Source organism: Leucopleurus acutus, assembly GCF_964270905.1.
Source record: "Leucopleurus acutus genome assembly, chromosome: 13".
Lineage (NCBI taxonomy): Eukaryota > Metazoa > Chordata > Mammalia > Artiodactyla > Delphinidae > Leucopleurus > Leucopleurus acutus.
The window spans coordinates 27,996,001-28,284,358 of NC_139155.1; the positions used below are offsets into that span (position 1 = coordinate 27,996,001).

A 288,358-nucleotide genomic window follows, 5' to 3' on the forward strand; every position below is an offset into this window, starting at 1 on the left:
CTTCTAACCCTTCCTGAGACCGTGATGCGCATGTTGAAATTTAAGACGCCAAATGTTTTTGCCAGCATCTTTTCACTTGGGAAAGTTACCAGGGTTAAAATGTCAGATTTATTTTTATATGGCTCACTGTGTGTACTGAACTACAGAGCACCATATTTAATCTAATCTAAGAAACCATTCGTTGTAAAACATCCCCTTACTTTATATACCACTAAGAAAGTCAGTGGGGGAGTTGACACTTGTGACAATTAATGGCCAAGCCCATTGGAATCTGAGATGCTAAAGTGTGGGGGAAAAAGTATATGCTAGAATCAATGAAACATGGTATTTTGACTTTATCCCTGAAGAGAATTTTAGACCTACAAAGCCACTACTCAATCTTTGATCTTCACAGAGAATCTTTCCCTTGCTAGATCCTGGAATTTTTAAAGTGTCAATCTTACCCTTTCACAAATATTTGGGTCTTCCTTTGGTCACCCACAAACAGCAGGGAGATTGGTCTAATATTTGCACACTGAGCAAATGGTACATTTTAGTTAATGACAAGTTAAAATAGCACTGGCATTTATTTGGGATGTTGTGAAATTCTGGTACCACAAAGAGCAGATACCTTCCTTTTCTTCTCTGTGCATAGCTTCCCCAGAACTATGGACAAAGTGATTGAAGGAAGATCGATTGTTTCCCCTTTTCATATAAGGTGCTGCTGAAAGTGGCAGCTTCTTGTCATAACCAGAAGCTTGCATCAGTTGGATAGCCTTTTGAAAAACTGGAGTTTGCAAAGGGTCATTGACTTCCCCAGATTGAACAGGCTCAGGAAATTTTCCTTTGAACTCAGAACATTCTATTTTTAAGTATTTTATTTATTGTTAGCAATTCCATAGAGATTTCAATTTTCTCTCTACTGGTCAGTGTAACTGATGTAAAAATATCTTAAGAATTGAAAATATCTTTATTTTATTGCTCTTCCAGTTCAATATGAAGTAAAATAAAGGTTCCTGGTGATTTGGGATTTATTTTGCATTTTTGTGTTAATTGTATCTCTCTTCCAAGCTCTATTTGACCCCTTGTTACATTTGCTATCATTAGACCACCATAGAAGGACAAACTGCCGGTCAGGGAAGCCAGGAGGAGACTGGCACCAAGCCACTTCCTACTAACTCTTCAGGTGCCAGATGCAGGGTCCCTTCCTCGGGGAAGCATGTTCCCTGCCTCCAGGCTTGGTGGGATCCCACTGCTGTCTCCTTCCCCACTCTCACATTTTCCTTGTTATTACAGGATTCACTCTTGAAATTAATTGTTCAAAGTCTGGCTTCCCTCCTAGACTGTAATCTCCATGAGAGCAGGGTCCCTCTTATCGTTTTTCCTGCTACATCCCCAGAACTTGACACATAGTAGTAAATATGAAAGAACTAGTGGCCTAGAAGAAGATAACGTAGCTAGAGAAACAACCAGTTGAGAGAGAAGTAGGAGTGTAAAGGGAAGCCAGTCAAATAAGTTTACATGATGAATTTAGTAAGTATGAGCTGTTCTGCAGACTGTCAGCACCTTAATTTGGGTTCCAGCAGAAGCAGACCCTGGGATAAAGATTTGAATGCAGGTACTTTTTCTGGGGGGTGATCCCAGAATGCACCAGTATGGAAGTAGGGAAGTAAGACAGCGAAGGGAAGGAAAGCAAAAAAAAAAGTTCGTTATCAAGCAAGTTACCACTGTGGGCAATGAACTTCAGCTGCTGGGACTCTTGGGTGACAGTGTGGGACCCACACCTCAGAAATAGCTCACCTGAGGGGAGGGAGCTGGGATAGTCATTCACCAACTTCCACCAGTCACAGGTAGAGGGCTGCTCCTAAGTGGTGTTGGTTCCCTGGCATTTCTGTCTTGCCATGAACACCAGCAGAGTGGGTTCCAGCAGGCCGAGAGTCCTCACATGGTTCCTGGCAGTTGGAAGTTGGGCTGGCATGTGAGGAAGTGATAGGTACTGAGGGGAAGTGGATGGGGTGCTGGCAGTGCTGATCCCTGCATGGCTCAGGTCCACCCATGCCCACCTGCACTTTACTGCATCCTGTCACCACTTGTCCCAGTTTCCAAAAGACACACACACACACCCCAGGAAGTTTAGTAGGATGAGCTCTAGTCCCTGCTGCTACAGATGGTCCTGAGTCTATAAGTGATATTCATCATCTCCTTCCTCTACCACCCTGTTATGGAGTGAGTTATATTCCCCCAAATTCATATGTTCAAGTCCTAGCCCTCAGCACCCCAGTGACCGTTTTGGAGATAGGGCCTTTAAAGAGGTGATTAAGTTGAAGTAAGGCCGTTGGGGTGGGGCTCTGATCCAGTGTGATTGGTGTCCTTGTAGGAAAAGAAGAGACACTGGGAGTGAGTGTGCACAAAGGGACGACAGTGTGAAGAGGCAGCAGGAGGGTGAACATCTGCAACCCAGAGAGGCCTCAGAGGAAACCAATTCTGCTGGCACTGTCATCTTGGACTTCCAGCCTCTAGAACTGCAGGAAAATTAATTTCTATTGTTTAAGCCACTCAGTCTGTGGTATTTTGCTATGGCAGCCTCATCAAACTAATACACACATATTCTATAGTCCCTTCACAATTGGCTAGTCTTCTGCTTGTCTAGGTTGCTTGACTGGTGGGGTAACCCAGACCCTCATCCCTGAGGGGTCTTAGCCCCTGGTTAACAGGCTCTTGTCAGATTCTGCTGAAATTGGCAATTTATGTTTATTACCAGGCATGGCAACACCAAGAGGCCTCTCACTGAAACTCCTGAGTTCCAGATACATTCTTCCTTGCCCACCTTTCCTCATGGTAATCACCTTCTCCTGCCGAGATAGTTACTCCTTTCCTTGCTTGCTGGTCTACTGGCATGAGGACCCCCAAATGACCAGGTATCAGCCGTACTTTTGGTGGAACTCTTTTTATGACCATTGATAGATGTATCCCCTGCCAACCACCTAGAGCCAGGTGCTCTGGTCCAGCAGAGTGTAATGTTGAAAGGATGGGGACACAAATTCCCCAAGTGGGTCAGTGTAAGCTATGGTGACAGAGGCCAGTCTTACCTCTTGGTTCCCAGGCCTGTGTTTTCTATCTTATGAAGTCAGAACATGTAGTACCATATTGTGACAATATAAGCACCATATAAAACCATACCTCACAATAACAATAAATGTAAAAATAAACAAATGAGACCTAATCAAACTTATGAGCTTTTGCAGAGCAAAGGAACCAATAAACAAAACAAAGGGACAACCTACAGGCTAGGAGAAAATATTTGCAAATGATGTGACTGACAAGGCCTTAATTTCCAAAACACAGAAACAACTACTACAATTCAATAGCAAAAAAACAAACAACCCAATCAAAAAATGGGCAGAAGATCGAAATAAACATTTCTCCAAAGAAGACTTACAGATGGCCAATAGGCACATGAAAAGACGCTTATCGTTGCTAATTATTAGAGAAAAACAAACCAAAACAACAATGAGGTACCACCTCACACCAGTTAGAATGGCCATCATTACAAAGTCTACAAATAGAGGGCAGACAGCAGAAGCAAGAAGAACTACAATCCTGCTGCCTGTGAAATGAAAACCACATTCATACAAAGATAGACAAAATGAAAAGGCAGAGAACTATGTACCAGTTGAAGGAACAAGATAAACCTCCAGATAAACAACTAAATGAAGTGGAGATAGGCAACCTTCCAGAAAAAGAATTCAGAATAATGATAGTGAAGATGATCCAGGACCTCGGAAAAAGAATGGAGGCAAAGATCGAGAAGATGCCAGAAATGTTTAACAAAGTCCTAGAAGAATGAAAGAACAAACAAACAGATGAACAATACAATAACTGAAATGAAAATTACACTAGAAGGAATCAATAGCAGAATAACTGAGACAGAAGAACGGATAAGTGACCTGGAAGACAGAATGGTGGAGTTTACTGCCATGGAACAGAATAAAGAAAAAAGAATGAAAAGAAATGAAGACAGCCTAAGCGACCTCTGGGGCAACATTAAATGCAACAACATTCGCATTATAGGGGTCCCAGAAGGAGAAGAGAGAGAGAAAGGACCCGAGAAAATATTTGAAGAGACTATAGTCGAAAACTTCACTAACATGGGAAAGGAAAATAGCCACCCAAGTCCAGTAAGCACAGCGAGTCCCATACAGGATAAACCCAAGGAGAAACACACTGAGACACATATTAATCAAATTTGCAAAAATGAAAGACAAAGAAAAATTATTGAAAGCATCAAGGGAAAAATGATGAATAACATACAAGGGAACTCCCAAAAGGTTAACAGCTGATTTCTCAGCAGAAACTCTACAAGCCAGAAGGGAGTGGCATGATATATTTAAGGTGATGAAAGGGAAGAACCTACAACCAAGATTACTCTACCCGACAAGAATCTCATTCAGATTTGACAGAGAAATCAAAAGCTTTACAGAAAAGCAAAAACTAAGAGAATTCCGCACCACCAAACCAGCTCTACAACAAATGCTAAAGGAATTTCTCTGAGTGGGAAACACAAGAGAATAAAAGGGCCTACAAAAGCAAACCCAAAACAATCAAGAAAATGATAATAGGAACATACATATCAATAATTAACTTAAATATGAATGGATTAAATGCTCCAACCAAAAGACATAGGCTTGCTGAATGGATACAGAAACAAGACCCATATATATGCTGTCTACAAGAGACCCAATTCAGACCTAGGGACACATACAGAAAGTGAGGGGACGGAAAAAGATATTCCATGCAAATGGAACTCAAAAGAAAGCTAGAGTAGCAATACTTATATCAGATAAAATAGACTTTAAAATAAAGAATGTTACAAAAGACAAGGAAGGACACTACATAATGATCAAGGGATCAATCCAAGAAGAAGATATAACAATTATAAATATATATGCACCCAAAATAGGAACACCTCAATACATAAGGCAAATGCTAACAGCTATAAAAGAGGAAATCGACAGTAACACAAAAATAGTGGGAGACTTTAATACCTCACTTACACAAATAGACAGATCATCCAGACAGAAAATTAATAAGGAAACACAAGCTTCAAATGACACAATAGACCAGATAGATTTAATTGATATTTATGGGACATTCCATCTGAAAACAGCACATTCTCCAGGATAGATCACATCTTGGGTCACAAATCAAGCCTCAATAAATTTAAGAAAATTGAAAGCATATCAAGCATCTTTTCCAACCACAACGCTATGAGATTAGAAATAAATTACAGGGAAAAAATGTAAAAAACACAAACACATGGAGGCTAAACAATACCTTACTAAATAACCAAGAAGTCACTGAAGAAAACAAAGAGGAAATCCAAAAGTACTTAGAGACAAATGACAACGAAAACACAACAATCCAAAACCTATGGGATGCAGCAAAAGCAGTTTTAAGAGGGAAGTTTGTAGCAATAAATCCTACCTCAAGAAACAAGAAAAATCTCAAACGGACTAGAGAAAGAAGAACAAACAAAACCCAAAGTTCATAGAGAGAAAGAAATCATAAAGATCAGAGCAGAAATAAATTAAATAGAAACAAAGAAAACAATAGCAAAGATCAGTAAAACTAAAATCTGGTTCTTTGAGAAGATAAATAAAATTGATAAACCTTCAGCCAGACTCATCAAGAAAAGGAGGGAGAGAACTCAAATCAATACAATTAGAAATGAAAAAAGAGAAGTTACAACAGACACTGCGGAAATACAAAGCATCCTAAGAGACTGCTACAAGCAACTCTATGCCAATAAAAAGGACAACCTGGAAGAAATGGACAAATTCTTAGAAAGGTATAACCTTCCAACACTGAACCAGGAAGTGAAAGAAAATCTGAACGACCAATCACAAGTAATGAAATTGAAGCTGTGATTGAAAATCTTCCAACAAACAAAAGTCCATGACCACGTGGCTTCACAGGTGAATTCTATCAAACATTTAGAGAAGAGATAACACCCATCCTTCTCAAACTCTTCCAAAAAATTGCAGAGGAAGGAACACTCCCAAACTCATTCTATGAGGCCGCCATCACCCTGATACCAAAACCAGACAAAGATACTGCAGAAAAAGAAAATTACAAACCAATATCACTGATGAATATAGATGCAAAAATCCTCAACAAAATACTAGCAAACAGAATCCAAGAACACATTAAAAGGGTCATACACCATGATCAAGTGGGATTTATCCCAGGGATGCATGGATCCTTCAATATACTCAAATCAATCAATGTGATACACCATATTAACAAATTGAAGAATAAAAATACCATATGATCATCTCAATAGATGCAGAAAAAGCTGTTGACAAAATTCAACACCGATTTATGATAAAAACTCTCCAAAAAGTGGGCATAGAGGGAACCTACCTCAACATAATAAAGGCCATATATGACAAACTCACAGCAAAAAAAAGAAAAGAAGTCTACAAATAATAAGACTGTCAGAGTGAAGTAAGTCATAAAGAGAAAAACAAGTACTGTATATTAACGCATATATGTGGAATCTAGAAAAATGGTACAGATGAACCAGTTTGCAAGGCAGAAATAGAGACACAGATGTAGAGAACAAACATATGGACACCAAGGGGGAAAAGGGGGGTGGGATGAATTGCGAGATTGGGATCGACATATATACACAAATATGTATAAAATAACTAATGAGAACCTGCTGTATAGCACAGGGAACTCTACTTCGCCAGTAGAAACTAACAACATTGTAAAACAACTATACCCCAATTAAAAAAAAAGTCCACAAATAATAAACACTGGAGAGGGTGTGGAGAAAAAGGAACCCTTCTACACTGTTGGTGGGAATGTAAATTGGTGCAGCCACTATGGAAAACAATAAGGAGGTTCCTCAAAAAGCTAAAAATAGAGTTGCCATATGATCCAGCAATTCCACTCCTGGTCATATACAGAGACAAAACTATAATTCAAAAAGATACATGCACCCCTATGTTTATAGGAACAATATTTGCTATAGCCAAGACATAGAAACAACCTAGGTGTCCATCAGCAGACGAACGGATAAAGAAAATGTGATATATACACACACACACACACACACACACACACACACACACACACACACACACACAGTGGAATATTACTCAGCCATTAAAGAGAATGAAATAATGCCATCCGCAGCAACATGGATGGACCTAGAGATTATCATACTAAGCAAAGTAAGTCAGAAAGAGAAAGACAAATACCATATGTGGAAGCACTTATATATGGAATCTAAGATATGACACAAATGAACATATCTACAAAACAAAAACAGACTCACAGATATAGAGAACAGACTTTTGGTTGCCAAGGGGGGAGGGGGGTGTCGGGAAGGGAAGGATTGGAAGTTTGGGATTAGCAGATGTAAACTATTATGTATAGGATGGATAAGCAACATGGTGCTACTGTATAGCACAGGGAGCTATATTCAATATCCTGTGATAAACCATCATGAAAAATAATATATATATATATATATGTGTATAACTGAGTCACTTTGCTGTACAACAGAAATTAAACACAACATTGTAAATCAACTATACTTTAATAAAATAAAAATAAAACAAAAAAACACCCCGTACCTCATTTTTAAGGCCAGCACCCTAACGCTGCAAGTTATCTTCAAGCTGCCCCACCTTTAAAATGCCATTCTGACATTCTATCAGGACTGCAGCTTCTAGGTGATGTGGTGTATGGCAGGCAAAGTGGAGCACATGGACATTTGCCCACTGTTATACCACCTTCACTGTAAAGTGAAGCTCTTAGTGTAAGGCATGCATTCTCAACAGGGGCAGTATTGCTCCCAAGTGGGTGAAAATTGGTTCTTGATGGGCAAAACAAATGTTATTCTTCTTATGTATAAAGCACAGCTATACGTAAAGCACATAAACAGAAATACAGTTTATCTGTGGTATTAAAACTTCACGGGAGTGTCAATCAGGAAAAAAAATGTTTCAAAAGACTCCTTAGGGGAGTGGTAATGAAAAGTGATTTGATAAACACTGGCCCAAGGTGATGTTATGTGGAATTTCATAACGGTACTCAGATACTGTTAGCCCTGGGATGATGTTACTGGCCAAGGCTCTGCTGGCAAAAAAAAAGGAGAGTCTCTTCTTGGAATCAATTCCATTAGAGATGAATCTCTGCTCCTTCCAGAGTGGAAGGAGTTCAGTGGAATCAGCTTGCCACCAAGGGGCCAGTTGATCTCCTTGGGGGACAATAGCATATTTAGGGCCCAGCTTCAGCCTCTGGGGATAACTGGTCAGACGCCAAGCTGTGGAGGCCCCTGTAGAGTCTCCATCCCTGCCACCATGGCTACTCTGTTCATGAGTCCATAGAGTAAGCATTGGGTGACCTAGGACAGAGGCTGGCTGGAAGCCACTGGACGTGTCATCCGAGCCACCTGGTTGTTCTGCATCTCCTCTTTGATGGGTACTCTCTTGCAGGCACTGATGTAAGACACATACATTTACACATTTTGTTGCCCATTCCATTATCTTCAGTCTTCTAATCTTGTTCCCAGATCAACTAGTCAAGTCATGCACCACTGCCCAGGAGTCTATGAATATACTTACCTTGGGCTACAGCTCCCTTCACGCCAAGGTGATGACCAGCTGTGTTACTTGATATGCTATCCACGGGGAGTATTTTTCTTCACCATGGGTTTTCACAGTCACTTCTAAGTGGGGTGGTAGTGTGGCAGCAACCTACATAAAGACTAACAAAAATTAACATAGAACTGACCTATTTTTGAATCAGATCTGAATTTTTTTGCTCTTCTCCACCAACTGGGTTGAAGCAAACTTCCTCTGAGGCCACAGGTCTGAGCTGAAGGAGAGGCATAGGTGCAATGAGGGAGGTGAGGGAGATGTCTGCATTGCCTTTCTGTGTGACGTATTTGGCTCTCTGGCTTTGCCCCATTTTTTCCAGAATGTACCAATTCCATTGTATGATGGATCGCTGATGTGCCTGCCTGACTCAGGGGGTCTGAAGAAAGCTAAAATAGTTTAATAGTAACATTGTCTTTTGTTCATGTTTCCTTTATAATTTTACAAAATGTATCTCTTGAAATGCTACCATAGAGGCCTTTTGGCTTTTTTATTAGTCCCTACTGACCTGAGTTCATAATTTTTCCCAGTGTGCCAACAGCAGTCATAACAACCAACCTACCCTATGGCCCTTGTAACTACCTTTGACCCCATATCTCTCAAATTTACCTTAATTCATCCTAATTCACCACAGATGAGGCCTCCAATAATTGTGATGCTTCGGCTCAGAGGTTATCACCATTCTACTTCCACAAGTGGTGAGATCCTTGTTGCCATCTGGCTGGGAAGGGCTCTAATTCTAAAATCCCATCCTGACATCTGAATACCCTTTCTGATACTGTCGTAGTTTGGGTTTCCCCAGAAGGAGGCCAGAGACAGGGATTTGAGATCAAGTAGTTTATGCAGGAGGTGAACCCAGGAAACACACCAGTAAAATGGGAAGTGAAAAAGGCAAGAGAAGGAAGTGAATAAAGAGTGTGTTATCAAGCCAGTTGCCATAGTGGGGAAATGAGCTGAAACCCACTGGGTACTCTAGGAAATAGCACCGAACATGTATCTCAGAGTTATTCCACTGAGAGGTGAGAGAGCTGGGTATTTGTATTAGTTGGCTGAAATTGCTATAATAAAGTACCACAGACTGAGTGGCTCAAATAACAAAAATGTATTGTCTCACAGCTATGGAGGCCAGAAGGCAAGAGTCAAGGTGCCAGCCTGGTTGATTCCTTCTGAGGGCTGTGAAGGAAGGAGGTGTTCCAGGCCTCTCTCCTTGTCTTGTAGATGTGTGTCCCTGTGTCCAAATATCCCCATTTTATAAGGGGGCCAATCATATTGGGTGAGGGCCCACCCTTATGACCTCATTTTAACTTAATTACCTCTGTAAACATCCTATCTCCAAATAGGGTCACATTCTGAATTACTGGGCCTTAGGACTTCAACATGTGGGTCACATTCTGAATTACTGGGCCTTAGGACTTCAACATGTGAATTTTGGGGATATAATTCAATCTGTGTCTTTATATGCCAATTTATGTATATGTTCCTGGTTGAGGGTTGCTTTTGGTTTAGGAAAATATGTTATTTCCCTGGTACTTTCAGCCTGTCATACATGTGGTTAAAGGGATGTCTGAGGCAAAGAGGTGATAGTAGTTGGAATTTGGGTCTGCATACTCAGAAATGTTAAGTGCCAAGGGGATTTGAATGGGACATCTGCAGTGTCTGATACTTTGGGGGTGCAAGTAACTGTTTCTATGACTTATTTAAATTTTTTTTTTTTTTTTTTAGTGAGGAAGATTATGAGAGGGTAACTAATAGAGAAAAAGATGTTTTATATATTTTGCTTCCTGTGGAAGCAAATATCTGTTAACAGAAGAGACCTCATCTATACAAGAGTCTTTTTTTTTTTTTTTTGCTGCACGCGGGCCTCTCACTGTTGTGGCCTCTCCCATTGCGGAGCACAGGCTCTGGACGTGCAGGCCCAGCGGCCATGGCTCACGGGCCCAGCCGCTCAGCGGCACGTGGGATCTTCCCACACCGGGGCACGAACCCGCATCCCCTGCATCGGCAGGCAGACCCCCAACCACTGCGCCACCAGGGAAGCCCATATACAAGAGTCTTTTTAAAAAATGTGGCTGGGAAAAAAAGATGTGGCTGGATAGTTTTGGTATTTATTTGCACTGCTGGCTAATTGTCTCAAAAAACTGAAATAATTTAGAAGTAACATGATTTATTTATTTCTTTAATTAATTTTTAATTATTTAATTTTTAAAAATTTTATTTATTTTTGGCTGTGTTGGGTCTTCGTTGCTGTGCAGGCTTTAGCTGTGGCGAGCAGGGGCTACTCTTTGTTGCAGTGAGTGGGCTTCTCATTGAGGTGGCTTCTCTTGCTGTGGAGCATGGGCTGTAGGCGCACGGGCTTCAGTAGTTCTGCCTCGCTGGCTCTAGAGCGCAGGCTCAGTAGTTGTTGCGCATGGGCTTAGTTGGTCCACGGCATATGGGCTCTTCCCAGACCAGGGATCAAACCCACGTCCCCTGCATTGGAAGGCGGATTCTTATCCACTGTGTCACCAGGGAAGTCCAACATTATTTATTTATAATTAAAAATGCATTTAGTAATCATGAATGATGAAATAATTAATGTTTTGTACAGAGTGACATACAGGAAGTAATTGTTTTAGAAAGAACCACTTCTCTGAAATCTTGTCAGAGGAGGGTTCACCAATAGAGAATTGCCACCAGATGGCAACAGAGACTCTGGAATCTAATTTTGTAAGTAAGTTTAAGAAAGGTTTACCCAAGGGGTTTTCACCCCTGTTATGGCAAACACTGTTCTAGATCTGGCTGATTTAGGAATGACAGTCATATTAAATTTTGGAATGCCATAATATAATACGTGAATTATACTCCTTTTATGAATGCCTGGTTCTTGTTTTTAATTGATTTTTCTTAGGAGATGAAAAATTATTTTAAATTCTTAACACTGCAGTGAAAATTAATAACCCATTGGAGGGAAATTTGATAAATATTTATTAAAATTTTAAATGAGAATGTCTTTCTGATCAGCAATTTCTCATCTAGGCATCCATCTTATGGACGTACTGATGCACAAAAACATGTAAGTATGGTCACTTGTAAGCATTGTTTTCAAATAGTGAAAAATTGGAAAAAATTTATTGGCCTCAGAAGTCTGTTTAAATAAAGTTATGGAATATTTAATTAATTAAGGGAAAAATGAAGTTAGAGTTATCTGTCTTTACAAGGAACTATCTCCAAGATTTTACGAATTACAAGGTCACAGGCAGGGACTTCCCTGGTGGCGCAATGGTTAAGAATCCGCCTGCCAATGCAGGGGACACAGGTTTGAGCCCTGGTCTGGGAAGATCCCACATGCTGCCGAGCAACAAAGCCTGTGTACCCTAACTATTGAGCCCACACACCAAAACTACTGGGCCTGCACGCCTAGAGCCCGTGTTCTGCAACAAGAGAAGCCACTGCAATGAGAAGACTGTGCACTGCAACGAAGAGTAGCCCCCGCTTGCTGTAACAAGACAAAGCCCACGTGCAGCAATGAAGACCCAACGCAGCAAAATAAATAAATTAATTTTAAAAAACAGGACACAGGCAATCTATACCTAGACACTGAGTATGTAAGAGTGTGATATTTGTACATGGGTAGGAAAAGTCTGAAAGGGTGCACACTGAACTGTTAACAATGGCTAACCGTAGGGAGAGGAGTTTTAACTTTTTATCATGTGTACTTCTATGTTGTTTGCAGACACACTTAAGAATATTATAAAAGTATCATAGAAATGTTTGAAGGAAAGAAAAATTATGTAAACCAAATCCCCAAAAGTCGGCACTGTGATTTTTATGAATAATCCAGTAACTTTTAAAAAAAATATTTATTTATTTAGCTGCGTCAGGTCTTAGTTGCGGCACGCAGGATCGTTTGTTGGGGCGTGTGGGCTTCTCTCTAGTTGTGGTGTGCAGGCTCCAGAGCGCATGGGCTCAGTAGTTGTGGCGCGTGGGCTCTAGAGTGCATGGGCTTAGTTGCCCTGCAGCATATGGGATCTTAGTGCCCCGACCAGGGATCAAATTCCACGTCCGCTGCATTGGAAGGTGGATTCTTAACCATTGGACCACCAGGGAAGTCCCAATCCACTAACTTTTAGATGAAATATTTCTGATATTCATCTTGGCCCCAGTGTATGAGTATAAAGTATTGTAAACATGGAGAAAGCAAGCATGGGCTTTCTATCTTAAAAGTCCATTTATACTGTACAACTGCATTGGCTCAAATCCTAGCTCCACCATTTACTGTCTGTGTGAGCTTAGGCAAATAATTCAACCTCTCTGAGTCTTTGTCCTGGTCTGTAATATGAGAACAATGAAATTATTGACCTTGTAGGGTTGTTATGAGAATCAAATTAGTCATTATGTGAAAAGTACTCAGAACGGTTTTTGGCTGATAGTGAGGGCTCAGGAAATGCTGACTATTACTGCCCAGGGCTCAGTAGTAGCAAACCCTTCACTGTTAATTAGCCAGTGATTAACCCTGCTTGCTGACACTGTGAATTTTTTTAGAGTTTCTGCAGATAGAATTTATGTATAGAAAAGACATCTGTCATTACTTTGTTTTTTTGGAATTAATCTTTTGAATTAATTATTTTAAAATTAATCTTCAATTTATTAAATTCACACACATTTTAAAATTTAGTTTTCTTAAATCTTCAAGTTATCTTTATAAATCTCAACATTCTATTTATAAATTTAAATAACCACTTTCGAGGGGGATCTTTAACATTTGGTCAACTCAAATTCAATAGACCAAACCTCCTTAAACAATTGATTCCATTTACAACTTAAATTCCATCAAATGTTTTAAACTACAGTATTAAATTTAATATATTTAAATTTCTTCTTTTGACCAAACTGAACAATAAACCTAACTATTTACACTATTCTGCTAAGGTCTAACAATTTCAGTTTATAAAGTATGCCTCCTTTTCCCCATAGGCTGTGATATTTATTGCAACGTATCTATCCATTGTGTCTGCATCTCAACTAAGCTGTAAACCATGGGAAGTGGAGGTAGGGCCAATTCTGTTTTGCTAAGTAGTGACTGGCACATGAAGAACTCTGAAGGCCAAAAAGGATTTGAATTGGTAGAGGCCAGAGAGTATTCCAGACTGGGAAAAATACCAGCAAAAGTTATGGATAGTAATGGTGGTATAAAGACTTTGTTCATATTTGCCAAGTCTTGCTCATGATAATCTTATATACATTTATATGCACACACATACCAGGGTATACAAAATGCAGGTACATTCTGAGTGAAATCGAGGAGGACCCTGTGGGGTTTTCCTGGGAACAGAACCTCCTCCTTCCCCACTTCCCCAGTGTCTCCTGCCCTTGTTTGTAGAAAAACTTTAGCCTCCTAAGCCTTCCCTGAGTTTCAAAGAGCAAATTTAATCAGAGAAGTGAAAAACTGTAAAAACAAAGGAAAGCAGTCTAGCAAGACAAGGCTGAGGCCATATCCTTGAGTTGTTTTACAGACACTAAAACCCCCACCAGATGGAAGATGGTGACTGCATGTTGACCACCAGCATGGAGACCCCAGACCAGCTGGAACCAGAAAACTGATAATTAAGATGCCTGAAACAACATCACCTTGTTACCTCACCAGCAACCAATCAGATAACTGAGCATGTACTGATCATGTACCCTCACACTGTTTTCAAAAACCCTCCCCTAGGACTTCCCTGGTGGCACAGTGGTTAGGAATCTGCCTGCCAGTGCAGGGGACAGGGGTTCAAGCCCTGGTTTGGGAAGATCCCACATGCTGCGGAGCAACTAAGCCTCTGTGCTACAACTACTGAACCTGTGCTCTAAGCCCGCGAGCCACAACTACTGAAGCCTGCACACCTACAGCCCATGCTCCACAACAAGAGAAGCCACCTCAGTGAGAAGCCTGTGCACTGCAACCAAGAGTAGCCCTGCTTGCCACAACTATAGAGAGCCTGCGTGCAGCAACGAAGACCCAACACAGCCAAAATAAATAAATAAGTAAAATAAATTTATTTAAAAGAAAACCCCTCCCCTAAAAGTCATTGGGGATTTTGGGTCTTTTGAGCATGAGATGCCTGTTCTCCTTGTTTGGCCCTGCAATAAACACTGTACCTACCTTCACCACAACTGGGTGTCAGTAGATTGGCTTTGCTGTGTGTTGGGTGAGCAGACCCAAGTTTGGTTCAGTAACTTGAGTAGCTGGATAACTATTTTGTTGTTGTTGAGGATTTGGGATCAAAATACGTGAAACTGTGTTACTGGAAAACTGGGTTTGCCTCTTGGTGGGTGTTGCGCCAAAAGACACAACCAAGCCAGAGATCGGGAGACAGAAGGATTTATTACTTGCAGCCAGTAAGGAGAACACTGGGGAACTTTCTCAAAGCAGTGTCTCCCCAAACAGCAAAACTGGGGAAATTTTAAGCTAAGGGATATTCATGAAGGGGCTTGAGAAGAGGAGAATTCAACATTAAATTGGGGCAAAAGTAAACAGATTCCAAGCTTTAGGTGACTGAAGTCAGAAGGGTCAGAAAAGGTCAACATCATCATCACTTAGGTTCCAGTTGATCTGGTGGTTGAGCGCTGGGGCCTGGGTTGGGGAGTGTTTAAATTCTGCAAAACAGCTGAAGAAAGTGCTTCAGGCTAATCTTTACCTTTGAAACAGAACTGGGAGTCTTTACAGCTGATTTGTTACCTGTGCTATTGTTACTTTTCTTGCCTGGTAACAGTCCTTTGTTCCTTTGTTCCCTTAGGTCATTACTACTGAGACCTGTTCAAAGGCAAGCTCTGTGGCCAGGCTTACATTACAAAATGGGTTAGGCCTAAAATGGCTTCTCTAAATAACATGAATAAAGTATAATGCTGATTAAGTTACCCCCTCACCTTCCCCCCCCCCAAAAAAAAGAAGTTGATATAAAAGTTTAAAAAAATTAAATGGCTCTCTTATGTCAAGTAAGCCATGCCTGGTTCTCTTTCTCTGGGGGATGCCCCTACTCTATCTGCTTACAACTGTATATTTTTTTCCTGGATTTTTATCTCTGATAAAAGATTTTATGATATCTACAAGCCAATCTTCTCAAACCTCCATCAGTCTAGGTCACTGACTGACTTTTTAGGAATAGAGATTAAAGGTATCGTTTCCTCACCCCCTGAAACGCTAATTGATATCAACATAATGCCATCAAAATGGCCTTTTGCGGGGAAGTTAAATGTACTTCTAAACTAAATCATGCAATTCTGTGGGTATGCACTTCGTGAGCTTTAAATAATGACAAACCTTTATTTTGAGCAGTGTCAGAATTGGAGTTATAGGTGCATTCATGAAAGAAGCATGATTATAGACATCATCAGTTAAAAATATATTGTATGAACGCTGGACATCTATACATAAGGACACAGGAGATTTTTAGAAAGAAGTAGTTTTCTGCAATTATCTTATTTCCTTAAGATTGAAGAATATAAATATATGCCTACCCATAATTGAGACTTCCAGAATGCAGTTATTTCCCCAGGCTATGTCTCCCTTGCATCATTTTTACCATATATTCTTTTATTTTTATTTTTTTACATCTTTATTGGAGTATAATTGCTTTACAATGGTGTGTTAGTTTCTGCTTTATAACAAAGTGAGTCAGTTATACATATACATATGTTCCCATATCTCTTCCCTCTTACGTCTCCCTTCCTCCCTACAACTGTATTTTATATGCTCAGTTAGCTCATAAATAAGACACTGTGAAGACTCCATCTCTGAAGTCCTTTCCATTTTTCATGCCTTATTCTTGGATAGTCTCCCCACTGGCCCCCCTCCATCTCAACTATTTTATCCCACCATCAGACAAAACTCACATACATTTGATTCATCAAAAATTTATTGAGCCTACCACTTACAGGCTAGTGTTCTAGAAAGCTCTTGGGATGCCTCAGGGAACAAAACAAAGACCCCTGCCCTTAAGGATCTTACATTCTAGCCAGGTTGACAGACACAAACATAAAAGCAAATTATAATAGTATTTTAAGAGGTACTAAGTGCTTTGGAAAAAAAATTGTAGAGCTGGGAAAGGGAGAAGGAGCCAAGTTTTCACATCTGGAATTTTTAAATGAAGGTGTGTAAAATCTACATGAAAAATACTTTTATGGGTCTTGTCTTTTTGATTTTTTTGTCTGCCCTCTTGGGCGCAGATGTCTCTTTGCTGCCTGGGAATTTGGACAGTATGAAAATAACTACCATTTACAGATACGCTCGCGGCTACCAGGCACCTTTGACGATTAGTCCATTTAATCTTCACTATACTGGAAAAGGCAAGTATCATCTTTCCCCTTTACACAGGATGAAACTGAAGCGCACAACTGGATAGGCATCAAAGCTCTCGAGTGCAAAACAGAGATTTAGGTTGACTGGTCCTGGTTATCTAAGGGTCAAAACAAGACTGACAAGCACTCTCCCCGGACTCCTTTAAGTCCACGTGGGTGAGGTGTGCGAGAGCTCCCGGAGCCTAGACCGAGTGCGGCTCGGCGGAGCCAGCGAGAAGGACGTGATCTCAGTTCGGGAAGTAACGCCGGGACCCAAGACGACTCCAAGCCATTGGCGAGCGTGGCCGGAGCCAGGCGCGCTTGCCGGGGTCAGGGGGTGGGGCCTGGACGTAAGGGGGCGGGGCCACCATCCTCCAGTGAAAAGGGCTCCCGGAGTGGTTTGTCCTACTTTGCTGCCGGTAGAGGCTCCGAGTTGCCGCCCCTCCCCCGGGAGTGGTGGAGATTCGATCACGTGACAGCCCGGAGGCCGGAACTGGGAAGGTTGTGGAAAGCGCAGAGTTCTGACAAAAACAAGTGGCGACGTTGCCATCGCAGGGTCTATGGCCGAGGCGGTGAGGCCCCCGCGCCGGGCCAGGGCCAAGGCCAAGGCCAGCCGGACTAAGACCAAGGTGAGGGAACCCGACCATCCCATCCTCGCCAGGCCCTGGCAGGTGCGCTGTCTTTTTTCTTCTCTTCGGCTTCTCCAGCCCACTCTGAGCCCTCCGTCCCCTGAGCCCTTCTCATCCTCTGTCCCCACCTCCCCGTATTTGATCCCCCCACCCATTGACACCAGACTTGTTCCTCTGTGCCTCCTTCACGTTCCTCTGCCGGACTTTGTCAGGAGCCCTTTTTTTTTTCTTTTTCCTCCTGTGACCTCACTAGGCTCTTCCTTTTCTGCTCCTTTCTTGACTTTCCTCACCCGGGTCTAGATTCCTATCGTGAAGCAGCTTTCCTCTTCCCAGTCTCATCTTTAACTCTCTTTTTCTCCTTTATAATCTGTGAACATTTTCAGTCCCTCTTCCCATAAAGAGGGAAGGGACCCCTCCTCCACTCAAGAATGTATCCTTTGGAAGAGCTTTGCAGATAGAGACAGAAAGTAGGCTGTGGTGATGTGCCTTTTCAGTTTAAAAATTCAAGATGACAGTGGTGCTGCTGCTGTTTATTTCTCATTATCCTGGTTGTTTATGATGGGGCACGAATGACCAGAAATTAAACCAGAGCGGGACTCATACAGCAGGGACAGATGTGAATTTTCTGGGTTTCCTGGATTATACTAACGTGTGGTGTTGGTGTGATTTAAAGTTGATTTGTCTTGTTTGCAGGCGCAGTCTGGGCTTTCATTTCGTACCCATATGTTTTCTGAAATGACATTTATTTTACAGTGAACAGATTAAATGCTGCCCATGGATAGCTGGACATATATAATTTTGGCTTACCTGAACTGAATTTATATTAAGGAAATAATGAAGGTGGTATTAAAAAGGAAATTTCCTTTCCTACAAGTAGGTGATGTTCCAGAGCAGATGTAACTTAAAAATGATACGAAAATAGGATTTTCTCATGAGAACAAGATTTTAGCAGGAGACTGGTGTTCAAAGCTACCATATTTAATAAGCTGTAAATGACTTATGTAGATCCCTTTCATTATGGTGCCTTAAAAAAAACAACTGTAGTGGAGTTATGTGCATCAGTGTACCCAGGTCTGTGAGGAATTACTCTGGGGAGAAAGCCATTTTGCTACTAATTTCAGAAACATTTTTTTTTTTTTTTTTGCCGTACGCGGGCCTCTCACTGTTGTGGCCTCTCCCGTTGCGGAGCACAGGCTCCGGACGCGCAGGCTCAGAAGCCATGGCTCACGGGCCCAGCCGCTCCGCAGCACGTGGGATCTTCCCGGACCAGGGCACGAACCCGTGTCCCCTGCATCGGCAGGCGGACTCTCAACCACTGTGCCACCAGGGAAGCCCCAGAAACATTTTTAAGAGAAGTAATTTTGCATTGTATTGGGCTGGTAAAGGACTATCTAAGTAGAGGAGGAAGTAAAAAGCCATTGGTCAGCCATGCATAAGGTCCCTGAACCTAGAATACAGTAGTGTATAACATGTAAACATCCATCTGTAGAGAGCAGAATCTTAATTCTCAATCTGTAGGGTTTTTTTTTTCAAAATGAATGATGAAACTAAAGCCTAGATAAGTTAAATGATAAGCCAGAAGTCATGCAGTTAGTAAGAGACTCAAGTTAAAGCCCAAAATCGTAATTCTCGGTCCAGTAGCTTAATAATTGTTCTACATATCTATGTGTATCTACAGATAGAATGTTATAAATACTTAAAAATGGTCAGTTAAGAGGATTCTCTGTTATTATTATTATTTTTTAAAATAAATTTATTTATTTATTTATTTTTGGCTGTGTTGGGTCTTCGTTTCTGTGTGAGGGCTTTCTCTAGTTGCGGCGAGCGGGGGGCCACTCTTCATCATGGTGCGAGGGCCTCTCACTGTCGCGGCCTTCTCTTGTTGCGGAGCACAGGCTCCAGTCGCGCAGGCTCAGTAGCTGTGGCGCACGGGCTTAGTTGCTCCGCGGCATGTGGGATCATCCCAGACCAGAGCTCGAACCCGTGTCCCCTGCATTGGCAGGCAGATTCTCAACCACTGTGCCACCAGGGAGGCTCTGTTATTTTGTTTAGAACAGATTTTCTAAAATAAAAAATTAAAAATCAAACTTAAATCCATCATGAAAAGCCAATTGCTCGGGCTTCCCTGGTGGCGCAGTGGCCGAGAGTCCGCCTGCCGATGCAGTGGACGCGAGTTCGTGCCCTGGTCCGGGAAGGTCCCACCTGCAGCAGAGCGGCTGGGCCCATGAGCCATGGCCGCTGAGCCTGCGCGTCCAGAGCCTGTGCTCCTCAACGGGAGAGGCCACAACAGTGAGAGGCCCACATACCGCAAAAAAAACAAACAACAACAACAACAAAAAACCCAATTGCTCATTTTATTTTTTTTAAAGATTTATTTATTATTTATTTATTTTTTGGCTGTGTCAGGTCTTAGTTGCGACACGTGGGATCTTTGCTGAGGTGTGTGGGATCTTTTCATTGTGGCGTGCAGGCTTCTCCCTAGTTGTGGCATGTGGGTTTTCTCTCTTCTAGTTGTGGTTGTGGTGCACAGGCTCCAGGGTGCCTGGGCTCTAGTTGACGCCTGCGAGCTCAGTAGTTGTGGCGCACAGGCTTAGTTGCCCCGTGGCATGTGGGATCTTAGTTCCTTGACCAGGGATGGAATCCGCATCCCCTGTATTGTAAGGCAGATTCTTTACCACTGCGCCACCAGGGAAGTCCCCAATTGCTCATTTTATTGACACATTGTGGGCAACCTCCCTACACATAAATTTATTTTTTATCTTTTAAAATTTATAAAGAGGCTTTAATTCCAGAGGTATTTGATCAAACCAGAAATCCTTGACATACTTTTAGTCACCTTTCAAATCTAGTCAGTCACTAAGGCTTGCCAATTGTATTTTGTAACTATTCTCTTGATTCTGCCCATTTCTCTCCATCCTGACTAACTCAACCATCCTCCAAGGAAGATTTCTTGGATTTTTGCTAAAATGGCCTTTCCAAGTTCATTCTTGCTGCCCATTCTCTAAACTAAAGCTGGATTGATATTTTTATAAACAAACCCCCAAAATGATTGCTCTCCTATTTAAGGCCTTTCAAAGATTTCCCATTGCCCAGAGTCCAAGAGTCCAAAGTATGGACTCAAGGCCCTAAACTATCTGGATTCTGTCTTTCTCCTCAGCCTCTGGTCTTCACTACTATCTCTTTTGATTCTCAACTGTATATGGCCTTTCCTGCTTTAGGGCCTTTGCTCATGCTCTTTACTCTGCGCTGACACCTCTTCCTGTCCCTCTTCACCTGCTCATTCATGAGGTCTCTGCTTAAACCTCATCACCCTCATCACCCACATTACCACCGCCCCCAGCCCCCACTAGTAGCGCTCTGCACCCCTTTGTGTCACTCATCTCACTTGCAGTTAGTTTGTTAACATCTCTCTTCTCCCTTAGACTGTGAACTCAGTGAGGGAGGGACCTGTCTTTTTCCTAATACCCTTTACAGCCCTTGTAGGCATTTGCTAATGTTTGTTGAATGAAGGAAAAAATACCGGTATTGAAGAATATTTCCAAGCTTTGTCACTCAGAAGAATTTACTCTGGTAAATTTCCTCTAAATAGTATGAGAAAACAAATGGAAAAAGTCCACGACATCAGCAAGGCCCTCATACTTGTCAGTTTAGAAAATTGATTCTTCTCTTAGAGTAAATAGATTTATTACTTAGTGCTGGTTATGGTTTGGTTATGATCATGAAGTCCTACATTAATGAAACCTTTACCATTGTGGTGTAATTTGGTTACTGTTAATGGAACCATAAAGTAGTTCCAAGGCTCATTTCAGGAAGTGAGGGGTGTCATGTGCTTTTGCCTTTCGATAGTTTGACCCAGCAGCTGACCTATATTCCTTAATGTTAATCATTTGGAAGATGAGCTCACGTTGCTAGTTGTTGGTTATCTGGTGCTTATCACTTGATACTGAGAGATAGTCCTGATTAGTTTCACCCACCTTGGAGGACCCTGACTTCATTGATCATGGTAGATTATGGGTTAAGAACAGTAGATTTTTAGATTGGATTTACTCTGCAGAAGCAGTATATTTTATAGTCGTGGATAGTTTTTCTGCAGTTAATACTAAATTCTGAATGCCGACAACTCATTAATAGTAAGAGCATATTGTAATTGCTAAGGATAGACTGAGATGTGTCCCAGAAAACTGATAACAGAAACCGAGACCTTTAAATCCCCATCGCCTCTTGCTTCTTGGCCTAGATGATTTCTACCTCTTAGTCCCTCCTTCCCATGAGTGATTATAAGAGTGAAGTTGGGGGATGTTCTATATTATTTAGCTCCTGTTGTGCCTCCTAAGATCCATTTATTTGTTGAATAAACACTCATCGATCACCCACTATGTCCCAGAAACTGTTCTAAGCACTTGGGATGTAAACAGAGGAAAAATAAAAAATAAAAAAAAGAACCTGGCCTTAACGTAGCTTGCATTCTAGAAGGAGAAGACAAACAGAAAACTCCATAAAAAAAATAAATAAAATGTATAACATATTAGAAGATGACAAGTGCTATGAAAAAAGGAAAAGAGGAACAGGGTAAGGAGCTGAGTACTGGTGATTAGGATGGGTTGTGATTTTTTTTTAAAATAAGTTTATTTATTTATTTTTGGCTGTGTTGGGTCTTTGTTGCTGCGCACGGGCTTTCTCTAGTTGTGGCGAGTGGGGGCTACTCTTCGTTGTGGTGCATGGGCTTCTCATTGCGGTGGCTTCTCTTGTTGCGGAGCACGGGCTCTAGTCGCGCAGACTTCAGTAGTTGTGGCTCGTGGGCTCTAGAGCGCAGGCTCAGTAGTTGTGGTGCACGGGCTTAGTTGCTCCGTGGCATGTGGGATCTTCCCGGGCCAGGGCTTGAACCCGTGTCCCCTGCATTGGCAGGTGGGTTCTTAGCCACTGGGCCACCAGGAAGTCCGGGTTGTGATTTTTATATAGGCAGTCAAGGTAGTCCTTACTGAAAGTGAAATTTAAGTAAAGACATGAGAGAGATGAGGGAGTTAGCCATTTGGATCTTGGGAACACCTGGGGCAAATGCTTTAAGGCAGTAGCATTGTCGTTAGGGTGGAATGCATGAGGGGAGAGTATTTGGGAGAGTATTTGAAGTCAGGAAGGTGACACAGGGCCAGGTCGTGTAGGGCCTTGTAGGCCATTGTAAGGATTCGTACTTTGAGTGAAATATGGAATCACCTCAGGGTTTCAAGCCGAGGAGTGATATGATCTAAGTTGTTTTAAAGGGTCACTGTGAACAGAGTGACTGAGAACAGACTGTAAGGGAGCAAGAGTACGAGCAGAGAGACCTTCTAAGAGATTTTTGCTGTGATCCAGGCAGGAGGGGATGGTGGCCTGGACCAGAGTTGTAAAGCAGAGGTGGTGAAGATCTAGCCAAGACCATTTGTTGGTGGTTTGGTTGGGATATGAGAAAACAGTCAGGGGTGACTCTGAGAGGGAGGAGGCAGTGAGTAGGACAGCTTTTGGGGGCAGATCAGGAGTTCAGTTTAGGACATGCTAATTTTGAAATAAATGTCAGACATCCAAACGGATTGGATATGTGGATCTAGAGTTTGGGAGAGAGAAAAGATTTGGGGTCATCAGCATATAGGTAGTTATTTAAAACCAGAGACCAAACTAGGTTACCTTAGGAACAGGTGACAAGAACAGGACCCAAGGGCACTCCAGTTTTGCGGGGAGAGGCGCAGGAATCAACAAAGGAGCGTGAGGAGTGACCGGTGAGGTAGGATATGTTTGGGGTCCTAGAAGCTGAGAGAAAAAAGCATATGAAAGGAAGAGGAAGAGATGAAGCATGGAAAGTGCTGCTGATACGTGAAGCAAGATTGTTAAGAGCAACACAAAAGAAGTGGCAGCCAGGAGGAGATGTTGTGTTCTCAGCGAAATGTATAATCCCCATCCTTCTCCTTTTTACTTGTAAAGCATTCATGTACCTCCCAAGGAGTGTGGGTAAAATTGCCCTGAGAGCTCTTGAGCTGATAGTTGGACTCATGTGTCCAAGCCCTTTTTATCTGTTCTGTGCCAGGCATTGTGCTAAGTGCTGTGGATACAGACATTCATGATAAACAGACCCTGCATTTAAAGTAATCCCATGGCCAAGGAGCTTTCCTGTTTGGTTCACTTCATGTACCCCATGTACTAGAACTATGCCTAACATACAGTAGTAGTTACCTAATAAATACTTTCAGAATAATGAAAAAAAATAAAGTAATCCCACAAAAGTATTCTATGTAGTGTGTAAAACTGAACCTTTATCATTTATGAAGTAGCTCATTAATATTTTTAAGGATGGAAAGGAGTTGTAATATTTTTACTTAGTACAGTTTAAAGAGGAAGAACTGCAAGTGATGAATGGAAAGTGACCACTTATTTTCCAAACTTAAAAAGAAAACAAAACTTTTTTTCTGATTACAAAAGTGCTCATTGCTTAAAAAAAGTGTGTATGTATGAGTATATACACAGAGAGAGAGAGAAGTATACAACACAGAAATGAAATGCCCTGAATTCCATCTCTTGGAGATAACTGTTAGTAGCAGTTTGTTATGTGCTCTTTAGGTTTTTTCCCCACACATACACCAACACTGTAGGGCATATTTACTGTACTGTATGGTTAAGTAAGTCTTTCTGTGTTTATTAACAACTCTTCTGTTTCTGTATAACTTCTTGATTATTTTTTCTCCTGTGGAATTATTTTAAAATTGGTTCTCTACCTGTACGTAACTTATGTAGAGATCAAAAATAAAGAAATGTTCATCTCTAGGCCATTTTCAGTTGTAAGAAACATGTCTTTTGGTTAAAATAAAATTATGTAAGCACTAATTTTTGCACACACAGCTTGATACACGTGGAGTTCTGTTTGAATTTTATTTTGTGATCTCTAATGATTGTTATATATACAGTAGGTTCTAATCTTTATCTCTGGTTAACTCAAGTAGGCAAAATAATTGGAAGTTGGCTTTCTTTTTTGTTTTTAAATGAAATTTTGTATCTTAAGTGTAAAATTTGATTCAGATTTTAGCATAAAAGTTCAGTTTTCTCTGAATTCATTGGATAGTCCGTTTGCTTTCTGTGAGGCATATAAAAATAAATTGCTGAATGTGCCAGAGCACATTTGTTGGATAATTCAATAATTTCTTCATTTTAGGATGCAAGTACCTAGGAGCTCAGCATACAGTTGGTACTCAGTAAATTCTTGTGAACTATAAGTCATCATTATTGTTTCAAGAAATGTTTATTGAACAAAGTGTTGAAAATCAGAGGCAGATCAGATACAAAAAGGCATAAGATACATTCTCTGGTCTCAAGATATTTGTGGTCATTTGGGGGACACAACATAAAGATAAATAACCATATGTGGTAGCACGTGACCAGGGCCAGATGGCAAGTACACACCTCAGAGTTCAGAGTAAAGCGTGTGCTGTGGAAGGGTTGATGTGGTCATTGAAGATTTTGTCTTGGGACAGGATCATAACTGAGTCATCAGAGGCACTGAGTGCCGAAGTTAAGAGTCAGACTTTCATTAAGTGGAGAGCTGTGGTTGTTTTTGTGGTGTTCAGGGTAGTGTTTTAGGGAGACCAGTCTTATAGTGGTGTTTGGGATGAATTGGTGGTAGGGCAGAGGCTGGAGGCTAGGAGACCTTTCAGGACCTGCTCCCCTATTCTGTGCTTTGGAGAAGTGAATTGAGCCACAGGGAGCTCACCACTGCTTAGAGGCCATGGCGTTGGTGATGAACACAGTGAACCCCTTCTCCCTCCGCATATGCACCCCAGACATCCTGTCCTATCCAGGGATCTGTGAGGGGCAGGGGCAGGCCTTTGCTACCCTCTCAAACAGTTGTGTGTCTCGCAGTTGTTCATCTTTTCCTTCTGCCTTCCTTCTCTGATCTGGCCAGTCCATTCTTTGAATCAAATTACCAGCTTTCCTCTCCTTTCCCCCACCTCCTTTCCTGGGGTAACCCCAGGTTAATTCCTCTTTGGACCTAACTTCTGTAACAACACAGGTGGAGAATTAAACACAGAAGCACTGAGTTCCACCCCCAAGGGAAATAAAACCCAAAGTCTATGTGTTCTTCTCTGGGAGCATTAGGAAGGTTTAAAAAATTCTTTAATTGATTATCTAACCACATTATCTGTTGCTGTTATGGTTGTGATTTTTCCCAGGAAGGTAGATCTGCTGGATGTAGGCCTGCAAGTTTGATAGTAGCAGCTGGAGACTTCATTTTGTTTAGTTGAGGGGAAGAATTTGAAATTGCAAGGGCAGTCATGGAGTAGGGAAAGAGGAAGTGGTTTGGTGGGGTCAGAGTTGGGCAACAACTTCCCTTGGCAAAGGGAAGTTAAAAACTCCTGAGGGACAGGCTGGAGAGGAAGCCTGAGGTGGCTTGTGGGTTGCAGGAGGTGTGTTTATTTACTGTGCCCTTGATCTTGTGGCCCACCTTGGCCTACTTCCAGCTCCCTATCTTCTCTTCCAGTTAACATTTAACACCCCCAGAGGTCTCTTACAGTTTAAGAAAAGACAACTAAAATTTTCTCCCTCTATTTCACATTCCCATCTCTGCTTCCTTACTTTTCATTTATTTCTCAACTCTCTGAGTTTTTAAAATCTTCCATCTTTTCATCTAACAGCTTTATTGAGCTATAATTCACACACTATACTTATTTAAAATGTGTAATACAGTGGTTTTTGGTATGATCCAAGATTGTGTCACCATCACCATGGCTCGGAATGCCAAACTCTTTTGCATAGAGAAGCATCATGTTAGCTTCCCACCAGCAGTGTTTGAGGATACTAATTTTTCTACATCCTTGTCAACACTATTATCTGACTTAAGTAGTTTTAGCGGGTGTGATATGTTACCTCATTGTGATTTTGATTTGCATTTCTGTGATGACTCATAATGTTAAGCATCTTTTTATGTGCCATTTGTATTATCTTTGGAGAAATGTCTGTTCAGATCCTTTGCCCATTTTTAAATTGGATTGTTCATCTTTTTATTCTTGAGTTACAAGTGTTCTTTTTTTTAATTCTGTATATAAGCAAGCCCCTTATATAATAATTGATGTGAAGACATTTTCTTCCATTCTGTAGGGTTGTCTTTCCATTTTCTTGATATTTTGATTTTCAGCAAAAATCTTAAAAATTTTTATGAAGTCCAATTTATCTGCTTTTTTCTTTTGTTGCTGTGCTTTCGGTGTCATGTCTAACAAGGCTTTGCCTAACCCAAGGTCACTAAGATTTACTCCTGTGTTTTTTTTGAAAAGTTTAAAAGGTTTAGATCTTATGTTAGGTCTATGATCCTTTTTGTTAATTTTTGTATATGATATAAGATAGGGGTACAATTTTATTCTTTGGATATCCAGTTGTTTAGCACCATTTGTTGAAGGCTGTTCTTTCCCCATTGAATTGTCATGGCATCCTTGTTGAAAATCAGTTGACCTTAAACATAAGAGTTTATTTCTGCTTTATAACAAAGTGAATCAGTTATACATATACATAGATCCCCATATCTCTTCCCCCTTGTATCTCCCTCCCTCCCGCCCTCCCTATCCCACCCCTCTAGGTGGTCACAAAGCACCAAGCTGATCTCCCTGTGCTATGCGGCTGCTTCCCACTAGCTATCTGTTTTACATTTGGTAGTGTATATATGTCCATGCCACTCTCTCACTTCATGCCAGCTTACCCTTCCCCCTCCCCACATCCTCAAGTCCATTCTCTAGTAGGTCTGCATCTTTATTCCCGTCTTGCCCCTAGGTTCTTTATGACCATTTTTTTTTTGTTTTTTTAGATTCCATATATATGTGTTAGCATACGGTATTTGTTTTTCTGACTTACTTCACTCTGTATGTACAGACTCTAAGAGGGCCATCCACGTCACTACAAATAACTCAATTTCGTTTTTTTTATGGCTGAGTAATATTCCATTGTATATATGTACCACATCTTCTTTATCCATTCATCTGTTGATGGACACTTAGGTTGCTTCCATGTCCTGGCTATTGTAAATAGAGCTGCCGTGAACATTGTGGTACATGATAAAGCAGAAACTAACACACCATTGTAAAGCAATTATACTCCAATAAAGATGTTAAAAAAGAAAAGAACCTAGGGGCAGGACAGGAATAAAGACGGTGATGTAGAGAATGGACTTGTGGATACGGGGCGGGGGAAAGTAAGCTGGGACGAAATGAGAGAGTGGCATGGACATATATACACTACCAAATGTAAAACAGATAGCTATTGGAAGCAGCTGCATAGTGCAGGGAAATCTGCTTGTTGCTTTGTGTCCACCTAGAGGGGTGGGATAGGGAGGGTGGGAGGGAGACGAAAGAGGGAGGCGATATGGGGATATATGTATATGTATAGCTGATTCACTTTGTTTTACAGCAGAAACTAACACACCATTGTAAAGCAATTATACTCCAATAAAGACGTTAAAAAACTCCCAACAACTTGAAAAAAAAAAGACAAGAAATAAAAAATGTTGATTAAAAAAAAGAGTTTATTTCTGGATTCTCAGTTCTGTTTCATTGATCTGTGTGTCTGTCCATGTGCTAGAACCACACTGTCTTTATTATTGTAATTTTGTAGTAGATTCTGAAATTGTGAAGCGTGAAATCTCCAACTTTGTTCTTCTTTTTCAAGATTGTTTCATATATTCTGGGTTCCTTGCATTTCCTTATGAGGTTAAGGATCAGCTTGTCATTTTCTGCAAAAAAGGCAGCTGGGATTTTGATAGAGATGGTGTTGAATTTGTATATCAATTTGAGGAGTATTGCCATATTAACAATATTGTGATTTGATCCATGAAAATGGAATGTGTTTTCACTTATTAGTCTTTAATTTCTTTCAAATTTTGTTTTGTAATATTCAGAGTATAAATTTTACACTTCTTTTGTTAAGCTTATCCCTAAGTATTTTGTTCTCTGTTCATTATAAATGAAATTGTTTTCTTAATTTCATTTCTTGATTGTTCAGCTCACTAAAATTTGGCCTCTGCCCTGAACAGTACACCAGTATTTCTCCCACTGTAGTAACCATTGGCCTCCCTCTCCTAATTTTCTTTTTTCTGACCTCTCAATCTGACAGACCTATTTATTATAGCTAGTGTGCTAAACATCATTGCAGTGTAATTGGACCCACTTTTTCATTTTCTTGTAAATACTCATGTAATGCTTTCCTGGTATTCATGATTTTAGGCAGCTTGACAAAGTGGTTTGTATGCATTGTGTGGCTGTTCTCGGAATCTGATATCCATGGTGCAGATTAAAGTAATTTTGGAGGGACACGTTGCTTCTTGCATCACCACCATTTGTAAACATTTGGTAGTTCATTACCAGCAAGCTGAGCTCAAATTCCATTTCAAAAACATTCGTCTTTTCTTCCTAATATTAGGTGCATATAAATGTTTTACTTTTTTGGCTCTTTACTTGTCAGCTTTTTTTTGCTGGACGTTTGCTGGACAACATAAGCCAAAATCACTGATAACTTTGTAACCATGATTTTGCCTTCCTTAAAATTTCACGGTGGGGACTTCCCTGGTGGCACAGTGGTTAAGAATCCGCCTGCCAATGCAGGGGACACGGGTTCGAGCCCTGGTCCGGGAAGATCCCACAGGCAATGGAGCAACTAAGTCCGTGCGCCACAACTACTGAGTCTGCACTCTAGAGCCTGCGAGACACAACTACTGAGCCCGCGTGCTGCAACTACTGAAGCCTGCGCGCCTAGAGCCCGTGCTTCTCAACAAGAGAAGCCACCACAATGAGAAGCCCTCGCACCACAGCGAAGAGTAGCCCCCGCTCGCAGCAACTATAGAAAGCCCACGTGAAGCAACGAAGACTCAACATAGCCAAAAAACACCCCAGATTAAAAAAAAAAAAATTTATAGTGAGGGAAGTATTTGAGTGAGTAAGTCATTTTTCAGTTTCTTTGGATGTAACAATTTTATTTAAATAAATAAATAATAAATATTTCCATATTTTTTTCTTCTTTTTTATCCAGGCTTCTTTCCTGTGTGTCTAGTTTGTGTGTTAATGCCAGAGATACTTCATTAAAAAACCATAATTTATTTTATCTTATTTTTTAAATGGGTAACTGTTTTTGTTTTTTTGGAATTAATTTTGGATTTAATAAGTTGCAGATACAATACAGAGAGTTCCATGTGCCTTTCATCCAGCATCTTCTTGTGTTATGTAACTGTAAATTCTATGTTGTAGAACATTTATCACAACCAACAAATTAACATTGGTACAATGGTATTAACTAAAATATAGAACTTTTTTGAATTTCACCAGTTTTCTTGCTAATGTCCTTTTTCTGTTCCAGTGTCCAATCCAGGATCCTACGTTGCATTCAGTTGTCATGTCTCTAATAGTTTTCTCCAGTCTTTTGATAGTTCCTCAGTCTTGTCTTTTCTTTGATGATCATAACACTTCAGTTATTTTGTAGACTTTCCCTTAATTTGGGTTTTCGTCGGTGTTTTCTCATGCTTAGATTGAGGTTATACATTATTTGAAAGGGTACTGAAGAGGGGATAAGCCTTCTCAGAACATCGTATGGGGATGTGTTACTGGTTATAGTAACCCTGATCACTTGGTTAAGGTGTTGACTGCCAGGATTCTCCACTGAAACTTATGATTTTTCCCTTTGTAATTACTAAATATTTAGGGGATACTTTGAGACTATACAAATATTCTGCTTCTGCTTAAATTTTCACTCACTTTCATTACTTAGTAGATCTTGCGTCTTGCCTGTGGCAGTTATTACCATGGTGTTCTAATCGTGATTTTCTGTTTTTCTCATTCCATCTACATTTATTAATTGGACTTTTGTAAGGAAGAGTGCCACTTCTTGTCCATTAAGGAAAAAAAGATACATATAACATATATATATGTTTATCTATTTAGTTATGTGAGTATGGACTCATGGATATTGATTTTATTCTGAGGTTATAATCCAGTACTATAGTTATTTATTTCAAGTTGGCCTGACTTTTTCTGCCTGAAATTTGAATAGGTATGTTTATCAGGATGCAAACCTGTTGAAGCCTAAGATACTTGGAGACTGTTCTCTCTTACTTAACCTCTAGCAGAATGGAGAACAGCCTAATTAAGACTTTCCTTCTCTATTCTTGAATCATAATTTGTTGCTTATTCTCATGTCTTCCTCTGTAGGGATTAGACTAGTGAATCTCCTGAATTCAGCATTCTCAAAATTGAATAATATGAAATATGAAACACACTGCTTATGAAGTGAACTTAGATTTTTTTATACAATTTAAAAATTCCTCATGTTGAAAGCATCAGTTATTGTTATATTATAAATTATTTCACATTATAAATCTTGTTTGTAGGAAAAGAAGAAACATGAAACCCTTCAGAGGGAAGAGTCTGATGAAGTCTCCCTTCCAAAAACCTCCAGAGAGCTGGAAATCCCTACCCCACCTTGTGAATTCCAAGGAGACCATCTAAAGGAGTTAACCAATTCCCAGCCCCAGAATGATGCTAGTCGACAAAACGAGAGTGAAATGTTTGATGTACCACTCACTTCCTTAACTCTAAGCAATGAAGAGTCCCTGACATGTAAAACAGAGAGTCTAAAGGAGGGAGAGGAGATCAGAGCCTGTGCTGGGGATGATTCAGTCAAGCCGAAGGTCGATCCTGGAGGCAATGTCGGAACCAAAGTAGAACCCCCCGAGAACATTACAGAAATGGAGGAAGATAAACTGGTACAATGTGGACCTTTGGAAAGCACACTGCAATCTAATGTTTCTTATATTCAGCAGGAAGTGGAAAATTTGAAGGTCAGAGATACTCAGAATAGGAGAGAAGACCAAGAAGCCTTGGGTCTTTCTTCAGAGGTGCTACAAAATGTTGGCTTGCAGAGTTCTTGTGAAGCCAAAGACATTTTCCAGCCACCTAGAGTGAAAAAACTGTATCCCCAGTTGCCAGCTGAAACTGCTGGGGATATACCGGCTTTGGTGGCAGTGAAACCCTTGCTTCGTAATGAGCGACTCTACCCGGAGCTCCCATCTCAACCAGAAATAGTACCATTTACTGAAGAACAGCTAAAAGTCTTTGAGCCTGGTTCATGGCTGGAAAATGTTGAGTCATATTTAGAAGAATTTGACAGCATGGCTCATCAGGACAGGCATGAATTTTATGAGTTGCTTTTGAACTACTCACGCTGTAGGAAGCAGCTGCTGCTGGCTGAAGCTGAGCTCCTTGCTCTGATGTCTGATTGCCAAAATGCCAAAAGTCGACTATGGCACTTCAAGGAGGAACAGTTGTCTGTACAGGTATATTGACTAGTGTAGCGTAAAGCTTGCAGGAGCCTGGGGAATTTTCAGTGGAGCTGCTATTCCTGTGATGCCATTGAGGTCTGGAGTCTGCTCCTTTTACCCACACTGACCCTGTCTTAGCCCATAGTAATTGAGTGCAGGAGTCACAGTGTCATATGCCCACAGGGGCCAGGCAGGTAACCTGGAGAAGTGAAACAGGTTGAGTGGGACGGTGATCACTGGGTAAGCTCATGCCTGGTCCAGCATGGGGAGCTGCTCTTGTGTTATAGTTGATTGTTGCTGTGAGGTTATATTGGTTCAGCATTGCCACATCTTATGTTTTTCTAAGAGAAGCTAGAAATCTGGATTTTTATGTGAGGGATCCTGATTTGTAAATGTTGGCAACTAAATACACACACACACACACACACTCTCTCTCTCTGTCTCTGTCTCTGTCTCTGTCTCTGTCTCTCTCTCTCTCTCTCTCACTCACTCACTCACTCATGCACAGTAGAGGCCAAAGCAAGTCATGTCACCAGGCCAGATTCAGCCTGTGGGCCATTTAGCTTGTGACCTTGGGCATAATGCCAGGAACATCTAATGGGTAGAGAGTGTCAAGGGGAGGATGATCCATGGAACGAGGTCAAGAGGAAATGAGAAAATAGGGAAGGCAATAAGATGTGACCCTATGGAGGCCAAGGTGCCATCAGGAAAGCCATTGCATAGTGGCCTGGGAGGGATGGCGAGGAAGAGAAGGCTATTCTTGACAAGTTTAGCAGTGAAGGGAAGATGGAGGAGATGTCAGGGAGAAACGTGTGATTTCCCCCAACCCTAATCGTCATTCCTTGGAGACCTGTGTATCTCTTTGTAGATAGGAAGGATCCTGTGGAGAGAGAAACTTGAAAATACTGAAAAAGAGAGAATAGAATCAAGAAAACAGTTGGAGGGTTAATATTGGAAAGGAGGGGTTTGTTTTGAGCAGAATCACAAAGAATGGTGAGGGTAAGTACAGAGATATTTTGAGATCTCTCGAAGTTGAGGGGATATCACATTGACCTCAGTGTTTATAAAGTAGAAGGTAAGGTCATCAATCATGAGGGTCTTAGAGACAAGCTCTATTGTTTTCTTGCACCTTTCCCCACCTACTGCATTTTAGGATTTCTCTTCTCGTCTCTGAACTTGTGATGCCTTTGTGATTGGCACCTGGTTGTATAGTAGCTTCATTGTTTTCTACGTAGTAGTATTGTTCCCTCGCTGCGATTTGTAAGCTCTTTGAAGATGGTACTGAAGCCTGTGTATTGTATACAGGCTTCAAGAGCAAAGAGTAACTGGCTTCATATCTCACCCTTTTGCCCACTGCTAGGGTATCTGTGCTGATCAAGTGAAAGTTTCAGGCCATCATCGCTACCAGAGAGTGGAGATGAATGAAAATGCACTGGGAGAGCTAAAAAAACTGTTTGATGCCAAATCTGAGCACCTCCACCAGACCTTGGCGCTGCATTCTTACACTTCTGTGCTCTCACGGTTGCAAGTGGAGTCTTATGTCTACACATTACTCAGTAGTTCGGCTGTTCTGAGATCTTTAGCAATTCATCAGGAAGGCCAAGGTGTGTAAGTAATGAAAGTCTCACTCTTTCTTGTGGTCTAAAATATAAAAAGAATTGAGGGATACAATCTGGTGGACTCTACTGTGTGCAGATATTATAAGGGATAATTTGTGCTTGCTGTTTTACCTTACCTCCCCCAATACAGGACTGAGATCTGCCTTAATAACATTTCTTGGGAGCAGTGCCAGGTCTCCCTACCCCGTGGGCTGTCATTCTCTCCTTCTCTAGGAAGCCAAAAGTTTGCTTTTTATCATTAATGTCTCTTACTGTCCTAATTTATGTGTTCATTACCAATTCAAGTCCAAATATAGTTTTTGATTCTAAAACTAATAATCACAATACTTTTTCATTCTGTCCGTTGCACTTTATTTTTGCTTGTCCATTTTGTTGGGGTGTTTAATTTTCATCAGGGCATTTATAATGTTCTGAATTTTTCATCTTATTTTGGGTTTTAATAAATTAGCCTTGGGCTTTCTTGGTGGTTCAGTGGTTAAGAATTCTCCTGCCAATGCAGGAGACACAGGTTCTAGCTCTGGTCCTGGAAGATCCCACATGCCACGGAGCAGCTAAGCCCGTGCACCACAACTACTGAGCCTGCTCTCTAGAGCCCATGAGCCACAACTGCTGAGGCCCGCGTGCCACAACTACTGAAGCCCATGCGTCTAGAGCCCGTGCTCCGCAACAAGAGAAGCCACCGCAATGAGAAGCCCGCGCACCGCAATGAGAAGCCTGCGCACCACAATTAAGAGTAGCCCCTGCTTGTCGCAACTAGAGAAAGCCCGTGCACAGCAACGAAGACCCAACGCGGCCAAAAATAAATAAATTTATTTCAAAAAAAAGAAAAAGAAATTAGCCTTTACTATATGATAAGTATTACGTATGCAATTTTTATTTCTTGGAGAGATACTAGGATCATTTAAAATAAAAAACTTCTTCCCCCTTATCGTTTTCATAACTAATCAGAGAGCTGGGGCTAGGCCAGAGATTTGCTGATTTTTAAATAAAAAATTTTGATGAAGTTAATTTTTCTTGCTTTGAAATACTTCACGAAGTTAAATACTTTTTTCAGTTTACATATTTAGTAGAAACTCTTTTTTTTTTTTTTTTTTTTTTTTGCGGTACGCGGACCTTTCACTGTTGTGGCCTCTCACGTTGCGGAGCACAGGCTCCGGACGCGCAGGCTCAGCGGCCATGGCTCACGGGTCCAGCCGCTCCGCGGCATGTGGGATCTTCCCAGACCGGGCAACGAACCCGTGTCCCCTGCATCGGCAGGCGTACTCTCAACCACTGCGCCACCAGGGAAGCCCGAAACTCATATTTTGATGTAACTTTTCTCCTTGGATTTTCATCTGAATTAAATATTTTAAATAGTTTATTTATTTATTTTAAGTAGAGACACTAAAAATTCTCCCACAAATACCATTTATATGGGACTCATTTAATCCTCTTTTTAATTTATAGCTTCTAAACAGGTAGAAAGCATTCCCTCTGATCTGTGTCAGCTAAAGGAGTGCATTAGTGTCTTATTCATGTTCACCAGGAGAGTTAATGAAGATACTCAGTTCCATGATGATCTTCTTCTCTGGCTGCAGAAATTGGTAAGGAAATAGACATAGTATACTGTCCTTTATTTCCCTGATAATTTAAGAATTATCTCCTGTTTCCTTATAGGTTTTTTATTAATAGCTTCTTCAGCTAATTTGTTTAATATATTAGTGACGTTTTCTTTGCTCATGACATGTGGAAATAAGTTATCCTTATCTAGTGCATTATTAAGCACACAGTGCTTTTCTCTCTGGTAAAGTTTATGTTAAATTATCTTTGGCCTTCGACTTAGAAGGAAATGGAAATGTGGGAAGCATGCTAAATTTAAGACTAGATGTATATTCAGAATATAGGTATGTGAGCTAAAAGTTGTTCATATCACTTTTTTATCATCTTGTGTTTAATGCTGTACTTATACTTTAAAAAAATTTTTTAAGGGAAAAAAAAGAAAGGAATCAGGATTTGGGAACTTTAGGAAAGATATCAGGTGTGTTACGTGGGGAGAGGTTGTTCGTTTACTGGTTATGTTTCTCAATGGAGCTCCCTTGGGTGCTTTTTTTAGGTTCATGCTAGCATTCTTAGATATGGGCTGAGGTTCTAAGCATACTTACTTGTATCTGGGAAACTATTACAAACTGGGAATAGATTAAACTACTTGACTTATATCTATTCATGTGTGGCCAGGAACATTAGTGATTTGTAATTTGCCAGATAATAAAAATTGGGTTTGCAGAGAAACTGCTAATGATATTTTTATCAGAGTGCTCTTAGGTTCATAGGCCTCTGTGTACCTCTGTGGTAGAAACTCAACCAGTCAGTGGTATATCTTATGTCTGGTTACTCTTTTGAAAGATCACATGTATTTAAATATCGGATAAGTGATTTCATTAGACCCTTAAAAACATTCGTCTTTGTAAATAGTAAAACTATACATCCTTTATTGTTTAGGTATCAGTGTTACAAAGAGTTGGCTGTCCTGGAGATCACCTCTTCCTTCTAAACCATATTCTTCGATGCCCGGCTGGTGTTAGTAAATGGGCTGTTCCTTTCATCCAGGTATGATGAATGGCCTTCTAATGTTGAAGAGAATGGGAGGCGATTTTGTTAAACATTTTTCCTGAAGAAGTTGCTTTAAGCCTACTTTAAAAATATTGATATTTAAAATAAAATTATTGGGATATATCTAGTCTGTATTCGTAGGAGTTATTATGCTGCAACTTCTTGGACCACCCAAAAATGATGAAATTAAGATGGAATTGCAAAAGTTCAGTTGTAGTCTGGCTTGGTAGGTTTAGTAGTATTTAATTCTGTAAAATTTCTGTGCAGTAAGGCTTGCTAGGACTTTTTTCTGTAATATTCAACACAACGTCCTAAATTAATCCATCTCACACTACAGTTGGTACAGATAAAAAAGCAGCCACAAGCATCTCAAAGTTCTTTAATACTAGCAGAGATCTCAGGTCTGTGCGATAGATTTAGCCATCTCTGCTGCTTGCCTTTGGGTTGTGTTGTTAACTCATAGCAACCCCTCAGATGGGTGGGGCCAGATGTATTCCAGGTCATTCTCCAGGTCATTCTCCATGTTACCTTTTCTTTAGTATTTCTGGTGGCAAGAAATTTGAATCTTTTTAGGTAGAAGGAGGATTTTTTGTTTTTATTTATCTTTGGATTAAGATAGCAGTATATTCCTCCCGTCCATATTGTTTCAGGTAATTGGCTCATTCAGGTAAATGGCTCAGCTACCTCTGTTCTCTGAGTACAGCCCAGTCAGTACTGCCAGGTAACCCACAGGTGTTCTCGCTCTTGTGGATGAGATGCCAGTTCCATCTTTGCTTCCTTAACAGCTCCCTTTGTCAAAATTCTGGTGAACTAACATTATGGATACTTGGGTTTTTGGTTTTCTACAGTATGCCTTTTCCTTTTCTGATTTCAGATCAAAGTGTTGAATAACCCATCAGGGGTCTTTCATTTTATGCAGTCCCTTGCCCTGCTAATGTCTCCTGTCAAGTAAGTGTGGAAGAGCTTTGTGAAGTAGAAATGAAAATGTTCTATCAAACAATTGGCTTCCTAAACTGCCCAGATCCAAACAATTGCTAAGAGAAGAGTCAGCATTCCAAAATTTAACATTGCAGGTTTTCTTTGGCTTTAATACCCTTTGTCCCAAAGTGACCCTTTTAACTGCCTTTTTTTTTTTTTTTAACTGATTAACTTTTTTGGGTCCTCCTTTTTAGTGGATTTGCGACTCCTGTCATATATGTCATTGTGGTGCTGTGGGGAGAAAAAAAGGATGATCTCTTCCTTAGAAGGAGAGGTTTAGTGGCAGAGGAAAAAAAAAGCACAGTCAAAGAGATTCAAGTGCTAAATTGTGGGAAGCCATGATTGATGCAGTAGAAATGAAGAGAGTAAAGAGAGTAGAGTGGAGTAGTCAGAGGGTTCCAGGTGGATGAGCTGGGTTTGAAGAATGGAACTGACTTCAGCAGGAGAGGAGTAGGGAGGGCACTGTAGGTGGGAGAACAGTGAGCAGTGGCCCACAGTACAGGGAAGGATAGCTGTGCAGGGGGCAGTTTGGAGAGCAGCTTGGCTGGAGTGAAGGGGTGTGGGGGGGTGATAATAAAGATGAACAACTAGGGTGAGTCTGATTATAGAAGACTTGAAATTAAGACATATTTGAGATGGTCTGGCCTTTGTAGCAATTGAAGGTTTTTGAAAAAGGGTAAAAGTTGTATTTAAGGAAGATTAGGATGGACCGGAGGCAGAAGAAGATGTGCTTTTGCCTCATTTCTTGCATTGAATTGTCTACGGTTGCAGACATCTGGCTGTCCTGGCTCTGGAACCGAATCCAGCATCAAGAGGGCACATCCTTAAGTGGGGGGAGAATGCAGAGGTGTGTATAGGTGACCTTGAACTGTGTTACTCCCACTGGCTCTTGATCCAGGAAAGCGTATCTGCCCCCAGCCTGAATTGGTGCTGGTCTTGGGAAGGAGAAAGTGGGGAACGGGAAGGTCATCTTCCCAGGAAAGGATAAAGTAGCTGATTAAATAAGAAAATGTGGGCAAGGGTGGCTCAGACCTAACTCTGTAGACTCTGAGTCTGAGTGACTGAGAGGGTGTTGGCAGCCCCAACAGACCGAAAAGACAGGAAGGAGAGCTGTTGGGTAAGGAGGAGAATTTGAGGTCATTGGGGTTTGCAAGTGGACACATACGAGTGGCAACGATCAGTGGACATGTGGAGCTGCAGGACTGGAGCCCCTCAGGTTGGAAACAGGAAGTCTTGGAGGAGAGCTCCTGGTGAAAGGAGGGAATGGATGAATTTTCGGGGTTAGGCCAGAGAGGAAGGAGCAGAGAGCTGAGAACTGGGTGGTGGTCTGAGAGAAGAAACTTCTCTGGTTACACTGACTCGCCAGGTCCAGCCAACACCTTGTGAAAGCCTGGCTGGCAGGAATTCCCCCAGATTCCTCCCTCTCACCGCCTGGATATAGGGGCTGCTCCTACCTGTGGTGTTTAGGTGTACTTTTCCCCCTAAACCGGCTTCTCCATTACCTGCAGATTATCTTTTTTTATTCAGTAAAGCATGTTTCCTGAACGCTTTGTGAGCCGGTTAGAGTTCAGGTACTGTGTGGTCCTGGGTGTACTGAGGCCCCGCTGTGGGCGGGCACTGTGCTGGCATAACTGCTGCTCTGCAGTTCCTCATCATTATTGACCCAGAATGGCTGTGGTCTCTACACCACGATTAGCGAAGCTTTGGTCTCCTTGAGTTTTAGCCAGTTATTATTTCTTATTTACTAATTCAAACCATTTGAAGATTGAGTGGATGTCTGACTCTTCTTCAGGGCGAGTAGATGATCCAGAATGCACGCAGTGGGCTTTCTGTGTTTATGTTTAGGTGATTGGAGTGATTTCCCTTGTCCTTTAGAAATCGAGCCGAGTTCCTGTGCCACATGAAGCCCAGTGAGCGGAATCCATCCTCCTCGGGGCCTGCATCCGGGACGTGGACACTAGTAGATGAGGGAGGAGAAGAGGTTAGTCGTCATGTCGACAGCATTTTGATTAAGCATTTCTGAGCTCTTCTTTTTACGTGCCAAGTATCGTTCTAAGCACTTCTCACGTATTAGCCCATTTAATTCTCCCAACAGCCCCACGAGGCAAATACTGTTTTCATCCCCCTTTTAGAGGTGAGGAAACATGTGCGGGTGGGGTTGAGGGAATTTGTCCCAAATCACACGTCATTAAATGCAGAGCCTGTGCTCTGAGCCAGTGTCTCTGCTGCCACCCTTCCTAGACCATCTCCCTGTGCAGCTGGGAGAGTCTGGAACCTGGAAGTGTTTACATATTATGTACACTTTCTATTAGGATTTTATTTTATGCAGCAACAGTTTTCTGGGCTTGAGGTGTCACCTACAGATACTCTGAGTCTGTATAACAAAGAGCTGTATCTTGCCAAGGTTCTGCCTTAACGCTTACAAACTTCTTATCTAGATCTTCTCATTTGAAAGATGGAAGATAATTTTCTGTTTTTGGGGAGAATTTAATGATCAAAACCCAGTTTCTTGGGAATTCTCTGGCAGTCCAGTGGTTGGGACTCTGCACTTCCACTGCAGGGGGCCCGGGTTCGATCCCTGGTCAGGGAGCTAAGATCCCACATGCTGCACAACATTGGCCAAAACAAACAAAACCCTACAAAACAAACAAAAAAATCCCCAGTTTCTCAAGATAACAGTTATTGACTTTTCTTTCTACTATATACGTGGTTAGTGTATAGGTGAGGCATTTTTTTTTTTTTTTTCCAGCTAGTTATCGGCCCTATCTAATGCGTTTTTATGGTCCAAATCCTGATTTGGTGTATTTGTTCAAGGTTGGCCAGGGACTAAATTTACTGAAACTCCTTCTCTTCAAAAGGAGTTGAAAGTTTGCAGTGGACACTCCTTAGAATGACAGCATGGCAGCTGTGGGATCATGTCTGTGTATTTACCCAGGTGTTCATTCAGAAGCAGGAGCCCCTTCACACTCATTTTGCTCTTCCTGGGACTTGTAGGAGGTGGTGAGATGATGGTAAATGATGTGGCCATGCAGACTTCTTTGCTAGAGATTGAACAGTCATCTGGAGACAGCTTCTCAGGAGCTGGTACAAATTGGTTTTTTTTTTTTTGGCCTTGCCACACGGCATATGGGATCTTAGTTCCCCGACCAAGGATTGAACCTGTGTCCTCTGCATCACTGCATTGGAAATGCCAAGTCTTAACCCCTGGACTGCCAGGGAAGTCCCAAATTGCTCTTTTAAAGATTGTGATGGAGCAGGTTTTTTTTTTCCTTCCAAGACTGGTTTCTCCTAAGAGAGGAGTCTTTTTTTTCTGGTAGGTTTCCTGCATTTAATCCTAAAGACAGGTAATCATTAAGGACTCTGGAATTGTGTCTGGCTCCTGGTTAGCATTCACTGGATGTTGAGTGGATTCAGGAGCCTGGGGAGGGAATGCTGGGAGTGCTGTTGACTCAGAAAAGGCCATGGGCGGAAGGCACTGTGAATTGTCCATGTCAGTGGTTTCTTGACACCGGCTGTATATTAGAACCACCTGGGCAACTTAAAAACCTTGCCCCGACCCACACCCAGACATCCAAATGTTTAAAAGCCTCCATGGTTGATTCTGATGTATAGCTGGAGCTGAGGACTGCTCAAGGTAGAATTTCTGAGTCTCTTGTTTGCTAGCCATTTAGGACATGTAAGAGGGTAAAAATGAGTGGCTTCAGGAAATTATGAATGAATTGCATTAGTCCCTTGTTGAAACTGAGGTGATAATTCTTTAGAATCTCTGCGTCTTTTTACAGTATTCCCTTTTGAATGTAGCACATCTTAGGACACAAATCAATTTGGTTTCTAAGGGGACTTTAGTGCTCTGTATCAAACAAAAAACTCCAGCTATTTCCCCTATGTGATCCCTGTGTATGACCACTGTTTTTTTTATCCTGTTTTCAGCAACACTAATTGACAACAGAACTTGGGTTATCCATAGCAAATGCTAATTGCTTCTTGGTAAGTCAGTTGAGTACAGCAGTAGACCTTAATTTTGGGGCAAGAAGAGGCTTCTGGATAAAATAACTTGGACTCTTAGTGAATGGTTCTTTAATTGATGTTGTCAAATCACTGAGATTTATAGTAAGATCCCTATTCTAGAGGAATTATTTTTCATCTTCTTTGGGATGGAAATTTAATTGAGAGCGGTTTCAGCCACTGAAGAATGGATATGACTCAGATACACATAAAATTGTGCTTGCAATTTTAAGGGATTTACAGGTCATCTAATAGAACTGACGGTATAAATCTCTGTCCTGGAGGAGAAGTCCACGAGGACTCATGAGAATACCACATGTGTACCACTGAAACCTGTGGTAATTCAGCTCCTGTAACTCTAGACCATGGTGTCATCTGGTCAAATCAGCTGACATGATTCTGTATCTTCTCCCTTAGGATGAAGACCCTGAGACTAGTTGGATTCTCCTTAATGAAGATGACTTGGTTATCCTTCTATCACAGTTCCCATTTCATGAACTCTTCCAACATCTCCTTGGGTTTAAAGCAAAAGGTAGACTAATTCGTTTTGTCATATGTAAAATGTGGTAGGGACAAGCTCAAACACAGGAACTTAGCATCAAGTCCTGTCTCGTGCAGGCTCCTGATTCGGGTTCCCCATGCCTGGCTGTACTATACAGAGATGATTACATTACCGTGGCGAGGCTTCCTTCCTTTCTCTTGTGATTTGTAGTTTCCTCCCTGGTGCTTACATGCATAAGGTTGACCAGCTTGCACATAGCCCAGCTTTAATAAATGGTTTTAATTTTGCACTTTGTCTCAAGTTTCCCATTTTATATTGACATAGGAGCCAGAGCAATGGGGATTCTCTATCTTGGCTTTCTTTCCTCATTAATATACTGACATCCACATCTTTCAGTGTTTTTCCATAGTAATTATAATTTTTTTCCTTTTCTTTGATTAATTTCTAGGTGATTATTTACCTGAAACAACAATACCTCAAGAGATGATGAAAATTTTTGCCTTTGCTAACTCCTTAGTGGAACTTCTGGCTGTGGGATTAGAAACCTTCAATAGAGCACGCTATAGGCAGTTTGTCAAGCGAATTGGTTATATGATCAGGTAATACTGCTCTTGGTTCGTCTGTTTCTATTAACTTTCACCCTGGTCAGTCACAGACACTGTATAATTGGGATGATGGGCATTTGTAGTGGTATAGTTCAGGTCTTATTTCTCATAAAAGTAAGAATTATTTTTCTTCACCGTCTACCTCTTGGGAATTTTAAATAAATACTTCCAGTCAGAATATTTGGTTAATTATCTCAAATCTCAAACTGGTTTGCTAGACAGTTGTTCTTGGAGTCAAGATCCTCAGAGCAGCTGCTGGGTTGAACTTGGCCAGAGAGAAGGAGTCAAGGAGAGGTCAAAGAAAATACAGGGTCTTTCCCCTTCCTTTACTCTCTTCTATCTCCTAGCTTTTGCCTGGGAATTGTTGTGTAGCTGTGGAAAATTGGCAGTAGCTCTTTTGCATTATTATTTCTCTGTTTTCTCTCTTATTTACTGTAATTTCTATAAAATACCATTTAAAGAAAATTGCAAAGATTTCATCAGTGGCCACTGTATTTGAATTGGGAAAGCATTATCATTTATTTGCATGAAAGGTAGGTTTATGTTTTTACTATCAAATATGAGTAAATTCTGAGAAATGCACTGCTTTTCATTGAATTAATTTTGTATCCTCTTTTCTGTATCATCAATTTTTCTATCTTTACAGTGTATATAAATACACTGCTATTTCTTCCAACCTCCCTTACCTTGAAAGAAAACTTCCAAAAAACTGTAAAACTTCTCCCACTCCCATACTTTTGTTTCCAAAACATAATTGACTTTAATTATTTTAGATACGTATCCTTCAGCTTCATAAAGCCAGGTAAATGATATAGGATGCCCTGAAGTTCTTGAAGTCTCCACAGTCAGACTTTCGCCCCGAACACTACCCAAATAGCTCTGAAGAATGAAGGTTGCTAATGAACTTTGTGCTACTAACTAATCCAATGGCCACCTCTCAGTCTTCATCTTGCTTTACCTCTTACACAGTTCACACAGCAGCCTTTGTCATGATTGGTCACTTTTCCTTAAAGCATTTTCTTTGCTTGACTTCCAGGATACCATGTTCTCCTGGTTTCTCCTCGGTTTCACTGGCTGTTCATTTTCTGCCTCCTTGGTTGTTTCATTCTCACCTCCCAGACTTCTTAATGTTGGATGCCTCAGGGCTTCATCCCTGGACCTCTTTATCCAAACTTGTTTCTTGGGATTCCATCTATTCTAATGTCTTTAAATATCATCTAAATACAGTGAAAATTCCTAGTTCTATTTCCAGCCTATACCTTTCTTGTAAGCTTGTATATCCAGCTGCCCACTCGGCACCTCCACTTGGATGACTCATGATCATCTTTATAGTTTAATAATCCCCAACTGGGCCCTCTTTCCCCACCTCTCAAACTGCTCCTCTCACAGTCTTGTCAGTCTCAGTAAGTGGCAACTTTATCCTTCCAGTTGCTCGGGCCGGAGCATTGGTATCATCCCTGGCTTTTCTTTTTACACCCCTCACCCAACCTGATGGTCAATTCTGTCATCTCTACCTTCAAAACACCATCTTTCATCAAACCTAAGGTATATTTTGTGCACCACTAAGAAGGAAAAAATGCTGCCAAATAATGGCATGTCATCAATTTTAATGACATTCCAGTTGTAGAGATTAAAGCATGAAAGGTGTGCATCCTTTGAGTCAATGAAACCTGCTATTTCTAGAATCCAGCCTCTTCTCACCATGTTCACTGCTACCACCATAGTTCATCTTTAGTTATTTCTCACCGATTAGCACAACAGCCACCTGACTTGTTTTCCTGCTTTTGCCCTTGCTCCCTTGCGCACCCCACCCCCAGCTTATTCTCAGAACAGCTGCCAGTGTTTCTTGTAAATCACTCCTCTGCTCACACCCTGCTGCTCCCAGGCTCATTCCGAGTAGAAGCCAGAGTGTTCACAGTGGCGTACAGGACCCTTCATGGTCTGCTTTCCTGTCACGTTTTCCATTTCCTCTCCAGCCGTTCTCTTCCTCACTTACTTTGCGTTAGCACGTTGGCTGCCTTGCTGTTCCTCCAACATACCGACCACCCCTCGGAGCCTTCGCATTGGTTGCTTCTTCTGCCTGGATGCTCTTCCCTTAGGTAGTCCTGAGACTGCGTCCAGTCTTTACTCACGTGTCCCTCTTCAGTGAGGCCCCTCCTCCCCCACACTCCAGAGAAGCTTCATTTCCCTCTCCTACTGATTTTTCTCAGTGTCATTTATAACCATGTGACAGACTGCATATTTTACTTCATGGTTTATTGTGTTTGCCCACCACTAAATGTAAGCTCCATGAGGGTAGGGTTTTTTCCCTCCATTGCATCCCCTTTAGAGCCTAGAAGATAGTGAGTGCTCAATAAATATGTGTTGAATAAAGTAATGCTGCAAATGTAATGTAAAGATGCTGGTGTTGAGTGCCTTCATGCAAAGTGCTGCATTGTCTTTCCTCACGCTCAGGATGATCCTTGGTTATGTGAGTGACCACTGGGCCCAGTATGTGAGCCACAACCAAGGCTCGGGATTGGCCCTGCAGCCCTACTCCGTGGAGAAACTACAGGTTGAGTTTGATGAGCTCTTTTTGAGAGCTGTACTACATGTGCTGAAAGCCAAAAGGTAAGAAGTATGATGATAATTGTTGAGAAATAGCTCCCTGGCTAGTAAGAAAGATTGGAGTGAAAGTCATTGACTGAAGTAGAACTCTTACAATAGTGTCAATGTATTTCATCTATTTCTTATCTTGGCTTAATTCTTGGGCTTTAGTTTCCTTTTGTGTAGTATTGCCTGAAATGATCTCTCTTTCAGGTTTCTTTCAGTTTCTCCTGAACTTTTGAGGTAACTTTGACCAGGGGATGAATTGTATTTCATGCCCAACTCTAGTGCCCCCAGTGAGGCAGAGTAGGCACTCAGTACATTGTGCAAGTTGTCTTACTCTGTGGGTATTAAGGTCTAGGACTATCTTGGGTCCGGGTCCCCTGTCTTGGCTGTGTTCTGATCATGCCGTCTTTGCTGCTGCTTACAGCCTAGGATGCATTTGAGGCAGAGGTGGGGGCATGGCAGCTCATCCTGCACTATCTTCCCTGAGCTCCTGGCCAAGTGTGGGAGCAGGTTCTGCTGCAGCACTGTGCCCTCTGAGAGGAGATGAGTGGCCTCCCACCCCACCCGGCTCCACCCATGAACTGCTGCCCACCCCCCACCCCCCACTTCTGCTGCCTTCTGAGCTGTGGACACTCTTGCCATGGGCCTCATAGTCTCAGCCCCTTATTTTTATTTATTTTTTTTGCATCTTTAATAGATCTTTATCGGAGTATGATTGCTTCACAGTACTGTGTTAGTTTCTGTTGTACACCAGAGTGAATCAGCCATATGCATACACATGTCCCCATATCCCCTCCCTCCGGAGCCTCCCTCCCATCCTCCCTATCCACCCCTCTAGGTCATCGCAAAGCACCGAGCCGATCTCCCTGTGCTATGCGGATGCTTCCCACCAGCCAACTATTTTACATTTAGTAGTGTATATATGTCGATGCTACTCTCACTTTGCCCCAGCTTCGCCCTCCCACCCCATGTCCTCAAGTCCATTCTCTATGTCCACCTCTTTATTCCTGCCCTGCAACTAGGTTCATCAGTACCATTTTTTTTTTTTAGATTCCATATATATGCGTTAGCATACGGTATTTGTTTTTCTCTTTCTGACTTACTGCACTCTGTATGACAGTCTCTAGGTCCATCCACCTCACTGCAAATAACTCAATTTCGTTTCTTTTTATGGCTGAGTAATATTCCATTGTATATATGTGCCACATCTTCTTTATCCATTCATCTGTTGATGGACACTTAGGTTGCTTCCATGTCCTGGCTATTGTAAATAGAGCTGCAGTGAACATTGTGGTACATGTCTCTTTTTGAATTATGGTTTTCTCAGGATATATGCCCAGTAGTGGGATTGGGTCATATGGTAGTTCTATTTTTAGTTTTTTAAGGAACCTCCATACTGTTCTCCATAGTGGCTGTATCAATTTACATTCCCACCCACAGTGCAGGAGGGTTCCCTTTTCACCACACCCTTTCCAGCATTTATTGTTTCTAGATTTTTTGATACTGGCCATTTTGACTGGCGTGAGCTGATACCTCATTGTAGTTTTGATTTGCATTTCTCTAATAATTAGTGATGTTGAGCATGTTTTCATGTGCCTCTTGGCCATCTGTATATCTTCTTTGGTGAAATGTCTATTTAGGTCTTCCGCCCATTTTTTAACTGGATGTTTGTTTTTTGATATTGAGCTCCATGAGCTGTTGGTATATTTTGGAGATTAACCCTTTGTTGTTTCACTTGCAGATATTTTCTCCCATTCTGAGGGTTGTCTTTTTGTTTTGTTTATGGTTTCCTTTGCTGTGCAAAAGCTTTTAAGTTTCATTAAGTCCCATTTGTTTATTTTTGTTTTTATTTCTGTTACTCTAGGAGGTGGGTCAAAAAGGATGTTGCTGTGGTTTATGTCAAAGAGTGTTTTTCCTATGTTTTCCCCTAAGAGTTTTATAGTGTCTGGTCTTACATTTAGGTCTTTCATCCATTTGGAGTTTATTTTTGTGTATGGTGTTAGGTAGTATTCTAATTTCATTCTTTTACATGTAGCTGTCCAGTTTTCCCAGCACCACTTATTGAAGAGGCTGTCTTTTTTCCATTGTATGTTCTTGCCTCCTTTGTCATAAATTAGGTGACCATATGTGCGTGAGTTTATCTCTGAGCTTTCTATCCTGTACCATTGATCTATATTTCTGTTTTTGTGCCAGTACCATATTGTCTTGATTACGGTAGCTTTGTGGTATAGTTTGAAGTCCTCCAGCTCTGTTTTTCGTTCTCAAGATTGCTTTGGCTATTTGGGATCTTTTGTGTTTCCATACGAATTGTAAAATTTTTAGTTTTAATCCTGTGAAGAATGCCATTGGTAGTTTGATAGAGATTGCATTGAATCTGTAGATTGCTTTAGGTAGTATAGTCATTTTCACACAAAAGACTTGTACTCAGAAAACTATAAAACACTGATGAAAGAAATCAAAGATGACCTAAACAGATGGAAAAATATACCATGTTCTTGGATTGGAAGAATCAGCCCCTTATTTATGTGTGTTATGTAGTGGGTTTGAGTACTGGTCTGCCAAGACTGTTACTTTGGGCAAGTCACTTAATATTTGTGGTCTCACTTCGTTCATCTATAAAGTGGAGATGATGATGGCGATCCTACCCATAGACCTCATGGGTATAAGGATGAAATGCAATCATATGTGGAAAGACTTTTTAAACCATAAAGGATTTCTCAAATGTAGGTGGTGGTTGTTTTTGTGTAGTTTCAGATGAGGAACAGAAAAACAGCTGATTTAGAGAAAGGTCAGGACTCTAAGTCTTAAAACTACTCTTAGGCACTCAGAAGGTGTGGGTCTAAGATAAAGAGAACTTGGGCTTAGAAATTTATCTTTAGATTATTCTTGTCCATAATTTGGTGGTCTCACAAGGTGTACCAAATCCTGTGCCAGGGGGTCAACGCAGTAGCACCTGCTCACTGAAGCTTGCCTGGTGCTCGGGAAAAGTCTTGCATCTCTGATCTCCTGTCACCCAATCTTGTGTTTGTTTAGCTGAGAGGCAAAGCTTTTGTAGAGGAAATTCTCTGGTTCCTTACTAGGTCCTATACGCTGAGTTGTGAGCCCCTCCTGTAATACTATATATGTAATTCACACAAATAATTGTTTTAAATTTGAAAATGCTGAGAGCTATTGTTTTTGAGTATAGTTTATTTTAGAAATATATCATATGAGAACCAGGTATTTAAAGCTATGAAATTTAAATTTATTTGGCACTCCAGTGGAAATTTCTGACAGTAGCTATACCCCCAAGCTAAAGCAAAACAAACCCAAACCAAAAGATAGACAACAAAGACCTAAGCCAGACTTACTTCATGTCTGCCATATAGGAAATTTTGTAGCTGGAAATATTTACTGTCTTATGACATTACTTTTAAGGCCTCATTATTTTGGGATCCTTTATACAAGAACATCAAGTCCCATGTGAGGTGTTGGGATAATTATTTAATAAGACAGAAGCCTGACCCACTTGAACTTAGAGAAGTTTCTTTAACTCTGGCTCAGTTATCTAGCTGTTGCTTTTCAGAGTCGAGGTCAGTGGTGGTTCGGACCACTAGTGGCCTGGTGGGCCGCAGACATGGGTTAAGCATGCACTATTTAATTTCTTTTTTTCTAAATAAACATTATTTATAATTGGTTAAATTATAGTTTTGCCCAAAATACAGCAACAGTTTTGAGTACCTCCCTGTTTTTCTTTTTTACATTTTTTTACTGAGATAAAATTCATATAACAAAATATTATTAAGCATTTATTGAGTATTGATTGTTTTTGAGATACTGGTTTAGGTACTGGATAATGAAAAAAAAGATTCAGGGTTACACACTGGTTTATGCAAAGACTTGGTTTCTGCTCTCAAATTGCTGTACACTAGTATGTGTACATAAATTACACATCTATGTTTCTCAATGTGTGGTTTAAGGACGGCTTGAGTCTGAGTCATCTGGGGTGACTAAAAAAGTACAGATTCTTGGGCCCCAGCTGTGACCTGCAAACTCAGAATCTCTTAGGTGGGCCTTAGGATTCTGCATTTTCCACAAAGTCTCAGGGGATTTTTCTGCCCACTGTGGTGTGAGAAACACTGATAAAAGGGTAATGCCATAGTCAAGTATGGTTAGAATTTCATAATAGTGCTGAGGAGGACATCATGGGAGGGCTTCACAAATGGAGGGATGGCAGCTTGGAGCTGGGGAGTTCTCTCCAGGCTTGTCCAGGAGTGGTCTATATGAATGCAGAGAGGGCTGTGGTTGGGAATATGGGTCTGAGCTATTTTGTGGAAGCCTTTGAACTTGGAGCTTGAAGGAGTTTGAACTTCATTTGGTGATGAGTGAGGAGTCATGGAGGGCTTTTGATTCCCCTTCTCCCCCCAGCCCCCAACTGCACGTGTCTCTGTGTGTACACATATACCTCTGCGCATGCTCAGACACATACATACGTCCAGTCTAAGCAGCCTCTCTGTTGCCCGGATGTTAAAAGGATCTTTGGTTCAACACCCAATTCTGCCTCTTATTATCCTCTGTGTGTTCTAGTAGCCTCATGTGTAAATTGGGGATAATGTCAATAATAGTGCTTGCCTTGGTTATAGTGAGGATGGAATGAGCTGAGAAATAGATGATGTGGTGATAGAACAGTGCCTGGCATAGACTAAGCGTTTATGTGTATTTGCTGTTATTGTTATCCATTCTCTAGGTGTTTATGACTGAAGCATGGTAGAAAAATTGCTGTAGTGTGATTTAAGAATTCTTTTGTCTACGTTCTCAGTATGGTGAAGTTGACTGATACATAAAATTATTCCTGCTTTTCTGAAAACATGCAGACTTGGCATTTGGCTGTTTATGTCGGAAATGCCCTTCGGGACACTGTCTGTTCAGATGCTCTGGAAGCTCTTCTACCTCATGCACCAGGTGGGGAGCGGGAATCTGGAAAAGCTCTGTACTGCCCTCCTGCCTGCCGAGTGTAAGAAGCGCCTCCAAGGTACAGCCAAAATATGCAGCATCCACCTTTCCTACCCTGTGTGCCTTTTCTCTTCATGGCTTTATTCTTTTTGCTTTTAGAAGGACTGAGAGAGAATGTTTTACTCTGTACTCATGTGAAATTATTTTGAAATTTAAGACTGCTCTGTCGTTTGACTTACTAGAACGGTGGTTCCAATTTCCATTATTCTTCAAATGCTCTGGATAGTAAATTCTATTATAAACCCAAGTTGGGGATAGGAAATGAAAATTGGGTTGGTAAATGCCCCATGGAGTTATTTTGAAAATACTGGAAATTTGATGAACTACCTTTGATTTCTCAAATGTGTAAACATATGAAAGGAATTGTTGGCTTGTTGCCTTCTTTCTGTGAAAAGTTCCATTGGGAATATATTTTTTAAACAGACTGTTTTCTTCCCTCTACACAACTTTGCCTTTGCAGCATTTAGTTTTCTGTCACATATGGCAAAGCTGATAATCAAGCCTGCCCTCTAGTGACAAAATGTAGTATTGCTTACAGAGCATTCTCTGAGGAAAAGGCAGAACATAGATATTGTTAATCATATTCATCAGTATTTCAGTCATGATTATAGCTAATATCTTGCCCCGAATTTCCATTTATAAGCAAGTATTTTTTGTGTGGAATGCCATGTTGGTACTGAGTAGTTTGCTAGTCTTTGCAGTTTTCATTAATAGGGCTGTCATTCATTTGGCTGACAGTTACCAAGTAGCTTTAAGTGTGCTGTTGAGGATGTCTTGCCTAGTGATAGTAGCAGTGCTTTGCAGTTGACAGAGCACTTCACCAGTCACATAGCATCTGATAAATAAACTTTTAAGACAGATGAGGAAACAGAAGCTTGTTAAATATTCCTGAGGCAACATTATATTAGAGTTGGAATGTCATCTGGCCCAGCCTTCTTCCTGATGCCTATAGAAATCCATTCTGGAACAAAGATGTTTGGTATCTTTAAATATTTCTTAAAGTCTTTTAATTTTATATCTTCTTTCTCTCTGGAGGAGTAATTAAAGTGATATATGTTTATTCTCTCCCCACTTTAATTTTCTTGAACTTATAGACCCAGAACATTTTGTGAACTTTGAGAAGTGTCTTTCTTCCATGAATAGCTCGGAAGAGATTTGCCTTCTAACTACTTTTGCTCAGATGGCTCAGGCCAGAAGAACCAATGTGGATGAAGACTTCATAAAAATTATTGTTCTGGAGATATATGAGGTTAGAATATTAAGTTTTAGAAATCAGCTAAAAACATTTTCTTTTGGATTGTCCATCCATTGATTCTTTTGGGATTGCTTTAAAAAAAAATGTGACAATCTTGTATTGTCTGCACTTGTGGAAGGAGATCATTTCTAAGGAGTACCGAAAATATGAATCACACTCATTCCATTTCCCCCTGCTATCTCTTGTCATTTGATGTATGAGTTTTGGTAAGGAACAGACAGTCTGGCACTGCCTGACATTTGTAGTTTCTATACTTTTCTCTCCCCCTGCCCCGGACCTGCCCCCCTCATTTCCACTCCTCTGACCCTGCGAGGAACATGGAAACCTGGCTTCCCAGCCATTTTAAATGAGATGGTGGAAATAGTACTGAACCTAGAGTTAAACGATCTGGCTTTGTTTTAGCTCTGCTGCTCATTGTCTATCTCACATCATAAAAGACACCTTACCTCTCTGGGCTTCAGTTTCTTCATCTGTAAAATGATAGGCTGGGATGAGATCCTCGCTTTCTTCACTTTTTCGCTGAGCCATCCCTAACGGCGGAAGAGAGTGAACTTTGGACCCCGTGAGTTGAGGGACATAACTCACATGGTTACCAAAACATTATTTGGAGTTTTATATATATATTTTTTTAAATACACATTTTCACTGTAGGCTGTCATTTATCTGTTTATCTTGGTAAAAAAATTTCCTCCAAATTTAAGTAAAATTATGTTTGAAGATTTATTATCATCCCCCTCAATACTCCAGTTTGAGAATGACAGAACTGGGTAATCTAAAGTTCTTTACCAGGATCAAATATCCTATTAAGCTGTTCCTATTCTTGTACTTTGTAACCATGCATGAGATTAAGGCCTAGATGGATCTGGAATTCCAAACTATCTTCATTGTCTGTAAAAATTGAGAGGAGGATGTATATTTTCACGTATGTTGAATGGCGTTCTCAAGATCCATTGCTAAAGTAATATTTATGCTCTTGAATGATATTTCAAGTGTTTTGACCAGTCCTCACAGTAAAAACTACATTCTGATCCTCTGTGTGTGTGTGTACACACATATGTGAAATTGAAGCAATACTTAATCTTACTGTGATGCACTCTCATATTTTTCTGTTCTGTTTTATTCTACTCTCTTATTTTTCTGTTCCCTTCCATTGTATTAAAAAAAACCAAAAACTGCTGGCCATTGGCATGATTGGATTGTAACCTGTAGTTTCGAACCCATTGTTTAAGAAGAGTTGGTAAACATTGATATTTTAGAAGCTCTTGTAATTGAGGATCTCATTTTTTTTTTTTTAGAGAGAGAGTAGATATTTCCATGAAATGCATTCTGATTTTCATCATGTTATTGGTTTCCTCAAATTTAGAAAAGTTTTAGTATGGAGGGATTACTTAATTGCTCTGAGGACTCTGGGAGTGCTTTCTGAATCCAGCACTTAAAGTCATCGTTGAACAGTTGCTTTTCCCCTCCATGCCCTCTTTCCCCACCTTCCAGACAGTCTGCTCTCTGAAGTTGTGCTCTCTGAAGTTTTGACATCTTTTTGTACATGGTGTGAGCCAAGGCTTCATCTGAGATTCTTTCTACTTTACTTGAAAACCTCCTAAATAAAGTATGGAAAGGTTTTTTTATTGATAAATTGGTATTAAAAATGCCATCTTCACCCCCTCCTACTTTAGGTATCTTATGTCACCCTGTCCACCAGAGAAACTTTTTCGAAGGTTGGTCGAGAGCTTTTAGGGGCCATCACAGCTGTTCACCCTGAGATAATTTCTGTCCTTCTGGATAGAGTTCAAGACACCATTGACCAGGTTGGAATGGTAAGAACACTGATTTTGTTTGTTTTGTTTCCGTTTTTTTTGTTGTTTGTTTGTTCATTTAAACCCTAGAGTATTGGAGCAGTGGGAAAAATAGTAAGGTCGTTGGGATGACTGAGTCACACGGGCACAACAGGGTGAAGAAAACATTTATTGTGTCTCAGGTTCACTGTGCCTGCTTGGGGTTGGCCGCTGCTTATAAAAAACTGTGGGTTGTTTCTCTTAATCTCCTCAAAGTGACTTTCCCACCTCCTTCAGTAACAGGTTTGTACTTTAATTATAGCTTATAGTTAATTCATAGTTTTTATTTCATAGTTTTGTTTTGCCTTCATAATTCTTATGTTTTTGTCTTGGAAGAAACAACTCTGATTTAGAAAGAAGCCTTGCTTTAAATCAATCAAAAACAAAATTAGAAGTAATTTAAGTTGAGCTGGATGTATATCGTTTAGTTCTGTCATTTGTCACAATCCCTTTTGTAATCTTTGTGTAGTTTTTAAAAACAGCTTTATTGTGATATAATTCACATACCATACAATTCATCTCTTTAAAGTGTACAAGTCAGTGGTTTTGAGTATATTCACATATATGTGTAACTATCACCACAGTTATTTTTAGAACATTTTCATCACCTCAGAAAGAAACCACATACCATTTAGCTGTCAGACTTCCATCCCTTCCAGCCCTGAGCAACCACAGTCTACTTTGTCTCTATAGATTTACCTATTCTGGACATTTTATATAAATGGAATCACAAAATATGTGGTCATTTGTGACTGGCTTCTTTCACTTAGCATAATGTTTTCCAGGTTCATCCATGGCCAAATAGTACTGTATGAGTGTATCATTTTTAAAAACATACATTTACTGAAGATTTTCTTCATCATCTATAATAAGGCTGTAATGAATGCATTTTTCTGACGGCAGGTGGTCATGTGTCATAACTTCAGGAGGAAAGTTTGAAGTTATAGTGTCTTTCTCTGGGCTTATGTTTGCACAGGGCCTTTCCATCTTATAGTCACTGCATCATCCCTGTAGGATAGATGACTGATAACTACTAATACTTCATCACATTCATGAGTGAGCAGATTCAGTGACAGATTGGTTTATGAGACATATTTTTTTCTAAATGAAGAATACATGATATATAATGCTTTACTTGGCAAAGTATATATATATTTTTACATTAAAAGAAATTTAATTGTGGTAAATTATACACAACATGAAACACACGGTATTAACCATTTTTCAGTTAAATGGCATTAAGTACGCTCACATTGTTTTGTTACCTACCATCACCACCATCCATCCACAGAACTCTTTCATCTTGTAAAACTGAAACTCTGTACCCATTAAAAACTAACTCCCCATTCCCTCCCAGCTCCTGGCAGCCAGTACTCTACTTTCTGTCTCTTTGAGTTTGACTACTCTAGGTACCTCATAGAAGTGGAATCATACAGTATTTGTTCCTTTCTGTATGGCTTATTTCACTTAGTATTATGACCTCAAGGTTCATTCATGTTATAACATGTATCAGAATTTCTTCCGTTTTTAAGCCTGAATAATATTCTATTGTATGTATATACCACATTTTGTTTATCCATTCATCTGCTGATGGAACTTGGGTTGCTTCTATCTTTTCGCTATTTGAATTATGCTGCAATGAACATGAGTGTACAAATGTCTCTTTGAGACTCTGCTTTAAATTCTTTTGGGTATGTACTCAGAAGTAGAATTGCTGGTTCATATGTTAATTCTATTTTTAATTTTTTGAGGAAACACCATACTGTTTTCCATAGCAGCGGTACATGGTACTTTTTCTATTTAAGTAAACATTGTATCCCACTGGGATACAATTATATTGAGGTGAAGGGGTTTTCATTTGCAAACAGCAAGTTTTTGGTTGCTCCTTTTTTAGTGATCATCTAATGGAATGATTTCCAAAGAAGTCTACAGTGGGTCATATGATTCTTTCAGTTTGATTGAGTTCATGACCTTTTTCTGACAAGTGTTTTTCTGGGTTTGGCCACACTTACATTTTTAATTAGGTCATAATACTTTTAGTAATAAATTGTGCCCAGAAATATTCTTAACAGTGAGTGTACAAATTAGAACCATAATGTTTTTTAGAGCACATCTTTTAAAAGATGCCCCCACTCTCTGTTTAAATATATGGTTCCTTTGTGTTCTGTGAACTTGCTGACATTTTTGGAGGAACTTATTCAAGCCCCCTTGCCTTCAGATGAACAAGATGGCTTTGAATATTTTTGCTTTGACCTTGGGCTAGTCTGAAATCAGCTCCTAGCTCCAGAGCCTGGGAATGAGCTGTGGCTGTGGACCTAAATATTCATTGACACACCTGGGGTGTGTCTGAAGGTAACTTTTTCTGGAGGCCCAGCAGGAGAGGAACAATCCTTTGTGCTATATGTAGATGTGTGGGTATTGCTCTGGGTTAGGAATAGTTGTTGATAAGGACCAAGCCTTTGGGGACATCTCAAAGGAAAGAACTCAGATAAGTTTTGATGACAACCTGCAAATGGATAACATATTTTCCTATTGGTCTTTTTTATAATTTGAAACATGGGTTCACTTCAGAGGACATTCTACTTTTGTTAGTGAAATTCATGCATCTTCCTAACATCCTCTTCAGGTAAAATTAGCGATCTTCTGACTTTCAGTGAAAGCATAAATATATTTTAAAATACACTCTTTAAATTCTGTTTTGTTGGGAATTCTTATTAGGATTCTTTCTTTTTAATCATTTCTTTTTTTGCCTTATTGAATGCACTAGGCTTTTCATTACAATATGGAATAGAGTTAGTAAAAGTGGGCATCCTTGTCTTGTTCTTTATCATAGTAGAGAGGGTTCCAAAGTTCACCATTAAGTATAATGCTAGCTGTAGGTTTTTCATTTATACTCTCTGGTAGGCTGAGAAATTTCTACTTCCAGTTTGCTGAATTTTTTTTTTTCATGAATGGGTATTTACTTGTTTTTTCTTCATCCATTGAGGTGGTCATATGATTTTTATCCTTTTTTCTGTTAATGTGGTGAATTACATTGACTGGTTTTCACATGTTGAACCATCATTGTTTCCTGAAATAAAAACCACTTGATCATGATATATTATTCTTTTTATGTATTGTTAGGTTCAATTTGATAATATTTTTTCTTGAGGGTTTTTGCATATATATTCATGACAGATATTGATCTGTAATTTTATTTTCTTGTTATATCTTTGTTAGGTTTTGGATTTAGGGTCATGTTGGCCTTGTAACACGAGTTGGGAAGCATTTCCTCCTCTTCTGTTTTTTGAAAGAATTTTTGTAAGATTGTTATAATTCTTCCTTGAATGTTTGATAGAGTTTACCAGTGAAATCATCTGGGCCTAGGGTTTTCTTCGTGTTTTGATAACGAATTCAAAATTTTAAACAGATACAGATTTTTATTTTTTTCTGAGTCAGTTGGTTAAGTTATGTTTGTTTTTATTTAAAACATCTTTATTGGAGTATAATTGCTTTACAATGGTGTGTTAGTTTCTGCTTTATAACAAAGTGAATCAGCTATACATATACATATATTTATGTTTTTAAAGGGATTTTTCCATTTCATCTAACTAGTTGAATTTACTGGCAAAGAGTTTTTGTAATGTTCCCTTTTTAATGTCCCTGAGATCTTTCTTGGTAGCTTCACTTTTATTCTTGATGTGTAGATATATGCTATACCGTTATTTATTTATTTTTTTTGCGGTACGCGGGCCTTTCACTGTTGTGGCCTCTCCCGTTGCGGAGCACAGGCTCCGGACGCGCAGGCTCAGCGGCCATGGCTCACGGGCCCAGCCACTCTGCGGCATGTGGGATCTTCCCGGACCGGGGCACGAACCCGTATCCCCTGCGTCGGCAGGCGGACTCTCAACCACTGCGCCATCAGGGAAGCCCCTATACCATTATTTTGTGTAGCTGGGGGTAGTTGGTTTTCTGGACAGATCTCATTGCTATACTCATTGTTCTAGTACCATTATTTTGTTCTTTTTGTCAGATGCTTACAGGCTAAAGAAGTATTTTTCTATTTGTTAGATTGCTAGTTTACCATTTTATTCAGCATATTCAAGACCTTTATTAACAAATCCTTCTGAAAATTTAGCTAACTGCACACACACACTACACATGCAAAGGAAAGAAAGGATCTTTTTAAAATTCATTCGTTCTACTCGTCTTTCAAATTTTTTTTCCCGTTCTTTCAAATTTTGTTTTGCCTCCAATTTGGAGTAGTGCAGGAACCTAAAAAATGCTTGGTTATATGTTCTAGAGCTGAATTGTCCAATACAGTAACCACCAGGCATATGTGACTATAGACCCTTGTAATGTGGCTCATCCAAATTATGATGTGCTGGAAGTGTAAAACACTCACTGGGTTTCCAAGGCTTAGTATGAACAAAAGAATAATGTATCTCAGTAATCTTTTGTGATGACTACATGTTGGAATACTATTTTGGACATACTGGATTGAATGATATATATTGTTAAAATTAATTTTACCTGTTTCTTTTGACTTTTAAAAATGGCTATTAGAAAAATAAAAATTACATGTGTGGCTTGCATTAGATTTCCATTGGACAGCATTATTCTAGACATTATTTATGAACTGCTCTTCTGATTAGTCTTACTTAAACCAAACTGTATTAAGTGAACCCAGATTTATCTTAATTTGCACATGGATATGTCATTTAAAAGTGGTGCTATGGACTTTTTGTACAGGATTTTAAAAAGCTTTTATTATATAATCTTTCAAATATATAAAAAGTAGAGAACAATATAATGAATTGCTATGTACCTATCATCCAGTTTCAACAAATACCAACTCTTGGTTGATCTTGTTTCATCTTTACCCCCATCCACTCCTTGTATCTTCTTCCTAGAATGCTTTGAAGCTAATAGAAATAATTTTTTAAATGATGTAGAAGAAATAATTATTTAAAGTGCTAAGTCTTTTTGTAAAATGAATGACTTTCCACTGATTTATCATGACTTTAAATTTGGATCTTACTATGGTGATTTTTTTTAATGGAAGTGTACCAGTTTACATACGAAAAAAAGCTTGACCTTTACAAAGGATTGCAAAATGTGCTTTTGGTGTATCATTAGTTTTAATATTCATTTGATTTGGTTGTTCATTTCACTGTCTAAAAAACAAAACTCCACTTCCTTTTGGAGAAAAATTTTGTAAGCACTTTAATAATATAGTATTGTAGTAATACAGGATTGTCCTTAAGTCTTGATTTTAATTATTATCATTTTCTTTTAAATAAGGTTTCTTTATACTTGTTTAAAGAACTACCTTTGTATCTTTGGCGACCTTCTGCCTCCGAGATAGCTGTGATTCGGGATTGGTTATTCAATTATAACCTGACAACGGTGAAGAATAAATTGGCCTGTGTTATTCTCGAAGGACTAAATTGGGGATTTGGTGAACAGGTATGTATTAAAACCGTTCCCTAGAGACTGGAGGGTCCACACACATGAGTTTCAAAGAAACATTTTCTAAAAACATTAACATTTTTGAGTATCATTTGCAAGGTCTGCAAATTCTTTTAGCTGCATCAGAGTTTAGGATCTTCTCTAATTAGTTCTGTTTTGCAGAGTGAGCATCCTGTAAGTGAAGATAAATTGCTCCACACTGAAAATTCTTCCCTTTTTCCTTGGATCATTTGTTTCTGCTGTTTTATTTCTGGATATTTACTGCAGTTCCTCCTAATTGCCACTCTTACCTCTGGTCCTTTTTCCTTGTACATTTTGTATTGTGTGTCATTGCCAGACTTGTCTTCCGAAACACTGTGTACTAGTTAAGAGCCTGAGCTCTGAGCCAGCCTGCCTGGGTTCTGATCCCAGCTCTGCCACCTCCTGGCTGTGTGACCCTGAGCAAGCTTCCTGAACTCTCTAGGCCTCAGTTGCTCATCTGTAAGCATTCACATTAACAAGCTTACCTCAGAGGGCTGTTGTAAGGTTTCAGCAAACTAGGACACGTAAAACATTGAGGACAGTTCTAGGCACATGTTAAGGTCTTAGTGGTGGTAGTTTTTGTTCATAATAGTTTATTGTTATTAAGAGTTTGCTACCTATCATATGTCTCCAAAGATGCAATATCAAGGCATTTTGACTGTTAAGATCTTTCTGCCTTCTTACCCTAGGCCTTATTAGTTAGCTTCTTGATCAGAATGTTTAAACATTTTAAAGGGAAAATGGAAGAGAACTCAGCCCTCTCTAACTATCTGCCAGCTTTTGTTCTGAGCAAGTCATCTAGTCCTCTCAGCCATCTTGTGTGCTTGGCGTGAACATGACCCCTGTTGTACAGATGAGGAAACTGAAACCAGGGAGCTTTTCCTCCAGGGTGTCCCTGACCACCTGGTCTGCTCATGGGCTCATCGGGGTCTTTTCTCACTCAAGTGCTGGTGGGTGAGAGCTGCAGGGGGCTCTTCTCCACCTTCGCCTTCTCTGACTTGTGAACAGAAGCCCCAGCCCCCCTCTTCCAGAGAGCTGCATACATAGTCTCCTCGAGTGTCTCCTCGTTCATTTAAAGTAGCAACTCTTTTTTTTTTTAATAAATAAATTTATTTATTTTATTTATTTTGGGCTGCCTTTGGTCTTCGTTGCTGTGCACGGGCTTTCTCTAGTTGTGGCGAGTGGGGACTACTCTTCGTTGCTGTGCGCAGGCTTCTCATTGCAGTGGCTTCTCTTGTTGTGGAGCACGGGCTCTAGGCATGCGGGCTTCAGTAGTTGTGGCACACGGGCTCAGTAGTTGTGGCACGTGGGCTCTAGAGCTCAGGCTCAGTAGTTGTGGCGCACGGGCTTAGTTGCTCCGCGGCATGTGGGATCTTCCCAGACCAGGGCTCGAACCTGTATCCCCTGCGTTGGCAGGTGTATTCTTAACCACTGCGCCACCAGGGAAGCCCTCTCCTTGTTCTTTTGTTAGCGTTCGGAAAGTGCTCTTCTCTCGGAGGCTTAGGGAATGTATTTCTTCAGGCTGTAAAGGAAGATTGGGTGGGAAATTTGGTAGGCAACTTCAAGCTCCTGAAGGAGTATTTTACCTGTGCTGTTGAGTATTTTTTTTATTTTCACTGATGACAGAACAAGAAAAGGGAATTTAGACTTAAATTATTAAGTATCTTTCTGTTTAGTTAATAATAATTCAACATCTTCCTGGTTCTTAACAATGCCCTTAAACTTGTAACCCAAAGTATTTATGGAGATTTTAGGGTGGGGGTTGGGGGTTGCATTCAAAGATACCTTTTATGACTGGGATTGGGGATGACTCGGGCTCACACCTAACTGGTGCAGTGTAGTGGTTCTTTAAAGATTTCAATTCTTTTTCCTATTGTCATTTTATAATTTCATTGTTAGGGGGTGTGAGCTTTGGAAAATTAAACTTCTGCATCCAAGGTTCTTTTTTACTATCCTGACTAATCTTTTAGTTCAAAGATATAACCAAAAAAAATCAAGATGACATGTTTGTGATGATTTTTCTCTTTAAAAGGGGACTCTTCATCTGGATCAAGCAGTCCATGCTGAAGTAGCTTTAATGATTCTTGAGGCGTACCAGAAGTACCTTGCACAGAAGCCGTATGCTGGGTTTCTTTCTGAAAGTATGAAGCAGGTATTTCCTTCTTTTATGTATTGAGGACGTAAACCTTTATTATAAATGACCTGGGTGGATAAAGTTACAATATTTACCCTTAGGTTTCCTAAGAACATTTCTGGCAATTTAAGTTATTGAAATTGAGTTCTATGGTTGGAGAAAGATTTTTCTTTAAGAAGTAGCCTCCATATGACCATTTTAGTATTATGGAATTTGAGTTGAGCTACAGCGGTGTGCTGGTGCTGGCTCATACCGGCTTGGAGAACTGATTGTTACATTTTTAGGAACTTTGCAGGTCTGATTGTTAACCTGCTGGTGGCTTGAAGTTGACCATGGTGGGAGTTTTTATGCTACCAAAGTGGGCAAACCCTTATAAATCGGCCTCCATGCTCCAACTGGTTGTTAAATTTTTTTACCAGCACATGATTTGTTGCATACCAACTTTCATATTATTACTCTTGCTTGAGCAGACCCAGATCAGGTTCACAAAGTGACTAGCAAATAATCAGAAGTTAGCTGTGAGTGAGAAACTGCTTTAATTTAGCGCTGTAAACACTGAGTACCAGTAAGTATTATGTCCTTTCTTTTTTTTTTTTTTTTTGGTACGCTGGCCTCTCACTGTTGTGGCCTCTCCACCTCTCCCGTTGCGGAGCACAGGCTCCGGACGTGCAGGCTCAGCAGCCATGGCTCACGGGCCCAGCCGCTCCGCGGCATGTGGGATCTTCCCGGATCGGGGCATGAGCCCGTGTCCCCTGCATCGGCAGGCGGACTCCCAACCGCTGCGCCACCAGGGAGGCCCTATGTCCTTTCTTTTGACGGCATTGTTGATCACAAAAAGAGATGGGTGGGTGAACTTACTGATTTAATGTGTATGTGACTAATGTGGTTTAAAATAAATAATTGTTTTAGGTTTCATATTTGGCCAGTATTGTTCGATATGGAGAGACACCTGAGACCTCATTTAACCAATGGGCCTGGAACTTGATCTTGAGGTTAAAACTGCACAAAAATGATTATGGAATACAGCAGAATTGTGCAACTCTTCTGTTCTCCAGCACTGTGCCTGAAGTGACAGAGTCACCCACGTTTCATCCTCTCTTGAAGGCTGTTAAGGCGGGCATGCCCATTGGCTGTTATCTGGCCTTAGCTATGACGGCCGTGGGCCACAGGTACAGTGTTTGTGTTGAACTTCTAGGGTTGCTGAACCTTGTAGTCAGTGATTCTGGAATCTCATCTTTCACATCCCAAGGTCTGAGGCCTCCATCAAATCTATCTAGGGGTAATCAGGGCCAAATAATAAGCCTCGATTAATAGCTTATCATGGGGAAGTGCTGCCTAAATTCATATAACATGGATTTGTAACAGAAAATCACCTTGTTGCATTATCAAGAGAGTTATACCTATCATCCAGCGTGGAATTTTTATGTCAACAGTAGACAGAGTCTCTTCCTCAGAATAGTGATCAAATAAAAATAATTGGTCACTTGTACCGAATTTTGTTCAAAGTGATGGCAGCCCAACCCAGCCTTCCCAGGTATAAAGGAAGCTAACCCTAAACCTACCCAAGGGGATGAAATGCCTTATCATGTCAAATGCCTCTCTTGTATGAGCCCATAGCTGTGTCTGTTTCTTCCAATGTAGCATTTATCACACTATAATGTAGTTGTCTGTTTAATTTTATTGGAGACATTCTATGAGGTTAGGACTCAGGAACCATATTTGTCTTGTGGTATTTTATCCCTAGTGATGAAGACTGAATCTGGTGCAGTAAGTAACTGAATGCATGAATTCTCAGTTGGTTAAAAATCCTTTTCATTAAGAATCATTTTCCTACAATGTATTAATTTTATTTAGCCTATCCAGTTTTCTAAAACATCTTTGGCCGATACTTTCTGATTCTTGTGTTTTAGATTCACTGTAACACCTTTTTAGCAACCTGATTTAAACATCTTCTTCCACATTCAGTATATTTTCAGTGGGATGCCAGTTGTCCTATGAGCTATTAGTGTTCAGCCTGTGCTGTGAAATAGGAGAGGTATGGAATTGTTAGATAGCTGTCCTCAGGTTGTTGACAGCTTAGTGGACACGGGAGACATAAAACAATTGGCAGTACTGAAGAATATAATCATGGGCTGGATGATATGAATAGAGCTCTGGTTCTTAATCCTGACCACCATTTAGAATCACTTTTGCAGTGATTCTAAAACTACCAATACAGGGAAGAGAGTAAGAATCCTGATCTAACTGATCTAGGGGCCAGTTCTCCAGGTGATTCTAATGTACAGCCTAGATTGGAACCTCTCAAGAGTATGGGCAGAAAGAATTTAAAGTAAGGAGAGATCACTAGAGCAGGATACCCTCATGGAGGAGCTAAGCTTTGGAGAGGAGTCTTTTTTTTTTTTTTTTTCCTGCGGTACATGGGCCTCTCACTGTTGTGGCCTCTCCTGTTGCGGAGCACAGGCTCCGGACGCGCAGGCTCAGCAGCCATGGCTCACGGGCCCAGCCGCTCCGCGGCATGTGGGATCTTCCCGGACCGGGGCACGAACCCGTGTCCCCTGCATCGGCAGGTGGACTTTCAACCACTGCGCCACCAGGGAAGCCCAGGAGTCTTATTAATTAGAGATGTCCTGGGCTAAGGAGCAGAGTAGTGACTCTTACCTTCCCCTGGTGATCAGTGCCCACGGTGTTGAAAATTCTGCCCAAGGGCCACCCACCCCTGCCCTGCAGCACCTGTGCCTTCTGAGCTGGGTGCTTAAGGTGTAATCGTTTCTCCTCCTCCTTTGGGACTGTGTGTTCCTTAATGGTAGGGACATGGTAGGGGCATTGTCTTGATATCTCCAGAACTTGTACTTTGTAGGTATTTCTTTTTTTTTCCTTCCAGTTTTATTGAGATATAATTGACATACAGCACTGTATAAATTTAAGGTGTATGGCATAATGATTTGACTTACATATATCATGAAATGTATAGTTTAGTGAACATCCATCATCTCATATAGATGCAAAATTAAAGAAATAGGAAGAATAGGGAGGATGGGAAGGAGGCTCAAGAGGGAGAGAATATGGGTATATATGTATGGCTGATTCACTTTGTCATACAGCAGAAATTAACACAGTATTATGAAGAAATTATACTCCAATAAAGATCTATTTAAAAAAAGAAATAGGAAAGATATTTTTTTTCTTGTGATGAGAACATTTGGGATTTACTCTCTTAACAACTTTTATATATAATGTACACCAGTGTTAATTATGTTATCATGTACATTACAGTATATCCCTAGTATTTATTTGTCTGATAACTGGAAGATTGTACCTTTTGACCACCTTTATCCAATTTCCCCTCCCTCCACCCCCCACCTCCCCCCAGCCTCTAGTAACCACAAATCTGATCTCTTCTTCTATGAGTTTGTTTGTTTTATATATTTATTTATTTTTGGCTGCGTTGGGTCTTCATTGCTGCACGCGGGCTTTCTCTAGTTGCAGCGAGTTGGCTGCTCATTGCAGTGGCTTCTGTTGTTGCAGAGCATGAGCTCTAAGCACGCAGGCTTCAGTAGTTGTGGCTCACAGGCTCAAGAGTGCAGGCCCAGTAGTTGTGGCGCACGGGCTTAGTTGCTCCGTGGCATGTGGGATCTTCCCAGACCAGGGATTGAACCCATGTCCCCTGCATTGGCAGGTGGATTCTTAACCACTGCACCACCAGGGAAGCCCTGTTTATTTGTTTTTGAAGTATAACTGACCTACAACACTATGTTAGTTCCTGTCACACAACATAGGGATTCAACATTTCTGTGCATTTCTAACTGATCACCCGATAAGGCTGGTTACGATATGTCACCATACAAAAATAATACATAGTTATTGACTGTATTCTCCACACTGTACATTTCATACCCGTAACTCATGTATTTTGCAATTGGAAGTTTGTATCTCTTAACCTCCCTCACCTATTTCTTCCTCCCCACCCCCCACCTCCCCTCCATATTTCATTCCACCAGATATCTGTCTGGCTGGGTGGAGGTGGGGGGGAGGGAATGGGAAGTGTTGACAAAACTCTCCTGGCTGAAGCCTGTGTTTCCTGTTGGTGAATGGAGGTCACCAGGTAATTATGGACAAATTTGAAAGCCAGTTAAAGAGGGCAGAATTGATGTACTAGGAAGGGGAGAGATGTTATATAGGCCCTTTGGAAGGCACTCTTTTTTTTTTTTTTTTTTGCGGTACGTGGGCCTCTCACTGCTGTGGCCTCTCCTGTTGTGGAGCACAGGGTCCGGATGCGCAGGCTCAGCGGCCATGGCTCACGGTCCCGCCGCTCCGCGGCATGTGGGATCTTCACGGACCGGGGCACGAACCCGTGTCCCCTGCATCGGCAGGCGGACTCTCAACCACTGTGCCACCAGGGAAGCCCTGGAAGGCACTCTTTACATCATTTCTAGTAGCTCTAGTGTCATTCACAGTTTCCTGTACCTCAGGTTCCTCATCTATGAAATGGGAATAATAATAGTATCAGACTTACTTTATGAGGCTTAAGTGAGTTATAAGACGTTTAACATGCTTAGAACAGTGTCTGGTATGTGGATTCTTTGAGTGTAGTACTCTGAACTTAATCGTTTCATGATTTCTCTAATTATATTTATTCTGGAACTGTAGCTCTTTATTCACTAATACTGCTGTGAGTCCTCTCTAAAATAAATACTGGTTTAGTGCTGATTCCTGAATCCTGAGTGGGTGTGAGGTGTGAGAGTGTTTCTTTTTGGGGCTGAACTCCACTGTGGTCATCTGGGATGATTCTAGAACTAACTTAAAACAATCTTATGAATGGGCTTAGGATTGGGGGCAGAGTGTGAAGGACATAAGTTGTACATGAATATAAAGTCATAGATAATACAGAGAACAATAGTCAAAAAAAATCACCCAGAATCTTTCTCATCGTAATAAAACATTGCTTATTTTTCTGTTTATTTTTATTCAGTATGTTTTCCTTGGATCTTTTTTAGAGCTGTACTATATGCATAATTTTATATATCCTTTGTTTTTTACTTCTAATATTGTAAATGTTTCCCTTAGGGCGTAATCTTTGCATTATTCATTTTATTTTTTGAAAAGATTTTTTTCCCCCAGAATTAAAGCAGTGTAACCAAACTATAGAATTAGGAAAATGGAGGAAAAAACCACTCTTTTTTACCACTCCAACACAATGAGCATTTTAGTGTGACATTATCCCTGTTTTTTCCCTGTCTGTACAGTATAACTCTTCTTTACTAGTAGTTATAGTTAGAAGTATAAAGTTTTGTTTTTTCCTAGTACCATTTTAGCAGAAATATTTTTCCATATTGCCCTTGGCCATCATATGCATACTTTTAAGATAATTCCGTAATATTCCCATTGAATGGATTTTTCCAGAATTTACATTAAGTCATTTATGCCTCTGAGTTTACAATTATGAATAATTCTGAAAAGTACATTTTTACATGGATCATCTGTCATATTTTCTTCCATATTTGAGATTATTTCTTAAGGATAGATTCTCTGAAGAGTCAAAAAAATAAGTAAATTTCTAGGCCACATTGATTTCAGAAAAATTCTGCCAGATTATACAGACAGATTGAGCTCATTTTTGAATCTTTGCTATAATACCTTGTGGGACTACGTAGACAATGAGAGCCCTATGACTCTTAGAAGAAGCACCATTTGAGAAGCAAAGTGGCCAGGGCTCTGGACTAGAAATTTGCAAACCTGGGTCCTCAATTTGACCCTATACCAGGAAACTGTGTGAATTGGGCCATGATACTTCACCTTTCTTTCGTATAAAATGATAATATAGATGAACTTTTAAGTTCCTTTGTACTTCTAGAGTTCTGATTCTAGCATTTCTGTGTGAAGTTTGGGTATGCATAAATGGGTTGGAGACTGAGATAATCTGGGTAGCGTGTAGTATGATAGTGCATTGGAAGAACATCAGTTTATGAACTGGCTACCTCGTATGCTCATTGCCTTTTTCTTTTTCCATAGCATTGAGAAGTTCTGTGCAGAAGGCATCCCACTCTTGGGGATTCTGGTCCAGTCGAGGCATTTGAAAACAGTGGTCCATGTCCTGGATAAGATTCTGCCTTTGTTCTACCCTTGCCAGTATTACCTTCTAAAGAATGAGCAGTAAGTGGAGAACAGCCCAGCGAGTACAAAATGACTATGTTCTCTGGTTTCTCAAGTATAATATAGGGAATGATATTTCAATAGTGTATTTTTTATGAGGCAGAAAACTTCCTGCCTATTTTAGAATGCAGAGTGATGAACAGTGACTCTAATAATGATTCTAGTTTTATTGTCATGAAAAATACTTCCCTTTGTCATTTAATTTTGGATTGCTTATAGCTTATTAGTATTGAAAAGGGTGGTGGTTTCCATGAGACTGGGAATAGTGCTTCTGACCTTGAGCAGCAAATGGCTTTGCTGTTGTAGCAATAGCGAAACACGTTGCTTTTAATTGCAGTGTGCATGGGGCAGTATTATAAACAGAGAAGATACACAGGGAGGTGCTCATCACATGAGACACTGATAATCTTGTGGAGAAAATAAGACTTCTGAGGTAATCACAAAGTTATGAAGCAAAATATTGGCAAGGCCATGCTAGGGCGTATAGATTGCATTTGCATTACAGTTGACCCTTGAACCACACGGGTTTGAACTGTGCAGGTCCACTTATACGAGGATATATTTTAATAAATACACTGGAAAATTTTTTGGAGATTTGTGACAATTTGAAAAAACTCACAGATGAACTAATGTAGCCTATAAATATTGAAAAAAATTAAGAAAAAAGTATGTCATGAATGTATAAAATAAATGTAGATACTAGTCTATTCTATCATCTACTACCATAAAATATACACAAATCTATTATAAAAAGTTAAAATTTATCAAAACTTACACACACAAACACAGACCATACATGATGCCATTCATGGTTGAGAGAAATATAAACAGACATAAAAGGTGCAGTATTAAATTACAGCTGCATACTGTACTACTGTAATAATTTTGTAGCCACCTCCTGTTGCCATGAAGGTGAGCTCAAGTGTTGAGTATCCGCCTAACACGCTTTGTGACGCTAATCTTCTCCGACTGAGCAGTTTGTCTCTCCAGTAAATTGTGCATCACAGTAAAAAGTGACCTCTTGCGGCTCTCGCGTCATTTTCATTGTGTTTAGTGCCTTAAATAACACCATGGGACGCATATGAAGTGCCTCTAATGATTATGGAAGTGCTCCCAAGAAGCAGAGAAAAGTCATGACATTACAAGAAAAAGTTGAATTGCATGATATGTACCATAGATAGAAGTCTGCAGCTGCACTTCCTGTCATTTCAAGATAAATGAATCCAGAGTAGGAACCATTGTAAAAAAAAGAAAAGGAAATTCATGAAGCTGTCACTGTTGTACTTTTTGTGAAATACCTTTTAATCTCATATTGAAAATGTAGCTTTTGTGTGAATGCAGGATGGCTATAAGAAAGGCATACCTGTAGACCCTAATATGATTAGAGAAAAATCAGAGTCATTTTATGATAACTTAAAGCAAAAGGAAGGTGAAAGATCTAAAACTGAAGAATTTACTGCCAGCACAGGATGGTTTGATAATTTTAGAAAGAAATTTGGCTTAAAAAATGTGAAGATAACAGGAGAAGCAGCTTCTGTCAACCAGGAGGCAGCAGATGAGTTCCCAGATGCCATTACAAAAATCATCGAGGAGAAAGGATATCTGCCGGAGCAGGTTTTTTTTTTTTTTTTTTTTTTTCGGTACGCGGGCCTCTCACTGCTGGCCCCCACCTGCCGCGGAGCACAGGCTCTGGACGCGCAGGCTCAGCGGCCGTGGCTCACGGGCCCAGCCGCTCCGCGGCATGTGGGATCCTCCCGGACCGGGGCACGAACCTGCGTCCCCTGCATCGGCAGGTGGACCCGCAACCACTGTGCCACCAGGGAAGCCCCGGAACAGGTTTTTAACGCAGATGAAAGTGCCCTATTCTGGGGGAAAAAAAAATGCCACAAAGGACATTTATTAGCAAGGAAGAGAAGCAAGCACCAGGATTGAAGGCAGGAAGGGATAGGCTAACTATACTGTTTCGTGTAAATGTAGTCGGGTTTACGATTAGGACTGCCCTTATCTGTAAAGCTGTTAACCCCCCAGCCTTGAAGGGAAAAGATAAATACCAGCTGCCAGTCTCTTGGTTGTACAAGGCCTGGACAGCGAGAACCCTTTTTTTTGATTGTTTCCATCAATGGTTTGTCCTTGAAGTCAAGAAGTACCTTGCCAGTACTGGGATGCCTTTTAAAGTTCTTTTGGTATCGGACAGTACCCCTGGCCACACAGACCCCACGAGTTCAACACCGCAGGTGTCATAGCAGTCCCTTTGCCCCCAACGTCTCTAATTCAGTTTCTAGGTCAGGGGGTCATAAGGACCTTTAAGGCTCATTGTACGTGGTACTCTATGGAAAGGATTGTCAACACTATGGAATAGAACCCTGATAGAACATCCTGAAAGTCTGGAAGGAATATACCATTGAAGGTGCCATTGTTGTTATAGAAAACCATGAAAGCCATCAAGCCCAAAACAAATTCCTGCTGAGGAAAACTGTGTCCAATTGTGCATGAGTTCATGATTTATGACAAAACCAATCAAGGAAATCATGAAAGGGTTGGTAGATATGGCAAAGAAGTTGGGGCTGAGAGTGGGGGAAGGGTTTCAAGATTTGGATCTTAGAGAAATTCAAGAAATAATAGTCACCACACCAGAGGAGTTAACAGAAGATGACTTGATCGACGTGAGTGCTTCTGAACCGGTGCCAGATCATGAGGAAGAAGACGTAGAAGAAGCAGTGCCAGAAAACATTAACATTAGACAATCTGCCAGAAGGTTCTGATTATTCAAGACTGATTTTGATTTCTTTTATGACATGGACCCTTCTATGATACGAGCACTGAAACTAAAGCAAACGGGGGAAGAATTGATACTGTATAGAAACATTTTTGGAGAAATGAAAAAGCAAAGAAGTCAGAAATTTCGATGTACTTCTATAAAGTTACACTAGGTGTGCCTCCCTCTCCTCCTTTCCTTCCACCTCTTCCGGCTCTGCCACCCTGAGACAGCGAGACCAACCGCTCCTCTTCCCCCTCAGCCTACTCAGCGTGACGCTAATGAGGATGAAGACCTTTATGATGATCCACTTCCACTTAATGCATAATAAACGATCATCATGCTGTACAGTTGATAAACTTACCTGTTGTGTATATGTGTGTCTTTGTGTGAAAATCTGACAACCGTATGGCAAGGACTGTATGAGATGTTTTTGTGTCATCATCATCATCATCACCTAAGTATTCATCATGTAGCACATGCTGTGCCAGACTGGTATTGAAGTGGGTAGCCTATCCTTACATAGGCATAGGGTGAGAGATATTTAATATAAAATTAATACTGTGTTTTTCTTACTGTTTTATAACTTTGCTTTCAAAGAATTATACTACTGCACAGTATACCTCTCTCGTAATCGAGAAACTGTATCAGGCTGTCATCACAGATAAGTGTTTTTTTAAAAAATGTAACAGTGTTTCTAATACTGTATTATGAATATGACTATCATACTCTATGCCACAAAATTTTTATAATGATTCATTCATTAGTATATAGGCTAGACGATCGTGAAACAATCGTATTGATTATACTAGGCAACCATAAAGCAATCATATTGCTGCTTCTTCATTATCAGTGCAGGAATTGTTCTACCTGTAAATAAATATGAATTTCTTTTTCACATTGTCTTTTCGTTTTTGATGTGTAATGTTAGCCTGTATAGCATCTACAGTGTTTTATAACATATAAGACAGTATTGATGTAGGTACTGACAGGTGATTCATCTTGTAAACAGATGATGTAAGCTTACAGTATCAATAGATACAGTACAATACTGTAAATGTATTTTCCTTATGATTTTCGTAATATTTTCTTTTCTCTAGCTCACTTTATGGTAAGAATATAGTATATCATACATATAACATACAAAATATGTGTTAATCGACAGTTTATATTATTGGTAAAGCTTCTGGTCAACAGTAGGCTATTAGTAAAGTTTTTGGGGGAGTCAAAAGTTATACATGAATTTTCAACTACATGGGGGGTCAGTACCACTAACCCTGTGGGTTCAAGGGTCAACTGTATATGGTAAAGGTATATGGAATTAGGGTAAAAGAAATAGCTGCTGGGGGAGGGAAGGAATTAAGGATGGGTACGAATCAAGATTCTTAATTGCACATGATGAAAATTCGGTGCACACTTGTTTTACCAGGAAGGGAATGTATTGGCTCATGTGATTGGGGAAGAAGGCTCCTGATAACAACAGGTCATTCTAAAGTGGTGGTCCTCAACTAGAGGGGTTTTGACCCTCAGGGGACATTTGGTAATGTCTAGAGATCATTTTGGTTGTCGCAGCCTGGTGGGGTGGGGCAGGTAGGGCAGGTGGTTGGGAGAGGGAGTTGTAAGGGGATTGAGGGGGGCTGCTACTTAAATCTAGTGCACAGAGGTCAGGGATAGTACTAAACATCCCACAGTGCACAGGAGAGCCTCTCCCAGGAATCTGCCGTCCCAACATGGCCATAGTTGCAAAGCAGAGAGGCCCTGGGTTAGTATTTCCCTTTCTGTTTATCTACCCTCCCAGGTCCCTTGGCCCTGCTTCTCTCTCTTTCAAGCCTTCTCTCGCAGTTGTACTTTTTCCAGGGGAATGAAAGTACATGCTACAGAGAGAACCAGGCATCATGCTAGTTTCCCATGGGAAAGGCAAATGTTTTTCTTTATCCTTGTTTCTTATAATGATTCCAATTGGTGTGACTTACTCATGTGCTCTCCCTGAGCCTGTCAGCTTGACCAGCGGGATTGACCAGTCCTGAGAGGAAGGTGTATAGGGATTCTGTATTGAGAGACCCTCTCTCCCACAACTCTATAGCATGGAGGAAGGACAGTTCCCTTAATGAGAGGATGTGTTAGCAGAAGGGAGACAGAGGGTGCTCAGTGACCAGAAGCAAGAGATGACCCACAAATATGACTTTGTGGGTTTCTTCTTTTTTTTTAATGAATTTATTTATTTGGCTGTGTTGGGTCTTTGTTGCTGCGCTTGGGCTTTCTTTAGTAGTGGCAAGCGGGGGCAACTCTTTGTTGCGGTGTGCGGACTTCTCATTGTGGTGGCTTCTCTTGTTGTGGAGCATGGGCTCTAGGCATGTGGGCTTCAGTGGTTGTGGCTTGTGGGCTTCAGTTCAGTTGTGGCGCACAGGCTTAGTTGCTCCACGGCATGTGGGATCTTCCCGGCCCAGGGCTTGAACCCGTGTCCCCTGCATTGGCAGATGGATTCTTAGCCACTGCACCACCAGCGAAGTCCCAAGAGGTGCGTTTCTAATTGAGCTTTGGAGTGCAGGTAGGTGTTGGGCCAGTGGAGAGGACATGGCAAGACAGGGCTTTTTCAGTATCCGTAGGGGGTGAGAGGAGGGTCTGGAGAGGACCAGGCTGGGGAGGAGCTGACTGAAGGCACAGAGGTGGGAAGAAAAATACCTGTTCAGGGAGCTGGGAGGAGGTCATCTGGCTGGAGCCTTTTGAAGAGCGAGGAAGGGGGAGGTGAGGCCTGATGTGGAGGAGGCCTGTATGGCAGGGGACAGGTAGTACGTCCAAAGGCATGAGGGGGACACTACAGTTTTCCCATTGTGTGTCATTTCAAACAGTGTGTCGCAGACTTGCCTGGGGATGAGAAGCTCCTCCCCTCACGGGAGGGAGCTTATTAAGTATATGGGTTCCCAGCTCCTCCCCTGGAGAGTCTGCTTCAGTAGGAATGGGTTAGGGCCTAGGGACCTTTTTTGGAAAAATTAGCACTCTAGGCCCTGAGCGAGTCTGGGACCACTTGTGTTCTGGTTGGTGCATGACTTTCAGGCTTGAGTTGTGTCCTCACTCCATCGCTCTCCTAGTGTGAACACAGGTGAGTTCCTTCACTTTTCAGAGCCTCTGTTTCTTTATTTGTATGATGAGATAATGCCATTTCTCATACAAGCTGAGTGTAAGGCTTAAGTGATACACAGGCAATTTGATGCCTGCCTGGAACAATTTTAATAAATTGTCTTTAGATTTTTGCAATTTTGAGAGATTTTAAAATTAGATTGAATGGGCTGTTCCCACCCCTCCCACCCGCCCCGGAGTTGTTAAATTTTGAGTAAAGGTAAATCTTTCTAGGCTCCATTTCAGATGTTTCCTCCTCTGTATCTCTCCCTTTGCACCCTAAAGCCTGCACTAGCTCTGTCCTCTGAACTCTTACAGGGCTTCATTGCGCCTCTCCTGTCATAGCTTTCCCTTTCTACTGCAGTGGAGTTTGGCCTGTGTTGTACCTCCTGTGAAATGGGAAGCACCCTCACTCAGCAGTAACCTCTGTGCTGCCACCGTCTGTACGATGGGGAGCCAGGCGGGTTGGGCATTGCCCTCAGACACATAGGAAGGGGTCACATCCTCAGGCTGCAGTTACCAATTTTAAGTGCCACGAAGGAAAACAATGGTGCTATGAGGGAGGTTAATGGGTTAGACATATTTAAGGTGGCGGGGAGGGGTCAGGAAGTCTCTGAGGAAGGGACATTGCAGGTGAGATGGGAAGGATGAGTAGGAGTTTGCCAGATTAGACGTGGGGAAGTGTTTCAGGCAGAAAACCCAGCAGAGGCAAAGGCCCTGAGAGAGGAAGGAGCCTGGTTCACCCAGGGAACCGAGGGCACGTCCGTGACTTAAATGTGGTGGTATCCGTGCCCGCCCCCCGCCCCCGCAGTGTTCCATATGCCACTTTGTGTGGAGTTGACACCCCATGAAAGATTGCAGAGTGATTCTATAGATATCTCTATTCTCGTTAGTGGGGGTTGGGAGGGGATAGAGCAGCGCTTTGGGTGTTTTCCCTCTAATGCTCTTTAACTTGCATGGGTTTATGTGTCTTAGGTCTGTTCACTACATGGGTAGATTTAACCCACGTCAAACTGGAAAACTTTATTCTTCTGAAATTCCTGAAGATTTATCAGAATCCCTAAATAGAGCTTTGGTTTAAAAATGGGACACGTCAGTATTTTTTGTTTCTCATAAGTAATTAGCCACTGGAAATTCTGTTGACTTCCGATTGGAAGGTAAAGTGCGTTGTCCTATGTGCTCGGCAGGTTTCTGTCACACCTCCTCCTCTTCCTACACTTGGACATCGGTGTCCCTCAGGGTGTCACGCAACAGGTCACCCACAAGGTGGCACAGCACCTGACAGGAGCCAGCCATGGAGACAACGTGAAGCTTCTCAACAGCATGATCCAGGTCAGGACCTTGTCAGCCCCTAAGTACACCCTTGCCCGCCTTCCCAATCAGACACCCCTGTGCTAACATGTCTATGTGTTGGTCATTTCAAAGCACTTGGCACAGTGCTTTTGACCAAGAAGGTCAACAGATCTGGGTTTTGTAGTGGAGGTAGGTATTATTTTATTAGTGTTTTAAAAATGGGAGGCTGGTTATTACCTTTCACGTCACCTGAGCCCTTTCTCCGCAGGCCCACATCTCTGTAAGCACTCAGCTCAATGAAGTGGGCCCGGTTGCCGTATTGGAGTTCTGGGTTCAGGCTCTTATAAGCCAACAACTTTGGTACCGAGAACAACCCATCCTCTTCCTCATGGACCATTTGTGTAAAACAGCTTTTCAGCTGATGCAGGAAGACTGTGTGCAGAAATTGCTCTACCAGCAACATAAGGTAAACCTGTTAGAGAATTTATCTTTCAGTCATCAGCTAGATAGTAGTCTTCTAAGGAGGTTCCCCCACATGCACCCTTCTCAGTACTGCTCTGTGGCCACTGCCTTTTTAAAGCTCTGCCTTAACAGTGTCTTATCCAGTAACCGTAGTCTGCTAAGTGCAGATCCTCATAAAGCCAAAGGAAGGACATCCCAGGAGGAGCGCTGCTCATTACATTTGGCTATAATGCGCAGCCTGGGATTGTAACTGCTGGTGGACTAATTATTGAAATCTGTGTCTTACCAGAATCTTCCATCGTAGTAAGGTAATTGCTGATATTCTTGAAAAGCTCATCGATTGTGTTTTTTAAAGCCTCCACTCTCTGCTCCACATGCTCCCCTGGTGTAGAATGCTTTGGGCTACCACTGTGACCGGAGTCTGCTCTCTTCTTTGGTGAGCTGGATCGTGGCAGGCAACATCACTCCTTCCTTTGTGGAGGGCTTGGCCACACCCACTCAGGTAGGAAACCCACTGTGGACCATTTGTTATCTTTTTTTTTTTTTTTTTTTTTTTTTTTTTTGTGGTACGCGGGCCTCTCACTATTGTGGCCCCTCCCGGATGCGCAGGCTCAGCGGCCACGGCTCACGGGCCCAGCCGCTCCGCGGCATGTGGGATCTTCCCGGACCGGGGCATGAACCCGTGTCCCCTGCATCGGCAGGCGGACTCCCAACCGCTGCGCCACCAGGGAAGCCCTGTTATCTTTTTGAACTTTAATATTGTTATCATCCTTACCTACGTTACTAATAGTCTAAAGTAACTAACGTCTGTTAACACTTACTATGCATAAGAATACTTTTTCATTTAATCCTCACAGTAGCCCTCTGCTGAGGTGGTGCTGTTGCTATTCCTGTCTCACAGGGGTGTTAACTGAGGTTTTATGGAGTCAAGTGGCTGGCTCAGGGTCAGACAGCTCATGATAAGACTCCAACTGCCTGACTGCAGAGCCTGCCCAGCTGCAGGGCAGAGCGTTTAAGTAAGAGTGGACACTGGAGCTGGACCACTCGGGGTTCAGCCTTGGTTCTGCCATTTGCTAGCACTGTGCCTTGGGCAGCTGGCTAACCTCTTTGTCCTCAACAGTCAAATGGGAATAATGATTGCACCTACATGTAAAGCACTTAGAACAGTGTTTACTAGGTGTTGGCTGTTATAGTTATCATCATTATCATTAATTCGCAGCATTATTTTCATCATTATCACCACCTCTCAAGACTTTGTGTGTCCCATTATGTCTCTGTTTTATCACTTAAATTAGTAGTAACATCCTTCAACTTTGTATCACATGCTTACCTCCTGCTCTTCCTCATACCTCTTGTGATCCAGCTGAAACACACTCCATGCTGTTATCTGCATACATCTCTGGAGTTTCCATCTTTTGCCTAGCTGATTCTCTTCCCAGGCATGCCTTCCCCTCCAGTCTCTGCCTAGAGTCTTCTCTGGTATATTACCTTCTCTGATCCCACCCTACCTCCTCTGGTTTCCCGTAGCACTCAATCCCTGATCAGTACTCACACTTCTCACTTTACATTATGGTTACTTATATTAGTCTTGTCTCCTCTGGTGCATGCAAAACGTCTTAAGGGCAGAGCTCACATCTGGCCCTCTTTCCTGTCCCTCGTGATACGGAACCTGCGCACTAAAGTTGAGCAAACAAACATCTTCTTTTACTAAAGTAGCCTTTCTAAAGTAATTTAACAGTTTTCAATGACCTATTTCATGGAAATTTATATCTGTGATAAGAGTAGAAATAGGTATAAAAACTATGTGTTAATTTTAGGAACTGTAATGTTTATTTGTGGAATGTGAGGATGTATTTTGTCTGTCTGAGTTAGTAGCTCATTCCCCTCTTTACCTGGTGTTATTGTAGGTCTGGTTTGCATGGACAGTCCTGAACATGGAATCCATCTTTGAAGAAGACTCCCAGCTCCGAAGAGTTGTTGAAGGGGAATTGGTTATAAACTCTGCATTTACCCCTGACCAAGCTCTGAAGGTGCAAATAGCAGTTCTGCATTTGAGTGGTAGAAGGTGGTTCACACTTTGATGCTGATGGGTTCACCTGTAACTTTTGGACTTCTGTGTTTTCTTTTGTTACGAATGTTTGGAAAGCACAGTAACCAAACTAATGCTTAACATGGTGTAGTTGAAGTGTATACCTCCTTTCCAAGGTTCTTTTAACATTGAGAGTCACAACCTAATAATTTGAGGCTGTGTTCATTGTATGTGTAAAGGGGATTGCCTTTGTTTTAAAGCATCAGAATCCCCTAGAGAGCTTGTTAAAAATCGGATTCCTGGACCCCGGCCTCTGGGATTCTGAGTCTGGAGTGGGACCAGTAATTTATTTTGAAAAACTCCCTAGCTGATCCTTAGGCTAACTAAAGTGTGAGAAAGACTGGAATGAGGCTTTAGAATTAAAGACCTTCTATTTTCAGGTCCTATAGTATAGACTTTGCTTTTGGATTTCGAGCCTGTCAAGGGATTTATCATTCTTGAACGCCCATTTAAAATCTAAATTTTCAGGACTTCCCTGGTGGTTCAGTGGTTAAGATTCTGCACTTCCAATGCAGGGGGCGCAGGTCCGACCCCTGGTCGGGGAACTGAGATCCCACCTGTCATGCAGTGTGGCCAAAAAAGAAAAATCTCTATTTTCAAGAGGTTGATAAAATTTACTTTGGCTTTTATATTATTCTTGCCCTATAGTGTTTTACATGCAAAGGAATGGAAAGGCATGGAAATGAGATTAGACTAGGTGATGCTTAAGACCCAGTCCAATTCTGGGGTCTGTGAAATTCTTGAAAAAAAACTGCCCTACATGTCTTGCTACTAAGGTTAAAGTGTTAGCTAGCGGGTCGGAGAAGTAAGGTTTATATGACTTTTCTTTTTTCTTATTGAATCGAAAACACCATGTTCAGCATTTCATTTGAATCACTTAGGAAGTGACTGTTTGCAGTTGTGGTCATTACATGGTTGCTCAAAGCCTGCCTCTTTTGTAGAAAGCCCAGGCTCAGCTGAAACTCCCCATCGTCCCGTCCCTCCAGAGGCTGCTCATTTATCGTTGGGCCCACCAGGCTCTCGTCACGCCTTCTGACCATCCTCTTCTGCCACTCATTTGGCAGAAGTTCTTCCTCCTGTATCTTCACCGCCCAGGACCGCAATATGGGTATGGTACCCAGAGTAGTAGTAAGTTTCTGTGAATCAGTTCCCACCTTTGCATTGCTCTGCAGCTCTGTGTTCTCACACTGTGGCATGGGAGTTAGAGTCATTGTCTGGCTAGGAGCCTCCCTCCTTTCCTGTTTCACGTCTATCAGACTAGACCTTTTCTGAGTTCAGGGTATCTTGTGGCCGCTCTCTCTTTACCACCCCCCATACCCAGTTTGGTGAAGACAACACCCTGGGACCCTGCAAGGTTAAGCAGAGAGCTTCTGGAGCTGCAAAGGGAGAGACTGTTCCAAACTGAGGCTGCTTGTGTGGCCATGGTGGAGCGTGTTCGAGGGGACTGATGATGGGTAGTGCAGCTGTGGACAAAGGCCAGGCAGTGCCTGGGGGGAGGCCAGCATTTCCACTGGATGTGAAGGGACTCTGGCCGGCCGTGGCTGCCCACTGTCACTGACCATCGCTGTCTGGCTCCAGCTCTGTTTCTAGTTCACCTGCACTCCCTTAACTCACCCCTTTGAAACATACGGATGTTGATTCTTCATCACTTCTGTTTTCTACCAGATTGCAAGTTCTTTAAGAAAAGGGACTATCTTTAATCTCTTCTGTACCTCTAAGTGGTGACTGGTGACAGTGTCTTGAATTTGCATAGCATTTCGTTCTTTTAAAAACTGCTTTTATATGTGCCATCTTGTTGGAGCCTCATTATAACCATTGAGGTAGAGATAGTATGTATTAATTTAATAAACTGACTTAACAGACTGTAATTTTGTGTCACATAGAAAGAGCATCTTGTGTTGATCCTGTTGTGATCTGTGCTTGCATTTTTTAAGGCTACCCGTAGATGGTTGTATTGGAAGAAGGTTTTTTCAAAGCCCTGCTCATATCAGTTTGCTAAAAGAAATGAAGAGGCGTCTGACTGAGGTGGCTGACTTCCACCACGCTGCGAGCAAGGCCCTCCGAGTTCCAGCAGAGGGCAGTGAAGGGCTGCCAGCGACCCAGGCTGGCACCCCTGCTTACCTGACTTCACCAGAGCTGCACACGGAGCTCGTGAGGTGAGGCATGGCTATTGAGCCATTTATGTTGTTGTTTGCAGCACAGGTACTTGTGCCGGCTCTTTGATTTGTGTTACAGCTGCTAGATGTTATGCTCTTAACCTGTTAGATTGAATATGGAAGGTGGTTTTGACTATAGGTTTGCATCTTGTAATGTTTCTCTTTTGTGTTTCTTAAGAGAGTGAATCAGCAATTTGGATGTACCTCTGTGAAGTGCCTGGAGTCTGAGTGAAAGCTCTTAAACCCGAGGGCTGGTGACCGCTTCTATTTCTTTATTTAATAACAGAAACAAACCAAAAGAAGTGATAAAGCAGGTTAACAACTAGTAAAGCCTGCTAGGATAGTTCTCTAAAAGAAATAAACGACCCAGGCAAGGTTCTGTAAGTGAGATTCATAGGCCCTTTAGGGGATTGTGGGATCCACCTGGGGTGCGGTGGATTCATAATCTTCGAAAACTGCTTCTAAAAATAGGCTTAATATTTGCATCCCCTAAAAGGTTAAGAACTCTGAGGTAAGTGTGTGTCCCCTTCACACTGTTCTTTCACCTTTCATTTGTAAGCTTGATGTAAACGAGATATTAGTCTTATAAATGAGACTTAATAGGGCTTCCCTTGTGGCGCGGTGGTTGAGAGTCCGCCTGCCGACGCAGGGGACACAGGTTCGTGCCCGGGTCCGGGAGGATCCCACGTGCCGCGGAGCGGCTGGGCCCGTGAGCCATGGCCGCTGAGCCTGCGCGTCCGGAGCCTGTGCTCCTCAACGGGAGAGGCCACAACAGTGAGAGGCACATGTACTGCAAAAAATAAAAATAAAAAAGACTTAATAAAAACAGCTCTTAATAATGAACTCTGAATACAAAGTGAATACAAATGTCTTGGTGAGGAAACCCAGTGTTTCGATCCAGCACTCAGGCTTCAGGCTTGATTGACCTCAAAGCCGTAGGGCTTCTCTCAGCCTCCAGAATCATTTCTCCCTGTCTCTTTCTTGCTTGAAGGAAAAAGTATTTTTATCTGGGCTTAACCATTGGGAAGGCTTTATCTCTGAACATTTAGATCAGCTAAGAAAGCCTTTGATGTTCCCTTTTGCCCTCCTTTGGCATGTTGTGAAGTAGACATATAACTGAGTCAAGCTGGAAGAGAGCTCCGTCCCAGCCCCTCCTGTTTAAGAGCCTCAAAGCTCTGTCCCAGGGTCTCTTCCTACGTAGACTGTTGCCAGGGTAAAGGTGGTATTTTTCCACTTTATTGAGTAAAGCCCAGCCACACCTCCTGGTCCCCACCTGGTACTTTGTAATTTGTGTGCTGTAGACTACTCTGGTACCTGTTGCTGCAAACAGCTGCTTAAAATACCAGTGATCTGAGCTAAATGGACTGTCTTCCTTGTAAAAACAAAACAAAATAAAAACAAAGGAAGCATCATTAAATTTTTAAAAAAGTTTTTACCGGAAAATAGAGAATTTTTTTCCCCCTGTTTTTAGCTTTCTTCTGTTCCTTCTTCATGGGAACAGGGTGCATACATGCTATGGGTTCTATTTGTGATTCCTTGAGGCAGGGGATTGTCATTGAGCCTAAAGCTGGCAGGTTCTTCCAATGCATAAGTTTAAAATGGCTTTTAATGTTTTCTCTGAAAGACAGAAAAGGTGTTTATTTGAATGTTATCTAAACTTTTCCAAGCACCAAGGCTCACTGTGACTGATTGTCCAGGAAAGAAAAGCTTAAAATTCAGATCCTTGGTTTGTGTTAAAGTCGCCTTCTCCAGTTATTTTTTTCTGTGTACTGTATTTAACCCTCTTTAGTAATAGAGTTCACAGAGCCCTTTCTTCACACCTTTTGTTTTAGCAATTATTGCATCGTACTTAAATGATTTGTGACCTTTCTCCCTTGCTGGCCCTTCTTGGGAGTGTGGTGGTTGGAAATATTTTCTGTGTTATGTGCTTCCGAACTTTTATCTTTTAGTGCCAGTGCTCCTAGAGGTGTAAGAAACTTCATTTGCCTGCACATCTTTTTGTATTTTATGTAATTATGTTTTTTTCTTTTAGGCTCTTCAATGTATATATATTATGGCTAGAAGATGAGAATTTTCAAAAAGGAGATACGTATATCCCTTCTCTGCCAAAGCATTATGATATTCACAGGCTAGCAAAAGTGATGCAGAATCAGCAGGTAAAACCATGGCAATGTCTCTCTTAGCATATCTAACTGTAATTTGAATTGGTTACTTTTATAACCTAATGGTAAAACCACTTGTTGATATGGAAATCGGGTCACTGGTATGGTCATTGTTTTTGTGGTTTTGTCAACATACAAGTGATTTTTTTGTAGGAGTGTTTCCTTTTGAATCTCTGACCCCACTATGGCCTCACCTGAAGGCTTGAAGCTCCTTCTGGGACCTTCTACAGCCTCGTAAACACAGCCTTTCTCTGACTGTATTCTTCCTTGTTTTAAATCGTCAGCAGCTGAACACTTTTAAGCAGTCATCTCTACTCCCATAAAACTGTGTAAGAATTTGTTAAGATTGTTAAGATTCATATGTTGTACAGAAAGTTAGTAGCATGGAGATAGGGAGTTCACCTTTGTTTGCCTTTGGAGATGACTTACTTGTAGCTATCACAGTTTTGGTTGCCCTTTTGGAGATACTCACTTCTAGTCTTCACATATCCTAATTTGTTCTCTCCCTGGTACCCAAGCAAAGATGTCTGTGGTCTTTCTTAGGCCAAAACTTCTGAGTTTTCGTTAAGCTTCTGTAGCTATCATTTGTGTGAGTGAGTGTGTGTGTGTGTGTGTGTGTGTGTGTGTGTGTGTATGTATGTATGTAGGCATATCTCTTCTGTTCCAGTTTCTTTTTTCTAGGGGCTGAACTCTACTGGGCATTGACCCCCAACATTGGATGGGATTTAGGATCCTCTGAGACTTGAGAGACTTCAATTTGGGTCTTTAAACCTAGTTGCTTCCACACTGTATATACTATTTCATCTCTAGTAGGTGTCTTTCACTTTCTTCTGTGTTCTTTGTCTTTCCTTCCTCTCTTTTCTTCTTTCTTCTTCCCTTCCTTCTGTGAGTATCTATTGAATGCCTTTAAGGTGTCAGGCATCTAATAACAAAGACGAAAAGAAACTTGATGCAGTCTCTGCCTTTAAGATGCTTACTGTCAGATGGGGGACTAAATTATTGCATCCAGTGATGAAGACTGTGGGGGTGGAATGCACAGGGTGCTGTGGAAACATGCACAAATGGCACCCTGATTCAGACTGAGGCTGGAGTGTGACCTTTGAACTGAGCCCTAAAGGACAAACGGGAGTTCTCAGGTTGATAGGAAGACATGGTGATGCGGAGTGGCAGAGAGGATGTTACCAGCAGGATGTCTTTTTCCAAAGTCTTCATTTGAAGAACTATTGAAATAGCAGGAGTAGTTAAATAAATGGATAAATTAAAAATATATTGAACTTTCTATCCTGTTCCATTGATCTGTATTTCTGTTTTTGTGCCAGTACCATACTGTCTTGATTACTGTAGCTTTGTAATATAGTCTGAAGTCAGGGTGCCTGATTCCTCCAGCTCCATTTTTGTTCTCAAGATTGCTTTGGTTATTCGGGGTCTTTTGTGTTTCCATACAAATTGTGAAATTTTTTGTTCTAGTTCTGTGAAAAATGCCAGTGGTGGTTTGATAGGGATTGCATTGAATCTGTAGATTGCTTTGGGTAGTAGAGTCATTTTCACAATGTTGATTCTTCCAATCCAAGAACATGGTATATCTCTCCATCTATTTGTATCATCTTTAATTTCTTTCATCAGTGTCTTATAATTTTCTGCATACAGGTCTTTTGTCTCCTTAGGTAGGTTTATTCCTAGATATTTTATTCTTTTTGTTGCAATGGTAAATGGGAGTGTTTTCTTGATTTCACTTTCAGATTTTTCATCATTAGTGTATAGGAATGCCAGAGATTTCTGTGCATTAATTTTGTATCCTGCTACTTTACTAAATTCATTGATTAGCTCTAGTAGTTTTCTGGTAGCATCTTTAGGGTTCTCTATGTAGAGTATCATGTCATCTGCAAACAGTGACAGCATTACTTCTTCTTTTCCGATTTGGATTCCTTTTATTTCTTTTTCTTCTCTGATTGCTGTGGCTAAAACTTCCAAAACTATGTTGAATAATAGTGGTGAGAGTGGGCAACCTTGTCTTGTTCCTGATCTTAGTGGAAATGCTTTCAGTTTTTCACCATTGAGGATGATGTTGGCTGTGGGTTTGTCATATATGGCATATGGCCTTTATTATGTTGAGGAAAGTTCCCTCTATGCCTACTTTCTGCAGGGTTTTTATCATAAATGGGTGTTGAATTTTGTCGAAAGCTTTCTCTGCATCTACTGAGATGATCATGTGGTTTTTCTCCTTCAATTTGTTAATATGGTGTATCACGTTGATTGATTTGCGTATGGTATTGGCACGAAAACAGAAGTATAGATCAATGGAACAGGATAGAAAGCCCAGAGATAAACCCACGCACATATGGTCACCTTATCTTTGATAAAGGAGGCAAGAATATACAGTAGAGAAAAGACAGCCTCTTCAATAAGTGGTGTTGGGAAAATTGGACAGGTACATGTAAAAGTATGAAATTAGAACACTCCCTAACACCATACACAAAAATAAACTCAAAATGAATTAAAGACCTAAATGTAAGGCCAGACACTATCAAACTCTTAGAGGAAAACATAGGCAGAACACTCTATGACATAAATCACAGCAAGACCTTTTTTGACCCCCCTCCTAGAGAAATGGAAATAAAAACAAAAATAAACAAATGGGACCTAATGAAACTTAAAAGCTTTTGCACAGCAAAGGAAACCATAAACAAGACCAAAAGGCAACCCTCAGAATGGGAGAAAATATTTGCAAATGAAGCAACTGACAAAGGATTAATCTCCAAGATTTACAAGCAGCTCATGTAGCTCAATAACAAAAAAACAAACAACCCAATCCAAAAATGGGCAGAAGACCTAAATAGACATTTCTCCAAAGAAGATATACAGATTGCCAACAAACACATGAAAGAGTGCTCAAAATCATTAATCATCAGAGAACTGCAAATCAAAACTGCAATGAGATATCATCTCACACCAGTCAGAATGGCCATCATCGAAAAATCTACAAACAGTAAATGCTGGAGAGGGTGTGGAGAAAAGGGAACCCTCTTGCACTGTTGGTAGGAATGTAAATTGATACAGCCACTATGGAGAACAGTATGGAGGTTCCTTAAAAAACTAAAAATAGAACTACCATATGACCCAGCAGTCCCACTACTGGGCATATACCCTGAGAAAACCATAATTCAAAAGGAGTAATGTACCACAATGTTCATTGCAGCTCTATTTACAATAGCCAGGACATGGAAGCAACCTAAGTGTCCATCAACAGATGAATGGATAAAGAAGATGTGGCACATATATACAATGGAATATTACTCAGCCATAAAAAGAAATGAAATTGAGTTATTTGTAGTGAGGTGGATGGACCTAGAGTCTGTCATACAGAGTGAAGTAAGTCAGAAAGAGTAAAACAAATACCGTATGATAACACACATATATGGAATCTAAGAAAAAGGTCATGAAGAACCTAGGGGTAAGACAGGAATAAAGACACAGACCTACTAGAGAATGGACTTGAGGATATGAAGAGGGGGAAGGATAAGCTGTGACAAAGTGAGAGAGCGGCATGGACATATATACACCACCAAAAGTAAAATAGATAGCTAGTGGGAAGCAGCCGCATAGCACAGGGAGATCAGCTCCGTGGTTTGTGACCACCCAGAGGGGTGGGATAGGGAGGGTGGGATGGAGGGAGAAGCAAGAGGGAAGAGATACGGGAACGTGTGTATGTGTATAGCTATTTCACTTTATTATAGAGCAGAAACTAACACACCATTGTAAAGCAATTATACTCCAATAAAGATGTTAAGAAAATTAAAAAAAATAAAATTAGCCTGTTCTTATAAAAAATATATATATATTGAAGAAGAATTAGTAGAATCAATAGGATTTTTTAGATTAGGATTGATACAGTTGTAGGGCAGATTAGATAGTACAAGGACTTCCAAATTTGTAGTTTGGGCAGCTGCTGTTTACAGTACTGGAAGAGGAAGTGCCTGAGAGGCTTCAAGGAGAGCTCTTATTAAAGAGTTGGTGGGGAGGGGATATACAGGTCTAGAGTTCAGGAATGGGGTAGTGTAGGAAATGTGGGTGTAATGGTAATAGAGTATTTGGATTAAGAAGAGGACTGAAGATGGAACTCTGAGAAGTAACATTGAAAGGCACAGAGAAATAAGGCTGAGAATATAGGGCCAGAGAAATAGGAAAAATACACAGATAATCATGGTGTCCTGAAATCTTTTGAGTGCAGGTCCATACTCATCTCTTCTTTATACTCCACAACCCAAAGCCTTATCTGAGAATTTGCATGTAGTAGGTACTTGGTCAGTGTTTTAAAAAATTAATCATAGCTTTCTTGGTTCTTTAATATTTATCTTGGTTCCCCAGCATTTACACGGTTAATTGCTTTCTTTCTTTTTTTTTTTTTTTTAAAGTTTTTGCTTGCCATTTGATTTTTAAAAAATTTTCATTATTAAAAAATTTTTTTTATTGGAGTATAGTTGTTTTAAAATGTTGTGTTAGTTTCTGCTGGCCATTTAATTTTATAGCTAGTATTTTGAATCAGTAATTCAGGTTCAGAGTTGTTCTTTTAGTGGTTTCTGAAACATCTCTGCTTACCCATTGTTAATTCTCAGTATTCTTTTCTAATTGTTAGCCTCTGTCAATAGTACTTTAGCACAGAGGTGGAGAAAGTGACATCCAGACCCCAATTAAAGGAGATATGTATACACAGTAGGAGCATCTGGTACAGCACCTCAAACAGTTTGGTACATCCAAGATCCAGGCTTGTGATCCGGATGACTTTGGTGTTCCTTCTCTGAGTCTGGAATGCCTTGTGCCATGATTGGTTTGGAAATAACGATTTAGGACTTCATGGGAGTGTGCTAATTGAGAAGCCTGAAACATTTTTACATTTATAGGTATCCTTTAGAACACTCCAAATCAGAAAAAAAAAAATAAAAGAAAACCATTGTCCACAAAGCCACAGTCCTTATCTGCTCATCAGCTATTACTGTTTGTAGTTTTTGGTGTTCATTGATAGTTGACTTTCTTTTTTACTAATGACAGTCCACCATTCTAATATATAGTCATCACCAGAGTGAAATATATGCCAGACATATATTTTATGCAAGACAAATATGCAAAATATGCAAGACAGCTCACTGGAGAGTGGGAGGAAAATACTGGAATTTCTGTTTCTATTTTTTTTGGTCAATCATATCTATTTACTTATTTATTTTACCTTTTATAATGAAAAATTCAATCATACAGAAAAATAGAATAGTATAATAGACATGCCCTTCTCCCTCTGCCTGTATGTATCACGTGTCTAGTTTCACCTATAGCCAATCCAATCCCACCACCATGTTGGAGCTAATCCTAGAGGGCATTTGATACATATTTTAAAAGACGAAGGTTAAAAAAAATAACAGGGCTTCCCTGGTGGCGCAGTGGTTAAGAATCTGCCTGCCAATGCAAGGGACACAGGTTCAAGCCCTGGCTGGGGAAAATCCCACATGCTGCGGAGCACCTAAGCCCATGTGCCACAACTACTGAGCCTGAGCTCTAGAGCCCGCAAGCCACAACTACTGAGCCCACATGCTACAACTACTGAAGCCTGAGCGCCTAGAGCCCGTGCTCTGCAACAAGAGAAGCCACGACAATGAGAAGCCCACGCACCGCAACGAAGAGTAGCCCCCACTCACCGCAGCTATAGAAAGCCCGCGCGCAGCAATGAAGACCCAACACGAACAAAAATAAATAAATAAATTTATTAAAAAAAATAATAACATAACCCAAGAGCATTTATATCTGAAATATATTAACAGTAATTTCTTAATATCAAATATCTAGACAGTGTTCAAATTTCCAGTGCTCTTACAAATGTCATAAAAGTTTTGTTTTTATTTACTTTTACAGTTTGTTTGAATCAGAGTCTGCATTTTGTAATTGGTTGATAGTTCTTATTAATCTGTTTAAACCTATAGGTCCTCCCCTTATCCTTTTTTTTAAATTGCAACTTATTTGTTGAAGAAACTGGGTAGTTTGTCCATAGAGCTTCCCCACAGCTTGGATTTTGCTGGTTATAACTTTGTGGTGTAGTTTAATATGTTGTTCTGTCCCCTGTATTTCCTGTAAGTTGGTATTGGGATCTAGGGCTTGATATAATCCAGATCCAATTATTTTCAATATATTTATTTTTTATCTCTTTAAAATTTGTGTTTTTTTTTTTACCTATGTCTTATATTAGTTCAGTAGTATATGTATGTAATTTATAAATATACATTTAGTGAGGCTGTTGCAATAATTTTTTCCAGTCATGGTACACAGTCAAAAAGTTTTGAGATTCCTAAGGTTGTTAGACATTTTATTTTTAAATTTATTTATTTGGCTGCACCACGCGGCTTGCAGGATCTTAGTTCCCTGACCAGGGATTGAACCCGGGCCCTAGGCAGTTCAAGTGCCAAGTCATAACCACTGTACCGCCAGGGAATTCCCTAGAGTGCCCATTTTAAATGTGATTTATCCTAGTGCTTGGAGAGCCTGGAGTGGACCACCTCATGTTGAAACGTATGGGTTCACTTTAAAGTTAAATATACAGTTTTATATGTGAACATGTGATTCATCTCTGAAAGTTAAAGTCCTGTGGTTCCATTTTAGGACCTGTGGATGGAGTATTTGAACATGGAGCGCATACATTATGAGTTTCAGGAAACCATTAGTCTGTGGATGCAGGCCAAGCTTGAGTCCCATTCTACACCCTGCAGTTCGTCAGTGCCACTGGACTTCACTGATCCTTTGTTGGGTGAGTTGTGTGAGTGCGCATCAGACCCTTTGAATGAATGAGTGAGTGAATGAATGAGTGAATGAATGGGTGAGTGAGTGAATTGGAGCCATTGAGGGTTAAGGTTCACAAAGTGTACCCCTTAGTGAGAATTGCTTTTTTAGGAGTTCATTGTTAACTTGTTAAGCACTTGGGGTTAGGTTATGCTTTGAATGAGAGAAATTCCAAAAACAGTGAGGACTTAAATAAGCTAGGGATTTTTTTTCCATGTAAAAGAAGTCTGGAGGCAGGCAGTTCAGAGCAGTAGCTTTATGGCCTGAAAGCCTTCAAGGACCCGTGCACCTCCTATCTTGCTGTCTCACTGTGTTCACATCTGACATCCACTTATGGTTCAACGTGGCTGCTTAAGCTTAAGCTGTCACTTTTGCATTCCATTCAGCGGGTAGGGAAGTCTCCCTCTTTTAAGGACTCTTTCAAGAAGCTGCTCATAGACTTTCCAGTTACATCTCATTGGCCCACACTGAGGCATGACTCTTGCCATGGAGTTTCCCCACAGTCTGGATGTTGCTAATTATACCTTTGTGGTATAGTTTAATGTTTTTCTGTCCCCTGTATTTCTTGTAAATTGGTATTGGGAAAGTGATTATGTACTTTGTGGTTCATTTTCTGCATGATGCTTTAAAAAGATATTTTAATTGACTTACAACATGTAAAGTAGAAGCTAGAATTTAATTATTTGGGGTTTGCATTGAGCAGATAAGGAACCTGAAGTGTATGGTGGTTAGGTAACTTTCTGAAGTCACAAAGCTGGGGCTTTGAAGAGCAGGCTTCAGAGACCCTGCTCTTCACCACTTGTCTTGTTTCTGGTGATCAGTACAGGTTGCAGTTCTAAATAAAGTTAAAGCCTAGATTTTTAAATAATTAGTTTCAGGTTTTTCTCAGATGAGAGCAGGTTAGATGATGATTATATCAAACGATGGAACTTGTGATTGTGATTGTAGGAAAAATTTCAGCAGCTCTTCGTAGGTTATTGTATACTTACGACACCAACTTCTTTTTCTTAAATTTGTTGGCTTCGTAACTTTTTGTCAGTTGTGGTCCAGAGTTGTGATTATAGTTAAATATGCTCTGAATTAAGTTTTTTTCTGTCTTTTGTTTTGGATTTAAAGTACAACCCTTGATTTTTCTTTTGTAATAAGTTATATTGGGTTAGAAAAAGACCCTCCCCACCTCCCCCACCCCCATTTTCCTTTAGAGTCATGACCTAATGTTGCTTGAAAGAGACTTGAACATAGTCAGGAGTCTTACCCCATGGTGAATATCCAGCTTTGCTACATTCTGTGCATAGAGTGGTAGTTCTAGTGGAAAAACCCCAGCTATAAGGGACAGTCCTGGACTTGACCTGTTTGGAATGTTAAATTCCATCTGTTTGGATTACAAACAATACAAGTTTTCTTATGCCAAGTAAAGTCATGGCTATTAAGTTTTCTTTAATTTTTCTTAACAAGAATAGAAAATTGAATGCTATATCTGGAATGAAATCGGAAATTCAGAGTAGTCCCTTAAGTACTTTGTTAACTTACTGACTTGAAATTCCTTTGACCTCTCCCGACCTCTGTTATCTTACATGGCAGCATTTTTCTTCATGTTCTTCAGTCCCTATGAGCTGTGTGGTATGTGGATAGCGTAGTGAAAAGAAAGGAAGGGAAGATAGGAATTTATTGGACACCTACTGTGTATTCAGCTGTGTACTAAGTGTAGGAATATAAACATTTAAGTTGGATTGACCAGTATGAGATCATGTGAAATCTAGTGCAAAGTTGCATGGTACAGATTTACTGTTTTTTACCTTTATTTTTCTTATATGGTACATGATTTCTTATTTGTATTCGTAAATCAGTTTTTGAGTGAATGAACAAATGAATGAATGAATGACTGTATGGCTACATAAATATAAGTTCTGTAGGAGTTCATGCCCATGTCTTCATTCATTTTAACTCTACTACTCTCCACCCTCCTGTTCAAACCTTGGCCTAATGTAGGACTTTTCACTCAGCTTCATTCCATAATGCCCATTCCTCTTTCTCCTATTCCTATGAAGTTTATTTGGATGACTGCATTAAACTCTTAACTGGGCTACCTGCCCCATTTCCCCAGTCCACTGTCCAGATGATAGCTACCATCTTTCTAAAGCTTGCTTCGAGTTATTCACTAGATCCCTTTTACACTAGTGTCAAGTCCTAACACCTTAGCATGTTATGCAAAGCTGTCTAGGGTGATCCTTTAAGATTGTGAGCAGTAGGTCTTTAACTATCATCAAGACTTTTTGAGGATAGGAATTCTATTTAATAATATCACATGCTCCTGAGCTCCCAGCTCCTGGGTAGAGTATTATTAGGCTGGTGGGTGATCCCTCAGAACTTGGAAGGAACAAAAGATAATTTTATTCATTTAGACCTCTGATGATTTAAACAACTATTCTTCAGATCTCTAACATTCTTTATGAAGGTAACAGTTTAGTTTTGTAGTACATTATGACCTAGTATTAGCCGTTATTCAGTAAATATGACTTAATTTTTTTTTCAGCTAAAGAAAGGGTTTTAAGTAACCTGCGGAAGCACGAAGACCCCCAACCTCCCCTTGTTCTGCAGCCAATGAGGCCTCCTGTGCCAGTTATTTCCTCAGCCTCGATCCTGAGTCAGAAGGACGCCATCCAGCTGGTACGCACAGACCTGAATCTGCTGCGGCAGCAGGCCAGGTAAGACACAAGCCCTCCAGGATCATGCTTCTGTGCTTGCTGCTTTGACAGCCTGATGAGTAGAGTAGCACCTAGAAGAGCTTCTTCAGTAGCCTCCTCACCACCAGGGTAATTTGACCAGACTGGCTCAGATGGTTACCTTAGTTAACCAAGTTGTGACAAGTCTTTTAATTTCATGTAGAAATTATGTGGTGCTTTCATGGACTATATACATTGTACAGTTTCTTGTGGCATTTCCGAGTGGCGGCAGTGCCAGCTAAATTTTTTTCTTATGCTTTCCCTGAGGAAATCTGATCCGGGAAAGATGGTGTTAAAAGGGAATGAAATGAGATTTACTCTCTTTTGTCACTGCTTTGCTCTCTAACTCTCCATATTCTTTTAAAAATTGACACAGATACTTGATCGAAGTGTGGGAAAGTCATTTTAGTATTTTGAGTTCACAGTGGATACAGAATGATCAACTGTATAAGGTTTTGATTGTACCTTGTGATCCTGTGAGGAGGAGTGCGTGTAGAGTCTGTTTTATTTATAAAGTGAAAGAGTTTATCTTTGCAAAGCCCATGGGAATCAATCTCTTATTGGCCCTTTATCCCTTGGTTGTCTTTGGTTTAGTCATGTATCGTATGTGTGTTGTTTGCACATGCAACACACAGGCCTCCTGCACATCACTGTAATAATCAATACAGTTAAAACAGTGTTGACACCCATGTAAACAACTAGCTTTTCATGTCTTCCACATCTCAGGTTGAGTTGCTAATATCTAAGAAGTCACTGATACTTACAAATAAGGTACCCCTTTAGGATGATTAAATCAGGATGGAATTCTCATTTGTTCTTCTGCATTTAAGGGTTCATTTAAAAAAACGTTGATCTAACACAGATTCTAAATGGAGCTTTGTTTCTGGCTAAAAACTTGTCTTACTTTTCCTTCCTTTTTTAACTTTCTGACTGCCAGGGAGAGGGTTTGGGTGAGTCTTGGCACACACACCTTTGGTTTTTTGTTACTATGGAATTCTTGTGCCTTATCGTTCTCTAACGCAGGCTGGGGGTGACTGGAAGCCTTTATCACTTATCATAAAATCTTTCCTAAGACTTTTTTTTTTTCTAACCTACCGATGATGTTTTTCAGAACTGCAGCTCTTCGGGAATCTCAGCAGGTTGTGCTGGACAGTGAGCTGTTGGACACAATGCCCAAGCAGTATGTTAATCGAGAAGAACAGACCACACTGCATTTGGAGTGTAGAGGCAGTAGTGGCAAGAAGTGCCAAGGAGCTGGAGTTGTAACAGTTCAGGTAAGATTAAGATTAAGTGTCTTCATAATTCAGAGAGTTTCGTTTGAGTCCCTAATATTGGCATATCATTGAGAAAGACTGAAAGAAGTATTTAGTACGTCATCCATGTCCCAAAACATTTAATAGTTCTGGGGAGAGTGAAGATACATACAAAGCTAATCACTTATTTCCGTTAAGTGCTGATGAGTCTTATAAGACAGATAGTCAGATAGAAATGAAAAGAAAAGGGGAATAATTGAGATGATTCTTGGAGAGAGGGGCTCAAACTAGTGTTAAAAGATTTTGGTGATGATACTTTGGATTCAGTTAGAAGGAATGTGGGAATGGGGTCACCATGACTTCACCTAGGGGTCAGTGGCTCAATCGATCTGTTTCAGTTGTTTTTTTTGGGGGGGGGGCAGTGATTCATGTTGGAAAGGTTAGAACTCACATTGGAAGAGATCATCATGTGGGGGCTCTGGCTGAATGCTGTGGGTAGTGAGGAGCCACTGAAGACAAAGGTGGGAGGCACGTGTGAAAAGCAGATCAGTTGGGTGGAGCTTGCCAACAGGCCAAAGTTGGGTCTATGACATCGTAAGGACTTCAGAATGGAAGGTTAGCCTTAGCCAGTATGTCATAGCCCTCACTTTATGCCAGGTAGAGTCTAAACACTTTACAGAACTTGTCTTATCCTCACCACAATACTATAAGGTGGGTATCTTTATTGTCTGTATTTTCCAGATGAAGAAATAGAGCATAGAGAGGTTAAGTTACATATCCGAGGTGACGCTGCCAGTGAGTGGCAAAACCAGGAAGGCCCAGGCATTCCAGCTGCAGAGTGCATGCTCCTTAGTCACTGCATGGTATCTTTCTGCAAGTGAATTCAGTATTCCGTGAGCTGGGAAAGAAATGGTTGGAGACAGGCGCTACCTGTTCCTTGACTAACTTGCACAAAAATAGCTTCTCTTTTTGTTAGCTTTTACAAATTGGGGTATTTATCTTACTGACTCTTGGTTGTCTTTCAAAAATTTCCCTTCTTTTTGTGCCAGTCCAAATTTTAACACTTCTAATGTATTTTCATCAGTCTTTTCTAGGAGACTGTTTTCTTAAAATGTCTTCTTTGAAATAATTTTTTATACTCATATTTTTTATTACATTCAAATTTCATTTCTAATTTTTTTCAGCATAGTTGTATGCGTCTATTAAGAAATTTGGCCTGGAATGTGAGATGCCTAAATACTGAGATAATATCTTTGGCCGGGTACCTTATGAAGTTAATTTTCTTTTGGTGTGTTTTTATTCCCCCAGTTGCTAATGCTTTAGCAAGACTAAGGTAGAGGTATTTAAGAAGGATCACTTGCTAAAATAATAAAACAGGAAGAAAAGTTTGCCACCTGAGGGTGGAGTTTGAGTTGTGGGAAAAAGGCTGAAAATGTATCTAGTTATAATAAAAAAGGGACATTTTATTACCAATCTGTGTTTTTACAAATATGGTATTTTTCCATATTTTGAAATTACATATCTTTGTCAGGCTGTTAATTCTATATAGAGAAGGGAATTCTCCTAAAATGCATTTTTTAAGTGACTACTGAGATAAGTACAAAGAAATGTCTTTCCAATTCTGGCTAATAGCTTACTGTTTGAAGAGTTGTAAATATTTGCTGTCCCAGCCAAAGAACAGGTCTAATTGCTTGACCTCCTATTAAATTGCAGGGTCTTGCGGTGGAAAATACCACTAGGCAGACCTGGGAGCTTTAACTCTAAGCCTACCAGTGACCTGTCTTTTTTCCTTTTCAGAAAAAGGGATCATAGTCTTGATTTATCTGAACCCTTGAATTCAAATTTCTTTTATAACCTTTAGTTCGTTAATTCTGAAATAAAAAGGTACACCTTTTCTAAAATACCTTCAAAATAATTTTGATTATTATTTTGAGGAGGGAGATCAGAAAGAAGATGATCTATGATAGGGATTAAAATGAATATGCCTTAGATTTTGCTTTTACAGACAACACAAAAAATACTTTTCAAAAGAAAAATTGGTAGATGTTAAGATTGCTTGAAGAAAGAAGTAAAATAACAAGAAAGGACACACAGCAAAAAAAGAGATTTTATAGAAGCTTAAAGAATTTGAAAAATAGCTTTGTTTTGTGGCCATAACCTCATTAGAAATATCCAAGTTTTCTTAAAGCACATTTTAATTTTCTGCTGGCCTTATTTGTTGCCCAGTGCCCTGACTTTCAGTTTAGGAAGTCCCGTCATTTGGAAAATCCAGAAGCTTGGGAACTCCCACTGATGGCTCCTAGAAGTATCAGTATCAACAGTACTACTCCAGCCATTATTTTGCCTAATGATGCAGATGTGCCAGGGGAATTAAAAATGTAAAGACGGCAAGCAACTTTCGTAGTCTGAGACTTAACTAGGATTTCTTTGGAAAATTATACAGTAATTGCGAATTCCAGCTGTCCTGGGCAGTATTTACTGGTTGATAACTTCTAGGAACCGAAGATAAAATTTTTTTTTGCTACTCACTAATGGCTAAGAGCAAAGTGGAGGAAAGTTAAAACTCTAGCTGCCATGAAGCTTGGGCTTATCTAAGCAAGTCAGTTAGGTTTGCTCTGATTTATTTATTTATTTATTTTGCGGTACGCGGGCGTCTCACTGTTGTGGCCTCTCCTGTTGCGGAGCACAGGCTCCGGACGCGCAGGCTCAGCGGCCATGGCTCACGGGCCTAGCCGCTCCGCGGCATGTGGGATCTTCCCAGACCGGGGCACGAACCCGTGTCCCCTGCATCGTCAGGCGGACTCTCAACCACTGCACCACCAGGGAAGCCCCTGCTCTGATTTTTTGTTAAAGATTGTACTTGAGTCTAATGCTGTCCATTACACAAATGGATGACTTTAGTTTGTAGGAAGAGAGGTGTTTGTCAGGGGTAGGGAAGGTGAGTTCTGAGTGTTTATGGCTCATCAAGAAACTGTCACTGGGAGATAGTGTTCCTGAAGAAGGTAGATTGTGTTATTCTTACAATGTAAAACTATAGCCCCTCTATATACGGGTGTCCAGTGACCACCTCATGGTTGTGATTAGTAGTGTTGATCCTGTTTGACATCATTCTATCATCTGGTGATGCTGGACATCATGAGGCCTCGTCCAGATTCCTCAGATCTCCAGCCACTTCTCAGTTTCCTCCAGGGTTCCTCAACGCTTGGATTGCTGGTTGTGCTTGGTTCTACTCCTGATTCCCTTCTTCACTGTGATGCCAGCTGCTTTTGCCTTTTGTCTGTGCTGGAGTTCTTAATCTGGGGTTTGTGAAGGGTCTGTAGTGGGCCAGAGAAGACCCTGAAAGTGTATAGAAATTTTTTTTTCCTGGAGAGTTCATAGATTCAGTCGATCCTCAACAGTCCATGACCCCGGAAGGGTCAGTCCATATGTTGATGACTCCTGTTCTGTTTGTCTAGTCTAGAATTCTCTCTTGAGTTCCAGGTCTAGACTTCTTGCTTACTTAACATTCTATGAATGTCCCATAGATACCTCAAACTCCGTAGGTCCTAAACTAATCTCATCTTTACCTGTCAAACCTGTTTTTTCTGTAATTCCACTTACCTGGACTCCCAAGATGGAGACCGAGGCATCAGTATCCACATTCTCCCCCCACCCCCCCATATTTCCTATCTAGTCGCTTTCCAAGTCATACTCGTTCTGCCTTTGAAATGCCTTTAAATGTATGCCTTTCTCTGTTTGTATTGCCATTGCCCTATGGTCGGCCCACATCACTTCTCCCCTGAACTAATACAGCAGCCTTCCTGTCCATAGTCTTTCTATCTAGTTCATTTTCCACCATTCATCTTTTTAAATACAAATCTGATCACATTTCCGGGCTAAAAACCCACGTTGGTTCTCTAGTGTCTAAAAGGAGTATGTCTTTTTGGACCCTCCATAATCTGTTCTTAATCTTTCTCTAGCAACATCATTTACCCTCTCTCCCACTCCCCAAACCTTCTATTTACTAGCAATTTAGACCTTTTCTGTTCTGCAAACATGACATGCCTTTGTTCTTAGCATATGCTGTTATTTGTTCTCCCCCACTCATTTCTGAGCTTCTGCTCATCCCTTCATTCCTTGGTTCAGGCAGCATCTTTTCTTGAGGTCTTTCTTGACTCCTCTAGTCAAACTGAGATATTCCCTCCTCTTATCGCAGCTTGAGCATAAATGCTGTTGTAGTTACCTGCTGTTTTTCCTACCAGACTGTAACCTCTTTGGGAATAGAGCTCCTGTCCTTATTCATCTGTATTACCAGCAGCACCTAGAATGGCTCTTGGCACATGATAGGTACCCTTTAACACCCCTGAATCAGTCATTGAGAGCCACAAGCACACCACTTGTTAGACTGCATTACAGCTTGTTTTGTGTTATGATTACTTCTGTGGGCTTTAACAGATTTTGAGTTACCTGAGGGCCAGGATCTTGTCTTTTTCATGTTTATGTTGTCAGTGCTTCACACAGTCAGTGTCACAAAATGGATGTGTTTGAAGGAATGAACGATGGTTACATACTCTTCATAATAATCTCCCTGAAGATATTCTCTGGCTGTGGAAGACATGGAAGTTGGAACTTTTTCCTACTAGAAATTGGCAGTCATTTTTGATCCTGCTTACCTTTGGCCAATTCAATGCTTAATTGGCCAGTTTACTGCTTTCCATACAAAATCCTGACTTAAATACCACACACTGCTCCACTTACCTTTTTACTCTAATACAAGTGTCTCCTGGGCATTCGATCTTGGAAAGCGGTAAGGCCGGTCATACTTCAGTGCACTACCTTATTTCTCAGCCCTGTTCAGAGTATTTCTTATCCCTTGCTTGGGCACTGGAATGTGAATTCCAGGTAATCTGCTAGGGGCTTTGCTTACGTTTTTCACTTAGCTTCACAGAATGAGGAAGAGAAAGCAGGTTCAGAGAGACTCAGAGACTTGTCAAACTCACACAGCTATTACGTGGCTCAGTTGGAAGTCAAGCCCGCATCTATTTAAATTCAAGAGTTGTGCTTTTCCATTCAATATTGGGAAATGGCCAGGCCATTTGCTTTGGCTCTTTCAGCTCTGATTTTTGAAAACTAGCTGATCATGACAGTCAAATCTCATTTGAATTAACATGTGTACCCCTTTCTTTCTGAGTTAGTGTGGTAGGAGTGCTTCTTTTTCAGTGATTAGAGAATTCCTGGATTGGATGAATTTTTAAAATCAACTTCATGGAAAATAATTTTATATTTCAAGTGTGAATTTTAAGTTCTAAAATTAAAACATGTTAAGCGTATTTTAAATATAAATTTCAATGGCTCTTTTGTAAAGATTTCAAATTATATCATGAAAATATCTTATTGCTTAGTAGAATTTTTCTGTGAGGGAAAGCCCTGGAAATTTCCAGCCATCTGCAAATGTTTGAACTATGTATAGGCTTGTTTGGGATATACAAAAGCCAAAGATATTTTCTGGGAAGTGAGACGTGCCTCTTCTGTGGTCGCCTCTCCTAACAGAAACCTCTAATAATTTGGTGATATTCCCTGAGGATATGGGGTGATTTATAATAGGGTTCCTTTTGTTGTTCTTTGGTATTGTGGGGCATGTTTGCTGGACCCAGGACTGATTTATTATCATGTGAAAAATTGCTCATTCCTAGAAATGAAAGATGGAAAAGACCCCTGAGGGCCTCACATTATTTTAACAGCTTACTGAAGCACATGCTTTGTGCAACTTTTGTATTTCTTTGTCTACTTATAGTGACTCAAGGGGACGGGCTTCCAGCATGCTGCTTTGTTCTATTGTCTACAGCTTCTTGTAATTATGAGCCGGTAGTCATTCAATCTCTCTCACCTCCCCTCTAGTAAGAAAAGAAAACTTTTAACAGTGGTAGGAAACAAAAATAAGTAGACTAGGAAATTATGATAATTTTGAGTTTTTTTGTGAGAAAGTTTAAACTTTCCTAAACTAGTTGATTTTCTTTTATTCTTCAGCATCAGTAGTTTCTACAACATGGGGTAGCAGTTTTAAAGTTCAAGTTACAAAGTGATTTTAGTCTTGTCTCTCTGCGTTTCCCAGTCAAGTGAGCCTCTCTTTTTTATTACCCATTGTCTTTCCACTTCCCTTCATTCTTACTGTCTTCCTTCCTCCTCTCAGATTCTTTCTTTTCCTCTCTTTGATGCTTTCTCTCCAGGTCAGCCAAGGGCTGTGACTCTCAAAGACCCAGTTTAACTGTACTTGGTGACATATTGGGCAAAAAAGCTGACTGCACATACTCCTGATCACATTTTGGGCTATTAAACATTGGCCTGTTATTTGAAAGATTTGAAATAAAATATTTGTATTGATTCATTATGTGGTTTAATGGAAGTAATTTACTTTTTAAAATCTTTTGTTTCTCCAGTAGTAAAAATTGAAGTAATTGTTAACATTATATGCTCTTGGATATTCACTTTTATGCCATTTTTTAAAAAAATTAAATAATACTTTATTGTGAAAAAATGCTAAGCATCTTTTATGCCTTTTGATTCATAGTAACAGCCTATTTTTTCTGTAAAACAAATTTTATAAAGATTTTTAACACAACATTGGTGAGTTTTGTTGAAGAAACTTATTATCATGATCATAAAAGTAGGGGCTCAACATGCCATCTATCATAGTTGTGCTGCACTGGGCTGCTGTGTAAAGCAAAACAAGCAGGACCATTGCCCTTCATGAGCTTTTGATCTGGAATTTACGAAAATAATTCTGGCAGAGATATAAGGGATTCATTGAGCAAGTTTGTGAATTAAGTAATTACATTATTTATAAACAAAGGATACCTGTAATCACTGCAGTGGTGGCTGAGGCCCGGGTTTGGACAGGCGCATATAAAGGAAAATGTAGACTCTACTGCTCACCCAAGTGATTGGGGAAGACTATGTGAAGAGAATGTAGGATTTAACATTCCTGCTTTCTAAATGGTCTGGTCTCTTCAGCATTTCCTGCCATGCCTGCAAGATAAGTCCAAATTCCCTAACCTGCATTAAAGGTATCTCTAAGACAGGCCCCTCTGCTCCCCAGTCTGATTGCACTGCCCTCTTCAGCCCTGACCCCCTACTTGGTTGAGCTCCTCTTGGCTGTCCCTCTGTCCTGTCTCCCACAACTGCTACATTGTGTTGCAACCTGGGCCTAGGATGTTCTCTGTATCTGTCCACAGGCAAAAAAGGACATTAAAAATGTACATACAAAGCAGTTATCATATAGGTCACCATCAATTAATTAGAGAAAGGAATATTAACAACTCCCTTAAATAGGAAAGACATAATCTTAAATAAAGTATAGTTTTAAAAAAATTGAAATAAATTTAGTTTTTTTCTTTTAAAGCTCAATAAATTCTTCTTATGTTTCACATCTTTATTGAGAACCAATACAAATTTTATCGAAGACCGGCTTTTAGGAACCACTGAATTAGTCAGTTGTGCTTTCCTAGGCACGCAACTGGTGTGGGCACTCCTTGTATTTTATCTTATTTTAGGTGTTTCTTTTATAAGTATATATCTTTTCTTCCTTTCAAAATGGCAGTTGTTTTATTAAAAGATTTGTGTCATCCTGTTTTTATGTTTGGTGCAGATGAAACGTGCAGCCACAGTGTCTTGAGTCAAATTATATGTGCTTCTGGATTGGGAGAACAGAGAGGGGTTATGGTTATGGGGAGGGATGGCCAACAGAGGGGGGCTTGATATACTTCAAGAGAAGCCCCAGTGGTGGAAGACACTGAGTTTATTTTTGATCAGAATTGGAGCATTGAAGCATGAGTGATGTAGAACATAGCCTACAAAAGGATCTGAACCAGCAATGAACAAGTTTGATTCTTCATGAAAAGCCTGAGATTCTCGTATAGGTTTTTGACGGTTTTTTCCCCATCCTTCTCAGGTTCAGCTGAGAGTTTTGAGTTACAATATTAGTTGTAATAATATTCTCTTTATCGAATACCCAGGATATTTTTAATAAAATATCTGCTCTAGAAAGCTGTAGGGGCAAATAAGTCTGTTGACCACTTTAACTTTTGTTAGTTTGAAGGTTTGCATAAGAATGAAGCAATAAGCCAACAGCTTCATGTTTTGCGAAAAGAAGTGAAGCAGTTGCAAGCAGAAGCTGCTAAACCACCATCACTTAATATTGTGGAAGCCGCTGTGCATGCCGAAAACTTGATTACGTAAGTTTTGAGGGCATTATAATTTAAAATACTATTTGTTATTACTGACAGTAATCATACATGCTGCTATACCCACCAGTCACCCACTAATTAGTACAGGGATCAGCAGCCTTTGGGCCAAATCTGACCTGCCATCTTTTTTTTTTTTTTTTTTTTTTGCGGTACGTGGGCCTCTCACCGTTGTGGCCTCTCCCATTGCGGAGCACAGGCTCCGGACACGCAGGCTCAGCGGCCATGGCTCACGGGCCCAGCCGCTCCACAGCATGTGGGATCCTCCCGGACCGGGGCACGAACCCACATCCCCTGCATTGGCAGGCGGACTCCCAACCACTGCGCCACCAGGGAAGCCCTGCCATCTATTTTTATAAGGAAAGTTTTATTGTGACATAGCCATGCCCATTTATTTACTTAATGTGTATGGCTTTTATGCTACAATGGCAGAATTGAGTGTAGTGACAATTTATAGCCCATAAAGCATAAAATATTTATTATCTGGCCCTTTGTGGAATAATTTTGCTGACCCTTGAATTAGGAGGTGATACATTACATTAGAATTCAGTCACGGAGAGATGTAGTGCTTAAGTTTTATATTAAAGTCACATTTACCCAGGAAGTCATCATTGTCCATTCAGATTATTGAGCAAAGTAGGCAGTGGAACTGCTCAGGGGAACTAGGGCTCTCAGGTGTAGTTGCCAACCTGCATTTGACCATTGTGGTTTCTCTTAGAGCTCTCCTTTTTCTTCCCAAAGCCACCAGGACATTACCTGGGAAAGGGGAGGTTGACTCTGCCTTTTACTGCAGAGGTGACTGCACGTTCTAGTACCAGCAGCTAATCCCCCAGTAGATTAGGATGGTAGTGTGGACAGGGGAATTGAGACCTTTTGTGGGTTGGATTGGGGCTGGGGGTCTGGAAAGGAGGAGGAGATAAGGTGAACAAGAGGTTGATGTTTCTTTTACTAGGAAAGAAACTCAAAACAGAGTGAGAATTAGAAGAGATATCTTTTATTCTAGGATCTTATTCTATACAAAAATCTTTTTCTTCAACCTAAGTCAGTATTTTGGATATTAAAATTTAGGGAAATCAAGGTTCTTGTGTTTAAAAATATGTATTTATATTATAATACATGAAATTGAGTAATAAATTATGAATTACATACAATTATGAAAATATTTAATGTTAATAAAGGCTGAATTTTTTCCCCCCAGGAGGACATAAAATCACTTCTGTGTATTGAAAAGTTATTGGGTCAAGTTAGAAGCTGTCCCGTGAAATATTTCTAAAGTGGCATTCATATGGGGCTCTGAGGACTCTTAAGAATACTGCCTGAGAAATGTAGAGTATCAGGGAAACACTGTGGGTCTGGATTCTCTTACTGTAGACCAATTCTCTTACTTACATTTTCCCACAGGGCCTTAGTGAATGCCTACCAGTCACACCCGACCCCTGGGGTTCAGAAGGTTGGCATCAGCCTCTTCTTTACTGTTGTGGATTATGTCAGCGATGAGACCCAGCGTCATCCTCCCACAAGGCAGTTCTTTACTTCATGCATTGAGATCTTGGGACAGGTAAGGTTATCCTGTGTTTTTAGCCTTATTTACATATGATGAGTCCCTACAGTGTCCTCATTAGATATAGGCATGGTTGACTCCAAACTTATATTATAGGTTCAGAGTCTTACCTAAGTCAGGAGCCCCTTTGAATTGTTGACTTCTCAAGATGTCGTTAGAATTGTTGGTATGGAATTCTGCTTTTCATACAAGAGATATTAAATTATTAATATATGTAAGTCTCTGGGGAGACATCTATCTTATGCTGTTTCTGGTAACAGTGGTATTACCAAAGTTCTTTATTGTTTATAAAATTCTTTTTGATTCATTATTTTATTTCACCCTCACAGTGACTCTGTGTGATTGATAGCATTCCCATCTTAAAGATGAGAAAACTGGTCTCTAAAAGATTAAGTGACTTGCCTAAGGAGTACAGCTGGTGAGTGCTGGAGCTGAGAGTGACCCCAGGTCTTCTGACTTAACATTCCGTGCTTGCTCCCCCTGTCCATTGCTGCCTCCCAGTTGCTAGTCACCATTTATTTACTTATTTGACTTACTGTTAAATATATGGATATTTAACAAGGGCAAGGGCATTGTATCCATGCAGATTATGAAGTGTGTCATAAAAGCAAGAAATGCCACTTGCTGAAAAACATATAAATACTAATTAATCATGTACTCTCACCCAAATTCAATTAAATAAGTACCTATTTATTGGATACTTTTAGGGAGGTGATACTGAGCAGATATTAAAATAGATGTTTTAGAATAGATTTTTGCCTGATTATAAAATTGTTGAGTGCTTATTGTAAGCAATACTGACAACATAAAAAGTATAAAGAGGGGGCGGAGTCAAGATGGTGTTCTAGGAGGATGTGGAATTTGCGTCTCCTTACAACTAGGGCACCTACCAGGCACCAGAGAGGGACCATGGACACCTAAGGGGACGGGAGGAAGCCCCAGTGACTGGGTAGGACATGGGACGTGGGGGGAGTGCAGGGGGAGGAGAAGTGGAGGTGGGACGGGAGTGGTGTCCCTGAGGGGTGGCTGGGGGAGGGGAAAGGGGGGAATTGGGGAATGATTGGGAGGGCAGAGGATCTAAAGGGAGCGTGGCCAGGTTTCCCCTGCCCACTTAGGTCCCCAGGAACCTGCTGAGATCCCGGGCCTGATCTTCTGCTCACCTAGGCCCCCTTCAGCCACGCGGGTCCTGAGGGAGTGAGAGGGAGGGAAGGGGGAGCAAAAGTAAAGGCCAGACCTCCGGGACTGGCATCCCTGAGGGGTGACTGGGGGAGGGGAGGAGTTCCTACACCCAGTGGGACCCACCCACGGTTAGGGGTCCAGTGGCGATGGGGGCCACCCTGGGGGAGATGTGGGGGAGGAGCATGAAGGAATGGAAGGGAACGGGGCCAGCGCTTTCCCTGTCCACTTAGGCACCGGGAAGCCTGTTGGGCTCCCGGGCCTAATCCTCTTGCCCTCAGAGCCTCCCTCCTGCTGTGCAGAGCCCAAGCCCCGCCCCTACACCTTCACCCAGGGCCCCACCTCTACACTAGGAGAAACACTTCAATGCTCTGGGCCTAAACTCCACCCACACACCCTCACCCAAGGCCCCACCTACAAACCCCAGAACTCCACACTCCACAGGCCCTCCTTTTCACGTGCTGCCTCTCCCCTTCTGCGCAGGTCCTGAGCAGAGGCCCCGCCCCACGCTTGAATGTCGCCCCACCTAGGCCCCACCCCCAAGGCCTTTTCTGGCTGCATGGATCCTGAGCCTAGGCCCCGCCCCATGCTCAAACGACACGTCCCACCTGCCTAGGTCCCGCCCCACCCTAAACCCCACCCCTGCCTAAATTCCACCCCGCCTAAACTCTGCCCCCATAGCCAAGGCTTTTTTTTTTTTTTTTTCCTTTTTTCCTCTTTTAGATTGGGGTTCTGTTGATTCTTTTATATTCTTATTTTTCCTAATAAATCTTTCATTTTTCTATTTTTCTTTTATTCTTTATACTTTGTTATTCTCTCCTTTGGCTTATTTCCCCCCTGCCCCCTGCCCCCGCCCTTCTTTTTTATTTTAGTTTTTTTTCCTTCTTTCTTCTGTTGTGGTTTTATTTTACCTTGTTGCAGTTGTTTCAGTTATAGTTTTATTTTTCCTAATATAATTTTTGTCTTTCTAATTCTGTTTTGTTTTTGATTCTTTGATATTGTACTGCTCCTATTTTTCTTTTTTACTGCTCCACGAAGCTTGTGGGATCTTGGTTCCCAGGCTGGAGGTCAGGCCCAAGCTCCTGTGGTGGGAGCTCCAAGTCCAAACCACTGGACTAACAGAGAACCTCAGACCTCAGGGAATATCAGTCGGGGTGAGGCCTCATGGAGGTCCTCATCTCAGCACTAAGACCCAGCTCTATCCAACTGCCTGCAAACTCCAGTACTGGACGTCTCAGGCCAAACAACCAATAAGACAGGAATACAGCACCACCCATAAAAAAAAAAAAAAAAGAAACAACAAATAAATATGTTACAGATGAAGGAGCAGGGTAAAAAGCTACAAGACCAAATAAATGAAGATGAAATAGGTAACCTACCTGAAAAAGAATTCAGAGTAATGATAGTAAAGGTGATCCAAAATCTTGGAAACAGAATGGAGAAAATATAAGAAACATTTAACAAGGACCTAGAAGAACTAAAGAGCAAACAATCAATGATGAACAACACAATTACTGAAGTTAAAAATACTCTAGAAGGAATCAATAACAGAATAACTGAGGCAGACGAACAGATAAGTGAGCTGGAAGATAAAATGGTGGAAATAACTGCCAGGGAACAGAATAAAGAAAAAAGAATGAAAAGAGTTGAGGACGGTCTCAGAGACCTCTGGGACAGCATCAAACGCACCAACATTCGAATTATAGGGGTCCCAGAAGAAGAAGAGAAAAAGAAAGGGTCTGAGAAAATATTTGACGAGATTATAGTTGAAAATTTCCCTAACATGGGAAAGGAAATAGTCAGTGAAGTCCAGGAAGCACAGAGTCCCATACAGGATAAACCCAAAGAGAAACACACCAAGACACATATTAATCAAGCTATCAAAAATTAAATACAAAGAAAAAATATTAAAAGCAGCAAGGGAAGAGCAACAAATAACATACAAGGGAATCCCCATAAGGTTAACAGCAGATCTTTCAGCAGAAACTCTGCAAGCAAGAAGGGAGTGGCAGGACATATTTAAAGTGATGAAAGGGAAAAACCTACAACCAAGATTACTCCACCCAGCAAGGATCTCATTCAGATTTGATGGAGAAATTAAAACCTTTACAGATAAGCAAAAGCTAAGAGAATTCAGCACCACCAAACCAGCTTTACAACAAATGCTAAAGGAACTTCTCTAGGCAAGAAACACAAGAGAAAGAAAAGACCTACAAAAACAAACCCAGAACAATTAAGAAAATGGTAATAGGAACATACGTATTGCTAATTACCTTAAATGTAAGTGGATTAAATGCTCCAACCAAAAGACACAGACTGTATGAATGGATACAAAAGCAAGACCTGTACATATGCTGTCTACAAGAGACCCACTTCAGACCTAGGGACACATACAGACTGAAAGTGAGGGGATGGAAAAAGATATTCCATGCATATGGAAATCAAAAGAAAGCTGAGTAGCAATTCTCATATCAGGCCAAACAGACTTTAAAATAAAGGCTATTACAAGAGACAAAGAAGGACATTACATAATGATCAAGGGATCAATTCAAGAAGAAGATATAACAATTGTAAATAGTTATGCACCCAACATAGTAGCACCTCAATACATAAAGCAAATGCTAACAGCCATAAGAGGGGAAATCAACAGTAACACAATCATAGTAGGGGACTTTAACACCCAACTTTCAGCAATGGACAGATCATCCAAAATGAAAGTAAATAAGGAAACACAAGCTTGAAATGACACATTAAAGAAGATGGACTTAATTGATATTTATAGGACATTCCATCCAAAAACAAAAGAATACACTTTCTTCTCAAGTACTCATGGAACGTTCTCCAGGATAGACCATATCTTGGGTCACAAATGAAGCCTTGGTAAATTTAATAAAATTGAAATCGTATCAGGTATCTTTTCTGACCACAATGCTCTGAGACTAGATATCAATTACAGGAAAAAAACTGTAAAAAATACAAACACAGGGAGGCTATACAATATGCTACTAAATAACCAAGCGATCACTGAAGAAATCAAAGAGGAAATCAAAAATTACCCAGAGACAAATGACAACGAAAACACGACGACCTAAAACCAATGGGATGCAGCAAAAGCAGTTCTAAGAGGGAAGTTTATAGCAATACAGTGGTACCTTGAGACACAAGAAAAATCTCAAACAACCTAACCTTACACCTAAAGCAATCAGAGAAAGAAGAACCAAAAAAACCCAAAGTTAGCAGAAGGAAAGAAATCATAAAGATCAGATCAGAAATACATGAAAAGCAAATGAAGGAAACAATAGCAAAGATCAATAAAACTAAAAGCTGTTTCTTTGAGAAGATTAACAAAATTGATAAACCATTAGCCAGACTCATCAAGAAAAAAGGGAGAAGACTCAAATCAGTAGAATTAGAAATGAAAAAGGAGAAGTAACAACTGACACTGCAGAAATACAAAGGATCATGAGAGATTACTACAAGCAACTATCTGCCAATAAAATGGACAACCTGGAAGAAATGGACAAATTCTTAGAAAAGCACAACCTTCTGCGACTGAACCAGGAAGAAATAGAAAATATAAACAGACCAATCACAAGCACTGAAATTGAAACTGTGATTAAAGATCTTCCAACAAACAAAAGTCCAGGACCAGATGGCTTCACAGACAAATTCTATCAAACATTTAGAGAAGATCTAACACCTATCCTTCTCAAACTCTTCCAAAATATAGCAGAAGGAGGAACACTCCCAAACTCATTCTATGAGGCCACCATCACCCTGATACCAAAACCAGACAAAGATGTCGCATAAAAGGAAAACTGCAGGGGCTTCCCTGGTGGCGCAGTGGTTGAGAGTCCGCCTGCTGACGCAGGGGACGCGGGTTCGTGCCCCGGTCCGAGAGGATCCCACATGCCGCGGAGCAGCTGGGCCCGTGAGCCATGGCCACTGAGCCTGCGCGTCCGGTGCCTGTGCTCCGCAACGGGAGAGGCCGCAACAGTGAGAGGCCCATGTACCACAAAAAAAAAAAAAAAAAAAGGAAAACTGCAGGCCAATATTTCTGAACATAGGTGTAGAAATCCTCAACAAAATATTAGCAAACAGAATTCAACAGCACATTAAAAGGATCATACACCATGATCAAGGGGAGTTTATCCCAGTAATGCAAGGATTCTTCAATATATGCAAATCAATCAATGTGATACACCATATTAACAAATTGAAGGATAAAAACCATATAATAATCTCAATAGATGCAGGAAAAGCTTTTGACAAAATTCAACACCGATTTATGGTAAAAAACTCTTCAGAAAGTAGGCATAGAGGGAACCTAGCTCAACATAATAAAGACCATATAGGACAAACCCACAGCCAACTTTTTTTTTTTTTTTTTTTGTGGTATGCGGGCCTCTCACTGCTGCGGCCTCTCCCGCTGCAGAGCACAGGCTCCGGATGCGCAGGCTCAGTGGCCATGACTCACGGGCCCAGCTGCTCCGCGGCATGTGGGATCCTCCCGGACTGGGGCACGAACCCACGTCCCCTGCATCAGCAGGCGGTCTCTCAACCACTGCGCCACCAGGGAAGCCCCAACATCGTTCTTAATGGTGAAAAACTGAAACCATTTCCTCTAAGATCAAGAACAAGACAAGGTTGCCCACTCTCACCATTATTATTCAACATAGTTTGGGAAGTGTTAGCCACAGCAATCAGAGAAGAAAAATAAATAAAAGAATCCAAATCAGAAAAGAAGTAAAGGTGTCACTGTTTGCAGATGACATGATACTTATACATAGAGAATCCTGAAGATGCTACCAGAAAACTGCTAGAGCTAATCAATGAATTTGGTAGAGTAACAGGATACAAAATTAATGCACAGAAATCTCTTTGATTCCTATACACTGATGATGAAAAATCTGAAAGAGAAATTATGGAAACACTCCCATTTACCATTGCAACAAAAAGAATAAAATACCTAGGAATAAACCAAGCTAAGGAGACAAAAGACCTTTATGCAGAGAACTATAAGACACTGACGAAAGAAACTAAAGATGATACAAACAGATGGAGAGATATACTATGTTCTTGAATTAGAAGAATCAACATTGTGAAAATGACTGTACTACCCAAAGCAATCTGCAGATTCAGTGCATTCCCTATCAAACTACCAATGGCATTTTTCACTGAACTACAACAAAAAATTTCACAATTTGTATGGAAACACAAAAGACCCCGAATAGCCAAAACAATCTTGAGAAAGAAAAATGGAGCTGGAGGAATCAAGCTCCCTGACTTCAGACTATAGTACAAAGCTACACTAATCAAGACAGTATGGTACTGGCACAAAAACAGAAATATAGATCAGTGGAACAGGATAGAAAGCCCAGAGATAAACCCACACACATATGGTCACCTGATTTTTGATAAAGGAGGCAAGAGTATACAATGGAGAAAAGACAGCCTCTTCAATAAGTGGTGTTGGGAAAACAGCTACATGTAGAAGAATGAAATTGGAAAACTTCCTAACACCATACACAAAAATAAACTCAAAATAGATTAAAGACCTAAATGTAAGGCCAAATACTATAAAACTCTTAGAGTAAAACATACGTAGGACACTCTATGACATAAATCACAGCAAGACCCTTTTTGACCCACCTCCTAGAGAAATGGAAATAAAAACAAAAATAAACAAATGGGACCTAATGAAACTTAAAGCTTTTACGCAGCAAAGGAAACCATAAAAACGAAAAGACAACCCTCAGAATGGGAGAAAATATTTGCAAATGAAGCAACTGATGAAGGATTATCTCCAAAATATACATGCAGCTCAATATCAAAAAAACAAACAACCCAATCCAAAAATGGGCAGAAGACCTAAATAGACATTTCTCCAAAGAAGATATACAGATTGCCAACAAACACATGAAAAGATGCTCAACATCACTAATCAGTAGAGAAATGCAAATCAAAACTACAATGAGGTATCACCTCACACCAGTCAGAATGGCCATCATCAAAAAATCTACAAAACAGTAAATGCTGGAGAGGGTGTGGAGAAAAGGGAACCCTCTTGTACTGTTGGTGGGAATGTAAATTGATACAGCCACTATGGAGAACAGTATAGAGGTTCCTTAAAAAACTAAAAAGAGAACTACCATATGACCCAGCAATCCCACTACTGGGCATATACCCTGAGAAAAGCATATTTCAAAAAGAGTCATGTGCCGCAATGTTCATCGCAGCACTATTTACTGTAGCTGGCACATGGAAGCAACCTAAGTGTCCATTGACAGATGAATGGATAAAGAAGCTGTGGCCCATATATACAGTGGAATATTACTCAGCCATAAAAAGAAATGAAATTGAGTCATTTGTAGTGAGGTGGATGGACCTAGAGTCTGTCATACAGAGTAAAGTAAGTCAGAAAGAGAAAAACAAATACCATATGCTAACACATATAGAATCTAAAAAAAAAAAAATGGTTCTGATGAATCTAAGGGCAGACAGGAATAAAGACACAGGCATAGAGAATGGACTTGAGGACACGGGGAGGGGGAATAGTAAGCTGGGACAAAGTGAGAGAGTAGCATTGGCATATATACACTACCAAATGCAAAATAGATAGCTAGTGGGAAGCAGCTTCATAGCACAGGGAGGTCAGCTCTGTGCTTTGCGACCGCCTAGAGGGGTGGGGTAGGGAGGGTGGGAGGGATTTGCAAGAGGGAGGGCATATGGGGGTTTACATATGTATATAGCTGATTCACTTTGTTATATAGCAGAAACTATCACAACACTGTAAAGCAATTACACTTCAATAAAGATGTTAAAAAAAAATATAAAGAAAAATTTCTCACAATCCTCATCTCCTGGAGATATTGGTTACATAGCTAACATTTCATTATAGTTTGTCTTGTGTATCTATGTCTATTAGTTTATGTGTGTATATGTAAAAATACACAGTTAATAACTAGCACATGCTGTTTTATAACCTGCTTTTTTCATTCAAACTCATGTTTTAGACATTATTCTTGATAATAAATACAGACCTATATCATGGTATTTAATATATAGTGTTCCATGGTGTAGATATATTGTAATGTATTGAGCCAGTGCCCTCTGGATGAATATTTATGTAGGTTGGTTGTTTTGCTACAGTAAGCCTGAGCTAAATATTCTTACGTATCTTTGTGAAATTATTGTGCTATTTTTCCTAGAATAATTTCCTAGAAGTATGATTGCTATGTCAAAAGGATTAGCATTTGATGTATATTGTTATACTCTCCTCCTGGGAAGTTTGTACCTATTTACATTATAATAGCAGGGTTTGAGTTTATTATTCTCCATATTAGAACTAACATTAGGAATGATCATTCTTTATAAATCTTGCTAATCTAATACGGGAAGTGGTACTTTGTGATTATTTTAAGTTGTATTTCTTTAAGTACTTGTTCAATTGCCTGACTTTTCAAATGATTATTGGCTGTTTAATAATTTTTGTGTGTGATTTTTCTGGTATTGTCCTTTGCACGTTTTCTGCTGGAGAGTTTCTTGTTTTGAAAGAGCTCCTCAGAGTGCTAACTGGTATCTGGAATGTGGTATAATTTTTCTCCTTTGTCATTTTTCTTTAATTTTATGATGATTTTTGCCTTATTGAAGTAAAAATTTTATATATTCAAATCTATCAGTCTTGTCCTTTATTATTTCTGCCTCTGGTCAAGCTTATCAAAGCTTTCCTGACTCTGAGGTTATTTAAATATTCACTTATATTCTAGTACTTTTAAACATTAGAACCAAGTTACAAGAAGGTGAGGTTATCTTGAGTGTATATTAGTTGTAAAAATTAGCTTTTGAAAAGTATTAAAAGCACATCTCAATAAAATGTGTAACCTAGAAGTTTTTTTTCCTTGACATAATGCAGAATCACTTTGAATACTTAGCAGTCATGGTGGGTACATTGCAAATTTCCAGATTCAGATTATCCCAATATTTTAATCTTTTAAACATTTTCTTTGGTGTGTCCAAATGAAATGAATGGATTATCCAGAATATTTAATATCACTTACATTGGAAGTGACAGGTTTATCGATGTCGATTTTACATTTCTTTTGATTGTTTCTTATTCTTATTTAGAAAAAATTCTATTTGCCTTATGTACTATTTCTTAAAACTTGGGTGCTTAAGTAAAAGTTGGGGAGGGGAGAATATAGTGACATTTTCCCTTTTTAATTCTTTCAAGGTGTTTATAAGTGGCACTAAATCAGAATGCAGAAAAGTCCTTCAGACCATTCTGAAGAACAGAAGGCTCTGCTCTCTCTTGTCACCTTTCTTTACTCCCAATGCTACGCCTGCGGAGTTCATACAGCTGTATGAGAAAGTGGTGAAGTTTCTGAGTGAGGACAACAGTGATATGATTTTCATGCTGCTGACCAAGGTGAGCTGTCATTCAGTCCTGATGTTGTCATTGAAATGTAGATACTGCTGTTGTTTCCCAGCTCCCTTGGAGCTGTGTCTCCAGGTGGACTGGAGACTGACAGGCCGTTTTCTCATTTGATATCATCTTCAAATAGCATCCCAGAGCTGCTGCTTCTGGGGGCGCTGATTCTGTTATATAGGACAGTCTTACTCATGTAGTATAAAAAGGACCAGCTCCCAAACTCTCTTTAAAAACTTCATACAGTTTTGAAATATTCATAGTAATAATTTAGTACATCCTTCTTTTGAATGTATGCCTTAATTGTGTTTGAGAATTGAGTTGTAACATGTCAGAGTCTCTCATATTTAGAATAAGCCCAATCTAAGCAAATTGCCTTTGTTTTATTCCTAATAGAATATTAACTCAGACCAAGGCAATGAATTTACTTAACCAGTTGAGAATTTCAGAGTCTTAGCTATTTTGCCTTCAGTTGTACTTCTCTGACATCTATGAGTCATAAAACCTGGGCATTTTTTAGGACCTGGAGACTGATATCAGTTTGTAATGGGGGAGACCATGTTTTATAGTTTGGGATTCTGGAAGGTGATATCAATACTCTGAATTTTCACTAACTGATGCACTCTTTGAAACATGGCCATTAGATGGAGATAGTTCCATAAAGTGGCCGCTTGTTTGTGGCACTATGACCAGTGAAGAAGAACTACAAAGTTCTGATCCTTGTGTTGTAGGGAAAACTTACCAACAAGATTTTTAAATTGCAAAAAAGTATGCAGGACTGAGAAAACTGCCTCTGCATTCCCAGAGACTGAAGTATAGATGGAGGCATAATGGTCCTGTCAGTTACTGAACTGCCTAGATTCTTTTAAGTATATAAATTTTAGTTTGAATCTTTATAAAAAGCTAAATGCTAGGTAAGCTTTGACTTTCAAACTAAATTTGCACACAATTTGCTCTATTTCAATTAATTTTCTAGTATAAATAAAACTTCTTATTTCCTTTTCTTTTTAGTTCGATCTTAAGCAATGGTTAAACGCCACTAAACCTCCTCTGTCTGATCGTACCAGGCTTCTGGAGTCCATTCATTTGGCACTTACTGCCTGGGGCCTTGAACCAGATGAAGATATTTTGATGCCATTTAATCTTTTCTGTAAGCACTGGACTTACCTTCTTCTCTACCAGTTCCCTGACCAGTACAGTGACATTCTGAGGCTGCTGATGCAAAGTAAGTGCCTTAATTGTGACTGATTAGATCACAGTGAATGTTTAATATGACATTTACCATTCTACAGATGTCATCCAAAAATGTAAAAATAATGCAAGTATGCAGGAGTTTAGAATCACTAATCTTCACCCAAAGTGCTCAATGAACAATGCCCAAAAGGTTGCTGTCTGTAAAAATGGTCAGTTATTGTCCTAAATGTCAGAATGGACCCTAATTGGGCAAGACAGCTCTTAGACATTGGGGTTGGAGTCATGCACCCACCTGTTTACCTTGACTTTGCAGCTGTCCTGAACTGGGGTGGGCCTGCTTACCCTGGTGACTATAGATTTGGGAAGAGGAGGAAGTTGCTCCTTTACAGTATGCTTAATATGCCGGTTGGTTTCTCTATAATTCCAAAATGGTGGATAAATTTAGTCTTTTTCCCCCCTAATTTTTTGACTCTTGTTTTTTGCAAATGAATTTATCCCTGTATAATGATACGCTGTATTTATATTATCCAAGAGAAAGAGAGCAGCATTAAATTTTCCAAATTCCCACTGTTTCTGTCCCCCTCCTGCAGTTTTCCATCAGTGTTGGAGATCAGAGGAGAAATAAAGAGTGTAGGCTTTTTTTATTTTTGAAATTTCACTAGGCAGGAATTTTATTGAAATTTGAAAAATGAGATAGTATTTACTTTTTTTCATGTAAACTTCATACTGTTTATAGATGTAATGGAAAACTAAATTTTGCTTTATGTCAAATCTTTGTGTTACATCACAGAAATAGTGTAATGAATAAGTTAATGATCTTATGTATTGGACTACCTGAAGAATACTGAAATGTATGGTCTCATTTTCAAAGCACTACAAAACATTCATTGTTTCCTATAGAGGCAAGTTGCAGGGTGCGTGGAGAATGGTGGTAGGGAAATGTACTTGTATAATTTTTTTTTTTTTTGCGGTACGCGGGCCTCTCACTGTTGTGGCTTCTCCCGTTGCGGAGCACAGGCTCCGGACGCGCAGCCTCAGCGGCCATGGCTCACGGGCCTAGCCGCTCTGCGGCATGTGGGATCTTCCCGGACCGGGGCACGAACCCGTGTCCCCTGCATCAGCAGGCGGACTCTCAACCACTGTGCCACCAGGGAAGCCCTACTTGTATAATTTTTAATGCATATTTGCATAGCTACGTTTTTCCCTAAATTTTCAAAACTGGTTAAGCATATATTGTGGGTTTTTTCCCTGAAACCTTTTAAAGAGATTATAAATTGTTTATATAGGCAACCATTGACTTGGATTTAGCAGGAAAATTTTATTTCCCAGGAAAAGTAATTCAGTTACAGGCTTAAGAAAACACTACCATCTCTGTCAGATTCCATAACCTCCAGCCTCCTGGTTTCCATCCCTCCCTGGCCACCATATCGGTGTTCCCAGGGCTTCATCCTTTACTCGTCTGATTTGCCGTGGGTGAGCCCATTGCAGTTTTCCCTGGCTTCACTGACATCTTCTAGGCATGCATGACTCCACACCTGTAGCTGTGTTCTAGGCCTCTGCCCTAAGATCCAGACCGCAGTAGCTATTGGGACACAGACCCTTCACTGTCCCCTAGGTACCTCCCACCCACTAGTGCAGCTGACCTCATCATCCTTCCCCTTAGACCAGCCCCTATGAGCCACTGTTGTCCTAGTTGATCCTTGTGCCACCTCTGGGGGGAAGGACCTGAGGGCGTATAATTCCTGTCCTCTGGGAAGTCAGTTTTGCAGGTAGCAGAGTGCTGGTTGGTAGTCTCTACTTTTGCATAGTGTTTCTGTGTTGCTTTAGGTTTTGCCTGGTGTAGGAGTGGACTTTTAGGGGCGAGTAAGAGACTCCTTTTGAACAGAGCCTAGACTCTGCAGTTGCATTCTGCACCATGGGTCCTTTGTTGTCTCTCTCACATTGTCCAGCCAGGAAAATGGCACCTTTACCATTCCCCAGTCAGGGGGTGGTAGGTGGGAGTCCCCTCCCCACCCCCAGATTCCAGCTCAGATGGCTCGGCTGTGCTCACTACCAGTAGGGTTACCAAGAGTACGGAAAGTCAAGTGTCCATGTGGACAGATCTTTCAATAGGTTCTCTTAACTTTGGTCTCTTCACCACAGATCTTTTTTTTTTTTTTTAACGTTTTTATTGGAGTATAATTGCTTTACAATGGTGTGTTGGTTTCTGCTTTATAACGAAGTGAATCAGTTATACATATACATATATCCCCATATCTCTTCCCTGTTGCATCTCCCTCCCTCCCACCCTCCCTATCCCACCCTTCTAGCTGGTCACAAAGCACCGAGCTGATCTCCCTGTGCTGTGCGACTGCTTCCCACTAGCTATCTATTTTACATTTGGTAGTGTACGTATGTCATATATACACTACCACTCTCTCACTTTGTCCCAGCTTACCCTTCCCCCTCCCCATGTCCTCAAGTCCATTTTCTAATAGGTCTGCGTCTTTATTCTCATCTTGCGCCTAGGCTCTTCATGACCATTTTTTTTTTTTTAGATTCCATATATATGTGTTAGCATACGGTATTTGTTTTTCTCTTTCTGACTTACTTCACTCTATGACAGACTCTAGGTCCATCTACATCACTACAAATAACTCAATTTCATTCCTTTTTATGGCTGAGTAATATTGCATTGTATATATGTGCCACATCTTCTTTATCCATTCAGGACAGGTTACTTCCATGTCCTGGCTATTGTAAATAGAGCTGCAATGAACATTGCACCACAGATCTTTATGAATTTGTTTTGGATTTTTATTTAATACTCATTCATTTGTAAAGTACATGTGTTCTTTGATTCAAGTTGAAAGTTAGTTTGTGAAGGATGCTGACGTGCTGTCCTCTGTCCCTGCCTGGTAAGGCTCTGCTGAGCAGCTGCTGAGCCCTGAGTGTTGGAAAGCCACCCTAAGAGCCCTGGGCTGCTGCGCCCCAGGCTGCCAGCAGGGCGCAGCTTCTGCTGAGACCTCGGTGCTTCAAAGCTCTCCGGATGTTCTCTTGTCAGACAAGCAGGTGTGTAGCTCTTGGTCTCTGAAATTTTTGTGCATTTCTTTTCCATTTCCTTTGTAGTTTTTTTGTTCTTTTAAATTAATTTATTAAAAAAATTTTTTTTTTCTTGGCTGCATTGGGTCTTTGTTGCACTCTCGGGCTTTCTCTAGTTGCAGCGAGCGGGGGCTACTCTTCCTTGCGGTGTGCGGGCTTCTCATTGCGGTGGCTTCTCTTGTTGCGGAGCACGGGCTCTAGGTGCGCAGGCTTCAGTAGTTGTGGCACGCAGGTTCAGTAGTTGCAGCCTGAGGGCTCTGTGGTACACAGGCTTCAGTAGTTGTGGAGCACGGGCTTAGTTTCTCTGTGGCATGTGGGATCTTCCCGGACCAGGGCTTGAACCTGTGTCCCCTGCATTGGTGGGAGGATTCTTAACTACTGCGCCACCAGGGAAGCCCTATATGTTTTTTAAACAACTGGAACACATTTAAAATTTATATCTAACAAAGCACCTTTTATCTCTTAAGAGCCCTGTGTTTTCCTTTGTCAGTCATCTCCCATTCCCTCTACCCCCACCCGCCTCCTGTGGCTGGATCAGCTTTCTCTCATGCCTCAGATCTGATTCTTGCCTCTCTGTTCAGGAACGGCCCAGCACCAGCCCCTGTGTGTACCTTGCCTCCCCGCCTTAACCCTCCTGCTTCACCGGCTCCTTCGAACAGGTTTTCACGCAGTGTCCCACAGAGCTCTCAGTTTCATCAATTTTATATGATGTGGGTCCACATGAATTTAGTTGAAGAAATGGTTCCTTTGCTTTAGAAAAGGAGTTTGAAATCTGCTGATTTACTTTTTATATGCTATATACCTCTGCAACTCGATTACAAAGTCAAAGCCCTCCGTCCCAGTCTACTGTAGTATTCTACTGAAAGTAGATATTCAGTAAGCATTTTTTAAACTGGTCATTCTTTTCCAGGTAATGGAGACTATACAGTGGCTCTCAAACTTTTTTTATAAGCTTCGGTTATCCACGTTGGACTTTAAAAGTTTTGGTTTATTCTCAAAATGGAGTCCTTACATGGCAGATATGAAAACACTCTTGGGCTACCTTGTAAAAAGACTGCTTGACTCAGAAATGGCCTGCTTGGCCCAAGATCCATCTGCCAGCAGCAAAACAGGTAATATGCCTTTAGTGCAACGTGGAGCTTAGGTGTTCTGACCTTCCATTAGAAGAGACTTGAATAGACACATTAAGAGATTTAAAACTTGGTGATAAATCTGTATATCTGAGTGTCATGAAGAAGAAATAGGAAATACACAGTACAAGTGTGAACCCATATATGTGTCATACCTATATTCACTTACCAGTGGGTGCTTGCTTCAACTTGTTTCTGCCTCTCCTTTGTAAGGTGAAGTACAAAGAGATAGGTTTCAGTCTCCAGCTCTTTCTTCCTATTATTTATCACATTAAGAATGTTTAAGTTTTTATTTTTAAAAAATGCATGTTATAAAATTGTCCATGATATTGTGTTATAATAAAACTTCTTCAATTTAAGGAATTTCATTGCAGCAAATGAAAACTGAAACATGTTTAGTTATATTAAATATGTTGTTTGTATATCACCATAGGTTTATGAATATACCGATGATAAGGAGAAGATTTTCTATATAGTTATCAATGATCTTGACAAAGGGTGGACTTAATTTTTCTTTTTCTTAATTGAAGTATAGTTGATGTACAATATTATGTAAGTAACAGGTGTATAATATAGTGACTCACAATTTTTAAAGGTTATACTCCATTTATAGTTATTATAAAATATTGGCTATATTCCCTGTGTTGTACAATATATCTCTATAGCTTATTTTATACCTAATAGTTTGTACCTCTTAATCCCCTACCCTTATATTGCCCCTCCCCCTTCCCTCTCCCCACGGTAACCACTAGTTTGTTCCCTATATCTGTGAGTCTGCTTCTTTTTTGTTATATTCACTGGTTTATTTTTTAGATTCCACATATAAGTGGTATCATATAGTATTTGTCTTTCTCAGTCTGACTTATTTCACTTAGCATAATGCCCTCCAAACCCTCCATATGTTGCTGCATATGGAAAATTTTCATTCTTTTTTATTGTGTGTATATGTGTGTGTGTGTATATGTGTGTGTGTGTGTGTGTGTGTGTATGCCACATCTTCTTTATCCATTCATCTGTTGATGGACACCTAGGTTGCTTCCATATCTTGGCAATTTTAAATAATGCTGCTATGAACATTGGGGTGCATAGTATCTTTTCGAATTAGTGCTTTTGGTTTTCTTGGTTTTTTTTTTGCGGTACGCGGGCCTCTCACTGTTGTGGCCTCTCCCGTTGCGGAGCACAGGCTCCGGACGCGCAGGCTCAGTGGCCATGGCTCATGGACGGGCCCAGCCGCTCCGTGGCATGTGGGATCCTCCCGGACCTGGGCACGAACCCACGTTCCCTTCATCGGCAGGCAGACTCTCAACCACTGCGCCACCAGGGAAGCCCAGTGCTGTTGTTTTTTTTTGGATATACACCCGGGAGTGGAATAGCTGGATCATATGGTAGTTCTATTTTTAGTTTTTTGAGAAACCTCCATACTGTTTTCCACAGTGGCTGCACCAATTTACATTCCCACCAACAGTGTAGAAGGGTTCCCTTTTCTTCACATCTTCGCCAACATTTGGTATTTGTGTTCTTTTTGCTGATAGCCATTGTGACAGGTGTGAGGTGATATCTCATTGTGGTTTTGATTTGCATTTCCCTGATGATTAGCAATGTTGAGCATTTTTTCATGTGCCTGTTGGCCATCTCCATTTGATGGGCTTGTTTCTTGTCTCTAAAAATTTTGCTTTGTTTTAGTGCTAAGATCCCTACATTCAGTAATCGTCCAGCTCTTTAAGCCATGGATACTGGTTTTAGAGGACAATGAAAGGTAAATAGTTTTTCTGATATTCAAATTTCTTTGAAATTTATAGACTTAAAGTTCTGATGGTGTTTTGGTCCAGCTGATGATTCACAGATCTGATTTTAAATTTAGAGAACGCTTCTTTACAAAGTAAACTTAAGACATTTTCTGTTTGTGGAATTGTTAGTCTGATTGATCAGAGCTATTGATTTTGAAGCAAAACTGGACACTCATTTCCAGTTTTCCACAATAAAGAAGTTGAATGAGGTTGGTATTTAATTTCAGAAAAACGGATGTTGTTCTCCTGAATTAGGTTTTGATAATATAACACTGCAAAATATGAGGCAAACTTGATTTTACCTAGTATCAGTTATGTTTTTGGAACTAAGTTGGCTTTCAAATTACTGGGTGGGAATTGCTCTTTTAACATGAACTCTGCAACTAAATGAAAGCATTATTTCACAAGCATTTAAAACAGAGGTGTTGAGCTGTCCAAATGCAAGGAGTTGCCTTACGAGTCTTTTTTCCTCTAAAAGCATACAAACAAAAGGTAGATATCCAGAGTTCTGTAAGAATTACACAGTATATATCACAGTATTTAAAGTGTTTTCATAAGTGTGAATTAATCTGATCCTGAGATTCAGAAAACTTGAATGTCTTGCTCAAATCCCACAGCTGGTGAGGGCTAGACTGGGACTAGGGTAGAGCTTTGACCACCATGTCCAGATTGTTTGTATCATCCAGGCTGCTTCAAGAGCCCATTGAGGAAAACAGAAAAAGTTCTGGGTCTTTGCTTTTCCAGAGGGCTATCCTTAGACAATCCACAAGCTTCAGGATTTTGTGGTGACCGTGAGACTGCTTACCATAATTTAGGCTTCCTGTCTATTTCCAGGAAGAACTAATGGAATTTATTTTTATATTGAACTTTCTATACCAGATTCAGAAAGTAAAAATTTCATATAAAGAGTTTTTCCTTTGGTTATTTCCTCTCTGTTCATTTTTGACCATCTTTTTTTACATGTCTTTTCACCCCCCATGCTTTAGGTAGAGAAAACTGTCTTCTAAGGCATTCGAAATGTAACCAAGATACACAAGGGATGGGTTTACGGGCATAAATTGGATGTGTTGTAAAGGGTGTTAATTTAATAGTTATTTAGATAGCACACTTCTGAAACTTAATTACATTGAATAAATGTTAGGAAGGAAAGTAAATAAAATTATATGATTGATATTAAAAGCTACAATTCACCTCCAGGAATTTACAGTTTTTAAAGTGCTCTAAATGTGTCTTAGGGCTACATAACACAGAGTTTTCTAGAACTTAGGCAAACCCCAGACTCTGGGACATACAGTAATTTAATCATAGTGTTTCCTTTCTAAGTGTGTGTTTCTTTTATTTAAAGCAGCCAACGACATTACCCCTGGCTGGAGAGTGATGCTGTGGTGGCCTCAAGCATCGTGCAGTTGTTCACTGATTGCATTGACTCATTGCACGAGAGTTTTAAAGGTAGGAAGATGTTATATCATGTCTCTGGTTAGTTTTCACTTTTCCTTAAGTAATTCAGTTAATCTTTTGCCTCTGCTTTTCTACTTTATTTACTTTTACTTTATTTGGTAGGCTGTCATCTTTGACCAAAGAAAGATCACCCGTACAATTATTTAGTGTGAAGTGTGTAACCTCTTATCTTTTTGGGGAGGTAGTGCTGAGTGTCATCAGTTATGGCTTTCTCTTTTCAAATATTGTCTTTCCCCCATGGTGAACCTTATTCTATCTTCTGTGACTTTTCACTTTTTTGGTGTGTTTTCTTCTGCTTCATTTTGGGCAAATTCTTTTTTTTTTGACCACACCGAGTGGATTGTGGGATCTTAGTTCCCCGACCAGGGATTGAACCCGCACACTTGGCAGTGAAAGTGCAGAGTCCTAACCACTGGACTGCCAGGGAATTCCCCTGGGCAAATTCTTGAGGTCTCTCTTCCAGCGTACTCCATCTCTTCAGCTATGTCTAGTCTGCTTTAAAAAAAAATCCATTGAATTTTTCATTTCAGTTTCTAGAAGTAATGTTTGTTTATAAAATTTATCCAGATCCTTTTAAAACATATTTATTTATTTTTTAAAAAATTATTTATTTATTTATTTTTGATTGTGTTGGGTCTTCATTGCTGTGTGTGCGGTCTTTCTCTAGTTGTGGCAAACAGGGGCTACTCTTCATTGTGGTGCACTGACTTCTCATTGCAGTGGCTCATCTTTGTTGTGGAGCACAGGCTCTAGGCGTGTGGGCTTCAATAGTTGTAGCACACAGGCTCAGTAGTTGTGGCTCGCGGGCTTAGTTGCTCTGCGGCATGTGGGATCTTCCCAGGACCAGGGCTTGAACCCCTGTCCCCTGCATTGGCATGTGGATTCTTAACCACTACGCCACCAGGGAAGTCCCTATCCGATCCTTTTTGATAGCATCTTCTTTCTTTAATTTAAAATTTCAATTTTTATTATTTTAAAATGTTTAAACATACTTACTTTCCTTTATGAGCTGTGTGCAGTAATTCCGTCATCTCAAGTTTCTGTTCGGGGGTGGCTCATGCTTCTGTTTGATGTTCCTTCAGAGGCTTGTTTCCTTGTGTATTTTGTAATTTTCTATTGTGAGCCCGTATTTAGAGAGACTTTATCTGTGGAAATTCCATGAGGACTAGGATGAGGGTGTATGCCTCCAGAGAAGATCTGCATTTGTTGCCATTTGGCTCTGTGTAATTCCTTGGCTTTGGGTTTCTCACACTACACAGATACATGAAATCAAACCCCATACTCAATTACCACAATCAGCTTTCTTGCCTCCCTGACTCCCAGTCCAGGCTAAGGCAGAGAAGATCCGTTCCCCTCCCCACTTATCTGCCCTTTCAGTGAGGGTGTAGTCCTTAGAAAATCTTGTTTTCTGTTTCCTTGTGCTGTTGAAAACCCCACATAAGCAAACAGCCCCAGGGCAACTGAGGTTTCCGCATCAGTTTAATTCTCTGCTCTCCTAGTCTCTCTGACCTCTTTTCTTCCACTGAATGTATGTAGCTGTGCATTTTCAGAGTTGTTGTATTTTACTTAGTGTATCTAAATGTTTTGTATTGGGAGGCTTGTAAGGATATTAGGTCCACCCAACCCAGATTCTTGCAATAGCCTCCTAACTGTCCTTCCTATCTCATTTCTGTTCCTGCCTATTTACTAGATTGATTTTCCAAAAATTCTGTTTGTATGCTATTATATTCTTATTCAGAAACTTTTAAATGTAATAATGTTTTAGCTCAGCATTCAAATGTGTCTGGCTCAGAGCACTTCAACATTATGTGATGTTTTTTTTATGGAAGCATTCCGTTCAGCCATACTGCTCTACTCACTGTTCCCTAAAAGTCCTTGAATCTTCCCTCTGCCACTTCTTTGCTTATGCTGATTCCACTACCTGGATGAAGCCTCGGGCCCTTTATATTCTCCTGCATATCTGTTCATGTGCATACATTTCTCTCCTGCCTCTAAATCTTTATAGCACATTGTTGTAGTTTGAATCCTTGGGAAGCAGACGCCATGATGGAGCCAGAATGCTGAGATTTATTTGGGGTACTGCCTGTGACAATAAGAGGGAGAGGAATAAGGGTGGGCAAAGAAAGCCTTCAGACCCTGGTGCAGGCCTAACACCCGTGAAAGGAGAGTAGGAAGAGTCTCAGCCTGCAGGGCAGCGCTGAGAAAGTATTGGCCAGCTGGTTAGGGAGTTCTAGTGCCAACATTCTTTTTTGAGGATCCTACCTTGGGCGGAAGCAGCCAGGTCAGTGCTTAGTTGTTGGCTGAGGGCTACCTGGGAGGAGGATGGCCTCGACTCAGGTGCTAAAGGTGCTGTGCCCTGATCTGTGGCAAGTTCTGTTTGAAGGGAGATCTGAGTGGCGCACCCCCGTGGCTACCATGTGTTTATGTGGCACTGAGTCCTGGAGTTAACAATATGTCATCCAGTATTTTATATACAATATATATAGTAGATAGCATATCAGATAATAGACTATATATTATAATAATATGTATAAATATATGTAGCAATAATATATATGTTATAATATAAAACAGTGTATCATCCAATATTTTATATATATACAAAAATAGACTTTTTTTTAGTGTAGTTTTAGGTTCACAGCAAAACTGAGCAGAAAGCACAGAGAGTTTCCATGTACCCTTTCCTCCCTGCTCCGCATGCATAACCCCCTCCCCACCCACTATCACCATCCCCCACCAGAGTGGTACATTTGTTATAGCCGATGAACCTACACTGACACATTATTACCCAAAGTCCATAGTTTACATTAGGATTCATGCTGGGGCTTGTACATTCTCTGGGTTTGGATAAATGTATAACGATGTGTGTCTACAGAGTATCATACAGAGTAGTACAGTATCATACAGAGTAGTTTCATACAGTATCATACAGAGTAGTTTCACTGCCCTAAATATCCTTTGTGCTCTGTCTATTCATCCCTCCCGCACCCCAGCCTTTGGCAAACACTGATTTCTTTTACTATCTGCATAGTCTTAGCTTTTCTAGAATGTCATATAGTTAGAATCATTCATTATGCAGCTTTCCAGATGGGCTTCTTTTGCTTAGCATATGCACTTAGGTTCCTCCATGTCTTTCATGACTTGATAGCTCATTTCTTCTTAGTGCTGAATAATATACCGTTGTCTGGATGTACCTCATCCAGCGTTGGTTGGTTGTTTGTTTTTAAATATTTATTTATTTATTTGGCTACGTCGGGTCTTAGTTGCACCATGCGGGATCTTTTGTTGCGGTGCGTGGGCTTCTCATTAGTTGAGGCGCACGGGCTCCAGAGCACACGGGCTCAGTAGCTGCGGTGCTCATGGGCTCTCTAGTTGTGGCGCATGGGCTCTAGAGCACATGGGCTTAGTTGTTCTCCAGTTGCCCCGCGGCATGTGGGATCTTAGTTCCCTGACCAGGGATCGAACCCACGTCCCCTGATTGGAAGGTGGATTCTTTACCACTGGACCACCAGGGAAGTCCCCATCTAGTATTTGTTGTTGTTTTTTTTTTTTTTGGTGGTACGCGGGCCTATCACTGCTGTGGCCTCTCCCGTCGCGGAGCACAGGCTCCAGACGCACAGGCCCAGCGGCCATGGCTCACGGGCCCAGCCGTTCTGCAGCATGTGGGATCCTCCCAGACCGAGGCACGAACCTGTATCCCCTGCATTGCCAGGTGGACTCTCAACCACTGCGCCACCAGGGAAGCCCCCCATCTAGTATTTTTGATTGACTTTTTACATATCTGATCTCCTCTCGGTTCCCCCTCCCCCCCCCCGCCACTGTTATAAGATATAAACTCTAGGCACAGAAACATTCTTCTTTTTATCTCTCCCCAACCCAAGACTTAGGACAGTGCCGTACTCTGAGTTGTCTACTTGATAAAAGTATTGGTTCAGTGAGTAACACATGAAATCCTAATAGCACTCACTTTTTTTTTTTTTCTTTTTTTGGAAAGGTAGACTTCTAGCTGCATATTACCATCCACAACAATTTTATAGTGAGACAAATATTTCAGCATAAAATTATTGTCACAAAGGCTATTATTTAGTTTCTTAGTATAAAAGGGCAGGCACTCTCACAGGCCCGTGTATATCAAATAAAAAAGTGGCCTAGGAATAGGAGAGTACACAGATAACATTAAGAATTGGCAACTCAATTCAGAGAGAGGAAACAGAAGAACTGTGCACAGCAAGATGAAGAAGTATTAAATTATAGCCTTTTAGTGAGATCGTCTGATTCAGCTCTCTGTTTTTATTGATGAGAAAAAATGAGGACCTGGAAAGCAAAATGAATTCATCTGAGGTCACAGAACTTATTTGTGTCTGGGCTGGGACTAGAGACGCTCGGTCTGGTCCTAAGAGATTACCTCGTAGACATCTTCTCCTACGTATCCATCCTAATTTAAACAAAACTATCTTTTTTATCCATATTTAAACAAATGCTACTCTTCACCCCTGTCTTAAAAGGTTGTTAAAAGCATACGTTACTGTTTCCTGAGGACTGGGGATTGAGGGCACAGGAATGTTAGCAGTGATAAGTCGACTTATCGTGTGTTGATGCTCGTTAGTCATTTTTCAAAAGTCAGTGTTGAGAAACTCCCATCAGATTTCTGCTCTCGTTGTATGTGGCTCTCTCTTCTTTGACCAAATTCCATTCCTTTGCTTAGAGCCAGAAAGTCTGAAAAAATTTGTTTCAGACTAAATGCTCCTGAGGGCACTAAAGTAATTGATACTCGTGAGGATAATACTGAGTGATTCAGGTCACAGAAGAGTGTGAAATTTGTTTTAGAGTGACTTACTTGAATGACAGTTAACAGTCTAGTTTTACTGCACCAAGGGTTAAGATTTAGTCATTTGGAACATTTCCTTTTTTTTTTTTTTAAATAAATTTATTTATTTAGGCTGTGTTGGGTCTTCGTTGTTGTGCATGAGCTTTCTGTACTTGCGGCGAGTGGGGGCTACTCTTCGTTGCGGCGCAGGGGCTTCTCACTGCGGTGGCTTCTCTCGTTGCGGAGCACGGGCTCTAGGCATGTGGGCTTCAGTAGTTGTGGCTCACGGGCTCTAGAGCGCAGCCTCAGTAGTTGTGGCACGCTGGCTTAGTTTCTCCGCGGCATGTGGGATCTTCCCGGACCAGGGATCGAACTTGTATCTCCTGCATTGGCAGGCGGATTCTTTTTTTTTCTTTTCTTTTTTTGTGGTATGCGTGTCTCTCACTGTTGTGGCCTCTCCCATTGCGGAGCACAGGCTCCGGACGCGCAGGCTCAGCGGCCATGGCTCACGGGCCTAGCCGCTCCGCGCCATGTGGGATCTTCCCGGACCGGGGCATGAACCCGTGTCCCCTGAATTGGCACGCGGACTCTCAACCATTGTGCCACCAGGGAAGCCCGGCTGGCGGATTCTTAACCACTGCACCACCAGGGAAGTCCCTGGAACATTTCCTTTTGAGGAACATTCGATTTCTCCAAGGTGCCAAGTGAATGAGGTGTCAAATGCATGAGACTGAATTTATGCTGAAGGCAACAGACTGAAGGGATGCCTAGAGTTGGTTGTGGTTGTGGAAGTGTATTTGAGTTAAAAAGTCATATATTTAGGAGTTTTAGAGAAAAACTGTTCACGCCTGCTATCTCCCTCACACCAGCTGCTCCTTCCAGTCGCCCTAGTAAGTAAATTACCGTTCTTTATTATTGCTCTGCCATCACTTTTTTCCCTGGTATGTGAAAATCTTTGAAACTGGGTAATTATTGAGAACGTTAGGTTTTTAGACTTTTAGTTCAAATTTGTGTTAATTTTTTACTTGTTTTAAAGATAAACCAAAAAGTCTTCAGCTATATTTTCTTTTTCAATTTTAGATAAGCTCTTGCCTGGTGATGACGGACCCCTTCGGTTACACCTGATACATTATTGTGAAGCATGTACAGCACCCAAAATGCCAGAGTTCATTCTGTATGCTTTTCACAGTGCCTACCAGAAACTCCCATGGAGGGACCTGCATCCTGACCAGATGCTCATGGAGGCCTTCTTCAAGGTAAACCCTTCACTCTCTATGTCACAGCCTGGCTTCTTGGGAGCAACCTGTTCACTGTGGATTTTAGGCCCAGTTGCAGTGGGTGACAATGTGGACCCTGCCCGAATTCTGTATCGCCCAGACAGTGCTTGTGTAAAGCAGCATCCTATGGACATCGTTTCACTGTGTTAGTAGATGACTGGACAGCATTTACAGAAAACCCAGAGAAAGATTTTTGTCTGTAATATGACAGTCACCCCCTAGTCTTTGGTGATATTGTCATGTGAATACATAGTTTAATCACTTTGTCACACTCAATCTTGGCGTTTCTGTGAATGCATGTTTTTCTAGGATAGTATCATTAAAACTGCTTCTTGTTAAATGTTCTATTAAAGTAGAATGTAAATCGGTACTCAAGCCATTAGTTTCTTTAAGCAGTTATGTAAGGGGATATTAGGTTGTAGGAGACAGAAGTACATTGTAACAACCAGTAATGCATCATAATCATATAAAAGATCTGAAATGGCCTGGAAAAAGTCCCACTAAGTGTGCGGGAGTTTTTGCAGTAGAAGCAATAGTCAGAAAACGGGTACAGTAGTGTCACTTGCATACCAGTCAGGCATTTCTGTTGTTCTTAAGTTTTTGTTTTAAAAAACCCTTTAATCTTGTCTTAGCTTTTTATGATCATTTCAGTTTATTTGTTCATAGTCACCAGTTCATTTGTGTTTACTCATAACCTAATTCACATTTATTATTGAGATACTTTAAGTGCTTTTTTTTTAAAAAATAATTATTATTTATTTGTTTATTTTTGGCTGCATTGGGTCTTCGTTGCTGTGTGTGGGCTTTCTCCAGTTGATGCAAGCGGGGGCTACTCTTCATTGTGGTGCACGGGCTTCTCATTGCAGTGGCTTCTCTTGTTGCAGAGCACGGGCTCTAGGAACATGGGCTTCAGTAGTTGTGGCACGTGGGCTCTAGAGCACAGGCTCAGTAGTTGTGGTGCATGGGCTTAGTTGCTCCGCGGCATGTGGGATCTTCCCGGACCAGGGCTCAAACCCGTGTCCCCTGCATTGGCAGGCGGATTCCCAACCACTGAGCCACCAGGGAAGTCCCTAAGTGCTTTAATTACTGCAGATCCATAGTTATTTATGACAATTAGTAAAATGTACTGCAGTCTTTTAGTGCTGTAAGTGGAGACCCCACCCACTGCTGCTCTTGTCAGCCACTCCTCTGTAGCTGAGCTCTAAGGAAAGCTGAGGACAGTCATCTTAGTGAAATACAAAGTTAAGAATGATTTTATAGCTAGGTTTAGACTATGAGACAGGCACAAAGTAGGTATTCATCATCATTATGAATATGGAATTGAACCTTTGTTTAACGAGCTGTAAGAGAGTGTTTAAGTAAGAGCGCAGCTTTAGCTATATGACATATTAAATAGAATGGTCTATAAAGGGATGCTATAGACTTTGTATCTCTAGGAGTTTTAGTCTAATGATAGATGACTTTGCCCGGCCCAGAAGCTGGGAACCTTTCTGTTGCATGAGTCTTGCTGGCATAGTAAAGTATGTTTGTGAGGGGGTTGAGGGTGAAGATAGAGAACAAATTATAAAGGAGGATGAAGAATCATTTTCTAAAAGGGAAAATGAGCAAATAGCATGATATAATGATGGTACTAATTGGAAGACATGAATCATCAAATTCCACTGATTGCGATTTTATAAATGGAGTTGAGCTTTTTAATCTTCTTTTTAAAGGAAAAATTTATAGCTAGCCATGTTTTATTTTAAACAGACTTGAAATAGGCTTATAAGAGATAACTTTGATATTGATTATATACTTTAAAATACATTTGCCCCCCATCCCCGCTATATTTTAAATGGGATAATTAAACATTATGTAGTCATCAAAAATTATAAAGACTAATGATATGGGGATATATTTATAACACAACATTATACAAAAAAGGCCATATAAAAATTATATGTGCTAATATAGTAGGTCTCAAAGTATGGTCCTAGGGCCAGCAACATCAGTACCACCTGGGAACTTGTTAGGAAGACAAATTCCTGTTCCTACTCCAGATGCAGGGCATTAAAAATTCTATGGGTACCCCCCCAACCCCCATCCCACGCAAGTCCTCCAGGTGGTTCTGATGCACGCTCGGCTTTGGGAACCAGTGACTAGTAGATATATCACCTTTGTCTTGCCCAGCACATCTGAGGACTGTGGTAGGCTCCCCTGAGCACCAGTGACTTACTGTGGCAGGGATTTGCCACCCTGGCTGGAACTAGGGAAGATCATTCCTTTCCTGTTAAGAATTAGTGGAATAGGGACTTCCCTGGTGGTGCAGTGGTTAAGAATCGCCTGCCAATGCACAGGACACAGGTTCGATCCCTGGTCTGGGAAGATCCCACATGCTGCGGAGCAGCTAAGCCCATGCTCCACAACTACCGAGCCAGTGTTCTAGAGCCCGCGAGCCACAGCTACTGAGCCTGCGTGCCACAACTACTGAAGCCTGTGCGCCTAGAGCCCGTGCTATGCAACAAGAGAAGACACCGCAATGAAAAGCCCATGCATGGCGACGAAGAGTAGCCCCCACTCACCGCAACTAGAGAAAGCCCACACGGAGCCACAAAGACCCAACGCAGCCAAAAATCAAAATCAAAAAAAAAAAAAAAGAATTAGTGGAATAAATAATGAACTCCAAACAAGCTGAAAGGTGTGCCATACATTGAACATGGAAGGAAAAATATTATAATCTAAATTTCTGAGGGCAGAAGGGTTATGAATGATTTTTATAATCTGGGAAAAAAGTATAATTTAAAAGATATATAATTTAGAAAACATTGGTTTCTATACATTTTTAGGATATATAGCTAAAAACATTGTTTCCTTTTAGGTGGAACGAGGAAGCCCCAAGAGCTGCTTCTTGTTTTTGGGGTCTGTCCTCTGTGAAGTCAACTGGGTCAGTGTGCTCTCTGATGCCTGGAATCCCAGTCCCCACCCAGAGACCCGGAGCATGATTGTCTGCCTCCTTTTCATGATGATTTTGTTGGCAAAGGAAGATCAACTGGTGGATCAAACAGTAAGTTTGGAGAGCCTGTGATAAAGACTTGGCAGGGCTCTCTAGATCCTCACTCTGTATGAAGTTGTGGTTTTTAAGTTGTTTCCCTCGTGCCTCTTTCAGTGTGAATATACGCATGGCATACGGGATGTGCCTTCAACTAGGTGTCTGATTTTCTTTTTTTTTGCGGTACGCGGGCCTCTCACTGTTGTGGCCTCTCCCGTTGCGGAGCACAGGCTCCAGACACGTGGGCTCAGAGGCCATGGCTTACGGGCCCAGCCGCTCCACGGCATGTGGGATCTTCCTGGACCGGGGCACGAACCCGTGTCCCCTGCATCGGCAGGCGGACTCTCAACCACTGTGCCACCAGGGAAGCCCGGTGTCTGGTTTTCTTATATAGTTCATAGTCTAAGGGAACCACACCAAATATAAAAATCAATTTCAATTTACATCTCCTTAATTGCTTGTTCTACCACCAGATCATAGAGTTCCTTTGAAAATTGGGTTCTGAATACTTATAAATCTTAATGTGTTTTGCCAAAACTTTGGTTATTACTTTCACGAGTACTCCTAACTTGAGAGATGCGTATTTCTGGAAAAAATGGGAGCTCTGGAACTAAAGGAATGTGTGTTTCATTTTTAGGATTCTCCTCTACTTACTCTCCTTGGACAGACAAGCTCACTCTCGTGGCATCTTGTGGATGTTGTGTCATATCAGAGTGTGCTAGGTTATTTCAGCAGCCATTACCAGCCATCCATCATCCTGGCAAAGGAATCTTCTGCTGAGTTAATTGTGAAGCTCCTAAAAGTGTCTGCAGGTCTTTCCGTTCCTACTGACAGCCAGAAACATCTTGTGAGTTAAGTGGGTCCTTTAGAAGGCAGAGTGTTCTTTAGGGCTGGTAGTAGTATAAGTGCTACTGAGGACTGTCTCGAATCCTGCGAATGGCTCAGTAGAAAAAGTTGGAGGATGTATATCATTTTGGCCTCTTGGGTCTTTCAGTTTCGTTTATTTCTTCTGGTAAGCCTTTACCTACTAGCAGTGTCACATGCTAACGAGGTGAAAAGGATTGAGGGCCGACAGTGAGCTGTGGGTTTACTGATTTGAATGTCATTGGCAGCAGAATGGCAGCAAGTTATGAGCATGAGTTTGAGGTCTGACAAACTCAAATCCCCAACTCACTGGCATTCTGACCTTGGTTTTCTCACCTGAATTGGAAATAATAATACCTTGCCTTCAAAGTGTTGTGAGGATTAGATCAGAAAATGAACATAAAAGTTTTTGGAAAAGTTCCTGGCAAGTACTTAGTGTGTAGTTAATGTTGTTATTAATGTAGTAAAAACTACTACTGGGATTTGGGAGAACATGGGTTCTGGTCTAAGTATTACCGAAGATTTTTATTTCCCCAACACAGGGTCTGTCCTCATATGACTCACTGCTCTGTCCTCTCCCAGTGCAGTGCTGTGCTCCCAGGGAATATCCAGTTAACACTGCATGCATGGATTCATTTGAATGATCTTTTTTTATTGTCAGGATGCAGTTCCAAAATGCCGAGCCTTCACTCACCAGATGGTACAATTCCTCAGCTCCCTGGAACAAAATGGAAAAATCACGTTAGCAGTCCTTGAACAGGAAATGTGTAAGCTCTTGGATGATATCATTGTTTTTAAACCACCTGGTAAGTGACTATGGTGGAGTCATGTATTCACTCAGTAAATGAATTCCTGCTGTGTATAAGGCATCTTGTGATCAGGAAGATGGTCGGGACACTGTCATTCCTGTTTGCAGAGAAGCAGTGGTCAGAGAGATGACTGGACCATAGGGACACTTGTCATCTCAGCACTGGCCAGGGTGGGGTGGCATGAATGGTAAGAACTTGAGGAGGCATAGACACTGTCAGTTGCTGGTGTGAGGTTAACTGGACTGAGGGCTAAGTTAGGTGACTAGATATAGTGATTAGGAGATAACCAGAGACCATCCATCGAGTAGCATTCCTGGATGTTTTGGCTCCTAACTGGGAGGGCACTTCAGAATCACCTGTAGGCTTGTAAAGAAACTTCATATGAGAACCTGTGCTCCTAGCAGTTTGGTGAACTGGACATCCTGATTGCCTCTCCTGCCGAAAACAACTAAGGATGCTGGATAAAATGTTTTTAAGAAACCAAAAATTAAACGTATTGACAAGGTGGCAGAAAATCTCAGAAGTCAGAAACTAAGTAAAAGGAGGAACCCATAAAAGTAGATGGAGTACTGAGGCTGGCTTTTACCTTGAAGGCTTTTGCTGACACTCCTTAGATTAGGGGAGATGATAAAGCCCAGGGCCTGCCTAAGATGGTAGCCTTAAAGGACCTCCTGTGCATTACCACACAGGATGGCATACTCAGGGTAAGGATGAGTTAGAAATGAACCTGCCCTGAGAAAGGAAGACAACAATCCTTAGATTCATTAAACCCAGCAAATCCCAAGCAGGGTAGATAGAAAGAAATTCACCCCTGTACACACTGTAGTGAAAGTGCAGATGCACCGGGGTCAAAGGAACAACATTCAACATTTACAAGGACAGCCGGCTTCTCATTGGCAACAGAGGAAGCTGTAAGATAGTGGAATAACACCTTCAATGTGCTGTGAGGAGATGACTTGTAACCTGGGATTGCAAACTAAGAACCATCTTTCAAAGATGAGGGTGAAATAAAGATGTTTTCCTTGAAACCTGAGCGTGTTTGTCCCAGTGGACATCACTAAAGGAAGTACTAAATAAAGCATGTTCTTTAGGTAGAAGAAGAGTGATCACAAGTGAAAGGCTTGAATTGCAAGAAGGAAAAGTAAGCAGAGAAAGTAGTGAAATGTGGGTAAATATTAACAAAAACTGCCTGTATAAAACTACAGTAATCATCATTTAGGGGTTTAAAAAGCTAAAGCTAACATTAAATTATATGACCACAAATATATGTAAGTTAAGAAGGAGGTTGAGTTAAAAGCATTCTAAGGTTTTAATATTGTTTGGGGGGGGTCAAGAGATTGATTAAATTTATGTCTTCATAGAATATGAATGGTAAAAATTCTAAGCAATTCACCAAAAGAATAGAAATAAAATATGTAAGTTCTAAGTTAGTAGAAGGAGATAAGGATTGGCCAGGACTTCCCTGGTGGCACAGTGGTTAAGAATCCATCTGCCAATGCAGGGGACACGGGTTTGATCCTTGGTCCAGGAAGATCCCACATGCCACGGAGCAGCTAAGCCCATGTGCCACAACTAGTGAGCCTCTGCTCTAGAGCCTGCGAGCCACAACTACTGAGCCCACGTGCCACAACTACTGAAGCCTGCGCACCTAGAGCCCATGCTCTGCAGCAAGAGAGGCCACCACAATGAGAAGCCCATGCACCGCAATGAAGAGTAGCCCCCGCTCTCTGCAACTAGAGAAAGCCCGCACACAGCAATGAGGACCCATTGCAGCCAAAAAATAAATTAATTAATTAAATTTAAAAAAAAAAGGATTGGCCAAATTTTGTTCAATCCAAAGAAGGCAAGAAACATGGAGAAGGTAAGAAAAATAGCCAAAATAAAAAGATAAAATTTAAATATATCGGTAAATGTAAATGGACTGATGCTCAGGTTAAAAGATGAAGATTGTCAGACTGGATTAATAATCAACAACATCCAGTTTTTTATGTATTTATTTTTTAAAATTTTATTTTAGTTGTGGCACACGGGCTTAGTTGCTCCGTGGCCTGTGGGATCCTCCCGGTCCAGGGCTCGAACCTGTGTCCCCTACACTGGCAGGTGGTGTCTCAACCACTGCACCACAAGGGAAGCCCCAACATCCAGTTTTAAGCTGTTTATAAGAAGTATATCTAAAGCATAGGATATAGAAAGCTTTCTACAAGGCAGTCACATTAGATATTAAAATAGAAAGCTGGTACAGCTATATCAGTATGAGACAGATAGGACTGTAAGACAGAAAGCATTACCAAGCCAGACAATCTCTTGTGTGTGTTCCTGCCCTGAAGTTGCATGAAAAACACATATATACATAAAAAACACATATTACTTACATAAATAAGAAAAAAGCATTATTAAAAATGAAGAGAGTCGTTGGAAATTGATACAAGGTTCAATTCACCAGGAAGAAAATGCATAAGGTGAAAATTGACAGAACTAGGAAGAGAAATGTCAAATTTGCTCACAGTGAGGGATTTTGACCCATGTCTCATAGTAACTGATGGATCAGGTAGACAGAAAATCAGTAAGACTATAGGATGTCTGAATAGCACAGCTGGATGTAATGAGTATGTAGAGAATAATATACCCTGTTAAGTCCAGAATGCACACCATATCAGTCTCACATTGAACAGTTAAGAAACTTGACCCATTACTAGGGTTAAAGCACATCTCAATCAATCCCAGAGGACTGGTATCAGATAGACCACACATTCTAACCACAGTGCAATGAACTTAAAAATCAGTAACAAAGTATAACCAGGAGGGAAAAAACTATACATTGGAAATTAAGAAGCAAATTTTTACATAACTGATGACCAAAGGAAGAATAACAACAGAAATTTAAAATATTTAGAACTGTATTAAAAAAATAGAGCATCAAAACTTGTGGGATTCAGCTAAAGTGAAACTTAATTTCATGGCCTTAAATGTTTATATTAAAATTTCTAAAAGCTGAAAATTAATTAGATAAACACTGAGCTTAAGAAATTATAAAAAGAACCACAAAATATAACCAAAATCTGCTTAGAAAGAAAGAGATAATAAAGAGAAGATAAATAGGAGGAGACTAAGGGTGAACAATGAAACTGGTAAATGTATAGGAAAATCTAAATGAAATCTGACTCTATAAAACAGTAATAGTAATGTGTTGTTGGGTTATGGTAACAGTAGGGAAGGTAATAGGAAATTAGCATTGTCTGGGAACCAGTTAACATCAGACTTTGAAAAATCAAGAATGCATGTTGTAATTTGTAAGATAACCACTATGAAAATGTTAAAAGAATATTGAAGAGAGAAAAAGGAATGTAGAATTGGAGGGAGAAATTGGAAGCATATAGTAAGATAGTAGATTTAGACCCACTCACATCAGTAATTACATTAACTATGAATGACTAAGATTGTCACACTGGATAAAATAAGGAAGAAAAAGACAATCCAGTAAAAAAAATGAACAAGACCCTTAAATTGACATTCTACAAAAGAGAATATTCAAATAACCAATACAAAAGAGAATATTCAAATAACCAATAAACATATGAAAACATGCTAAACCTTGTTAATATTTAGGGAAATGCAAATTAAGAACTTGATGGCATACTCTATCACATCCACCAGAATAGCTAAAATTAAAAAGTTTTCAGTACCAGATGTTGGTGAGGATGTGGATCAGTGTTAACTCTCATATCCTGCTGATCACAGAGTAAATTGGTACAACCATTTTTAAATGTTTGACATCATCTACTAGTTTGCATATCCCTCGGCTTGGGATATGCAAACTAGTTAAAAAAAAGAAAGAAGAATTAGCAGGCAATACTGGAGAAATTGATTTAGAGTTGGTCATATGTACTGGGCCATGAAGATTGAATAATAGCCAGGCAAAGGAGTGAAGGGCGTTCTAGAAAGATCTTAATCAGAAGAGTGATGGGATCAGTTCTGGTTTTTAAGAACAACATTTGTTGGCTGTGTTGATGATGAATGGGAAGGGGAGAGGCTGCGCTCTATTAGGAGGCTTATTGCAATCATTTTTTGTTCCCATGAATCATAACTAAAAGATAGATTAAAATCACTATTCACAGATGCAAACTGTTATATATAGAATGGATAAACAACAAGGTCCTACTCTATAGTACAGGGAACTAAATTCAATATCCCGTGGCAAACCATAATGGAAAAGAATATGAAAAAAGTATATATATATATGTATATATGTATAACTGAGTTACTTTGCTGTATAGCAGTAATTAACACAACATTGTAAATCAACTGTACTTCAATAACAAAATAAAATTTTTTTAAAAATCAGAAAAAAATTTATTCACCTGGAATTCAGAGATAAGGCCTTTATTACCAAGAATATTTATACATAAAAAAGTAGATTCACACACATATAGTGCTTTAAAAATTCCTTGCTTGATAATCAGTATATCTTACGATAACATTAAGTTAGGGTTTATTGTACACTGTGCAAGTGGGTGAATTTGGTTTGATGGGTGAGATAAGACCTCCCCACTCGCGTTGACATAAATACCAAAGCCTTGAGGTGAGAAAGCCACAATTCTATTCCCTTAAAACAATGAACCCAACTCAAGGAGAATTAGAAATAGTTGGCAAAAATTATGCCTGATGAAGGGAATTCCCTGGCTGTCCAGTGGCTAAGGCCCTGCAGTTTGACTGCCGAGGGCCGCGGGTTCAATCCCTGGTCGGGAAACTAAAATCCCGCAAGCTGCACGGCACAGCCAGAAAAGAAAAAACAAATAAAAATAAAGTGTACAATTCAAAAATTATGCCTGATGAATAGTTACCTCAACACACCCTCAGTGAAAAATATTTTCTGTTCTTGGATGTGAAGAAGGAATCTACCTCAGTCACTTATTTGCAGTTCTCTTTTAAAATGAATTTGCTCTTTTTCTTGTGTTGTATTCTTTTTTTCACCTTTTAATATTTTGGAAAGACCCAGTCTGTCCATTTTTCTTATTTAAAAAACAAAGAAATAAAAGAGCTGCTGTTAGGAGTCTGTAAAAAGGTTTTTCCTTTCCTTACTTTTATATTTAGTTTTAAATAATAACCTTCATTGTGTGTAAATCATTCTAGAATTATTTACAACTTTGGCATTGGTAGGGGTGGAGGTACTGTTTCTAATTAGTTTACCAAATGACTCCTGAGATCTATGTATTTTGTCTATTTATTAAAGTATCACTGGGTCACACGCTGTAACCAGGAATCTCGCAGTAGTTCCTGCTTTGCTCTTACAAAGTATGTATGTGCCACATCCTATCCTTAAAAGCTAAACACAGAAGGATTTTCCTTCTGGCCCCTGGAGAGCAGCTAGTTTGAAGCACCATTGTTCCCTTTATCACATTCACATCGTCATACCAGCAGCCTTTTGCAAACGTGTTGGCTTTGTTCCCCTTCAGATCTGGACAGCCAGACCCGCCACATGGCCCTCAGCAGCCTCTTTATGGAAGTCCTAATGATGATGAACAATGCGACTATCCCAACAGCAGAGTTCCTCCGAGGCAGTATCCAGACCTGGATTGGGCAGAAAGTGCATGGGCTGGTGGTTCTGCCCCTGTTAACAGCCGCCTGCCAGAGCCTGGCTTCCGTCCGCCACATGGCCGAGACGACGGAAGCCTGCATCACTGCTTACTTCAAAGAGGGTAAGAGGACCGTCATGTCAGGCTCTCAGTAGACCCATCTTTTCCAAGGAAGATTAAAGCTTTGTCTGAAGGAGATACCTTTCCAGACCCTTCCTGTTGAGGGATTGTACTGTTCTAATATCTCTGTAAATGTTGTTGATGTTTCAGAATATAGTTTGTTTTCTTCATAAAGATGTGCAGTTAGCATGAGAAATTTTGGCCCATGTTGGTACCATCATGTTTCAAGGGAGGGAACCTCTAATTCATTTTATGTGGGTTTTGGAGTGTCAGACCAATCCTTTTATGGTAGGCAAATTGTGTATGTCATAGGCCTAGTCATAGTCCTAAAAACAAATGCTATATACCAGAATCTTTATAATAATGATCCACTGTATTAATTTTCTCTATTTTGTCACTTGTTAAAGTTTTTCATATGTCCTCTTATTGTATTTTGTCATGTGTTTTAAACTATTACGGAGTTCTCTTCCCACCTCCCCTCCTGCCCCCCACTCCCGCTTTGTCTTCTTATTTCCTACCTCTAAACTCTCAGATTCTGGAAACAGCCTGATCTGGTTAAAAAGAATTGCTCAGAGCAGTACTTCTCGACTCTGTTACCCAGATATACATCATCATGCACACAATAGGGGAGAAAGAAGGGTACTGGAGTGAGAATGCTAGGAAGTGCCTGCAACCTGCCCATGCCCTTTCTTGACAACACGTGAATAATCCATGTTCCCATGTCCCCCTGTGGAAGGTGCTATGTGTGTCACCATGTCACCCTGCTCCCATTCCCCCCAAAGAATTGAGAACGATTAGGATAACACTCTTGCTCCAAATTTATTTACTGTTTGTTGCTAAAATCAAATTTGTTTTTTCAATTTGTGAAACATTTTCAAGAATTTCTGTCAAGATACGAGTCAAACTAAACTTTGATAATTAAAAAATGCTTATGAAGGATAGAGTAATAATAATACTCCTCGGAAAAGCATAAGTATTCATAACATACTTAAAAATGGTATTAGGTAAAGTTAAAACTCTTAGATAACTGGGAGAGGCAGTGTCTACATGAGATTTTAATGATCATAATATGGTGAAAGAGGTGATTTATGAAAATGCAGCCATGATACCTGACTTCATGATACCCTCTGCACTGGCAGCCAGGACAAAGGCATTTAGAGTGAGGGCTTCCAGTCCAAGCCATGAGGCATTGTCAGGCCCTCCAGGGTCAATGTGAGTGGTGTTTTCTCGACTTGAAGCTTTTAAAGTGAAAAGGTTCATTAGAGTAGTTAAATAGTTTGCTTCTTGCTCTTACCTTTCTCTATCTCTTGGTGTTCTTTTCTTAGGCTCCCTCAATCAGAATTTAGGCTGGGGCCCCATTCTGGTGTCCCTTCAAGTTCCCGAGCTCACCATTGAAGAGTTTCTGCAGGAGTGCCTGTCCCTCGGCAGCTACTTGACTCTCTATGTCTACTTGCTTCAGTGTCTAAATAGTGAGCAGACGCTAAGGAACGAAATGAAAGTGCTGCTTCTCTTAAGCCAGTGGTTGGAACAGGTGTATCCAAGGTATATTGGCCCTCCGGTTGCCTACAGCCGACCGACCCGTGGGATTGGGATAGCTTGAATTTGGGTTTAAGTTAATGTCCACTTAAGTGCACAGACCCAAGTGATACATAAGAAACAAACAAGGCTATGAGGTACAGTGACACCTATTTTAGAAAGATTTTCCTTGCATGGGCCGATTTTCTGAGCAGGCGTTTTATTTCCTAAGACAGGTATTTTGAAGCACCACCTTTAGCTTCCATATCCGTTAAGTAGGGGCAACAACGTTTAGCTCACTTGATTAAGTGAAAGGACGTCGAGCTCATATATGCTGTCTGGCATGTAGAAGGGGCAATAAATGTCAGCTGTTCCTTTATTGTCCAAATACTTTATTAACAGCATTACCTGTCAGCCTAAGCTTTTAAAGTACTAAATGTCCCTTACACTTAAAACTCATGTGTGGACTTTCAGTTAAATGAGAGTGGAAAGAATCTACTCTGAATTTGGTTTTCCTCCCCCCTCTCTGCCCCCAGCTCTATGCAGGAAGAAGCAAAGCTGTTTTTGTGGTGGCACCAAGTCCTGCAGCTGTCCCTGGTTCAGACCGAGCAGAATGACCCGGTCTTGACGGAGTCTGTCATTCGAATTCTGCTCATGCTTCAGGCCCGTCAGAGCCTGCTAGCCGAGGAGAGGCTCAGTTCAGGGATTCTCAGGGCAATTGGGCTGGGCCGGAAGTCGCCCTTGTCTAACAGGTGAGGAAGCACCTGCTCTTGCTTTTCTAAACGGGCCACAGACACCTGCACATACCTAGGGGGTGCGATACTTGGTAGATTTTCTATTTAGGAGCTGAGCTAGGGTCCTCCCAGTGATTAAGAAGAAAACAATCAGAGCCTGATTACATCTTTACATTTTAAAAAGGGTGTTTACTTTTTCCGTTTTAAAACAACTTTTATGTTCAAAGAATTTTTTTAGCAGTGTCTCATTGTATTTTGACTTGGTAACCTGACCACACTACACATTGCTTTTTGTCTTTGAGCCAGTGACGGTGTGCAAGGTTAGGTTAAAATACCCCGGTCAGCTGCTTCACTGCCAGCACTTTGTCAGGGAAACCCAGGTCCCATGAAGGACTCGGTCTAGCAGTAGAAGTTAACTGATTAGAGGGATAAGTAATGAGAAATACATTCAGGTTTTTGTCGCTAAAAATTCCAAGGTGTGAAAGAATTTGCTACTAGCCCCAGTTTATCTCCTAAGACTATTTGCATCATGGTTTTCTTTTAAAGGCCTTATCTGGTTTGAAAGGAATTCTTACTATTCTGATGTCAGCATTCTTATGGAATAGCCTGCTGCAGCTTTGGGAGCCACCCAATCCAAACCAGTTAACATCATACTCCTTTGTGGTAGAATTTAGCAGGACTGTGTGATTTGATTCACTTAAATTGTAAAATACACGTCACATAAAATTATCATGCTAACCCTTTTAAAATATACAATTCAGGGACTTTCCTGGCAGTCCAGTGGTTAAGACACCGTGCTTGCACTGCAGGGGGTGTGGGTTTGTTCCCTAGTCCGGGAACTAAGATCCCGCATGCCGCGCGGTGTGGCCAGAAAAAAAAAAAGATAAAATGTACAGTTCAGTGGCATTTAGTACATTCACAATGTCGGTGCAACCATCACCACTATTTTGTTCCAGAACATTTTCGTCATCCCCAAAGGAAATAGCTACTAAGCTACTAAGCAATCACTCCCTATTCCCCTCTTCCCCAAGTCTCTGGCAACCACTGATGGATTCCTGACTTTATGTATATCCTGTTCTGGGCATCTCATATAAATGGAGTCATGTAACACGTGGCCTCTTGTGTCTGGCTTCTTTCACTTCCCATAAAGTTTCAAGGCTCATCCATATTTTAGCATGCACTGGTACTTATTTCCTTCTTATGATTGAATAATATTCCATTGTATGGACACACCACATTTTATTTTTCCATTCATCAGTTGATAGACATTTGGGTTGTATCCACTCTTTGGCTATTGTGAATAATGCTGCTGTGAAAGTTATTTACGAGTTTTTGTTAGAACACCTGTTTTCGGTTCTTTTGGAATTGTTGGGTCACATGGTTACTCTATATTTAACTTCTTGAGGAGCTGCCAAACTGTTCTCCATAGCACCTGCACCATTTTTAACATTCCCACCAGCCGTGGCTGAGAGTTCCAGTTATTCTGTATCTTTGCCAACACTTTCATTCCTGAGACTGAATTATGTTTTCATTGTTTGGGTGGTGATAATGGAAAGGCAGATAAAGACTCCTTGATCATATTTACAGTTTTCCTGAAGAGGCTAACAACCACAGTAGGTCTGGAGATGTGTTCATCTTATTTTTTAATAGAAAATATGGTATTTATTTTAAAATGCTTACTTTAATCGTCATTTACTTCTTCTAATCCCTCCCTAACACCTAAGGTTCCGAGTGGCTGCCCGAGGCATGGCTGCCTTTCTTTCAGTTCAGGTTCCCGCCAAGGATCAGATCCGTTTGAAGCCGAGCTCTGAATTACATCTGACCCTGAAAGCTCAGCAGGTCAGTAAAAGCTTTGTGGTTAAGGGCTAGAAGTTTTCCACAGGAGGAGGGAGGTGGTACCTGTAGTCTTTACACGTGATGTCCTGGTGATGATGATCGGCAGCAGCACAGCGTATTGTCTGGCGGGCTCTACTAACTGGAAAATGGTTAACGTGTGTATCTGCCTCGGATTTTCAACCAGTTTTTGTAGGCACTTGCCCAGAGCCCTATTACTACCCTTGTAGAAGTAGCAAGGCCATAGGCAAGCCAATCTAGGATCGAATTTGGTTCTGATGACGTGACTGTGTGCTGACCCGTCACAAGCTGGGGCTGGGGACAGGCACAGAAGATGAGACTACAGTTGAGACCAATAGAGGTTAGCTGGGCTTTAACTTGGAGCCCAGGTTCTGTTTTGTGAGTCTGGGGGTTGACCAGTGTTGGCTGACATGGACAAAATGGTAGCTGTGAAAAATAGTTTGTTCTAAAAATGTGGAAGGCTACATGGCAGTGGTCCCCCATCCCCATAACTATTTTCACCCATAAACAGGCTGGCCAGGTACAAAGTTTTATAATATAAAACGATGGCTGGCATTCTTGAGTGCTTACTGATGCCAGGCACTGTTGTAAGTTTTAACTCACTTGATGTTAACGAGTTAAAATTTTAACTCTTCTAATTCTCATAACAACCCTATACAATACGAACTTTTATTATCCTGGTTTTGTGGATGAGGAAATGGAGACAGAAGGAGACTAAGTAATTTGTCCCAAATCACACGGCCCCTGAGGGCTGGGGCTGGGATTCACTGGGCCTGTCCGGGTCCAGTGTCACGCTGTTGTTGCTCTGCAGTACTGTCTCTGTACACGGTAAATGCTTAGACCCCTCAGCTCTTGTCTTTTGCGGCATTGTCATGTCTGAGCCAGCCATGTACAGTGTGATATCTCGGTATTAAGAGCAAAGATGAAGCGAAAAAATCAGCAGGTTCTTCACAGGCATCTTGGTTTTTACAGTACCCGATACTTGTCACCGGCTGATTAGACAACCACCATTTGCATCCCTAATGTTGTATAAGAGCTGTCACAAGTGGGCAGATGAGTGTCCCAGGGGGCGGTTGTGAAGTCAGTGCTATGCATTTCAGTCTGCATTTGAGAAGTCTGCTCTCCTGTGCCCGCCAGCACCTGGAGCATAGCTTTGCTTTAGCTGCGGCCAGCAGGTCGCCCAGTCCTTGCCAGCCTTTGCCGGCCTTCCTTTAGACTTAAGTGATGACATACTTGTCATCAGGGTTTTCAGACTGGAAAGAAGTCAACTTTGTATAAAATGATTATTCTTAGGCAAACTGTCAAAGTAGACTGTTCTTTTTAAAAAAGAAAGGGGAGAGAGAGAAAGAGAGAGACATATGGACGCTATGGTTAGTGGGAGTGCCTGTTCCCACTGATTCTTGTTCTTAGATTAACTCTGTTCATACAGCAGTTAGCTTGGTACCAAAATCCCTTCCATTGTTGATTTTCAACCCCAAAACTTCTGTCTTAAACCACTTGGTAATTTATTTCTAAGCCGCCTGTTCATTTACCATCCTCAGAAAATCTTCTCCCTCCTTATATACTGAGCCAAGCAAATTCCATCTTTTAATCTATATCCTCTAGTGCAGTGGTCCCCGTAAATGAGAGAGGCACTTCACAGTTCACACTCAGAATGCTAGGGGTGGGTGAGCTCGTATAGCTGGAAAACAAAACTCCCTACCCGCCAAGAACCGTTGTTCTGATTTTTTGTTTGTTTTCTCTGAATACAGTCTTTTTCTCTTCTCTTCTCCCAGTATGAAGGGAGGAAAAATTAAAATTATGGAAGTAAAGAATGTTTTTCTTTCTTTATTCCCGAAGAGAAGCATGGGAATATGTCAATTCTGTTGGGCGGAAGCCAGAGGAACTTGATCTGTCCGTTGTGTTTGTTGGCTGATAGAACAACCTTATCATTCACCCTCGGCAGCACTTAGCCACTGGTTTCTTCTGAATTTCTAGTTACACGGTTTAGTACGACATTACTTTGTAATCTGAGAACAACCCCAACTGCAAATTAAACCTGATGCCCGTGGTTTCCGGTTGAGTCTCCAGGAAGAGAGGCAGTAGATGATCTGGCGGGGAGGGCTGCAGTGCTGGCACTGGGGCAAGGAGGACAAAGCAGGAAGACAGCCTGGCTGCAGCAGTGGCACTCTGCGGGGAGGGGTTGGGAAACAGCACAGGCCAGGAAGAGGGAAGGCTGGATGTGGAAGGCGGCAGACGCCAGAGAAGCTTGGGTTGCCGGCCTCCTTCTAATTGTGGTTGATCAGTGCCTGCCTTTGAGACATCTAGTTCCAGTTCTGTAGGCTTCCCTGGAGGCTCACAGTTGCACCTGATGACAGGTGTGCTACACCTGCGGGAATCATGTTATATGCATCCATGTGGTTAACCCTCTTGCCTTCCATGTCTTTTAGGCTCTGAATGCTCTTGAATCCTTGACGTCAAATAAGCAGTACATTGAATACCAGGATCAGATATTGCACGCCGCACAATTTATAAAGCATCCTGGCCATTGCCTCCAAGATGGGAAAAGCTTCCTGGCTCTTCTTGTGAACTGTCTCTATCCAGAAGTGCATTATTTGGACAACATACGATAGTAACACTGAGGCTCTTGATAAACCTGTTGCTGTTTATGTTTACATTTAACTTTGCTCAATTTCACTGCAGTTTGGCCAATGAATTAGTTGACTGAGATGCAAGTTGGTGGGCACTAGATAATTGTTGTGCATGTGCACATGTGTATGTGTGTGTTTCCTTAGCTCTTAAAATGTTCCAGGGACTTTGTAATTTTTATGTTCATCCAACAAGAGAACTTACGGAGCTCTCCTTGGGTAGAGAGCCACTCTCAGTTGCCGAATATCCAGTCATCTCATGAGACCCCAGGTGGGGTGCTTTCGTATGTCTCCACTTCTGTCTTTTCCTGTTTCATTTAAATGTCAAGACTCCTGTGCCAGATATAACTACTTTGGGAATCAGGTTGAACCCTCACTTTTGAATCCCAATTGTGTTCCTTCAAAGTAAAAAAGCTTTGAAAATTTCTGCATTTCTCAAATGTGGGGAAATATACCAGCTTAAATTATTATATTTTTCTCTCAGAAGAGAGATAAGAATGCTGAATCAAAGTGAGTCGTTGTGTAAAATGTGACCACTTGATCCTGATTATAGTGGACAGTAGAGATGGTGACAAGTCCATTTCCATCCAGCCATGTGTCTTCATAGAGAAGGAGCCATTTGTCTACATTGGGGGCGCATGCTGGTGGTCTGTGGGGAGCATGTCGTGCACAGATGTGTTTTGTTTGATCTCCATGGCTGAGAGTGTAGACAGGGCTTCCTCTCTCCAGTGCACTGTAGACGTACATTCCCTTTGGTCATACCCCAGCCCGCTCCTTCATTCACGTCTTATTTGGCCCCTGTAGACATGTAAATTTGCAGCTCTTTCCAGACAGCAAGTTTGATATCTGAAGGTCCTGCTGTTGAGAGACAGAGACAGAGAACTTGACTGTCTGTTTCCTGCTTGCTTTATCACTCCAGATTTAAACTCAAATGAAGCTAGCAAACCTGCTGAAACACTGGTCAGTGGAAACTGGGTCAGGTCAGGAGACTTGACTGAAATTTGGCTTTTTTTTAATCGTCACGTGCCTTCTGTTGTTAACAGTTTGTTCTTTACCAAAGCCTGTCTGCAGTGTTGCCGTGTTTTGCTGCCATCTGCTTGCTCTTGTCATGTCCCCCCTACCCCCTGGAATTCGCACCTTGACTTCTGTCATCATATTCATAATTCTGTTGGCTCAAAATTGATTTGTTTGTCCAGCTGGCCTAACGTGTCTTTTGCTTGCAGGCTATATATAGCCCGAGGCTATTTACATAAAAATGTCTTAGTCACTGAGAGCTTTTAGCAGGGGGATTTGGGGTATAGATTAACTGAGTGATAATCTCTTTCCAAATATCGTTTTGCGGTGCTTCCCCCAACATTTGGAAGTGTGTAGGAGCTGTTCTTTATTTTGAATCTTTTTAGTTGGACAGAACAGTTCTGCCCCACGGAAATGCTCTGGTAAAGAAAGATCATCCCTGTTAGCCTTCAAGTTCTGTAGGCCACTAAGTGTCCATCTCCGAGGGATGCATCTCAGAGCTTTCCTTGTTAACACGTTTTAGAAGCTGTGGACAGTTCCATGGCTGATTTGGCAACAAAGATTTTATGACAGGAAATATTCTGTGTGCTGTTTTCTTTGAGGAGGACGTAATTATTGGTATCCTAGAATGAAATTTTTGAGTGACAGTACATACATTTAAAGAAAATTGTGTTTAATCTTAATTTTTGAAGGTTTATAATATTTATAATGTATTTGCTCTGTAAAAATTATAAAAAATAAATCAATCTTTGGTTGTAGCTGGTAAGAATCCGATTTTTAGGGATATCACACTATCTTGTAAAGTATTTCAGTTGTTAAAGTTGATGCAGATTTTTTTATGCCTGATGTCATCTGTTTTTTTTGACACTGTAACTGGATCATCAGAGATGGTTGGTAAAAGTACTTCCTCTCACGCTTAATAGTGGAAGGTTTACTCACCACATAGGCTCCTATGAGAGGCTCTGGGCTAAGAAATTGCTTTAACGACACTAAGATAGTTCAGAAGGTGGCAATGTTGCTGTAGCCTCCTGGGAAAGAATAGACGGGTCTGCCCACTGGCTTTCAGGAATAATGAGCTTTTTTTGGCAAAATAGTCACCTCCAGAGAGCGCAGGGCATGTTTCAGAGACAGTTAACAGTGCTGCATGTTGATACCTGGGTCAGTAAGACCAAGGCACCTATGTGCTGGAGCTTCGTTGAAGGTGCACTAGTGCAGACTTTCCCCATACGTGGCCAGCAGCGGCTTTCGGTTCAGATGGGGATGCAGAGCAGCTTCCTGGGCTTGATGAAAAGCACCTCTTCTCTTCTCCACTCTTCTTTCTGCAGTTCACACAGGATGGGCCAGAGAGGCACACTCGACCCCCTGATCTCCTGGCTCCCCTTCCTAACTCTGCAGAAAGCTGCAGGCACAGATGCCAGGGAGGGAGGTTCTGCTGATGCATCTGCCCAGCCTAATGGGGCCAGGGCCCACCCTCCATGTTCCTGAAGCTCCTGGCACGAGTCGCTGGTGGTTTCACGATCAGCCTGTTGGCACAGTCACGTCTGCCTCCTCGAGGTTGCCTGAGTCTCTCAGTTCTTCGAGGTGGGGGAAGCTGGGTCCAGAAAATGAAAACCCCTGAGCAGCCCACCCTCTCTTTAACCAAGTGCCAACCCCCTTCCTCCCAGTCAGTGTATCCACGTTGTGCAAGTGAGAGTGTCCATGCCCTTTCTTCCTTTCGAGTGAAGGTGAGACACAGTTTTCTACTGGATTTTTTAAACTTAATTAATTAATTAATTTTTGGCTGCGTTGGGTCTTCGTTGGCACGCACGGTCTTTCTCTGGTTGTGGCGAATGGGGGCTACTCTTCGTCGCGGTGCGTGGCCTTCTCACTGCGGAGGCTTCTCTTGTTGCGGAGCACGGGCTCTAGAGCACAAGCTCAGTAGTTGTGGCTCACGGGCTTAGTTGCTCCGCGGCATGTGGGATCTTCCTGGGCCAGGGCTCGAACCTGTGTCCCCTGCATTGGCAGGCGGATTCTTAACCATTGCGCCGCCAGGGAAGTCCCTCTATTGGATTTTTAAACCTGAAATGAATAATTTCTGGAGCACGAAGCAGATGTTATAGAATCATGACTTTTAAAGTCAGTAGAGGCATTAAAGCTCATCTGGTCCCATCTCCCACTCAGCAGGGATCCCAGCCCTGATCCTCCAGCCTCTCCTCTGCCCTTTCCTGTGGCCACTAGTTCCGCTCCTCATGGACAAGCCCAAGTGGCCATTGGTGAGCTTGGTTGTAGTTCTGCTTTATACTGGGCTAAAACCGGCCTCCTGGTAACGCTGGCCATAGTTCTGCTGGAGCTGTTCTCCTGCCCCCTCCTGACAGACCTTCAGACCTTTGGAAATTTTCATACCTCATCACACCTCTGACCCTGCCCGTCCGCCCAGCCCTCAGCCTTTGTCAAACGAAATGCCTAGTGCCTTTAGTTAGTCCTTTGCCCCCATGATGTCTGCCAGGGCTGCCCTTTGGGAAAACTGCCCAAATTAGCCCACGTTATTAGAAGAGGGCCATGCCCAGAAACAGTAGGGTCAGGACTTGGGTAGAACAAATGAGGCACCCAGGGCACACATGTAAGGTGGTACCTGCCTGCTGGCTCCGAGAGAGTGTGCCTCCTTAGGTCGTGTGCCCTCAGCCTGGCCTCTGCTTTGGGGGTTGGGCACACTAGTGTGGGTCACGCAGCAAAGCTTGCTCCCCTGGGCATGTGGGCAGCATCAGCTCTCAGCAGCTGTGCCCTCTGGTTGGCACATTCAATCAGTGGTGAGTCAAGCTCCAGAGCTCGGTTTATCATCAGTTGCAGGTCTAACAATAAGGCACTTTGCACTTATCCTTCAAAACTGTCTGCTCTGCATTTTGGACCAACTTTACTCCTTATTCTGAGCTAGTAAAATTTTATTTAGAGCTGAAAAATTTTCTGCTTAGTTAACTTTGTCTTATTAAGCAAAGTGGAGAGTACGATGCTGCAAATAAGCATGATGCTTTAAAAAAAAAAGTTCCCTCCTGTCATCTTCCATTTGCATCTGGGTTGTGCTGGGTAAAGTTCTTGGCATCCAGCAAGGCACTAACACTGACCTTGTCCTGGTCTGTGATGATCCTGGTCTGTGGTGACCCTCTCACATTATAGAGGCATCATGTGTCCTATAGAAGCGGTAGTTGAAGTCTCCTTCAGTCTAGATAGGTTCCTGATTTCTGATGACAATAACTTGGAAAAAAAAACTACTGACCCTATTTTGGGGTAATGAAACCACTAAGGAATGTTGTTCATTATAACTTTATTTTTTAATGTACTGATGTAATATCTCCCAAGCACTGAGGTTTAGGATTTATTTTTCTTTCAATGGCTTAAATCACTCAAGTGGCAGCAAATACATCTTAAATGTGTTCAACTCTTTTTTCCTACCCACATGCCTAGTGTGGTCTTTAAAAACAAGTTATTTTGGTCATTAAATGTGCAATATTCACTTCTTATTCATTGTTGGCATTTTACTTGCTTGTACAAAGGATGAGTTTTTATATAGTGATGAAACACAGGAAGAAATGAGAATTGGCTAAGTAAAATTCTGCAAATAAACTAGATTCAAATTTAATTTACGTGTGGTAGACATCTCATTTTGGGCAAGTTGGTTGGCAGGTCTTTTCATCCAAAAATCACAAAAAGAAAAATGTGAAATTATAAAGCTTGTAATGGGTAGAATCTATATTCTGTGACATTTCACCACAATCGGTGAGGCCTCTAGTTTCAAAGAGAACTTAAAACTTGGGGGTTTAAGAATTGGCATAGACGGGGACGACCTGGTGACCCCAGAGAGTTCAGGAGAGCCCTGAGGTCTGTAATGTGCTTGTGATCCTAGCAGGAGAAGGTACATGAAGCTGCACTAAGGCTTCCACTGCCTGAGTTCCTGGGTGGGGGCAGGGCGCCTCTGGGAGCGCAGCCAAGCTGCCAGGGAGGTCAGTGCAACCTGAGCTTGGTCACAGTCTGCTCCAGAAATCACTTCATGTTGGAATGCCAGGGAGTTCTTCCTTAGTGTTCATTTCCATTACATTAAGACACATCTTGAATGGGCCAAGGTATGGTGAGAGGGCCCGCACATTTGATTTGGGATTACATCAGTTTGGGATTTCCCTGGGACAGCGCCCTGTGTGTCTCCCCAACCCTTGTGCCCTTGTCTGGGTTTGGCTTCCTTCTCCAGACAGAATCACAGGATTTTGGAAAGTGGCTTAGAGGCAAGTTGTCCCACCTCCTACTAGTGTAGGAATCGGGTTACCTGTCTCTAGACAGGTGGGCTTCCTTGCTGGGAAACGCCCAAAGAAATGCAGCTCCAAAGTGGTCCATGTCACCACGGGGCAAATGAGAATCCTTCACCTAAGGATAGGGAGCCAAGATCTTCCTCCAAAACCTGCTTCTCTTCTGAAGACAGCCCTTTTCCCTCTTGGTCTTCCTTTGCTAGCCTAAACCCTTTTAGGAGACAGACCCACATTCCCCGCCTATTGGTCAGAGGGGCCAACCTGATCTCTCTCCTGGACACCATATTTTAATAATGGCCTAAATTTGTGGCTTGGACCAGACTTACCTTGGACTCTCTCAGCCTGCTCTAGTTGACCTGCTCCCTGACACGTCCTCCTTAACCTTTCTTAAGGCCCCTCTCTGTACCTTCCCTCCCTTCACTTCCTCTTCCTCCCCCCTTCCCCTTCCCCGCCCCATCTCTCTGCTCTTCCACCTGAGGTCACAGCCAGCAGCCTCTGGTGGAGGTGTGGAGGTGAGTGTCCCCACAGGGCCTCTCCCGGGGAAATCTTTAGCCCTGTGGCCCCTCTGAGTTCACTGGCATGTGGGAGTTGGGGACAGAGAAGGTCTGGCGGCCCAAACCCTGGAAAACCAGGGAGTTCCAATCCCAAATAATTCTGTATCCTTGTATTGGCAGACCGTGTTTTCTCCCTTTAGCTCATAAACTATGACAAAGAGGAAGGGGCACAGGAGAGGAGGAAAGGCATGTGAGAACCTGGGAAGGAAAAGGAGGCATGCGTGTGGAAGGAGCTGGGACCAGAGCTGTTCTGTCACAAGCACGTGTGACCCTGGCCAGGTCACTTTCCTCCCTGAGACTTTTACCTCATTTTAAAATGAGGATAATTGCAGCCTTGCCTGTCTCCTGGGTTTTTAGTGAGAACTGCCTGGGATCATGGAAGGGAAGGAACTTTGACGATCACAGGGCCCCCCAGAAAATGAGGGGTATTGTTGTGGAGGGCATGGAACTGGACCTAAGTGCCAGGCTGGAGGTGGGACAAAGCTCAGGACCCCAACTCATGGTCTGTAAGGTCCCTGGCCTGAAGGCCCTGTGGCTGGCTGAGCCCTGCCTTCACCTGGCTCTGTCATCCAGGCTGGTGAGGGGGCATATGTATATATGTTAAAAACTCAGCCCCACTCAGTGTCATTTCTGTCCCAAGGCAGGCCTACCTTCCTTGTATATTATCTCATGGACGGTTCTCATGCAGCTACATCTCAATTTAAAATTTAGGACATGAGCTCCTTGAGGGCAGGGAAGGTGTGCTAGGCTCTTGGTGGACCTGGGCAGTAGTCGCCCTTCCTCCCGCTGCTTACCTCCAGGAGCAGCCTGGTGGGCGGCTGGGAACAGAGGGAAGCTGCAGGGTGTCAGAAGCCCCTCTCATGTCCGCAGAGCACTCTCCCCTGCACCACACTGCCAAGTCCTGTCTCCAAAACACCAAATCTCCTAGGTCACTTCTCAGGCCCAGGACACTGTGCTGACCGAGCCTGCCGCCTGTGGCTTGGTCCTTGCTTGCCACCGATGGCATCTGGGTGCTCTGAGAGGGGAGAGTTGGGAAGGACTCCCTGGCTCCGAGGTGAGCCCAGGGGGTCTGATGATGGTCAAGTGCAGTCCCCTCTCCACCTTCCCCTTCTCCCCCTAGCAGTTGCTTTATCCAGAGGCTGAGCAGGAGGCTGCCTGGGCACTGTGAGCAAATTGGTAGAGGAACTGTGCCTGTCCCTCCTGAACTGTGCCTCCCCACGGTCCATCTCTGTGTCCGAAACCCTGCAGCAGAGAGGAATGCTGCTGCTTCAGCCCGCAGGAAGCCCTATTCCAGAGTGCAAACACCGCAGGAAGGACCACCGGGTTGGCAGCCAGCACCCTTACAAGTCAGGCTGACTCAGAGGGAGTCTCCAACCTATCTTGCTTAAAAATCACCTGGAGTCGACTGGACCCTGGTTGGAAACAACAAGCTAAAAAAGGACAGTTGGGGAAATATGAATGTGGGCTGTACGATGATATTATTGAATAATTGTTAATTTTCTCAAATGTGATAATGGCCTTGAGGTTATGCAGGAGAATGCTCTTGTCAGGAGACACAGGGTAAAGTACTGTGATGTCTGCAGTTTACTCTCAATGGTTCAGCCAAACACACACACACATAAACATACACACACTTGTGCATTAAGCTAATAGGGCAGAATGTTAGTAAGTGTTGAATGTAGGTGGTGGGTACCTGGGTGATCACCTTGCTTTTTCAGCTGTGTGTGTGTATTTGAAAAATGATCATAATACAAAGTTAGGGACAAAATCCCCTGGTTAATTTGTCTAAAGACCCTGCCCTGAGAGCCTGTGGTTCAGGTGGTCCAGGTGGTGCTGAGGATGGGGAGTTGAGCAAGCGTCCCAGGTGTTCCTGATACAGGCGATCCTTGGAACTCACCTGGGAAATGCTGCTCTGAGAGCCCAGGGTCGGAAGGTGGAAACCCCAGCCCCAAGGTGTTGTGGGTCTGGAGCAGAGCAGTGGTCAGACAGTGAAAGCAGCCGTGCAGGCAGTGCAGGGCACCCTGACTCCCTCCAGCTGCTCATCCCTGCTGGGGCCGAGCCCTCCACACCCAGGAGCCTCCATGCTGTGGCCTCGGCTCCAGCCACACCTGTCTCTACCCTGGTGCTCCAGCAACTTTCAACTGCTTAGACAGCACCCTGGGTCCCACCTCCTGGCCTTTGCTCAGAACGACCCTTCTGCTTAGAATGACTTTTTTTTCTTAACGCCCAACCTCCATTCTCCCCCATTTGTGTGGCCAGTGTGTACCATCTCCATGTCCCCTCCTCCAGGAAGCCTTCCGAAGACTGGGTCACTCACCCCTTTGTATGTGCTCCACAGCACCCCCAGCAGACTGATCCCCTCACGTGATTTCCCACTTACTAGTCTGTGTTGCTCACGAGCGTGAGAACCCCTGGAGAGTCCTCCTGTGGAGCGCTCAGGGCTGTTCCCAAATGCTCCGGCTTCCCTTCTTCCAGGTGCAGTGAAGGGTCACGCTGCCCAGCCCCTCCAGGAGAGTGGGGCATGTGGCTAGTTCTGGCCAGTGAACTATGATCCCAAGTGAAAGACCCTCTAGAGCTTTCTTTGTATCTCCAGCCCAGCAATCCACATTAGAGAGGGTGGATCCCCGGGAGCCTGGGTCCCTGAGTAAGTACAGTGCGCACAGCTCTTTGCCGATCTGTGCCGGGCATGCAGCTATGGAGAGAAGAAACCCTAATTGTTCTCGGCCAGTGTGATTTGGCTTTGTTACTGCAGCACGACCTAGGCCAGCCTTATTCATTTCTATATCCCCAAACACCTGGCCAGCTGCTAGCACAAAATGATGCATAAGAAGTAATTCCTATCACTTTTTCTTGGCTGTGGAACTGGCCTCAAAGACCAAGCGGATGGTATAAGACACATCACCCGTGCCCTTCCCTGACGATACAGGACTCTTGATGGAGGTCCCCAAAGTATCCCTGCACAAAGAGGTACAAATGCCAACTCCATTGACCTCTTAACAACTCAGACAGCCTCCTGGATGGATCCCAAGTTAACCATGAGCCGCCATCACCCCCTTGCTCTGGCGAAGGCTCCAGTGAGGAGCCTTGTAACCCACCACCCTGCTTATTAACTTGTGAAGATCCTTCAGCCTTCATGTCTTTCCCCGGAAAGCATCAGAGAGGACCCCATGCTCACTGTAGGTGACTCCAATTTACCACTGCGGCGTCTGGAAAAGCTGTGGAGGGAAGAAAGTCTGTTCCCATTGAAGGCCCATATCTCTGTGGCCCTTTTGCCAGCTCGCCTGGGTCCCAAGCATGCCTCCTCCCCCTCTCCCTGCCCCCAAAGACTGCAGGAGCTAAACCAATCAAGTGTGAGGATGGAAGGCAGCACCCTGCAGTCAGCCTGGCAACCTCGGGCAAATGGGAAATGGCCGGTGCTTTTGGCCAGTGCACATCCAGAGAAGAGGCAGGTGGTAGAGAGGTCAGGGCTGCAGCTGCTTTATCCACGGACACCCTTGGCCCAGACTTGCGCTCACACCTCCCAGAGTTTGTTCCTTAAGAACAGTGGATTCCACATGCTTTGAGATGATGGGTGTTTTGTTCCTTTTTCCCAGAGTTCCCAGCTGAAGGCTGTGCAGAGAGCCGATGGGGTAAGAGGAGGGCAGAGTGTGGGACAGTCACAGAGGAGACCCCAGGGGCCAGGGATACCGGGCTTCTCCTTGTTGCTGATTTGATGTTCCTGGAACCACAGGGTGGCACAGCCCAGACCCAGACTTGCCCTCCGGAATCCTTACTCCCAGCGAGGCCGGTGTGGGTGCTATGCTTGTCCAAGTTTAGATGTCCCAAGGTCGCTCTGCAAGGAGGAGCCTGTAACACTGCTCACACCTGTAGACAGCTTTGTACTGCCCCAAGTCCCTTCACATCCACTACTTCCTCAGACCTTGACAGCCCGAAGCCAGCAGAGAAGACTGTTACTGTTGGTGTTCAACAGTGGACGAACAGAGACCCAAAGAATGGAAAAAAGTGCCTTGGTCCACACAGCAAGTCGGTGACAGAACGAGGATGGAGCCTGGGCCTGGAGACCCCTCTGACCAGGGTCCTGCCTGCTTTACTATAGTGTTCTAGGTAAGCAAAGGCAAGACAAGTTTGCAGAAGTGTCACCTGGGCTCATGTGCGAGTGCAGGCACACACACACACACACACACACACACACACGTGCGCATGCGTGTAAAATGCTGCCCCGTTGACAGAAATATCTCTGGGGCTTGGAGACAGAAGTCCACGTAGGAGACCTCTGAGCCTCTGTGAGTAGGGTCCTGACCTCAGGGTGCTGCCAGGCTAGGGCTGCCAAGGTGCCTGGGAGCCAGGAAGGGCCATCCCAGCCAAGCCACATGTTGGCTTTCATTCCTCATGGTGTCCAGGGGATGCCAGTGGCCAATGGGCTCCTCAAGGTGAACACACGGCTGCTGGTGGACCCTGAGGACTCATCTGGCCCAAATTTTCATAATTGGACTCCTGAGCTTGGGGCCTGTGGACAGGAGAAAGTTGGCTGACCACCCAAACAGGAGGGGTCTCTGACTGCCCAAACCATAGCCCAGGAAGGGGCGGAAGGAGGGACGAGAGGGAATTCGGGGGCCTGCATCCAACAAGGCCTGGAGACTAACCGAAGGTTGGAGGCAGGGCAGCGGCAGAACTTGCAGACCAGGGAGGGGACCACCTGGGTGACAGCATCCCAGAGTCTCTGTCTTCTCAAAGGGATCTCATCTGTGGCTTCAAAAACCATCTCTGGGGTCCTGACCTCCGGGTCGGGCCTCCTGCTAACCTTAACCGCTTTCCTGACTTCCGGGACATCCTTGTGGCCTCTCAAACATAAACAGTCCACAGAGCTCGTGTGATCCTCACCACACACCACCCCCCATCTTCAGCTCAGTAGGTGGCACCCGGGGCGCCAGCTCCAGACCTGCTGGCTCCCTCCCTTGCTTGTGCTGCCCACTCTGGCCATCCCTGCCTCTGTCTGCCCCCTCTCCCCGCCCTCTCTATTGCCATCTTCAGCCAAGCAACCTAGCCAGCTGCAGCCTTGGTCAACAGCCCTTAAAGGTCTCCTGGCCTCCACTCCTGTTCAGATGGGGCCACTTGTCTGCTTAAACCATTCACTGAGCTGTGCCTGGGTGGGAACGGCGCTACGGGAGTGCCCGGGCTTGTCTAAAGGGTCCTAGAGAAGGCTGTCATCCCCCGCCTGCCTCCCCCAAGCATCTCGGACAAGGTCTTGGAATTGGATGCTTTCTTCTTCTACACAGGCCTTCACTTGGACAGACACCAAGAGGGGGGCAAGGTCAATGCTTCCTAGCTGAGTCTGTGAGCCCTCAACCAAGCCCTCAGAACCTCTAATGACATTCTGCTTGCAAAGCCTTCAGCAGGGTGTCTGGGAGAATGATTGCCTAATGGTGGCTTTTGTGTGGATCTGTTCTAGAATGCTGGGCACTATGAGAGGAAATGCAGCCTCCAGGGATCACAGCTAGGTGCAGAGATAAGGCAGACCCAGAAAAATGACCCTTCAGCACCACGGACACCAGGCAGCTGGTCCGGAAGATAGGCCAGTGTGAGGCCCACAGTCAGTGCTGGGAACGTGGGGAGCAGGTCAGCGTGGCCCGGTCTGGCTGCCAGGCTTGGTGGACTGAAGTAGGGGGGAAGGCTGCAGGGAGGGCCTGGACCCTGATCAGGGCTGGGACCCCAGCCCCAGCCCTTTGCCCATTCTTCCTTCTCAGGCTGCCCTCCATGAGAAGCCTGCACCCCTTGGCCAGGGGTGGACTACAGGGGGGCAGGGTGGGGGTGGGCGAGCTGACTTACCGCGGTGAGGCGTCCTGGGTGACTGGGTACTCTGTGTGAGGGACAGAGAGAGAGGAGGCATGAATCTCCATGGTAGCCTCTGGGCTACAAGCCCCGCTGTCCAGCCCGCCCCACTGAGGAGAGTGGTCTGGAGGGAACAGCTAGCCAGCAGGATGCGAAGAAGTGACCTGAAAGATGATGAATCACCGGGGAGGACAGGGAGTGAGGAGCCGACTTAGCAGGAAGACTTGCTTCTCTGAGGCCCCTGAAGCACAGAACACTTGGTGGGTTTGAAGACGCTGCCGGAAAGCCAGTGTGGCCCCAGCAAAGACGGTAGCCAGAGCAACTGTGATGAATTTTGGATTTCATCCCAGGAGAGTTTGAGGCTGGTGCTACTCACCTGGGTGGTCTGAGAGGCTCTGGGAAGTCTCCTCTCCGGGGCCCAGAGCAAATTTCCCATCCAGCTTAGTGACAGTAGGGAGGGGTGACGGCAGCTGTCTGAAGACAGCCTGCTAGTTCGAGCTTCCACTCTTTTACACATGCTGTTCCGTCTGCTAGGAGTGCTATTAGCTCCTTGTTTTCCTAGCTCACACCTGCTTATAGCTTTTGATTTAGCCTCCCCTTACTTGTGTAAAGCCTTCCCTCCCGGCCCCGTCTGGATGCCCCATCAGAGAGAGGCCCACACTCTCTGGGCTTCCGTAGTACGTGGGCTGGTAGCACTTCTCTCTGCAGACTGCAATTATCTGCTTACTCCTTGGCACACATTCATCAGGGAACCATGTCCTACTCATCTCTGTATTCCTAGCACCTATGCAGCACATAGTAGCTGCTCAGGATGCTTGTTGGGACCGAATGAACTGGTGCTATCTGGGAAAGCCTGTGTGTGGTCGGAACCCTTCTGGATGAGTCATTAATGGGGTGCTGGTAAAGAGGTGGGCTCAGAGCTATATCGTCTGGGTCTACATCTCTGTGACTCTAGGCTAGAGGTAAGTTCCCTAACCTCTCTGGCCTCAGCTTCCTGATTGTAAAATGGGCTCACGCTGGTTCCCACCTCCTGGGCTTGATGCAGGGAGAGGAAAGTGAGATGATGCACAGGTGCATAAGTGATGTTCTGCTTGTGTCATGCCAGGTGGTCAGCCTGGAGGAGAGCCCCGGCCGCCCCTCGCACCCATCCTGGCCTGGGGCGCACCCACCTAGGCGGCGGCGGGCTGCGGCGCGGGCGGCCAGAACGCCGAGCAGCAGAAGCACCTTGAGGCCAAGCGCGCCGAGCGGGAGGGCGATTGCTGAGGCCCTAGAGGCACCGTGGAAACGGAACAAGTAGACACTGGCTTCGGCGCGGCCCAGGCTGTTGGAGGCCGCGCACGTGTAGCGGCCGTCATGGGCCAGCGTGGGCAGCTCGGCGGTCACCTGATGGCCGTGATCTTGACCTGGGCTCGGCACGGAGGCCGAGCCGTTGCCAAGCGCTGGGCCGGACCAGACGAGGGTGGGCGGCGGCTCCCCTTCAGCCGTGCAGAGCGCGTGGAAGGCGTGCGCCGGGCCGGGCAGCACCGAGATGTTGACGATCCGTGGGGCGGCTGCGGGCGACGGCCCAGGAGGAGCGGGAGGAAGCGAAGTGTGGTCAGAGCAGCGGCAGGCAAAGGGCAAGGCAAGGGCAAGGGGCAGCCTCCCCGTCCCCTTGGCCCAGCGCGTTGGAGAAGGGGGTGGGGGGAGCAGGTGATACGGAGAGGAAGGAAGAGGCACTCGGGCGCCACTATGCCTGGGTCCCAGTACCGGTGTGACCTTAGGCAAGTTATTCCGCCGCTCTGTGCCTTAGTTTCTTCACATGTAAAATGGGGATCACTTACATTACGGGGCTGTTGAGAAGATTTGACAAGCGGGGTACCTGGGCAAGTGCTCTCTAAACGTCGTTACTATCGCGGTAGCACACGACTGGGGGCAGTCTGCTGGAGTGATTTCAAGGGCACCTCTCACTCCCAGACAGCCTCGCCAGGACCTAGACTTGAGACGATTCACTGAATTGTTGGGACTGTGGGACTGGGGCGGACAAGCGCAAAGAAACTGAAATGCACTCAGAGAGGCGGCCCAGCCAGCCCAAGGGCACATGGGAGGTTCTTGGCAGCGTCAAACTCAACCCAGAACGCCTGGGTCCCCCACACGGGGGCTCCGGGATTTTTACAAAGCTCCTCAGGTCATTCCAATGCTCAGCCAGGGTTGAGAACCACGGCTCTAGGATCCTGATTCCCACATCTTTACACCACAGGGTCTAGAGAAGCGCCGGGCACTTGGCGGGCTCCCTGTGCACCCCCTCTGTGCACATAGCCCACTGCAGTCCTTGCCATATTTAAGGTGACCGTTCCTTGTTTTTCTCCCCCCTAGTCTGAGAGCTGTTCGGGCATATTCACTCTCTACGAGCTTCATTACAAGGCCCAACACAGGCCGCCCCCAGCCCTTCCTGGGGCCAGGATTCGGCGGCATTTTTTAACAACTTCCCGGGTGGCCCGTAGCCATCGCCGGGTGTGAGACCCCCTGCTCTAGAGAAAGGGGTGTGCCTGTTGTACCCCTTCCCATCCCAGCACAGAGCCCGCACCTAGGGAGCCCTCGGACGCGGCGGGGAGGCGGGCGGCGCGCTCACCGGTCACGCGGAGCCGGACGCCGTGGCGGCTCTCGTAGCGCTCGTGGACGTCGCCGGCAAACTCGACGCGGCAGAAGTAGCGGCCGTCGTCGGCCAGCGCTAGGCGCTCGACGCGCAGCGACAGGTCATTGCGGCGCGGGTTGCCGAGCAGCCGGAAGCGGCCGTGCAGGCTAAGCGCCGTCTGGCAGAGCTCGCTGCTCCGCGCCGCCGCGCACCGGAACACCTGCGGGCCCGTGTATGGCTCGCCCGCCCGCCAGATGGCCGTGAGCGGCCCGTCGTAGTGGCGGTGCGGGTGTGTGAAGGTGCAGGGCAGCACTGCCGCCTCGCCCACCGCCGCACTCACCTCGGCCGGCAACTTCATGGACCAGCGCTGCGCCGGCGCACCTGCGGGCGGTCGGGCGAGAGGCAGGCGGCATGCGGCAACCCTGCCCGTGCCCTCGGGGGGCCTGGAAACCTCAGGACTTGGGAAGCGCCCTCCCTGCCCTCGGGGGTGGGGGGAGTCTGGAAAACCACCCCAGGACTCGAGAAGCATCTCTTGGGACTTTGACTGCCGTGACTTTGTAGGTGCCTGGACTCTCCCCCCATTTCCCTGGGACTATTTGCCTCACTCAGGGTGGTCCCACCTCACTTACAGGCCCAGTGACCCCAACCTCTTTCCCATCAAAACTTGCCCTGCTACAGAAAAGCCCTGGGATCCCATGGTTACAGTACAGTCCCAAGACCACCCCCCCACCCCTGCCCCAGATGGCGACAATAATAAAGGCACTTACTGTGCAGCTCTGTGTTGAGCAAGTTCCTGGTGGTCTCTCTTTTAGTTCTCACAAATGATCCTAGAGGTAAGCAGAGTTATTCCCGGGTTACATGTTATAAACCGACGCACAGAGAGTTTGAGGCCTGAGGTCACACAGCTAGGATGAGGCAAAGCTGATGTTCAACCTCAGGACTGCCTGACCTCACGGTGGCACTCTAGTGCACTAGGGCATGGAAACTTGGGGCTTATCCAAGCAGAGCAACACTCCCATTGACAGAGGGGAAACTGAGGCCTTGGGAGGCGGTGGTATGTTTTGAAGCTGGTGTGTTGAGTTGGTGGCTGAGATTCCTCTACAGTCAACCCAAGTGGGTTTCCCAAAAAGCCAGTGCCCGGACAGGGAGCTGAGGGAGGGGTGGACCGTCATGCTGCCTCCTTGCTTTGCACAAGTGCCTCTGGGCTCAACTTTCCTCACCTCCCATGTTGTGAGCCTCTGAAGTATGGTTGAGCTAAGGTCTGGAAGCTGCACTCTGCCTGCAGCTTACGGAGGGCTAGAGAGTCACCGCCTGTCTTGTTGCAGATGTGTGCTTCTCTGGGGGTGGGGTGAACGGGGTGGGTGGATGGGTGTCAGTGCTGGGAGGCTCAGGTCAGGGGGCCTGGGAGCCTCCTCCAGAAGGGAGGGACAGGCTTAGCCTCCAGTGCCCAGGTACAGTTCAGGAAAGGGATCTTTACAGGGAATAATATACCAGCCCCTATATTTCCAAAGGGCTTTGCAATTCACCAGGTTCTTTCACATGCTTCACATCACATGACTCCAAGTCCAGTGCTCTTTGCTCTGTGGGGTAGCCACACTTGTTTCTTGGGCAGGAATCTCTGCAGCCCACAGCTGGCAGACCCTCCTCCAGGGAACCCATACCATCTATGAGTAATCTACAGGTCAAGGCATTCCTTCTGCTCAGAACCAATGTTTCCTGCCCCTCACGTGACGGCCCATCGCTCTTGGGAGCCTTCGCCTTCCTTCCCTGTGACGGCCCTCCCGGGATCCCATCATGGCTATCCTGGACCCAGTAAGCCTTCCCTTCTCTGGCAGAGGTCCTAGTCCTTCACCTGCCCCTCTCCATCCTCACTACCTGCTTGGTACTTTCCTTGCAGTATAGTGTCCTGACCCCGGGGGCTCCAGGTGTGTGTTCCAGGCCAGGTAGAGTGGGGTATGAATCGGGTTGTGTGAGCTGTGCCTCATAGAAAACCTCAATTTGGGATCGTGCCGCGCTTGCAATGAAATAAAACCACAAGGTTCTTTTTTTTTTTCTTTTTTTTTTCCCACACAGTCTGCTTCTAAGCCTAATCTCCTTTCTTCTGGATAAGTGGAAGTACGCTTTTGAATCCGAGCGGGGGACTTGACATATTTCCCAGTAAGAGCTTGTTTGTTCAGTTGTTAATAATCAAAGGGCCTAGTTCCAGATTTGAGAAACCCTTCCTGAAGGTTTTTCTCGTTCAGTCAGTACTTCTAGCTGCAGAAAGCATCTCCCAGTCTTGAGGCCCAGCCCCTGCCTCAGTTCTCTTGCGTTCCCACCCTCTGTGACCTCAGCCTCCTCTGACCTCCTGCATTTTTCAGGCATCGCAGAGCCAGGCACTGACTCCCCAGGGATTGTTTACTGTTATGCATTCATCAATTGGCCATCATTGATCGGACACATTCCCCACTGGAAGCCAGGCACTGGGATTAGAGCCAGGGCTACAAAGAGCAAGAGAATAATTTATCAGCCTGTTGGAGCTCACAGCTCAGTAAGGGTGACAGATCTGGGAACCCGTAGTTACACTAAAGCCTGCAAGGTGCTCTAATGAGGGACATGAACAATGTTCCCTCTGTCTGAACATGGTTCCTGGCCCCTTTCACTCACCAGCTCCCTCCTAGTCGTCCCCAGGCCTCAGCTGAGTCATCCTACAGCGGGAGGCCTTCACTGAGCCTTAAGCCTGGGTCTGGCACCCCTTCCCCATGCCCCAGGGCTGGCAGAAGAGCTTCCTCTGTATGGGCACTGCCTGTTCAACTGTATGTCTCGTCCAGGCACCCAGAAGCTCTGGGAGGGCAGGGAACATGTGTGGGGGTCATATTTGTGCAGCTGTTGCCTAGCACGTGCCTGCCACATAGTAGTTGATGTTGAATTGAATTGCTGAGAGAGAGCAGAAGGGAGGGTGCCCGGGCTGGCAGGAAGGGTGGGTGGGCAGGGGTTGATTGAAAGCCCCATGAGAAAGGAGCTGCCACCTCAGCAGAGCCTTGAGAAAGGAGTGGGATTTGCTAAGCCCTGAAGTAGGCTAAAGGCATTCTAGGCAAAGGGTAAAATGGAAGTACGGACATCAGCATAGAGGTTGCAGGGCGTGAGAGGATAAGGGTGTCAGAGTACATGGTGCTTTGGGGGCTCGCTGGGAGACATTGCTAATCTTATTCCATAAGCGAAACAATCCATGGGGTGCTGTCATTGGCCCCCCTTCCGGAAAGGGGATCTGAGGCTCAGAGAGCCTGAGGGCCTTGGCAACGTCATTTGGCCAACCAGGCAGAGCCAAGGCTTCCCCTCGGAGTGTAACTGAGCAGGACCCTATGAGGTCTTCCCGGAACAGATCCCCACCCATGTCCTCCGCCTGCCTTTCATCTGTAGAAAAACCATAGTCAAAGAATCAATTTAATCAGAAAAGTGAGAAAATGCAGAAAGAAAGGAAAACAGTCAAGCAACACAAAATAATTATACTTTAGCCAGGAAACAAATTCAAGGACCTCTAGTTCTTCCTCAAAGACCATAGGTAGTATTCTGAGCCAAGTCCTTTGAGCTGTTTTGCAGATACTGAAACTGCCACCAGGTGGGAGAAGTTAACTGTATGCTGCCCACAAGCAGGGAGACCCCAGACCAGCTGGAAGGTTGATGATGCTGACTCCTGATGACCTCACCGCCAACCAATCAGAAGAGTGTCCACGAGCTGATCACACCCTGCTCCTTGAACACTGTCAGACTCCTCACTACCCCCTCCAGGGCGGGACACACAGTTTTGAGGGCATTAGCCCACTGTGGCCCCCTTTGCCTGGCAAAGCAATAATGCTATTGCTTTCTACTTCACTCAAAACTCTGTCTCCTAGAGCAGAGCCCCCCAGGGAGGTTTAATCCGGCACCAGTGAACAGAGGCTGAATTTCGCCAATAGGTGGGTCATGTTCAGACCTTGTCCCTGGACTCTGCTGCTCGAGGATGACAGCCTAGACTGGGAGCATCTGATGTGTGGTACAAATGACAGGTCCGGGCCCTTCCCTCCCCGGCTGGGTTCTGCTCTGGGAGGAGAGAGGGCACACACAGGCCCGTTCACCAAGTGTGACAGTCTTGGCTCCCATTAGGGGAAGACTTGTGTTTCCTGTTTGTCTGCTGCATGGTGTTCCAAGAGGCGGGCACCTGGACTCACTTTTACACAGAGACCTTTGGTTGAGTTCACCCAGGGGACTTGAGGTGAAGGTGGGAAGTCCCAATAGGAATTACCCAGGGAGCAAATGCATGTGCTTTGGCAGGAACCCAAGCTCCCCAGCCTCCTGGGACATTTACTATTCCCTCTGGTAGCTCCTGCATGTCTCTTAGGACAGGGCAGGGATAGCCCCCTGAACTGGAACCACAGCTCCTGTTGATAGGGTCTCTACTCTTCCTGCTTCATGTCTATCAACCTCCGGGGGTCAACAGGAGGCCCACATTCTTCCCCTTGTCCGAAATTCCTCCTCTCAATGGTGGGCCACTGGGCACGGTGAAGAGCATTCCAGCTTTGGTACGGCTGGACATGGGTGACATTCTCACTTGTATCAAGCACCCAGTCTGTGCCTGGCACTGTTCTAGACTCATCCACTTCCAGGGAGATCTTTGGGCGAGTTGCTTAATGTCCCAGGTCTCAGGCTCCTCTGCTGCAAAATGGGGTACATAGTACTTTCCTCATAGGATTGAGGATTGCGGATGGAATGAAATCACACGTGAAGGTCAACCGGACAGTGCTGACACTCAGCAAATGCTCAGTTATGTTAGTTCCCTCCTTCACTGGCCGTGCAAAGAGAGTGGGACCAGGAGGGAGCATGGGGGTGGTGCTAACCAGTGGTGGGGAAGGAGAAGGGCTCTGGACGGACAGCTCAAGGCGATACGGGGTGGGGGTGGGGGGTCAGGAAATGGATGCCGGAAACTGCACCATCTGTGCTCAGCTTGGCACCTTGGACCACACGTCATGCAATAGCGCAGGCCTTGCCCTTAACTCACCTGAAAGCTAGTCATTGATTCATGTACTTATTCACTCAATGGGTGTTTATTGAGGGTCTGTCTTGTGCTCGATACTGTGCTGAGTGTTGGGGATACAGCTATGGTGACAATCAGTGGCTGCCTCAGTGTGTTTACAGCCTGTCCATTGCCCAGCCATTGTTGGTTTTTCATTTATACATGATTCTAACGAGTTTGTTTAAGTAGCTCCCCAGATTTGGGAAATACAGGTTGAAAAGCTAGAAAGTGTCTTCTGTTTGTAGTCCATTGAAAGCAGCAAGGGGTGATATAATCAGCATTCAGTCAGGGAGGCAGTTTCAGTAAAAATAATGTGACGATCAGGAGAGAAATGATAAAAGTACAGCACAAAAGGGACCCTTTAGAGGAGGGGTAAGTGCAGAGGGCCTTGAGGCATCATGACACTGCAGCAGGCCAGTGAAACATTGCTCGCGGGGATGACCTGAGTCACCTTGGAAAGGTTCATTGCCATGAGAGGCATGCCCCTCGCATGGGGTCTCAGGCGTCTGTCTGGGGTTGTAGCCCTGGCTAGACTGGCCCTGACTTTGTAACCATAGGTGAGTCCGCATAGCTCTCTGGCCTTAGTGGGCTCATCTGTCAAATGATGTCTCTAGATGCTTACTAAGGAGAATTTTAAATCTAAAAGTCTGTGTCCAAAAATGATAATTGGATAAAAATGACAAGGAAGCCTGGCAAGCATTTGAGAAATATGTCAATATAAAATTAACTGAAAGGCCTTTAGTTACTTAAAGTAAGCCATTGGCTGTTGAGAAAACTCAGCTACGTGGAAAGAGGCATCCACTCTTGATGGTCCTGTGCAGCCATTTACTAAACTCTCCACATTGCTCCCTCATGCCCCCTGTGGTGATGATGCACATTGAGGGAGGGCTGGGGCTGTAGCACTGGGTACCAGCTTCCACGTAATCATAATCACGAGTCAACTGAGGGGTAGTTAACTCACCCTGGACCTATTATCCCAAAGCCCTGTGCCAGTGGTGTCAGGATGGGACGAGAACTTGGCAGTAGAAACATCTGCAGAACCTGGATGGCAGAAGTGGCATCTGGATGGATCAGAAATAGAGGCCTTGGTTTTGCCTGCAGCTAACCCAGATTCCCACCAGTTCCTTGGTGAGGAAGGAGGCAGGGATGTGCATGGGAGCCTCTCTGTAGCTCATGTGCAGTGCGTTCTGTGTGATGGCATTTATGTTAACTAGCGAGAAAACTTTATGATTTTGTATCTGAGCATGCGGCAGTCACTGTCCATGGACCACAGATAGGAAAGCAAGTCAGTGGTGGCGGCTGTGATGGGATAATGGCCAATGGGGGTTTCCTCAGAGAGTGGCGCTTTAACAAGAATTAGGTCTGCTGGGGTGGGATTTTTGTGACAGGTTTCTGGAGGAAACAAGCATGGACATTGAGGGGGAGAAGGATGATGCCAGGCAGGTGCTCACCACGGACAGACGATGCCTCGTGGAGGGCTAGACTTGTGGCCCTCAGAGGTGGAGCCCCTCAGAGATCTGCTCACCACCCCCTAGGAGGGCTGACATTAGCAGCTGACGGGCAGCCAGTCTGATGAGCCCAGCTGTCTGTAAGGGGCTACCCTCCTTGGGGATAGCTGGACATGTTAGTAGGGGTGTTCTCAGCGAATGACTCCAGGGGTGGCTTCTTGGGCATTGCGGCGCCTGAAGGGTCAGGAGAGGGTGTTTTGGGGCAAAGACAGATGTTCATCTTGGCCACCGGACCTCCCCAGTTAGGTGTGTGGCTCGAGCTGGGCAGTTGTCTTTCATCCGATTCCCTCCCGCACCTCAGTTTGCTCTCAGTAATTCTTCCTTCTCGGCCTGCATATAGTCCAGACAGGTTATCAGGGAGAAAAAGTGAGAATGGGGCAGAGACCAGAGGGGAGAGGAGGAAGCGGAACCAGGAATTCCATCCATCGGTGCGAAGCAGACCCCACAGGCTCCAGGGAGCTGGGAGACGCAAGTCAGGGAAAGGCCTGATTGTTCCCCTTCTGCCCTCGGGTTGTCCTGTCTCCCCTTTAACCCTTGCCTCTCTGGCCACTTGGTTGTGGAGCTGGCCCCTGTCGCCTGGGCTGACAGAGATGCAGAGCCGCGGGTGGAGCCTGCCCGGGGGCAGTGTCGGCGCCGTGCGCTGCTCTTGGGAGTTCTGATTCCACCTGTCCCTGCCGTGCTCTAGCTCCCTGCACCCCTCCTCCTCCCGGGTAGGGCTTCTGGGTCCCAGCTGCTGGCCGCAGGAGCCAGCAGGGGCAGGAGTGTCCCAGCTCATTCAGCCTCCATTTCCTTTTGGGCCCACGGCAGCAGTCCCTGACCTTTCCCCGCGTCCCAGATAAGCGCCCCATGTCCTTGGGTGACTGCTGTGAACTGTCTTGCCTCCTCAGTTTGTTTTTTTGCAGTGGTTCAGAGCTAGCCAAGTAAGTTCCTCTGAGCCCCAAGCTTTGCGCCAGGCTCACCACCCACTGCACGTAGGTGTAGGCGATGGCAAGGGCTGGGCTGGCACTCAGAAGACTCCGGTTCACATCCAGCCTGCGACACCCAGAAGTGCCCTGACCTCGCCGAGCCTCCCTGAAACAGGGAAAAGGGCCCCCACTTTGCAGGGTTGTGGGGAAGAGTAAATGAGCTGGCGTTAAAAGCCTGGCGCGACAGTCCTCGAGGATGACAGCTGCTGTGATTGCCGCGCCAGCCCATCAGAGATGTGGGGACCAAGGTCACTAAGTGGCCAGAGTTCCCAGACTACTGCTCTTCCCACCACCCCTCACCTCCTCATCTGCTTTCTAAAAGCAGATCTGGGGGGAGACAGAAAGGAAAGACAAAAGAGAGTGTGAGGGCCCCTGGGAGATGAGGGGCTGCCCCAGGGTGCTGGGCGGGGGGGACGCCTGTGTGAGGGAGAAGTCACGGAAAGTGGAAGAGGGGGGTTTCCTGGATGAATTCCTCCACTTCACTTTTGCCAAAGGCCAGCCCTGGGCCCTGTGCTCAGAGGTGTGATGGGGATGGGACCGTGACCTGTGGCCACCTTGCTCTCAGGCCCCTTGGGCTCCGGCCGCTTCCAGGCCCGCTGCCACATGGAGAGGCTGCAGAGGGATTTCAGGAAGAGGGACGCTGCTCACCCTAGTTTAAGAGCTCTTGGTCTCAGCGGTGAAGCAGCTGCCGGCCACGAGAAGAGGGGTCCCCTCGCCGACCCAGCTGCATAGCTCCCACGTGTGCCCCACCTCCCCGGGGAGTCGTGACATGCAGCTGGAGCATTTGTGTGGTCTGGGTTTTGTACTTGAACATGTGACAGCTCATGCTTCCCGTAAGTTTTTTTTGTCTTTCACTGATTCATAGCTGCTGACTCTTAGCAGGAGAAATAAACCAAACCCAAACAAAGAAACCCCAAACCTAGTGTCCCTTGAAGTTATGTGACTTGAGCAACGTGTCATTGCCATTTACTGCACAACCGCTGAGCGCCAGGATTGTGCTGGGGGCCTTCCACCCATGATCTAATTCTCCTTCAAGCAGCCACGGGGTGATGGGGACCCGCATTTACCGAGGCTCAGAGAAGTTAGGTGACCTGCTCAGGGCCACAGAGTTAGGAAATAGCAGAGCCAGGATTCACAGCCTTGTCTGACCTGTTCTCCTGTCTGCCCCAGGTGTGGGCAGGGTCACCTCTTCCAGCCCCACCCTCTACGTGGGACCCAACCCGAAATCATCCAGAAAGATGGCTGAGTTAAGTCAACTTGGGAAAAGGAAACCCCTCCCCTATCAGCCCCCACCACAGGGCTCTGTGGGTGGGACAGTGGCCAGTATGGGGTCAGGAGGTGGTGGCGTGTTCCCGTCTTGAGCCACATACCCCCAAGTTCAAATCCCAGTTTCACCCTGCACCGCCCACTGAACCTCTTGGTGCCTCAGTTTTCTCATCTGTGAAAAGGGAATATAATAGTTCCTTTCCCATAGGATTATGACGCTTGCATGAATTGCTAATTAAAGGGCCCAGCACTTAATAAGAGCTATGCAGGCACTTGCTGTTAGTATTCAGTCCCGAACAGAACTCTACTCTGTGTTGAATGCTGGAGAGGAAGGATCAAAGGCCTGAGGAGCGGGAGTTTATAATCCAGTTGTGGAGACAGGATCCCACCCAAGGAAGATTGACTGACAGCTTGGAACACCATGATGTCAGTGCTGTCACCATGTGGCACGTGATGGCCAATGGTTGTGCACATGGAGGCCTGGATGCCAAGTCCAGGAACACAGTCATGAGGATGTCTCAGGCCGAGCGGGGTCGAGGAGAGGATTGGGGCCTGGACAGAGGGGCTCATGAAGGTTGTCTGTCATTATCCCAGTGGCCCTCAACTGCATCGTGCATCAGAATCACCCAAGATAGTTGAACGTGCAGATTCCTGGGCCCTGCTCCTGACATATTCTGATTCTGCAGATCTGGGGTGGAGCTGGAGAACCTGCTTTTTTTTTTTTTTTTTCTTGATGTGGACCATTTTTAAAGTCTTTATTGAATTTGCTACAATACTGCTTCTGTTTTAAGTTTTGGTTTTTTTGCCACGAGGCATGTGGGGTCTTAGCTCCCCGACCAGGGGTCGAACCCACACTCCCTGCATTGGAAGGCAAAGTCTTAACCACTGGACCGACAGGGAAGTCCCAGAACGTGTTAACAAATGCACGCCACTCCAGGGATTCTGATGCAGATGGTCCACGACCACCTTTTGAGAAATACTGTTCCCAGGGACACCGACTCCTTGAGCTGAGTGACCTTAAGTGAAGTGACATTGATACTTAAGCCTGCAGCAAAGGGTTCACTTCTTGGGGTTCCTGCTGGGCGGTCAGGGTGCCCTCGATCCCTTGCCCTACTCCCCAAGTGAAGTCACCCCACCCTTACCCCAAACAGCCATGTGCTCTCCCCTCTTTCCTGGGGCTGTGCCCGTTAAGAAGCAAAACACTTGGATAATAACACCACCCCCAGTCTGTCAGAGCCTGCGCTGTCCTCCCCAGAGCTGGCCCGTTATGCCCCTGGATCCTCACAGCAAAGGCCTGGGCGGGAGGCCTTTCTACAGGTAGAGACACTGAGGCCCAGAGGAGTCCAGGCACTGCCTCAAGTCACCAGGAGCCCAAGGCAAAGCCTGGACTTGAACTTCTGGCTTCTGTCACCACAGCCTCCCAAAGTGCAACTCTCCCTTCCCCACAGGCCTGGAGGCCCTGGCAAGCCAGCTGCCCTGAGCGCAGGGAGAGAAGACCGTACCTAAAATTTTGTGAGAATCTATTCTGTTCTGAAAATGCACCAGAGAGCAGAGTGGGAGACTCACCCATCAGGATGATGCACATCAAAGAGGCCAGGAGTTGGAAGGGACCTTCCATGCTGTGAGGTATGGAGCCACCAGGCAGCCCCGCACTCAGCCAGGCCACTGATGAGACCCCTGCTTGGCGTGGGTGTGGAGGAAGGAAGGTGAGAGGGGGTGGGTGGTGTGCCCAGGTCTGCACCCCTGCCGGGCTCTGCGGATGATGGAGGAACTGGGGAGAGGCAGCCAGGCGGCTCTAAGTATGATTAGATGAGACCCGTGGGGTTTAGTCATGTGGAAAACCAAGAGAGGAACCACTCGGATGATTCTCCAGGATGGGAAACAGAGAAGTGGACAGGGAAGATGCAGGACCCTTTCCTGGGGCCGCTGTCCCTTTGAAAAATCTGCTGTTCTTTTGCTTCCTTCACTCCCTCTCTCCCTCCTCCCCTCTCCCTCCCTCCTTCTATCTTTCCTTCCCTCTCTCTTTCCCTTCCCACATGTTTAGTGTGCCAGGATGGGTTTTCATCCTGGTGAAGCTGTTTTACTGTGGCCATATAGGTTTTGAAGTGGTGATTATTGATGGAAGGAAAAAATCGTCTCCAAAATGTAATCATTATTGACAATGGTTACATTACCAAGCAGCATAAATGGGAAATAGTAAAATTATTAAGCAAATCAACCCAGACAAGCATGTCAAAATGCTCAGAACATCAAAATGCCAGATTAAAATATCCTGCTACAGGGGCAGAATCTCAGTATCTGTTGCAAGGAGATAATCGGGAAACTGAAAAAAAGTGGCCAGGTTGGGGGCTGGCAAGGATGAGCCAATCCTTGAGTAGGAGGAGGTGTTTTAGTTCAGATAAAGGTTAATCTACTGGGGAAAAAAAGCGATTCCCAAATATAATGGATTAAAAAAAAAAATAGAAGGTGACTTCTCTCCCGTGTATCAGTCCCAAGGTGAGCTGTTTATACTGGCAGGTGGCCTTACTTCTCATGGTCATTCAGGGATCTAGGTCCCTTCATATCATCACTCTGCTAGCCTTCCCCCCAGGGGGTTGTTAATGCCTTCAAGGTTGAAGCTGGCTTGTTCAAGGTCTAGCTTGTGTGAAGGGGAAAGATAGAAACTCTAAGTCTTATTTAAGGCTAGTCTTTTCTTTATCCAGGATCCAAAGATTGTACACATCACATCCACTCACATCCCATTGGCCCAAACTTAGTCATACAACCACACCTACTGCAAGGGAGGCCTGGAAATGTGGTCACTACTAGGTAACCATATGGTCAAGTTAAAATTTTATTACCAGGGAAGAGGGAACAGATGTTGATGGATAGTTACCTATCTCTGCCACAGATATTTGCTATAACTCCAGAAGACTAAACTTTGCAGAATAATTTATTCCATAAACTCTAAAATGTCATTGAAAGATGCACCTTTGTTTTATATACCACTAAGAGAGAAAAAAATTTCTAGCTTTTTATAAGATGCCACTGAGTGCAACATGTATCCTGATCTCAGAAATGTTAAAGTGTAAAAACAAGTACATCCTAGAATTGATGAATATAATTCATTTTTAGCTGTTTGTATTTTTTGATAATACAGTCTCAATAAGAAAAGGCCAGCCTATTTCCCTATGCTGAGAGGAGCCATAGGAAAGAGGCACGTCTGTGCTTAGGCCAAGGTTTTAGATGGAGGCCAGGCATACAGATGGTAACAGGGATTGAAATGAGAGGCTCCTGTGGGGAGTGGGGCCTTTGTGAGAGTCTCTCCTTTGCCTTCCTCTTTGACTATCTTGGCTAACCTCTGACCACCCGATATGTTCCCCTTCCATGGCCACTTGTCACTTCCTGTGTACCTCTTGTTTCCTTAACGTAAGGATCCAGCCAGAAAAATGAAACCCCTGCGAAGTGCTGAACATGGAGGGGGACTGGATATAGGTAGCTGGTAATACAGAAAATTGAAGGATGAAAGAGAAAATAGGAGATTCTGACATAGCCCAGATATTAGTAACTACAGGAAGTAGCTACCACTCCTAAGGTTGGGGGGGCTGGGTGGGGAGAAAGGAAGAGGTGAGGTTACTGAGCAGTCGGAGCTTAGAAGCAGGGCCCCTGCACAGCTGCTGGTCAGATGGATGAAGGGGGCACCGTGTGCCTGATGCTCAGACTACAGGCTGAGGAGCGGCAGAGACACGGCTGGCTGATGCTGTACCTCTGAGGGGGTTCCGCAGGTTGGATTGCTAAAAGAAGCTGAAGGCTGGACCTAGAGATTTTGCAAGGCGCTGGAGCAATACTAACAGGAACTGGAAGCCCTCCTCCCATCTTCTAACCTCTCTCTAGTGCCTTCCATCAGCTAGCAAGTGTGTCTGAGAAATGTGGTTTGCAGAGTCCCAGCCTCAGCACCTAGAGCAGAGTGTAGAAATGTAGGCTTGAGGCCGAGAGCCGAGGTGTAAATACACAGTACTCAACTGGACTGTAAACCCTTCCCGGAAGCCCTTCTTCCATATATCTGGGGCAGTGTCTAGCATAGCTCCTGGCACATGATATGGATTCAAAATTATTTTAATTTGAGCTGTTGAAAGTACTGTTTAGTTAATTCAGGAATGAAAAAGGGACCTTACTAGAGAATTCACAGATGTTAAAAAAAAAACAAAAACAAGAGGATATTATGAATAATTCTATGCCTGTAAATTCAACAACTTGGATGAAATGAACCAATTCCTTGAAATACATGAACTATCAAAACTTACTTTAGAAGAAATAGATAATCTGAATAATACTATATCAAGCTAATTAGATTCATAGTTTAAAACCTTCCAACAAAGAAAACTCTAGGCGCAGATGGTTTGGTGAATTCTACCAATATTTAACAAAGAGCTAATCCCAATTCATAATCTCTTTCAGAAAAGGGAAGAGGAGCACACATTTCCCAACTCATTTTATGAGGTCAGTATTACTCTAATGCCAGAAAAAGACACTACAAGAAACAAAAACTACAGATCGATATCCCTCATGCACAAACAATTCTAAAACAAAAGTGTTAGCAAATTGAACTCAGCGATATACAAAAGGGATAATACATCACAACCAAGTGTGGGTTATTTTAGGAATGCAAGGCTTGTTCAACTTTGAAAAATCAATCAATGTTATTCACTAAAGTAACAGACTAAAGAGGAAAATCATATGATTATTTCAATAAATGCAGAAAAAGCTTTTGACAAAATTCGACACTAATTCATGATAACTTTCAGCAAACTAAGAATAGAAGGAAAGTTCCCTAACCTGATAAAGAGCATCTACAAAAGAACTATAGCTAACATCATACTTAACAGTGAAAGACTGAATGCTTTCCCCCTGAGACTGGAAGAAGGCAAGCATGTCTTTTAACCACTCCTGCTCAACCTTATACTACAAGTCCTAGTCAGTCTAATAAGACAAGAAAAAGAAATAAAAGATACACAAGTTGGAAAGGAAGAAATAAACTGTCTCTATTAGCAAACAACATGGTTACTTACATAGAAAATTTTTAAAAATGGACCAAAATACCCCTCCCAAAACTAATAAGTGAGATTAGAAAGGTCACAGTATAAAAGGCCAATACACTGAAATCAATTATACTTATATATAGTAACAATGAATAGTTGGAATTTTAAATTAAAAAATTCCAGAATCATTTACAATAACATAAAAGAACCCCCAACAAGTACTTACATAAAAACCTAAAAAGAAAAAAACACATGCCAGATGTGTATGCTGAAAACTATGACACACTGATCAGAGTGTTTCAAACAAGACTTAAATACGTGGAGAGATATACTGTTTCATTGTTCAAAAGTTTCATTATTGTTAAGAAGTCAGGTCAATTCTCCCCAAATTAATCTATAAATTCAACACAATCTTAATCAAAATATCAATGGGCTCTTTTTGGTAGATCTCTATAAGCAGATTCTAAAATTTATATGGAAAGACAAAGGAACTAGAATAGCCAAGGTTTTGTTTTGAAAAAGAGAACAAGTTATAAGGACTATCATTATCTGAATTCAAGACCAAATATAAAACTGTAGAAATTAAGATAATGTGGTACTGGTGTAATGATAGCTACAAAGATCAATGAAACAGGGTAGAGAGTCCAGAAAAATAAATAGGCAACTGATTTTTGACAAAAGTGATAAGGTAATTTAATGGAGAGAGGATAGTCTTTTCAGCAAATGCTGTTGGAACAGTTGTATGTCCACATACATACATACACACGTAAATAGAACCTTGACCCATAGCTCACACCTTATACAAAAATTAACTAAAAATACATCATATATCTAAATGTAAAACTATAAAATTTCTATGAGGAAACATAGAAAAAAGTCTCTGTAACTTTGGGTTAGGCAAAGAGTATTTAGGTGCAACACCAAAAGGATATGTTAAAAAATTGATAAATTGGATTTTGTTAAAATTAAAAACATTTGCTCTCCAAAAGACACTGTCAAGGGGATGAAAAGATAAGCTACAGACTAGGAGAAAATATTTGGAAAGCACATCTCTAACAGAGGCTCTATAGCCAGAATGCACAGAGAACTCTCAAAGGTCAACAATAAGAAGATGGTAATCATAATGATCATGATCATGACGATGATGATCATCATCATCAACCCCAAATGAGAAGATTTGAACGGATACTTCACCAAAGAAGATACACACATGGCCAGTAAGTACATGAGATTATGCTCAACATCATTCGTCATTAGGGAAATGCAAATTAAATTCATAATGAGTTAGCACTACCCATCTTTTAGAATGACTAAAATAAACAAAACTGACAATACCAGATGCTGATGATCAGAAGAACAGCTGGACACTTATACTTCACTGGTGGGAATGCAAAATGGTAAGGCCACTTTGGCAGTTTGTCAGTTTCTTAAAAGGTTAAAAATACACTTACCATATGACCCAGCAATTCCACTACTAGGTATTCACCCAAATGGGATGAAAATTTATGTTTACAAAAAGCCTGTGTGAAAACGTTTATAGCACCTGTATTCATACTCACCCCAAACTATAAACAACCAGATGTCCTTCAATCAGTGAATGATAAAGTATTGCACATGCATACAAGAGAGTGCTACGCAGAGGTAACAAGGAACAAACTACTGATTCACACAACAGCATGGATGGATTAAATGCATTTTTCTAAGTGAAAGAAGACAGACTCAAAAGGGTACATATTGAATGATTCCATTTATATGATATTCTGGAATAGGCAAAACTATAGGAATGGAAAACAGATCAGTGGTTGCCAAGGGTAGGGGTTCAGGAAGTGGTTGACTACAATGGAACTGCATGGAGGGATTTCATGATGATGGAACCGTTTAGTATAGTGACTGTGTTGGTGAACACATGACTTTATGCATTTGACAAAATGCATAGAATTATACACTGCAAAGAATGAATTTTACTGTATGTAATTTAAAAAGTCAATGAGGATATGGGGGCAGAACCCAAAATGGAATATAAGTCACAACAAGGCATCTAAATATGTTACAGAAGAATAACCTAACCCGCTGGAGAGAATAAAGAACTAGCTTTAATTACTTTGGAAAACAGTTTTGACTCAATAAGGTTAAAGACAAAGAACTCTACATAGACACTGTACTCCAGTTAGTAAATTTCTCATAGGGATATGGGTTAGAGATTCTGAAACTACTTATGTGTACACTAAGATTGAACAAATAAGTAGATTTAATGTAGATAATGAGAGCCAGATTTCTCTCTGCTGGAGAAAAAAGTTATAATTAAGAAAGGGGGAATGCTAGAATGAACCTTGTAACATTGGATTGGAATTGGAGGTAAAAGTATGAAATCTTGGTTTAAAATGTATATATACAGATAGATAAAAATGAATGTGTGTGTGTGCCTGGGATAGTAGCGGTCTAGACACCATGATACCCCTGAATCAACAGGCACACCTAGTGTCCATATCTTCGTTTCTAAATAAAACTCTCCAATATAAGGAATCAGGGATCCTTGAGAGAAGCAGTTGATTCCAGGGCAGGGGAAATACAAGATGTGTCTGGGTCATCTGGTAGTACCAGAAACTAAGGAAGTGCTAAAATAAAGGATGGGGACAAATTGAAGGAACTCTTAATGTCCAAAGCTAAAATAAATTTGAACAAAATAAATAACAATAGTATTAGGTTATAATCCATAGAGTAGAATAAATATGAATCTATACTGGTATAAGTGAACAATTGAATAACTATATTTTAAAAAGTTCTCTCATCCTTATCTTTTGCTCTTTGGAGTGAGAAGTGAGAAGCTGTCCTCTCCAACCCTGCAAAGACCTGCACTGGGACTTTCTCATTTCCTTTCATTTCTGCTTGTAATCTGGCCAGTTCTTTCCTGAGTTCATATCTTCCTAGTAATACCTTGACCTTGACAATGAACACACACTCTACTAATGCTCTAATTTTTTAAAACCTCTTTTCCTAGAGCAACAAGTATATTAGGTATATGATCTGTCTACCAAGTTATCACCGTTAAAAACTGACCATCTTTCCAGTCTCCAATATCAGTTTTTCAGCCTATTTACCACCAAACTGCTAAGCCAATGGCACATAATATTAGGATTGCTTTTTTTTTTTTAAAGGAAGCTCCCCACTTCTAGTATCAATTTCTACATCAATCATGCCTCAAAGATGAGCTAGGTTATATGTGGTAACTAATAGTCCCTGCATCGTAGGGGCTTAAAGCAACGAATGTTTACTTCCCGCTTGCTCTACCCTATTGACCACTGTGAGCTGGTGGTGGGGTACTCTGCCTGGCATAGACATCACTCAGAGATGAGGTTTACAGAGTCAACCGTTTTATGATACCTACACCTCAACACTAGGCTTCAGGGTTTCCCGATACAGAGAAACAGAGACCCAAGTTCTAGAAATTAAATTCTTCACTTCATTGGCAAGAACTGTCATCTGGCCACACGTAACTTCAAGAAGGCAGGAGACTACAATCTTTCATGTACCCAGAAGGAGGGCTGGACCAGATGAATGTTAGTATTCTGCCAATAGAATCCCATTTTTTTTTCAGTTGACAATATGCCTAGCCCATGGCAATTCTAAACTACTTTACCAGATATTTATCATCCTTTCTTCTCCCTCTGCTTTTGTCTCATAGCCCATTTCTGACAAATGAAACACAACAGAAAGTCTGGTGAGGAACTTCTGGGAAAGTTTTTGATTCCTGGATAAAAAGAGAAAAACTGGTGAAGAGAAAGTCTTTAACCCTCATCTCTTTTTTTCCTAGTATTAGGATGTGATGTCTGGAGCTGTGGTAGCCACTTTGTGATTATAAGGCCCTAACTACTAGCATGAAAAGCCAACATGTGGAGAACAAAGTGGAAGGATAGAAAAGACCTGAGTCTTTGATGACATTTGGATTTTTTTATTGTATTTCAGATTGATTTTCACAATGTCTGCATACCAGTGCATCATAAGTGCTTGCTTAATTGAATCATACATTTTACCCTCTATCATAACACTATTTTTGTCTGTGTCTGTGTGGGTCTTATTACCTCAACCATAGTTTACAGCCCCTCCTTTGCGCCCCTTTCTTAGCACCCTTTGCTTTCCTTATAAGAGCTCTTATCTCCCTGGTTTGACATATTCTCCTTTTTTCAATCTAATATTTATTATTTAGGCTAACCAAATGAATATTAGAATATTTCTTTGTGTCTTTGGGATTAAAATTTTTGCTTTATCTTTCTATGGGCATTTTGTTTTCTGAACACCTGTGATTAGTTTCATAATGATATGAAAAGACAGAAATAATTTTAAGCCAGCACAGTTTTAAAATTTTTTAAAAAAATATTAAAAAGTTGAAGTGTAGTTAATTTATAATATTGTGTTAGTTTCAGGTGTACAGCATGGTGATTCAGTTATTGTTTTCAGATTATATTCCAATATAGGTTATTACAAGATATTGATATAATTCCCTGTGCTATCAGTAAATCCTTGTTTCTTATCTATTTTATGTATATTAGTTTGTGTCTGTTAATACCATACTCCTCATTTGTCACTCCCACCCTCCCTCTCCCTTTTGGTAACCATAAGTTTGTTTTCTATGTCTGTGAGTTTGTTTTTGTTTTGTATACTGGTTCATTTATATTATTTTTTAGTTTCCACATATAAGTGATATCATAGTATCTGTCTGACTTCACTAAGTATAATATTTTCTAGGTCCGTCTATGGTGCTGCAAACCTCTCTCTTTTTTTTTTTTTAGCCCGTCTGCCCCATTTTATGATACTCCCCAAAAGCAGAGGCCATCTTTTTTCATTTTTTTTCTTCTTCAACATCTAGCACACAGGACCTCAAGACCATGGTTATCTAATTACTTAATATAAAATACACCTGTTTTCCCTTGTTATTTTTACAAGACATGGTACACTCAGGAAATGCTTGTGGGATGCCCATCCTCTGGTAGTGTGAGCTCCTTGCTCTTAAAGAACAGGTTTAGATTTTAATCTATCATTCACACTTTCTGAAGAGCTGAGTGCCTAAGCTAAAGTGTCTGAACAAGTGAAAATATAGCCTATCTTTGGACTTTGGTTTCTCCCCTCATTGGAGTTATCAGCTTTCCTGTTCATGGCTGAGCTCAAAGCCAGGAGTCTTCAGGTCTCCAAAGACTTCAAAATCAGATGCTTGCAAAGTCCTACTGAGTCTCTGCCCATGATCATGGGCCAGGATGCTGACACAAGTCCTCTGTCAAGGACCTATTGTGACAAGATGTGACTCTGCTCCATGAGGCTGGCCAGTGAGCCTCCTAGCCCAGCCTCAAAGGCCAAAGGGGGCGGCAGAGCTTGGCTCAAGGGCTAATTAGAGGGCTGATTGACATGGGGGGGGGGGTGCGGACAAGGCCCAGGGTGGTTGGAAGCAGGCAAGACAGAGTAGGAGATCTGGGAAAGGAGTTTCCGAAGAGGCAGATGGGACAGCAGCAGCTGGAAGCCCGATGGGACCCTCTCCTGTTGCCCTGTGTCAGGCCCCAGTGCCTCAGGACCAGAAAGACATAAATCAGGGCCAAGTGTGGGCAGATGGTGCAGGAAGAGCTGTTGTCCATCCACACATCACAACAGGGCTTGAGGAGGAGCAGGAGGACTGTATACACACACATGCACACACGTTATATCTATGTATATGTATATACGATAACACATATACATATATGCATAACTTATAGATGTACATACACATAGTAGCTTCTCATTTGAATGGTTCTTCACTTTTTTGTTTTGTTTTGTTTTTTGTTTGTTTGTTTTTATTTCCATTACTCTAGGAGGTGGATCAAAAAAGATACTGCTGTGATTTACGTCAAAGAGTGTTCTTCCTATGTTTTCCTCTAAGAGTTTTATAGTGTCCAGTCTCATATTTAGGTCTCTAATCCATTTTGAGTTTATTTTTGTGTATGGTGTTAGGGAGTGTTCCAATTTCATTCTTTTACATGTAGCTGTCCAGTTTTCCCAGCACCACTTATTGAAGAGACTGTCTTTTCTCCATTTTATAGCCTTGCCTCCTTTGTCATAGGTTAGTTGACCATAGGTGTGTGGGTTTAGCTCTGGGCTTTCTATCCTGTTCCATTGATCTATATTTCTGTTTTTGTGCCAGTACCATATTGACTTGATTACTGTAGCTTTGTAATGTAGTCTGAAATCAGGGAGTCTGATTCCTCCAGCTCCGTTTTTTTCCCTCAAGACTGCTTTGGCTACTCGGGGTCTTTTTTTTCATTTTTTGTTTTTGTTGCGGTACATGGGCCTCTCACTGTTGTGGTCTCTCCCATTGCGGAACACAGGCTCCGGACACACGGGCTCAGCGGCCATGGATCATGGGCCTAGCCACTCCGTGGCATGTGGGATCTTCCCAGAATGGAGCATGAACTCGTGTCCCCTGCATCGGCAGGCAGACTCTCAACCACTGCGCCACCAGGGAGCCCTACTTGGGGTCTTTTGTGTCTCCATAGAAATTTTAAGATTTTTGTTCTAGTTCTGTAAAAAATGCCATAGGTAATTTGATAGAGATTGCATTGAATCTGTAGATTGCTTTGGGTAGTATAGTCATTTTCATAATATTGACTCTTCCAATCGAAGAACATGGTATATCTCTCCATCTGTTTGTATCATCTTTAATTTCTTTCATCAGTGTCTTATAGTTTTCTGCATACAGGTCTTTTGTCTCTCTACATAGGTTTATTCCTAGGTATTTTACTCTTTTTGTTGCAGTGGTAAATGGGAGTGTTTCCTTAATTTCTCTTTCAGATTTTTCATCATTAGTGTATAGGAATGCAAGAGATTTCTGTGCATTAATTTTGTATCCTGAAACTTTACCAAATTCATTGATTAGCTCTAGTAGTTTTCTGGTAGCATCTTTAGGATTCTCTATGTATAGTATCATGTCATCTGCAAACAGTGACAGTTTTACTTCTTCTTTCCCAATTTGTATTCCTTTTATATCTTTTTCTTCTCTGATTGCCATGGCTAGGACTTCCAAAACTTTGTTGAATAATAGTGGCGAGAGTGGACATCCTTGTCTTGTTCCTGGTCTTAGAGGAAATGCTTTCAGTTTTTCACCATTGAGAATGTTATTTGCTGTGGGTTTGTCGTATATGGCCTTTATTATGTTGAGGTAGGTTCCTTCTATGCCCACTTTCTGGAGAGATTTTTATCATAAATGGGTGTTGAATTTTGTCAAAAGCGTATATTGAAGAATCCTTTCATCCCTGGGATAAATCCCACTTGATCATGGTGTATGATCCTTTTTTTTTTTTTTTTTTTTTTTGACTGTACGCGGGCCCCTCACTGCTGTGGCCTCTCCCGTTGCAGAGCACAGGCTCCAGACGCGCAGGCCCAGCGGCCATGGCTCACGGGCCCAGCCGCTCCACAGCATGTGGGATCTTCCCGGACCGGGGCACAAACCCGTGTCCCCTGCATCAGCAGGCGGACTCCCAACCACTGCGCCACCAGGGAAGCCCGGTGTATGATCCTTTTAAAGTGTTGTTGGATTTCTGTTTGCTAGTATTTTGTTGAGGAGTTTTGCATCTATGTTCATCAGTGATATTGGCCTGTAGTTTTCTTTCTTTGTGACATCTTTGTCTGGTTTTGGTATCAGGGTGATGTTGGCCTCATAGAATGAGTTTGGGAGTGCTCCTTCCTCTGCAATTTTTTGGAAGAGTTTGAGAAGGATGGCTGTTAGCTCTTCTCTAAATGTTTGATAGAATTCTCCTGTGAAGCCATGTGGTCATGGACTTTTGTTTGTTGGAAGATTTTAAATCACAGTTTCAATTTCATTACTTGTGATTGGTCTGTTCATATTTTCTATTTCTTCCTGGTTCAGTCTTGGAAGTTTATACCTTTCTAAGAATTTGTCCATTTCTTCCAGGTTGTCCATTTTATTGGCATAGAGTTGCTTGTAGTAGTCTCTTTGGATGCTTTGTATTTCTGCGGTGTCTGTTGTAACTTCTCCTTTTTCATTTCTAATTGTATTGATTTGAGTCCTCTCCCTCTTTTCTTTGATGATTCTGGCTAATGGTTTATCAACTTTGTATGTGTTCTCAAAGAACCAACTTTTAGTTTTATTGATATTTGCTATTGTTTTCTTTGTTTCTATTTCATTTATTTCTGTTCTGATCTTTATGATTTCTTTCCTTCTGCTAACTTTGGATTTTGTTTGTTCTTCTTTCTCTAGTTCCTTTAAGTGTAAGGTTGGATTGTTTATTTGAGATTTTTCTTGTTTCTTGAGGTAGGCTTGTATAGCTATAAACTTCCCTCTTAGAACTGATTTTGCTGCATCCCATACGTTTTGCGTCATTGAGTTTTTGTTGTAATTTGTCTCTGGGTATTTTTTGATTTCCTCTGATTTCTTCATTGATCTCTTGGTTATTTAGTAACATATTGTTTAGCCTGTGTGTGTTTGTGTTTTTTAAGTTTTTTTCCCTGTAATTGATTTCTAATCTCAGAGCGTTGTGGTCAGAAAAGATGCTTGATATGATTTCAATTTTCTTAAATTTACTGAAGCTTGATTTTTGACCCAAGATGGGATCTACCCTGGAGAATGCTCCATGTGCACTTGTCTTCATTGCTTTTCATTCTTTTTTCTTTATTCTGTTCTGTGGCAGTGAATTCCAGCATTCTGTCTTCCAGGTCACTTATCCGTTCTTCTGTCTCAGTTATTCTGCTATTGATTCCTTCTAGTGTAGTTTTCATTTCAGTTATTGTATTGTTCATCTCTGTTTGTTTGTTCTTTAATTATTCTAAGTCTTTTTTAAACATTTCTTGCATCTTCTTGATCTTTGCGTCCATTCTTTTTCCGAGGTCCTGGATCATCTTCACTATTATTATTCTGAATTCTTTTTCTGGAAGGTTGCCTATCTCCACTTCATTTAGTTGTTTTTCTGGGTTTTTATCTTGTTCCTTCATCTGGTACATAGCCCTCTGCCTTTTCATCTTGTCTGTCTTTCTGTGAGTGTGGTTTTTGTTCCACAGACTGCAGGATTGTAGTTCTTCTTGCTTCTGCTGTTCTGCCCTCTGGTGGAAGAGGCTATCTAAGAGGCTTGTGAAAGTTTCCTGATGGGAGGGACTTTGTTCTTCACATTTATGTTTTTGTTATTGGACAATAAGCTGTTGCTGCCTTCTCCCTGTCTCTCTGGTCTGGCCCATTTGTGGTTTATATTTAGGGTGACTGTATATTTTATTATCCAAACTGGGATACTTTTGTCTGGGACAATTGCTAAACTGTTGGGGCCATCAGTACAATAGTCATCAACTGGGCTGTCCCTGGCAAACCAGATATGTAGCCATTTGTTTAGACACATCCTGTACTATGAATTTCTTGGTAGGATATCTCAAAGGCTTTATGGATCTACATAAAAATACTGGGGGTGTGGGAATGGGGGATGGGGGAAGACTTTGGTATTCCCAGTTATCAAAGGCAGATTTTGCCCTTTTGTTCTGAGTTCCCTTGCCCTGAATTTCCCAGGAGTCACCGGCAGAGGGTATTGGGGTGTATGTACACAGTCTCTGAGGGTGAGTATAAGTCAATGCCAGAATCCTCAGAGTTGAGCAAACAGTGAAAGTATGTGAATCAGGGGTCACTGTGCTTTACATGCCCAGTAAGACTGTGCAATATACAACCTGCGCAACTGTTTGTGGTCACCCTGTGTGAATGCCTGGGAGAAGGTAAGGAAGAGTTGGAACATGAAACCACGATTGTTTCCGGGGACCTTAAGGGCCCTCTCTGCAACCTAAGACTCTTAATCAGGTTTAATCTGGTGAAAAGAATTCCCAGCTGGTTCCTAGGTCAGTGTAACCAGGGTGTAAACCTCAGGAGCGGTGGTGGGTGAAAATATAGAGGCAAGCAGGAAAGGTAAGCAGAACATGCAGGAATTTCCAGTCAAAGGGCTCAGGGTTACAGGCTGATAGGTTACAGGCTCATTCCTTAGCATCAGCTCATTCCCTGCCCACCCCAGCTGAGTAAGGGCCCAATTCAGGGAACACGGGACAGGGTCGGCTGCAAGGCTTCCAGAGAGGAGGGCATGATGTGAGGAGCTGGAGTGTGAGTGGGGGTTGGTGGGACCCCAGCTCTCACCACGCTGGGAGAAGGGACAGAAAGCCCGATTTCCTCTGTCATTCTGTCAGGGTAAATGAGGCCACATCCTACAGCTAGCTCTGAATGAAGATGGGGGGCTAGTTGTTCCTTTCTGTGGGGGGCTAGTTGTTCCTTTCTGTGTCTTCTTTCCATTTCCTTTTCTCTGGAAAACCTAGTTATTTTCCTCTTTCTGTGTCATTTCCTACCTTTACCCTCTAGACCACGGGGGAAAGGCAGTGTGGTATCCCGTTGGGAACACAGCTTCTGCAGCAGATGATGCTGCGGTTGAGCACCAGCCTTGCCACTAACTACAGTGGGACTTTGTATACTCCTGATTTTCTACATAACATGTGATAATAACGGCTCTCCTGCTGCTGCTGCTGCTGCTGCTGCAAGGGCCACAGTGTGAGGTTTACGAAGGATAACGTCCAGGGCCTGGCTTGTAGGAGGAACCCAACTGATCTTCAGAATGGCCTGCTATAAACTTTTTGTTTTGAATCCTGCATATGTAGAATACATATATATTCAGATTCTGATGAAACAACAGCCTGCTTCCAAGAGTGAAACAGGGCTTCCCTCGTGGCGCAGTGGTTGAGAGTCCGCCTGCTGGTGCAGGGGACACGGGTTCGTGCCCCAGTCCGGGAAGATCCCACATGCTGCGGAGTGGCTGCGCCCGTGAGCCATGGCCACTGAGCCTGCACTGAGCCTGCCTGTGCTCTGCAACGGGAGAGGCCACAACAGTGAGAGTCCCACGTACCACAAAAAAAAAAAAAAAAAAGAGTGAAACAGAAGATAATAGTGGAAAATAGATACCTATGAGAGGTCAAAATGATTTCAAGTGCTTTAGAAACATTTGGTGAACTGATTAACAAACCCATTTTCTGTTCATTAAAGCAGGTCCTCTGAGAACTTGGACAAGTGTCCATTATTAGTTTTGGTCATTTTGGGAGGCAACACTATTGCTTTTAAAAATATCATTGTGTAACTTAGACACCTATCTTTGTCCTGTTCTGCATGCCTAGTGCTCCCCAAATCTTCCCCTTCCACCTGCTGCTCCTTCCCAGCAGCTCCAACAGCACTCCTGACCCCAAAGCTGTGCTTCCTCCCTGGCCTTGAACTCCAAAATTTCAGACATGTCTCTTCCTCTCTATATTTCTAAAATCTCCCCTTCCTCAGAGAGACATTGCTGATTGACGAAACAAAGCAGAGAGTTCATAAACCACCTGCAAAGCAGAGGGAACACAGCATATATAATAAAATATTTCATATATTTCAAATCACTGGAGAGAAATCAATTCTTTAATAATCGATGCTGGGAAAACCAGTTGAGCCATTTGGATAAAAAAATAAAGCTGGATATAGTCCTTAATTCTTTTTTTCTTTCTTTCTTTCTTTTTTTTTTTTTTTTGTGGTATGCGGGCCTCTCACTGTTGTGGCCTGTCCCGTTGCGGAGCACAGGCTCCGGATGCGCAGGCTCAGTGGCCATGGCTCACGGGCCCAGCCACTCCGTGGCATGTGGGATCTTCCCGGACCGGGGCACGAACCCGTGTCCCCTGCATCGGCAGGCGGACTCTCAACCACTGCGCCACCGGGGAAGCCCCTCCATACAGATTTTAAAAATTATTTGTTCTAGCTCTGTGAAAAATGACATTGGTGTTTTGATAAGGATTGTAGATTGCATTGGGTAGTATGGTCATTTTAACAATATTAATGTTTCCAATCCATGAACACAGTATATCTTTCTATCTGTTTGTGTTGTCTTTAATTTTTTTTATCAGCATCTTACAGTTCTTTTACCTCCTTAGGTACGTTTATTCCTAGGTATTTAATTCTTTTTGATGCAATGGTAAGTGGGATTGTTTCCTTAATTTCTCTTTCTGATAGTTCATTGTTAGTGTATAGAAATGCAACAGATTTCTGTATATTAATTTTGTATCCTGCAACTTTACCAAGTTCATTGATAAGATCTAGTAGTTTTCTGGTTGCGTCTTTAGGATTTTCTATGTATAGTATCATGTCATCTGCAAGTAATGACAGTTTTACTTCTTCTTTTCAAATTTGGATTCCTTTCATTTCTTTTTCTTATCTGATTGCTCTGGCTAGGACTTCCAATACTATTTTGAATAGAAGTGGCCAGAGTGGGCATCTTTGTCTTGTTCCTGATCTAAGAGGAAATGCTTTTAGCTTTTCACCATTGAGTATGGTGTTAGCTGTGGGTTTGTCATATATGGCCTTTATTATATTGAGGTATGTTCACTCTATGCCCACTTTCTGGAGAGTTTTTTATCATAAATGGATGCTGAATTTATCCACTCAAAAGCTTTTTACCTTTCTTTGCATCTATTGAAATGATCATATAATTTTATTCTTCAGTTCATTGATATGGTGTATCACATTGATTGATTTGCATATATTGAAAAATCCTTGCATCCCTGTGATAAATCCCACTTGATCATGGTGTATGATCCTTTTAATGTATTGTTGGATTTGGTTTGCTAATATTTTGTTGAGAACTTTTGCATCTATATTCATCAGTAATATTGGCCTGTAACTTTTGTTTTTTGTGATATCTTTGTCTGGTTTTGGTATTGGGGTGATGCTGGCCTTGCAGAATGAGTTTAAAAGTGTTCCTTCCTCTACAGTATTTTTGAATAGTTTGAGAAGGATAGATGTTAACTCTTCTCTAAATATTTGGTAGAATTCAACTGTGAAACTGTCTGGTCCTGGACTTTTGTTTACTGGGAGTTTTTTTTTAAAAAAACAATGACTGATTCAATTTCATTACTGCTAATTGGTCTGTTCATATTTTCTGTTTCTTCCTGGTTCAGTCTTGGGAGATCATACATTTCTAGGAATTTGTCTTAGAATTTGTTTCTTTTACATTGCCCATTTTGTTGGTGGATAGTTGTTTGTGATAGTTGCTTATGATCATTTATATTTCTGTGGTGTCAGTTGTAATGTCTTTTTAATTTCTGATTTTATTGATTTAAGCCCTCTCTCTTTTTATCTTGATAAATCTGGCTAAAGGTTTATCAATTTTGTTTATCTTTTCAAAGAACCAGCTCTTAGTTTCATTGATTATTTCTATTTTTTTACCCTCTATTTCATTTATTGTCCTTAATTCTTAATCTATATTCCTCTTAGTACAATTACCTAAAGGTAAAAATTGAAATAATAAATATGTTAGAAGGAAACATGGGTGATTTCAAAATGAGTCATGAAGTAGAGATCTTTCTAAGTTTGGACAAAACCTTAGAAACCATAAAATGAAATTTTCATAAATTTCACCTTTTAAGAACTTCACTTTAACCTTGACTATATGAAAATTTAAATATTTTGTATGAAAAAGAGGTCCAAAGGCAGATGACAGTGTGAGGGGAAATATTTGCAGCGCATATGTAGATAAAGACTAATTTCCTTTGTTTCACATATTAATAAGATATAGGACAGTTCTCAGAAAAGAAATAAAAATGGCTGACAAACAATGGTAACTAAAAGATAAGAGATTAAATCAAAAATGAGTTACCATGTTTCACCTATTAGATTGGCAAACATTTTAAAGCTAGATTAAAACCTTTGGTTATTGAGGGTAGGTAAACGGGCTATCAATAATACTGGTAGATATATCAACCAGTCATCTTTTGGGAGACAGTTTGACATAATCAATCAAGATTGCAATTGTGTATATTCTCTTATCCAGCAATTCTACATATTTTAGATGTTCCTACAAAAGTTGGCAAAAATATACATACAAGTCTCTTCCTTGCAGAATTATTTTGTTGTAGTAAACAACAATTATCCCCCCCCATTTCTTTTCTTTCTTTTTTTTTTCGGCACACAGGCCTCTCACTGTTGTGGCCTCTCCCGTTGTGGAGCACAGGCTCCGGACGCGCAGGCTCAGCGGCCGTGGCTCACAGGCCCAGCCGCTCCGTGGCATGTGGGATCTTCCCAGACCGGAGCACGAACTCGTGTCCCCTGCATTGGCAGGCGGACTCTCAACCACTGCGCCACCAGGGAAGCCCCCCCCCCATTTCTTTTATGTGACATCTGACATATAAGATTTCCTTTATATGACATATGACAGCTACAAAAGTTATAAATACAAGGCAGTGTTATAATTTTTGCTTTGAATAGTCAAATGTGTTTGAAAGAAAGTTTAAGAAGTCTTTTATAGATATTCGTGATTTTTGATGCTCTTAATTCCTTCCTAAAGATCCATATTTTCATCTGGTATAATTTCTCTTCAGCCTGAAGAAATTCCTTTAGCATTTCTTTAGTGCAGCTCTGCTGGTGACAAATTCTTTTAGTTTTCTTTTATATGAAAAAATCTTGATTTTGTCTGAATATTTGATGTATATTTTTTGCTGGATATAGAATTCCGGGCTGACAGTTTTTTTTTTTTCTTTCAGCACTTTCAAGATGTTCATCCAGTGTCTACTGGCCTCTACTCTTTCTGACATGAGATATCAGCAGTCATTTGAATCATTATTGCCCTCTTTGTAATATGTTGCTTTTCTCTGTGCACTTTCAAGATTTTCTCCTTATCACTGATTTCCAGCAGGTTGACTCTAATGTTCTTGGACATGGTTTTATTTTAGTTAACCTGCTTGAGGTTTGTAAGATTCTTAGGTGTGCAAATTTATGTCCTTCACCAAATTTGGGGATTATTTGGTCATTATTTCTTCAAATATTTTCTTCTACCCTATTTCATCTCTCTTCTCTTTCTAGGACTCCAATTGCATGTGTGTTAAGTCTCTTGATATTATCCTACAGGCTCTATCACTTTTCTCTCTACTCTTCACATTGGATATTTTATGTTGATCTCTCTTTAAATTCACTGACTCTTTCCTCTGTTTTCTTCATTCTGTTGATAAGTCCATAAAATTAATTTTTAAATTTTAGATATTGCATTTTTCAGTTCTAGAATTTCCATTGATTCTTTTATTTTAAGAACAGAGGTTTTATTTTTTCTGTTTACACTGTTTTTATTTTTTTCAGTTATATATCTATTCTTTTTCAGATTCTTTTCTGATATAGGTTGTTACAGAATATTGAGTAGAGCTCCCTGTGCTACAGAGTAGGTTCTTGTTGATTATCTATTTATGTATACTAGTGTATATGTTTTAATTCCAAACTCCCAATTTATCCCTCTCCCCCTCTGGTAACTGTAAGTTTATTTTCTTTGTCTGTGGGTCTGTTTCTCTTTTGTAAATAAGTTCATATGTGGAATCACTTTTTTACATTCCACATATAAGTGATATCATATGATATTTGTCTTTCTCTGACTTACTTCTCTTAGTATGATAATCTCTAGGTCCATCCATGTTGCTCCAAATAGCATTATTTCATTCTTTTTTATGGCTGAGTAATGTTCCATTGTATATATGTACCACATCTTCTTTATCCATTCATCTATTGATGGACATTTAAGTTGCTTCCATGTCTTGGCTATCATAAATAGTGCTGCTATGAACATTGGGGTACATGTATCTTTTCTTTTTTCTTCTTCACTGTAACAGCTCCTTTACTTTGCAGTGAAAATTGATTTGTATATTTTTTGCCTCTGAGTCCTTGTGGGATTTTTTTTTTATTCAAACAGAAAGTCACAAAAATTATAATCATCCTCATCAGTTCACTCAGTCCCATGTAATTAATTTTTTTATCTTGATCTTTTGTTAACACTTTTATGAGTTCATCAGTTTCCCATTAGAGTTCTGAAAATGCTTATTCATTCAGTTCAGCAGTATAGTCAGTTACCAGAAACCTGTACTTGTCAGAGTCTTTTCCATGAATTCCTTGAAGATGAAACACTTTTATAGGAACATTTTTGCAAAAGCATCAGAGTACACACAGAACTGTCTGTAAATGACAAAAGACTTAAAAATGACAACAGTTAAAGATTTGATGAAAGTTTATAATGATGCAATTGACACGGAAATTTAGTTATTTCTGAGATATACATTTTGAAGTAATAACTAGAATTATGACATAACATTATACCAGAACATATAAGATTTTTAGAAATTTCATGTAATGTCTGAAACATTTATATTAACATATTTCCATACAAATAACCCAAAAAAAGTTTAGTATTAGTTGTTTTGTTTGTTTGTTTGTTTGTTTATACTGCAGGTTCTTATTAGTCATCAATTTTATACACATCAGTGTATCCATGTCAATCCCAATCGCCCAATTCAGCACACCACCATCCCCGCCCCACCGCGGTTTTCCCCCCTTGGTGTCCATACATCTGTTCTCTACATCTGTGTCTCAACTTCTTCCCTGCAAACTGGCTCTTCTGTACCATTTTTCTAGGTTCCACATACATGAGTTAATATACAATATTTGTTTTTCTCTTTCTGACTAACTTTACTCTGTATGACAGTCTCTAGATCTGTCCACGTCTCAACAAATGACTCAATTTCCTTCCTTTTTATGGCTGAATAATATTCCATTGTATATATATACCACATCTTCTTTATCCATTCGTCTGTCGGTGGGCATTTAGGTTGCTTCCGTGACCTGGATATTGTAAAGAGTGCTGCAATGAACACTGGGGTGCATGTGTCTTTTTCAATTATGTTTTTCCCTGGGTATATGCCCAGTAGTGGGATTGTTGGATCATATGGTAATTCTATTTTTAGTTTTTTAAGGAACCTCCATACTATCCTCCATAGTGGCTGTATCAATTTACATTCCCACCAACAGTGCAGGAGGGTTCCCTTTTCTCTGCACCCTTTCCAGCATTTGTTGTTTGTAGAGTTTCTGATGATGCCCATTCTAACTGGTGTGAGGTGATACCTCATTGTAGTTTTGATTTGCATTTCTCTAATAATTAGTGATGTTGAGCAGCTTTCAATGTGCTTCTTGGCCATCTGTATATCTTCTTTGGAGAAATATCTATTTAGATCTTCTGCCCAGTTTTGGATTGGGTTGTTTCTTTAATATTGAGCTGCATGAGCTGTTTATATATTTTGGGTATTAAACCTTTGTCCGTTGATTCGTTTGCAAATATTTTCTCACATTCTGAGGGTTGTCTTTTGATCTTGTTTATGGTTTCCTTTGCTATGCAAAAGCTTTGAAGTTTCATTAGGTCCCATTAGTTTATTTTTTTTTTTAATTTTCATTACTCTAGGAAGTGGGTCAAAAAGATCTTGCTGTCACTTATGTCAAAGAGTGTTCTTCCTATGTTTTCCTCTAAGAGTTTCATAGTGTCCGGTCTTATATTTAGGTCTCAAATCCGTTTTGAGTTTATTTTTGTGTATGGTGTTAGGGAGTGTTCTAATTTCGTACTTCTACATGTACCTGTCCAGTTTTCCCAGCACCACTTATTGAAGAGGCTGTCTTTTCTCCACTGTAAATTCTCGCCTCCTTTATCAAAGACAAGGTGACCATATGTGCATGGGTGTATCTTTGGGCTTTCTATCCTGTTCCATTGATCTATATTTCTGTTTTTGTGCCAGTACCATACTGTCTTGATTACTGTAGCTTTGTAGTATAGTCTGAAGTCAGGGAGTCTGATTCCTCCAGCTCCGTTTTTCGTTCTCAAGATTGCTTTGGCTATTCGGGGTGTTTTGTATTTCCATACAAATTGTGAAATTTTTTGTTCTAGTTCTGTGAAAAATGCCAGTGGTAGTTTGACAGGGATGCATTGAATCTGTAGATTGCTTTGGGTAGTAGAGTCATTTTCACAATGTTGATTCTTCCAATCCAAGAACATGGTATATCTCTCCATCTATTTGTATTATCTTTAACTTCTTTCATCAGTGTCTTATAATTTTCTGCATACAGGTCTTTTGTCTCCTTAGGTAGGTTTATTCCTAGATATTTTATTCTTTTTGTTGCAGTGGTAAATGGGAGTGTTTTCTTGATTTCACTTTCAGATTTTTCATCATTAGTGTATAGGAATGCCAGAGATTTCTGTGCATTAATTTTGTATGCTGCTACTTTACCAAATTCATTGATTAGCTTTAGTAGTTTGCTGGTAGCATCTTTAGGATTCTCTAGGTATAGTATCATGTCATCTGCAAAGAGTGACAGCTTAAATGCTTATTTTCCGATTTGGATTCCTTTTATTTCTTTTTCTTCTCTGATTGCTGTGGCTAAAACTTCCAAAACTATGTTGAATAAGAGTGATGAGAGTGGGCAACCATGTCTTGTTCCTGATCTTAGAGGAAATGCTTTCAGTTTTTCACCATTGAGGACGATGTAGGCTGTGGGTTTGTCATATATGGCCTTTATTATGTTGAGGAAAGTTCCCTCTATGCCTACTTTCTGCAGGGTTTTTATCATAAATGGGTGTTGAATTTTGTCGAAAGCTTTCTCTGCATCTATTGCGATGATCATGTGTTTTTTCTCCTTCAATTTTTTAATATGGTGTATCACGTTGATTGATTTATGTATATCAAAGAATCCTTGCATTCCTGGACTAAACCCCACTTGATCATGGTGTACGATCCTTTTAATATGCTGTTGGATTCTGTTTGCTAGTATTTTGTTGAGGATTTTTGCATCTATGTTCATCAGTGATACTCGCCTGTAGTTTTCTTTCTTTTGACACCTTTGTCTGGTTTTGGTATCAGGGTGATGGTGGCCTTGTAGAATGAGTTTGGGAGTGTTCCTCCCTGTGCTATATCTTGGAAGAGTTTGAGAAAGATAGGTGTTAGCTCTTCTCTAAATGTTTGATAGAATTCGCTTCTGAAGCCATCTGGTCCTGGGCTTTTGTTTGTTGGAAGATTTTTAATCACAGTTTCAATTTCAGTGCTTGTGATTGGTCTGTTCATATTTTCTATTTCTTCCTGGTTCAGTCTTGGCAGGTTGTGCATTTATAAGAAGTTGTCCCTTTCTTTCAGGTTGTACATTTTATTGGCATATAGTTGCTTGTAGTAATCTCTCATGATCCTTTGTATTTCTGCAGTGTCAGTTGTTATTTCTCCTGTTTCATTTCTAATTCTATTGATTTGAGTCTTCTCCCTTTTTTTCTTCATGAGTGTGGCTAATGGTTTATCAATTTTGTTTATCTTCTGAAAGAACCACCTTTTAGTTTTATTGATCTTTGCTATGTTTCCTTCATTTCTTTTTCATTTATTTTGGATCTGATCTTTATGATTTCTTTTCTTCTGCTAACATTGGGTTTTTTTTGTTCTTCTTTCTCTAATTGCTTTAGGTTCAAGATCAGCTTGTTTATTTGAGATGTTTCTTTTTTCTTAAGGTAGGATTGTATTGCTATAAACTTTCCTCTTAGAACTGCTTTTGCTGCATCCCATAGGTTTTGGGTCATCGTGTCTCCATTGTCATTTGTTTCTAGGTATTTTTTGATTTCCTCTTTGATTTCTTCAGTGATCACTTCGTTATTAAGTAGTGTATTGTTTAGCCTCCATGTGTTTGTGTTTTTTTACAGATCTTTTCCTGTAATTTATATCTAGTCTCATAGTGTTGTGGTCGGAAAAGATACTTGACATGATATCAATTTTCTTAAATTTACCAAGGCTTGATTTGTCACCCAAGATATGATCTATGTTGGAGAATGTTCCATGAGCACTTGAGAAGAATGTGTATTCTGTTGTCTTTGGATGGAATGTTCTATAAATATCAATTAAGTCCATCTTGTTTAATGTGTCATTTCAAGCTTGTGTTTCCTTATTTATTTTCATTTTGGATGATCAGTCCATTGGTGAAAGTGGGGTGTTAAATTCCCCTACTATGATTGTGTTACTGTCAATTTCCCCTTTTATGGCTGTTAGTATTTACCTTATGTATTGAGGTGCCCCTATGTTGGGTGCATAAATATTTACAATTGTTATTTCTTCTTGGATCGATCCCTTGATCATTATGTAGTGTCCTTCTTTGTCTCTTGTAATAGTCTTTGTTTTAAAGTCTATTTTCTCTGATATGAGAATTGCTACTCCAGCTTTCTTTTGATTTCCATTTGCATGGAATATCTTTTTCCATCCCTTCACTTTCAGTCTGTATGTGTCCCTGGGTCTGAAGTGGGTCTCTTGTAGACAGCATATATATGGGTCTTGTTTTTGTATCCATTCAGCAAGCCTGTGTCTTTTGGTTGGAGCATTTAATCCATTCACGTTTAACGTAATTATCAATATGTATGCTCCTATGACCATTTTCTTAATTGTTTTGGGTTTGTTTTTGTAGGTCCTTTTCTTCTCTTGTGATTTCACTTAGAGAAGTTCCTTTAGCATTTGTTGTAGAGCTGGTTTGGTGGTGCTGAATTCTCTTAGCTTTTGCTTGTCTGTAAAGCTTTTGATTTCTCCATCGAATCTGAATGAGATCCTGCCGGGTAGAGTAATCTTGCTTGTAGTTTCTTCCCTTTCATCACTTTAAGTATATCATGCCACTCCCTTCTGGCTTGTAGAATTTCTGCTGAGAAATCAGCTGTTAACCTTATGGGAGTTCCCTTGTATGTTATTTATCATTTTTCCCTTGCTGCTTTCAATAATTTTTCTTTGTCTTTAATTTTTGTCAATTTGATTACTATGTGTATCAGTGTGTTTATCCTGTGGGGCTCGCTGTGCTTCCTGGAATTGGGTGGCTATTTCCTTTCCCATGTTAGGGAAGTTTTCACCTATAGTCTCTTCAAATATTCTCTCTGGTCCTTTCTCTCTCACTTCTCCTTCTGGGACCCCTATAATGCAAATGTTGTTGCGTTTAATGTTGTCCCAGAGGTCGCTTAGGCTGTCTTCATTTCTTTTCATTCTTTTTTCTTTATTCTGTTCTGTGGCAGTGAATTCCACAATTCTGTCTTCCAGGTCACCTATCCATTCTTCTATCTCAGTTATTCTGCTATTGATTCATTCTAGTATAATTTTCATTTCAGTTATTGTATTGTTCATCTCTGTTTGTTTGTTATTTAATTCTTCTAGGTCTTTGTTAAACATTTCTTGCATCTTCTTTATCTTTGCCTCCATTCTTTTTCCGAGTTCCTGGGTCATCTTCACTATCATTATTCTGAATTCTTTTTCTGGAAGGTTGCCTATCTTCCCTCCCTATTGGTTGTTTGTCCTGAGGCAACCCAACACTGGAGCCTACCTGGACTCTTTGGTGGGTCTAATGACAGACTCTGGGAGGGCTCATGCCAAGGAGTACTTCCCAGAACTTCTGCTGCCAGTGTCCTTGTCTCCACAGTGAAACAGAGCCACACCCCGCCTCTGCAGCAGACCCTCCAACACTAGCATGTAAGTCTGGTTCAGTCTCCCCTGGGGCCACTGCTCCTTCCCCTGGGTCTTGATGCACACACTACTTTGTGTGTGACCTCCAAAAATGGAGTCTCTGTTTCCCCCAGTCCTGTCGAAGTCCTGCAATCAATTCCCACTAGGCTTCAAAGTCTGATTCTCTAGGAATTCCTCCTCCTGTTGTTGGACCCCCAGGTTTAAAGCCTGATATGGGGCTCAGAACCTTCACTCCAGTGGGGACTTCTGTGGCATAAGTGTTTGCCAGTCTGTGAGTTTCCCACCCTCCAGTTTTAGGATTTGATTTTACTGTGATTGCCCCCCTCCTATGGTCTCATTGTGGCTTCTCCTTTGTCTCTGAATGTGGGGTATATTTTTTGATGAGTTCCAGTGTCTTCCTGTTGATGATTGTCCAGCAGCTAGTTGTGATTCTGGTGTTCTCGCAAGAGGGAGTGAGAGCATGTCCTCTACTCCACCATCTTGGTTCCTCCTCCAAAGCATGTATCTTTTCAACTTAGAGCTTTCATCTTTTCTGGATATATGCCCAAGAGTGGAATTGCTGGATCATATGGTAGCTCTAATTTTAGTTTTTTTAAGGAAACTCCATACCATTCTCCATAATGGCTGTACGAATTTACATTCCTATCAACAGTGTAGAAGGGCTCCCTTTTCTCCATCCTCTCTCTAGCATTTATTGTTTGTAGACTTTTTGTTGATGGCCTTTCTGACCAATGTGAAGTGATACCTCTTTGTAGTTTTAATTTGCATTTCTCTAATAATTAGCGATGTTGAGCATTTTTTCCTGTGTTTTTTGGTGATCTGTATGTCATCTTTGGAGAAATCTCTATTTAGATCTTCCTCCCAATTTTTTTGATTGGGTTGTTTGTTTTTTTTGATATTGAGTTGCATGAGCTGTTTGTATATTTTGGAGATTAATCACTTGTTGGTAGCATCATTTGCAAATATTTTCTCCCATTCTTTCAGGTTGTCTTTTCATTTTATTTATGGTTTCCTTTGCTGTGCAAAAGCTTTTAAGTTTCATTAGGTCCCATTTGTTTATTTTTATTTTCATTACTCTAGGAGGTGGATCCAAAAAGCTATTACTGTAATTTATGTCAAAGAGTGTTCTGCCTATGTTTTGCTGTAGGTGTTTTATAGTATCTGGCCTTACATTTAGGTCTTTAATCCATCTTGAGTTTATTTTCATGTATGATGTTAGACAATGTTCTAATTTCATTTTTTTTTACATTAGCTGTCCAGTTTTCCCAGCACCATTTAGTGAAGAGACTGTTTTTTTCTCCATTTTATGTTCTTGCTTCCTTTGTCATAAATTAATTGACCATATGTGCATGGGTTTATTTCTGGGATTTCTATTCCATTGATGTATAAGTCTGTCTTTGTGCCAGTACCATACTCTTTTGATTACTGTAGCTTAATATACAGTCTGAAGTCAGGGAGCGTGGTTTCTCCAGCTCTGTTTTTCTTTCTCAAGATTGCTTTGGCTATTCAGGGTCTTTTGTATTTCCATACCAATTTTAAGATTTTTTATTCTAGTTCTGTGAAAAATGCTATTGGTAATTTGATAGGGATTGCATTGAACCTGTAAATTGCTTTGGGTAGTATAGTCATTTTGAAAATATTGAGTCTTCCAATCCAAGAACTTGGTATATCTTTCCATCTGTTTTTGCCATCTTTGATTCCTTTCATCAGCATCTGATAGTTTTCGGAGTACAGGTCTTTTGCCTCCATAGGTAGATTTATTTCTAGGTATTTTACTCTTTTTGATGTGATGGTAATCATTGATTCTTTTTAAACTAGTTTTTATTTATCTGCTGAGACTTACAATATTTTCATCATTTAGCATAGTAAAAATTGCTGCTTTAAAGTAATTTTCTAATTATCTAAACATCTTTGCCTTGAGATTGGTTTTTGTTGATTTTCTTTTCCCTTGAGAATGAGTCATATTTTCCTGTTTCTTCATATACCAAGAGATTTTGAGTTGTGTCCCAGATATTGTGATTCTTATGTTGTGGAGGCTGGATTTGTTGTATTCCCAAAGAGTTTTAAATTTTTGCTTTAACAAACAATTAACTTGGTTGGACTCAAACTGTAAACTCTGTTTTTTGGGGAGCCATCTCTAATTTCAGTTCAGTTGTCTTATCCTTAGCTGGGCTGCTTAAATTCTGTCCTGTATGTGGGTGATTAGGGGTCAGGCAGAAAATTGGGCAGAGTTTACACATGAAATTTGAAACTTCTCTCTGTTTCTCTCCTTTCCGCCTAATTCTCCAGCAGCTATGGTTGCCATAAACTCTGTTCCCTGGTTCTTCAGATCAGAAGGACTGTGGGTTTTCTACCAGGTTTAGCCACCCCTCAGGATATTGACTGTAGCTTGCTTTCAGGCTAAGTCATTAAAAACAGGAGACTCACCTCATATGATTCCCTTCTTCCAAGTATCACTTTCCCTCTGCCTGCTTTGTATATTCTCCAGGGTCTTCAGGTAGGCTTTTTTGTTTTTGCTATTTTTTTTTTTGGTTCAGAGTTTATAGTTGTTGTCTTTACTAACGTTGGTATAGTAAGAGCTTACTCATCTTAGCAGAAGTGGAACTCAGTCCAGAAACTGAATTCTTAACCACTGAGATGTACTGACTATCACTTAGTAAAATGCTATTCTGGCCTCATCTAACATTCTATAAAGGGTCATTGATTTGAGAAATATCTTGAATGGTGGGTTTTCAGACACTGTATAAAACTGGTGATGTCTTTTGAAGAGGAGGAATTTTTTAATCAATGCTTTTCATCTTGAAATGCCCATTGCACCTATAGACAAGGGCTTTTTTTTCTAAAGAGAAAGTAATGACCATGTACACAAACAGGAGATGCTGACTCATCTTGGCTAAGCCAGCCCCTGAGAATGACTCACTATGCCTTAAGAGACTGGGGAAAATGGCCAAGTGGACAGGCCATCTGCTAATGCTTGGTTCTGACTTGACTAGATTTAGACCAAGTTAATTCTGATTTGGGAAAGGTATAAACTTGATGTTCCAGGTCATTAGGCAACTTCTTCTGTTCACTTTTATTTACCATCATGAGGACATGAGATCCTAGGATGTGATTAGAAATGAGTAAGCAAGTGCAATTGTACTAAGTCATTCAGTCACGCAGGGCAGGCATGAGGTAGAAGGGGAGGGTAGGTGCTAGGACCATGTGGGGAGAGGTTAGTGGCATCAGGAACTACTGGGCCCTGCTTATCCTCTCCCTTCCTTGGAAAAATGGGGTGTTTATTGGGAAGGACCTGAGTCTCAAAGAGCAGTGCCATCATTTGTTATAACTTTGGTCCTCTGTGACTCCCTTTTCTCCTCTGTAAAACCATGGTCATGGATTAAATGTACCTGAAGGAACCTTCTGATTCCATGAATCACCATGGAAGGGCCTCTCCTCCTTATAGGAACTTACCAGAGGGGGAATTATGGGAACAGAAGTCAAGACAGGAGAGGTTGGGAGCAGGAGTAGTAAACACTGCAGGGGAGGTGCCAGGGCCAAAGACACCCTCACTTTCCATTAACCCTTCACCAGATCCACCGTAGAGCTGAGGGTGGGAGTGGGCAGGACCTGGAACTGCACAGCGAGGGTGAGAGAGGCCAGTTCTCTCTGCCCTGGGCACTACCCTCACTTCCCAGGGAACCTTTGAAAGGCATAGGTGCCAAAGTCCTCCCCTGGAAACCAAACCTGAAAAAAACAACTAGTTCTTTTCACTCGGCTAAGTTCAGCTTCAGCAGCTAGCAGTGACCTTGGGAAGAGAATGCATGGCCTTTGCACTTCCTATTCTCTCCTGGGGTGGGACTCCAGGTGGATTAAAACAATCAGAGGAGAGGAGGAAGGGGGTTAAAGTAGGGGAGTAAAACCGAAAGAGAAGATAGAGGGTGTATAGCTAAATGTCACCAGTTCTAGGTTGCAGATTTCACTCAGCTCAGGGCCATCTTTTCCCTTGTACCACCCACCCCTCCACATCTGGGTAGGTCCTCTGCGTGCAGTCTCTTCTCATTAACTGTGAAGTTTTTACACACCAGCACCCTCCATCAGATTTAAAAAAGCAGGAGGAGGATGCTTTGGAGTTGATTCACTCCTTCTTTTTAAATTTTTCACCTATCTGATTTCCCCACAAACATTTCCCCCTCCTTCCAAAGAGCTCTCAACATTCTCCCTTCTGGGAGGCTCTCCCTGCTCAGAGCAATGGACTCAGAGTTCTCTGATGGTGTTAGGCCTCAGCTCGCCGCCACTCCTGTCCACAGCCTGAGACATCCCTGCTCTGGGACATGAGGGGTCCCTACCTGATTCCTGGATGGCATGAGGGACGCAGCTTTCCCCCAGGCAGAAAAGGCAATGTAGGAGGGTGGAAAGTCAAGATCCGAGGGTGAGGGGCTTGTATTTGTCAAGAGGACCTCCAATGACAAAGTGCAGCTACTGCTCAATGAAATATCTTACCAGCTTTTGTTTTCATTCTTAAATATTAGTTTTTCCTCCCCAGTCATCAGGGTGCTGCATGCCCACTGCAGAAATTATGAAAAGTACAGAAAATGATAAAGAGATTGAAGAAAATAATCTGTAAATTTACTACCCACTGGGAATATTTGGGATGTTCTCTTTCAGTTATTTCTTTTTAACCTCCATTTTTTCTTTATATACTTGAGATCAAATAGTATATATTCTTTGCTATACTGCTTTAAAAACTTAACCCTACACAAATAGGATTTTCCTATGACACAAAAATTTGTAAGCATCATTTTATTTTATTAAAAAAAATTTTTTTAACATCCTTATTGGGGTATAATTGCTTTACAATGGTGTGTTAGTTTCTGCTTTATAACAAAGTTATACATATACATGTGTCCCCATATCTCTTCTCTCTTGCGTCTCCCTCCCTCCCACCCTCCCTATCCCACCCCACTAGGTGGTCAAAAATCACCGAGCTGATCTCCCTGTGCTATGCGGCTGCTTCCCACTAGCTATCTATTTTACGTTTGGTAGTGTATATATGTCCATGCCACTCTCTCACTTTGTCACAGCTTACCCTTCCCCCTCCCATATCCACAAGTCCATTCTCTAGTAGGTCGGTGATTATATTCCCGTCTTGCTCCTAGGTTCTTCATGACCATTTTTTTTAGATTCCATATATATGTGTTAGCATACGGTATTTCTTTTTCTCTTTCTGACTTACTGCACTCTGTATGACAGACTCTAGGTCCATCCACATCAGTATAAGTAACTCAATTTCGTTTCTTTTTATGGCTGAGTAATATTCCATTGTATATATGTGCCACATCTTCTTTATCCATTCATCTATTGATGGACACTTAGGTTGCCACCATGTCCTGGCTATTGTAAATAGAGCTGCAATGAACATTGTGGTACATGACTCTTTTTGAATTATGGTTTTCTCAGGGTATATGCCCAGCAGTGGGATTGCTGGGTCATATGATAGTTCTATTTTTAGTTTCTTAAGGACCCTCCACAATGTTCTCCATAGTGGCTGTATCAATTTATATTCATACCAACAGTGCAAGAGGGTTCCCTTTTCTCCACACCCTCTCCAGCATTTACTGTTTGTAGGTTTTATTTTATTTTATTTTATTTTATTTTTGTACGCGGGCCTCTGCACTGTTGTGGCCTCTCCCGTTGCGGAGCACAGGCTCCGGACGCGCAGGCTCAACGGCCATGGCTCACGGGCCCAGCCGCTCCGCGGCATGTGGGATCCTCCAGGACTGGGGCACGAACCCGTGTCCCCTGCATCGGCAGGCGGACTCCCAACCACTGCACCACCAGGGAAGCCCTGTTTGTAGATTTTTTGATGATGGCCATTCTGACCTGTGTGAGATGATATCTCATTGCAGTTTTTATTTTCAGTTCTCTGATGACTAATGATTTTGAACATTCTTTCATGTGTTTGTTGGCAATCTGTATATCTTCTTTGGAGAAATGTATATTTAAGTCTTCTGCCCACTTTTGACTGGGTTGTTTGTTTTTTGGATATTGAGCTGCATGAGCTGCCTGTAAATTTTGGAGATTAATCCTTTGTCAGTTGCTTCATTTGCAAATATTTTTCTCCCATTCTGAGGGCTGTCTTTTCGTATTGTTTATGGTTTCCTTTGCTGTGCAAAAGCTTTGAAGTTTCATTAGGTCCCATTTGTTTATTTTTGTTTTTATTTCCATTTCTCTAGGAGGTGGGCCAAAAAGGATCTTGCTGTGATTTATGTCAAAGAGTGTTATGCCTATATTTTCCTCTAAGGGTATGATAGTGTCAGGCCTTACATTTAGGTTTTTAATCCATTTTGAGTTTCTCTTTGTGTATGGTGTTAGGGAGTGTTCTAATTTCATTCCTTTGCATGTAGCTGTCCAGTTTTCCCAGCACCATTTAGTGAAGAGGCTGTCTTTTCTCTACTGTATATTCTTTCCTCCTTTATCAAGGATAAGGTGACCATATGTGCGTGGGTTTATCTTTGGGCTTTGTATCCTGTTCCATTGATCTATATTTCTGTTTTTGTGCCAGTACCATACTGTCTTGATTACTGTAGCTTTGTAGTATAGTCTGAAGTCATGGAGCCTGATTCCTCCAGCTCCATTTTTCGTTCTCAAGATTGCTTTGGCTATTCGGGGTCTTTTGTGTTTCCATACACATTGTGAAATTTTTTGTTCTAGTTCTGTGAAAAATGCCAGTGGTAGTTTGATAGGGATTGCATTGAATCTGTAGATTGCTTTGGGTAGTAGAGTCATTTTCACAATGTTGATTCTTCCAATCCTAGAACATGGTGTATTTCTCCAGCTATTTGTATAATCTTTAATTTCTTTCATCACTGTCTTATAATTTTCTGCATACAGGTCTTTTGTCTCCTTAGGTAAGTTTATTCCTAGTTATTTTATTCTTTTTGTTGCAATGGTAAATGGGACTGTTAATTTCACTTTCAGATTTTTCATCATTAGTGTATAGGAATGCAAGAGATTTCTGTGCATTAATTTTGTATGCTGCTACTTTACCAAATTCATTGATTAGCTCTAGTAGTTTTCTGGTAGCATCTTTAGGATTCTCTATGTAGAGTATCGTGTCATCTGCAAACAGTGACAGTTTTACTTCTTTTCCAATTTGGATTCCTTTTATTTCTTTTTCTTCTCTGATTGCTGTGGCTAAAACTTCCAAAACTATGTTGAATAAGAGTGGTGAGAGTGGGCAACCTTGTCTTGTTCCTGATCTTAGTGGAAATGGTTTGAGTTTTTCACCATTGAGGATGATGTTGGCTGTGGGTTTGCCATATATGGCCTTTATTATATTGAAGAAAGTTCCCTCTATGCTTACTTTCTGGAGGGTTTTTTTTTAAATCATAAATGGGTGTTGAATTTTGTTGAAAGCTTTCTCTGCATCTGTTGAGATGGTCATATGGTTTTTCTCCTTCAATATGTTAATATGGTGTATCACATTGATTGATTTGCATATATTGAAGAATCCTTGCATTCCTGGGATAAACCCCACTTGATCATGATGTATGATCCTGTTAATGTGCTGTTGGATTCTGTTTGTTAGTATATTGTTGAGGATTTTTGCATCTATGTTCATCAGTGATATTGGCCTGTAGTTTTCTTTCTTTGTGACATCTTTGTCTGGTTTTGGTATCAGAGTGATGGTGGCCTTGTAAAATGAGTTTGTGAGTGTTCCTCCCTCTGCTATATTTTGGAAGAGTTTGAGAAGGATAGGTGTTAGCTCTTCTCTAAATGTTTGATAGAATTCGCCAAGGCTTGATTTGTGACCCAGGATATGATCTATCCTGGAGAATGTTCCATGAGCACTTGAGAAGAATGTGTATTCTGTTGTTTTTGGATGGAATGTCCTATAAATATCAACTAGGTCCGTCTTGTTTAATGTATCATTTAAAGCTGTGTTTCCTTATTTATTTTCATTTTGGATGGTCTGTTCATTGGTGAAAGTGGGGTGTTAAAGTCCCCTACTATGGTTGTGTTACTGTCAATTTCCCCTTTTATGGATGTTAGTATTTGCCTTTTGTATTGAGGTGCTCCTAATTTTGGTGCATAAATATTTACAATTGTTATATCTTCTTCTTGGATTGATCCCTTGATCATTATGTAGTGTCCTTGTCTCTTGTAATAGTCTTTGTTTTAAAGCCTATTTTGTCTGATATGAGAATTGCTACTCCAGCTTTCTTTTGATTTCCATTTGCATGGAATATCTTTTTCCATCCCCTCACTTTCAGTCTGTATGTGTCCCTAGGCCTGAAGTGGGTCTCTTGTAGATAGCATATATATAGGTCTTGTTTTTGTATCCATTCAGCCAGTCTATATCTCTAGGTTGGAGCATTTAATCCATTTACATTTAAAGTAATTATTGATATGTATATTCTTATTCCCATTTTCTTAATTGTTTTTGGTTTCGTATTGTAGGTCTTTTCCTTCTCTTGTGTCTCCTGCCTAGAGAAGTTCCTTTAGAATTTGTTGTAAACCTGGTTTGGTGGTGCTGAATTCTCTTAGCTTTTGCTTGTCTGTAAAGGTTTTAATTTCTCCATCAAACCTAAATGAGATCCTTGCTGTGTAGAGTAATCTTGGTTGTAGGTTTTTCTCCTTCATCACTTTAAATATGTCCTGCCACTCCCTTCTGGCTTGCAGAGTTTCTGCTGATAGGTCAGCTGTTAAGCTTATGGGAATTCCCTTGTGTGTTATTTGTTGTTTTTCCCTTGCTGCTTTTAACACTTTTTCTATGTATTTAATTTTTGCTAGTTTGATTAATATGTGTCTTGACATGTTTCTCCTTGGAGTTATCCTTTATGGGACTCTGTGCTTCCTGGACTTGATTAACTATTTCCTTTCCCATGTTAGGGAATTTTTCAACTATAATCTCTTCAAATATTTTCTCAGTCCCTTTCTTTTTCTCTTCTTCTTCTGGGACCCCCATAATTTGAATGTTGTTTCATTTAATGCTGTTTCAGAGGTCTCTGAGACTGTCCACAATTCTTTTCATTCTTTTTTCTTTATTCTGCTCTGCAGTAGTTATTTCCACTATTTTATCGTCCAGGTCACTTATCTGTTCTTCTGCCTCAGTTATTCTGCTACTGATCCCTTCTAGAGAATTTTTAATTTCATTTATTGTGTTGTTCATCACCATTTGTTTGCTCTTTAGTTCCTCTAGGTCCTTGTTAAAGGTTTCTTGTATTTTCTCCATTCTATTTCCAAGATTTTGGATCATGTTTGCTATCATTATTCTGAATTCTTTTTCAGGTAGACTGCCTAGTTCCTCTTCATTTGTTAGGTCTGGTGGGTTTTTGCCTTGCTCCTTCATCTGCTATTTTTCTGTCTTCTCATTTTGTTTAACTTACTGTGTTTGGGGTCTCCTTTTCACAGGCTGCAGGTTTGTAGTTCCCATTGTTTTTGGTGTCTGTCTGTAGTGGCTAAGGTTGGTTCAGTGGGTTGTGTAGGCTTCCTGGTGGAGGAGACTAGTGCCTGTATTCTGGTGGATGAGGCTGGATCTTGTCTTTCTGGTGGGCAGGTCCACGTCTGGTAGTGTGTTTTGGGGTGTCTGTGGCCTTATTATTTTAGGCAGCCTCTCTGCTAATGGGTGTGGTCGTGGTCCTGTCTTGCTAGTTGTTTGGCATAGGGTGTCCAGCACTGTAGCTGGCTGGTCGTTGAGTGGAGCTGGGTCTTGGCGTTGAGATGGCGATCTCTGGGAGATTTTCACTGTTTGATATTATGTGGAGCTGGGAGGTCTTTTATAGACAAGTGTCCTGAACTTGGGTCTTCCAACTCAGAGCCACAGCCGTGATGCCTGGCTGGAGCACCTAGAGCCTGTCATCCACACGTCTTAGAATAAAAGGGAGAAAAAGAAAGAAAGAAAGAAAGAAAGAAAGAAAGAAAGAAAGAAGAAAGAAAGGAAGGAAGGAGAAAGAAAGAAAGAAAGAAGATAAAATAATATAAAAAAGTTATTAAAATAAAAAATAGTTATTAAAATTTTTTTAAAGTAATAAAAAAAAGAAAGAAAGAAGAGAGCAAGCAAAGTGAAAAACAAATCCACCAATGATAATAAGCTCTAAAATCTATACTAAAAAAGAACTCCAAAAAACAAAAAACAGACCAAACCCTAGGACAAATGGTAAAAGCACAGCTATAGAGACAAAATCACACACAGAAGCATACACATACACACTCACAAAAAGAGAAAAAGGGGAAAAAATTATATATCTTTGCTCCCAAAGTCCAGCTCCTCATTTTGGGATGATTCGTTGTCTATTCAGGTATTCCACAGATGCAGGGTATATCAAGTTGACTGTGGAGATTTAATCCACTGCTCCTGAGGCTGCTGAGAGAGATTTCCCTTTCTCTTCTTTGTTCGCACAGCTCCTGGGGCTCAGCTTTGGATTGGGCCACGCCTCTGCGTGTAGGTCGCCTGAGAGCGTCTCTTCTTTGCTCAGACATGACGGGGTTAAAGGAGCAGCTGATTCGGGGGCTCTGGCTCACTCAAGCTGGGGGGAGGGAGGGGCACGATTCAGGGCGAGCCTGCGGTGGCGGACGCCGGCGTGAAGTTGCACCAGCCTGAGGCACGCCATGCGTTCTCCCGGCAAGTTGTCCCTGCATCACGGGACCCTGGCAGTGGTGGGCTGCACAGGCTCCCGGGAGGGGAGGTGTGGATAGTGACCTGTGCTTGCACACAGGCTTCTTGGTGGCTGCAGCAGCAGCCTTAGCGTCTCATGCCCGTCTCTGGGGTCCGTGCTGATAGTCGCGGCTCGCGCCCGTCTCTGGAGTTCCTTTGAGTGGCGCTCTTAATCCCCTCTCCTCGCGCACCAGGAAACAAAGAGTCAAGAAAAAGTCTCTTGCCTCTTTGGCAGCTCCAGACTTTTTCCCGGACTCCCTCCCAGCTAGCCGTGGTGCACTAGCCCCCTTCAGGCTGTGTTCATGCCGCCAACCCCAGTCCTCTCCCTGGGATCTGACCGAAGCCCGAGCCTCAGGTCCCAGTTCCCGCCCGCCCTGGCGGGTGAGCAGACAAGCCTCTTGGGCTGGTGAGTGCCAGTCGGCACCGATCCTCTGTGCGAGAATCTCCCCGCTTTGCCCTCTGCACCCCTGTGGCTGCACTCTCCTCCGCGGTTCCGAAGCTCCCCCCTCCCACCTTCCCCGTCTCCACCAGTGAAGGGGTTTCCTAGTGTGTGGAAACGTTTCTTCCTTCACAGCTCCCTCCCACTGGTGCAGGTCCCATCCCTATTCTTTTGTCTCTGTTTTTTTTGTTTGTTTGTTTTTCTTTTGCCTTACCCAGGTACATGGGGAAGTTTCTTGGCTTTTGGGAAGTCTGAGGTCTTCTGCCAGCGTTCAGTGGGTGTTCTGTAGGAGTTGTTCCACATGCAGATGTATTTCTGATGTACTTGTGGGGAGGAAGGTGATCTCCACGTCTTACTCTTCCGCCATCTTGAAGCTCCTCCTGTAAGCATCATGTTATATGGCTGCATAACATCCTGTCAAAAGTATATGCCTATTTTAGTCAACAAATGGGCCTGTTTTTTGGATATTTGAAGTGTTTCCACTTTTTTTTTTTAATTTTTTTTTTTTTTTTTGCGGTACGCGGGCCTCTCACTGCTGTGGCCTCTCCCGTTGCAGGGCACAGTCTCCGGACGCGCAGGCTCAGCAGCCATGGCTCACGGGCCCAGCCGCTCCGTGGCATGTGGGATCTTCCCGGACCAGGGCACGAACCCGTGTCCCCTGCATCGGCAGGCGGACTCTCAACCACTGCGCCACCAGGGAAGCCCTCCACTTTTAAGTTATTATAAATAGGTCTAAAATGAACATGTTGGTGCACAAGTCCTTTGGGACAGATTCTTAGGAGTGGGACTACCAGAAAGGACCAGTTTCCCTTAATCGTAGGCAGGCTAGGCTTACGAGCTTCAGGCCCATTCTTTAGTCATATACTATATTGCACCTCATTACGTTCCCAAAGTTCATACCAGATCACACTTCCAACAGCACTTGATGGAAATCCAGGTTATTTTGAGAGGTCATTTGCAAGCTGGAAAAACCCTTATATTTCTTTGCTCACAAGGAAAGTTACACATCCTGATTTACCCATCATGGCCAGTGCCACGAGCCTGTCCCCAAATGATGACAATATTAACTATCACAAGAGAATCAGCAACTCTTTATTTTAGTAAGTGCCAACTTTGTTCTGAATGTTCCGTATTTATAATCAAATTCTCACAACAACGCTGATAGCAACAGTCCCATTATATAGATGAAGAAGCAGAGTTTCAGAGAAGATAAGGAATGCACCCAGGGACACAGGTAGTGAGAGGCAGAGGGAGGTGTATTGTCTGGCCCGTAACACCCATGCTCTTGCCACACACTACAGGGCATCAGAGAAATGGGGAGAGATCACGCTGTTGAATGCTGAGGCTATGCTTTCTAAGGGTTTGGGAGTCAGGGGTGAGCATGGGGTGGGGTTGCTTTGATTTTGGTTTCTGGTGTGATTTTGACCTCACCACTTGGGTCACCTGACTCTGGGATCAAGGCCAGCTGGTGGCTGAAGAGTGTCTGCTCAAGGCTGTGTCCCTGAAAGCACAGATCTTATCAAAGTTCTTTTTTCCCCTGCAACTTTATTGAGATATAATTGACATATAACATTGTGCAAGTTTAAGGTGTACAACATAGTAATTTTATATACGTATATATTGCAAAATGGTTACCACAATAAGGTTGATTAACATATCCATCACCTCATTATTTTTTTTTTTTTTGTGCGAGAACATTTAAAATCTACTCTCTTGGCAACCTTCAGATATACAACACAATATTGTTAAATGTAGTCACCAGGCTGTACATTACAACTCCATGACTTATTTATCTTATAACTGGTAGTTTATACCTTTTGATCACCTTTACCTATTTCCCCCACTCATTTCTGGTAGCCGTCAATCTACTTTCTGTTTCTCTGAATTTTGTTTTTTAAGATTCCACATATAAGTGAGAACATACAGTATTTGTCTTTCTCTGTCTGACTTATGTCACTTAGTATAATGCCCTCAAGATTCATTCATGTTATTGAAAATGGCAGGATTTCCTTCGTTTTTGTGGTTGGATAATATTTCATTTTATATATACACCACATTTTCTTTATCAGTTCATCCGTCAATGGACACTTAGGTTGGTTCCATATGTTGGCTATTGCGACTAATGCTGCAATGGATGTAGGGATGCAGATGTTTCTTCGAGATAGTGATTTCATTTCCTTCAGATATATACCCAGCTGGATCATATGGTGGTTCTATTTTAAAATGTTTGAGGAACCTCCATGCTATTTCCATAGTGCCTGCACCAATTTACATTCCCACCAATAGTGCATGAGGGTTCCCTTTTCTCCGCATCCTCGCCAACACTGGATATCTCTTGTCTTTTTGGTAATGGCCATTCTAACAGACTTGAGGTGGTATCTCACTGTGATTTTTGATTTGCCAGTTCTTGTTGTAATTGCAATGCAGGGAGAGACTTTGTAAAACTGCTGCTTCCGTCCCACAGCCCAGGCTGCAGGGTCCTGGTGACTGCTCTAGTGCTTTGAAAAAAAAAAAAAACTTTTAATTTACATCCTTGGACATCTAACCTCTTGCAAACACAGATTTAATAGCTGAAAAAATATTATTTATATATATATATATATATATGCTTATCTGTGTGCAGTTTTTCCCCCATTTTTCTTGGTCAGTTTGCTCTTCTTTCCCCCTTTCCTCCCTTCCCCCTTCCACATCAGTGTCCTGCACCCACAGTCAGGTAACCCATGTTTATAGCTACTATTCATCACCCTGCCATATTTCTTCATATTATGGAATGACATATACGTGTGTGTATATAATATATATGTAAAAATACATGCATATTCTTATATATACATACATTCAAACACAAACAATTACATATACAGCATTTTTGTTCTAATTTATTAAAAGGAATCAAGTTATGACCAATTGACTGCTCGGTTTTATTACCTAACCATGCTTTCTTTTCTTCTTTCTTTTTTTTTTTAATTGAGGTATAGTTGGTTTACAATATTATATAAGGTTCAGGTGTATAACATTGTGATTCACAACCTTTAAAGGTTATACTCCATTTATGGTTATTGTAAAATATTGGCTATATTCCCTGTGCTGTACAATATATCCTTGTATCTTGTTTATTTTATACATAGTAGTTTGTACCTTTTAATCCCGTTCTCCTATCTTTCCCCTCCCTTCTTTCCTCTCCCCACTGGTAACTACTAATTTGTTCTCTATATCTGTGAGTTTGTTTCTTTTTTGTTATATTCACTCATTGTTTATTTCATTTTTTAATAAAACGTTTTTTATTGAATGAAAGATATTTTAAATTCTATAGCACTTCACAATTTACAGAAGTTTCACACACATGATTTCATATAATCCCATAACAACATTTTATTTTAATCCCCTACCCCTATTGCACCCCTCCCCCTTCCCTCTTCACACTGGTAACCACTATTTTGTTCTCTATATCTGTGAGTCTGTTACTTTTTTATTTTATTGACTAGTTTGTTTTTTTAGATTCCATGTATAAGTGATATCATACAGTATTTGCCTTTCTCTGTCTGACTTATTTCACTTAGCATAATACCCTCAAAGTCCAACCACATTGCTGCAAATGGCAAAATTTCATTCTTTTTTATGGCTGAGTGGTATTCCATTGTATGTATGTATGCATGTGTGTGTGTGTGTGTGTATACACACACATATATATAATTATATATATGTGTGTGTGTATATATATACATCACCTCTTCATTATCCATTTATCTGTTGATGGACACTTAGGTTGCTTCCATATCTTGGCTATTGTAAGTAATGCTGCTATGAACATTAGAGTGCTTATGTCTCTTTGAATTAATATTTTTGTTTTCTTCAGATATATACCCAGGAGTGGAATTCCTGGATTATATTGTATTTCTATTTTTAGTTATTTGAGGATGTCCATACTGTTTTCCACAGTGGCTGCACCAATTTACATTCCCACCCACAGTATACAAGGGTTTCCTTTTCTCCACATCCTCATCAACACTTGTTATTTGTGATCTTTTTCATGACAGCCATTCTGGCAGGTGTGAAGTAATATCTCTTTGTGGTTTTGATTTGCATTTCTCTGATAATTACTAGTACTGAGCATCTTTTCATGTGCCTGTTGGCCATCTGTATATCTTCTTTGAAAAAAATGTCTATTCATGTCTTCTGCCCATTTTTTAATTGGGTTGTTTGTTTTTTAGATGTTGAGCTGCATGAGCTATTTATATTTTGGGGGTATTAACCCCTTATCAGTCATATCATTTGCAAATATTTTCTCCCATTCTGTGGGCTGTCTTTTTGGTTTGTTTATGGTGTCCTTTGCTGTGGAAAAGCTTGTAAGTCTAATTAGGTCCATTTGTTTATTTTTGTTTTTATTTTCATTACTCTAGGAGGTGGATCCAAAAAGCTATTGCTGCAATTTATGTCAAGGAGTGTTCTGCCTATGTTTTCCTCTAGGAGTTTTATAGTATCTGGTCTTACATTTAGGTCTTTAATCCATTTTGAATTTATTTTTGTGTATGATGTTAAAGAATGTTTTAATTTCATTTTTTTTACATGTAGCTGTCCAGTTTTCCCAGCATGATTTACTGAAGAGACTGTCTTTTGTCCATTGTATGTTCTTGCCTCCTTTGTCATAGATTAATTGACCATAGGTGTGTGGGTTTATTTCTGGGATTTCTATCCTGTTCCTTTGGTCTATAAGTCTGTCTTTGTGCCTGTATCATACTGTTTTGATTACTGTAGCTTTATAGTATAGTCTGAAGTCAGGAAGCCTGATTCCTCCAGCTCTGTTTTTCTTTTTCTTTCTCAAGATTGCTTTGGCTATCAGGGGTCTTTTATGTTTCCATACAGATTTTAAAATTATTTATTCTAGTTCTGTGAAAAATGCCATTGGTATTTTGATAGGGATTACATTGAATCTGTCGATATGTAGACAATGCATAGATTGCATTGTCATTTTAGCAATATTATTTCTTCCAGTCCATGAACACAGTGTATCTTTCCAACTGTTCATGTCATCTTCAATTTCTTTCATCAGTGTCTTATAGTTTTCTGAGTACAAACATTAGTTATATTTATTCCTAGGTATTTTATTCTTTTTGATGGGATTGTAAATGGAATTGCTTCCTTAATTTCACTTTCTGATAGTTCATTATTAGTGTATAGAAATGCAACAGATTAATGTATATTAATGCATATTAATTTTGTATCCTGCAAATTTACCAAATTCATTGATGAGCTCTACTAGTTTTCTGGTGGTGTCTTTAGGATTTTCTGTGTATAGTAAGAGTGACAATTTTACAATATGAATTCCTTTACTCTCTCTCTCTCTCTTTTTTTTTTTTTTTCCATGCTGCGCAGCTTGCGGGATCTTAGTTCCCTGACCAGGGATTGAACCTGGGCCCATGACAGTGAAAGTGTGGAGTCCTAACCACTGGACTGCCAGGGAATTCCCTCCTTTTATTTCTTTTTCTTGTCTGATTGATGTGGCTGGGACTTCCAATACTATGCTAAGTAAAAGTGGCAAGAGTGTTCATCCTTGTCTTGTTCCTGGTCTTAGAGGAAATACTTTCAGCTTTTCACCATTGAGTATGATGTTAGCTGCGGGTTTGTCATACATGGCCTTTATTATGTTGAGGTATGTTCCCTCTATGCCCACTTTCTGGAGAGTTTTTTTCATAAATGGATGTTGAATTTTGTCAAAAGCTTTTTAGTTTTTTCTGCATCTATTGAGATGATCATATGGTTTTTATTCTTCAGTTTGTTAACATGGTGTATCACGTTGATTGATTTGCAAATATTGAAAAGTCCTTGCATCCCTGTGATAAATCCAACTTGATTATGGTGTGTGATCCACTTAATGTATTGTTGGGTTCGGTTTGCTAATATTTTGTTGAGGATTTTAGCATCTATGTTCGTCAGTGATATTGGCCTGTAATTTTCTTTTTTGTGAAACCTTTGTCTAGTTTTGGTATTAGGGTGGTGCTGGCCTCATAGGAGGAGTTTGAAAGCATTCCTTCCTCTGTAATTTTTGGGAATAGTTTGAGAAGGATAGGTGTTAACTCTTACCTACATATTTGGTAGAATTCACCTGTGAGGCCATCTCTTCCTGGACTTTGTTTTGGGGAGTTTTTTTTTTTAATTAGTGATTCACTTTCTTTACTGGTAATTGTTCTGTTGATATTTCCTATTTCTTCTTGGTTCAGTCTTTGGAGATTGTAGGTTCTAGGAATTTGTCCATTTCTTCCAGGTTGTCCATTTTATTGGCATATAGTTGTTTGTCATAGTCTGATGATTCTTTGTATTTCTGTGGTGTCAGTTGTAACTTCTCCTTTTTCATTTCTGAGTTTATTGATTTGGGCCCTCTCTCTTTTTATCTTGATGAATCTGGCTAAAGGTTTATCAATTTTGTTTATCTTCTCAAAAATCAACTCTTAGTGGGACTTCCCTGGTCATGCAGTGGTTAAGACTCCACACTCCCAATGCAGGGGACCCAGGTTCAATCCCTGGTCAGGGAACTAGATCCCACATGCATGCCACAACTAAGAGTTCACATTCCACAACTAAGGAGCTGGTGAATCACAACTAAGGAGCCTGCCTGCTGCAAGTAAGATCTGGTGCAACCAAATAAATAAATAAATAAATAATATGTTTAAAAAATCAGCTCTTATTTTACTGATATTTTTATTTTTTTAAATCTCTATTTTATTTATTTCTGTTCTGATCTTTATGATTTCTTTCCTTCTACTAAATTTGGGTTTTGTTTGTTCTTTTTCTAGTTCTTTTATTTTACCTTTATGTTGTTTATTTGATATTTTTTTTGTTTTCTGAGGTAGGCTTGTATCACTATAAAACTTCTGTCTTAGAACTGCTTTTGCTGAATCCCGTAGATTTATTTTTTAATATATATATATATATTTATTTATTTATGGCTGCATTGGGTCTTTGTTGCCATGTGTGGGCTTTCTCTAATTGCGTTGAGTGGGGGCTACTCTTTGCTGTGGTGTGTGGGCTTCTTATTGCAGTGGCTTCTTTTGTTGCAGAGCACGAGCTCCAGTAGTTGTGGCATGTGGACTCAGTAGTTGTGGTACATGGGCTTCAGTAGTGTGGCTCACGAGCTCTAGAGCGCAGGCTCAGTAGTTGTGGTGCACAGGCTTAGTTGCTCTGCGGTATGTGGGATCTTCCTGGACCAGGGCTGAAACCATGTCCCCTGCATTGGCAGGTGGATTCTTAACCACTGCACTACCAGGGAAGTCCCTGAATCCCATAGATTTTTGGATCATTGTGTTTTCATTTCCATTTGTCTCTAGGTATTTTTAAAAGTTTAATTTCTTCAGTGAGCCACTGGTTGTTCAGTAGCATATTGTTTAACTTCCACATGTTTCTGTTTTTTTGTAGTTTTCTTTTCCTTGTAGTTAATTTCCAGTCTTGTGGTTGGAAAAGTTGCTTGATATCATTTTAATTTTCTTAAGTTTAGAGTTTATTGAGACTTGTTTTGTGGCCTGTCATGTAATCTATCCTGGAGACTGTTCTATGTGCAGTGGAATATGGAAATGAAAGGAATGTGTATTTTGCTGCTTTTTCATGGACTGTTCTATCATCTTTCATCTATCTATCTATCTATCTATCTATCTATCTATCTATCTATCTATCTATCTATCAAGTCTATCTGGTCTAATGTGTCATTTAAGGCCAGTGTTCTTATTGATTTTCTTTCTGGATGATCTATCCATTGATGTAAGTGGGGTGTTAAAGTCTCCCACTATTGTTGTGTTACCATCAATTTCTCCTTTTATGTCTGTTAATATTTGCTTTGTGTATTTAGGTGCTCCTATGTTGGGTGCATATGTATTTATAATTGTTATATCTTCTTTTTGGATTGATCCCCTGATCAGTATGTAATGTCCTTCTTTGTCTCTTGTAATAGTCTTTGTTTTAAAGTCTGTTTTGTCACATATAAGAATTGCTAACCCTCTTTCTTTTGATTTCCATTTGCATGAAATACCTTTTTCCACCCCCTCACTTTCAGTTGTATGTGTCTTTTAATCTGAAGTGAGTCTCTTATAGGCAGCATATATATGGGTCTTATTTTTGTATCCATTCAGCCACTCTATGTCTTTTGACTGGAACATTTTACATTTAAAGTAATTATTGATATTTATGTTCTTATTGTCACTTTGTTAATTGGTTTTTGATTATTTTTGTAGTTCTTTCATCTTCCTTTTTTCTTCTTCTGTTATCTTCCCTTGTGATTTGATGACTATCTTTAGTGTTATGTTTCACTTCTTTTTGGTTTTTTTTTCTGTGTGTATCTATTACAGATTTTTGTTTTGTGGTTACCATGACATTTATATATAGCAATCTCTCTATATATGTGATTGTTTTAAGTTGCTGATCTCTTAATTTCAATTGCATTTTAACAGCCCTGCATTTGTACTCTCCTGCTCTCATGATTACTGTTTTTGATGTCATGTTTTACATCTAATTGTTTTGTGTTTCAACTGTTTATTGTGGATAGATGATTTTACTACTTTTTTCTTTTAACTTTTCTGCTAGCTTTGTGCATGGATGATTGACTACCTTTATTGTATATTTGCCTTTACTGATGAGCTTTTTCCTTTTGCAATTTTCTAATTATGGGTGTTTTTTTGGTTTTTTTCTTAGAGAAGTTCCTTTAACATATCTTGCTAAGCTGGTTTGGTGTCGCTAAATTATTTTATCTTTTGCTTGTCTGTAAAACTTTTGAGCTCTCCCTCCAATCCAAATGAGAGCCTTGCTGTGTAGAGTATTCTTGGTTGTAGGTTTTTCCTTTCATCACTTTAAATATATTGTGCCACTTCCTTCTTGCCTGCAGTTTCTGCTGAAAAGTCAGCTTATAGCTGTATGGGAGTTCCCTTGTATGTAACTTGTTGCTTTTCCCCTGCTGCTTTGAATATTCTCTCTTTATCTTTAATTTTTGCCATTTTAATTTACAGTGTGTCTTTGTGTGGTTCTCTTTGTGTTGATCCTCTTTGGGACTCTCTTTGCTTTCTGGATTTGGATGTCTCTTCCTTTCTCATATTAGGGAAGTTTCCAGCTATTGTGTTTCCAAATATGTTCTCAGCACCTTTCTCTCTCTCTTCTCCTGGGATCCCTATAATGTGAATATTAATGTGCTAGAAGTTGTTCCAGACATCTCTTAAACTTTCCTTATTTCTTTCCATTCTTTTTTCTTTTTTTCTGTTCAACATCAGTGATTTCCACTACTCTGTCTTCCAGCTTGCTTGTCCATTTCTCTGTATCATTTAGTTTACTGCTGATTTCTTCTAGTGTAATTTTTATTTCAGTTACTGTATTCTTCATTTCTGTCTGGTTGTTCTTTCTATTTTCTAACTCTTTGTTAAAAACATCTAACTCCTCACTCTGTGGTCCATTCTTCTCCTGAGTTCTTTGATCATCTTTACAATCATTACCCTATACTCTTTCTTGGGTAGATTGCCTATCTCTCCTTCACTTAGTTCTTCTTCTGTGGCTTTGTCTTGTTCTTTCATTTGGAACGTGTTCCTCTGTCACCTCATTTTGCCTAACTTGCTGTTTTTATTTTTATGTATCTGGTAGGTTGGTTATGTTTCCCAACCTTGTAGAAGTGGCCTTTTGTAGGGGATGTCCTATGCATCCCAGGAGTTCACTCCCCTCTCATCACCAGATCTATTCTCCCTATGTGGGTTGTGTGGGTCCTTTTGTTGTGGTGGGCTGACTACTGTGGGCAGTCTGGTAGGCTTAGTTAGCCCTCAGTCTATTTGATTCCATTTTCTTTTCCACTGTGAACAATGCTGCAACAAATGCCCTAGAATATATGTCCTTATGTCTAGTGATTTTATTTCTATAGGATGGATTTCCAGAAGTGGGATTGTTAGGTCAAAGAGCATAAGCGTTTTCAATTTTAGTGATAGCACTAGATGGCTATCAAAAATTGTTGTGATACTTTACATTTCAACCAGCAATGTAGGAGAATACTGTTTCTCTATGTCCATATCAGGAGTAAGAGTTTCAGCTTTTGATTTTTTTGCTCATCAGAAAGGGATACAGTGATTTTTAGTTATTATGTAACATTTATTTCCATGCCTGATAGTGAGTTTGGACATCTTATCATGTTGCTGGCCATTTGGATTTGCTCCTCTGTGGATTTTTTAAATTAATTTGATTTGTCCACTTTTCTGTGATGACTGTCATTTTCTTATGACATTTGTGAGCTCTGTTTCCATATTTTGAGTATTAATTTTATATGATACACATTAGAAATATTTTTCCTTGGGCTATTGTTTACTATTTTTTTTTGTGGGATCTTTTACTGTTCAAATAGCTCATGTTTTTTTTGCAATTTTTCATGACCATATATACCTATTTTTTCTTTTATAGCTTCTATATCCTCAATCTTAGATAAGAATGTGTTCTTTGTCCTTATTCAATATATATTGTGTTTTAATATGCTCAGGCTGCCACAACAAAATACCATAGACTGGATGGCTTAAACAACAGAAATTTATTTCTCATGGCTCTGGAAGCTAGGAAGTCCAAGATCAAGGTGCCAGCAAATTTAATTTCTGGTTAGGGCTTTCTTCCTGGCTTGTAAACTTTATTATCCAATTAAAATTTTAATTATCTAATTAAAAATTAATTATCCAATTAAACAATAACCATTGGTATTCAAAATGGAACTACATGAGCTTTATATATTGATTTTTGGAGAAGTGGTACTTTTATGAAATCAACCCTTTATTTATTTTATATTTCCCTTCTTATTTCTTGTGCTTTCTTATGAAATGTACCTTTTAAAAACCTGTTAATCCTTAAATCCTCTGATATAGTACTGCAGTCTCTTGTCTGCAAAAATTCTTCTTATCCCTGCATCATAGAGACACCCCTATTAAGAGATGGTATTGGTTATGTGGCTTGCGTTTACCCATAGAATATGGTGGAAGTGACACACTGTGACTGCCAACCTTAAACTTTAGGAGCCCTGTCAACTTCTGCTTTTTCTCCTTTGGAAGCCAGCTGCCATTTAAAGGAGCTTGGGCTGGACCACAGAGGGACAAAGACCATGTAAACAGAGGGAGGCTTAGTCAGACCCCAGCCTTGCCAGCTATTCCAGTTAGGGCACCAGACATATGAGTGAAGCTGTTTTACTAATTTTTTTTTTTTTTTTTTGGTACGCGGGCCTCTCACTGCTGTGACCTCTCTCGCTGCGGAGCACAGGCTCCGGACGCGCAGGCTCAGCGGCCATGCCTCACGGGCCCAGCCGCTCCGCGGCATGTGGGATCTTCCCGGACCGGGGCACGAACCCGTGTCTCCTGCATCGGCAGGTGGACTCTCAACCACTGCGCCACCAGGGAAGCCCTTCTTGTACTTTTTGTGTTCTGTATGGTTAAGATTTTTTTTTTCCTTTTTATGTGCTTCATTTTTTATGTATTTGTCACTAATTGAAACCAAACCCACCCTGTCCCCCTTGGTGAATATCTGATCTCCATGTATTCAACAACATTCTTGTTCCAAAAATCCCATTATCTGGACAATATCTTTCCAGTTGTCTTCCGTCCTGCTCTAACTGGGACTGGTTGCTTGCCTAGCTGTGTCTACACCTGCTGTCTTGATAGCTTCCCTCCAGTTACCTAGCAGTTTCCCTTGACTTTTTGCCTGGGTCCCATGTCTTCTCTTTCTCACATCAATCAATCCTTTGTGCTCTTGGCTCATATTTCTCAGCAATTATTGCAGAAAGGGTACACAAAGGGTAAATTATTTTCAGATTTTTGCATATAAAATATCTTTGTTTTACTTTCACATTTAGTTATTATGACTTAAAAAAGAGAATTTTAGGTTGAAGTCATTTTCTTTCAGAATTTTGAGGGAACTCCTCCATTGTCTTTAGCTTTTAGCTGAGAATCCCGATGACATTCTGATTGTTATTACTTTGTAAGTAACTCGTTTCCCACCTCCCCACCCCCACCCCAAGCATCTTCTCTTTGTCCTCAGTGTCCTGAATTTTGTGCCTTATTGTGGCTCTATTATCATGTATTACTCTGGGTGTTTGGTAGGCCCATTCAGTCTAGAAAATATATTCTTCACTTCTGGGAAATTTTCTTGACTCTTTTCATTGATAATTTTCTGTTTATCAGAATAAACTGGAATTCCTTTACATGGATATCAGCTTCCTAAACTCATCTTCTAATTTTATTATCTTTCTCTGCTGTTTTCCATCTTTGTCATTTTGCTTTACTTTCTGGAAGAGTTCTTCAACAATATCTTCCAAACTTAATATTCAAATTTTCAATTCTACAGTTATATTTTTAATACCCAGAAACATTTTATTGTTCCCCCCAAATTACTTTTTGTAGTTTCCTGTTCTTACTTCATGATTACTCTAACTTTAAAAAACCTCTTGGGACTTCCCTGGTGGCCCAGTGGGTAAGATTCTGTGCTCCCAATGCAGGGGGCCCGGGTTTGATCTGTGGTTTGGGAACAGATCCCACATGCATGCCTCAACTAAGAGCCTGCATGCCGCAACTAAGAAGCCCACATACTGCAACTAAAGATCCCACACGCCGCAACAAAGATCCCAGGTACCGCAACTAAGACCAAATGCAGCCGAAATTAAAAAAAAAAAAAAAAAAGTCTCTCTGAGGTTATCAATGATAGCATTATGTTTCAAGTGTTTTTCTCCCTGCATAGCTTTCTGTTTCTTCCACATTGCTTTTTAAGAAAATCTGTTTGTTTTAGTCTGTCTTTCATAATAGGTGATTTCCTAAAAAATCTAGTGATGCTTGGTTGTCTGCTGGATTAAACAGGGAATTTAAAGCCCCACTGTGTGGGTAGGACTTGCTAACTTTGGTTTTCACTATAGGATAATATGAGTGGACTGTTGCACTGCCAGTGTCTTTAGATATTTCCTCTTGGGTTGAGGATATTCTTCAGAAAAGTATCCTATGGTCTCTTTCTTGGGGATATAGGCCTGTATCCTAGTTTTCTTAATTCAGTGCTTCTCAACTTTTTTTAAGTCACAACATACATAATTTTCTATCATAAACTGGTGAAAAATCAATGAAGCTGTTGTACGTGGAGTGACTGCTCTGGGGGCTGTAGCTGCCCAGACCCCCTGTGGCCATTCCATGTGCCTGTGAGCTTATTAAGAATTCTTTCTCTCTCTTTTTAAAAAAATGTATTCCCCCCCCCCCGCCCCCCAACTCCATCTAGAGCCAAGGCCCAGGCAGGCACATAACTGTCCTGGCTCATCCAGGAGGGTGTCATCCTTTTATGCAGGCATGTCTAATATGACCCCCACCCTGCTTTTCCCCCAGGCTTTCATCCCCCTCTTCCCCTTGACCCCCATGTGCCTTAGGCCCCAGGGATCGGCAGATATCTGATAAACCCCAGCTCCAGTGCTTTCTTAACCCTCTGGATATGCCTTTTCTAATCCTTCTAGTCTCTGGGGAATTCTCTTCCTTTCCCACCAGCTCGGATGGATGCATCGTTTAAAAATCCACCCTTTTTAATGATATGCTGTATGGAGATATTTTGCTGAGTATCTTGTTGGCCATGTGGCTGGAAAAAGAATTCCTGACCACCAGTTGACATTGAGGTTTGGAGATGACAGTCACCTCTCTCAGGGTCACACAGTGGGATCCTGCAGGAAAAGGGCTGCTTATTTTGATGTGACCAACTTTTGTTCGTTTCTCTAAGTCTGCTATACTCAACAGATGCTGTGGGACACAAAGGTAGGTACAATCAATCAGTCTCTTTTTTCAAGGAAGCTTGCACTCTAACAAGTGAGAAAACTGGGGTGCAGGAAGAGATGTGTAGAAGGATGTGCTGAGTGGAAGAGTTCGGCTCTAAATTGCTCCAGCAAGTTGAGGTATGGATGGCTGTCTCTCAGGAGATGGCTTTGCCTGTGTCTGGGCAATTCTCAGTGTGAGGGAGGCTTTCCTTTATCTGAGCTGAAATCTGCTTCCCCTGATCCCAGCTCTGCCCTCAGGGCCATGTTGAATAAACCTAGCCTTGCAGACTTTGAAGATATTTATAGTTAGCCTGTGGTGGTTTGTTTTTGGCTGCCTCTCAGTCTCTTCTCTGGGAGAATTCCCCAGGTTGTGGGACTTAGTGGGAGACTGGGAGTTAGGGGAAGTTTCTTTCTTTCCCAACATGGTATCTGAAATGTGCCAAGTCCTCTCCAGGACCTTGGCAGCTCTAGATCAGTCTGTGACCAAGGCTGGGTTAGTTGGAGGATCTCACTCTGGACTGTGACCCTGGAGGGAGTGCTGCAATATGCAGCAATGAGTCATTGATTACTGAGCAATTGTAGTGGAGGTAAGAGTTCAGAGAAGGCAGCAGTGGAACCAGTAGTGCCAACATTGCTGTCCCAACTAGACTGTCCCCTGGGGCTGCATTTGAGACAGGAAAGGGGCAAGGGCACAACCTTTAAAAGAATGACATAGCCGTGGAGGACACAACATAAACTGGTTAGAACTGACTAGGTCCAAGATGGCGGACGAATTGACTTCCACTAGACCTTGAGCCTCAGTATACGCTCAAGCTAAGTGACATCAGCAAGCTAAATAACACACTCACTGGTGCCATGACAGTTCCGAGGAACTGTCATAAAAGGCCAAAAAGTGGGTGGAGGGCCCAATTCCTGGACATCCGCACCCCTTCCCCAAAATAGTTGGAATAACCCGCTCACTTGTTAGCCTATGAAATTACCCAACCCTATAAAAACTGACAATCCCATCCCCTGGGGCATCTTGCCTTCCGAGATGGCCCACACTGTCTATGGAGTGTGCATTTCCCTGAATAAGCCTTTCACTTTACTATGGCTTGCTCTTGAATTCTTTCCTGCATGAAGCCAAGAACCGACACTTGGTGGCAGTCCCAGGGACTCACCTGAGACCTGGAATGTGACCATCTTCTCCAGTCCCACTTTCTTTCCTGCAGCACGTTGGCTGCATCACTTGCTGCCCAGTCTCTCTGTTTCAGTCTCTTTTCCAAGCCTAGTTCCCAAGCCTTCCAGTCATTTCTGTTGTTTACCAATAGGTTCTTTCTTGCCTAACCCAGAGTTGATTTTTATTATTGCCAAGAACTAAGGCTGATACAAAAACTGTCTTATTCCCCACATCCTCCTTACCACCCCCAAGTCTTCTGTTTTCTAAACCCAACAGTTACTTTCTAGATCCTTCACTATTTAAGTGGTGTCCCTGTAAGCAGGGTTAGAGCTGAGCACTGCTCCAAATGGGGTCTGATCAGGAGCTGGTACATGGGGGACTCTCAGTAACCTTGATCTTTGTACAATAGTGACATGGTCTACTCTACATCCTGAAATGTCACCAATAGGATTGCTATTTCTTCTTCTTAGGGGAAGCCTGAGAAAGTGTGGGCAGGGGGGTATGAAGGTGCTCTTCCTTCTGCATAATGGTATGATTTGAATTTTCACAACTGAAATGCAAGACTTCACATTAAATTTTCTCTTGTTCATTTCAGTCCATTGTTCCATCTGTGAAATAACTTTGAATTGTCTTTCATCTTTACATCTCCCAAGTTCTGCACTGTGGCCGCCATGCAGTGGCAGGAATGAATGACTTGTTAGACATTAACTATTTGAGGAGAACATCTAGATTGTTTATGCCCACTCTGTCTTCCTTCCACAAGGTTCCTGAGAGAAATGTCCCTGCAAGGAACACTTGCAAATGACAATAAATGCACTTCATCATTGTCTGGACCTGTGCCCAACACCAGCTACACTTTCTCCCTGAAGTGTGGCATTCTGATACAGGAATATTGGATCATGAGTCTTAGGTAACAAATCATCCTATAATTTTGCAGGCAGTCAAATGAAACTAAAAGGTCTGTAGTTTCGGAACTTTCCTTGTTTATGGGTCAGCCCAAACTGGGGAAGCCCTCCTAGGCAAGTCCTCTTTTAATTCCTTGGTTGTAATGAATGGGAATTTTGAGAACCCAAGTATCTGAGGTTGGTCAAGGGGTTTCACTTACTAACTAAAATTAACACTTTCCCTGTTAGTTTTAATGCCTGGTGTTGCTGCCCTGTCCTTCTCCCCTTCCCTGGGGCTTGCCAGCAATCGGAATGCACTCTCAGGTTTAAAAAGAGCTCACTCCATAGTGAAGGAGAGGACAGAGGCTTGTCCAGGGCCTGCCCTGAAGCCAGTGTTGTCCCTTGACTGACTATTCCTGGGGGAAGGGGTGAGAATGTTTTGAATTCTTTTATTATGGCCCTCAGGGCAGACGTTAGGGGTTGAAGATGACATCCAAACACAACCTTCTTTTATTTTTATTTGAAACACTGATAGACAAGTTTTCCATGATTTCTTTTTAGAAACATAGCCAGCATGACTTCTAAACAAAAGGGACACTGAGTGGTAGGTTTGCAGATGCTTCATGCTTTCTGTCTCACTGCACATGTGCAATCGGTTTTTTGGAAGGGTCACAGTGGCCTTGGTGGACCTTATGGAAGAACAATAGACAATGACAACCATTGATCTAAATTTACTTCCCTGGAGAAGGAGAAGACTTTTGCGTGAAGTGTCAGGGGGAATCAGGCTCAGTGTTGGGGATTTTCCAGAGGGTCTTTCAAAATACAACTTGTTTCACTTAAGGAAATATGTCTCCGTTTGGCATGTGTTTTATTTTCTGTAATTTATCAATCATTATTTCTGGTGAATCTGATGACACTCTGGACATTTATTCTAAAATTATAAGGTGCAAAATATTTGATCCTAAAGAGAAACTCAGGTAGAGTAGTAGGAGCTTTCTGGCTCTCTTCTATTATGTGTTTATGGACCTAGGCTGTTTGTTGGCACTGGAGATATCATCCGGGTACCTGGCCACAGGCAAGGGCTCATGATTTGGGCTAATTGTCATGACAAGGCTTGTCATGACAAAGGCTAATTGTGGAACCCACATTCTTGGAAACAGTGATTGGTTTCATCTGTGAGGACTGAAGTATGGTCAGAGCCTGGGATTTGTCTATGGACACTGGGAGAGAGAAATCTTCTCTCTCCTTGAGGTTGCTCGGCTGGGGGGAGGGGAGGTGTGATAAAGCCTCTGGTGGTCACCGTCCTTGTCATGTGGAGAGGGTCTTTGAATAATGAAGGCTAGAGGCTGTCTATTTTTTTTAACATCTTTATTGGAGTATAATTGCTTTACATTGTTGTGTTAGTTTCTGCTGTATAACAAAGTGAATCAGCTGTACGTATACATATATCCCCATATCCTCTACCTCTTGCGTCTCCCTCTCACCCTCCCTATAGCACTCTTCTAGGTGGTCGCAAAGCACAGAGCTAATCTCCCTGTGCTATGTAGCTGCTTCCCACTAGCTGTCCATGCCACTCTCTCACTTTGTCCAAGCTTATGCTTCCCCCTCCCTGTGTCCTCAAGTCCATTCTCTACGTCTGCATCTTTATTCCTATCCTGACCCTGGGTTCTTCAGAACCATTTTTTTTTCTTTTTAGATTCCATATATATGTGTTATCATACGGTATTTGTTTTACTCTTTCTGACTTACTTCACTCTGTATGACAGACTCTAGGTCCATCCACCTCACTACAAATAATTCAATTTCGTTTCTTTTTATGGTTGAGTAATATTCCATTGTATATATGTGCCACATTTTCTTTATCCATTCATCTGTTGATGGACATTTAGGTTGCTTCCACATCTTGGCTGTTCTAAATAGAGCTCAATGGACATTGTGGTACATGACTCTTTTGAATTATGGTTTTCTCAGGGTATATGCCCAGTAGTGAGATCACTGGGTCATATGGTAGTTCTATTTTTAGTTTCTTAGGGAACCTCCATATTGTTCTCCTTAGTGGCTGTATTAATTTACATTCCCACCAACAGTGCAAGAGGGTTCCCTTTTCTCCACACCCTCTCCAGCATTTATGGTTTGTAGATTTTTTGATGATGGCCATTCTGACTGGTGTGAGGTGATACCTTTGCATTTCTATAATGATTAGTGATATTGCGCATCCTTTCATGTGTTTGTTGGCAATCTGTATATGTTCTCTGGAGAAATGTCTATTTAGGTCTTCTGTCCATTTTTGGATTGGGTTGTTTGTTTGTTTTTTTGATATTGAGCTGCATGAACTGCTTGTATATTTTGGAGATTAATCCTTTGTCAGTTGCTTCATTTGAAAATATTTTTTCCTATTCTAAGTGTTGTGTTTTTGTCTTGCTTAAGGTTTCCTTTGCTGTGCAAAAGCTTTTAAGTTTCATTACGTCCCATTTTTTAATTTTTGTTTTTATTTCCATTTCTCTAAGAGGTGGGTCAAAAAAGATCTTGCTGTGATTTATGTCAAAGAGTGTTCTGCCTATATTTTCCTCTAAGGGTTTTACAGTGTCTGGCCTTACATTTAGGTCTTTAATCCATTTTGAGTTTATTTTTGTGTATAGTGTTAGGGAGTGTTCTAATTTCATTCTTTTCCATGTAGCTGTCCAGTTTTCCCAGCACCACTTATTGAGCAGGCTGTCTTTTCTCCATTGTATGCTCTTACCTCCTTTATCAAAGATAGGTGATCATATGTGCATGGGTTTATCTCTGGACTTTCTATCCTGTTCCACTGATCTATATTTCTATTTTTGTGCCAGTACCATACTATCTTGATTACTGTAGCTTTGTAGTATAGTCTGAAGTCATGGAGCCTGATTCCTCCAGCTCTGTTTTTCGTTCTCAAGATTGCTTTGGCTATTCAGGGTGTTTTGTGTTTCCATGCAGATTGTGAAATTTTTTATTCTAGTTCTGTGAAAAATGCCAATGGTAGTTTGATAGGGATTGCACTGAATCTGTAGATTGCTTTGGGTAGTAGAGTCATTTTCACAATGTTGATTCTTCCAGTCCAAGAACATGGTATATATCTCCATCTGTTGGTATCATCTTTAATTTCTTTCATCAGTGTCTTATAGTTTTCTGTATACAGGATTTTTTGTCTCCTTAGGTAGGTTTATTCCTAGGTATTTTATTCTTTTTGTTGTAATGGTAAATGGGAGTGTTTCCTTAATTACTCTTTCAGATTTTTCATCATTAGTGTATAAGAGTGCAAGAGATTTCTGTGCATTACTTTTGTATCCTGCTACATTACCACATTCATTGTTTAGCTCTAGTAAACATCATTAGGATTCTCTATGTGTAGTTTCATGTCATCTGCAAACAGTGACAGTTTTACTTCTTATTTTCTGATTTGGATTCCTTTTATTTCTTTTTCTTCTCTGATTGCTGTGGCTAAAACTTCCAAACTATGTTGAATAATAGCAATGAGAATGGACAACCTTGTCTTGTTTCTGATATTAGAGGGAATGGTTTCAATTTTTCACCATTGACAATGTTGGCTGTGGGTTTGTCATATATGGTCTTTATTATGTTGAGGTAAGTTCCCTCTATGCCTACTTTCTGGAGGGTTTTTATCACAAATGGGTGTTGAATTTTGTCAGAAGATTTTTCTACATCTATTGAGATTATCATATGGTTTTTATCCTTCAGTTTGTTAATATGGTGTATCATATTGATTGATTTGCATATATTGAAGAAACCTTGCATTCCTGGGATAAAACCCACTTCCTCATGCGGTATTATCCATTTAATCTGCTGTTGGATTCTGTTTGTTAGTATTTTGTTGAGGATTATTGCATCTATGTTCATCAGAGATATTGGTAGTTCTCTCTTTCTGTGACATCTTTGTTGGTATCAGGGTGATGGTGGCCTTGTAGAATGAGTTTAGGAGTGTTCCTTCCTTTGCTATATTTTGGAAGGGTTTGAGAGGAATAGGTGTTAGCTCTTCTCTAAATGTTTGATAGAATTCTTCTGTGAAGCCATCTGGTCCTGGGCTTTTGTTAGTTGGAAGTTGTTTAATCACAGTCTCAATTTCAGTGTTTGTGATTGGTTTGTTTATATTTTCTATTTCTTCCAGGTTCAGGCTCAGAAGGTTGTGCTTTTCAAAGAATTTGTCCATTTCTTCCAGGTTATCCATTTTATTGGCATATAGTTGCTTGTAGTAATCTCTCATGATCCTTTGTATTTCTGCAGTGTCGGTTGCTACTTCTCCTTTTTCATTTCTAATTCTATTGATTTGAGTTTTCTCCCTTTTTTTCTTGATGAGTCTGGCTAATGGTTTATCAATTTTGTTTATCTTCTGAAAGAACTAGCTTTTAGTTTTATTGATCTTTGCTATGTTTCCTTCATTTCTTTTTCATTTATTTATGATCTGATTTTTATGATTTCTTTCCTTCTGCTAACTTTGGGGTTTTTTTGTTCTTTTTTCTCTAATTGCTTTAGGTTTAAAGTTAGGTTGTTAATTTGAGATGTTTCTTGTTTCTTGAAGTAGGATTGTATTGCTATAAACTTCCCTCTTAGAACTGCTTTTGCTGCATCCCATAGGTTTTGGGTCGTCGTGTTTTCGTTGTCATTTGTTTCTAGGTATTTTTTGATTTCCTCTTTCATTTCTTCAGTGATCTATTGGTTATTAAGTAGTGTATTGTTTAGCCTCCATGTGTTTGTATTTTTTACTGTTCTCTTCCTGTAATTGATATCTAGTCTCATAGTGTTGTGTTCGGAAAAGATACTTGATATGACTTCAATTTTCTTAAATTTACCAAGACTTGATTTGTGACCCAAGATATGATGTATACTATAGAATGTTCCATGAGAACTTGAGAAGAAAGTGTATTCTGTTGTTTTGGATGGAATGTCGTATAAATATCAATTAAGTCCATCATGTTTAATGTGTCATTTAAAGCTTGTGTTTCCTTATTTATTTTCATTTTGGATGATCTCTCCATTGGTGAATGTGAGGTGTTAATGTCTCCTACTATGATTGTGTTACTGTCAATTTCCCCTTTTATGGCTGTTAGCATTTGCCTTATGTATTGAGGTGCTCCTATGTTGGGTGCATAAATATTTACAATTGTTTTATCTTCTTCTTGGATTGATATCTTGATCATTATGTAGTTTCCTTTTTGTCTCTTGTAACATTCTCTATTTTAAAGTCTATTTTTTCTGATATGAGAATTGCTACTCCAGCTTTCTTTTGTTTTCCATTTGCATGGAATATCTTTTTCCATCCCCTCACTTTCAGTCTGTATGTTTCCCTAGGTCTGAAGTAGGTCTCTTGTAGGTAGCATATATACTGGTCTTGTTTTTGTATCCATTCATACAGTCTATGTCTTTTGGTTGGAGCATTTAATCCATTTACATTTAAGGTAGTTATCGATATGTATGTTTGTATTACCATTTTCTTAATTGATTTGTGTTTGTTATTGTAGGTCTTTTCCTTCTCTTGTGTTTTCTGCCTAGAAAAGTTCCTTTAGCATTTGTTGTAAAGCTGATTTGGTGGTGCTGAATTCTCTTAGCTTTTGTTTGTCTGTAAAGATTTAAATTTCTCCATCAAATCTGAATGAGATCCCTGCTGGGTGGAGTAATCTTGGTTGTAGGTTTTTCCCTTTCATCAGTTTAAATATGTCCTGCCACTCCCTTCTGGCTTGCAGAGTTTCTGCTGAAAGATCAGCTGTTAACCTTATGGGGATTCCCTTGTATGTTATTTGTTGTTTTTCCCTTGCTGCTTTTAATATTTTTTCTTTGTATTTAATTTTTGATAGTTTGATTAATATGTGTCTTGGCATGTTTTCCTTGGATTTATCCTGTATGGGACTCTCTGAGCTTCCTGTACTTGATTGACTATTTCCTTTCCCATATTAGGGACGTTTTCAACTATAATTTCTTCAAATATTTTCTCAGTTCCTTTCTTTTTCTCTTCTTTTTCTGGGACCCCCACCCCCACAATTCAAATGTTGGTGCGTTTAATATTGTCCCAGAAGTCTCTGAGACTCTCCTCAAGTCTTTTCATTACTTTTTCTTTATTCTGCTCTGCAGTAGTTATTTCCACTATTTTATCTTCCAGGTCACTTATCCATTTTTCTCCCTCAGTTTTTCTGCTATTGATTACTTCTAGAGAATTTTTAATTTCATTTATTGTGTTGTTCATCATTGTTTGTTTGCTCTTTAGTTCTTCTAGGTCCTTGTTAAATGTTTCTTGTATTTTCTCCATTCTGTTTCCAAGATTTTGGATCATCTTTACCCTCATTACTCTGAATTGTTTTTCAGGTAGACTGCCTGTTTCCTCTCATTTGTTTGGTCTTGTGGGCTTTTACTTTGCTCTTTCATCTGCTGTGTATTCCTCTGTCTTCTCATTTTGCTTAACTTACTGTATTTGACATCTCCTTTTCTCAGGCTGCATGCTCGTAGTTACTGGGTTTTTTTGTGTCTGCCCCCAGTTGGTAAGTTTGGTTGAGTGGGTTGTGTTGGCTTCCGGTTGGAGGGGACTGATGCCTGTATTCCACTGGATGAGGCTGGATCTTGTCTTTCTGGTGGTCAGGACCACATCCGGTGGTGTGTTTTGTGGTGTCTGTGAACTTATTATGATTTTAGGTACCCTCTCTGCTAATGTGTTCCTGTCTTGCTAGTTGTTTGGTGTGGAGTGTCCAGTACTGGATCTTCTTGCTCGTTGGGTGGAGCTGCATCTTAGCGTTGAGAGGGAGATCTATGGGAGAGCTCTCGCTGATTAATATTATGTTAGGCTGGGAGGTCTCTGGTGGTCGAATGTCCTGAACTCAGCTCTCCCACCTCAGAGGCTCAGGCCTGACATTGGCTTGAGCACCAAGACCCTGTCAGCCACATGGCTTGTGGCAGGTAAAGTAATGGTCCCCCAAAGACACGGACATCCAAATCCCTGGAGCTGCTTGGCTGATGTGCAGTGATGGGGACCCGGGGCCGCTGGAGGCTCAGGGCGGTAGCCTGCAGCACACAGGGTGGCCTGGTGTCCTCAGGGTCAGAGCCGGGAAATCTGTGCCACCTGCAATGCCCAGCGTGCCAGGGACTCTGCCTCCTAGAGGCTGTCTTGATGAGACAGATCAAGAGAGAGCAAAAGTGAGGGAAAGGACAAAACAGAGGGAAGTAATAAGATGGAGACAGATAGGCAAGTCCTGGCTGTTTATTATCATTAATTTCAAAACATATATATATTTATATATTATATGTATATTATGAAAGTAATATTTGTTTATTATAACAAACATGAAAATCCAGAAAATCCAAAAGAGAAAAATAACAAAATAATAAAACAATGTAATCCCTGCATCATAGAAAAATACTGTTAATGTATGTTTATTTGGGCTTGTCATTTTTTCTATACATATTTATGTATCCACGTATGTATCTTAAAATCCATCTATGTATTTTAAAGTCCACTTTCAACATTAGGAGAGAAATCACCATCTCATGAGTTTTCTGTCACTTTCATGGCCTCAGCTAGTTCTTTCTTTGTACTCAGACAGAAGTACTGAGAAGCCACACCACTTTTTTTTTTGTAATTAATTTTTATTGGAGAAGAGTTGATTTACAATGTTGTGTTAGTTTCTGCTGTACAGCAAAGTGAATCAGTTATACACATACATATATCTGAAACCGTGCACCTCAGATTGGAACTTGAACCCATGCACCCGGGACTTGAACCTGGCCAAAACCCAGATTGGGACTTGAATCCACACAGCTGGGACTCGAATCCAGCCCAAACCCATGGTCTTCCAACTGAGATCACACACCTGAGTGGGAAAATCAGGAAGCAGACAGGTTGGAGGCAGGCAATAGACAAGGTCCTGGTCTCAGGACTTAATGAAGCTCAGGTTCTTGATGTCTCATCACAGAAAGAATTCAGTGAGAGAATAAGTGACAGGTAAGAAGTGGATTTATTTAGAGAGAAATACACTCCACAGAGAGCATGGGCCATCTCAGAAGGTGAGAAAGGCACCAGGGTATGGGGTTGTCAGTTTTTATAGGGGAGGGTAATTTCATAGGCTAATGAGTGGGAGGAGTATTCCAGCTATTTTAGGAAGGGGCGGGGATTTCCAGGAATTGGGCCACCGTCCACTTTTTGATCCTTATGGTTGGTCTTGGAACTGTCATGGCACCTATAGGTGTGTCATTTAGCTTGCTGATATGAGTGTATACTTGGGCTCAAGGTCTCATGGAAGTCGACTTGTCTGCCATCTTGGACCCATTTGGTTCTATTCAGTTTATGTCGTGTCCTTGGGCTCTGTCATTCTTTCAAAAGTTGTGCCTGGCTTCCTTCCCTCCTGTTTCATAACCACTCTTTTTTATTTATTTTATTTATTTATTTTTGGCTGTGTTGGGTCTTCATTGCTGCATGTGGGCTTTCTCTAGTTGTGGCGAGAGGGGGCTACTCTTCATTGCAGTGTGTGGACTTCTCATTGCAGTGGTTTCTCTCGTTGTGGAGCACAGGCTTTAGGTGCGTGGGCTTCAGTAGTTGCAGCACATGGGCTCAATAGCTGTGGCTCATGGGCTCTAGAGCACAGGCTCAGTAGTTGTGGCACACGGGCTTAGTTGCTCCGCAGCATGTGAGATCTTCCCGGACCAGGGATCAAATCCATGTGCCCTGCATTGGCAGGCAGATTCTCAATGACTGCACCACCAGGGAAGCCCTCCACTCTTTTTTAGATTCTTTTACCATATAGGTCATTACAGAGTATGTTGCCACACCACTTTTACTTGTTAATATTTCTCTTTCCTAACTTAAAATTGTCAGAGAGATAAGGCAATACTCAGCAGCACGTGATTGCTTATGGAGGCTCCTCCCGTATCCCCACCAGCCAGCTTGCTGCATCTGGCTCTATGATGTCTATTAGGGGAGGAAATTCCAGGCCCTTCCCTTGATCTGGCCGTGTGCCTGCGTGTTTGCCTGCGTGCGTGCCTGTGTGTATGAGTGCGCGTCTGACACTCCATTTACCCTGCCTGAACTGCCAGACCTCCTATAGGTTTCAATCTGCGTGCATACTTCTGTCCTCTTCGGTGCCACTTCCTGTTCCCCCTGCTTAGGAGTTATGGCTGCAGCCCTTGGGGTGGAACAGATCTGAATTTAAATACTGTTTTTGCCACTAAACTATGTGACTTAGCTTTGGAACTGCTATTGCTCATCTGAGGAATGAATTGATCTAGAAGAATCAGAGTTGGGCTTCTGTGAAGGAGGTGATAATGCTGTTTCCTCAGGAATCCCAGGGAGGTCCCCCACCCAACCCCATACAAACACCACACAAAATCCCACATTCTCTGTGCCCCAGAGCCTGAAATAAATTTTGTGGAGGACAAACTGTTTTTTCTTCTATAACCAGAGATAAGAGACTCTAGCCCTCTGGAGCCACAGGCTACACTAGCCTGAGGGTCGGTGACTGATAGCAAATCTCATGAAAGTGTGCTTCGATAAGAAGAGAGAGAGAGAGAGGGAGAGAGAGGGAGAGAGAGAGAGAGGGAGATACCTTGAGGGCTATGAGGCCTGAAAAGAGAGCAGGAGTGGGAAAATCCGGAAGTGGACAGATTGGAGGCAGGCAATAGACAGGGTCCTCCTGGCTTTGCATGTGCTGATGGGTGTTTCATCCTCTTCTGTTTCTGGACTTGTTTACTGAGCCAGATGCCTTGAGGCATGGGCTTGCCCTGCCTACATTTGTTGTCTTGAGCAGTTTCACTGGCCACCCTTTGTACACATTAAAATGGGTGGTGTTAAGTTCTGCGAAGCAATTAGATTTTAAGGAGATGGCCCTGAATGAGATATGCATAAAAAGATGTTCAATGGATCTGGGCCCACAGGGCACCTATCATTTACTCAAAAGTCCTCCAGAAGAGGGTGGAACTCTCAGGGCCTGGGGCTCCACCCTGGTGACACGCTGGGGGCTGGGAGGTCGGGCTGAGCTGCTGGGAGTCACAAAAGGCCTATAGTGGATGAAATGGATGGATACCGTTTCCCAGCACCTGCCACCTGCCTGCTCAGTGAGGGTTAAGGGCCGGCACTGCTCTTTCCTGAAACCTGCAGGATGACACCAGGCGTCAGCTTTGATGAGTATTGAGAGTGGGCTGGGTGTGAGGAGCTGAGTGAATTGAGGAGGATGAGTAACTGGGTAAGAGAGGCAACCTTCCTTTTCTGAAGATTCGGGTTGAGGAAAAAAGCAGGGCAGGTGAAATCAGGAAAAGAACCATCAGCCAGGCTGACTTCTTTCTTTATTCTGAGCAGAGGACTTTGCTGCCAAACAGGTAGGATAGGATTCAAGGATGGCCAGTGTTCATTCATTTATCCAACAAATAATTACCCATCAGGCACATACTGATGTGTTGAGGATACAGAGAAGATGCAGTCTCTGCTCTCAAGTAACTTGTTGCGCATTTCTACCTCTGTGCCTTTGCTCACACCATTTTCTCTGCTCGGCCTTCTCTCCCTCCTCTCTCCATCTTTTCCAGGGTTTCTCAAATTCAGCACTATTGACATTTTGGGCTGGGTAATTCTTTGTTGCAGGGGCTGTGTTGTGCACTGTAGAACTTTTTAGCAGCATCCTTGGCTTTTTCCCACTAGATGCCAGCCCCTGCCATTGGTTGTGATATCCAGATTGTCTCTAGACATTGCCAGATACCCCTTGGGGGACAATGGAACCACGGATCCATTTGGGGTTTAGTCATCTTTTGTGACCTCCCTCAAGTCCCACCTTCTCCCTGAACCTTGCTCTGGCTCCTGCTGCTTCTGAGGACTTCTCCTTTCTTTGGTCTCCTGTACCAGTGATTGGTGCTGCTGAGCAATTTAACACATCATCCTCTACTCCTCTCTGGCCCTGGAGATGTAGATGTCATTCAAGCACCGAGACAAACCTATTACATCTCCGAGAATGAGCTGCTTCAGTTCTGCCAGGGAGCCCCCACTTTCCTCAATTGTCAAATCAAACTCGGTGAAAGACCAGAAGATGGTTTAACAGATGTGAAAGAACCTGGATTATAAATTTGCTATAAAGCAGTGATTAAGCAACTATTGGAAATTTATAGCATGAAGAACATTAAACTCTCAATAATTAGAGACTAATAAGAACCAAAAGTCATTCTCTGAGCCCTTGGGTAGCTGGTACCAGGATTCAAGTCATCCATTCCCTCATACGTGCAATGTTTACTGAGATGTACTATGTGCCTGGCATTGGGTCAGGCACTGGGTGTGCAGAAATAAAGTTTCTGCCGACACCCAGCTCAGTTTGCTGGGGATGAAGGATGTCATAGTCATCAACAGTTGCAGCCACAGCCTGTGGTGAGCCCTGAGGGAACTCAGGAAGGAAAAGGATACCTGCCATCTAGCAGCCATCAGACTGCGGCCACTACCCACAGCGAGTGCTGAGGAAACTCAGGACAGGAGAACACAGGATACTGGCCCCAAATAGCTGAGGTACATATCAAAGGAATGATTTCAGTGAGCCCAGACTCTTGCCTCTTCCCATACATAGAAAAGCACTAAATTCCTTAATTTGAGCGATCTGGTTTTCTTTAATTAACAATAATCCTTTGCCGTTCAGACTACCTGCCCTTTGCTGCAGAACTCCTATGTATCCTGGCTCCCCCCTCACCTCCTGGAGCAGTTCTCTCAGGGTTACTTGAGATGCAGCCTCCCAGGCTTGAAGACCTAAAAATTCCCGCCAAATAAAACATAACTCTCATCTTTTAAGTTGTGAATAATTTTTCAGTGACAGAGACCAGATAAAGGTGGCAAGTGATGTAACAGAGATATTTCTAAAGTGCTGAAAGAGCACAGAGGGGAGGCACCTGACCTGGAAAGGGAGGTATTAGGAGGCCTTCTTAGAAGAGGTGACCACTAAAACAGTCTTGAAGGACAAATAGGAGATGGAAGAAAAAGGCTGTTTCAGAAGAAGGAAGAGCACATGTAAAAAGCACGGAGTTTCAAAGAGCAAGTGTGCTTAAGGAAATTTTTAGCAGTTTTATGCATCTGAGGAGGTCTGTTGACTTAAGGGACTGGGCAGTCTCGTCAGTACTAGACTAGTGAGGGCCTTAAGTGGCCTTATTTCAGTTTTTAAAAAGGTCCTTAAAGAAGGCAACGTTTGAACCTAAGAAAATGCATTTAAGCCGTCGGGTTTTCAGCCAGCACGGCGGCAGGCGATTCCCTACACCGCCGAGAAAAGCGGTCTTTGCAGACGGTGACCACCCGGGCTGGCAGGACGGTCGAGAACCCCGCGCTCGAGGCCCCGCTGCCGCCTCCGCCGCTCCCGGTGCCGCCCCGTCCGCCGCGGGCTCGCACCGCCGAGCGCCGGCCGCAGGCTCCGGGGGTCTTGAGTCCTTGGTCGCAAGAGCGACTTTGCAGAGGGGGCTGGGCATGGCGGGGACGGGCCTCGGCAGCCCGAGCGCCCTTCCTTCCCGCCCGCTGCCCGCCCCGTGGTTCCTCCCCGCCGGGGTCCGCACCTGCCGGCCTCCCAGCCCCCAGCGAGGGCAGCATCCTTCCCCAGAGCGGTTTCTCCAGCTGGCGGAGTTCTCGGAGTGTTACAGCTTGGAGCGCGGTCCCGTGTCTGTCCTGATGTCCTCAGTCCACGACAGGCTTAAGCAACTAATATTATTGGTTATATTATGAACAAATGACTGAACGGTGTCATCCCCGTTCTCTTTAACCAGAAAGTATTTATCATGTGTCTGCCATTTACATTGCCCTTTGCTAGGCATGTGGCAGCGCGCACTTCCTCTCCTCCGGGAACTTAATGTCGGGAGACAGTTACCGCTGGCAGAGTTCGCCCTCCTTTCTACTGCATCTTCTCGGAGGTGTCTCCAGGAGCTACACAAACCAAACACATGTTGCCATCTGCAGTGTGAGTGTTGGAAGGAAAGGTCACTTAAGTGCGCAACAGAGGCTTCAGAGAGGAGGTGAGGCTTGTAGCGGACTTCGGAGGAACAGGCAGCCCTTAGCTGGGTGGACAGAAGGAGGACTCTTCCCGGTTGGGAGTAGAGTAGGAGGCGAGCGAGTTGAGGGATAATGAGGTATGACCAAGGCGGGGGTGGGGGGATTCTCTCGTTGGGGGGAAGTGTGTGCTGGCCTGTGAGACCTCCTCTCCTCCAGCAGATACGGTGCTGCCTTTAAATTTCAAGTGACCTCAGTAAGACCACAGGGTGTGACACCTGAGACCTAGAACAAAGACTGAGCCACTGGGGAAATGGCACCTGCCCTGGGTGGGCACAGGAAGTCCAAACTGGGAAGCAGGAAGCTGTCTGGGGTTTTATGGGCAGCTGCATAATAGGAGTGTGACATTTGTCTTCCAGGGTGATCCTTTTTATTAAGAAGGCCTGTTTAGACACCATTAATGGCTTATTCAAATGCCAGTTATGCAGGGCTGAAGGAAATCTCAGTTTCAATGGGTTCTTAGTTAATAATCAGAGCAGGGCTGGAAGAGAGAGGCTTCCCAGGGAAGGACTGATGTTTCAGAGATGCTTTGAAAAATACTTATATATACCAATGTTTTATTTATCCTAACAGACTTTCTCCCTGAAAAGAACACCCCAACTTTAAAGGAAAGGAGGTGTCAAGTCATTTTAAAAAACACGTTATTTATTTATTTATTTAATTTTTAGCTGCGTTGGGTCTTCGTTGCTGTGCACAGGCTTTCTCTAGTTGCGGCGAGCAGGGGGCTACTCTTTGTTGCAGTGCGCGGGCTTCTCATTGTGGTGGCTTCTCTCGTTGCAGAGCATGGGCTCTAGGAGTGTGGGCTTCAGTAGTTGTGGTATATAGGCTTAGTTGCTTGGTAGCATGTGGGATCTTCCCAGGCCAGGGCTCGAACCTGTATCCCTTGCATTGGCAGGAGGACTCTTAACCACTGCACCACCAGGGAAGTCCCTGAGTCATATTTAGATTTAGAAGGTAGCAAGTATTAATGAGAACCTACTGCTGGGGGTGGGGGCTGGGAGTAAGTATCTTCTCACAGCTGGTGTAAAATTGATGGTCTTCTGGTTCGTGTAGGAGGCTATGGCCAGAAGATGGAGAAGACACACCAGGGAGATTGCTGATTGTTCAAGCGCTCTCCTCCCAAACCTCCCCAAAAGATGCCGTTTGAATTTACCTCTTTCTAGTCTCCAACTTGGAGTCTCTTTGGGGTTGCCAAAGTCTTCCTTTAAAGTACAAACACCTGGAACACTCCTTAAAGGAGAGAGGGAAAGGATGACAGGAGATTGGGAAAGGGAGGTAAGAGGGATGGAGATAAGAAGGATTCTGAGGTGTGGGGCATCTTGAAGGAGGGGGATCTGGGAGGGTGTCTGCAGGGAGATACTTGGGTGTGGCAGTAGAGGGGCACTGGATCTTGAGTGACAAGGAGCATTGACATTGACATTGAGCATTGACAAGGAGCTGGGAAGGCGCTAGACACAAACTTTGCCTAGTGTGCAGTCAGTGATTATAAAAAAACAGCATTAGTGGGCTTCCCTGGTGGCGCAGTGGTTGAGAGTCCGCCTGCTGATGCAGGGGATATGGGTTCGTGCCCTGGTCCGGGAAGACCCCACATGTTGCAGAGCGGCTGGGCCCGTGAGCCATGGCCGCTGAGCCTACGTGTCCTGTGCTCTGCAACAGGAGAGGCCACAAAAGTGAGAGGCCCGTGTACTGCCAAAAAAAAAAAAAAATGTAACCTATAAAAACTATTTACAGATTAGCAAACATTTTCCAACTCACTGTCTCTACTTCCTGTCCCCCACTCTCCCCTAAATCCAAGGCTCTCCAACTTTTGCTCCCACCATGCCAAGCTCTTCCTCCTAAGGTCATCAGGGACCTCCTTGTTGTGGAATCACATGGACAACCTCTCAGAAACAGAAACCACTATTAGCACTCCCTTCTTTAAATCTGTTTCGCTTTGGATTCTGCAGTGCCCTCTCTTCTGGTTCTCCTCCCACCTCTCTGGTTACTGCTTCTTGGCCTCTCTAATGCCTTTTTTCTTCTGTTTCAGCTTAAAGGCTGGTTTTCTCTGGGGTCGCTTGTTCATCTTCTCACTCCTTGAGGTCATTTTATTGATTCATGGTTTGAGTCATCACCTGCAGTCCAAATCACTTTCCTAAGGCCCAGACGCTATGGCCAGCTGCCTCCTGGAAGTCTCTACTAGGATTTGGCTGCAACTTGCTTCTCTTTTGTGTTTCGCTTTTCAGTGAGTGTCACCATCACCTCAGTTGTCCAGGACAGTCATCCTTGACGACTTCCTTTGTCTTATTCCCCACATGAAATCGATCACTAAGTCTTAATTCTATCTCCCAAAGTGCTTTATTTTTTAAAATTTATTTATTTTTAATTAAGTTGAGGTTTAGTCAGAATTATTTACCTGCTGTCTTCACTGATTCTTCTACCTCCCTCTATTCCGCAAACAGAAACAACCCCAGGGACTCGCCAGCTCCCTTTTTCCTCTCCGCTCTCTCCATTTGGATCATTTGCACTTTTCCAGCTTTTTTCGTTCTTTTCCATTATGGTTTGTTACAGGATATCAAATATAGTTCACTGGGCTATACGGTAGGACCCTGTTGTTTATCCATCCTATATATAATAATTTGCATCTGCTAATCCCAACTCCCAATCTACCCCTCCCGCCACTTAGCAACCACAAGTCTGTTCTGTACCTCTGTGAGTCTGTTTCTGTTTCATAAATAAGTTCATTTGTGTCATATTTTAGATTCCACATATAAGTGATATCATATGGTATTTGTCTTTCTCTTTCTGACTTACTTCACTTAGGATGATATTCTCCAGGTCCAACAATGTTGCTACAAATGGCATTATTTCATTCTTTTTTATGACTGAGTAGTATTCCATCATATATATATATATATATATATATGTATGTATACATGTATTATATATACACACACATGTGTATATATATACATGTATACATATATATATGCTACATTTTCTTTATCTATTCATCTGTCCATGGACATTTAGTTTGCTTCTATGTCTTGGCTATTGTAAATAGTGTTGCTATGAACATTGGGGTGCATGTATCTTTTTGAATTATAGTTTTGTCTGAATATATGCCTAGGAGTGGGATTGCTGGATCATATGGTAGCTCTATTTTTAGTTTTTTGAGGGACCTCTGTACTGTTTTCCATAGTGGCTGCACCAATTTACATTCCCACCAACAGTGTTGGATCACAGGTGTTATAGCTAGATTTAGACAGGGTTTCCCTGCCCTGACACTATTCACACTTTGGGCTTGTACGATTCTCCAGGGTGTGCTGTTGTATAACATTTGGCAGCATCCCTAGCCTGTACTCTCTAGATGCCAGTGGCACCCCTCCACTCCCCCCAACCCGGCTGTGACACTCAAAATTGTCTCCACACATTGCCTATTGTTCTCAGGGGGGAAATGCCATTCATTGACAACTGCTGATCTAGAACAGTCACCTGAGAACAGGAGCTTCCCTTGGGAATGACAGAAGGGGCCTGGGTCCCCGAGCAGTTGGGGGCACACAGCTGTGGACAGCTTACCTCTAGACTTATCCACGAGGAGACAGAAATATCCCTCCAGTCAAAATTAATTCTAATTAAGTCAATTATCTATTTTCTTTTGAAATACAAACTATTGAAAATAAAGCTCAATAAAATTTATTTGGTTGGCAAGGACAGACAAACAGAATGAAGAAGTATTGTAAAAGGTCATGGTTTAAGAAAGTTCAACTCAAATGTTCGGGTTGGTTGATTAGTTGGGAGTCTTAGGTGAAAGAGACTGTTATACTTTTTACACGAGCTTAAGCAGAAAAGGTGAGGAAGCTCACAGAATCAAAAGGTGAGGAAGACACGCAGGAGTCAGTGAATTTATAGGGACATCAGGGACTTGAGCCTTCTAGGGCATACTCTGTGTCTCTCTCTACCTGTTCCTCGGTCTCTCCTACTCCCAGGGGACTTTCTCCACACAGCAGGGAACGTGGCTACTGACAGCCTTGAACTCACATTTCAGCAGCTGCATCATCGTGAAAGAAAGGAGTTCTTTCTCACCGACTCCAGCAACTGCTGTCATATGACCTCCTGAATCAATCACTGTGGTAAAGTGCAGTGATTGTCCTAACCTGGCTCATGGGCCTCCCTCAGTGACCAGGGGTTCAAGGTCTGTAACCAGAGGGTCAGGGTTGGGAGGTGGGCACAGACTGGACAAAGATGACAGTCACTTTGCCACTCAGCTCACACACCCTCTTCTTCCCATATACACAATTCCAAAAATGTCCCTGCTTAAGAGAAAACTGCGTTGCTCCGACCTCCTTCCCATGGGAGACATCCAGAAGTCTATTGAATACCCTTCCCCCTCAGGTCTGGATGTACTCCTCGTGACCTCGCGAAGGGATAAATGTGCCACCCACAACACAGCCAATATGTAGCCATTATGGGGAGGAGCAGGAGAACAATAAAAACGTCCACTTAAAAAAGGGGTGGGCTTCCCTGGTGGCGCAGTGGTTGAGAGTCCGCCTGCCGATGCAGGGGACACGGGTTCGTGCCCCGGTCCGGGAAGGTCCCACATGCCGCGGAGCGGCTGGGCCCGTGAGCCATGGCCGCTGAGCCTGTGCGTCCGGAGCCTGTGCTCCGCAACGGGAGAAGGCACAGCAGTGAGAGGCCCGCGTACCGCAAAAAAAAAAAAAAAAAAAAAAAAAGGGGAACAGGAGATGATGGCTGCTGGCTGGTGAGTAAGTGGGTACACGTTTGTGGACTCACTGCCCTGGCCACGGGTGAGTCCTCCGTCAGCCAATGTGGTCTCCCTGCACTCTGCTTGCTGGACCCTCCATCCAGGGCTCACCTCGGCCACACCTGAGGGACACTGGGCAGGTGTTGCTGCTGGGGCTAGCCTGCCTTGAGGCCCACTCCCTCCTGGCATGGGCTCTGGGGCCTGAGTTTGCCTTAAGCTTCTGCTTGTCCAGTCTGCAGTGTCTCTGGCAATAAAGCTTAATGAAACTCTCACTGGTTACATTTGAGGGAGCATCATTGACTGGTGAGTCATGATATTTGAGTCTGGCTCCAGCCTTGCATTACTGTCTCTTAGCCCATACCCCCAGTCCTCAGTTTAATGGCTTTGTCTGGCCTTTGCCTTGGATCCAGGGACAATTTACTTTCTGTCAGGCCATCCCCTAACATTTGTGGGGTTGGAGCAAGAACGCCGTGGTCCCCCCACTTTTTCTTTCCACTCAGCTCTGCTCTGCCTCATGCCCTCATGTGGTCAATTCAGTGAGCACATCCAAGCTCTGTTTGCCCCTACCCTTCATCAGCCATCTCTCAGCAGCAAGGGATCAAGGGGTGTGTAACTTGGGAGCGTAGGATCTACTCAGAAGAATAACGTAAGGAAGCGGCCTTCACGGGCGCAGGAAGCAGGCTGTAGGACACTTGGGAAGGACGTTCTGTGATCTGAGGTGCTTGAAGCATGGTCTAGAAGAGGGTCCCAGGCTCCAGGTGGACATATCCCCTGGGCCAGTGTTATTAGTCCCATGGAGAAGGACGTGGCCAGAGGAAGGTCAGATTAGGACACTTTAAAGCATGGGGTGGGGGTGGGGGGGAATCAGGACAGGACCTTTCTTGCTCAGGTCTATAGCCAGTACGGCCTCTGTCCCCAGGTGGCTCCCTAGTTGTTGACACTCAATCATGGCTAGGAATTCCTAAGCTTTTTTGGCAAAGGATGAATTTATAATAGAAGGTATTTAGCCTGGGGATCAGACTTCCCCATTTCTCTTCATCGTCCCAGATAGCTGTTTGCTACTCAGGACATTAATTTCAGCACAAGGACAGAACTCAGCTAAGGAAGGGACCTCCCAGGGAGCCTGCTGGGTCAGATTTTGGGGAGTGACAAGAAACTGGAGACTGCTGATGAAAATAGCGAATCCCTCTCCCTTCATCTTGTCTCCCAGTCTCCCTCTGATCTACTTCATCAGTAGAAATCAACAGGCAAGGGAGAAATGGGGGTTGCAGAGTCCCAGCCCTGGCATCACAGAGCAGAGTGCAGAAGGGTGCATTTGGAGCTGAGAACCAATAGCTCAATAACGTGTACAGGAGGAGGGCACAGTTATTCAACCCCAAGGATCTGTTGCATTTGCTAAAGGCAGAAAGACAATCTCAACAGGCCCATGCATCCTGCTTTAATGTAAACCCCCAAAAGTAGCCAGAGTACTCCAATGTGCTAATGTTTTTCTGCCAAAGCCTTTTCTAAAGCTTTCACCATGGGGACAGATGGTTTGGGTCACGACATACATCAGTTAATAGTTTAAGCATGTATCAGATTATCAGATTCCCAGCCTGGGATGGGGATCTATGGGGGTGAGGGTCCTCCCTCAGCTCCCCACCCCATCTTAGCTTATTTCTTCTTCTAGGTATGTCGCTTGCAATATTCTGTATCAGTTTTGGTTGTTGGTTGCAACAACAGAAACAGATTCTGACTCACCGAAGTACCAAGTGATTTTAATGGAAAGATATGGGGATAGTTCACTATGTGAAAGTAATAGTAACCTGGCCTCAGGGGGTTGGCTGCGGGGAGAAGCCATGGTGACTCTGAGTATTTCAGAGCCTTTCTCCAGATCACTGTTGTCAGACCCAGCTCCAATTTCCTTCTATCCTGGATGTCTGCTCAGATTTCAAATTCCTGCAGTGCAGAATCTGATTGCCTCAGCTTGGGTCAGGTGGCTATTCCCTGGGCCAATCCCTGTGGCCAGGGGATTGGAGTATATGATAAACCAGGTCTGAGTCCTTTGACTTTCCTGTGCCTGGGAGCAGGGTGTCGAGGCTGGCAGCCCCAAGAGAATCCCATGGATGGGGAATAAACAGATTTCCTAAAGAAAGGGAGGTGCTGTTACCAGAAGAAGGTGGGAAGTATGTTGGGGAGATGAAAACATCAAATGGCTTTTAGGGCAGGCAAGCTGGGATTTCAAGGTGATCCCTTGAAGAGGGAGTAGGAGAAGAGGAAGTAACCACGTTCTAAATGGCATGGAGGAGGAAAGCTGCTTCTTAACCCACGTGGACCCCATACACTGCCCTGCTGGCATAGGCACACACCTGATTAAACTCCCTGGTCCTCGCCTATTGCCTTTTCTCTCTTTTGTTTTCTACTACCTTTTCTCTTCATGGAGATGTGCTCAATGGGGAATGTGTTTTAATCATGCATTGTCCTTGCTTCCTTTTTATTTGTCTCTCCTCCTCTTTCCCTCCCTTTACATGATCACCGTCTTAGTTCTGGATGACCACCTTCTTGGATTTCCCATCAAAACTAATCTGTCTAGGGCTTCCCTGGTGGTGCAATGGTTGAGAGTCCGCCTGCCAATGCAGGGGACACGGGTTCGTGCCCCGGTCCGGGAAGATCCCACATGCCGCGGAGCGGCTGGGCCCGTGAGCCATGACCACTGAGCCTGAGCGTCCGGAGCCTGTGCTCCGCAACGGGAGAGGCCACAACAGTGAGAGGCCCGCGTACCGCAAAAATAAATAAATAAAAATAAAATAAAAACATTATCCACTGGTCTGGTAAGGGTATTGATCCATCAGATCCAGGATGCTGAGGAAGGGGCTCCTCAGGCCGCAGTGGGCCTGTGTCTTGGGGCCTTTGAGGGCCCTGTAATGAGCAGTGGTGGGCGGGGCTGCAGGTGATTGGATGAGGAAAGGAAGGTCAGAGGCGGGACACGTGGGACAGGTGTGGATGTTGAGGGAGGTCCCCAGTAGAAGGAGAGAGAAGCACAAGCCTTCCTCACACAATGAGTGGAGAGGTAGAGGCAGGGGGAGGGGCAGGGCCTGGCGAATCACAATGTCAGCCTTCTTCTCTTGGCTTTTTTTGTGTCTATGTAAAATCTGGTTGGCTATTTCTAGCTCATTCTTACAGATGAAAAGCAGTAGCCCATTAGGGTGGGCAAGATGAACTCTGTGCCATCACCTTGGCTAAGGGTAAGAGCGAGACGGGAATGATGGTCAATATGGGCTGACTTGGCGCATGTAAGTTTTGTGCACCTAAAGGAAATAGATTCTCCACTACAGGCACTTCCTTTTGCCCCTGACCACCTTCTATATAAACTGTCTACACTGTCAATCTCAGGGCCCATCAAAACATGGCCCCTTGGTAAGAGCATCATTTTCTGGGACCCTAGCAGTTTTTCTGGAAAGGTTGGTAGTCAGGGGATCCAGGAGGAACTCAAATGAGCTTCCAAGACCAAGTCCAGGTGAGTCAGGGAGGGAATGTGTCAGAAAAAGAGCAGAGTCACACCTCCTCCAGGAAGCCATCCTTAATGACTCCAGCTTCCATGGATCTCTGAGTTTTCTGAGTTTGCAGTCACTTTTACATAGGAAGGCACACTAGAAACAACTGTAGAGTCACTAAAGATTCAGTAGGTCCAGGATGGGATGGGAACAATTGCATTTTTCAAAGACTATTATGCATAATTCTGATAAATGCCCTTGGTTGAGAAGCATTGTAGAGCATTTATAAGAGGTGCCTAGGAACAGAACTTGTAAAATGGAGCCCATTAGAAGAAATTTAGCTGCCAAATGAGATTTGTTTGCCTAGCACAGTGTTAAAAAAATCTGACTGTGAATGCTTTTAGGTTGGGGGGGGTGCAATCTTCAATTTGCCAGTCTCCCACTATTCCTTAGTGTGCCACTCTTTTCATTGCCTGTGACCGATGGGTACTAGTACATCTGGGTGATGGCATCCTTACATGGGCACATTGGGAGGCACCCCACTTCTTCCAGCGGTGCTGCCCTAGCTCTGAGTGTTTCTGAGGTTCCTTTTCAGGCACTAACTTCAGAATAACTTCATACCACACACAAGAAAATCAGTCTCCTCATTCTGTAGCTATATAATAATTATTTTAAAAAATGACACACTTGCTGTGCACAGGGTAGTCCTGGAAATGTATAAAATTTTACCTGAAATTGACATTTATAGTCTTTGAACTCGCAGATTTGTGATAAAGACTCCAGAATTAGCTAGCAATGTAATAGAGGAAAGGCTTTTTACCCATTCATTCTTTCAAAGGGAAGAATGAATTCTCCGGAAGTGAGTTCTGACAACTCAGTGCCATTTGAGTTGCCATGGAGGCTTTATAAACCATTAAGAACCCAGGGCTTGGGCATGGTCTAGCCCAGCATTGCCCAATAGAAATATAACGTGAGTCACAAATGCAAGTCATATATATGATTTAAAATTTTCTAGTGGCCACATTAAAAAATTTTTTAAAGGTAAAATTAATAATATATTTTATTTAACCCATTGTATCCAAAGTATTGTCATCTCTACTTTTAATCAATATAAAAAAATTATTGAGGGACTTCTCTGGTGGTCCAGTGGTAAAGAATTACCTTACAATGCAGGGGACACTTTTTTTTTTTAATAATTATTTATTATTTACGGTTATAGGAAACAAATTTTAAACAAATTTGCGTACATGTTTTGTTGCTGTGATATATGAGAGAGTGATCAATAAAAGACTGTCAAGCATAAAAATATCAACGTATTACATCAGGATAAAATTCTGTGGGAGAAGTGAAATGGAAATATAGTTTCAAGGAGTAAAAGGAATGATGTAAAATGTCTGATTGTTAAAGAGCTTGTCTTGTACTTTTAAAATGGATGATGGTGGCTGTCGCATCATAATGATTTTTTTTTCAACATCTTTATTGGAGTATAATTGCTCTACAATGGCGCGTTAACTTCTGCTGTATAACAAAGTGAATCAGCCATACGTATACACGTATCTCCATATCCCCTCCCTCTTGTGTCTACCTCCCACCCTCCCTGTCCCACCCCTCTAAGTGGTCACAAAGCACCGAGCTGATCTCCATGTGCTATGCAGCTGCTTCCCACCAGCCATCCATTCTACATTAGGTAGTGTATATATGTCCATGCCATTCTCTCACCTCGTCCCAGCCCACCCCTCCCCCTCCCCATGTCCTCAAGTCCACTCTCCACGTCTGCGTCTTTATCCCTGTCCTGCCCCTAGGTTCTTCAGAACCATTTTTTTTTTTTTTTTAGATTCCATATATATGTGTTAGCATATGGTATTTGTTTTTCGGGGATGCGGGTTTGATCCTTGGTCAGGGAACTAAGATCCCACATGCTGCAGGGTGACTAAGCCTGCGTGCCACAACTACGGAGCTCACGAGCCTCAACTAAAGCCCGTGTGCCACAAACTACAGAGCCCATGCGCTCTGGAACCCACACACCACAGCTACAGAGCCCACGTGCCCTGGAGCCTGCGCGCCACAACTAGAGAAGAGAAAACCCACACGTCGCAACTAGAGAGAAGCCTGCGGACCACAACAAAGAGCTTGTGTGCTGCAACGAAAGATCCTGCACGCCTCAATGAAGATCCTGTGTGCCGCAACTAAGACCCGACGCAGCCAAAAATAAATATAAATAAAAAATCGTAAAAAAAAATTATCGAGATATTTTACATGTTTTTTGTCCTTCATGTTTGAATCCAGTGTGTACTTTATACTTAAAGCCCACCTCAATTTGGGCTAGCTTTATTTCAAGTGCTGTGTGTGGCTAGTTGCTGTCACAGATCTAGCCTCTTGCTGAGAGGACAACCTGGGGTCTCAGAATGTAGAAAGTCCTCCTTGTTGGATTGGCTCCTCCTGTGGCCCCCGTGTTGTTGCCCTAAGATGTGCTTGCTCTTGGGTCACTAACTCATGTCCTGGCTGCTATTGTTTCCTTGGTCTGATGGGCTTAATTTTAACCAGGTTTCCTGGTATTGTGCCAACTTTCCTCTGTGCTTCATTTCTATCCCTTCAAGTCCTTGCATGTCACTGAGCTATAATTCAAAGCTTCTATGGGCTAGGATCCCACGGACCCAACCCAAACAGGAAAAAACTGGCTTTCTCATTGTTTATTTGGAACCAAGAAGTAGAAAACGTTGGACATTTGTTTTCAGTGTTTCATTGAGCTGGAACTGAACTGAAACTCAGCTGTTTCCAAAAGGGCCTTCCAACGTGGAATGATTTACAGGATTCAACTGTTGGATTAAGAGGGCTGATTAGAACATGAATGGACCCTAAGTTTCCTTGCTTTGATCATTATCACTGGTTGTCTCACCCTTTGTTTAGAAGCCTATTAGTCAGAGGCTATAAAACCTTGTATGAGGCTGGGGTAGCTAAAGTACTGTGGGAATATTTCAGTAAGTATTCAACAAAGTATCACTGTGTAAAAGGTAATAGTTTAGGTGTCTGTCCCAAATCCTTGTGAATCCCAAAATAGACAGTCTTGTCTGTCACCATGGCCTCTCTCCAGTGTGGTCTGGGCACAAAGGTACTGTATGCTCTATAGTGGTACCATATACCAACGAGGCAGGCATGTTGGCACCTGTCCAGTAGCCATTCCTCTTGCTTTTGCTGCAATATGGCAGAGCTCACTTGCAATAACAAGTGTCCTGCAAATAATAGAAGTGTGCCAGATAGATGCTTTCCCAGACTCCTTTGTAGCCAGGAATGGCCATACGACCCAGTTCTGCCAAAAGGACTCAAGGGAAAGTACTTTTATTTTTTTAATAAACTATTTTATTTTATTTTATTTATTTTTGGCTGCGTTGGGTCTTAGTTGCTGCACGTGGGCTCTTGTTGCTGCGTGTGGTGAGTGGGTGCGTGGGCTTCTCATTTTGGTGGCTTCTCTTGTTGCGGAGCACAGGCTCTAGTCGAGTGGGCTTCAGTAGTTGCCCACTGAATGGGGGCTCTCCAGGAGGTAGCTCATGGGCTCTAGAGTGCAGGCTCAGTAGTTGTGGTGCATGGGCTTAGTTGCTCCACAGCATGTGGGATCTTCCTGGACCAGGGATCAAACCTGTATCCCCTGCATTGGCAGGTGGATTCTTAACCACTATGCCACCAGGGAAGTCCCAGGGAAAGTATTTTTGGAAAGCTTCTGGGAAAGATTTTTCTCCCTGAGAAGAAGACAGAAACGTTAGAGAATGACTCTCTTGAAGCTCTGGTTTCCTCCTTCTTCCTGATGTGGTTGTGATGTTTGCAAATAAGGCAGCTGTTTTGGAACCATGAGCTAACAAACCTGAGGATGAAAGTGAAGCCATCTGAGGATGCTGAGAATGATGATGGGTGGAAAGAGGTCACATCCTTGATGACATTGTTGGACAGCTACATCGAACTTGGAACAGAACTTCCTACTTCTAGGATGCTGTTTAAACCACTTTTTGTCAGGTATTCTGTTGCTGGCAGCCAAAAGCATCCTGACTGGTATGCATGCCTGATATTTAATGATATGTTCCTGTTTCTTGTTTCTTGGAAAGAAGAGGTTAGTGGAATACTCTTCCCTCAAACTTGTCACTTGGCATTTCTCATCCTCATCACCACACTCCTCCATCTACTCATTCACTTGTCAGCTCACCTCATAAGGCTCTTGTTGAGGGAAGAAATTTTGACTGGTGCACTACTGTAGTCCTGGTTCCTATTATGTAATAGTCATTCAATAAATATTTGCCAATTGATGAATGAATGGGTCTGTCCAGGAAGTAGAATCCCTAGAATGTGGCTGTCGCCTAGAGGTGAGGGAATGAGTCAGGGCTGGCACAGTGTTTCTGGCTTGTGTGGTTGGCTGGAGGGTGCTGCCTCCACCATGAGCCACCATGGGAGGGAGCAGAATAGTTGAAGGAGTTGGGTTTTGTCCTAGATGTGTTGAAACTGAGGGGACATTTTTGGCATGGTCCCTGTAGACAGTTGGACATAGGGTCTGTGTTGGAGCTTGAGAAAGATGGGTTTGTGGAGCATGGGAAGAGAATGACCCTCTATTCCCATGGACTTCTCTCCATCCCCCCCTGCCACCACTGGAGTCCAATCCAACCTCCTCTCTTCCGCACTATTGCAGTGGCCTTCTAACTGGTTTTCTTAGTTCACTCTGATGCTTTTTCCCTTCATCATGCTCTAGCCACACTGATCTTCTTTCTCTCCTTGACAGCACAAATCTTCTTCCCATCTCAAGGCTTAAAGGCCACGAGGACTTCTTCCACCAATAACTCTGCTCCCTCTATCCTCTACCTTCCTCCACCTGCGCAACTCCAGTCTATTTTTTAGGTCTCAGCCTAAATGTCATGTCCTCAGGGAGGCCTTCCCTGACTACCCCCAACCCCACCCACCTTTGTAGCCTCAAAAATTTAAATTTGTTGGAACACCATGGGTGATTTGCTTTTTGGTGACATATAACGTCAAATAAAACTTGTAAAGACTTATGTATCTGAATTAAATTATTAATTAAAATGAGAAATGTAACTATCGAGGATCAGGAACTCATGAGTGTGGACAAGTACATTTTTCCTCTGGAAGACAAATCTACACAGGAAGCCAGGTAGCTTGTGCATACGGGATTATATAAGAGGCATTTGCTGCTTGATTAAATGATCATTAGCTAAACCGTGATACCCCAGTGCATCGTTTTCCACCACAGAGATCTCCCTTGACACCTGTTCTTGGACCACCACCCCCTGTGCTGAAGACCCCTGCGTATGTTTGCCTCCAAATCCTAAGTTTCAGTGGTTGACCTGCTACTGCATCAGATGTAAGCTTGCTTCAGCTATGTTAATACCTACCTGGTTAATAATAAGGTTAAGGTCAGATCTGGAAGTATTCTTTTCTTTTAGATGACTTTGCATATGTCTGCTCTGACCTATTATATGTATTTCATAGTTCAATTTTAAGAGCTGTGAAAGCAGACTATTATAGGACTTATATTCACTTCTTTAAGAGTCTTTCATTCACTGTATTTGTTTAGATTCCTTCAAGATCTGCACTGCAGATTTTTTTAGCAAACAGAACTCTGTAGCTGTGAATCTACAAGTCTTCTAATGGTCTGGGGGGTTGTCAATGCACGTTCAAGAAGGATATTTAACTCTAAAGATTAAAGCTTTTTGGAAGGAAGTTGTTAGATAAGGGGGAGGCTGAACACAGTCACTTATGTAAAATCTCGTTCTGTACTTAACAAGCTTGAAAATATTCTTGCAAGCTTGTTTGTAAGAAGCCCCCTTGGAAATTCCTGATCTCCTGGAGCTTAACCTTCCAATCTCAACATATTCCACAGTAATCAAGTGTCTGGGTAGCAAGAAAATTGGCACCTGTAACTCAGAAATTATATAGTGTCTGGAGTCTTTAGCAAAAAGGGCTCAAAACCTTCTCGCTGTTTTCTACCTCATACCAAAGGAGGCAGATCACTCTTGTAAAATTTATTATCTTGAAACGATAGGTGGGAGTGGTTTTGTTTTGACAGAGAGCACTCCAAGGGTCCAAGTCATTGTGGCTTCCTTTTGCTTCCTGTTTGGGCAGCTTTTTGAAACTGGTTGGACTAACTTTCCATTTTTAGTGTGTTTTCTTTCAAATATGCTAACCATGGGTTAAAGGAGGCAGAGACAAGTACTGGCCTTCACCCTCGGGGGATGACATTCTGAACAGTAGTTTGTCCTAGAACACTGACCCCTGAGGCAGGTCATGGCCCAGGGTCAGTCCTGATGGGTACCCAGGGCCTGTCTGGGAATGCATGGAAGCTGGCTCTCAGGATATTCTTCTCCAAGTGTTAGGAGAGTGCCCTGAACATCTGTAACTGTCCTCAGTAATGCATGTTAATTCTTGAGTGAGGAGACCAATGGATAGTTGAGGGGATAACCAAGGGGATGGGCTCATAAATCTGAAATTGAACAGGGTTTTCTCAACTACGCATCTGGTGTGACTATGAAGTATAAGAAAGGAATAAGGATTCTAGTACATTGAAATATAAGCAATACATACCTATGCGTGTCATTGTTAATGTACACAATGGCTATAAAAGGCATATATGACTTCTAAACAAAATTTACACAAAACTGAGCTGTGTGTATAATTTATTCATATTCTTACATAGAAATTTGTCATACAGGCAATAGAAAAGAATATAAGCACTCCTTAGGAAAATCAATAAAATATTCACTAAAATTATTAGGATAATACTTAGCAACAAAAATAGCTTGAGAAAATGAATACTATTTAAATTAGACAATGTACAAGGTTTTAAAATGTTCCTATTTACAAGTCTGTGTGAGCACGTGGGAAAAGGGCATATGGTCAGCCCGCTAGGGCTTCCCTGTGAACACGGACTTGGAGACACTGAGAGGCTCTGGTTCCCTCAACCTTGCCCCAGGGTCTCCAGTCCTGGTGATCTTTGGTCTGCTTGCATTTTTGTCCCCCCCCCCCCCCACCAACTCTTATTTTACAAATTCCCTAACAAGGGAGATTTCAGTTCCAACACTGAAAATTTAGTTTTTCCACAGGAATATACATGACTCTATGACAGCTGCAAAGTCATGGTTTCAAAAGGCTTTGGTCACAAGGTTTTTAAATTGGAACAGTGTTTCCCTGAGAAAATGAAGAAGTGAACTTTTCCCTAAAATATTTGTAGGTTTACTTCCCTTCTTCTGTTTGTTCATTCAGCAAACTGTATAGTTTGCACTGAGTACTTCAAACCCAAATAGAAAAACACCTTTAGGATTCCAGTGTCATTTTCCAATTCTCCAAAATTTCGGAGCTTCCCACTGCCGTCTTCAGCATGTTTGGTTATAGAATCTTTATAGGATTGATAACTTACACAAACAAAGCAAAACAGGAGACTCCTTTACCTGTATTTCTCTTTTTTTAAAAAATAAATTTATTTTATTTTTATTTATTTTTGGCTGCGTTGGGTCTTTGATGCTGCACGTGGGCTTTCTCTAGTTGCGGTCAGTGGGGGCTACTCTTCGTTTTAGTGCGTGGGCTTATTGCGGTGGCTTCTCTTGTTGTGGCTCTAGGTGTGCAGGCTTTAGTAGTTGTGGCACATGGGCTCAGTAGTTATGGCGCACAGGCTTAGTTGCTCCACGGCATGTGGGATCTTCCCAGGCCAATGCTTGAACCCGTGTCCCCTGCATTGGCAGGTGGATTCTTAACCACTGTGCCACCAGGGAAGCCCCCTACCTGTGTTTCTTTTTGATGGTTCAAATACCATTGGTTTCTGAGTGAGAATATTGTAAGCGTGCAGAAAATAGTGATTTTTTTTAAGTAAGAATTAAACAACTTCTAAACACCCAGAAGCAATCTGGCATTAACCTTCAGTCTTTATAATATATAACATCCTTAAATGAATTGAAAATGTGACTTTAAAGGGCCCTTGGATGTTGATGATTTGGTATTCGATTCTCTGCTTTTGTGGCATTTACAAAATCAGTTTAGGTAGATTAAAGTAAAAATAGCTATGCTGAGTATTTTAGAAAAATGTAACTTTTTCTTTTTAATACCTAGGAACTGGTAAAGCCAGGAACTTCTCTTATTTTACCTCATTGAAAACAAATCTATCCTCCTAAAAAAAAGATAATAAACTACTTAAAAAATCCTTTGCAATATCCAAGAAAAGTGACAATACAGAATAATTTTGAAGGATGGGATCCCATTCTCCCTCCTGCAGCTCTGCCAGCCTGAAACAAACCGACCGTCTCCTGTAAGAGAATGTCACACACATGGGACAGCATGGAGGCGGTTCTGCTGAGGAGCTGGGGAAAGAGCTCAGTGATGAGCCCTGCGACATTGACCACTCCTGTAATGTGTAACTTGCATTGATTTTAAATAAGCCAGATGGCTTATCTGAGAATTCTGGGTTGACTTTGATTTTGTGACTCTGAATTCCATTCACTTAAGGCTTAGTTGGTTTATAGAGATTAATTTTTTAATACTGTTAACATCATGTGCAACCAAGCACCAAGAATATCAATAAATATCAATAATTAGCTTTGGTCTTCCTTCCTCTTTCTGGTGGACCATTCTGACTTTGTAAATACAGTACAGTCTCAGTGCCAATGCCCCACTGGGGTTTAAATTCCATAGCCAGAGCACATCACCTTGATGTGTCTTGTCACTTGTTTGGGCATGTTTTGGAGTCTGAAAGAAAAATACAAAATGGGAAAAAGAACAGATCACCGATGGCTTAGTATGAAATTTGTTAGTAGTAAAAACAACAGTTTTGAGACCCTCGAAGTCAACTGGGGTAGTTAGTCAGAAATGACTTGTGACCATGGCTGTGGATGGGGGTTGCATTCACAAAGGGCTTTCAACCAGCCTTTTCTTGGCTTGTAGGTAGAAGATGCGGTTTTCTTCAGGATAAGTGACTTTACTGAGGGGCATCTTATAGATGTTGGGGTTTTTCGTGGTCAGCAGGAGGAACAGTAGTGTCGCCAAACAGAAGGGCCAGGTACAAGATGGCAATCCGACCTGGAGCAAAAGAGACAAGTCACACATTTCTTTGAGATCCTGTCAGAGGATCTCAAAGGAACCATGCTTCACTCCACTGTCGTTCAGCTCAGGGGATGACTTGCTGGGGGCACTGCTCTGGACTCTGCTTGTCCCTGTGGAGACTGAGTCTAAGATCTCAGGGCATTCTGCCGCTGAAATGTCAGCATGCATTCCTTAGTGTTGATGTATGTCTTTCCCTCCCTCTCATGCAGTCAGACTTCCTACACTGGATGAGCAAACATGACACCTTGCTCCCAGAGATGACACTTCACCAACCACCAATGGCTCCTGACCACTCATCAGGTCCACAGAGCCATTTTTGATTAGTTCAGCCCTCTCTCCCCTTGACCTCTACCCAGACTAGGTCTTGGACTCTACTTGCTTTACTGCTTTTTGTTCCATCTCTCAAAAAGACTGTAAGCTCCTTGATGGTAGCTCTTCCTTCTGTGCGTCCATGGCAACTCACACAATTCTGAGCACACACCACGTACTTGGTTAGGTTTGGCCTTATACATGGACCCCCAGGGTATGATAGTACACAAACCTGACTTCACATCACATCTGGAAGAGTTTAAAAAAACACAGATGCCTAGGCATCATACAAGATCTACTCTACCAGAAATGCCAAGGGACAGGGTCTGAGGATCTGCATTTTTCAAAATCTCCCTAGGTGACTCTGTTTCGCAGCCTGTCCAATTCTGGCCCACAGGCCAAGGTCTGTGAACCTTTGTTGGGATGTGAAGGGCCCCACAAGCTCTAAGACATCCCATCATGCCTGTAACAGGGCTTTGACATTCCACCATAAAGATACTGTGTCTCCAGAAGGACCCTCCCAGGTAAGTTCTCGAAGCTGCTGTTGAGAGGGCTAGATGCTGTCCTAACCCAGTGGCAGCCATGACCACATCTACATGGATAGAGTTATCATGAACCGGTCCTGCATCATCTGCAGTGGTCGGTGAGGAAGGGCACTGAGAGGTGGGGGACCCCAGAATACTCTGGGGATACTGGGCTCCTCAGGGGAGGGGGAAGGACAAAGTCAAAGGAAGGAGAGAGTAGCAGCAGGCTCTTAATGGGCAACCATTTTGGCTACTAAATAATTCAGCCAGGGACTTGCATCTGCCAGTGCAGGGGACACAGGTTTGAGTCCTGGTCCAGGAAGATCCCACATGCTGTGGAGCAACTAAGCCGGTGCACCATAACTATTGAGCCTGTGCTCTAGAGCCCACGAGCCACAACTACTGAAGCCTGTGCACCTAGACCCCGTGCTCCGCAACAAGAGAAGCCACCACAATGAGAAGCCTGCACGCTGCAACTAGAGAAATCCCGCACACAGCAATGAAGACCCAATGCAGCCAAAAATAAAAAAAAAATTCAGCCAGGACATGGATCTAAAAAAGTCTTACTGATGACTGATTGGGGATTAAAAAAATATAAGGGGTATGAAAAACTGTTGGCTTAATTTAAAAAAAATCTGGGTCTTTAACCAACTATCCTTTTCCTCCCTTTTCTGATTTATCAACTAATACATAGCCCCAGTTTTCTGTTTAAGTGAAAGATATTCTAAAGTCAACTTCTTGACACTCAGAGTTAAAGTATGAACTTGATAATATATTATACACCCTAAATTTCACTCCTTTAAATCAAACAATCTGATATTTTTAGCAAGCCTGGTGATTGTAGTTTGGACTAAGGTTTACTGTGATGCTGGTGGGTAAGTGAGGACAGGTAGGTCTGGCAGATGGAAAGTAGTGGCTATCTGTCATGGATTCTGCCCCGGGATGCCACGAAAGTGGACTTCAGGAGGGCTTCCATATCGTTGAAAACTGATCGATCACACTGATGAGAAAATGAGATTAAAGCAAACTCACCACAGCCATCAGGTTGGACATGCTGGCTCCAACGTAGGCAGTGAACAGGGCTGCAAAAAAAAAAAAAAAAAGGAAAGAAGAATGCTTTTTGGTGCACTTTTCATTACAGGAAAGACTGCCTTTAGGTATAAATCCCTGGAATGTAAACTTGTGCGTTTCACCAGCGAGCCCAGCATCCTGGTTACAAGTATGAGCTTAGAGTCAGCGGCTCTGGGTTCAAATCCAGACTCCACCCTGTACGAGCTCGGTGCCGCCTCTCGAAGTCCCATTTCCTCATCTGTACAAGGAGGTAATAGGAATCTCTCTCTCACGGGTTGGTGTGAGTGTGAAGAAGATAATGCTTGGGCTTAGCACACAGTAAGTACTCAATAAAGGTAGCTTTTCTGTGGTACTATTTTGTTGCTATTATTGATAACACTTAAGGAAAAGGCCTTCCATGGTAAATAAACTTCCCCATTATTTTATCCAAGCATAATAATTAAAATTATGTTCCTTGAGACAGCATACAATCTCATGGCATCTGGGATTCTCAGATCAATGGTTAGAATTCACAGTTCCAAATATCATAGTGTATATATATATATATGTAGTAACTCAGAAATTGGCAGAAACTGAACACAGACCTGGGATTCCTCCCCATAATAACATTTTCCCAAATACCATTAAGGTTGGCATACAGGTCAATGAATTAATTAACATCCTGTTTTTATTTACTTTGAGCACAAATTAGAGTAGGTAATTTGAGTTATATGTATGACTTTCAATGTAAAACAACAAAATCAAAGATCTCAACTAGCTAACTCAATTCCTGGCCCCAAGGGGGCTCGCAGAAGCCCTTAGGTTTCACAGAGGCGGCCTGAAGAATAATCTTCTTATAATGGCCACATGGTCACTTGGGCCAGCAACACTCAGTGTTAGACACACTCATCATCTGATCCTCAAGTCCATCGAGAAATCACATCTGCTACTCTGGGGAGTTGGGCAGCGGTGGTGGGAGGGACCTTATGATCCTCCTTTACTTTACTATAGACTTCCATCCTTTTATCAATATTTTATATTTTTATCCTGATAGTTTTTGTTCAACAGTATACCTAATTCTTTCACATCTGAATTGTCTCATGCTAATGGGAAAGGCTGATCTTTGGAAATGATCTGGGCTTCAAATCCCAGTTCTGCAATTTTGTTTGCTGTGCAACAAATCACTGAACTAGGAATCTAGTTTCATCATCTGTAAAAAGGCAACTTGAAGAGGTTTTTTACAGGGAGGTAATGAATCTCAAATGAAATCATATATTTTCACAAACAGTAGCTATAAACTCATCTCTGTCACCATGGGTTGGAAGTACTGCTCTGAGGAGAAGGGTTAGAAGATTTTCTTTTCCCCCCATTTAGTTCATTCATTCATTCACTCATTCAAGAAATATTCACTGGCCATTGGCTAAGTAGAGGGGACACTCTGTCCCTTCTCTCCTGAGTACCAGCTTCTCTATGACACTCCCTTGAGCACGTGAGACCTTATTTCTCTCCTAGAAGTGCAATAGCTTAATACCTATTAACGTACTTTTGGTGCTCGAGTCTCATATTGTAATGCTCTTTCAATTCCCTGTTGCTTTTCTTTCTATAGTAAGAGTATCAGATTGTCTAACAGTTGCTGCCCATCACTTAAGACTAGCTGGGTTGGGCTAGGAAAGCCTTATATTAGAGGTGAAGTTCTGTACACCATGGTTTGGAGGTGATGACCCTGACAGCGTTCTGAGTAGCTGAGGGAGAGAAAAGGCCCTTGAGTGTGGAAGGGAGGACTGGATCCTAGTCCTTCATAGACAACATCCCTCCCCACAGACCACCATGTGTGAGTCCTACTATGATAACCCAACTGTAAGAAGAGATACAAAATGTGTTTACAGTTTGCACTGATAAAATAACAAAATTGAGGAGTTCCCTGGCCATGCAGTTTCTGGCTTAGGGACACAGGGAAGGCAGCTTTACCAGGCTCTATCAGTGACTCCGAAGTCCTCTTTCCGATAAAGCCATAGGAGCTAATAAAAGAGCACCTCTGTGATAAATGCCTGTTATTTATTTACCTTGGCTGACAAGGTTTACCTTTTGTTTGGCAGTATCGGGGTGATATGGGCAAGCATAAACTTGCTGTGAGATTTGCTTTTTAAGAGGGACTAGAGGTCTGTCTCAAAACTTTATGTCCAAAGATGAAAAAGACAGTGCCCAGTGTGGGTAAAACAGGCACTCTCATATACTGTCAGTGGCAGGGGAAATTGGTACGGCCTTTGTGGGCTGCATTTGACATCTCTTGAAATTAAAATAGGCAGAGCTGGGATTTGGGCATGAGGGAGGGTCTGGGCTCTTAACTAGTTCAATATACTGACTTAACCAGTATGCTCTACTAATAATGAAAATCTGATCTATCCAAAGGAAGGGAGATGTGATAGGCAGAATAAAGGCCCCCAAAGACGTCCATGTCCTGATTCCCAGAACTTGTGAATATGTTATCTTACGTGGCAAAAGGGACTTGGCAGTTGTGATTAAGTTAAAGATCTTGAGATGGAGGTTTATCCTGGATTAGCCAGGTTGATCCAATGTGATCACAGGGTCCTTATAAGAAGGAGGCAAGAAAGTTCTGTCTAGGGAGTAGGATGGAGTGTTTTCATTCTCTGCTTTATACTCTTCTGTATTGATTGAATTTTTGTTTGTTTTGTTTGGTAGAATAGGCCTGTACAACTATAGAAGTATAGAAAGAAAATAATGATGATATCACAGCTTTGGGTAACACACATCTGTAAACATCTTTGGCTTTTCCTTTCCCATAGTCTGTGAAGAGACCTTCACAGACCTTATCAACAACACCCGTGACCAAGACAGTTTCTGCTTATCTTTAAGGATGTGCTCAGACTGTCCCTATGCTGGCCCAGACCATGCTTTCTACCAACTGGAATTCCTCCTCTTACTTTTTAGGACTTACAGAAAAGCCACCCTTTCTAGGAGGTGCTTTTTGGTGATTCTGAACTATAATGTTCCCCCAGGGACTCACTCTGCACTGTAGGTGTTTCCTAGCTCTGCATCTTGTGGTCTCTGTGGGCTTCTCTCTCTTACTCACCTGGCTTCTGTTTTCTGTACAGAAAACCATCTGGGATCTAAAGCTTCTGAACCTCTAGCTCTTCCTAGTACTGTCTCGGTTGTACCATGAGTGTTTAATACATATTTGCTGCTACTGCCAATACAGAAAAAATAAAGGTTTGAAACCTCAAACCAACCTCAGAATAAAGAGTCTAACCCAGGTGAGCTCAGGAGGCCACATAATCTGTTTCTACCCTTCTCCTTTGCCCTAAGCTTTAAACAAGTATGGAAAAATGAGCAAAAATTTTGACAAGACTATTAGGTGAAATAGTTATGTAACTATAAAGAAATTGACAAAATGACATGTGAATGGCAACACCACAGCAACCTGAGTTTTGTTAATCTTCCTAGAGCATCAGACAATCAAAATTGGATTAGGCCTTAGAAATCTTTGGTTCCATCCCATGTCCTGCCCAATGCAGGAACTCACTCTAAATCCTGCCTGACATGTAGCCCACCACTTTAATAATGGCTGGATTGATTAATCTGGTGATAAAATGACTCTAGACAAATGTTTCCATGAGATTACAAAAGTTTCTGCATGTTCCAATATCCCTCCACCCCTTTGTCCCCAAGGAAGTGTCATTTCCTTCATTCTAGCACATTATCTTACACACTTTTATTTGTGTTGAATTAGGGATGCCAGAAGCTATAAGTGAATAAGCTCCCCTTCCAATGGCCAGAGAAATCCATGGTAGCTTTTCATATCCAAAGCACTTGAGGTCTGTTTTCACCTAAGTGCCTGAATGGTACTAAAGGGAAGGAGAGTAGTGTAGTGGGCGTAACTCTGGAAGTTGTTAGCAAATGTGGATTCTGGACTTATATTTACCCCTAATGGATGCCTTTCCGTGTGTCACTTTCTCTCTCTGCCCTTATGTAGAACCCCAACAGTAAAATGAGAAGGATGGAGTGGAGATCTCCAGAACCCTTTCTAGCTCCCATAGGCTGAGTCTGGCTAGAAAACAGAGGTTAGAAAGGATTAATATAGCAGTTCTCAAAATGTGGTCCCCAGAGCTACAGCATCAGCACCACCCGGCACCTTGTTAAAAATGCAAACTCCTCCCCCTACCTCTAACAATGAGTCAGGGACTGGGGGTGAGACCCAGCAATCTGGGTTTTAACAAGGCTTCCAGGTGATTCTGATGTTTGCTCCATTTTTGAGAACAGCTGGATTAAGGTGATTCTCTAAGGGCCCTTTAATACCACCTGATTCACCAGGAGAACCGACTCTATGCTTAGCTTGTTTCCTTTTAGTTTCTTGGGTCAAACAATTAGTATGAAGAACATAGGACAAGTTAAGTTTCTATCCCTCAACATACACATATTGTAAAATGGTTCTCTCATCTTCAAAATGAGTAATGAGGTAGACAGAGCAGACCCAAACCCTCCCAGAGAGGGGAGGCCAGTTGCCCTGGTCCCATCCTCAGCAGATAGCAGGGGGCTCAAACTAGAACTCCTGCTCTAGTTTCTCACACAGTCCTTTCTGACTGTTTGTTCTTGATGTTGATCCCATAATCATAAGCAACCATGTCCCAGATGCACAGGATACTCACCGCAGGCAAGAGCCAGGAGGTGGGTTTGCCAAGTGAGTGCCATGAACATTCCTCCAATTGCAATGCAGGTTAGAGAGCTGTTGAAACCCCAGAGTCCAACGTAGATGTTCTCAAATGGAGCTGAAAGACTGAGTCCTATTAGGCAAGACAGGAGGAGTCAGAACTTCGGACTAAATGCAGGATGCTCTGGAAGGAGTCTTGGGGTGGGGAAGTTATCCGAGAACTCCCACTGGTCCCTTGGAAGCAGACCTTCAAGAAAGGTCTGGGGTATAGAAGATGCCTGAGACAATGGATGGAGCAGAGGAGGTGCTCAGTATCTGGTAACAAGTCTTACACTCACCTGCTGCCATCCCCAGCAACGACCCGATCGCAGCATGTAGGCACATGAGTGGGGAGGAGAGGAAGATGGCGCCTAGGAAGATGCCCCCTGTCCACGGATTATCACAGCCATATATCTGACCAACACCCACAGGCAGGGACTTCAGTAACTGCAGAAACAATTTAGAAAATGCGGTCATTAAAACTACTGTACAGAAACTCATAGGGCACCCACAAACACAATGCGATGTCATTTTAGATTTAACGTATCTTATCTTTCAAGATCAGTGCTACTAATTTTTAAAATTCTCTCTCTCTATGGAAAAATCTCAGTCATTCTTCTGCTTTATCCCCAGAGATACACCAGCCCTTCCCTGCTGCGTGCTGAGCATGCCTTTCCCAGACCCTTCACTCACTGGCTCTACTGCTTGCACTGTCACCTGGCTTTGGTCACTGATAAGCTCCCAGTGCTGTGTCACTGCTCCTCACTGATCCTGTGAGGATCGGCCATGCCTCCCAGTGAGGATGGCAGGGACCACAGCTCACACTTCTATTGCTTTCAACTCTCTATCAGATCTGAGGCCAATAAATCAATGCATCTCTATGGTCAATAGAAGTATTATTACTCCCACGTAATTTAGTTATTAGTGCTAAGGCCAGAGACCCAAAGTTGGGTTATCTTATCCACAACTCCGAAGCAATTATTGGCAGGTTCATGAGTCAGGACCATATTTACACTTCTGTTGTTAATGAGAACATGTATTAGTTAATTAATTTTACTTTATTTTTTAAAATTTATATTTATTTATTTACTTTTTATGTTTTTTATTAGTTTTTATTAAAATTTTTTTAATTAAAAATTCTTTTTATTTTTCATTATATATACATTTTTAGAGAGCTTGTATTAAATTTAAACCAAGATATCCTTAGCTTATTCCAGTTATCAACAACTGCCAGTCCTCAGAACACAAAAATCCATGTAAATATCACAATTCTAGCTTTCTGGCTGAGTTCTGAACTCAGGTAATATGTTCACAGAGTGGCAGTTCCTAGGAACAAGGTACAGGGTTTGATTCAAGCTAACAAATGATAATTCCTTATAACAACACTTCTGGTAGGGCTAGGATAGGCATAATTAATTGTATTAGTTCTGTTTTGACCAAGGCTATCACTGAAAGGGATCCTCCCTACCTCCCATCTCACTCCTTCCACCTTTTGGCAAGGACCTTTGGGAGGCAGTGACTCTGATGCAAGGAGGCCAGCTTTGGCACAAGGAAGTGTCCGCTCCTTCCATGAATTAGGCTGGATCCAATGTTGGTTTCTGATGCTAGTCTGGTCCTTGCCCAGGGCACAGGATCATACTGTGAGTTTGATTCTAACCTAAGATGGGCCTAAATTCTTCCAGCCCATGCTGGATCTTCACGTCTGCACAGGATCATTTCCTGTTTCTTCTAGACCAGGGAACTTGACACAGGCAGACTGTGTGGTCTTTTATCACAGAACTGGACAGCAGAACTATCCCTCAGGTATCCCTCCCCAGGGAAATGGGGAGTTGATGAGATGGGAAATAAGTATGCTGATGTTGGAGAGGTAGTTCAGAGTGAGGAGAAGGACAAGACTCCCCTTCCCCATGTCAGCACTGTCCACTAGCACTTTCTGTGGTGATGGAATATTCTGTATCTGTGCTGTCCAATATGTGCAGTTATTGAGCACCTGAAATGTGGCTAGTGAGGCTAAAGAACTAAATTTTAAATTTTATTTAATGTTAATTAACTTTACATTCAAATTAAAATAGCTACTGTATTAGACAGGGCAGTTTTAGACAGTTAAACTAATGCTATTTTTTCATGGGCAGTTCTGATACATTTTTAATTTTCCTTCTGAGTTATTTCCAAATGCTCCCATTCATTTTCTGGGCAAGAAGCTAAAGAAAAGGCTACTTGAACTCCTCACATGTTTTGACTGCTCAGCAAAGAAGACAGCAAAAGGTATTTTATAACCTGATAGCGGAAAAATCAGTCTCTTGCACCCTAAAAAAGGTAAGGTTGGTTTTCTTCTGATTTCAAGTGTTTTCTTTTTCTTTTTTTAAATAATCAAGAAACCTTAAACAGATTTATTAAATAAACACCAGTACAAAGAGCTGGAATTTGATTTGGGTTAACCAGCCTTTTAAAAATAGTGCTCTCTCTATGCACAACTGTAATGAAATACACAGCATACATCCTAGGATAGTGGTTCTCAAACTCTGGCCCACGTCACTATTATTTGGGGAGCTTGTTAATACAGGCTCCTAGGGTCCACCCCAATGATTATGATTTAGGGAGTCGAGATGGAGCTTGTATTAGTATTTTAAAAACAGTGATTCTTATGCCTCAGAAGCCTGAGAAATCTGAATTACTGTACATATTCTATGAGATCCACCATAAGAAAAAGCAGAATAGAGAGCTTCTGCAACAGGATCTAACAGTAAGCAGCCAGTTCTTTTGATTGGAGGAGGTAGGTCAGGGACGACTTAACACCAGGCTGGAGGCCCCTGCCTCAAGGGCTGGCCTCCATCATACCCCACAAATAAGGGCCAAGTTTGAAATAGAGTGTCTAAATTTCAGTGGAGATATATTCTGGAGTTAGCACTGCAGATTTTAGGAAAAGAGGAAGAAAAATTAGCTTTGACCAAATAGTCATTTAAAAAATCCCTTAGAGCCCAAAGCTTTGGAGTAGAACAAATAAGCATTTAGACGGCAAGAGGAAGGCGTTAAAGGACTTCCTGGTGGTCCAGTGGTTAAGACTCTGCTCTCCCAGTGCAGGCGGCCTGGGTTTGATCCCTGGTAAGGGAACTAGACGCCGCATGCGGCAACGAAGATCCCGCGTGCGGCGACTAAGACCTGGCGCAGCCAAATACGTATTTTAAAAAAAATTCTTAAAAAAAAAAGGGGAAGGTGGCAAGGTCCCCCCAGTGCTGAGTCTCTATAAGCTTCTGATGCCATGAATAATTAACCAGGAGGACACGGGGTGTCTTCCAGAGCCAGTGGTGGGGGTGGGGTTGGGGGGAGGGGTTGGGGGGGTGGGGGTGTAAGAAGATAGTGTATCTTACCTGCAGGGCACTAAGGTCAGACCAGGTGACATTGGGAACTGAGGTTACAGGTGTGAACAACTTGCTTGGGAAAAATGGATTGTAATGTCCCGTGGCAGAAAGGTACATTGACAACGCCATGTTGAAGGGCAGAGTGAAGACAGGGAGGTCCCATTTGCAGAACACGGAGTTCAACGCACTTGAGAAAACTGGACTAAAAACAACAACAGAACAGAATGGAAGAATACGCATGTGAAGCCTTCCAAACTCCCAATGCCCTGGAATGGAAGCCAGGTTGACAAACTGAATCTCTGTACTATGGAGGGGCTTTGTTTCATTGGCAAATATGTCCCTAAAGTGTGTTGCCAAACTTTTCACAGAAAAAAAAAACAAAAATAAAAACAAACCCAAACCCATACACACCTGGAATAAATCCTGTCATAGAATAATTCTTACATACAGTCAAAAATAAACTCTCAGCTTATTTGGCTTGTGGAAAATTATGCTCTGGGTTTGCTCACAGTGAGTTATAAATCTAGGTTTTAAAAATATTTTTGAAGTATTTAAGACATCTGAAAAGAATATTGTCTAAACAGTTAAAGCCCCTTCTGTAACCTACTTGATCATATGCACCTCCCTCCCCACCAGAGGCAAACTTGATCTTGAACTTGTATACCATCTCCACGAGTCTTAGTATATTTAGTCTTGAAAAAGAAAAAACAATGGTCCCAGGAAGGATGCAGGTGGTGTGGACTGGAGGAAAGAGATCTTAAACTCAGGAGGGCAGAGTTCTAAGTCCTTGAGCAGTTGAACTGTGTGGCCGAGGGCAGGGAGGTACTTTCAGTTCCCTCATCTGTAAACTGGGAGATTGGATTATATGGTCTCTGGGCCCATTTTGTTCCCTCACTTGTTGATCCAATCAAGGAGCCATCACTTTAAGGTCAGAATCCCAGGTTTCCGGAATTGGGGGAGAGGGTGAGTGACCATGTGCAGGTGATGCCTCTTGCCCTTGAGCCTTATCTTCAGAATAGGTGGGAAGTCCCTCCTGAGCAGGTTGGCCGTGCCAGCAGGTTCTCCTCCACACATCTGTGCTGCATCCAGGGTGGGCACGCTGTCCATAGTGGGCTACACGTATCAGTTGTGTGGATACTAATATTTTATATTCTGAATATACCATGGTAAGAAGGAAATGTTTGTTTTCGAAAAAGGAAAAAAGTATTTAAGACAGTGTCAACATAGAAACTAGTTTGAAGGATTTAGGGTTAAAAAAGGAATCGAATTCAGTAAAGAATTATTTTGAAGGGGACAGGGGCAGGTGGTAAGGGGAGTTCATACAGGCACAGGGGTTCTCAGTGAGGTCCCTGGATCAGCCACAACAGCATCATCTGGGAAGTTGTTAGAGATGCAGATTCTGAGGCCCTGCCCCAGATGGACTGAATCAGGAAGCCTGGGGGAGGGAGCAGCAGTCCGTGTTTTAACAGGCCTTGCAGGTGAGGCCGATAGTGTCCATGTTTGAGGACCACTGATGTGGGGAGTGGTTCTCAACTTTGGTTGTACTTTAGACCCTCCTGGGAGCCTTCAAACTCCCAATACCCTGGAAACACCCCAGACCAATTACATCAGAATCTTATGGGGGGTTGGCTGTGAGGTGTGTGTGGAGGCCACACGCATCGGTGTATTTAAATGTTTCCAATAGACATATCCTGAATCTAAATTTAAAAATATATTTTTCTAAAGATTGTGTTATATACATAACATAAAATTTACCATTTAAACCATTTTAAAGCATTCAGTTTAGCGGCATTAAGTACATTCACATTGTTGTACAACTATTACTGCCATCCATTCACGGAACATTTTTCATTTTGCAAAACAGAAACTCTATACTCCCTAAATAATAACTTCCCCCATTGCCTTCTCCCCCTATACATTTTTCAAAAAGGCATTTCGAAAACCAGGTACAACTTACCAAGTCATGGACATAGCAGATACAGGGAATAATAGCCACCAGAAATAGTTTCCCTTGTCTGAAAAGACAGCCATGAGGATTCCCACCAGGGTGGCATTGTAGCCCTGGAGCCCTGCTGCAATGGCGGACCTGTGGGCAAAAGGCACAGCTTGGACAGCTTCCAGGAGGATGTTGGCTGGACGTGCACATAAATGACACTTGTAACTTCCAGATAATATTTACATTTGAAAATGAGATTATATTTAGGATTTTATTGCAAAGTCTGTAGAAGCCAAATACTAATAAAAGCATGAAAAAGTAAAATATACATGGATAAAATGCAAATGTGCACATAGAACAACCCCTATAGAGGTGTCATAGCTAAAGATAGAATTCCAGCATCTAGGGGAGGAAAGGGAAATCAGCAATCCAACCTATTCTGCTTCCTTTTACCCTTTTGTTCCAAAAGTTATTATTTCTTTTAAGTCATTAGGACCTCTGACTTGAATAGAGCTTTGATGTGAAACTGTTTCCTAAGTCTGATTTTCTTGGTGAGAGATGTAAGATTCTTAAAATGTAAATTTACTTCCATGGTGTCTTTGATCTTATAAACACAGATCTTCCAACTTAGCATATATTTTCATCTTCCTGTGCTTCCATTTTGTTGTCTCCAGATATACATTTCCAAGTTATTGCAAAGAAAAACAATTACTTTTACTTGGCAAATTACTCCATTTAATTATGTGCATATATAGCACCTAATTATTTCTTGGGTCCTTTTTGCTTCCCAGCATTTAACCTCACTTCTAAATGTTGTCCTGGGTAAGTTTCTACTCCTGGCCAAAATGGTTCCCATTTCATATTTGGGGACAAGAAGCTCCAAGTGAGAAATGGAATGATTTGTATAGAATAAGCCCCGGGGCTGACAAGCCAGGCCCCCCAGGGCTCTGAGAATTGGCACCTTGAAGGTACCCAGCATTCAAGGATGAAGTCTGTAGGAGTCACGGGTCTGCAGATGGTGAAGTGGGTGGGTGAGGTTGAACACAGGGCCTTAGGGGGAGGTGATATAGCAATGAGTCACGCTACAGGGCAGTACAGGATGGTGTGAAAGCTTCTCCCGGCCTGTTTGTCACTGGAGCAGGAGGCACCAGTTCAACAGCAGGGTGATATTCATCTGGGCAAGAGTATTAGAGGTGAGACTCCATGCTTAAAAGCCCTTTGTCTCCCTTAAACAATCCTTCAGGATATGTGGCAGGTGATGCGACTTGTATTGGTTTAACCCAGGAAATGATAATTGAGGCCATACCTGAGGGCAGTGGGGAGCTATGCAAGGCTTGTCCTCTCAGCAACTGACTTTTGGATTGAAGGCTTGAGTTTGATCAACAAAAAATTAACTGCAATGCCTACATGTTGTGCAATGCCACAGTTTCATCAACAGGAAGATGTGTATTCACTTAAAGCAGAATTACCTTTTTCATGTGCCCTTTAGGACCGAGGAGAGTAAAAGAGAGCTGAAAACTAACCCATGTAAATATGGCTGGTCTTTTAAACCATTGATCCCCAACATTTTTGGCACCAGGGACCGGTTTCATGGAAGGCACTTTTTCCACGGACTGGGTTGGCGGGGGGGATGGTTCAGGTGATGGGGAGTGGCAGACGAAGCTTTGCTTGCTAGCCTGCCACCCACCTCCTGCTGTGTGGTCCAGTTCCTAACAGGGGGTGTTGGGGACCCCTGTTTTAAACCATACGTGATAAGGACAATGGGTCAACTTCTACTGGGGCAAAACAATAAAGAAGATTTGATATGATACAATCCTGGACCACACCTCCAAACTGGACAGACTGTTTCTTGATGTGCATTAGAACAGAATTTGGCCTAAGGTACAAAATCACCCTCCATAGAGAACAAGTCAGGCTCCTTGGACCTGACGGGAAAGTGGAGCATTTTCGGACTCTCTCCCCGAGAAGCCCCTTAGGCAGTTTACAGTAAGTGTTACAGGAGCTTAGCTGTATAATGACCATCCACTGGGGGTGATGCATGGATCCTGGCCACCTAGAAGACCAGCAGCCTCCCTGAAGACACTGGTCAGGCAGGAGCCGTCTCCTCCCATGGTAGGAGTCAGCTCATCAATTCTTCAGTGGCAGATAGTTTATAAAGTACATGCTATGTTTAGCCTAACACATAGTTCAGAAGACACACTAACATTACTTAAGTCAGAACTTGCTTACTTGGAATTTATGTCAGTTTGTCTCTCTGGAAGCTGAGCTAATCTTTGCACTGTCCATGAAGAATGAATTTACTAAGCTAAGCATGGAAATAAGATATAATGGGATTAGTGGGATTTTTAAGCCACTAAAACTTTTCCTGAACCCATATTCATTTTTTGTAAATAAACAAAATGCTGATGATAAATAATTGATCAATCATTAAAGCAGATCCCTTTGGACTCTACCCTGGGAATTACTTATAGCTTTGTTCTGGTTACCATGTAGTGCCAGGAGCATCTGGCATCATTCAGACTGGCTGCTTATTCAGGAACCACGAATAAGAGGATATAAATGATTTCCTGACCTCTGACTAAAGGCACATATAAAGCATTCTGTTCAATAAAGGTTGTTTCTCCTGGGGAGGGTGGGGCTTTATCACTGTTGCCCAGAGTAACTGGTTGGCTCCTGTGTTCTAAGAAGCAAGAAGCAGAGGCTTGGAGGGACGCGCCTACCTGTCCTGACCGAGTAACAGGGCTGTCAGGGTGGAGACCACAGTTGCCACACAGCCACTGAGCGCCCACCAGGGGTTCTGGACCAGGAGTCCCACCAGAATCAGGATTCCGCTGATGGGGTTGCTGACAAACACCACTTGGGATATGCCCCGAAGGACCCAGTCGACGAACTGGAGTGCCTGGGGTTTGTCTGGAAGAGATGAGATGGGCAGAGCTAAGGAAACAGCGAGGCAAATGGGGCTCCTTCCCAAGTCCAGGGCCCACCCTGAGCAAAATCCCCTCTCATGAAGGTGAAGCTAATTTTTGATATTCCTTGAAGCTTTTTCTCTGAACCCTTTCCCCTTAGTGACCTTCAGATCCCTGAAAGCAACCAGTTTCTTTCCTCTCAATCCAACTGCCCCTACTAGAATCTCAGTTCCAGAAAGCATCAGATGAACTTATTTACCATGCTTAGAGGTTCAGATTCATACGGCAAAGGAATGAATTACCAATAGTAAAATTTCTCTTTTTAAGTACCGAAATTATAAGGAGGAACCAGGTGCCTTCCTCTGATATCAACTGGACTGCGGCCCTGACCACTATCTCCATTAAAAAAAATTTGAAGAAGTTTGCTGGTTATAAGATAAAAAGTTAAAAAAGGGAGAGGAAAGAGATAGATAGAAGGTAGGGGAGTATAACTAAAGATATGACTAGAAGAACCAGCAAACCATTTCCCCCAAAGCCACTGCTCCAAGGGATGGAAGCGTAAATACCTTTAAGCCAGTTGGCAAATTCTTTCATATCACCAGTTATGTAGCCAAGTGCCTTGGGGAGGCATCTTCTCTTGCGAACTGGTGGACCCTGATTTCCACCCTGGTCCAGTTTAACCACAGTGGGGCTGTCCTCCATGGATAGCTCTTCCTCTGGCTCCTTAAGGAAAGAACAGAGCTCATAAACATCCTAATGTAGAACACTTCGGACTGGCCAGTGTGGGACCTGGTCACAGTAGCCACAGAGGATGAGTTTAAAGGCACTTTATCTGGACCATGACATCCCATGGAACTAAGAAAACACCATTTTCCTCTTGAAATGTTGTCACGGAGATTATTACCAAGACCCAAACCCCATACTACTTTTGTTATCACTGTTTTCAATGCCATCACGAAAAAAGGTTCTGGTCTTTCATTTCATAAGGTTCAGTTTCTAGCTCAACAAATATTTATTTAGCACCTATATCCTACACTCAAAGGGCTCAGTCTAGTGGGAAAGACTGAAAAATAGTTAATTTCAATGTAAGGAGTCAGATAATGATATAGAAATAGCTAAGTACTTAAGCTTCTTGCTGCCAATGAAAGGAGCCAGATGTCAGGTTACAGACCAATCAGCTACTTTCCAAGACAAGCAGCCATTTTAAATTAAATTTTTATTTTACAAAAAAGTTTTGTTTTTAAAAGTTTGAAAGAGAAGAAATGTTTACAAAACAGTGTGTGTGTGTTAACACAGCCTAAGAAAACCGCCTCTTACTCACTCTCCAAGTCAAAGATTGCTTGACTATGTCATCACATCAGGCAACTGCCTCAGATATTCTTTATTTCTGGAATTTGTTATTTAAATGTTTAAAGACTGGAAAAATAATATTCCACAAAGGTGTAGAAAATGGGAAAGGTGGAGGCGGACCAAGCTGTTGAAAACCAAAGAATTACAATTTAAGAATTGTATGCTATGGGGCTTCCCTGGTGGTGCAGTGGTTGAGAGCCCGCCTGCCGATGCAGGGCACGCGGGTTCGTGCCCTGGTCCGGGAAGATCCCACATGCCGCGGAGCGGCTGGGCCCGTGAGCTATGGCCGCTGAGCCTGCGCGTCCGGAACCTGTGCTCCGCAACGGGAGAGGCCACAGCAGTGAGAGGCCCGCGTACCGCAAAAAAAAAAAAAAAAGAATTGTATGCTATAAGAATGTACAGGGCATACTTACAGTAAGCATGCCTCGGGGAAATACTAACAGTATAACCGCGACTGGTGCTCACTATGAGACTCTTCACTTCTCATGATAAGTGTTAATAGGACTAAGCACCAGCATCAACAGAATATGGTAGCCTGTAGACAAAAATGGATTTATGGTGCCGATGGTAGATATAAAAGAATACCAATGATGTCGTCCCAGAAACAGGCAAAGGGAGAAAGACAATGGCAAAACTACCTTGAGTTTGCAAGGAAGCAAGGAGCACAGCCAGGCCAGTGTGAAGCAGGGGAACACCAAAACCATCAGACCCCAGAAGGCACAAGTGTGGAATGTGGAAGCCACAGGCACGTGAGACATGACCAAGGAAATACCCCAAACTCGTGCAGTTAAACCAGCTCGTCTTCTCTCTGTGGCCAGGCTGTGAATAAGGGGTTCTCATGGCTATTTTTGGTCCCATCGTTGTTCCATTTACCATAGCCAACAAATGGCTATTAACAGATAATAAAAGTTATGGCTTCTTAAATTTTTATTTTTTGCAATCCAGATTTTAGTTTTGGCTTCTATTAATCCCAGTACAGAAATTAATGTAACATTTTTTATTGAGTCACAATTTCACTTCAATTGTATTATTTCATTGCCCAACTAACCATTCTGCTTTTGAACAATGGCCAACCATTCCACAAAGTAGAAGCTGTTCATGCAATGCATTGTAGACCAAGGTCATTTTGTCTTGGCAAAATAGTGATAGAAACCAGCATTTGTGAGACTTCCAATGAACATTTGCATTAAGAAATTCTTAAACTGAAAACTGCTGGAGGTCAGGAACCAAAACTAAGTCTATATGGAACTCAGCTGGCCCCAAAGTTAAACAAGGAAAACTGTTTGAATTATTAAGCAATTGTGAAAAATTGGATTTTATTTCATAATCTAAGTGATGACTATCATTTATTTTTATTTATCTCCCTCTTTAAACATCATAACTGAAAATATTGCTTGGAAGGCCCTTTCCTCAGCTACAGTGACCCCTTTCTCAAAGCCATGCATCTTATGAGAGGCATCAGGCTCCAGTCCAGGCAATGACAAGAAATTGCCTTGAGTTTCTGTGACTGAGTAGATCTGGCCCTACAGAGGCAGCACCGAATGAAAACATTAAAGTGGACATTTTCCATCAAGTACAGAAACAATTAGGTATATGGGTTATTCCAGGGTGAACAAATTCATGTTCTCAAAATTTCCAGCATTTATTTATTTATTTTAGAGGGTTTTAAATACATCATCACCTCAGAGATTTTAGAGATAACAAATATGAAACCTGATATTCTAACTGGCCAGATATGACTGAGAACCTGACTGGCCAGAGTTCCCTGCCTAGCCACCCGAAGCTGAATAAAGACTGAATCATTTATCTGAATCCACAGCCCAACGTATAGAAGGCTTGCTGTGCTTTGTCTTTCCAGTATCCACATATTGGGGTAGGTTGTGTGGTTGTCATGTCCTAGAGAGAGGGGTCTTCTCATGAGTTGAGCAGACAGTTGCTGCTGTGGCCGAACCCCCCAGGAACCATTTATTCTGAAATCCTGAATACTCTGGAGCCCTGGGAGCCCTGACTACTTGCTCCAGAACCTAGGCATGAGAATTGGTTATGAGAAACCAGTAACTTAAAGGTTGTGGTTCACCCTAGAATTTTATCATGCTAGACTGTTTGCATTTCTTTAGGGAAATTTAAGAATCCACACATCCTAATTAGAAAGGCAATGCAAGGTGACAAAGCAGGAACTTAAACTGATGCTCAAGCTTTTCAAATCTAAGTAGGTCATTAAATTTCAACTAAAAAGACAGGACCAGAAAACAAAAGGAAAAAACTTTATAAAATAGGAGGAGCACAAGTTAAAAATCCCAGACTACTTTTTCCTAGCTTTTCCATGGTTGCCAAAACTCTGCAGCACAAAGGTCCAGCATCCAACCCCAGGTAAGTGTCTTGTGACTTTCTTGACCAAGACCCCTGTGCATCTGGCTCAGCCCAAGCTGCACTGCTCAGCAGAGCATGAGGACCCACTTCCCAGGCTCTGTTCAGAAAAGACACAGCAGAGTCACAGAGAGAAGCTGCACAAAGGTAGCATACCTGTTCTGGTGGCCCATGGGCCAGGGCCAAGCTTAGCCAGGGGAAGCCTCTGCATGCTGCCTCACCAGCTTTTTTTTCCAAAAGGGTCCCTCCAAAGAGGACCAGGAGGGGCGTCACCAGCGGCGCCAATCAAAGACCGTCCATTCATCCTTCCTTTCTTTCCATACATGACAAAGGGCAAAAATAGATGAATCAGCAGGATTCGTGCCCTGGCTGTGGTGTGAAATGCAAGGTAGAGAGAGGCAGGAGCTCTCCCAGAGAGTTCCTGGGGAGAGGAGATATTAACAGAGAAGGCCAACTTCTCCATAAACAAGAGCTCCATCAGCAAAGAGAGATGATGAGCTGACTGCAGACATTGAATGTTCATTTTACTTCACTTAGAACAAAAGAAAAATATGGCAAATCATCCTGCACAGAGACCTATGCATAGGTTTTGTTCTGCTGCGTTTCTCCACTATCAGGAAGCTGACAGATCTGAAGCTTGTTCCAAAAGGAGGGGTGGGCTCAGGCTCTGAAACACTTCAGGCAAACTGTTAGGGCTCCATCTTGGGGGTCAAAGCCAATGCCACAAATTCCCTCAGCCTTGATCTTTACAAATGTGAGGAGAAGGCCTGGTATGGGTTCTATTTTCTGTGATAAGATGCTAGCCACACTTTGTATGCATAGCAAAAGCCCAGTCTAAGAAACTGCTAAATGGCATTTTCCCCCTCCTTGTATCTGATTAGGAATTGTTAAAAATTGGACATCGCCTTGTTTATAAGAAACAATTCTTAGTTGAATTCAACAAGTGTGGCAACTTTTTGTTTCCTTTTTTTTTTTATTAAAAAAAAAATTCCATCACATCCAAGGATAGTATTCTTCCTTCAGAGGTCCCAGGAAAGTCGTATGTGTGGTATTTCTTTATTTTTTTTCTTCCTCTTTTATTTAATTTTTACTTTCTTCTACGGGCTTGGTTTGAAATCTGAAAATTTACACTCTACTAGAGTGACTCAGAAAAATCCACAACCGTGGAAAATATTACTGACATTTCTTAGGAAAAAACTGTGTATGTGTATGTTTATCCATGGTTAAACAATCTGGCAAATACCTGACCAGTGGGTTGCATTATGTATATTTTTGTTTGATAAAGAACAACATGCAGAAACCCAACTGTAGGGCACTCATACACAACTTTAAAAAAAAGAAAGAATGAATGAAATAAAAAGGAGAGAAAGAGGGCTTCCCTGGTGGCACAGTGGTTGAGAGTCCGCTTGCTGATGCAGGGGACACGGGTTCGTGCCCTGGTCTGGGAAGATCCCACATGCCGCGGAGCGGCTGGGCCCGTGAGCCATGGCCGCTGAGCCTGCGCGTCTGGAGCCTGCGCTCCGCAACGGGAGAGGCCACAACAGTGAGAGGCCTGCGTACCGCAAAAAAAAACAAAAACAAAAACAAAACAAACAAAAAAAGGAGAGAAAGAGACAGGTAGGACTGTTACATTCCCCTTTTACATTTCCCCACCACCAAAATCACCACGTCTTGGAGAATGACAACCTTGAGCTCAACAACGATATTTCCTTAGCCGAGAGAGAGAGAGAAAAAGTTGAGAGAGCATATAATTTGAGGCTTCATTTTATAGAAGGGAAAACTGGGGTCCAGAGTGGGGACCATCCACGTTCACTCAGCAGGGTCAGCCTTATGGAATAGGTAAGCCCTGGTGGCTCTTCGTCTTCCGGGCTGGAGCCACACACATTGATGCCCCCAAGATTCTATTCAAGTCAACACACAGTGAAGGAGCAGCTTCTGAATGCTGGGATGCAAGGGGCATTAGGGCTCAGTGACACACTAGACACAGCCTGTCTTCGTGGCCTCCCTGACATAACCGTGGGGAGGGAGTGTTGCACAGCAGCAAAGGGCTCTGCTACGTCTGGTTTCACCCCATGCCCTTGCCCGAAGCAGTGACTCTCCTGACAAACATCTCACTGTGCCTCAAAGTAAGCCTCACTCTCCTGCATCGCTGACATATCTACAACAAGGCCTATATGTGCTGAAGGTAACATCCCAAGAATGTTCTGGAAGCTGCACCCGATGAGCTTACAGCAGGAGTTAGAAAGCACTTTTCATAGCCCAGATCACTAGTACAACAAAGCAGTACTCATCATTCTGAAAAATCAAGATTTCAGCTCAACTACATTCCTTGTTTTATTACAGGAAGTACAGCTCATTCTATTGTCAACATACATTAGAAATTTGTGCAATTAGAGAGCCCTGAAAGTTGTTAATTTTCTATGCCTCAAGTATCACTTTTACAAATAATACAAAGTTTTGGATATAGATATAGAAGAAAGCATATAAAGATTCATGCTCTATCATACATAAGAGAATTTTCAGCATTGACATTTATCTGATACTTACAGTAATCTTTATTTTAGGTAGTTTTTGATTCTAAGCGGTGGGAGGTGCTCAGGTTTCTCTAAAGCTGTAATCAGAAACAAAGAAACTGCTGTCAGCTATCCTGTCTCCTGATTAAAACACTTCTCTCTTCAGAACACACTCCCCTAGAAGCCTTGAGGTCTGAATTCCACATCAGAAAGGGTAGCTGCAAAGAAGCTGCCAGATTCGTGCCTGTAGTGGGACTGATTCTTTCTCCCAATGGGTGTTCCAGCACCCTCCCTCCAGCACGACAGCACATAAAACCATAGTTGGAAAGGGCCATTCCCAGTACCCACTTTTTTTTTTGAGTCGGATTGATACATCTCCAGTTTTACTTATTTCAAAAACACAGCCTGAAACTCCTATAGAGCGTCGGTGAGCTGAGTCCTTTAGCACCTCAAGTGGACTCCTTGCTGAAACCCTCTTCCACACGAACTCCGGTGGAAGAAACCATGCTGTAGTTTGATCCACCTGCTGTAGAAACCATGAACCAAGACGCTGCTTGCAAGCGTCCAGGAAGAAGCCCATGGTTTGGGTAAATGGCTTCCTAGTATACCAGAACTCTGTCTTTGCTGCTTTTACTCAGTTCCAATCATCTGAATATATTTCTCCATTAAAAAAAGAAAAGCGAAAAAGAGCAAAAATTAGAGAGGTCTAAGAAGACAACCCCCCGACAAGGAACAGTTAGAAATGAACAGAGATGAGAGTACTCACACTGCAGCTGGCTTCCTGGGCAGAAGGCACTGGCTGATAAAGCCCTGCTGGGCTCTATTAAAAGGGAGGTGCTTAGGAGGAGGGTGCTGGGGGAGGCACCCAGCACTTTGATACTCAGAACCCACTCTGCGTATCTGTGCTGCTTTTTTTCTCCTCCCACTTCAGGCACCAGGGCCAAAGTACTGCCAAGCAAATGGCCCCCTGTCCCGTGCCTTCTGTCTGTCTGTCTCTGTTCTTGATTGGGTGCCAGCAGCTTTGCCATCGTTTCTGCGGGTTCCCAGGTCTTTGTCCAGCAGCAATCCTGCTCAAGCTCATTGTTGTCTTCCCGGTGCTGTTTCCTCTACCCTGAGATATTCTGGGGAAGATTTGTAACTGAAAAGGATCAACAAGTGTCACTCAAACTAAAAACTGAGAGACACGTTGCTACACAGTAGACTCTGGAGCTAAGTATCAGCTCCCGGGGTGGAATGTTCTCTCAGACTTGACGTGGCTTCTGCACAGGTTGTAGGAATCCAGCAAAGCCTTGCAGAGTGTGGTGCGAACGTGGGGGAGAACCGGGGTCCACAAGTTGTTTTCTGGAAACCAACCTGCCCTTGTCCCCAGTGAGGAGGAAAACAAAAATATAAATGTTTCTCTGGAATTGTCCCCCTTTCCAGGTGAGAATCCCAGGACAAACTCTGCTGCCTTTAAAAGTCAGGAGGCAAACACTCCACAGCAGAGGAATCTAAAATTCAAGTGAGAAATCCCTTTCTTCCCCATTTTTCTTAAATTTCATTTTTGTGGCTTGTTCTGTGATGACAGAAATCACGGGAACTCTGGTTCACTTCTATGAGCACAGAATTTTAAAAACCAATAAAACACACAGAAAGCTGTGCAGGTGTCAGCGGGGCCTCCCGCCCACCTGGACGAGCTGATAATCCTCATCAGGGAGGCGGCCAGCAAGTCTCTGGCTCCACCCCCTGGACACCAGCCAAACCACAGGGCTCCATGCGGTGGGGGGTGGGGGGGATTCCCTCCCTCCAAGTGTCCCCCTGCAGCTCAGGGTATGTGTGTCTGGGGCCTGGGAGGGAGACCACAGGTCCAGGTTTATGACCAGAATTTTGAGGTTCAGGCAAATCTCCCTTCAACATTTTCTTCCTGGTAAAATAAGGAGAAAATAAATTCCTCAGGTTACCCTGAAGGAGAAAAATGAATCACAAGAGGATAGTCTGAGGGCCTGGTATAGGAATGAAAGGAATCACACTAGTGTTTCCATGAGTTCCTTATGCAAATGGGCTACAATCCCTCGTGGTAATAATAGTAATAGTGGTAGTAATGATAATGATTGGAATTGCACAAATGGTTGGGCATTCACTCTATGTGCTGGGCTCTGCACTTTGGGGCTAAGCACTTTGTATGCATTAGTCATTTAACCATCACTAAAATCCTCTGAGGTGAATGCCATTATCCCCTTTTTGCAGAGGAGGAAACAGGCTCACAGAATTTAAATAACTTGCCCCAAGTCTAACACTGAGGTTTGTACTTGGATGTACTCTAGTATCATCCAGTATTTCCAACTTCTGCCTATTGTTTGTCTTTCATTAATTCATTAATTAACTCAATGAGCTCAGCCATCAACATGTATCTCTAGAACTCATCCTAAAGCCACCTCCACATGGTACCCAAGCAGCCTTCTGCCTCAGTGGCCTGAGTGGGCTGCTCAGGGGTGGAGGGTGTGTACTGAGTCTTAAGTCTTCTTGCAGAGCAACTTCCTCCCCACCCACCCTCCCTCCCTGCCCTCTTCCCTGATCTTTGTAAAGGCACACCTTAAGTTGCTGATTACAAGATAGAGCCATACTATACGGTTTACTTAAAGTAATGCAAAGCACGTGGGATTCCAAGTCAGGCAGACCTGAGTTTGAATCCTGGCAGACCTGAGTTTGAATCCTGGCAGACCTGAGTTTGAATCCTGGCTTTGTCCCTTACTAGTTGTGTGACCTGAGATATGTTACTGTCTCTGGACCTCAGATTTCTCATTGTAAAGCTGGGTAAGTTGACTTACTTTGTAAGGTTGTGATGAAGTTTTGTAACTATGTATGTAAATCTCTACCTGACACATGGAGGTGTCACCATTCGGATGTCTGCTCTTCTCAGTTTGGGTTGGTTTGTCCTTGGGGATTCCTGAAAGAGTCCCTCTTCCCTGCCTGAACCAGGGGAAAAGACTTCTTGGCTCTGACATCCAAAGTGGTGTAGTTATGAGTGTGGAAGAACCCTGAAGTGGATAGGTGGGAGTCAAGTTCTCACACTGCAAGACCCCAAGATGCCAGGGTCTGCCCTTGCCCAGTGGCTGTGGCTTTGGAGAGAACACTGAGCTGGACATTAGAGGGAAAATTTGGCACCCAATAACAAGTGCATACATAGGTTCTTAGGTGCTTTTAAACAGCTCTAATTACACAATTCAATGACTTTTTTTCAGCCTCTCCTGGTATCATTTATTGAGAGTTTGAGCACCGACATTGTTTTCCTTCCCGAGTTGTTCCCAGGCCTCCTCATGGTGGAGGTGCCCCCCTCTCCTCGTTCTTGGAACTCATCTGTCACCCTCTCTCTGCCTCAATCACAATGAACATATGAGGAGGTTTCCCTCCTCTGACTTTCTCCATAGAGTTCCTGCCCCTAGAAAGTTCTTTCTCTCCTCTCTCCCCACCCACTTTGCATAAGCATCCACACCCAGCTTTCTTCCTCCGCCGGTCCACACTATGCTCCTGGGAAATGAAAGCAATTATGTCCATGTTCCTCACTGGAGAAGTGACTATCCCCCTGGACCCTGCGACAGCTCTGCTATTGTCTCTTATTTAAAAAAATACTTTATGGTGTGCAGTCCCACCTGGGCTGGAGGATACTAATTGTTCTTTTTATTGATAACAGATCTCTTTCTTTCCAGAAAGGTTTTGAGGAAGTTCATAAAAATATATGTGAGAGGAAGTAAGAACTAGATAAATAAATGGGGAAGAAAGGAGGAAAAAACTATGGATAATGATGTGATTTAAGTATTTTTCCTACAATGTCTTGCATTTGTAGGTTTTTATAAGAGATACTTTTATTTTTTTATAATTTATTTATTTGTTTTTATTTTTGGCTGTGTTGGGTCTTTGTTGCTGTGTGCAGGCTTTCTCTAGTTGTGGTGAGTGGGGTGTGCGCAGACTTCTCATTGTCGTGGCTTCTCTTGTTGGGGAGCATGGGCTCCAGGTGCGTGGGTTTCAGTAGTTGTGGCACGCAGGCTCAGTAGTTGTGACTCGTGGGCTCTAGAGTGTAGGCTCAGTAGTTGTGGTGCATGGGCTTAGTTGCTCTGCAGCATGTGGGATCTTCCCGGGCCAGGAATTAAACCTGTGTCCCCTGCATTGGCAGGCGGATTCTTAACCACTGCGCCACCAGGGAAGCCCCCATTTGTAGGTATTTTAAAATATGTATTGTTTGACTCAGAAATTATCCCAACATTATTTCATTTTGGTTGCTGCTTGATATTGATGTTTCTATAGGCAATTTAACTTTACAAATAATTTGCACCACAGCATAACAGGACAGTGTCCACACTCAGGAATTCTGCAGAAGAGGAACAAGCAAGCAGAGGGCTATTCTGCATCCTGAGCAGGGCTTTTCTAAATGGGAGAGAGAGCATTAAAGAAAAAGCAGCCTCAGTCTTCTTCTCCTGTCCTCCTGCCCCCCACAGAGAAAAGCACATGGAGTACAGAGTGTCCCTCTGCACTGTGTTCTGGGACCACAGTGTTTGGTTTGGTAAACAGTCAGACAAAGAGGCTCCAGACAAGGGCCAAAACCCCCATTGGCCCAGAACACCACTCTGGGTACCCTTTGTGGTAGGCATTCCCTAGATGTGGAGCCAAGAGGCAGGCAGGCGCTAAGTGCACACATCTCTCTACCTGGCCAGGGGAGCATGGGGATGGGAGATGGTAGGAAGCACTGAGGCACCTACATTTTTAGCTCTTAAATGCACTTGTGCAATTATTCAGCCCCATTGAGTATCTGGTTGTTTGTCCTTCTGCACACAGCAGAAGGGTGAGAAAACCTCCATCCATATCTATGACTTCTATCAGATTCCTTCTTTCCATGCATCACCTTCTTTCCAGCTCTTAAATTAAACTCAGGCGAGTTTCAGGCCCATCATGTAGGTATCTGGTGTCCTCAGCCAGTACCTAAGGGTGTGCACTGCAAAAATGCACCATGGCTAAAGGGGCAGCTTTAATATCCTAGACATTTATGTATTTATTGCAACAAAACTCCTATAGATGGTGCTAAAATGTCTTGATGAAAGGGGTGCTGGGGTGCCTTTGAATGAAAGGGTCATACTGGCTAACAATGGTCCTGCTGGTGCTTTTGTTTATTCAGGATTAAAAATAATAATTTCCTGGGCTTCCCTGGTGGTGCAGTGGTTGAGAGTCCGCCTGCCGATGCAGGGCACACGGGTTCGTGCCCCGGTCCGGGAGGATCCCACATGCCGCGGAGTGGCTGGGCCCGTGAGCCGTGGCCGCTGGGGCTGCGCGTCCGGAGCCTGTGCTCCGCAACGGGAGAGGCCACAGCAGTGAGGGGCCCGCGTACAGCCAAAAAAAAAGGATCATACACCATGATCAAGTGGGATTTATCCCAGGGATGAAAGGATTCTTCAATATACGCTTTTGACAAAATTCAACACCCATTTATGATAAAAATCTCTCCAGAAAGTGGGCATAGAAGGAACCTACCTCAACATAATAAAGGCCATATACGACAAACTCACAGCAAATAACATTCTCAATGGTGAAAAACTGAAAGCATTTCCTCTAAGACCAGGAACAAGACAAGGATGTCCACTCTCGCCACTATTATTCAACAAAGTTTCATATCGCAAAAAAAATAAATAAAAATAATAATAATAATTTCCCAATGAGGGACAATAGGGAAAAGCGTAGGAGGAGAGTTTTTGTAATCTATATAGTCTAGGTTGAAAGAAGAGATTGGAGTGTAGAGGAAAATGAGTGTTGGGGACTGGCATGGCCCTGTTTACCTGTAATATTCCTAAACTTAGGAAGTCGAGATTTATTTTATAATTGGGCCAGGAAGAGAAGGGGGATGGCCTAGCACAAGCATTGCGAATGAGGCTCTCTGAGCCAGTGGGCTGGCCAACGGTTACAGGCTCTTGGCAAAGACGTCAGCCACTGGAGGTTGAGTAGGATGGGCTGAGGCTCTCTCCTAGCCAGGCACATGAATCGGGGTTACTCACTAGGGGGCCTCTTGGAGAGAGCTGGCATTAATGCAGCCAAGAAGCTGCAAAGGCCAGGGTAGATATGTTAAACTAAGGTTGCTTTCGGGAGCTAAGGAGGTGGCAGTTGGCTCAGCGTCCTCACAGTTGCCCTAACTAGAGGCTTAATGTCTGCTGGTTGCACAGTGTTGCCAGCTCCGCCTGATTTAAAGATCAGAAATGCTCCCTATTATCATCTCCCTGCCTCACACCAATTGGCTGCCAAGATTTACAGAAGGATTCAGAGTCTCTTGGCTCTCACTCCTCCTCCCATTCCCCTTGCCTCTTCTTTCTCTACTGTCGGCACCTGCCAAGGCTGGGGTGGGGACCAAAGGCAGAGGGACATTGAGAGGACATTATTCAACTACATGTCTGGTCAATTGGCTTAAAGTTGGACTACACTGCACCCTCAACTTCTTGAGTTGGTAAATTGAGCTATTATGATTCAACTGGCCACAGATTTATAACAGAGCCTTAGTAATCTTATAATAACATTGGCTAAGGAAATGCAGTTGTGTGGGGTTATTATGACAGACATGGAGGAGAATTCCCATGGAGCTCTGATATTGCATTCTATTCTTAAAGAATAAACTTGATTCCATGTTTTATTCAAAACAAAAATTAAACCCGGTCTATAAAAATATGCACCCGGATATTGGTTCAAGATGGTGGAATAGAAGGACGGGCACTCACTCCCTCTGTGAGAGGACTGGAATCATGACTAACTGCTGAAAAATCAACAGGAAGACACTGGAACTGACCAAAAAAACCCTCCACATCCAAAGACAAAGGAGAACCACAATGAGATGGTAGGAGGGGAGCAACCACAATAAAACCTAATCCCATAACTGCTGGGTGGGTGACTCACAAACTGGAGAACAATTATACCACAGAGGTCCACCCACTGGAGTGAAGGTTCTGAGTCCCACGTCAGGCTTCCCAACCTTGGGATCTGGCAATGGGAGGAGGAATTCCCAGGAATCAGACTTTGAAGGCTAGCAGGATTTGATTGCAGGACTTCGACAGGACTGGGGAAAACAGAGACTCCATTCTTGGATGGCACACACAAAGTAGTGTGCTCATCAGGACCCAGGGGGAGGGAGCAGGGACCCCATAGGAGACTGAACCAGACCTACCTGTTAGTGTTGAAGGGTCTCCTGCAGAGATGGCGGGCAGCTGTGGCTCACAAGGACAAAGGCAGCAGAAGTTCTGAGAAGTACTCCTTGGCATGAGCCCTCCTGGAGCCCACCATTAGCCTCAACAAAGGGCCTGTAAGCTCCAGAGCTAGGTTGCCTCAGGCCAAACAACCAACAGGGAGGAAATACATCAGTAAGTGGATTAAAGTTTTACTGAGCTCTGCCCAAAGACCAACACTCAGCTGTACCCACCACCAGTCCCTCCCATCAGGAAGCTTCAACAAACCTCTTAGATAGCCTCATCCACTAGAGGGAAGACAGCAGAAGCAAGAAGAACTACAATCTTGCAGCCTGTGGAATGAAAACCATGTTCACAGAGAGATAGACAAAATGAAAAGGCAGAGGACTATGTACCAGATGAAGGAACAAGATAAAACCCTAGAAAAACAACTGAATGAAGTGGAGATAGGCAACCTTCCAGAAAAAGAATTCAGAATAATGATAGTGAAGATGATCCAGGACCTCAGAAAAAAGAATGGAGGCAAAGATCGAGAAGATGCAAGAAATGGTTAAGAAAGACCTAGAAGAATGAAAGATCAAACACCTAGAAGAATTAAAGAACAAACAAACAGAGATGAACAATACAATAACTGAAACGAAAAATACACTAGAAGCAATCAGTAGCAGAATAACTGAGGCAGAAGAACAGACAAGTGACCTGGAAGACAGAATGGTGGAATTCACTGCTGCAGAACAGAATAAAGAAAAAAGAATGAAAAGAAATGAAGGCAGCCTGAGAGGCCTCTGGGTCAACATTAAATGCACCAACATTAGCATTTTGGGGTCCCAGAAGGAGAAGAGAGAGAGAAAGGACCCAAGAAAATATTTGAAGAGATTATAGTTGAAAACTTTCCTAACGTGGGAAAGGAAATAGCCACCCAAGTACAGGAAGCCCAGAGAGTCCCAGGCAGTATAAACCCAAGGAGAAACAAGCTGAGACACATAGTAATAAAACTGACAAAAATTAAAGACAAAGAAAAACTATTAAAAGCAACAAGGGAAAAATGACAAATAACGTACAAGAGAACTCCTATAAGGTTAATAGCCGATTTCTCAGCAGAAACTCTACAAGCCAGAAGGGAGTGTCATGATATATTTAAAGTGATGAAAGGGAAGAACCTACAAACAAGATTACTCTACCCAGCAGGGATCTCATTCAGATTTGACAGAGAAATCAAAAGCTTTACAGACAAACAAAAGCTAAGAGAATTCAGCACCACCAAACCAGCTCTACAACAAATGCTAAAGGAATTCTCTAGTGGGAAACACAAGAGAAGAAAAGGACCTACAAAAGCAAGACCAAAATAATTAAGAAAATGGTAATAGGAACAAACATATTGATAATTACCTTAAATGTGAATGGGTTAAATGCTCCAAACGAAAGATGCAAGCTTGTTGAATGGATACAAAAACAAGACCCATATATATGCTGTCTACAAGAGACCCACTTCAGACCTGGGGACACATACAGACTGAAAGTGAGGGGATGAAAAAAAATATTCCCTGCAAATGGAAATTAAAAGAAAGCTGGAGTATCAATACTCATATGAGATAAAATAGACTTTAAAATAAAGACTGTTACAAGAGACAAGGAAAGACACTACATAATGATCAAGGGATCAATCCAAGAAGAAGATATAACAATTATAAGTATATATGCACCCAACATAGGAGCACCTCAATACATAAGGCAAATGCTAACAGCTATAAAACAGGACATCAACAGTAACACAAAAAATAGTGGAGGACTTTAACACCTCACTTACACAAATGGACATATCATCCAGACAGAAAATTAATAAGGAAACACAAGCTTTAAATGACACAAAAGACTAGATAGACATAACTGATATTCATAGGACATTCCATCCAAAACCAGCAGATTACAATTTCTTCTCAAGTGCACACGGAATATTCTCCAGGATAGATTACATCCTGGGTCACAAAACAAGCCTTGGTAAATTTAAGAAAATTGTAATCATATGAAGCGTCTTTTCCAACTACAATTATATGAGATTAGAAACAATTTACAGGGAAAATAACGTAAAAACCACAAACACACAGAGGCTAAACAATAAGCAGCTAAATAACCAAGAGATCACTGAAGAAATCAAAGAGAAAATCAAAAAATACCTAAAGACAAATGACAACAAAAACTCAATGACACAAAATCTATGGGATGCAGCAAAAGCAGTTGTAAGAGGGAAGTTTATAGCAATAAAATCCTACCTGAAGAAGCAAGAAAAATATCAAATAAACAATCTAACCTTACACCTAAAGGAACTAGAGAAAGAAGAACAAAATCCAAAGTGAGTAGAAGGAAATAAATCATAAAGATCAGAGCAGAAATAAATGAAATAGAAACAAAGAAAACAATAGCAAAGATCAATAAGCCTAAAAGCTCATTATTTGAGAAGACAAACCTTTAGCTAGAGTCATTAAGAAAAAGAGGGAGAGGACTCAAATCAATAAAATTAGAAATGAAAAAGGAGATGTTACAACAGACACCACAGAAATACAAAGCAATGTAAGAAACTACTACAAGCAACTTTACGCCAATAAAATGGACAACCTGGAAGAAATGGACAAATTCTTAGAAAGGTATAAACTTCCAAGACTGAACCAGGAAGAAATAGAAAATATAAACAGACCAATCACAAGTAATGAAATTGAAAGTGTGATGAAACATCTTCCAACAACAAAAGTCCAGGACCATATGGCTTCACAGGTGAATTCTATCAAACATTTAGAGAAGAGCTAACACCCAGCCTTGTCAAACTCTTCAAAAAATTGCAGAGGAAGGAACACTCCCAAACTCATTCTATGAGGCCACCATCACCCTGATACCAAAGCCAGAAAAAGATACTACAAAAATAAGAAATTACAGACCAATATCACTGATGAATATAGATGTAAAAATCCTGAACAAAATACTAGCAAACAGAATCCAACAACACATTAAAAGGATCATACATCATGTTCAAGTGAGATTTATCCCAGGGATGCAAGGATTTTTCAATATATGCAAATCAATCAATGTGATACACCATATTAACAAATTGAAGAATAAAAACCATATGATCATCTCAATAGATGCAGAAAAAGCTTTTGACAAAGTTCAACACTGATTTATGATAAAAACTCTCCAGAAAGTGGGAATAGAGGGAACCTACTACAATGTAATAAAGGCCATACATGACAAACCCACAGCAAACATCATTCTCAATGGTGAAAAACTGAAGGCATTTCCTCTAAGATCAGGAACAAGACAAGGATATCCACTCTCGCCACTATTATTCAACATAATTTTGGAAGTCCTAGCCATGGCAACCAGAGAAGAAAAAGACATAAAACAAATACAGATTGGAAAAGTAGAAGTAAAACTGTCACTGTTTGCAGATGACATGATACTATATATAGATAATCCTAAAGATGTCATCAGAGAACTACTAGAGTTAATCAATGAATTTTGTAAAGTTGCAGGATACAAGAGTAATGCATAGAAGTCTCTTGAATTCCTATACACTAACAACGAAAGATCAGAAAGAGAAATTAAAGAAACAATCCCATTCACCATTTCAACAAAAAGAATAAAATACCTAGGAATAAACCTACTTAAGGAGGTAAAAGACCTGTACTCAGAAAACTATAAGACATTGATGAAGTAAACCAAGACGACACAAACAGATGAAGAGATATACCATGTTCTTAGATTGGAAGAATCAATATTGTGAAAATGACTGTACTACCCAAAGCAATCTACAGATTCAATGCAATGTCTATTGAATTACTAGTGCCATTTTATACAGAACTAGAACAAAAAATCTTAAAATTTGTATGGAGATACAAAAGACCCTGAATAGCTAAAGCAATCTTGAGGGGAAAAAACGAAGCTGGAAGAGTCAGAATCCCTGATTTCAGACTATATTACAAAGCTACAGTAATCAAGACAGTATGGTACTGGCACAAAAACAGAAATATAGATAAGTGGAACAGGATAGAAAGTGCAGAGATAAACCCATGCACCTATGGTCAACTAATCTATGACAAAGGAGGCAAGGATATACAATGAGAAAAGACAGTCTCTTCAATAAGTGTTGCTGAGAAAACTGGACATCTACATGTAAAAGAATGAAATTAGAGCACTCCCTAACACCATACCCAAAAATGAACTCAAAATGGATTAAAGACTTAAATATAAGACCGGACACTATAAAACTCTTAGAGGAAAACCTAGGCAGAACACTCTTTGACATAAATTACAGCAAGATCTTTTTTGACCCACCTCCCAGAGTAATGGAAAGAAAAAGAATAATAAACAAATCGGACGTAATGAATCTTAAAAGTTTTTGCACAGTAAAGGAAACTATAAACAAGATGAAAAGACAACCTTCAGAATGGGAGAAAATATTTGCAAACGAATCAATGGACAAAGGATTAATCTCCAAAATATATAACAGCTCATGCAGCTCAATATTAGAAAAACAAACAAGCCAATCAAAAAATGGGCAGAAGACCTAAATAGACATTTCTCCAAAGAAGACATACAGATGGCCAAGAGGCACATGAAAAGCTGCTCAACTTCACCAATTATTAGAGAAATGCAAATCAAAACTACAATGAGGTACCACCTCATACTGGTTAGAATAGGCAGCATCAGAAAATCTACAAACACAAACGCTGGAGAGGGTGTGGAGAAAAGGGAACCCTGTTGCACTGCTGGTGGGAATGTAAATCGATACAGCCACTATGGAGAACAGTATGGAGGTTCCTTAAAAAACTGAAAATAGAATTACTTATGACCCAGTAATCCCCCACTGGACATATACCCAGTGAAAACCATAATTCAAAAAGACACATGCACCCCAATGTTCATTGCAGCGCTATTTACAATAGCCAGTACTTGGAAGGAACCTCAATGCCCATTGACAGACTAATGGATAAAGATGATGTGGTACATATATACAGTGGAATATTACTTAGCCATAAAAAGGAACAAAATTGGGTCATTTGTAGAGATGTGGATGGATCTAGAGACTGTCATACAGAGTGAAGTAAGTCAGAAAGAGAAAAATAAATATCATATAATAATGCATGTATGTGGAATCTAGAAAAATAGTACAGATGAACCAGTTCAGAAGGCAAGAATAGATACACAGATGTAGAGAACAAATGTATGGACAGCAACGGGGGAAAGCAGGGGGTGTGATGGTGTTGGTGGTGGAATGAATTGGGAGATTAGGATTGACATATATACACTAATATGTATAAAATAGATAAGTAATAAGAACGTGCTGTATTAAAAAAAAAGTAAACCTGGTGGAGAAGGACTTAGATATTTTTTGATGCAACCATTTTTATTAGAACTTAAAAAATTCAGCTGAACATTATAGCAAGCACCATTATTCTCTGCAGATAGTTATTTGAAATAAAAATTAATTTATTAATATTATGATGCAAAAATAGTGATAGAACTAGAAACATTCATAATTAATCACGAACACTTTTTTAAAAAATAAAATATAGCAATTCTCAACACTGTTTTTATCCTTTTTTATTTTTTGGCTGAACTGTGCGGTTTGCAGGATCTTATTTCCTCGACCAGGGCCTGAACCTAGGCCCCTGGCAGTGAAAGCATGGAGTTCTAACCACTGGACAGCCAGAGAATTTCCCTGTTGTTATCCTTAGTTGGAGAAATGACTTGCTTCACTTTGTTTCTAAATGGAAGAAGCCAGGTTAGAACTCAGCTTCTAGGAGCTAGTGGTGCCTTCTCCCAATTAAAGGGTAACTCTGGGACTGGGAGAAATATTAATATGGGAAGAAGTAGGGTACAGACAGGGAAGAGCAGATTTTCCACTGCTTTATCCACTTCCCTTGCCTACAGCCTTTTCTCTCTCAGCCCAGGTTGTTGTTTATTTTCTCCCAATACCTGGATCAAGGGACATATTTGAATAGAGAGCTAACATTTAATTATGTCAGGTGGCCTTGGCGGTTAGGATGTGCTGATGTGAGTGAAGTCACAGAAGTTATGAGTAGTTTTATGAGAGTCCTGAGTAGGTTACCTAAGCTCTCTGGCCCCCCAATGCACTGGCCAGCCATACCCACGTGTCAGCTGAGGTCACAGAGTGGGCCAGGGACAGTGGATGGATGAGGAAAAGTCCTTCCTCCTTACAGAAGAATGCTTAGGACACAGCTCAAGGGATGCCATCTTTGAAGACAAGGGTCTGTGGGCTCATGATTGAACCCAGATATGACATGGATGATGAGTTAAACACTGTTGAGTGAGGGGGAAAATCCAGTAAGAAATTTAAAGGAACATACTGATAAGTGATGAGCAAAACAATATCCGCATGTGGATTCTTAATACACAGCATCATTTAGATTTTTGGCTCCTCCTGGCTCACATTTTTGCAGAATCTGGGGTTTACAGACCTCAGAAAGAGTCAACGGCCATGTTAATCTGACAACCAATTTCTCAATAGCTTCTCATGCCCAACAACTTACAAGAAGAAACTAGCTTTAAATTAATATCCATTACAGCCTTGAAGGGAGAAAAAAGTTACCTAAAGGCAGCCTGGGGGGCAGGTGGAGGACCCAGAGCTTTGTTCAGTGTAGAATCTGAGATTTTTATTTGTGGAGGTGGTGGGAAGCCTCAGCCTTTTACCTTGATTATGGCAAGAGATGAAGCACTGAAATCCCTAGAAGAGCCTCAAGCCTCTTTTGCTTCAAACACATTGTCCACTTATTTTCCACTTGGTGCATTTCATCCTATCATAAAAAATAATCCAAGTCCTAAAAATAAAATCCCCAAACATGGTTTCCTGATAGTGACCCTTCACATTTACATTAGTCGCTTCATCCCAGGTAAAGTCCTTTTGTTCTATCATTATCCCTTTCCTCAATTCCAGTGTGGCTCCCATTTCTCTACTCAACTTAACTTCTAGACTTTCTTGCCCATTGGACGCACCCTGTCCTTCTTGTTCCCTCCATTCACTCATCCATCGTCTAACGTATGCTAAGTAGAGGACTCATGGATGAATTTGATGTTGTTCTAACTTCAAGGATTTCCGTTTGGTGAGCTTTTCTATCTTTCTGAATCTTTCCCTCATCTCTTAAATGTGAAATGCCTCTTGTTCACTAAAATTCTCTGTTCTTCTCTCTGTATATTCCTTTGGCAAGCACCTCCATCCTACTTCCTCTCCCGCTCTACTTCAACCCACTACATAATTTTTGTTTAGCTGGTTTATTGGAAAGAGTCCTGGAGTAGGAATTGAGAGGTGCTACTTCTGACAAGATTGGCACTTCATCCATCACTTCTCAACTGCCTCACTTATCAGAAGAGGAGTTGGACTAACTCATTGATTCTCAGTCTTGTCTGCACGTTGGAATTACCTGAAGGGCTTTTAAAAATGTTGATAGTGGCTCCTTCTCCTAAAGAGTCTGATGTCATTGGTTTGGGGTGGGGCAGCTTTAAAAGTCCTCTTGATGATTCTAACATGAAGGCAAGGTTGGGAACCACTGGACTGAATCTAATTCTAATTCCTTACCTTCCAAAACGAGGAAGCGTGTCATTGTGGGATCAGATGGGTTTTGGAGTTTGACAGACCAGGTTCAAATTTCAGCCAGATATAACACCCTAGGGGAAATTACTTTACCTCTCCAAGACTTTATTCCATTATGAAATTAATAAAGATTACTAATATCTACCTTGCCAAACATACAGATAAAACAAGATCATGGCACATGACAGGCATTCAAGCAAAGGTAACCTTTATTATTATTTCCCCCTAAAATAGTTCCTACCTCTGACTTCCTTACTTCTGCCACTGGTGCCATCATTATCCCAGTCCTCAGGCTCAACTAATACTTGCTGAATGAGTAATAGTTGGTAGATCTGACCATACTCACTCATGAAGGAGAGGGGAAGGTTCACTTTCATTCACTCTTATTAAGGTTCTCAAGTCTTCAATGTGTGATTCCCTGGGAACTTGTTTAGAATCAAGGAATCTCCACCTCTCTCAGAACTTCATAATCAGAATCTGCATTTTAACCAGGTCCCCCGGGGATTTGCATGCACTGTAAAGTTTGGGAAGCACCACTCACAAGCCTCCCTGTCCTTGGGATTAAGTGAAAAGGGATGGACTCAAGCTCCTGGAGTGGTGACAGCTTACAGAGTCCAATGTCTTGGTTGGAGATGCCATGGTGAGCCCAAGTGAGTCATGGTTGCATTCCAACTTGCAGTGGGGAGCATGCTGTCACACGCTGGGCCATGCCGCTAGAAGGCAGGACTCTAGGCGAAGCCTCTCCAATCTCATTAGACTCCATCAAGCCACTCTGTCAGGTCCCACCCTCTGCCTGGTACTAATTGCTTCACATGGGCTTGGTGAGTGCCTCACAGCTCCCAGTCACCATGACAGATTATCACAGGTCACGGGAGGGTGATGCATGCCTAACTGGACTGCTCCTGTTCCTGTGTCCAGCCAGAGGCCTCGGCATCCTGCCCACTCACAGGACTGATACTCCCTGCACTGCATGAGCAGCCCCTGGCCCCAGGCTCTGGGGATCTTTTCTAGCATTTTCCTTGGTGGTCCCCATCCCTCAATCCTCCATCTTGGATTCCTTGGCCTTTTTACACTAGAGTCCCTTCAGTGATTTCTCCCCATCCCACTCTGGTATACAACTCCTTTGGCCAAAAGGCAAAAATCTGTGTGTGGAATTGTACTTTTTACAGCCTACATTACAACAGTAGGTATGTTAAATACACCTTTCACACCACACATGTTACCCCATGAAGACTCACTATCTGAGGGAAGGTGACACTTCAGGGCAGGGCTGGAACCACTGGACACACCTCCCAGAGTGTTTCTCTTTTCTCTCACAGTGTTGACCATTGTTCGTAATTACATGGTTTTGTGAGTATTTGTTTCATTGAATTTGCCCACTGGACTGCAAGCTTCCTGGGCAGAGTCGGGCTGGTCTTTTTCATGCTGTGGCTCCAGTTCTGGGCTCCGTGTCTGGCTCACAGAGATCCTCGTAAGCTATTAGTTGAGCACATAGGTGAATGAGTGGGTGAATGACTCTGTGACTCTGGGAACTTGAAGGGTAAGGCAAGTTCTTGCACAGTACTGTACTGAGATGCGCATGTATGTCTTTGGTGTGGCAAAGGGGTCGGTGTAGATCTGTCCCAAATACAGTCCTCAGAGCAGGGTACAGCATTATGGCTGGAACACGTAGCTCATGGGGCAGAGCCCCTGCCATCTGGACACACACGGGTGGCCCTTGCTCTCATTCTGCTGCCACAAGCCAATCAACCTAAGGCACCAGGCACCCAGCACTCCAGTTTTCAGGTCAACCTCTGTGATTAGAGGCTTTGAATTTCCTCTAAGACTTTCCTAAAACTGGGGAGGACCAAGCTCTGGCTCCAGGTGTGTAGACTGGCCAGTTCTTGAAGCACCTGAGTCATCTTGAAGGTGGATAAGCAGACAGGAAGCTGCATTTTCAGGGCCTCCTTGGTAGAGATCAATGTGGATGGTACAAGACAGTTCCAACCCCAGCTGCCAAAACCTGGCTCAATCCAAACCCAGGAAGCCTGGGCTCTCCAAAGACTGGGTGCGGATCATGGCTGGCTCCTCCTCCCTTTACATCCTAGGTCCTAGGCTATAAATTCATGATGTCTTGGCCGGTTCACTTCCTTCCAGCTGTCCTAGGACTTAGCATCTTCTCTCAGGCTATAGGCCATGCTCTGAGCCACTGCCCCTCCACTAACCATCATTTGTTCATCCCTGGTTCCCCATCCTACTGTGGATAAAGGTAAATCCTCGGGACCCTAGGGCATGGTGTGAAGTGTAGTTCTCGAATCCTGGTGCAGCAACAAGACACAAAGGAACTTTAGTGTCAGGGTCAAGGCTGTGTCTGATCACTGGTCATTCTATGGGCAGAATAGTACTTTTTTCTTAGCACAGAAGGGATCTATAATATCATTGGCCTATGAGGGAGCCCATCATGCAGTCTTCCAGGGAGGGACAGAATGCCTGTCAAGTTTAATTGAGAACTGACAGATTTTAAGGCTCTCTAAAATGATATGAGATGATGTGCAATTAAGTGCTAAACTGTGAGCAGACACAGTTTAGAGCTAAAAGAGTTTGGGTAATATCGGTGGCGTCTGGAATAGGCAGAGGGAGTTTTACGGAAGATATGGGCCTCATAAGGCCCTTAACATTTTTTTTTAAATAACTTTATTTATTTATTTATATTTTTGGCTGTGTTGGATATGGGCCTCATAAAGCCCTTAACATTTAAAAAAAATTAATTAATTTATATTTTTGGCTGCGTTTATATTTATCTTTGCTGCTGTGTGCGGGCTTTCTCTAGTTGTGGCAAGCAGCGGCTACTCTTTGTTGTGGTGTGCAGGCTTCTTATTGTGGTGGCTTCTCTTGTTGCAGAGCACTGGCTCTAGGTGTGCAGGCTTCAGTAGTTGTGGCTCTCGGGCTCTAGAGTGCAGGCTCAGTTGTTGTGGCGCATGGGCTTAGTTGCTCTGTGGCATGTGAGATCTTCCCGAGCCAGGGATTGAACCCGTGTCCCCTGCATTGGCAGGCAGATTCTTAACCACTGTACCACCAGGGAAGTCCAAGGCCCTTAACATTTGAGTAGCACTTAGTGAAGGCAGGAAAAGAGGGAACAGCCTTTCAGGAAGAAAGAGATAGGATTGGGGTGAAGGATGGATGAATCAAAAATGGCATTAAGCGTAAGGGAGTGGAGCAACCAGGACTCACACATGGTGCCAGAGGAGACACACATGGACACAACCACCTTAGAAAACTGCCTGGCAGCATCTACGGGAGTGGATAGCTGCACATCCACAG

At 42.2% G+C, this 288,358-nt stretch overlaps 3 protein-coding genes across 6 annotated transcripts; 1 reads left to right on the forward strand and 2 right to left on the reverse strand.

Annotated features, from left to right (window-relative positions):
* The first annotated feature begins 17,464 nt into the window (after positions 1–17,464).
* Positions 17,465–142,708, forward strand: EPG5 (ectopic P-granules 5 autophagy tethering factor). Of its 4 annotated transcripts, none has more exons than XM_082852686.1 (44): positions 17,465–17,617; positions 30,951–31,895; positions 33,241–33,484; positions 34,946–35,082; positions 35,978–36,085; positions 36,963–37,036; positions 38,942–39,047; positions 41,489–41,603; positions 42,022–42,172; positions 44,633–44,788; positions 49,624–49,781; positions 50,857–51,011; positions 52,691–52,831; positions 58,133–58,297; positions 60,354–60,473; positions 61,365–61,624; positions 66,465–66,605; positions 73,665–73,809; positions 74,039–74,236; positions 74,624–74,734; positions 76,140–76,262; positions 77,263–77,429; positions 78,256–78,477; positions 80,510–80,633; positions 87,279–87,423; positions 89,989–90,160; positions 91,290–91,452; positions 99,499–99,641; positions 101,052–101,208; positions 110,621–110,815; positions 111,827–112,040; positions 114,912–115,060; positions 116,001–116,202; positions 117,904–117,976; positions 119,353–119,456; positions 125,353–125,528; positions 128,407–128,592; positions 129,215–129,424; positions 130,103–130,247; positions 135,704–135,946; positions 137,269–137,485; positions 137,995–138,210; positions 139,917–140,031; positions 142,476–142,708. In XM_082852686.1, the coding sequence occupies exons 1-44, from the start codon at positions 17,507–17,509 to the stop codon at positions 142,656–142,658; spliced, it is 7,785 nt and encodes a 2,594-aa protein (XP_082708812.1). In that variant the 5' UTR covers positions 17,465–17,506; the 3' UTR covers positions 142,659–142,708. The 4 variants fall into 4 exon arrangements, with proteins under 4 accessions (XP_082708812.1, XP_082708815.1, XP_082708814.1 ...); XM_082852687.1 differs by having other exon boundaries at positions 17,478–17,575; XM_082852689.1 differs by lacking the exons at positions 137,269–137,485; positions 137,995–138,210 and having other exon boundaries at positions 142,476–142,579.
* A 10,229-nt stretch (positions 142,709–152,937) lies between these two features.
* Positions 152,938–167,338, reverse strand: SIGLEC15 (sialic acid binding Ig like lectin 15; the record flags this gene model as incomplete). Its single annotated transcript, XM_082853553.1, has 6 exons — positions 152,938–153,019; positions 154,339–154,369; positions 155,511–155,891; positions 156,950–157,333; positions 157,720–157,779; positions 167,287–167,338. 6 exons carry the CDS (start codon positions 167,336–167,338, stop codon positions 152,938–152,940), a joined length of 990 nt encoding a protein of 329 aa, XP_082709679.1.
* A 79,927-nt stretch (positions 167,339–247,265) lies between these two features.
* SLC14A1 (solute carrier family 14 member 1 (Kidd blood group)) lies at positions 247,266–268,077 on the reverse strand (the record flags this gene model as incomplete). The annotated part of the gene is given in 10 exon segments (XM_082852701.1): positions 247,266–249,222; positions 251,112–251,161; positions 255,794–255,928; positions 256,134–256,281; positions 259,203–259,395; positions 261,151–261,279; positions 263,850–264,039; positions 264,602–264,758; positions 267,909–267,983; positions 267,985–268,077. Coding segments are annotated over 10 exon segments (1,344 nt in total). The 3' UTR covers positions 247,266–249,048.
* Positions 268,078–288,358: the final 20,281 nt, after the last annotated feature.

What these genes read in the sequence shown, in the direction of transcription:
- EPG5 (XM_082852686.1), top strand. Translation starts at nt 17,507, where the DNA reads ATGGCCGAGGCGGTGAGGCCCCCGCGCCGGGCCAGGGCCAAGGCCAAG. An exon ending in TTCTCAACAGCATGATCCAG is followed by an intron (nt 73,810 to 74,038) that starts GTCAGGACCTTG and finishes CTTTCTCCGCAG; the next exon opens with GCCCACATCTCTGTAAGCAC. An exon ending in GCATTGAGATCTTGGGACAG is followed by an intron (nt 101,209 to 110,620) that starts GTAAGGTTATCC and finishes AATTCTTTCAAG; the next exon opens with GTGTTTATAAGTGGCACTAA.